This window comes from Drosophila bipectinata, chromosome 2R (assembly GCF_030179905.1).
Source record: "Drosophila bipectinata strain 14024-0381.07 chromosome 2R, DbipHiC1v2, whole genome shotgun sequence".
Lineage (NCBI taxonomy): Eukaryota > Metazoa > Arthropoda > Insecta > Diptera > Drosophilidae > Drosophila > Drosophila bipectinata.
This window is the reverse complement of record NC_091737.1, coordinates 21,824,799-22,072,772: the sequence shown is the minus strand read 5'-3', so window position 1 is coordinate 22,072,772 and position 247,974 is coordinate 21,824,799. Positions and strand designations below refer to the sequence as shown.

The 247,974-nt window shown below is 42.9% G+C and overlaps 25 protein-coding genes, 2 long non-coding RNA genes and 16 other non-coding genes across 48 annotated transcripts; 26 read left to right on the top strand and 17 right to left on the bottom strand.

Annotated features, from left to right (window-relative positions):
• Positions 1–5,649: 5,649 nt before the first annotated feature.
• On the top strand, positions 5,650–6,161 carry LOC108122936 (uncharacterized). The gene is given in 2 exon segments (XM_043210206.2): positions 5,650–5,955; positions 5,958–6,161. Coding segments are annotated over 2 exon segments (510 nt in total).
• An 878-nt stretch (positions 6,162–7,039) lies between these two features.
• On the top strand, positions 7,040–7,939 carry LOC108123078 (uncharacterized). The gene is made up of 2 exons (XM_017237979.3): positions 7,040–7,297; positions 7,746–7,939. Exons 1-2 carry the CDS (start codon positions 7,040–7,042, stop codon positions 7,812–7,814), a joined length of 327 nt encoding a protein of 108 aa, XP_017093468.3. The 3' UTR covers positions 7,815–7,939.
• A 73-nt stretch (positions 7,940–8,012) lies between these two features.
• Positions 8,013–8,544, top strand: LOC108123071 (uncharacterized). The gene is made up of 2 exons (XM_017237975.3): positions 8,013–8,168; positions 8,235–8,544. The coding sequence occupies exon 2, from the start codon at positions 8,276–8,278 to the stop codon at positions 8,423–8,425; it is 150 nt and encodes a 49-aa protein (XP_017093464.1). The 5' UTR covers positions 8,013–8,168; positions 8,235–8,275; the 3' UTR covers positions 8,426–8,544.
• Positions 8,545–12,845: 4,301 nt separating this feature from the next.
• LOC108123059 (uncharacterized) lies at positions 12,846–13,555 on the top strand. The gene has a single exon (XM_017237964.3). It carries the CDS (start codon positions 12,942–12,944, stop codon positions 13,515–13,517), a length of 576 nt encoding a protein of 191 aa, XP_017093453.2. The 5' UTR covers positions 12,846–12,941; the 3' UTR covers positions 13,518–13,555.
• A 2,643-nt stretch (positions 13,556–16,198) lies between these two features.
• On the bottom strand, positions 16,199–17,364 carry LOC108123048 (uncharacterized). Of its 2 annotated transcripts, none has more exons than XM_017237951.3 (3): positions 17,020–17,364; positions 16,446–16,939; positions 16,199–16,337 (listed from the first exon to the last, which is right to left on the bottom strand). In XM_017237951.3, the coding sequence occupies exons 1-3, from the start codon at positions 17,233–17,235 to the stop codon at positions 16,265–16,267; spliced, it is 783 nt and encodes a 260-aa protein (XP_017093440.2). In that variant the 5' UTR covers positions 17,236–17,364; the 3' UTR covers positions 16,199–16,264. The 2 variants fall into 2 exon arrangements, with proteins under 2 accessions (XP_017093440.2, XP_017093441.2); XM_017237952.3 differs by having other exon boundaries at positions 16,319–16,334; positions 17,020–17,363.
• A 6,525-nt stretch (positions 17,365–23,889) lies between these two features.
• On the top strand, positions 23,890–25,664 carry LOC108122935 (uncharacterized). Its single transcript, XM_017237793.3, has 3 exons — positions 23,890–24,420; positions 24,472–25,014; positions 25,071–25,664. Exons 1-3 carry the CDS (start codon positions 23,890–23,892, stop codon positions 25,662–25,664), a joined length of 1,668 nt encoding a protein of 555 aa, XP_017093282.3.
• Positions 25,665–29,888: 4,224 nt separating this feature from the next.
• On the top strand, positions 29,889–31,805 carry LOC108123028 (uncharacterized). Of its 2 annotated transcripts, none has more exons than XM_017237925.3 (4): positions 29,889–30,044; positions 30,849–31,018; positions 31,069–31,241; positions 31,294–31,800. In XM_017237925.3, exons 1-4 carry the CDS (start codon positions 30,038–30,040, stop codon positions 31,715–31,717), a joined length of 774 nt encoding a protein of 257 aa, XP_017093414.2. In that variant the 5' UTR covers positions 29,889–30,037; the 3' UTR covers positions 31,718–31,800. The 2 variants fall into 2 exon arrangements, with proteins under 2 accessions (XP_017093414.2, XP_017093413.2); XM_017237924.3 differs by lacking the exon at positions 29,889–30,044 and adding an exon at positions 30,551–30,777 and having other exon boundaries at positions 31,294–31,805.
• A 2,390-nt stretch (positions 31,806–34,195) lies between these two features.
• LOC108123032 (uncharacterized) lies at positions 34,196–35,519 on the top strand. The gene is made up of 2 exons (XM_070278937.1): positions 34,196–34,377; positions 34,443–35,519. The coding sequence occupies exons 1-2, from the start codon at positions 34,330–34,332 to the stop codon at positions 35,385–35,387; spliced, it is 993 nt and encodes a 330-aa protein (XP_070135038.1). The 5' UTR covers positions 34,196–34,329; the 3' UTR covers positions 35,388–35,519.
• A 925-nt stretch (positions 35,520–36,444) lies between these two features.
• Positions 36,445–41,987, bottom strand: hrg (poly(A) polymerase hiiragi). Its single transcript, XM_017238399.3, is given in 9 exon segments — positions 36,445–37,008; positions 37,074–37,191; positions 37,844–38,603; positions 38,664–38,933; positions 38,995–39,576; positions 39,645–39,841; positions 39,906–40,672; positions 40,734–40,858; positions 41,330–41,987. Coding segments are annotated over 6 exon segments (2,547 nt in total). The 5' UTR covers positions 40,639–40,672; positions 40,734–40,858; positions 41,330–41,987; the 3' UTR covers positions 36,445–37,008; positions 37,074–37,186.
• A 305-nt stretch (positions 41,988–42,292) lies between these two features.
• Kpc2 (Kip1 ubiquitination-promoting complex subunit 2) lies at positions 42,293–45,122 on the top strand. Of its 2 annotated transcripts, XM_070278021.1 has the most exons (7): positions 42,293–42,803; positions 42,941–42,952; positions 43,011–43,500; positions 43,555–43,890; positions 43,948–44,251; positions 44,308–44,452; positions 44,927–45,122. In XM_070278021.1, coding segments are annotated over exons 1-7 (1,680 nt in total). In that variant the 5' UTR covers positions 42,293–42,411; the 3' UTR covers positions 44,928–45,122. The 2 variants fall into 2 exon arrangements, with proteins under 2 accessions (XP_070134122.1, XP_017093955.2); XM_017238466.3 differs by lacking the exon at positions 44,927–45,122 and having other exon boundaries at positions 44,308–44,697.
• A 6,635-nt stretch (positions 45,123–51,757) lies between these two features.
• LOC108123066 (uncharacterized) lies at positions 51,758–52,194 on the bottom strand. Its single transcript, XM_017237971.3, has one exon. The coding sequence runs from the start codon at positions 52,087–52,089 to the stop codon at positions 51,838–51,840; it is 252 nt and encodes an 83-aa protein (XP_017093460.1). The 5' UTR covers positions 52,090–52,194; the 3' UTR covers positions 51,758–51,837.
• Positions 52,195–53,254: 1,060 nt separating this feature from the next.
• On the bottom strand, positions 53,255–54,743 carry LOC138926105 (uncharacterized). The gene is made up of 3 exons (XR_011442463.1): positions 54,649–54,743; positions 54,404–54,565; positions 53,255–53,764 (listed from the first exon to the last, which is right to left on the bottom strand). It is a non-coding gene; the product is annotated as an uncharacterized lncRNA (long non-coding RNA).
• Positions 54,744–56,289: 1,546 nt separating this feature from the next.
• Positions 56,290–59,210, bottom strand: LOC108123017 (uncharacterized). The gene is made up of 8 exons (XM_017237906.3): positions 59,055–59,210; positions 58,717–59,001; positions 58,493–58,659; positions 58,029–58,421; positions 57,786–57,962; positions 57,437–57,723; positions 56,767–56,912; positions 56,290–56,709 (listed from the first exon to the last, which is right to left on the bottom strand). Exons 2-8 carry the CDS (start codon positions 58,988–58,990, stop codon positions 56,387–56,389), a joined length of 1,767 nt encoding a protein of 588 aa, XP_017093395.1. The 5' UTR covers positions 58,991–59,001; positions 59,055–59,210; the 3' UTR covers positions 56,290–56,386.
• Positions 59,211–68,066: 8,856 nt separating this feature from the next.
• Obp56a (Odorant-binding protein 56a) lies at positions 68,067–68,883 on the top strand. Its single transcript, XM_017237872.2, has 2 exons — positions 68,067–68,350; positions 68,419–68,883. Exons 1-2 carry the CDS (start codon positions 68,201–68,203, stop codon positions 68,767–68,769), a joined length of 501 nt encoding a protein of 166 aa, XP_017093361.2. The 5' UTR covers positions 68,067–68,200; the 3' UTR covers positions 68,770–68,883.
• A 205-nt stretch (positions 68,884–69,088) lies between these two features.
• Obp56b (Odorant-binding protein 56b) lies at positions 69,089–69,912 on the bottom strand. The gene is made up of 2 exons (XM_017237960.3): positions 69,566–69,912; positions 69,089–69,513 (listed from the first exon to the last, which is right to left on the bottom strand). The coding sequence occupies exons 1-2, from the start codon at positions 69,623–69,625 to the stop codon at positions 69,160–69,162; spliced, it is 414 nt and encodes a 137-aa protein (XP_017093449.2). The 5' UTR covers positions 69,626–69,912; the 3' UTR covers positions 69,089–69,159.
• A 599-nt stretch (positions 69,913–70,511) lies between these two features.
• On the bottom strand, positions 70,512–71,311 carry Obp56c (Odorant-binding protein 56c). Its single transcript, XM_017237792.2, has 2 exons — positions 71,205–71,311; positions 70,512–71,150 (listed from the first exon to the last, which is right to left on the bottom strand). Exons 1-2 carry the CDS (start codon positions 71,271–71,273, stop codon positions 70,512–70,514), a joined length of 708 nt encoding a protein of 235 aa, XP_017093281.2. The 5' UTR covers positions 71,274–71,311.
• Positions 71,312–73,283: 1,972 nt separating this feature from the next.
• Positions 73,284–73,918, bottom strand: LOC108122983 (Odorant-binding protein 56d). The gene is made up of 2 exons (XM_017237866.3): positions 73,778–73,918; positions 73,284–73,710 (listed from the first exon to the last, which is right to left on the bottom strand). Exons 1-2 carry the CDS (start codon positions 73,823–73,825, stop codon positions 73,363–73,365), a joined length of 396 nt encoding a protein of 131 aa, XP_017093355.1. The 5' UTR covers positions 73,826–73,918; the 3' UTR covers positions 73,284–73,362.
• Positions 73,919–82,363: 8,445 nt separating this feature from the next.
• Positions 82,364–82,909, top strand: Obp56e (Odorant-binding protein 56e). The gene is made up of 2 exons (XM_017237852.3): positions 82,364–82,485; positions 82,545–82,909. The coding sequence occupies exons 1-2, from the start codon at positions 82,435–82,437 to the stop codon at positions 82,884–82,886; spliced, it is 393 nt and encodes a 130-aa protein (XP_017093341.1). The 5' UTR covers positions 82,364–82,434; the 3' UTR covers positions 82,887–82,909.
• Positions 82,910–83,059: 150 nt separating this feature from the next.
• On the top strand, positions 83,060–83,750 carry LOC108122968 (thioredoxin C-1). Its single transcript, XM_017237850.3, has 2 exons — positions 83,060–83,362; positions 83,419–83,750. The coding sequence occupies exons 1-2, from the start codon at positions 83,199–83,201 to the stop codon at positions 83,666–83,668; spliced, it is 414 nt and encodes a 137-aa protein (XP_017093339.1). The 5' UTR covers positions 83,060–83,198; the 3' UTR covers positions 83,669–83,750.
• A 707-nt stretch (positions 83,751–84,457) lies between these two features.
• TRNAI-AAU (transfer RNA isoleucine (anticodon AAU)) lies at positions 84,458–84,531 on the top strand. Its single transcript has one exon. It is a non-coding gene; the product is annotated as a tRNA-Ile (tRNA).
• A 92-nt stretch (positions 84,532–84,623) lies between these two features.
• On the top strand, positions 84,624–84,697 carry TRNAI-AAU (transfer RNA isoleucine (anticodon AAU)). The gene has a single exon. It is a non-coding gene; the product is annotated as a tRNA-Ile (tRNA).
• Positions 84,698–84,829: 132 nt separating this feature from the next.
• TRNAI-AAU (transfer RNA isoleucine (anticodon AAU)) lies at positions 84,830–84,903 on the top strand. Its single transcript has one exon. It is a non-coding gene; the product is annotated as a tRNA-Ile (tRNA).
• A 2,539-nt stretch (positions 84,904–87,442) lies between these two features.
• Positions 87,443–87,514, bottom strand: TRNAM-CAU (transfer RNA methionine (anticodon CAU)). Its single transcript has one exon. It is a non-coding gene; the product is annotated as a tRNA-Met (tRNA).
• Positions 87,515–87,724: 210 nt separating this feature from the next.
• TRNAM-CAU (transfer RNA methionine (anticodon CAU)) lies at positions 87,725–87,796 on the top strand. Its single transcript has one exon. It is a non-coding gene; the product is annotated as a tRNA-Met (tRNA).
• Positions 87,797–87,944: 148 nt separating this feature from the next.
• On the bottom strand, positions 87,945–88,016 carry TRNAE-UUC (transfer RNA glutamic acid (anticodon UUC)). The gene has a single exon. It is a non-coding gene; the product is annotated as a tRNA-Glu (tRNA).
• Positions 88,017–88,344: 328 nt separating this feature from the next.
• Positions 88,345–88,416, bottom strand: TRNAE-CUC (transfer RNA glutamic acid (anticodon CUC)). The gene has a single exon. It is a non-coding gene; the product is annotated as a tRNA-Glu (tRNA).
• Positions 88,417–88,623: 207 nt separating this feature from the next.
• TRNAE-CUC (transfer RNA glutamic acid (anticodon CUC)) lies at positions 88,624–88,695 on the top strand. Its single transcript has one exon. It is a non-coding gene; the product is annotated as a tRNA-Glu (tRNA).
• Positions 88,696–88,986: 291 nt separating this feature from the next.
• On the bottom strand, positions 88,987–89,058 carry TRNAE-CUC (transfer RNA glutamic acid (anticodon CUC)). Its single transcript has one exon. It is a non-coding gene; the product is annotated as a tRNA-Glu (tRNA).
• A 588-nt stretch (positions 89,059–89,646) lies between these two features.
• Positions 89,647–89,718, top strand: TRNAE-CUC (transfer RNA glutamic acid (anticodon CUC)). Its single transcript has one exon. It is a non-coding gene; the product is annotated as a tRNA-Glu (tRNA).
• A 365-nt stretch (positions 89,719–90,083) lies between these two features.
• Positions 90,084–90,155, top strand: TRNAE-UUC (transfer RNA glutamic acid (anticodon UUC)). Its single transcript has one exon. It is a non-coding gene; the product is annotated as a tRNA-Glu (tRNA).
• Positions 90,156–90,645: 490 nt separating this feature from the next.
• TRNAE-UUC (transfer RNA glutamic acid (anticodon UUC)) lies at positions 90,646–90,717 on the top strand. Its single transcript has one exon. It is a non-coding gene; the product is annotated as a tRNA-Glu (tRNA).
• An 8,329-nt stretch (positions 90,718–99,046) lies between these two features.
• Positions 99,047–100,733, bottom strand: Or56a (Odorant receptor 56a). Its single transcript, XM_017237983.3, has 6 exons — positions 100,433–100,733; positions 99,948–100,378; positions 99,678–99,893; positions 99,513–99,614; positions 99,209–99,361; positions 99,047–99,140 (listed from the first exon to the last, which is right to left on the bottom strand). Exons 1-6 carry the CDS (start codon positions 100,731–100,733, stop codon positions 99,084–99,086), a joined length of 1,260 nt encoding a protein of 419 aa, XP_017093472.2. The 3' UTR covers positions 99,047–99,083.
• Positions 100,734–109,208: 8,475 nt separating this feature from the next.
• On the bottom strand, positions 109,209–109,963 carry Obp56g (Odorant-binding protein 56g). Of its 2 annotated transcripts, none has more exons than XM_070278553.1 (2): positions 109,863–109,963; positions 109,209–109,793 (listed from the first exon to the last, which is right to left on the bottom strand). In XM_070278553.1, the coding sequence occupies exons 1-2, from the start codon at positions 109,917–109,919 to the stop codon at positions 109,458–109,460; spliced, it is 393 nt and encodes a 130-aa protein (XP_070134654.1). In that variant the 5' UTR covers positions 109,920–109,963; the 3' UTR covers positions 109,209–109,457. The 2 variants fall into 2 exon arrangements, with proteins under 2 accessions (XP_070134654.1, XP_017093416.2); XM_017237927.3 differs by having other exon boundaries at positions 109,209–109,796; positions 109,863–109,959.
• Positions 109,964–129,106: 19,143 nt separating this feature from the next.
• TRNAK-CUU (transfer RNA lysine (anticodon CUU)) lies at positions 129,107–129,179 on the top strand. The gene has a single exon. It is a non-coding gene; the product is annotated as a tRNA-Lys (tRNA).
• A 286-nt stretch (positions 129,180–129,465) lies between these two features.
• Positions 129,466–129,538, top strand: TRNAK-CUU (transfer RNA lysine (anticodon CUU)). Its single transcript has one exon. It is a non-coding gene; the product is annotated as a tRNA-Lys (tRNA).
• Positions 129,539–129,919: 381 nt separating this feature from the next.
• TRNAK-CUU (transfer RNA lysine (anticodon CUU)) lies at positions 129,920–129,992 on the top strand. The gene has a single exon. It is a non-coding gene; the product is annotated as a tRNA-Lys (tRNA).
• A 297-nt stretch (positions 129,993–130,289) lies between these two features.
• On the top strand, positions 130,290–130,362 carry TRNAK-CUU (transfer RNA lysine (anticodon CUU)). Its single transcript has one exon. It is a non-coding gene; the product is annotated as a tRNA-Lys (tRNA).
• A 12,182-nt stretch (positions 130,363–142,544) lies between these two features.
• Obp56h (Odorant-binding protein 56h) lies at positions 142,545–143,145 on the top strand. The gene is made up of 2 exons (XM_017237916.3): positions 142,545–142,633; positions 142,693–143,145. Exons 1-2 carry the CDS (start codon positions 142,580–142,582, stop codon positions 143,041–143,043), a joined length of 405 nt encoding a protein of 134 aa, XP_017093405.2. The 5' UTR covers positions 142,545–142,579; the 3' UTR covers positions 143,044–143,145.
• An 8,871-nt stretch (positions 143,146–152,016) lies between these two features.
• Positions 152,017–157,010, top strand: Toll-7 (Toll-like receptor 7). The gene has a single exon (XM_017238278.3). It carries the CDS (start codon positions 152,412–152,414, stop codon positions 156,753–156,755), a length of 4,344 nt encoding a protein of 1,447 aa, XP_017093767.2. The 5' UTR covers positions 152,017–152,411; the 3' UTR covers positions 156,756–157,010.
• Positions 157,011–207,091: 50,081 nt separating this feature from the next.
• On the bottom strand, positions 207,092–209,083 carry LOC108123012 (uncharacterized). The gene has a single exon (XM_017237902.3). The coding sequence runs from the start codon at positions 208,981–208,983 to the stop codon at positions 207,202–207,204; it is 1,782 nt and encodes a 593-aa protein (XP_017093391.2). The 5' UTR covers positions 208,984–209,083; the 3' UTR covers positions 207,092–207,201.
• Positions 209,084–209,294: 211 nt separating this feature from the next.
• LOC108123009 (uncharacterized) lies at positions 209,295–211,103 on the bottom strand. Its single transcript, XM_017237899.2, has one exon. The coding sequence runs from the start codon at positions 211,101–211,103 to the stop codon at positions 209,295–209,297; it is 1,809 nt and encodes a 602-aa protein (XP_017093388.2).
• A 270-nt stretch (positions 211,104–211,373) lies between these two features.
• Positions 211,374–214,444, top strand: LOC108122933 (protein takeout-like). Of its 2 annotated transcripts, XM_070278271.1 has the most exons (3): positions 211,374–212,401; positions 212,490–213,001; positions 213,063–214,444. In XM_070278271.1, exons 2-3 carry the CDS (start codon positions 212,935–212,937, stop codon positions 213,749–213,751), a joined length of 756 nt encoding a protein of 251 aa, XP_070134372.1. In that variant the 5' UTR covers positions 211,374–212,401; positions 212,490–212,934; the 3' UTR covers positions 213,752–214,444. The 2 variants fall into 2 exon arrangements, with proteins under 2 accessions (XP_070134372.1, XP_017093279.2); XM_017237790.3 differs by having other exon boundaries at positions 211,374–213,001.
• A 17,429-nt stretch (positions 214,445–231,873) lies between these two features.
• LOC138925989 (uncharacterized) lies at positions 231,874–236,000 on the bottom strand. Its single transcript, XR_011442265.1, has 4 exons — positions 235,889–236,000; positions 235,138–235,722; positions 234,953–235,086; positions 231,874–234,889 (listed from the first exon to the last, which is right to left on the bottom strand). It is a non-coding gene; the product is annotated as an uncharacterized lncRNA (long non-coding RNA).
• Positions 236,001–247,974: the final 11,974 nt, after the last annotated feature.

The window sequence follows — 247,974 nt, the reverse complement described above, 5'->3', positions numbered from 1 at the left end:
ATTTATAGCTTTCTTGACTTTTAAGAAAGGAGGTCGGTCATTTTTAAATATTCCTAACCAATTATATATAATTCGATATAACATTTTTAATAAAAAAAATGTTCTAAAAATCATTTTTCATGGCTCATTGTAATTTTTTTGTATTTTTTAGTGAATGGCAGCCACTACTGAGTCTTGATTGGTTGAAAACAAAGGATATATCTCCCATTTTTGTGCATAACTGAATAAAATGGACATTGCATTTCATCGCTGTTGTGTAATTCCTGAAAAGGTCACCTGAAAATCCGTTGATCCAGAAAGTAACGATTGCATGAAATGGTAATTAAATCAAAGCGATTCAATAAATCAACTTTTCAAGCTTGTGGTGTATGAGAAACCACAGTATATGTAGAAGTACATATCTGTTTAGTACACTAGTTTGTTTAATTTTAGTATCAACTATACAACCAAATGATGTGGATAAAATTTCCTTTAATTCTCGCCGTTATTAGCCTAACTGGCTGGTTCCAGGAAGCAACAGCTAACACAATAAGAGTCCCTCAACTACCAGTTGAATCTTGCTTTCTTAAAGATGAAAAACGAAGCAAATGTTAAAACTGTTAAAACATGAAATATAAAATTTAAATAATTATCAAAACTAAGTAAAAATGGAAATTTTATTATGGAAAGGTCACCTGAAAATCCATTGATCCAGAAATTATCCAATCCATGAAAAAATAATTAGATATAAGCGTTTAATAAATCAGCATTTTAGGCCTTGGATCTGTAAAGTTTCGCATTATCCCTGGAAAATTGAAAACTAGTTTATATAGTAGCGTCAACTTAAGGCAGTTTAGTTTCGGCAAGACAACCAAATGATGTGGTTTAAATTTCCTTTAATTCTCGGAGTTCTTGGACTAACTTACTGGTGCAAGGAAGCAATAGCAGCATGTCCTCCAGGATATATCTCAGTATACAATGAATGTTTTTCGCAAACGGTTCAGCAAAATGGAAGTACAATAAAAATAGATTAAGTTAAGATGAAATAAACTTTAATTGGGCTTAATCCTTTCGCCAAATATTAAAACAGAACTTAAATTCCAATGATGAAATTCCAATGATCCAGAAAGTATCCATTGCGTGAAATTGTAATTAAAATAAAGCGTTTAAATGAATGAATTTTCTAAGCTTATTATCTGTGAAGATCCACGTTATGACTAGAAGTAGAAATATTTTAATTTTAGTTTCACCGAGACAAGCTAATGATGTGGATCAATTTCCCCCTGTTTTTCGGAGTTCTTGGCCTAACTAACTGCTTCAAGGAAGCAATAGCAGCATGTCCTCCAGGATATATCACAATATTGGACGACTGTTTACTCCAAAAGATTACAATTAATGGAAGAACATTCGGTTAAAAATCTCAGGATGAAAGAAATAAACTGAAAATCGCTTCAAGTCTTTTCGCCAAATATTAAAACACTTTTCGACTCAGAAGCGCGGTAAACCGTCTAAAGAGCGCGCTAAGTAAGTGGCCCAGTTCTAGCTGCCAACTTTCACTCGACTTCTGAGTTCCAGGGAGATACTACCATCACCCCTCTTTATTGCCATATTAATGCCCACGCACGCAATGTGTCCCTCGGCAGGATGCCAGGATGCAGTCCTGGGAGGGGATGCAGAGAGGGCTCGCAGTCTCCGGGAAGCCGATAAGCCGGCGCTATCAACGCCTTACATCCGCGCGTGGCTTGGCTGTGGTGGCTTCTGCTCTAGGACCTCCTCCTTGCTTGGCCCCCTTTGATTTTCCCGCTTTTCCCGGTTCCTGCATCCGCTTCCGTTCTAGCTGCAGCTGCCGGAGCTTGCTATCCTGTTTTAGTCTGATTTACAAGCATACACTCCTTGGTTTCCGCTGTGGGGCAGAGAGAAAAAATCTGATCTAGTTAATGCGTAGGATTAAATAAAAAAAATAATATTTTCTCATCTATTTTTTATCTTTTAAACTATAGTTTCCTGTTTAATTTTTCTGTAGAGCTCTTTATGTTTAAAAAAAATTCATTTTTCAGTGCACTAATGTGTATGTGTTTATCTGTGGCACCGTCGGAAAGTGAAACGCTTATGAAAACGTCCGGCCACCCCAGCTACTCGGCCACCTCAACTACCCACCTACCCAGCTATCCAGTTGACCTTCTTCGTTGATGCGCATTTGCCATGCAAAATTTAATATAAACCCTGGAGCCGGCTCCCTACTAATTTCCCAGCTGAAGAATGCTTCAAACCATCTAATGCATGCCCCCGAGTATGTGTGGGAATCCTCTTTTCCGGCTCTCGCCCAGTGATGGTATGGAGTGGTAAGAGCTTACCGAAAAAGAAAAAAGATAAACAATAAAGTCTTGACCCAGTTGAAAGTTGCTTTTTGGCCCAGCCCTTTGTCATCATCATCATCCGAGCTAGATCCTAGAAGCAGGGTGGTGCCAAATCCACCAACTTTACATAAAACAAGAAAGGAAAATTTACTCCGGGCAAAGCCGAAGTTGTATACCCTTTAGTCCATTTTCATGATGGGATGCCTTGAAAATGGGGTTTTCAAGCGGAGTACCTTAAACGATTTCTGGATCGATTTGCCACCATTCTGCATCAAAATCCTGAAACAAAATATTTTTTAGATTTTTTGTCCATTTTTCTGATGGGATCTGATGGGGGTTTCCTTGAAAATGGGGTTTTTCCCTATAGGGCCCACAGTGATGGCTATATCTTCCCCAATTATTATCCGATTCTCAAGCGGAGTACCTTAAACGATTTCTGGATCGATTTGCCACCGTTCTGCATCAAAATCCTGAGGCAAAATATTTTTTAGATTTTTTGTCCATTTTTCGGATGGGTTCCCTTGAAAATAGGGCTTTTCCCCTATAGGCCCCACAGCGATGGCAGTATCTTCCCCAATTCTCATCCGATTCTCAAGCGGAGTACCTTAAACGATTTCTGGATCGATTTGCCACCATTCTGCATCAAAATCCTGAAACAAAATATTTTTTCGATTTTTTGTCCATTTTTTCTGATGGGATCCCTTGAAAATGGGGTTTTTCCTATAGGCCCCACAGTGATGGCTATATCTTCCCCAATTCTCATCCGATTGTCAAGCGGAGTACCTTAAACGATTTCTGGATCGATTTGCCACCGTTTTGCATCAAAATCTCGAGACAAAATATTTTTTAGATTTTTTATTCATTTTTCTGATGGGATTCCTTGATTGTGGGTATTTTCCCCTATAGGGTCCGGAGTGATGGCTATATCTTCCCCAATTCTCATCTGATTGTCAAGCGGAGTACCTTAAACGATTTCTGGATCGATTTGCCACCGTTCTGCATCAAAATCCTGAAACAAAATATTTTTTAGATTTTTTGTCCATTTTTCCTGATGGGATCCCTTGAAAATGGGGTTTTCCCTATAGGCCCCACAGTGATGGCTATATCTTCCCCAATTCTCATCCGATTGTCAAGCGGAGTACCTTAAACGATTTCTGGATCGATTTGCCACCGTTTTGCATCAAAATCTCGAGACAAAATATTTTTTAGATTTTTTATTCATTTTTCTGATGGGATTCCTTGATTGTGGGTATTTTCCCCTATAGGGTCCGGAGTGATGGCTATATCTTCCCCAATTCTCATCTGATTGTCAAGCGGAGTACCTTAAACGATTTCTGGATCGATTTGCCACCGTTCTGCATCAAAATCCTGAAACAAAATATTTTTTAGATTTTTTGTCCATTTTTCCTGATGGGATCCCTTGAAAATGGGGTTTTCCCTATAGGCCCCACAGTGATGGCTATATCTTCCCCAATTCTCATCCGATTGTCAAGCGGAGTACCTTAAATGATTTCTGGATCGATTCTGCACCATTCTGCATCAAAATCTCGAGACAAAATATTTTTCAGATTTTTTGTTCATTTTTCTGACGGATCCCTTGAAAATGATGGAATCCCTTGAAAATGCTGTTTTCCCCTATGGGGCCCACTGTGATGGCTATATCTTCCCCAATTCTCATCCGATTCTCAAGCGGAGTACCTTAAACGATTTCTGGATCGATTTGCCACCATTCTGCATCAAAATCCTGAAACAAAATATTTTTTAGATTTTTTGTCCATTTTTCGGATGGGTTCCCTTGAAAATGGGGTTTTTCCCTATAGGGCTCACAGTGATGGCTATATCTTACCCAATTATTATCCGATTCTCAAGCGGAGTACCTTAAACGATTTCTGGATCGATTTGCCACCGTTCTGCATCAAAATCCTGAAACAAAATATTTTTTCGATTTTTTGTCCATTTTTCCTGATGGGATCCCTTGAAAATGGGGTTTTCCCTATAGGCCCCACAGTGATGGCTATATCTTCCCCAATTCTCATCCGATTGTCAAGCGGAGTACCTTAAACGATTTCTGGATCGATTTGCCACCGTTCTGCATCAAAATCCTGAAACAAAATATTTTTTCGATTTTTTGTCCATTTTTCCTGATGGGATCCCTTGAAAATGGGGTTTTCCCTATAGGCCCCACAGTGATGGCTATATCTTCCCCAATTCTCATCCGATTCTCAAGCGGAGTACCTTAAACGATTTCTGGATCGATTTGCCACCATTCTGCATCAAAATCCTGAAACAAAATATTTTTTAGATTTTTTGTCCATTTTTCGGATGGGTTCCCTTGAAAATGGGGTTTTTCCCTATAGGGCTTACAGTGATGGCTATATCTTACCCAATTATTATCCGATTCTCAAGCGGAGTACCTTAAACGATTTCTGGATCGATTTGCCACCGTTCTGCATCAAAATCCTGAAACAAAATATTTTTTCGATTTTTTGTCCATTTTTCCTGATGGGATCCCTTGAAAATGGGGTTTTCCCCTATAGAGCCCACAGTGATGGCTATATCTTTCCCAATTCTTATCCGATTCTCAAGCGGAGTACCTTAAACGATTTCTACATAGATTCCGCACAATTCTGTCCAGTCTCCTTTAAATCGTTTCAAGCTTTTGACCAAAATTAGAATACCCTCTGCAAGGGTATAAAAAGCCGGACGCTTACCGAAATTGAGACACAACCCGGAGCTAACCCGATACATTTTCCTTAAACATTTTTTCCTTCGATTTCTGCTCTGATTTTCCTTCTCTTCTTATTTCTTTTTTTTTTTTTTGCTCTATGGTCTGGTGATGTGGGGCAAAGTGCAGTCAGACAGTCATTGGATCATTTGTCTTGGCATTGTTGCTTTTTTCAACAGATTTTTGTGCTTTTTTATCTCGACTGTTGGGCAGCCGGACAATGCGGGCTTTTTCCGGCTTTTTGGGACTCAAAGGATCAGAGGTAGGAAGGATATAATAATGTGTGTAGTATGGTACTTATAGACATGTCTTTTGTGGTAATTGTTTAAGATGACTAGTATATATTTTTATTAAGAAACGACTTAAGCTCTCCTTGAATTGAATTGTTTTTACAATGTTTTAATTAAAACTTTTATATAAGCTCTCTGTAGGGTGCCACAATATCCTATGAGTGCCCATTTTAAAGTATCTTCACCCGAAATGTTGCACACAGATACTCCGCCCAACCACACACACACACTCACACTCACTGGGGGAACAAAAAAGTTACGAAAGCAAACAGAATCACTGCCCCCTGACTGGAGCTGAATGTTCAGAGCAAATGAAGGTGTCAAAATGACAAGCAGAGATGGCAAAAAAAAAAAGGAAAAGAAGGATGCACACACATACATATATAGACACATAGATACACACCACTACAAGTGTAGCGGGTTGGACGTGCGATGGATGGATGGATGGCTGCCTTCCTGGGGCCACCTAAGAACCGCCCTACAGGCTGCCATCCTGCCTGCTTGCCTGCCTGCCTTTCCGCCTGTTAGCCCGGCTAACTGTGTAAATGGCAAAGCGACAGCAGCATTTGCTAACTTTGCTGCAGCCAGCAACAAAGGCAACAGCAACAGCCATAGCAACAAAAACAACAACAGCACAGGATACTACATAAATGTATCTATATCTATCTAAGCGATGGCCGTGCATTGTATTGCAGTTACGTGCTCGATGGTCCAGCAAAATGGCGAAGCGAAAAAAAATCTCTGAAACAAAATCAACAAAGACAGCAAGCAAGCAGCAAGGCACCAAGAACAGCAGGAGTCTTCTCTTGAATACACTTTTGGCATAAACAGTGGAGCATCTTGGCCAATACAGCTGTGGAGGCAAACCAAGGAAACTATCTTGTAGTTTAAGAAATGCATAGAGACTCTTGTGATGAGACTTCAAGGGTTTAATTTTAAATATCTTTGCTGTTTCTAATTAGTATTTAAAATATATTAAACTAAGCTGAGCTTTCATCAATTTCTAATATTAGAAACACCACAAAGATTATTTTACCACAAAGATATTATAAGATTATTATCCAAATTAATCGGAAAAGTTACAATCCTTCGAGTAGAGCATTCGGTGCCAATGAAGCCAACAAAAGGGCTTAAAGACTTTGGCAATGCCAACTGCTTACTCACTTGCCAAATTGCAAAGCGGATTTAACTTGTAACAAAACTTTAAATGAGTTCAAGTGGATTTTGGGGCCATCCAACCCACTCCTAGTCATAGCACTACTATCCAGTAACGCCTCTGCCCTCTTGATGGCTGTACTTTGGGAGCTGATGGAGCATAATGATGATGGCTTTTCCCGATTGATTGATTGATTGATGGCCGTAAGGATGGCCGGAGCAGGGTGGCTGAACTAAAGACAATTTGCACTTGAAACTAAAGGCAGGGTCGCGCCAAAAATTCATATTTCTCATACGCCGCGTCAGCCGTCGTGCGGTGGATAATTTTAGACTTGCGATGCACATTGCACCTTCGCCCCTATGCGCCACCCTCATACCCCGAACTGCACGACCAATTAATTATGAATGTTTGAAATATACTTATATATTAATTTTATTATTAAACGACAAGCGTTTTTTATGGCGGCCGTGAGCCGGAAGTGCCGCCAGCATTCGGAAAACAAGCTGGCAAGGTGGCAACGGACGGCTGCCACATGGCGCTCTTGGCTCTCTGGCGGCCAGATTCTTCACCAGTTGCAGTCGGAATGGATCAGTGGACGGGTGTGCACCGGGCGTTCGTCATCCGCGCCTACTACAAGAGCAACGACTCCATCAGCACCGCCCAGCGGCTCTTCAAGAAACAGTTCAGCATTTACCAAACGCCGCCCACGAATGTCATCAAATCCTGGCTAAGGCATTTCGAGAGCACCGGATCCTCGCAAGGAGGGTGCTATGCCAGATCCTCCCTACCGGTAAGTAGTGACACGAGTCTGGAATGTGTAGATACATTTTTAAATTAAATATTTATGCATTTTTTGCAAATAAAGTGAAAAATGGGTCATATTTGAATTTTAAATTAAAAATAGAATTATTAGAATGTTAAAGTAATTATCTCAGCGAGAGCTCACAGAATGCAGGCAATCAAAATTTAATTGAAAATAAAATGAAAAATGTGATCAAAATTATTAAAACATATATGATGATAATATTATTCGATGTGATTTAAAAAAAAGGATTAAGAGTTTTGTGTATTCAATTTTCCATGCTCCAACATGTGTTTAATAATAATTCTTTTCAAATAAATAAATTACTTGTTCTAAATATACACTCACCTAAGTATGTATATGTCCACAGTTGTATGATATTTTTACACTCATACTTATATATCTTATAATAAAAACATATTTATTTATTTTCCAGCAAATCTTCTGCACTATTTGCAATCAATGCCTAAGTAATGAGAAGAACTTTACCAGCTCCGTGAAGTGATGGAGAGTGTTTGCGTGTTGAAGGACTCCAAATATAGATTAAGATGTTTATGGCATATAAGTTAGTGTGTACGATTCGCAAATAAATTTCTTGGCTAATTAACAAGCTTGCCAAATCAACACAAACGCCCGCTGGCTGGCTGTCTTGACCCACTTGCTTGTTTGCATTTCTGAAAAAATATTTATATGCAAGACCAAAATCAGAAATTCTTTTGGGCAAGTGTGTCATGAAATTGCCATTCGTTTCTGCTCTATATGTACATACATCTAGTACCTGGCCAGACAGCAAATATTTTCCAAATATATATGCGGTACATGTATATTTCGACGTGTTTATAAACGCAATTTCAAATTGGTAAGTTATCCAGGCGGATTAAATCGTAATTCATGGCCAAAACAAAACCGCTGCCTCTGTGTTTAGACAAATACATATTTTTGGTCGGCAATTACTCAAGCTGGGATATGACGCAGGTGTGGTCGCAGGTGAAGCCTTGGGAGTGGTGCCGGGAGATCTACAAGGACCACTATTCCTGGTCATTCGTCAAGTGCGCCCTGGTCTTCTCGGCCGGGGTAGTACTTATTCGCAGCCTAGATGGTAAAATGCGAGCCTGACTTGTAAGCCTTTCGCCTGGGGGCTTCCAAATTCCAGATGCTAATAATTGTATTATAATATTATTGTAACATAATTGTTGATTTACAAATGAATTAAATATGTAAAACCATAAAGTTAAGTTTTAGCTCTTTGTTGCCATAATTTTAGTCAAAATCTGAGCCTGTCAGCTTTCCCGTTTCAACCATTTCCCAGGATGATGTCTTGCCCAAAATGTCCACTCCGATGGGATATCATTTGGCTGTCATGTTATTTCAAGTAAAAAACCATGTGTGAGAGGCTTGATGACAGCTATCCTGACACCGAGGGTGGGAGGCAGCTCCCCCATCTCGGAGCTGGGGAGATTACAATCGGAAAATACGCATAAGGTTTTACATTCCTGGCCGTTGCTGGTGGCATTAGTTTGAGATATGTGGCAGCGGCGCTTCCGCCTGGGGCAACAAAATAAAATTAGGAGGCGCTTTTAGCCATAAACATAAAAATTGTTCCTGCATCAGTCCTCCCCGAAGCGTTCGCTTCTCCGGAAAGCAGCATCAATGCCTGTCGCAAGGACTCGCCAATCCTCCCGTCCTCAGTCCTTAGCCAGCAGCGATTCCCTGGCATCATAATTTCGAAATGACAGGTAATTTGGAAGCGGCAACAGGAAGAGGAAGTGTAAGTGGATGTGGCGCCTCGATGCGGGGCAGGATCGTATGAAGTGCGAGTACCAAATGGGAAAATGATGCGGGTTTATTAAGTATCGTTACTCAAAAGGAACAACCTGCCCAGATACTACCTCCCCAAAACGAAATCCCTCGCAACAAATTTATGATGCCCCTCCTGAAGAAAAAAGAAAAAAAGTGCAGAAAAATATATACTGTAAGGATGTACCAAGATGTAATGAGTGGGGGTGGATGGCGGATGTATGTACCTTCTCTGCAATCTTCCACTGATTTAAGCCCGAGAAAAATGCTGCCGCACATGAACATGCAACTAATGAGTTGAGTTATTTACGCCGAGAGGTGGTGCATGGCGGCAAGTCAGGCAAGGTGTTCTATATAGGACACGCTACGGGGAGTAATGCTGCGCTCCTCCACGACGGGTGGTTTAAACTCTAATTGAAATTTAGATAGCTGCTACGTGTGGCAGCCAGGAAATCATTCGCCAGGTGTCAAGGCAGGTGATGAGTTGAACACCAAGAACCCGGAACGGAGTAGCACCCGGAATGTGCGTGGAAATTGGCCACGAAAATGCCCGAAGCTTAAATGCCTCGCCAAGTCAAGACCCACGAAGTTGAAGAAGAATTTCTAATTTAGCCCGAGGCTGTCTAATTTATTATCTCGCAAGAGTTTAGAGTTCTTAAAACAATTGTACATTTTATACCTCTTATAGCCCCATTAAATAATTAAGCAAAAGTCCAAGTAGGCTTAATTACTGATTATGTATAAACCTCAGGCTTTATAGCCACGCATTTATAGCTGGCTTATAGCCAGGAACATCTGGCTTATATCGGAGCACTCATGTCGCCGGATATCAAGCATCACATTGGCCATATTTCATTATAGAGAGCCTTGCAGCTCGTTTAACATTTGGCTATTAAAAATGGCGCCATTGATGCGAATATTTATTGTAGCCGGGCTTTTTCATAATGTTGGATTATCTAGGCACATGTCTTGCCAAGATTTATGGGCCAGGAATTGCACGCTGGCGGCATGGAGTGGCGCGGCGTGGCACTGGAGGAGGCCAAGAGTCGGCTTTAAGCTGTAAGGAAATTGAAATCTTAAGCTTTATTGTTTCACTGGCCCTCTTTCCCGTTTCCCGACTCAGTTTCGGCCTGTGGGGGATTCCCCTCGTGGCGACGCATGCAAAGTGAAGCAAGAAAGTGAATAAAACTGCAGCAAAAGCAATTTTCATAAATATTTAATGGATAATGGCGAAAATAAGCGCAAGGAGCACGGCGCAGCGCAATGATGATGAGAGCCAGAGGGGCAGCCGGATAGGGCACGGGGTGGGGAAATGGCCTCCTGTTCTTGCCCCACATGTATCTGATTCGTGTCCCCCATTTTCCACCCCATCTCCGATGTCGATGTATTGTTATGTTTGTGTAGATATATGACTCTCATACATTCCTGGGCCACTCACATTCGCAGGCACACCACACCGTATTGATATGTCAGCATAACGTATGTGTGTCTGTGGATGAATCCTGTTTCTTCGTTCTCCTGTTTCGGTCCAAGGACCAGTGATACTCATTAAATAAGAATGAAAGGTTATACATTTTGATTATACAACGAAAAAAAGCTAATGGGGGGTTTCTACCATATAGATTATTTAATAAGAATCGAATTCTACCAGAAAACTCTTTAAAATATTATGGAAAAATATTTTATATAAAAGCACCTCAAATGCCTCTTGAAAACTCAAAAACTGAGTCGCATTTTCACGCCAAATGAAGCACGGGTCCGTCTATAGTCCTTGGATGCTCCTGGCCGCTTCGAGTCCTTCAAGTGTGCCCATTACAGACGGCAGAAATCATAACAATAAAAGTGTGACAGGGAGGCAGGGCCCTGGCCGGCCTGGCAAAAGGACTCTCGCTCGTCCTGGGGCGAAGCTCCCCTCACTTAATCGATGATGATGAATAATTGATTCGCTGCGATGCGCCCAAGCATGGAAATGAAAATGTCGGTGCACGAGGGGAGCGGCTTTCTGTTTCTGTTTAAGTTTCGGTTTCAGTCCGATTCTTTACACGTGTATGTGTATGTGTGTGTGTGCGTGTGTTGTTGTGTTCTACTGTGTGTAACGAATGGCAAATTTCAGGAAGCGGAAATGGCAATTGCAAGCGATGGCGGACGAGAAAGGCGGCGGAATGATGGCGGAAAGGTAAAACGAAGGCTGAGGGGCAGGAGGAAATGGTGGCAGTAGAAAGACAACGGCTGAGGCAAATGTGAAGTTGTGCGCTAAATGAAATGCCAACACAGCAACACGGCCCAGCAAAACCGGAAATAGCAAATGCGAATGACGCTGGATTGTTGGACGCTTGAATGGTTGAGCACCTGGCGGAGGTGGGAGGGTGGACCGGACAGGTGCCAAGGCAGGCAATTTGCTGGTATTTAAATTCCATTTGGAATTCGGTTAAAAGGTGTCTGGAACAAGTATATGAAAAAATCGCCTCCAAAGCTTAAAAAAAATCCTTACTTTTAAAAATCCTTTAATAAAATCCTTTAAAATCCAATTTATTCACCTCTTGAATTGAGTTTCGCTTTCTGTTCTATTTTTTTTATCCGATTCCATCACTCAATTGTCACTAGAACGCCAATTTTCACAGTTTTTCTTTCCTTCCAGGCGATTTAAAAATATAATCGAATTGAATATTTAAATTCGTGACGAGTTTTCTGCGAAAACTGGACGATGGGAAACCGAAAGCAATGCGGCTTCTGGCAGCTTTTCTGGCTGTCAGCTCTGCACAAAATTAGATTTAAATATTTTGGCATTTCCATCAATTTTCATATAATGCAACTCGTCTGGTCTCGTTTGTGCCTTTTTGGATCTTTGGTTGTTGGGGATTGCAGGTCCTGTTGCATGGAGGAATGCTGATAGTGAGTGGGATTCAACTGTGGCAAGTCATTCCAGGACACACACACACACACAGAGGCAGCGAGAGGCAGAGACAACCACACATACTCAATCATTTATGCAGCAATCAGTGCTGACGTCTTTTCCACACGTACGATTACCGGCGTAGAGAGGTCGACTCTACTCTCGGTTATGTGGAGCATATTGGGAATCGAAATTGAGTGCGGGTTGACAATGAGGCTGCCAGTGAGATTGTGGCAGCCCATCTGGTGGAGAATCTGGGTTTCAAGCCGAATTCCAGAAATTTAAATCAATGGCACATGACTACACTGCGTATGAGTGATATTGCCGTAAGGATTGATTTCTGTCCAATAAATTCTGTACTGTCTGTAAAGATTTTATTGAAATCCTCTGAATAAATATTAACAATTTACAAAAACTAATATTTTTTCATAAAAAGTAATAGCTTTCATAAATTCAAGTAGTCTATAATCAAATAAAATATCATTCTTCACAGCCCGTAGAGTGCATTTCACAGCAAATGCACAAAAAAATTCCAATTTGATGATTTGAAGGTTGAAATCAAATTAAGTCAAGTGAATAAATTGACTTTTACTGCATATCAAAATCGCTGAAAGAGTAAAAAGGTGGGAATATCGAATAAAAAATGAAAGTGGCAAAAAATAAGTTGAACAAATAATTCCCCAAAAGGCAGTCGCATGAAAACAAGCAAAGGGAACTAAAATATTACTTTTAAAACGATTTCAGAGGGAAAAAATAAAAATAATCACTAGAAAATAGATCAAGTAAGCCTTAGAATTTTTAAATACTTCATCAAAGTAGTCCAGCTGTTTGGAGAAAGCTGATATTTCATCAGTATACAGTCTAGTCTTGTTGCGGTAACAACAAGATTTTAAAATATAATTTCAAATTTCAAATAGTTAATAATAATTCCTTGAAAAAGCCATGATTGAAGAAGTTGAGAGCTTTGCGGATCTGATTTCCTGCAAGAGCGTCACCAAGGAGCTGGAGTTGCCGGATGTGCGTCGCATCAAGGACATACGCAAGTTTATGGCCGACAAGAATAACTACAATGGCAACATTAATGAGTTGATAAATCGAATGACTGCCAAAACTGATCAATGTGAGGGTGTCCTCAAAGTTCTTAAGGACAAGCTGGAACTGAAAATGGCCACGCTCCATAAGGTTAAGCAGGATATGATGGAACTGAACCAAGATTTGAAGACAGGCGGCGCCACCAAGAAGTACGTCACTGAGAAAACCAAGATTGCTGTCCGTTTCATGGACGAAGTGGAGGTGCATCATCTAGATATAGCAACTTCTCTAGAGAAGTATAATAGCAAAATTGATGCCCTGTTTAACGAAATCATGGGTCTGGACGGAGACATAGACTATGTTAACTTCTTGACAGGAATTGCCATGTTGAACATTAATTATGTTATGGAATTTCATAAGATTGAACAGGCCGAATCTTCCTCATCCCAAGAAGAACCGTCCTCGGAACCATCCGAATCAGTTTAGAAAAAATGTTTAATAAAGTTTAATTTTTTAATTCGTTACTGATAGAATCTCTATTTTTATCTCTCTGAGAAATCTTAAATAAAAGCCCCGCTTCTTGCAACATCCTAGACTGAGATTGGCTGTACTGTCGTTTATACTTGAACCCCTCCTACCAGCCACTACTCCTTGTGGCTCCTTGTGTTCTCTCCTTTCACCTGTCAGTGGCAGCCCGCTGGCCGCTTCATCTTCATTCCCCGTTCATGAATAATCCGTGCGACACTTGCGTTTTATGGCTTTGCATAGTTAGGAGCTGCTGCTGCTCCTCGACGACCATCCAGGACACCTTCGCTTAGCAGGCGTTTAGCTGGACCAGAGGGACATGCCGGAATCTAGGATCTAAATGGAAAAAAAGAAAGTGCCAGAAAACACAGCCATCTCAGCAGGAGAATGAAAACAATTTAATTAAAGTTACTTAGAACTTTGTAATATTCAAAGCCCTTATATGAAACCTTTTTGTAATTCATATTTTTTTCGTGTTATCCCTAATTTCTCTCTGTGCAGAAAGCAGGAAGCCAACAACAGGTTGCGTGCCAATGCAGTTTTTCATTGGGACTGTCGGTGCTGATAGCGAGTGTAATTATTATGCCGCACTGTGGGCCAGTTGGGGGGGATCCTGCGGAGATAAAACAGAGGGAAAGGACGAATGGTTCTATTGCTAGTCCTGTTTTCCGTTTATATTTCGCTTTTCTGCATTTTTTATTTTCCCTTTTTTTTTTTGCTGCTGTTTCATAGCCGCAAACGCATAAACGCCCTGTTGTTGTGCAATAAATAAAATGCAATTGTTGCGCCATGACTGGGCCAGGGCATAGTGGGCGAGAATAGTGGCTTACAGGACAGGATTGGGAGTTGCCGCCATGTTTGCGAACAACTGCAAGATGGCGCCCCGCATCCGTTATGCCTGAACATCCACTTTCGCCGTTGTCCTGGTTGTCCCGGTTGTTCTGGGTACTCTGGTTGTTGTGTCTGCAACTCTTCCGGTTTTGGAAAGTTGTCGCGTTTCGGAGCTCAGCGGCATCCGTTGTCTTTCTGGCTTAGTTGGCGCTGCTTTAATTTCGACAAAAACATCGTTCGTTTTTGAGCACTACTGCCCGTCCTCTGTCTTGGTTTGAAAAAGGTCAAAGGGCGGCATAAATAATGCCAGCGACGACGGAGGGGACAAAGTTGCGGCAGGACTCGAGTCCTGGACATGCTTGGCCTGCATAGAAATTGCAGTTTACAGTTGCTAATTGAGTGTGCCAAGTCTGTGCAGGTGGCCTAATGTAGGTAATTAGTGCACGGCAACTTTTTGGCCAAAAAGATTTCGGCACAAACTTATCCCAGAGCCTGGGATGTCCTTTGTCAATTGCATAACTTGTCGTTGTCCTTGCCGAGCTAAATAATTTTCCCAAGAGGGGATAACAAAAGGGGAAGCTTGAATCAATTATGGGTTTCGTTTAAATGATGGATAGTTTAACTTTTAAAGTTTATAACTTGCAGACTTTGTTTTTAAGATGAAAGAGAGTCGGGGGATGCTGATTTTAAATAATTAACAGTGTCATTTGATAGCCAAACTCACCTTTCTGAAAAAAAAACATATGCGAACTGAGAGTTGAAATCCAATTAAAGCCACACGAACACACCGGGATAATGCAGTTGTTATGGGAATAAGTTGGCAGGAAACCCGGTTTATGGGCAATCTGAGAGATGCCGACCGATAGCCTCCGTACGGGGCACGTGAGTGGCGCATTGTCTGGGCGGACAACGAGGACAACTTGCCACATGTGGCAAATTAACTTAAAATTAAGCAATTAATTTAATTAGAGCACGGCGTGTGCACAGCACAGCCCCCACAGCCCCACAGACCCCACACACAGCCCCCAAGATTTGCCGCACACGCAACAGTTGCAATTAAGCAGACTTCGCATACAGATGCTGCAACTGTGGCAGTGGCACGCCCACACACCATGGGAGTTGCAGTTGCAATTGCAATTGCTGCACTTTAAGCGGAAATTACAAACAAAAATGGATAAAGCTGGACAACCTGGACATATGATATAAAAATCATTTTATATAAGTTGAAAAATTGGCTTACGCTTGGCTCTTAACAGAAAGCCAAAGAATTCCAGAACTGTCACAGTTTCCATTAACCAATTAAAGGCAATTCATCAACTGACATTTGCAATTTCCAGCAAAAAAACCTGTAACTTTATTAATAAGCTGGGAAAAGTTGTACATATTTTTTAATGAAAACTCTCCCTTCCAATGACAGGGAACATGAAAAGTTGTTTAAAGTCAAACGGAAATTGTTTCAAATTAAGTGAAAATTTAAATTAAAACGAGTTACGATTCGAGTTGGGAAACAGACTTCAGCTCAACAGTAGTGGCTTTTGTGGAAAATTATTTCTCAACAAAAATGGAATTAAAGCCAAAGGAAAATTCAGAGGAATATCTGGAGTGTGAATAAAGTTTTTCTGTAATTTTCATTTTGATGAATAAAGTTTGCGGCAATACTTTGCCTTCCACACCGAGTTTCTTTCACAATTTGTAAATTGTAATTTTATGAAATTTACATTTTAAAAAGGTGGCAAAGTGTAAACCTGATTTTGAAATCTGAATTTATTGATTCAAACACAAGTATTTAATCACAAAAGTATTAAAGTTCACTTTATTATTTCAGTCTTATGGCTAAGATCCAATTAAAGGCTTCTCGAAACTATATTGTTGAGTCATCAAGCGCTTTCGGCCGCATTGGCTGCCAAAAAGGGAAAATTCAGCCCCTTCAGCATGCCGAACAGCTTTCTGCTATCGAAGAGAATGGCCAAAAAAAAAAAAATTCGTAAGAAAGGCAGATTGGTTAGACGAGGCGTAAGAGGCTTAGTGGGAATTTTTTTCCTATTTTGGTTTACTTACTAGATGGAGTCGGTGCACTTGCCCTGGGCATCTCGCACCTGGTGGTTCCGGCATCGAGCTGGTTTCTTGGTGGCCGGATTCGAGGATCGTTGAACCTTGACCTTGAAGATGGGCGAGTTGTGGCCTTGGGGCGGGGTGTACTCAATGCTCTCGGGAAGGGAGGGAGGTGTATTAGCAGCAGCAGCCGCAGCTATTATCGGCACATCTTTAGATCTGGCGTGGAGCGGTGAGGCGGGATGATGCAGTGGTTTAACAGTGGCACCACCAATCGGTGTCTCCACAATCATCAGATTATTCAACCTGGATTTGGGCTTCGAAGAGATGGTGGTGGGGCTGGTGATTTCAGCAGGGGGTGCTCCCGCTGTGGTGCTAGAAGTTGTTGTGGTGCTGGAGCTGCTGGTGCTACTGGTGCTTGCCTCGGTGCTTAACTTGATCGGTTTGACGGTCAACGCACTGTCATCATAGTAGTAATCCTCCTCATCGTTATACGACTCCTAATTGAGAGATCCAAAGTTTATTTTTAGCAACTCGTTAGCCGCATAGCTTTCAACTGGTTTCTGATCAAAATACTCACTTCGGCCAGCCCGTTCTGGCCCACCTCGATGATGGCCACATCCTTGATGCTCACATGGATGTTGTATTTGCCAGTTTGCCGTTGGTCGAAGACCACTCGTCCTCCATCTGGTCCTCCCGGCCCTTCGCTGGTCGATGGCGTTTCAATGGCCTCATCAACGACGGGCAGCGTTTGGGCCAGGCCGAAAGTGATTACAGCCAGCGATATGAACAGCATTTCACAAATTCGTCTTTAAACCAGTTCTCTTAAAGAATTTCTTTGACTTCTAAGAAGAACGTGTGTGCTTATTGGAGGTTCGATCAACACTGGACAGGTCGTGGCGGAAGAAGGGCCTTTTTAAGCCCTACACAGATACACTGAGGAAAAATAACTATAAACATGAAGAGGTTATTCGGAAACTAATAAACCTGCTCTTTTGCCTAACTTATTGCTTTAAAGTTAAGTTGAAAGTAAGACACTTGTTAAGATTTAAATTAAAACTAGATTAGGCCAACCACTATCTCATACTCAAATGACCATTAAAGCAAGCCCTTATGTAGCTCAAAACTAATACACTTTGTACATAAATATTCCATGTACTTGTCCATAATATTTACTATTTACTCAGCAAGCATGAATGCCACCTTTGAGGTGCTAAGGAGCCACTCGAAATAGCTAGAACGCCAGCTGAAACTAACTGGCCAACTAAGTGACCTGGCTAATACCAAGTGCATATACATATATAATCATAAAGGTAAACAGATAGACATCCAAGCAAATAGCCAAACAGTCCGGTTGAGTTGCGTTGAGCCTGGCAACTGACGTGGGAAGTGGCTATAAACTTTTGACAGAATATTTAACCTGTTTATTATCTGCTTTAAACTGAAAGACAAATTATAGTCCAAGCCATAATTCATGGGTCAGTTCGCACTTGACCACTTGAAGTTCTTCGAAAACTCATTAATCAACCCATGTATCGAATTCGCCAATTCTGGTTCACCAATTAGTTTCCATTGAGTCATTAGCAGAGGTCAGTTTCTTGTGCGAAAACCAATCAACGCCAGAACCATTTACATAACACCTAACCACTAATTATGCAATTATGCAAGCCAAGTTCCTAGGAAATCATATGCCAGGACTATGACTAGGACCAGGACAGTCGGTCGACTCATTTGTATGCAACGTCATGGAGAGTGCAAAATCAGCATTTCTCATTAGACGAAATTCGCAGACCTCTTCGCAGAAGCTGAAGCTCCACAAAAAATTAGATTAATTTGAAATGAATTTTCATCCAGTTTCCTTCTGGCCGGGCCGGCATTTGTAATTAGTTTTTAGCGAATTCTGGGCCGCAAACATTTCAAGGTTTAATGCATGGCTGGCGAGCCTTGAGAAAAGTTTTTCGCCTTTTGGGTCGGAGGACCTCTGTCAAGCTCGGCGTCCAAGGAAGGCCGAGAAAAGGGCGAAAAAAAGACGTGGTAGCAAGGAGGTGGGCCGAAGGAGATGGCCGCATATGAAGTGTATAAATTACACTTCATCATGAATTTATTATCAGGGCTGGAGCAGATGCAGCTGGAGGTGAAGCTGATGCTGATGCTGCCACGAAATGCACCATGGCAGCACGCTGGCTCAGCACAAGATGAGGTCCTTGCTCACCTGCTGGCCCACAAACACATACAAAAGATGCCAAACACGCAGCAAACCCACTTAGAAAAATTATTCTATTAAAAAGTGTGTTTTATATGTTAGTACTTTTCGCTTTTAGAGCTAGCCAAGATTTTTATTTTTGATCCTAAAATCTTAAACATTTTTATTAAAGAAATATAATTTTCTGTGTATCAACAACAGCATTTATGGGATGTTGACCAGAGCATGCATTTTTCGCGCCAGCCAACTTGAAATTGTGTAAACTCAGCGGAAAAATATTAATTCTAATTTCCAAAGCCACCACCCCAAGGACCAAGGACTTTCGTCCAGACCACTACCCTTTTACAAATGCTCTTCGTTTATCTGCACCTTTAATTCCCTTCTTTATACAAAAGTTCTAGAGGTTGTTTGGAAAAAAAAATGTAAAAAATACAATAATGGGAAGCTTACTAGGACGAAGTCGAACTTGATATACCCTGGATACAATTTATTTATTGGATTATAGTTGAAGTGAGTTGCTCACGTGGTGAGTCATTGAAAGTGAGCCCATAAAGTGCTGCATTGATAACCCTAACCATTGAAGCTTAAATTAATTGAAGTACGATTAGTAATATTAAAAATAAAAAGAGCCTCCCCCTTCAATCCATGGAAGTCCTGGCAGAGGACCACCTTATTTTGTAAAAATAATTGGTTAAAAACAAACAAATGAAAAAAATAGAGATAGAAAAAAATAAGAAAAGAAAGATATCAGAGTCGTATTTCTTGGAAACCGAGGACCGATTGTTTATAGTGATACATTTTTTATTGATAAAATAAGTAATTAAAATAAGAAGAAACATTTATTTTAAGAAGACACGGAAATGGCTCAGAGTTCTGCTACAACAACCGAGACAACTAACGAGACAACTACCGAATGAACAATTAAATAAATAAAATAAAAAAGGAAGAAAAATAAAAAAATGTTGCCACAATGGTACTTAGTGGATAATTGGTTTTGACTTCATCAACGTAAGAATTCATTGCTCGCAATAATGAATTAAAATAATAAAATAAGATAAATATGATTAAATTATGGTATTAAAGTATTTATTGATGTGGATCAGAATAGCAAGGGCTCCCAATAATAAATTAATACATTTTTAAATTTATCGATGAAAATAAGAAAAGAAGGATATCAGAGTCGTATTTCTTGGAAACCGAGGACCCATTGCTTATAGTGATACATTTATTGTATAAAATAAGTAATTAAAATAAGAAGAAACATTTATTTTAAGAAGACACAGAAATGGTTCAGAATCCTTCTGCAACCGCCAAGACGAAAAGTGAATGAATAAATAAATAAAATAAAAAATAAGAAAGAAAAATAAAAAAAGGTTGCCACAATGGTTCTTATTGGATAATTGGATTTGACTTTATCAACATAATTCATTGCTCGCAATAATGAATTAAAATAATAAAATAAGATAAATATGATTAAATTATGGTATTAAAGTATTTATTGATGTGGATCAGAATAGCAAGTGCTCCCAATAATAAATTAATACATTTTTAAATTTATCGATGAAAATAAGAAAAGAAGGATATCAGAGTCGTATTTCTTGGAAACCGAGGACCCATTGCTTATAGTGATACATTTATTGTATAAAATAAGTAATTAAAATAAAAAGAAACATTTATTTTAAGAAGACACAGAAATGGTTCAGAATCCTTCTGCAACCGCCAAGACGAAAAGTGAATGATTAAATAAATAAAATAAAAAATAAGAAAGAAAAATAAAAAAAGGTTGCCACAATGGTACTTAGTGGATAATTGGATTTGACTTTGTAGATGTAAGAATTCATTGCTCGCAATAATGAATTAAAATAAAATAAAATAAATATGATAAAGTTATGGTATTTTAGTATTTATTGATGTGGATCAGAATAGCAATTGCTCCCAGTAATAAATTAATACATTTTATAATTTATCAAAGAAAATTAGAAAAGAAAAGGACCTGAAAAAAAAGGTTCCCACAATGGTACTATGTGGATAATTGGATTTGACTTCGTAGATGTAAGAATTCCTTTAAATGCTCGCAATAATGAGTTATATTCAAATATGATAAAATTAAAATAAAAAATAAAAATAAAAAAAATATTGCAGAAGTTTTTAAAGACGCAATGAACGGAAACCGCTTTCAAGAGTAAATTGTAAATTAGTAAAATAAAACAAATAAGAAATAATAAAAAATTATAAAATCAGAAAAAAAGGAAATTTTTTTGTGTGAAATAAAAATAGGTGTTCACACCTTGTCGCCCGGAGGCAGACTGAACTCTGGAATTATTTTCACTGAGGTCCAAATATATTCTTGAAAAGGCATTCTAGACAGACCAAATTTTAAAAAAGTATAAATCCAAAGGTTACTCTTCTGTAGCCATGGAAACGAGCTACCGATATCATGATACAATTATACAATTAATTTTATCATAACCGATATAAAAAAAAAAACAAAATGTGTACAAGAGGACATTATAATTTGAATCCTCATCCTATAGATTACGATATAATGTTAATTGCGAACTTAAAAAAAAAAGACCAAACTTGTAACTGCATATTATAGCTTGTATCTAAAGATTTTAGCATTTTCGACCAAAGACGGACATTCATATATTTATTAACTTAATATGTCGTTGTCGGAGATGTTTTCCTAATTGCGTTGCACACTTTAGCAAAAAAATAATAATACCCTCTGCAAGGGTATTAAAATGGAAGGATTTCAAGTTTTTTGCTGTCGTTTCAGGAGCAATGGAAGCTTTCATCAATTAGCTGCTTGAAAGCTAAAAAAAGGCAGCCGTTGAGTAGCTTTTAGTGTCGCAGGATTGCCAGGATAAAGGCTTACGCAAACCACCTACCTTCTGCCTACTTCGTAAATAATTGTCAGGCTTAAGGGGCTTGTTGGGAATCGGACTCTCAAGTGCCTGAGTGAAATGGACTGTTAAACAACAAGATGCAGCTGCTGGTAATTTGGGAACAGTTTGTAATTACAATTCTCCAAATTCATCAACCTCCATTGAATTTATTGAGTGAAAAGGATAATTTAAAGCGTTAAATATGATGATACAATTAATGGCAAACCTTCAATGGAAATGTTTGAAGAGATAATACTCTACCTAATAGAGGATTTCCAAATATATAATGGCACATGAGGGACATTTGATGGCAAATAGCAACTAAACAGCCCGCATATTATTCCATTGATTGGTAAACAAATTGAAAGTTCAAACTCAAAAGGGCTTATACGAGCGAACATGTGTGCTCCCTTTCGGCCATGGGTGGTGTGGTCGAGCAGCATTATGTTATAAATCAGGCTTTGGTATATTCATATTTTATCTATTTGCTTGCTGAGGAGATAAATAACCCAATCTGAGCAAATTGGTTTTTATGTCTTACTTTGAGGCGTTTTCATTGGGAAAATATATTGAGTTTACTTTTTAGAATGATGACATAAATTTTACTTTTCATTTATGTAAATATTAGATTTTATTTTCTCAAGCCTAAGAAAAGGTAAAGTATTTAAAATATATATAGCAGGAATTGTTTGTTGTAAGTCAAATTCATGTTTAATAAAGTTATGGTGCCAAATCCCAAAGGTAAACCCCAAATAGGGTCTTCTCGTTGTCTTATTTGTGTGCACTTTGGCCTTAACTGTCAGCCAGGCGGGAAAATGAAAAAAATTAATTCGATAATTAAACACAGTGCGCGCATCGTTTTAATCTGTGCGCACATTTTGCATATTAATCACTTAATTAGGTTAACATTATTAAAATAAACACGAGCCAGTCTCTTCGTTTTGGCCCGTATTTATCAGGCAAACACCAGCACACACACTGGCACATAGATGTGACTTCATTTCAGGCGACACAGGTGTCTGAAATGGAGGGCTCAAAGGCTCACGGGTAGATGGAGAGTATTTCTGTTCATTAGCAGGAAAAAAACACGAAACTAGTGTGAAAAAGTTTCAAAATGCCAGGAATGCCAGCGATAAGATAGGCGGAAAAATACGAAACATACGTGTGTGAGAGTGGGTCCTTATCGCAGGACACATAAATAATATTTATTGTTCTTTATGGGGGCCAGCTCAGAAGGCCCGCGAAGATGCCAACCCCAAGGCCTAGTGTCAGTTGGGAAACATTCAAGTGTTTCGAATATTTTTTAACAGCTTCCCCCCGGTGGAAACCAGCCTCCCTCCCACTCCCACTACCACTGCCGTTGCCACCGACATCCACCCACGCACACACGATGTCCTGGAAAATGTCTTCATTGCGCTTTAATGAAATGCGTGGCAGAGCAGGGAAAAGCGGGCTTAGTTGCGTTGGCTGGGGGGATTCCCCGTTTGCCTTTCGTATTTGCACTTTAAATTGCGCACAAAAGTATGCTACAGCCTTCATAATAAACACAATTTATGTTTCGTGCAACCTTTCATTTCGCTTCTCCCTTCTATCGTTTCCTCTTTTGGCAAACATTTCACTGTCAGAACTTTGCGATTAAGTAATTCCAAAAGTTGTTTGTAAAAAATTACTCAAGTTCATGGAATGTGTTTGCTAGTAATATTTTAAATTGAGCGACACTGTCTGATATTAATAATATTTTTTGGGGGGCATGCCCCGTGCATGGCCCGTGTATCTCTGACAAAAAACTTTCAACAGACTTCACAGAAGAACGGCTGAAACGAGTTTATCCCGCCACAGAAAAGAGACATCAATCACCTGGAGCATCAATCATTTTGAGGTTCACTTAGCAGAAGGTGAGTGGCGAATTTTGAGGAGATGTTCGTCATGATTGCAATGTGTCAACAGGGGAAATTGTATATTTGTTGGTGGTTACTTGTTATTCTAATTTTGATTTTATTGGTTAAAGAAAGTGGGGGAAGGAAAAGGGTTAAGTCCTAACCACCTACATAATTGTCCTTTGAAAATACAAATTTCTATGCTCCATGACTTGCTATATTTTCTAAACTAAGAGATCCTTTGCCTGATTAAGGACTAACTATATAAATAGAGACCCATTCCCATTCCCAGTCAGTCTTTAAATATGCTCGTTGGTCTCTATTTCGTTTTGGGGCTTTGGCTTATTTCCGTTGTTTTGGCCTGGCCCACGCTACCCATCCATGGTGACAACCGCGAATCCCAATTCCTGCACAACCTAACCAAACAAATGGCCTCCAGGAACAAAGTCGACTCCTTGGCGCTGTTTGGGGTTAATCGTGAGATGCAACGGAGAAAACACATCCTGGTGGAGTCCCTTGAAGAATGTCTAACGGAGGCCTTTCAAAAGCCAATCGTTGTCTGGGGACTGAGGCGCAACATCACGTTACGCCGCATCCTTGGCGAAAGGACCCTCGTGTGTGTTAGCATAAGCAATGTCTCGCCCAAGGAAGAACCTATTTTTGATGTCCTGACTGATGGGTTGTTTGGACTGCACCATGTTCCGATTCTATTCATTTACAAGCGATTGGAAAGCCAGCCACCCACAATGGATGAACTAAAGAACATGTTCTCCTGGTGCTGGCGCCAGAAGTTCATCAATGTGTTTGTCACCTATCAGAAGATATCCTTTACTAATACTTCAGCCGGGAGAAACGTGTCCTGGGAAAATTACCTATACACCTATACGGCTTTTCCGGAGGTTACGGTCAGGAATCTTACCCAGACGGGCTACCGACACACGGACATTATGATGGACTTTCGCGGCTACGAGTTTCGAGTGCCTGTCTATCAGGATGCTCCCAGTGCTTTTTGGGTAAGTATCATCTTTCCGATCTGATCCCTAATTCTTTACTTCGATTTTCAGCTATCAGATGGCAGACTTTCCGGGACCTTTGGCCTCATGTTCGCCGCCTATGTTCATCACAGAAGGGGGCGTTATCGCCTGGAGCCCGCTGTTGACGTGGACAGGTACAACTACCATGAAAACCTGATGTTGGCTGCGGCCCGCGGTGAGATTGAAATAGGCGTACATCCTTATTCCTCCATGCAGCCGGGAGCCGAGCGGACGGCGGGTTTTTTTCCACTCGCCCCGACAAACACCTGCGTCCTGGTGCCCTGGCAACATGAACCGCCTCCGGGTCGATTCATCCGGTATGCCGTCCGGATAAATGGAACTTTTCTGCTGGTTCTCCTCCTGGCCATGACCCTGGCGTGGCAGCTGGCCCGTGGCGAGGGTTTGCGAGGCATTCAGCTCTCCCTGGTAACCTTCTTCCTGCAACCGATATCGGACACAAACTTTCGCAGGCTGGCCGAGCCATACAAGTTCATCCATGTGGCGGCACTCCTGGGATCCTTTGTTTTGTGGACAATGCGAACGGCGAACTTATCCTCCGTTTTCACCTCGCAAGTGTGTTGTTTGTGAATATATTCCACCAATCAATGATATATATTTTTGGTCTCCAGTTCCCAGGGTATCAGATTGACAGCGTTAAGGACTTCCTGGCCACACCCCTGCGCCTGATGCTCACGGAATCGGAGGTGGAAATGTATTTCACCGCCGGTAACCTGCCTGTGGCTTTGAGGCAACGCCTCCAGGTGGTCAACAGGTCGACGCTGGTGGAGCACTTGGATCAATTGAATACCAGCTACGCCTACTGCACCACCACGGAGCACTGGAGTGTGGTGCAGATGCAGCAGGAGCGCCTGGAGAGTCCGCGCTTCCGGCTGGCATCAAGAATATGCACCGGCACCCACATCCTGCGCTATCCCATGCAATGGAATTCGCCCTTCCAGCGGAACTTTTTCAGATTCAGTTCCCTTGCCAAGCAGTCCGGCTTCTGGTCCTACTGGAGCGGCAAAGGTCAGAGAGATGCCATTCGAATGGGTCTGGTGGTCAAAATGATGGACGACCATATACCCATTCATGTCCTGAATCTAAAGGACTTTGAGTTGCTGCTCAAAATCTACATTTTGTCCCTGACCGGTTGCCTTCTGTGCTTGCTGGGGGAGATTGCTTGGTTACGTTACTGGAGGGCAAGAATGGGAGCTGGGAGTTGAGATTAATAACTGATTAATAAACAAAAACACCTTCCATTGTGTAGTGTTTAATATGCAGAGGTTTTCAGTATTCATGGGGAAAAGTTCCTGGCACATCCATACTTAAGTGCAACTCATTTAGCTTAACTTTTGTCTGGAGAACTTTGGGAGTGCAGGCCGTAAGAAAGAATTGGAGAGTCGTTGGCCAATTCCAAACATATCGACGACTGGGTAAATAGAAAATTCAATTTGAAACGATTGCTTACTAGATAACGAAAGTCCCGGCCCTGCTCAGCCCGGCCCGGCCTGCCCAGCCTGCCAGTCTTTCCGTGGGTTGTGCACTTTTGGGCCAGCCTTCAGCAGAACTTTCCACAGGCAATCCGCATGGCATACGTTTCTGGCTCTACATACCTCCGCCCATACCTTCTGCCCACTCAGCAAGTTGGCCACAAACAAACTTCCTGTATCGATGGTAGCACACACGTACCGTTATCGCCCAGCCCCCGGGCCAATATCTAAGTGAAAACACAGATCAACAGTACGACAATCAGCAGAGAAACAGGCACTGGCACCGGCACAGGCACAGGCACACATCCAAAGGCACTGGCACAGGCACACATCCGCCGTAAAGGACGTAGCATATCCGTATTCCTATTCCCACATCCACCTCCAATCTCCATCGCCAACCATCCCCATCCCCATCTCCATTCCCAGCCATATCCACTCTCTTTTCAATCCCAAACCTCGCACCTGCAAACGTAGGCAACATCAGACAAGGCAAAAGGCAAAGACAAGGCCGAAAACCCAAAGGCATTACACTCAGCGAAATGAAAAGGATACTACAGGATGTAGAATAGTATTTACCTCTTCCTTGTAAGAGGATTGGAAGTACCAGATATCATACAGCCGACCTCTTCATATATCCTTTTAATTTAATATTTTTATATTTTGTAAACCACCTTACTTTTTTTTGAATGTAACGACTATTTTTACCCTCCGTCCCTCGAAATGCCAGGCAGGTTACAAATTGTATGCTTCGGCTCCTCCAAATCCTATGCCCCTGCCACGCCCAGCACCTGCCAGCACTTTGATTGGTTGCAACGCCTCGCCCTTCCTGTTTTTGCACGTACACGTATTACGGCCAGTTGCATTTCTTGGATTGCATTTAAGCAACATTTATGCATTTTTAATGTGACAGCTGAAATGATGAGACGGCAGCCAACGATTCCCCATTCTCTATTCCCTTCTCCTCTCGAAGAAGACTTTGTGCTGACAACATGTGTGTGTGCTGCCACTCCCCCGTGACCCATGACCCAAGCCCGCCCCCTGCCCAACAATGCACTTTATGCATTTTGCAGTGTCAAGAAAGTTTCACTCTCGCTTCCAGAGGCCAAGACCGACAATTTCCGTAAATCATTAGATAATGTGCCGGGGATTTTCGTGGGCTCAGCACATCATGCATATATCCATGATATATGAGATGGATCATATCTATATAAAGGTTAGCAGAACCAATCTTAAATAGGGGAGTAATATTTAATGTGTGTTTTGGCAACTAACTAGTATGGTTTTTATTAAATTGAGAAAGCAATTGCTTTGAAATATGATTGGATTACCATGAACTGCCAGAGGACCCACCGACTAACCACCGAACCAATCGCCACCCACCACCACCTCCACCACGATCGACTGGCACCATTAATGGGCCACTTTGGGCCGCACACAAATGAGGAACCGACCACAATTGACTGCCAACTAGGCGCGTGCATAATCATTGCAATTTTGTATGATTTCCAGCCATGGCCCCGCTAACCTTCTGACCGCACCACCCAGAAACCCAACCACCCGCGGGTGGCACACCCGCAACACAATCGCCAGCGCCAGTGGCCCGCTTGAGTGGCAAATGCCACGCAGCGACCACAAAAAGCAACCGAACCACAGTTCGTATGGTGCTGTATCGACAGTGTCCTTTGGCAGGACTCAAATCCTTAGTCCTGTAAGTATGCAATGCTTTTTGCAATGGAAAAGGCAACAGCAAAGGCAATGGCAATGGCAAACAGCAGCTGCAGCTGCAACAGCGACAACGTTGCAAGTGCAACGTTGGTGTTTATTAGCATGATTAACCCCGCCACATTGCCGCACAAATTGCAAACGCATTGAATTTGGGTCAGTTGGGCGGGTAATGAGGTGGGCGTGGCAGGCACTAGCCGAGGCAGTGGGCAGTGCCAGAGCCATAGCCAGAGCCGGAGCCGGATAGAGGAAAATGTCGGGGCATCTTGTAATTTGATTTCGACGTCATCCCGGCAATCGGCGGCACTGTTTGTTGGTAGTTTACGAGATGGCCAGATGGCGGGTTATATGGCCAACTTGTTTCGCTGTTGGCCTGACATTTGCTGATTGCAGTGGCCAACAAAGGATATGCCAACAATTTGAGTGGTCCAAAGACCAGGGACCATGGTCCAGTGCTTAATTAGTTTTGGATGCACTCTCTTGGATGGAGCGAGTCACGCATTCGGGCCATAAACAAAAAGCCTACACAGACGGCCTAAAGTCTTGTCGCACTTGGCTTGTTTCGTTTCATTTCCGGTTAACCACATCCTGCGTAATAAGCGCCACTTCCGCTTCGCAGTGGACTCGACTTGTTTGGTTTTTGTTTTCGTTTTCGTGATCCTGGCATTGTTCTGCCTGTTACTGCTACTGCTTCTGTTTTTATTGTGAGCCAAATATTCGCTTTGGCCAAAAGACAGGAGTCGGACTACAGTCAGGATGCTGTCACTTCCGTTCCACCCACAAAAAGTCCTACAAAGAATCTTAGGCACTGAGAAAAAGGACTTTAAAAGAGGAGTTGGAAGGTTGAAAAGCCTTACGGCTATTTCTTGCAGTGTTCTCTTTGCAAGTCAATGGCAGTTTAGTGGCAGTCCCCGCCCGAATGCCAACCAAAATGTAGAAACCACAAACTGAAGCTGCATTTTTATTTGCATCTCTCTCTCTCGATGCCTGGCAGCCATTGTTGCTGTAATTGCCTGTGTAGGACATGCCACTTGGCCAACACCACCACCTCCAACCACACCCTCGGAGGAGGTAGAATTGGAACGCCTTACATTGCCTGCCTGCCTGGGCGGTTCACGTTTACGTTTAATGAATTCAACTCCATTTGCCATTTGCCATTCAGTACCAGCCAGTGCTGGCTGGGTCTCTAGTGCATAACAGTCTAATTGTTGACATAATTAACCCCCCAAACCGGAGGCACTCTGCCTTTTGTCAGCTTATTGGGCCAACCAGCCAGCCAACAATTCGCACACTGCCTCCGAATTTCGAGTGCAGCCAAAACACTTAAATAATACGCAATTGCAGTGTAATTGCGTTTGCAAGTTGGTGGCTGGCTCCGGCGTGCTCCACGACTTTCTAGGGCCGGATGCAGTGGAGGATGTGGGGGATTTGGAGGGCACTTGAGATGCACAGCATGTGTGGAAAACTGGCAGCCACCACCACCGCAGCGTATTATAATAGACCCTATGTTGGCCGAAACATATGTTGCACAATCATTTTATTTGCACGAATTAAGCAGCTCTCGAGGTGAATTGTTAACAGTGGTAACAAAACGAAGTGTTTTTGTAACTAACTTGTAGACTAATTAGTTCTATAAACTTAATAAAGATATATTAAAAGTTTAGGTATTTCAAAGAGTCATTCCACGAAAGGAAATAAACTTCAAATAGTTTGGAAAATAATATTTCCACCCACTGTATATATCCTGTTGGTTGGGGAAGTCTGCCTCGGCTGCTTTTGTGGCGGCAATGCGGTTGTGCATTTGTGCGTGGTGCCGCCAATGCTGCCATTCCAGGCTTGCCTCTTGCACCTGCCACTTCACCTGAATCCTGGTCCTGGTGTCCTTTGGCAACATTAGCATTCATGCGCCTGCATACCGACACACCAGCGGAGTTTGGGGAACAAAACCAAAAGGTCCTGGCCAAAAAAACCCCAAGGCCTGGGTGGCTGCAGCTGACGCTGATGACAACGTTGGGGTTAACTGGCATTAATGTCATGCAGTCATTCTGTCGTTTCGTTGGCAAAACCGCCAGGAAGTTGCCGGCGAAACCGCTCGGAAAATTGTTGAAAAGCAATAGTTCTGACTTTGAGACCTTGCGTGTGCATACGAGTATCCTGTCCGCCAAGGATATGCGATTGCTTCAACGCATTCCAGCTTAATTTTATTGTTTGACAAAGTATTTGAAAAAGTCGGTTTTTATTTTGAAAGTATGACTGGCATATTGTACTGCCGATCAGTAGCAAACGAAACTTCAATCTAGCAAATCATAAATTTGGCCTTTAGAGCTTGTTTTTCTTACCAAATTTTCATAGCCAACCGCAGAAAGCCAACAAGTCTTGTGGCCATGGAAGGTGAGTCTATAAATCAATTATATCACTTAATGGCCTCTGAAATGACACTTGATAGAGAGCCTATTGCTCACGATCTCTTTTGTTTGGAGCCCTTTGTTCTGACTTTCTAAGCAGTTAGTGGCTTAAATGTTTTCCGGAACGCAACACGCGTCACAAAACAATTTCCACCTGCCCCTGATATCGGCCGCCAATGACAAACCACTTTATGCCCCAGTTCCCTGTCACTCTCTCTCTCTGGAAAGCTATTAAAACCTAACAAAATTGGGCCAACTGGGTCAAAGTTCAGTGAGTCAGTCTGTCAGTCCCAACAATGGCAAGTGGAATAGAAAAATAGAAACATTGAAAATATATGAAGGGAGCTAAGCCGTCTAGACGTGTGCCAAATGAAATCAAACATCGTAAACTGATTCCGCGGCATATTGATTTTATATCATAAAAAAAATAAAAAAGGGAAACCATGGGGGATATACTGGAATTCCATTAAATCACTTCGTGCGTGTTGCGATGCGTGTGGTGCGATGGTTCGATGGCTCAGTGGTTCGGCGGTTCAGCGGCTGTCACGCTTCGACAGTCTGCCAATTTCTGGTTCTGGCTCTGGTTCTGGGTCGACTTTTAGTCCTTTCACGACTTTCATTCAAGATGCGTGCCCAAAAGCTGAATGCCCAGGAGCGCGAGAAACTGCGTCGTCAACGCTCCGAAACTCGCCTAATTGTGGCACGATGCAATGAGCTAGGTGCTCCCGGACACTCGAGGCTCTAATCCGTCACGTATTCTATTTACTTAACTGGTATTGTGTTGTTACAGGTTTCGACTATGTTGTCAATGCGCCGGAACCGCCCAAGGTGGGCTTCCTTCGGAAGATTCGCAGGGGGCCCGAGTCTGAGTTTGTCAGAGATAGCTTCAGATGCTGCACCTTTGAGCTGCCCTCCCCGGGTCCGGGTCAATACGATATCCCAAGTACTGTTGAATTCAAGGTAAGCCTACATATACTCATCCTCAGCCATTTATTCACATATCCTGGTAGTATCCTTCGAAAGCTGGCTTCTCTGCGTTTGCCAATAAAATGCCACGTCTACCCCCCTTCCGGGAACTGGGCTATCCACCGATAGGATCCTATGCCACCGATTTTAAAGGAACTCAGTATTACTTTTCCTTCAAAACAGAGGTTAAGCTGGAACCCAAATGGACGACTCCAGGGTAAGTTCTGATAGTTTTCTGTAATATTCCTAAAGACCTATCCGTTTCCTAGTCCCTCCACTTATACGCATCACCTCAAGTATCCCTCCTGGAACGTGGAGATGGCTTTCGGCTCGAAGAGGATCATCTGGCCGGCTGTGGCCGTGTTCTGCACCCCGTACAACAGCTCCAAATGCTCGGTTTGTGAGCTGACTCCGGTGGGTGACTATTTCCATAACTTTAGCACGGACTCGGACATGTGTCGTCCGTGCATGCACGCCGCCGTATCTGCCATCAAAAAGTGCAATCTCCAGGTGACGGAGCGATTCCTGAGACAGCAGAAAATCAAGCAGTTCGTCCCGGCCCGCTACTGTGGATTCTTCCACATCCATGACGGTACCAATGCCACCATTGAGCGGGACTCCCGGAAGGTCTTGCGCCAAAAGACTCGCGTTGAAAATTATCTGTATCGTGTGAATGCCAAGATGGAATACTAATGGAAAACCACCTTTATAAAGTTACTAATCTTAACAGGGATAGTGCTTAACGAAATATAAAGTTTGTGGAATATGCAGCTATCCCACCAAGTCCTAAAGTTCTAGTTGACTGTCTCGGGTGTGTGGTGTGTACGCTTTCCTGCTGCTACATTTTAATCGCATTTCCGGCATTCCGGTTTCCTTTCCTCCCCCAACCTGCTACCGAATCCTAGTGCTGCGTATGCTTGCTTCCGGATGGAAAGAAGCATTTTAGCCAGGAACCCACACACGGGAAGAGAAACTGAAATAGGAATAGAAACAGTGGCAGAAGCAGAGACAGCAACCGGCCTTGGACAATGCAACAATGGCTGTTGGCCATTGGCAGCCATTATGGCCATTATGGCACATGGCCGCCATGCCACTGTCAATTTCACAGTTTGCTTGTTTTGCATTTGGCCAAAAGCAAAAGCAGTCCACAACCTCATCCTAATCCTGTCCTGTCCTGGCCTGGCCTGGTCTGCCCGGGCAAAGCCATGCAGCATCTGACCGTTTTTGGTACACGCGTGGCATTTGGAATGCAAGTCAGGTGTGTGCCCCTTACCCTCTATCCCCTTATCATCCACTGCCTGCCACATGCCACCCAAAATAGAAATGGCAGCGTTGAAAGTTGCACAATTACCATGACACTTCTTGCAGCACGATTTCAGTTTGGGGATAGAACTTCTTAGCCAACTTCCTAATTTAAAATTGATTTTAATATTATAGGAAAGTTTAGGATATCCAATCAAGAAAACACCAAGTTTATTTTCAGTCAAACATTATTTATTGTTTGGAGAAAAGTTCACAAAGATGAGGTATCTATATTATCCTTTCAGAATCTGGAACGTAGATCGATTGCCAAACAAAAAAGAACAGCCACTGTGATATAAATGAGGCGAATAACTACATCAGCAGCAACCGTTCCCTTCTTTTTGAACAATTTTCAATTTTTGTCCACCAAGGTGATGCCACAGATGACAAATTGTTGAACTTGACGGTGCAACCAAAAAGAACAGCCACTGTGATATAGGAGATTGTTCAAAAGTATAATATATCAGCAGCAACAGTTCCCTGGGGCTAACACCGGAATAATAATATCTGTCGGATGGCGAAAAATCACAATTCTTGGGTCTTGGCTGTTTGGCACTTTAGGTGCAAAAAGAACAGCCACTGTGATATAGAATGGTAACATACAGCACAGCCACTATTCTCTCTACTTTAAAGGCGGGTATCCTGCGACTCCTTCAAGACACTAACTTGATTTCTGATGCATTTTGGACAAAGACATGCGTTATAAAGGAAAATCACTGTGATATGTAACGAGGGATAAACGCATATCACAACGATCGTTCCTTTTAGCGAATGGTCCTTAGAATATTTCACTTTTTTATTTAATTTTTTAATTTTTATAAATAAACGCTGCAATTGCCACAACGAACTTCAATGGTTGTCTAGCTTTATGATCAGAGAAGTCACCTAAGGCTGGACGACCAAAGAAACTAATTGCAGCCTTTCATAAACACTATTTTAAACACTTTAGCTTGTTGAACATTTTAAAATTATAGCACGAGTGTTCGGTCTAGTCACTTCGCTTGATGGAAACCCTTTTGTGAAAAAAGCGACCATACCGACAATCGCCATTCAATTCTAAAATTCTGATGCTAATAACCACTTACATTTGATGACTGGATTCTTTGTTGAGTTGGCCCAGATCATGAGACACACTTTGCCCAGTGATGGTTATGATTTTGGTGCATAACTGCACAAAATGCATCCCAAGATCGTGACCCGGAGCGGAGGATTCACAGATTTCTGGACGTTCTTTTTCGAGATTATAGGACAAACTTTACCCAGTGCTGCTAGGAAATTGGCAAAACCGAACAAGGTTTGTCGTATAATGGCTTTCACTTTGTAACTCGCGGCTCTTCACACTCTGAAGATGCTTGGCTGACTGATGATCCTACTGCCGGCGGCTGGATCTTTTATACCCAACTTTCGGGTCAAAGGATCTCTCCTACCTGTGGGTGGCGGGCGTTTTTACCTGGCCGGGGGTGGGCTCTTCCGCGAATTCGCGTCTCGGTTTCGCGGCGACCTTAGTGAAAATTTTGCAACTTAATCCGTGGCCATAAACGGATTAATGCCAGCCCGTTTTCGGGGGAAAAACGCGCAGCTGTGCCGCGCTTAGATTTCGCAGAATTGCAATTAGGTTAGTCCCGAGAAAGGACCAAGGATCGGATCGGCCGTCAGGGATCGCCGTCCACTTAATTTGGTAGTTAGCGCGAATTCCGTTATCCTTGGTAGAACTAGGTATCGTCCTGGAAGTTGTGTCTACCTTTTATGGTGACTGTACCAAAGCCAATGGCTACTGAAAGGCTACCACCTGTTGAAGAGGCAGTAAACCAAGTATTTTTTGGTCCTTTTGTTTTTTTAATTTTTGATGTAAAACCTCAGTAGTCTGTATTTAATATTTCTCTTAAATCCTTCGAACGTTAATCTTAATACACTATAGAATCTGAATTCCTGTATAAAAGTATTATAGTCGTATATTATTAAGTTTCCAATCCAAGGACCCTACTTTTACCAATGAAGGAAGCATGAAACCCATTGAATTCCTTCAAGTTGTCCTTTTGGCAGCAGTATTTGTGAGATTCAATTACCATAATCCAATTAAAGATATATGTTTTGATATATTTTGTATATTCTGAAGGTGCACAAGCTCGTAGCCCTGCCCATATCTGGATCAGATGAGGAGCCACCCAAGAATAATGCCACCGAAGAAGAGAAGGGAGGCAGATCTGCCCGATGGATATTTAAGACGTTTTCGGAGTCAAAAACAAAACTTCCAGAGACAACGGTGGCTGCTTTGGTGTCGGCATCTCTGCCATCACCGACCATGGAGCCACCCGCCGGGTTCCAAGTTTTTGGGCCAAAGCTTCGCCATCGGGGAAGGCACACCAAGAAACCAACTACGGGCACCACCAAGAAAAATATAATGCTTTATGCTGAACCACAAGATAGTCCTGAAGGTGAGGCCGGCAGCCCGTCCAGCGGCTCCAATAGCGACAGCAGTCCCGAAGCAGGCGGTGGTGGAGAAGCGGGTGGAGGAGCGGGTGGTGAGCCTGGTGGAGGCGCGGGTGGTGGTGCGGGTGGTGGTGAGAGTCCAAGTGGCGATGGATCAGGTGGATCCCAACCGGGCAAGGAGTTGACACTCAAAGTGCCACAGTTCGATACCGACGCGTACGGCGGCCGTGTGTTCAATCCCTGGGCTGTAACTTTTGGCAATATTAATCTGGACACGCGATTCAATGAGGCCCAATTCGATATTCCTAGATTTTCGATGGAAATGAATCCGGTGACCAACTACTATCCAAAGGGCGATAATTTGACCACCGCCTGTTTCAACAGATCGACCATCTACAATGAGGTCAAGGTCGAGAAGTGGCTGGTGCGCCACATCTACAGCAAGCGGAAGAAGGAGCGTGCCTTCTTCATGGCCTTCCGGCGGGAAATCTACGACATGGCCAACTCGGAGGAGTGCCACACCCCGGATCTGGACGACTGGTTGACCTACCAGCAGTGCGCACTGCGCCGCAATCAGCGCATGGAGTACTACATTCCAGAGTATCCGCGCCAGCAGCTCGCCCTAAACTAGTTCTCGTAGCATTCATCTTTCAAAAGCAACAATAAATTTTATGTGTAATATTATTATATCGTGGACCAAGGTATTTATATACCATATACAAAATTTTTACATATTTAATATATTTTAATGTTGGTCATAATATATGGAGGTTTTTATTAGAGTATTCCGTTTGAGGATCGGATGGAAATTGGCCAAGATATGGACTTGGTTTGGGGAAAGAGTGGAAATCCTGGATTTTACAAGGGGTTCCATCTGAAAAATTTGAAAAATAGGGTTCGAAAATTTTGTATTAAGGGTTTGATGCAGATTGAAGGAGAATCGAACTACAAATCATTAAAGGTATTCCGCTTAAGGATCGGATGCAAATTGGCCAAGATATGGACTTGGTTTGGGCCAAAAGTGGAAATCCTGGATTTTACAAGGGGATCCATCAGAAAAATTTGAAAAATGGGGATCGAAAATTTTGTATCAAGGTTTTGATGCAGATTGAAGGAGAATCGAACTACAAATCATTTAAGGTATTCCGCTTGAGGATCGGATGGAAATTGGCCAAGATATGGACTTGGTTTGGGGCAAAAGTGGAAATCCTGGATTTTACAAGGGGGTCCATCAGAAAAATTTGAAAAATGGGGATCGAAAATTTTGTTTCGAGGTTTTGATACAGATTGAATGAGAATCGAAATACAAATCATTAAAGGTATTCCGCTTGAGGATCGGATGGAAATTGGCCAAGATATGGACTTGGTTTGGGGCAAAAGTGGAAATCCTGGATTTTACAAGGGGGTCCATCAGAAAAATTTGAAAAATGGGGATCGAAAATTTTGTTTCAAGGTTTTGATGCAGATTGAAGGAGAATCGAACTACAAATCATTTAAGGTATTCCGCTTGAGGATCGGATGGAAATTGGCCAAGATATGGACTTGGTTTGGGGCAAAAGTGGAAATCCTGGATTTTACAAGGAAGGATTTTTTCCCAAATTCCAAAAGACACTTTAAGATATATCTGGTGGATAAAGAGTATACTTTGACTTAAACCCCTCATCAGCCCAATGATTAAAAACAATACATTCATTTGTTAGCTTTCGCTTTTGTTTTTTCGGTTTTATTTGGTAAAATTAAATCAATATTTTCATTTCATTTATATGTTTTTTGTTATTACCTTTTTTCAGATATCATTTCTTAGAAAAACGAACAAAATTGTTTCAAATTTTCAGCGTTGTACTAGAACTAGAAGGAGAAGAAAACAAATGTTGAAAACAAGATAAAATAAAATGATAAGAAAGAATTCTAAGTTCGTAAGTAATATTTGCTGCAGGTGAACTCAAGGATGTTTGATGTGCTCCTCCTGGGGTCTCACCCATTCATCCTCATCCTTCTCCTCATCTTCAACTTCTATGAACTCCTCAAACCAGCTCTGGGGAAGTAAAAAAGATGTACAACAAAATATTATTAAGATAAATTTTGAGAGAAATGCTTTCTCTGCCGCTGGCTGAACGGTGGCTCATGTGTTGTTTCTCCTTTTTTTTTTTGTTTGAATGAAGATTCTTAATGTTTTTGTATTTTTTCGTTAGACAATTGTAAAGAATGATTAAAATAACTTCTTTTTTTTTAAAGAGCTGTATGTTAGAAACCTGTAGGCAAATAAAAGCAAGCTATTAGGGTATTTAGTTGCAAATAATTATCATTAAACACTCACCGCTTTTTATAAAATATTGTGGGCTTCTAATTTCTGGGCATCGATGCCGTGAAAATCAATGAGAAGAGAATAACTATGATAACTAATCCTTAAATGGTATGTGCTATAGCTTTTTACACTGCAAAGATATATAAATGGTTAATAGTAGATAATAGTATTTTATTTGTGGATTAAAAGTACAATAAATGAGAGGCCAAAAGGTATGTTTTTGTTTAAAAATATTTATTCAAAACCATCCAGTAATGAATCTATTAATAGCTCATCCAAAACCACACCCAAATAAGATTTTTTATTTTATTTTAAGTATTTATTTTTTAAGAACCAATTCCAATCTGAAATACTTTTATTTTTCCGCCAAAAAAGACACAAAAGTATCTCAAAGATCAACTAAAAAGTATCTATAACTAATGACAAAAAATATATACATTTTCTGTAAAAAATTTTGAAAATAAAAATACCAAAAGTTTTGATTTTTTTTCTTTTTTTCAAAAAGTTTATTGTTTTTTTTTTATATTCATTTATTGAGCTTAGTCTCGGGCTTTGTAAATTGGATTTTAAAACTTTAAAAACTAAAAATAAATGGGTTTCTTTTTTTTTTTTAGATCATATTCCCCGGGGGAGTGGGGGAAATACTGATTATAGAATACGTAAGATTAAGTAGAATATGACAACTTAAGAATACAAAAAACAGTCTCGTGTCAAAAAGGAAGTTGATGTAAGAGAGAGAATGAGAGAATACGAGAACGAATGGAAACATGTAAGCAACTTACAAGAAATTGTCGGTGCCGATGATGCGGCTGTAGCAGCTACAGGGACCGATGTGGGTTTGGGTGTGGGTGTTGTTGCTGATGTGGCTGCTCCTCGGGCCGCTATTGGTTGCTGTTGGTTGGGTGTCAAATGTTGTGGTTGGTTGTCATCATCATCATCATCAATGTAATAGATTTTGTTAAAATTATTGGCGCCGCCGCCACCGCCACTGCCACCACCGCCGCCGATACTGCTGCTAACCACACCGTTGCTATTGTGGTGGTTGCCATAAACAACATTACTGCTGGTGGTGCTGATCGCTGCTGATGTTGGGGTTGTCGTCGTATGCTGCTGCTGCTTGCGCTTGTGTCCGGTTATGCTTAGAGCCGCCGTTAAACTGGAAGCCGCATGCAGGATCGAGCGCTGGTTGAAAATGCTATTGGAGGCGGCCGCCGCAGCCGCGTTGTTGTTCTTTCGGAACTTCTGGTTCTGATGATGATGATGGTGGGGCGATGGCGATGGCTGGGGCTGGGGCGGCGGTTGCTGTTGCGCCGGCGGCGGATGTAAGGTTGGCGGTTGTCACGAGCAGGCCACCTCCGTTGTGGCTGGGTTGCTGTTGTTGGTGCCGTTGTTGTGCGACGGCGTCTCCGGCTCCGAGGTGTCCATTTCGGAACCGTTCTTTCCCGAGCTCTTAAAGTTGGGGGCATTCATTTGCGCCGCTGTTGGCGTGGTGGGCGTCCCGGCTCCCAGATCACTCGAGGCATTCGAATTCTCCTCCGTTAGCTAAACATTCAAAGATTTCTTTAAAAAGAGATGCTTGTTTTTGGAAGAAAAGCCATTTACCGATTCGCTGAGCCTGTGTATCTTAGCACCGCTGTCCCGGCCGCGATTGCCGCTCGGCTGCTGACCTGTTGCCAGGGTATCCTGGGACTGGGCCAGCTCCGTGGATAGCCGCTTGCGGTTGGCCAATAGCGTGTTGTTGAAGTTGTTGTGGTTCTCCATGGACTTGCGTTCGCGCTTCAGGAAGTCGGCGTCCAGGTAGAGCGACAGCTGCTTGCGCTTCACGTGCCGGGCATCGATGGTCATACCCTCCTTGAGCATCTTGATGTTGACCTGAAAGGGAATAGAAGGGATTACCATCTAGTAACCAAGCTTGACCTGTTAGCCCACTTACCCCATGCATCATCACATGCTCCGTAAAGTTTTGTATGCTCTCCGTGAGATCGACGTTAAGGTTCTCCGAACGCTCGAACTCCAGGCCGATGAACCACATGGAACAGAAGGGCGCTGACGTCACCGAGGACTGGCTGCCCTGCGACTGTTTCAGGTCGTCCTCGTTGCCACTGTTATTCTGCGAATTGTTGGCACTCTGACCCTTCTTGAACTCAAAGCATTTGGGATTCACGTGCGCCAGGGCAATGTGAGGATTGCGCTCCAGATTACCAATCAGTAGACGCACCTTTGACTCGACCAGTCCGCACCACTCTAGGTGGTCGTCCGCCGTCTGCGAGTTAACCAATAAAACGATAAAGTGGCGATATCTGTAAAAGAAGCTGGGGGCCTCGAAGAGACGATCCCACGGAATTCGTCCGAGCATAATCTCGTCCGTAATGTTCATGCCGCGATTGAACTCGGTCAATATGACCTTCTTGGTGGATTCCGACACGTTGAATGTGGAATTTTGTTGCGGGTAAGCTGGTGTGATGATGGGCATCAGATGATAGCGATCCGAGGCGTTGACACGTGGATCCCAGACCTGCAGAAAGGCAGACAGTGGAGATTAGTGGAATGGTTAACCCTTATGGTATATAAACACAAACTTACTTGAAATCTTAGATTAACATTGTCGGGATGCTTTAGCAGCACTGGATTGGGCCACTTCCAGCGCGAAAACACCAAAAAGAACTTATGCACCAGGGTGGCGGCAGCTGCGTTTGGGTACAACTGGCAGGTCCTGGCCACCAGCATAGCCCAGGTAACACCACCAAAGTATCCCAAGGAATTTGAGTAGATGCCATGCTCTAAAAGTAGAAAATCAAGGATTAGTAATTGGAAAAGATGTAGGTCCAGTGTCTAGAAACGTACTCTTGGCCCACAATTTAATGGTGCGCAAGGCCAGGCGGAAATTCTCAATGTTCGGCACCAGAGCCAGGATCTCGTCTGTGACACGGCAACCATTGAGGCTGCGCACGGAACGGTGGTCGAGATTTCTCAGCAGATTATCGTCGCGCAGATCGAAATCATCGGGTATCTCTTTGAGGGATAGCCGGGCGAACAGCAAATCGATCTCGATGCCATCAAAGTTCATCTTGATGACCGGTACAAAGGCCTCTTCGACGGATCGACACTCGGTGACTTCCGGCTGTTTTTTTAAAACCTCAAAGAAGCTCTGAAAGTAGTCGGTGCGCTCGATGTTGCGCGGTGCCACGCATAGAGCATCAATATCGGCGCCCTTATGATGGACACCCAATCGGTACGAGCCGAATGTATAGATCTTACCACCGAGCTTCTCGGCGGCCGATTCTGGCATATTCTTGCTGACAGAGATCTCCTTAACCCACTGTTTCACGAGGGTGTTGAGCTTGGCCAGGATCTCCATGCGGTGGTTAAGCTCGTCCTGGCTCTCGAACACATTGTATGGTTCCAGGGAGCCGCGCAGCTCCTCCGTTCGCTGCAGATCCTCGGCCCGGGGCTCGGCTAGACTGATGGCCGAGGTCATGCCCAGCTGTTTGGTGGCGGGCGGACCGCCGGAGGTAGAGTTTCCATTGTGCTGGTGCTGATTTTGCTGCTGGCGGTGAGTTGGTTCGGAATTCCACATGGTGTCTGCTGTCTGTAGACCTTAAAGTTAGATACTGCGGAAAGAATAGTTATTAGTAATTGACTTATTGGCAGATGGGGACTGTCAATACTCACCTAACTAGGCTTAAAACGTAGGTAGGTATTACAATTAAGTTGCTCTCCGAGAAGCCGAAAATGGAATTGCGTTGGGCGTCGGGCGCTCTGATAGCTTCTGTTACTCGGCTGCGCTTAATAAAATGCTGCAAACAGAAAACAGTGACAACAGTTAATGGATGAAATGCAATTTGTAATGTGCGATAAGATATATTCTTCTTTACCCAGCACAGAAAAAAAAAAAGAAAAACATAGAGATGTGGGTCGCGAATGGTCACACTGGTCACTGGGCATATAAACAAATGCGTAAAACAATTAATGACTAGCGGGTGGCGGTGGCGGTGTAGGAGGAGGAGGTGGAGGTGAGATCTTCCTCGGTGTGTGCAAAATTGCAGACTGATTGTGAAAATGACAAACATAAACAAAGAGAGCTAATTCAAACAAAAGTCTGATGATATGAGTTCGCAGGTAAACGCTTACGCTCACGCACACGAACACGCACACGCTCCCGCTCACGCACACCCACACCAATGACAGCGACGCACGCACCGCATACATACACACACACACACACACACATAACGGTTGGGAAACTTTTAACGCTTGTTTTTGCTTACCTGCGCTGCCTCTGTCTGTCTGTCTGTCTTCTCTTCTTAATTATTTGCTTCTCCAGGTGCTACTCTTCTTAATGTTGGTAATTCAAAAGCTGGCCCGTTGCTTTGCCTGCGAGTGGCATGTGTTTGTATGTATGTGTATGTGTATCCGTCCGCTGCACTCGCCGAGCATACATACATATGAGCGAGCGTGAGCATGTATGTAGGTATGTGTGTTTTGTTAGAATTTGGCAGCCTAGAATGGCCCATTCATTTGTAATTACTGCTCCGGCTCTTGCTTTTCCGCTACTTTCATCTAATTTGCGTCGCTTCTTTCACATTTCACGTCAACGTCTTAGCCCACCACTCTCCCTCGCGACCAATTACAGCGGTTCTCGCGTTTTATGCTGCTACGTGACGTGCTGCTGCTGCTGCTCTGCTCTGCTGACAAAACTGACGCACACTAATATGCTGCTACAACGGCCACAACGGAAACGGAATCTAAATTACATATCTCTACAGCGCCACAGGTGCCTTGGGCAAGGACTTAATCTGATTGATCGCAATCGCCAGGTTTAGATAATAATTGAGGCAATCAATGCCTTGTTTTTGGCAAACGCGTAAAACGAAAACAAATTGCGATTTCGACGCCGGCGAGTGTTGCTAAATTACAGAAAGAAACTTTTTTTCAGGAGATGGCAAATGGCTAGGGATGAAACGTGGTACTCACGACTATCGAAGGGAAAAGAGACATTTCTGACCGGGCCGGGCTTTATCTTAATTTTTCATAGGATTAATAATCTCAATAAAGGGGTTTTATTTAGATTTATAATAATAATATAATACAAATAAAAGCTCTATCGTTGTTTTTAGGTACTTTCCAACACCAAAATGCCTTCTTGTACGTAGTTGCCAGACTGCTGCTGTTCAATGTGACCAACTATGTGACCGTCTAGAAATACCGCCATTTCTGGAGCCAGAGATTTTTGGGGACCCCCACCATCTAACAACTGGGGTTCTGTTTACTTGTGGGAAAATGCAGCAAAACCAACCAAAAACGCCGCAAAATGTAACGCACCCGGCCCGCACCTAGCTGCAGACCCAACATGATACCCTGGATGCGCCAGAAGTTCAACGAGAAGCGGTCAAAGTGGCTGGCACGCAGTAAACGGAGCGGCACTGGGTCTCCGGCCGAGGGCAGTCCCAGGAGCAGCACCCTGAGCCACAGCCACCGGACCACAGACGCCAGTGACGCGGAGAGCCTTAGCGGATCCTCGCTGAATGTCCACACCGCCGAGTCGGAGACGCAGACCGATCTTGCCAGCAACCACCATTCCAGAGCTTTGGTGGGCGGCGGGGGCTGTGTACTGCGGACGCCATCGCCCGCCCGCCGGCGTAGAATACAGCTGGAGCTGCAGCTGAGGCGTCAGGAGGAACAGCAGCAGGCGATTCAGGACCCCGACTCACCCACACCCACTCAGCATCAGCAGGCCCATGCGTAAGTTGACAGGCGATCGAATATTTTTGAGTTCTTTCATGTGCTCGAACGAAAATACCTCTCTTTTTTCGAAATTCTCCGTTGGATCCGCACCCTTAACACCTGACTCCAAAACAAACTATGCAAAAACTGCGCAGTTTGTTCCTCAGGTAAGTGGCAAGCATTAGTCCGTCTGGAAATGAGATTATAGAGAAAAATCCTTGACAGGAAATCGGGCCATTCCCACCGCAACACCACATCAACGCCGGGCGAAGCCGACGAGACCGGCAAGCCGGGTGAATCCATCATGGTGCGGGTGATCTGCCCGAGCTCGCGAGTATTAATCTTCAAGACGGATGTCAACAAGCGCCTCAACGAGCTAAAGAGCGAGGTTATCCTGGAGCTGAGCGACGATCCAGACTCTATACAGCTGTTTGCGCCCGATGTAAGACACCTCAATCCCCGGTATCGTCTATACCGGGCGGAATACTCTGGCGGCGAGCTGAACGAATCGGACACGCTGGCCACCCTCAAGATCCGCAACAATGAGACTTTCATCCTGTCGCCGAGGCGCAACACACTACCACAAACGGTTTCGCGCATTCGCGAGGTTCCTGGGCCCAATGAGCAGCTTGTGGAGAGCGCCACTCGCTATGTTCCCGTCAGCACTAACCCCCTACCCACCATTGACATCAACGAGATATTTCAGCAGTCGAATGTAAGCCTTTGTTTACTCTTCTCCACGATTGTTTACATTTGGCTCTATTTTTAGATTCAGTACGATGTCCGCAAGGTGCTCATTTCTTTAGCTCAGGCCTCGGCGGCTGTTATTGGAGCCGGTCCGTTTGCTCCCCGCCTGATAGCTATGCTGAAGCAGCGGCTGATCAATCGGCGTAACCAGCAGGCGGACACGCTGCAGTGCCTTGTAGATATGGGCTTCAAACGCGAGCTGGCCGCATTTGCCTTAAAGGCCAACAATGGCATCTATTCCACCACCATGGAATGGCTGATACAGAACCAGAACGAAGAAAACCCACAGGAGGTGCCGGCCATGAGCACGCAACACAGTCTATCTTCCATCTCGCCATCCACGATCATCACAAACAATGTAACAAATAATTCAATTTCTGTATTTCGCTTGATTTCATGTTCTATTCCTTTAAAGGAGGTCATTGAGAACACGGCCGCCTTGATGGAAATTGTGCGCATCTATAGCCATCGCGATTCCCCGCCCGGCGACGATATTGTGGAGTCGCTTACTGAAATGGGATTCGAGGAGGCGGCAGTGCTGGCGGCGCTGAAGAAAACGGGCAACAACAAGGCCTCCGCCTGCGAGTGGTTGTGCGACAATCGCTCGGGTAGTGTGATCGAGCTGCGCGAAGGTCTAGCGCCAGACTCACCAATCCTAAAAGCCATTCTGGAAATGCCCCAGGTCCAGATGACGCTCAGCAATCCCAAGACTTTTTTGGGTATGCCAAGGCCTCTTTCTTGAAGTAGTGAGAACTATATTCTTTTTTACTTTCAGCATTTCTGGGCATTTTGGAGAACGAGCATGCAATACGCGTATGGCGTGGCGATAACGACACCACCTCGGTCATCACACATATCCTGCAAAAGTACCATGAGGAGAAGCATGTGCTGGGCATCAATCAGTTCTACACGAACCGCTGGTGAACGGTGCCGCTAAGTGGCTTTATTATGAGATTAACCAAATTATATTTATACATATATACATATAGACATGCGCGATCATACGCTTGGTCCATTTTGGGGCCGCCCATTACATACCCCCGTATGTGTGTGTTGTGTGTCTGCGAGTCCTTGTGCCCATATGTAAAGAGTATTTTTGTAGCAAAAAAAAAAAAAAAAAAGAAGGAAAATATGATTGTAAAACCGCACAAAGCCAAAGATGCAATCGCTTCGCCCAGAGCACGCGACTGCACCTTACAAACGCTTACCGATCAGTACGAAATGCATTATATATACACATAAATATATATATATAATTATATAGATACATAAATAGGAGCTATAGTTCTAGTCAGATCCCTAGGCTAAACAATTAATTTATTCAATTAGCTATATTCTCTACTCAATCGAATCTCGCACTACGATTAGATAATTTCTCATTCTGCATCCCACAGATACATATATAAAAATTCATTCAGTTGTTAGCGAGCGAACCTGTGGTGATCTAAAAATCGTTGTAATGCCAGGTTATGGCCAGCAAGAGCCGCCTGAAGAGCCGTCAATACTGAACTTGAAGTATTATTTTGTAAACCGAGTATTCTAATTGCATAGTTTTAAACAAGGGAAATAAAACAATTAGTTTTTGATAAATCAAGGGTGCTTATACTGATTTGGTCTATACTATAGATTAGACTAGGGGGAAGTCTACACTGCGTATGAGTAATATTTGCAGAAGCCTTTTAGCTCTATGAGTCAGAAACCACGGGTGGCTAAGATAAGTCGCCTGCCATTCATTCGCAGTGCCGTGGAGGAGCATATGTACTCATTACTCTTGGCCCGTAATTTGTACAAATTGAATGGCTTTGTTGTCTCTGCAATGCTCCCACCCCCAGGCATGGAAATTATTTTGTATTGCACTTTTAATGCATTACAATTAATTTTCCATGCGGCCGCACATTTTTCATTTCATTATTTCAGCTGGAAAATGGTTGGGTAAACAAAAACATTGCAACAAATCTATTTTATTCAATTGTTGCACATTCCCACTTTTCTATCTTTTTTCTAACATACTAGTACTACTCTCGTACGTTTTAATTTATGTTAAGCGCGTTTATTAAGTGGTTGTTGTAGCGGTTATGTATCCATGAGATACTTTTGCTGGATGGTGGCTTTTAATTAATATTTGCGCGTAATGTTTGAATTTTTAGGGAAATACTAGAAAACAAGCCGAGAGAAAATTATTTATGGTCAGCTCGAGGTCTCGTTTTAATAAATGTTTGCGGTTGCATGTTGCAACAAGGATATGGATATTCAAACAAAGTATCTACAAGCTACAAGCTACAAGCTTTGCCTAATGGCCCCTGGCGATGGCCATGCAAATCTATCTCTAAAAAAATTGATGACGCATGCAGCGGCGAGGACGGAATGGGGGATAATAAATCATCTGGACCCTTCCTTGGTAAGAGCTCCAGGCGCTCCACTCCCGAAAGTGGCCAAGGCAAATGAGTTTTTGATAATATCAAGAGACGAAATGCATTGACAAGGACGACGGCAACTAATCCTCCCCCTCCGGCAGCTGGAGAATCTTCCAAGGGGGGGTTGGGATGACTGTTCACCCCAAACCCTTAATAATCTCGAGTATCGTGTGGCTTTGGCAATTTCCGTTGCATATTTGCAGGCGCCACAAATTTATGAACAGGATGGTTGGCGAATATCCACCATCCTGGTCCTCATCCTCCCCCACAGAAACCAAATCGAAACAATGCCGGAATAGGATTTCGCAACGACATCGGGAATAGGAAAAGCTGCTGCTGCTACAAAATTCCCCAATTTGTATGAAAATGAAAATGTTTTGTCATTTCGCATTCAATGATTTAAAATTCCTGTCGCATGCGATTTTGGCGAGCTTTCCCATGTTTATATTTGCCATTAAAGGCAGTCTCGAATGGTGCTCCTAAAAAAATGCATATAATATGCATTAATAGCTTCCCATTCTCATCACCATCATCATCTCATCGCCGAAATCGAATGTTTTATAATAAAATATTAAAATTTGGGAAATCCATAAGACGTGAGCCATTCTCTGGTTGCCTGTGGGGGAAGATGGCTATCCAAGGGGAGATAAATAGATGGGTTTTCTATAAGGTTAGCTTTATTTACTTTATATTTTACTTAACTTGATAAATAAAACCCCCAAATCTTAACCTTTTTAATTAAACACACCCATTAAATCTCATCCCAATCTGATAATAGTTGTTGATAGAAAGACCCTTCTTATAAGGTCCTATATTTGGTATTCAAGCAACATCGTTGATCCATATCGTAACAAAACGAGGGTTATCTCCCCAAAACCTCAGCCCAATTAACCATTTAAAAGCAAATCGAACTCCCTCATTAGCAAACATTGCCCAATTCCTACCCTCGTCGCAAATATTTCATTTATATGCCATAAATACTTGTATGAAACTTTCAACGCGACATGAAAATTAAACGAAATGGGTGGCTTGGAGACCCCCCCAAAACTTTCATATGGTAGATAGTATACCCCCTTCCTTCTACGTCTATGGTATCGTTTGTCTTTACGGTTGGCAAATAAAAATCCTGCTTTAACGCATGAAATCACACAAAGATACTAAAAATTTGAACATGCAACTTTATGTTGGCCCAAACGGCATGGAGTCTGCTGCTGCGGCAAGGATAAAGTGTCCTTTACATGCCCCACTAGCCTGAGTGAGTGGGTGCCATTCGTTGGGGGGTGGGGGTCCAGACACTCACACACACACATGCATACCAAACAGCCAAACAACACAGTAAACAAAGCGCCACAGTTTATGACGCAGTAGGCCAACGTCCCCCGGTCTCATAAATATAAAAATTAGTTGCCGGTCAGTTAGCAAGTGGGCGGGCGGTTGGTCAAATGGGCGGGGCGGAGCCGGACTCGTGCCCGGGCCCTTTCGTTCCGCTTTCGGTCTCAACAGTAGGAAGGCCATGCCGGCCGCCCACAATTAATTAATTAGTTCAGTTGACAAAAATTGCGGTGTTTGCCGGTGGCGTGGGGCCAAGGGGGGAGGAACGGCTTCGGGTCAGTGCCGGGGTTACGGGGTGGCGGGGCAGGATGGTCAGGGTCCTGCGGCTGGCCCGGCATGTGTCTGTGATTGGACTGGCTTACCCAGGAGCTATGAGTGTGTGGGTGGTTGGGAGATGGCTCTGCAGGAACTCTAATTACGTTTATGCGGAAGTAGATTTCAGGATGAATGCTATTTAGATTAAGATGTGTGGCTTATATTTCTATATTTTAGAAAGTAAGAAACTCTAACCTGATCCTGATCTCTAACCCCATAAACATTTTCCTTATAAACTGCACGTGTGTTGTGTCCACATGTGTGACTCCACTCGTCCTTTGTGGGCTATGTGTGGGTGGGTGTCATTTCTGTTTCAAGGGTCATAGGGCTGACGGCGGTCAACTGTTTTCATAAGCGTAGCAAATATTTTCACAAGGCCAATTAGTGGGCAGCCCCAGCTTGACCGCAGCTGCTGAGAGTTCTCCACCAAGCAGTGGTCCTTGGAGGTTCGTCTAGGACTAGGACATCCCCTCAATATGCTCCTACATCCTTGCCCTCTCTCCACATCCTTCCGCCTTTGCAGTTCTAAAATTAATAAAAAGCACCAAAAGTTTCTTGTTCATGTCTCCTATTTTTTATTTTATTTTTTTTCTTAGGTTTTTCCTGGTGGCTGTCTCCTTCTCGGCCAGCTGATCACTTTCGGGTTTTTTTGTCAACGGCTTTTCCGTGTGACGCAACATACTTGCGAACAAAAGTGAAAAAGGCAAAAGCAATAAACTTTTCAATTGTTTCTTTCGCACTCTATGCAAGAGTTTTCCCCCCCCATTTCTACCACCATTTCTGCTGGTTTTTCCTTTTTTTTCTAACAGAAAGTTTTTTAACTGGTGCTGACTTTAAGTGCAATTCAGTGCCGAGGCCGAAACTAAAAAATGTGAAAAACTTTTCCCCACTTGCCGCTGACTTTTTCCACTTTCCACGTTCACTTCCATAGTGTTCTATTCTGTTTTGTGGCTGCCACATTCGTTTTGTTTTCTCGCCATTTTAAAAACGCATTGCCAAATGTGTCACCCAAAAGTTATTGTTCTGCTTACTGTAGTTGCTGTTGCACTTTTCCAGCTTTTCCTCGCTGGCCCCATGGTTTTTCTTTCATCTTTTGGATGTGCTGTTATTTCAAAAAAGTGCACCAAGAAAAACTAGGATTTATTTTTAAGATTTTTATTTAAAAAAATAATTAAAAATATATATATTTGCTAGAATATTAGACCTATTTTTGAGCTCAAAATATTTTAATATTTTTTTTTGGAAAACCCTTTTTTTTGTGAAATAGGTTGCACTTTTTGACATTTCAGGAGTCGAACCGCACTTAGCAGGTCAGTGCATAGTTCTTCCCTCCCCTTACCCGTACCCCTCCCCCTCTCTCTCTCTTATTTGCACCTTTTATTGTTTATGGCTTTCTGGCCAGGTGATGCAGCACAAAGGAGTCAGCAACAAAAACCAACAAACAGTCGTAAGTGCAACTGGGTTGAGTGTCATAATGCGTGGCTAAATGCAGACATTCTGTGGGCTTACCTTTTCGCAAAATATACATTTTTAGATGAAATGCTGTCGAGGTGACTAAAATAAACCATAAAAAGGTGACCTTCTCCTTTCCTTTTTTGAGGCAAAACTATACAATAATGGCTCTTGAAATCTTACAGAAATTAATTAAACACCATAGAGTAAAACATGTGATAATTGCTGTCCAAACCATAGAGGTCCTGTCCATCAATTGCCGATTGATTTCAAATAAGAGCTCAAGTCGTTTTCGTTAATACCTCGTTATAGCCGCATATCAAGCTGATTCTAAAGCCGATCTGACGGTAACAAGCTGCGCTCGAATATATTTTAGACATCGATGCCAAGTCTCTTGACGGATTAATTTTTAATGAGCCAGTTAGGCAGAAATTAATGAGCCAGAGCGCAACAAACCGCCCACTGGGCACGCCCATTTACCCGGAAGCATCCTCACGTGTTGGTCCAATAAATCATCATGGCCAGAAAGCCAAATACACAATAACAACAAGAAACCAAATACAATAGAATTGCAATTTTCCATCCAGAGTCCAGAGTCTTGGGGTGTCTGTCCAGGACTCCCTTGCCCGGCCTTTCTCGTCCTAAATCCTGACAAATGAGAGAAATTTCATAGCTCAGAGGTTATTAACGTGTATTAGCAAAGAAATGAAGGCGAATGCATTAAGTCAACTAACTGTGGTAAATAGAGGGGAATCAACTGGAACGCCTTGTCCTTGGAGGACACGTTGCACGGGACAGGCAAGGACCACGGGGCAGCATCAAATTTGCTGCTTCATTTATAAGGATTACGGGGCCCGAAAACAGTAAAAACTCATAACAAAATTACTTGCAAGAAAATGCAACAAACTCGAACTATAAGTATAAGGATCTGCCACGACACGCCACCAGGAAGTCTCGGAAAATTCGCATTTCGAGGGGAGGATAGCTCTGGGTGGGTGGGTGACTCGCTTTGGTCAGCCAACCACTGTGGATTGTCCCCGTTTTCCAGGGCACTACACGAAATATGCATTAGTTTCTGGGTTTTGTACTCTATGATTACAACTTTTTGTGTTGCACATTCGAGGGTTGACTCTAAGAGGCTTTCGGAAAGTCGGGCAAATCTGTATTAAAACGGTGCCGGGGATGATTTATTATTATTATTGAAAATATCCATTACAGCGAATGGAGTTTGAATATTAGTTAGAATTTAAATAAACGTTTACTGTCTTTAACTCGAAACCCAAAAAAGAAACAACCCTTCTTACATGTCCGCTTCTAAAAGAAAATTGAAATAGAGCCTTATATCTGACAGGTGACTCAGCCATTTCCCAGGAGGAAAATTTCCAAAAAAAAAAAGAAGCCAAGTAGCTATTTTTCGAATCATTTAGAAGGGAAACTCCATTTAACATACTACAAGTAGCTGTTTGTCAGGTGTTCGGTGGCTGTTTCCATTTGCGGTGATGCCATTAAAGACAGTCAGGATGTCAGGACATGACGACTCCTTTGCCAAGTTATTATAATTAAAGTCGGGACTCGAAAAGCCGAAGAGCGAAGAGGAGTTTCGCTTTCTGCGTTCGTTCATTTGGCTTTATTGTTTCCTTTCAGTGAGTTCTGTGTGATGTTATTTGAAAATTTGGAACGTCTTGGTGGCTTTGTTGTTCCTTGTTTGTCGTTTGCTGTTTGTTGTTTACTGCGTTACGGCCAAGACAGCCACAAGAACAACACAAGGAGAGTGTTTGGAGGCCAGGACAACAGCTCAACAGCTTGCCTTACAACGGAAACGGCAACGGCAACAGCGACAACATCCAGCAACAACTGCCAGCCAGCCAGCTATATGCCTTTTTAACTTGATTTAATGAGTGCAGGGAAAGACATCAACAAGAAAAATGAAATAACTGTCATTGAGGACATGAAAAAGGGAGTCCAGATGGGGGATAGACAACGTTTCGTCGTCTCAAATGAGTTGAGCTGATGGAGTGCGAGGCTGCGCTACTTAACTGGGACACCAAGGGTCCTGGAGTTCTCCAGTCCTCCAGTATCCCACAGTCCTGGGTATGGCAGGGCGCAATTATGCAGCAAATTAACGCTTTATATTTATTAAAAGGAAACCCAAGGAAATGGACTTGGGCGTGGTCTACCAACCATCCAAGGGGGATGAATATGACTCTGAGTACATAAAAGCAGCACATTTCCTTTGACAGTTTGCCGAAAAGGAGAAAAATCCGGTGGTAAACAACGAGTCAGTCTTCTTAAAAGGCTATCCTTCAGTACTCTTATTATGAGGATAGTAGACTGAATTAAAATATATTGTTATTGATATTTATGGTTCAACTTAACAAAAATGCCCTAAAACCATTTTACTTTTTCATATCGTACTGACTGTTATCGTCGTGATATCAGAAAGATATTTTTGTAACTTCATTTCCCTATCTATATGTAAAGATTTTGCTTTGATATTTGATAATATCATGGATTTCGATCAAAGGAATACAAAGTGAAGGCGGTAGAACTGTTTAAAGTCTTTATAGATTAAATTCTCAAGAGGTGAAGGTACACTCTTAGTCACAAGGACAGTTAGTAACTGTAACTATGATTTTAGTTACTTAAACTATCACCGACTTTTCAAACCCGACTTCCGATAGAAACTTTGATTAATCACTCCGTTTAGTCACCTTGTCTTCAGTCTATATTTATCATAAAAGTTACACAGTTCTTATTCGTTACAGGTATTATTCCACAAGCGAGGTATTTCTCTACGAGATGACACACAGTTCCTCCAGGACACAGCAGGCTCCCAGCATCATACAGCACTCGGCGTCACTGGGTCCTGGTGGAGGTCCAGGTGGGGGGTAGCTGGGCTGCTCCACCACCACCACAGGCTGTTGGTAATTGGACGCCGGCATGATCACCTCCACAGGTGGTGGGGGCTGCACCACATTGATGACCTCCACGGGTGGCTGGTAGTACGGATCGATCACATCCACTTGATAGCCTGCGTTGTACATCCTGTTTCCTTTCAATTCTCTATACTGTTGCTAGTTAGCGGAAGTGCTAGTTAGTGACTAGTAACTGGCATAAACTATGCGACTAAATGAGCACTGGTCGGTGACGCGCCTTTTACTGAAACATCGATCGCAAATGGCCTGGCGGTGTGGTGGCCAATATCTTACTCATTATTATCTAAAGCCGGTAGGCATTTGATCAATGAGGTGTCCCGATTACACATTTGTGTACACCAAAATAACATTGAAATTTAAGCTAAGGACAGTGGGTTGAATTTGAATATTTAAGAGGGAATATACTTACTGGAAAATACTAAACTAAAAATATTATTTCTTTTTTTCAACATTATTTCTCATCCTGAAAGTTAAACAAGTTTTAAAAATTAAACAAAAAACAGTAAAGTTGCTTATCCTTTTATGGAAAAACTACTAAACAGAGGTAGCTACTTCCTCTAAATTAAGTAAACTTTTTAAAACTGGTTTATAATTGAACTTCAATACACTTTGCTATTATTTCTCCACCACTGTTGCCCGCCCGCCGTATCACGCTGCGTATGAGTAATATTTTTTTGGGCTTTAGATAAACTTTTTGGCCAAGAAAGACAACGGGCCTGAAATTATGTTAAATGAGCAGGCCAACACTAGTAATACGCACTCTCTATCGCACACCCACAACCATCAGCCACTACCCAGTTATTTCACTGAATGGGCCACCACATCGGAAACCCTTGTCAAAAATATTTGGGGCGAGAACTCTGACGCTGCGGTTGCAATTCAAGAGCCAAGAGTCATAAAATCCTTTATCAAATGAGAGCAGCAGGCCCACGGAGCTATAGCCACCAACTTGGCTGGCACTCTTGACACATTTTCCGCTTTTATTGGCAAATTGAGAAACATATAAATAATAACTCGGAATGTGAACTAACTTTGGAATGATGTGGTGAGCATTTGCAGCCAAAAAGGATTGCTGCTTGGATGCTGCCACATGCCCCATGACCCCTCCATACCACGACTCATTCGGCATCATAAAACTACAAATTTTTGTGGCATGTTATTAAATTTGGCTTTTTATTATTATGTGGTCTTTTTGGCATTGAGATTTATGTAAGACAATATGTTACCAGAACAGCAAAAAAGAGTCCCCCCCCAGGAGTGGAAGTACAAAGCGTTATTTATAACAAATCGTAAAATTTTATTGCACGAAAAAACTGTGTGTGAATTGTGTGTGGCCGTCATAGACATAGAAAGTTAATTTAACGTAACGCATTAAGGGTTTTTGAGGTCCTTTTTGGTTTGGAGGCTCCACTCACGCCTCCCAGCCTTCATCTCCTCTTGGGTTTTTTTATTTTGGCACTTTTTCCGTTTCTGGGTCTTTTTTTTCACATGATGGTGCAGCAGCAACAGCATTCGCCACATCCACAGCAACAGGGGCAGCAGGGGCAACAACAACAGCCGTTCTCCTTGGGCGGCGGCGGTGGTGGAGGCGGCTGGACAATGACCGTGGTGGGGCCTTGCACCATGGGTGGCACTTGCACCACTTCGACGCGAGTTCGGTGATCCATTGCGATTATAATACCAGTTGACTTGTTGCACCGCACGCGTTTCGTTTGGCACTGCCGGATTTTCCTATTATAGCCGCCTTCTTGCCAATCTCCGCCTATTACGCTCTGGCTCTTATCTAGAGATAAAAAACTACACTGGAACTGTTATCGGGAACCAGCGATTTGTGTGTGAAGTACCCTAAGAATCGATGGTGGTCGAACCTTGCTTGTCTAAGCCCATATTTGATAAGGACTATGGAATTGATGGGTTATTTATTACCTTACTAATATCTTACACCTAAACTTAAAGAAATAAATGTTTAATTTAATTGTAAAATAAAAAATATATACAAATATCAGATAGATAAGCTTTGTAGATAGGCTTTATCTTGTAGAGATTGTGATATCTCAGGCTTATCTCGCTCTAAAAATGCATTTTGATTTAAACTTTATAGCTCTGGGGAATACTAAACCCTAATGACTCATCCTGATTTGAATTAGCCATCTATTTAAGCCCCAAACCCCCCAATTACCACTTTAAAAAGCTCAAAATATAAACTGCTCTATTCGGGTCCCGATTGCATACCTAATTGGTGTAGAATTTCCAATGCGATGGCACGTAAGTGGGTTTATCAATTCAATGAGTCACATTACACAAAACTATCAGCGAAAACTTTAAACGCACTGATGTCACATAATACCAAATGGGGCAGCTAATTATATATATACCACCTTATCGTAGCACTCAAAACTATATCCCGTATCATAGTACGCACTTTGCATTCGAAACCAGCCACCCAGCATCATCGGAAGCCGCATCAATTTCGGGCAAATAGTTCCTCGTTGCTATCGTAAAGCGGGGATCTCAATTAAAATTTTCACCCAACACCGCAACTTTCCGGGGAATGGAGGTGGATGTATATGGCGAAGGGCGTTACCTTGATGAAATTAATAAAAATATATATTTTTGAGCGCCCTTCGTGCAATGGCGATGATAATTAGTGTACGTGATTCTATTTACTTCGACTGGGCCTCCCCCTCCATACAGAATCTCCGCGGTTGGAAAAAGGGGTTGGGTTGGGTTGGTACGGTCGAGTCGGGTCGGGTCCTTTAAGCCAACATCAAGGGAATGCCACAGTGTGTGTGTCTGTGTGTGTGCAGGATGTAATATGATATGCGCGTAAAAAATATAGTACGTGTGTGCGTGACAATGGCAACAACGTGCGGCAGGGAGATCCCTTTCCGAAAAAGAAATGGTTTGGGGACATCGGTTTCTGGTGGGGCTTTGTTGGGGTGTCAAAAATGAAACTACGCCTGCTCGGAATTTTAAAATAAGCAAATGAGTTCGAGCTTGATGAAAGTAAGCAATACACAGCAGAAGCAACAGCAACAGCAACGGCCCATAAATATTTATAAACTTTCCCCTGTCATATAAATACAGGGTCATTAGTTAACTTGCTCACCTTTTGCCAAAAAGGACTCGAGGACAATAAAAACGAACTAGGCGGCAATTTGAATTCCTCTACTCTATCAAGGATATAGACTAAATCCGACCTAGGGGACAGCAGTAGGGTTAATGGAGCTCATGGGGATAATGGGGATTTATGGAATATAAGCATTAGAAATGAAGCTTTTTAAAATAAGGACAAGGAAACTATACATTTAATATTAAAAGTTTGTCTAGGCTAGGCTAGTAGAGCCACCCTTGAAAAAAAATAGAGTATACGCAACGTTGACCCATTCGCAAGGCTAGTTGACCCAGGCCAGAACCAAGCCTATCAGCGGTTTTTTATATAAACTCTCGAATATATAAAGCCATACACATATATATACGATACATATAAAAATGATAAAGCAAAATGGCGAAAAGTGGCAGTAAAAAATAAAATGCGCTGCCGCAAAAGTGCCATTTGTGGCATAAACACATGCGCGCCAAAAACTTTGATAAGACAAAAGCCGAGCAAGGCCAACCCGCCAGCCAGGTGGCTAGATGGGTAGGTGGCAGTTGCCACTAGGCAGTAGGCAATGGGCAGAGGGGCGAGCGAGCACCGAGGGGAGGCCGAAAACTTTGCCAAGTGTGGCGGCGGGAAAGCCAGAGTGGAAATGTCCCAAGAATGAACTTCGTCGTCGTCGTCGTTGTCGTTGAGACCGCAGTGTGCCACTAAATGCTGCCACTAAATGTGTGCCAAGTATTATTGCAGGTGCCAGGTGCCTATCTTTACGTGTGTGTAACTGTGTGTATGTATATGTATATATAGGTGTGTAGGGGGAAAGAACTCCATGCCGAAATTGCCCAAAGGAGCTGCTCCTTGAGACGCCCACCGCGCCAGGACTCGCATAAAATTAGCACAATAAAAACACATAAATGCGGCACAAAAACATGAAAATCCACTTGTTATAATTTAATCGAGTTGATAGAATTTTTACGGCACCTTCCTCCAGGTAGGAGGAGGTGTGTGTGGTTGTACGAAAGACTTTCTTAAAATGTGGGACAAAATAAAAGTTTTAATCACACGTCGCCATTTTATTGTCGGCCATGAAGATAGCAAATGCATTACCAACTCTGCCCGGGATAACTCAACTTAAAATAAAAATACTTAAGTGCACAAACACACGTGTGTTGAAATCACTTTGCTTAGAATTTAAATGAATTAAGCCAAGGTTTTTGGGGTTTTTTTGTATTTATTTTCGAGTGTAAAGCTACTCCAAAGTGCTAGAAACAAAACATTAAAACAATAAATAAAAACTACAACTTGCTTCTAGGCAAGCTTTTCCTGGGATCCTTTGCTCTTTGATTCTGTATCACCCTCTCGACTGCCCAAAGAATGAGCCAAGGATTCGGTTCGGCTTTCCCTGCGAGACTGCATCAAGGTGGCACGTTTGGTGATCGCATCCTCGTTGTTGCAACTCATGCAGGCCTCGGTGAAGTGGACCAGTTCCGGGGAATCCAGTTCGCGAGCCAGGGGCAGAGCTTCCTCTAAAGCTTCTTTGGTCTGCTCCAGTTTGTGCAAAACCGCATTGGCCTTAACGATTTGTATAATGCTAAGGAATTTCCATAGATTGCTGTTGCAGTTTTTGCTCTCTGGAGAAATATTATTTAATTAAAACTTTAATAATTCAGTTTTATATTAATTTTTACCCTTAATAGCCTTGCGAGCATTGAAGACGCACTCGGAATGACGTCCTTGGTCCAAATGTGATTGGGATATTTGGTGGAGAAGATAGCACTTTTCAATAGAATACTTGGCAAAAATCATACGGTGCTCCAAACGGGCAGTAAGTTTCCTTTCAAAAATTATATCCCAATTAAAAAATATATATTTAGAAAAGAAAGCTAACTTCGGGAGGAGCCGAAGTTGATCCCTTGCGGTTACGATGGGGTTTTCCCCTATATGACCCACAGTGATGGCTATATCCCCAATTCTGATCCGATTCTCAATCGGAGTACCTTAAACGATTTCTGGATCGCCACCGTTCTGCATCAAAATCCCAAAATATTTGTTAGATTTTTTGTCCATTTTTCCTGATGGGATCCCTTGAAAATGGGGTTTTTCCCTATAGAGCCCACAGTGGCTATATCTTCCCCAATTCTTATCCGATTCTCAAGCGGAGTACCTTAAACAATTTCTAGATCGATTTGCCACCATTCTGCATCAAAATCCTGAGACAAAATATTTTTTCGATTTTTTGTCCATTTTTCTGATGGGTTCCCTTGAAAATGGGGTTTTTCCCTATAGAGCCCTTGAGTATCTTAAACGATTTCTGGATCGATTCCCCCTCTGCTAGGGTATAAAAACAGTATCACTTACTTGGCACGGGCAGCTTTTGGATCGGTATGATCGGGGTCTGGATGGGTAGAGCGATCTCCAAAGACCAGGGACACAAAGTCCTTGACCTTATCCTTTGGCAAGCGGAGAAGGGTGAGAATGGCCGAGGTACCCAGGACAAGGTTTTTGGGAACTCTAAGCTGCTCAGACAAAGCCAGGGCTAGGGTATTGTAAACCTCGTTGAGGAACTCGAATTTCCAGCACATGACACGCGAAGTCTTCAATACCACATAATCGCCCATTACCTCCTCAACGAACTTGGTCAGTTGCTGCGGGATTAGGTATTTAGATTATTATGTTTATAGCCCCTTGGAACAGCTGCAGGACTTACCTTAACCCGTCGGTGTCTGCGCAGAACGCGAATCTGCTTGAGGACCTTGTTCATGTTGCGATGAGTCTGGTATTGGACACGGAACAGGTAAGCCTCGCGATACCTGTCCGACATGGCCTTGTTGCGGTACTTAAGGAAATTAACCAGGTACAGCGGACTGCGGGACTGCAACATTTTCTGCAAAGGACAAGATAGACCGGGATTAAAAGTCCAGCCCGAGTTCTATCCCGGATTACAACGCACCATAAACTTGCGAACTATTTCGTACTGTTTTCTGCTGATCTGATACAGAATATACGTAGACTCCTTGCACTGGGGCAGCAATAGGGTTGGATTTTTGCATAGCATCTTCATGAAGAGCACATCGACCCAGGAGTCATTAATGTAGGACTGATGGAAAATGTTGAAGGCCCGCTTGCGACGGGCGATCTCCATGGGCGACAGCTGCACCTCCTCAATTTCGGGAATACTCTGAACATCGCACTTGCCCTGCTCCTTGAGGACCTTCCACAGGGGACGGGTGTCAATCTTTTGCTTCTCCTTCATTAGATCGTTGACTATATTGACGGTTTTTGTGTTTTTGGAGAAAAAGTTAGTCATGGCCTCGCCAGTCACATCTTTGATCACCTCGTCGACCTGGTTGGGAATTATTTATTATTCTTGGCCTTAAAAAGGATTAAGATCTGAGGTTATAGGTTAAAACTCACCACTAGCAAACGCTGGTCAAAGTTTTTGCGCTTATTTCCCGAGAAAACGCGAACATTATTGTGCATTTCAGCCTTGCTGTTTTCAAACTGATTTAGCTCATAAAGAACATCGCAAATGTCCAGGTTTATAAGGGCATTGGGTTCTCCAGTGACCCTCTTGGCCAGTTCTGCCAATCCATATTTATACTTTATATTAAAATCTATCACTATATTTCAATACTCACTTGCTGCTTCTCGACTGTCGGACAGGGCTCCCAGCATCTGAGCCGCCTTGCGCTTGGTCTGGCATCGTTGGTAAAGAGTCATGTGGTCCAAAGGCTCCAGATCGAGCGCCTTGTTCAGATAGTGCATCGCAAAGTTCTCCCGGCGGCGCCGGGAGTAGTAGATACCCCAATCCCTGTATATGTCATGGAGCACCTCTGGCGACCAGTCGATCTTCATCCAAGCCGGAAGTGGCTCATCCTTATTCAGCCTGGGAGCCTCAACAATCGACGTCATCTTGAGGCTTTCTGCAAAAGATACCTGGACTTAATATCCGCGTTATTTCCATCTGAGACCTTACCTCTCTTTGATTGAAATGTGAATAAAATATATTGGAAATTCCAATAAAACTAGGATGTTAAAATATACTATAAATTTACCAAAGATTAAAATATGTGTGTACAGGTCAAGCAGACGCTATCGTCTGAGGTAGGTTGATGGGAAAAATTACTGACAGGAAAACTAAAAGGTAGATTGTTTGTATGAAAAGTTTTCATTATGATTGGTCATCAAGCACTTGGCGTTATTTCTATTTGGGGCAAAGTTTGTGGCGTTTATGTTTGTTTTTGTGGTCACAAAGTATGACTGCCCCATATTATTAAGCTGGATGGTCGTTCGTGTGTGTGGCACACGAATGTGGCAAGTGGAGGGGCGTGTGTACGTTTCCTCTTCAACTTCGAATTCTGTCACACTTCTAATAAGCGCTTAAAAGCCACGCAAGGCGCTACCCGAAACCAGTGATTAAAAGGCACATTCGTGGGTTAAAAGCAGTGGAAAATCGTAAACCACAAGGACGGTTGATGGTGACACAAGTGGCAAGTGGCACATACCATACTCGCCCATATAATAATTGTGCATGCCCAGTGGCAGCCGAGCGAAAGAAATCACTTAAAAACGCACCCGCAACCATGGCCACCAATAAATTATTATGCTTCACACCCATTTCCAAAATAGAAGTTGTAACAATGAAATTAAAGCCACTGTGCCAGGGACCTCAGTGATAAGTGTTTGGCCAAAAGAAAGAATGGGCCATGGGCCATGGGGCAGGTGAGGTGTGGTCTAGGGAGGGAGGTACAACTCAACGCTATCATAAATCTAATGTGTAATAAATTTAAACAGCGAAATCATGCAAAAAAGAAAGCCAAAAGCAGGAGGTCCTGTGGCTAAGCTCACGCACAGGACCATGGGTTTTTTTTTTTGTGTGTGGTATTTTGCGCCACGAAGGACCCGACAATGACTACACTTTAGCGGCAAATTTGTGCGCATTGTCGCCGTATTATTTGCTATTATTTATGCCTTTTCCACTATTTACTTCCTTTCTAGGCGCCCGCCACGCCACTGCCACTGCCTAGGGAGGAGTCGGGTTTGGTATGCAAAAGTGGCCACTCCTTGGCCAGCACAAAAACCCATACAATGAAAGAAGGAAAATACACTGGGAAAACCACAGGCAATCCTCTGGGCTCTGACACTTATGGCGTGCTAAGCATTTGCGCTTGGAGAGGCTCGCGTGGATTTTAAACATTTTCACACAACATTCTCATATTTAGACGTTGGCCATCAGTGGAAAACTGGGTTTCCCTTTCACGTTTCTCCTTTCTGCCTTTGGTAACTGGCGATAATGTAAGCCCCTTTAAGCCCGAAATAAAGGACGCGAATGCGACCAACAGCAGCAAAAACCAGCAACAACAGGCATGCAACGCCACACGCGACCCCAAAAACGAAAATCTGTGAAATGTAATTGTTACCATGAAAGCACGGGCCCAGGCTCAGGCTCAGGCTCAGTCAGTCAACCAACCAAACCGACTTGCCACCCCAGGGCCACCCCCTTTTAAGGGCATTTTAAGTAAGTTTGTGTGCGGGGCATATTCGCAGTTTGATAATCGTTGGGGTCTCAGCCGCCAACGCTGATATACAAATTGGCTTTTGCAATGACTTTATATATTTTACGAGCTGCGGTCCTTTTTTGGGTAACGTTGTCCTTTCCCTTTTTCTGTTGTGTGGCCCTTTCTGTGAGAGAATTCGCATGTGAGCCGCTCGCTGATGCGATTATATAGGGAAAATTGATGCAGATAAAATTAATTGAATTCAAAAAGCCAAAACCATTTCGTTTTTCCGTTTTCCTTTGCCTCAAACATGCCTCCTGCGCTTGGCGTGGGAAATTTTCCAATAAGTTTGTGGGTCAACAAAAAAAAATAGTTACATGGCCACAACTGACTTTATCAGGAATTAAAATCAAATTGTTCCACTAACTAAGTCATGGAGGAAAGGAAGAAAAATAATAATAGTTTACTGAGAACTAAAACTTTAAAGTATAGCCTCCCTATAAGCCTATCTTATCGGTTTCTTCTATAACTCGACACACCTTCAAATATGATTACCTTTCAAACCAAAACCAACCAGATGGTTATCTTTAGAATATGATATCTTTTATAGAGCCTTAAAGGGGTTTTCCTCATTTTATTGGCCATGACTAATATTGTTTTCTGAACTTACAAGGTCTTACTCATCGCCATGGTCATAATAATAATATTGGAATGTTTGTGCCAACATACGGGTCTATTGATTAGCAGGTTATACAAAACAGATTAGATAGGACTTATCTGTATATAACAAGGTGCGGTTACTTCGATAAGTAACCACAAGTAACCAGAGGAGATTTAGTTGCTCCATAGAACTGATTCTAAACGCACGTAGAAATTATTAGAAAAATATTCGAAAAATGCCACCACCACATGGAGGACCTGGAGGACCCGGAGGCCATGGACATGGAGGACCGCCGCATCATGGCGGACCACACGGTCACCATGGGCCACCACATCACCATGGGCCACCACATCATCACCATGGACCGCCACGTCCTTGCTGCTGTTTCTGCACAATTTCTTAAGGACATAACAACGAATTTTTAAAAAAACATCAAATGGATTTATTATTTTTAAGGACTTTTGTGAAATAAATGAAACAATTTATTAGTGAAAAAATAGCAAAATGTGTTTTTAGAATAAAAGTATTAGTTTCAAGGATTAGTGTGAAGTACAAACGCCTTCGTTAATGTCTTTAAATGTGTGTCCTTTAGCTGCTTAATTAGTTTAATCGAGGGCCCCAGCAATTAATGGCTGGCTAATCATTATGTGTCACCTCGAAAACGCTTTAAAGCCTCAAAAGCCGCTGCCACTCGGCGGTTACTTTCCAATAAGTCTGTCCAAATGTCTCTTTGTGTGATTGTGTGTGTGTTCTTTGTTGCGTGTCCTGACTGCGTATGTATGTGTGTGTAATGTTTGGGGGAGAGAGTAGGTGGCCAACACACACGCATATCCCATTTAAGGTTGGACTGGTCGCTGCTCTAATTTATAGCAGCCAAGTGGATGCCGAAGACCAGAAGACATACAAGTGCCATAAATTTTGGGAAAGGAACACATTATTTATACTGTCAACCGGTCCATATTTCGGGTAAGGAAAATGCCCTTACTCCGGCCTAACCGTAAATAAGTGCATTGCCATTGGAGTCCATTGCGAAATAAGTCTTCATTAGCGGTTAAAAGGCTGACTGTTTGACCCACAAAGGTCCCTCAACTACCGGCTCTGATTCTACCGAAGATTCCTTTTTGCTGATTTCGATACCGATTCGTAATGTCTTGTGTTGCTTTCATTTTTTCCTCGTACTGTAGTCGTCCTGTCGCCCAGTAGCCGCAGGAGCTGCCGCAGTTTTAAAGCCGGAAATGCCCAAAACAACAACAACAACAACAAGGACGAGCGAAAGGAAAATGCTTAAAGTTCAAATTAAGCACAACAGCTGGCGAAAAATTGAATTGAAAGCAGGAGCAGCGCCAACAAAAGCAACAAAGACCCGCTGCTTTCCCGCCACCTCCACCCAAAACCCAAACCAACCAAAAAAAAAAAAAAAAAAGAAACTCTACTCAACCCAAGGCATTTTCACGACGTAGCAGAGAAAAACAGTCAAGGGAAAACCTGAAAGGAAAAACCGAAGCATGCTTTTAGGCGATGGAGCCCGAGATTACGAATACTTCGTAGAATCAGCTGGTGGCAGTAAAGAGAATTTGAGAATTAAATCGGGAGAGTCGCAGAAATTTTGGGGTTTCTCCCAAAAATAACTAGTGGCGCCACTTTTCCCCACTACGTTCAGATTCGTTACTAAAAGTCGGCGCATGCGCGACTATATTGAGTGAATTTTGAAAAATTCGAGAGCCGATTCTCGGGTTTGGTTAGTACTTCGAACAATGCTCAAGGGTTTGGATGTCAATAGAACGAATTTAGATTGTTTTTAGACCCCCACCATTAGGCCATAAAATTTAAAGGCCAAATCAACTCGTACGAGTTGCCAAAGATAATGGTTTGTTAAGTGCTGATTGGGAATTCCAAAGAGAATAAAAATTTCCAATGAAAGTGCCAAAAGTAATATGTTCTTGTTAAAAGAATTATCAAGATGTGACTTTAATTTTTTCGAGAAATTTAATAAATTTTCAATCCTTACCATTGAGGGATTTAAAATGTTTCTCCCCTGACATATTCCTCAAGTATCTCTTCCCAACTATTATGTAGAAATTTCCTGCCTTTATTTATTCAACAGTCTTGATTGTTTTTTGCCTTTCCTGCTTCATTTCCTGTGCTTCAAAGTCGTCACAATGCTACAATGTTGCAAGTAGCTATCCTCCGCTCTAGTATTATCCAAAAGTGTGTAATTACGTATGCTGCTAGGCGGATGCCACGCCCACACTCCCACACAAGTATGTACTAGTTGCAGTGCATAAATTATGTTAGGCCAAAGTGCAAGTAAAATTATGTGCCAGCCGGCAGACGGACTTTTGGTTTGTTAGAAAGATTAACGCCTTCACTATATGTTTTTTTATGCCACAGTCAGAGATACTATACACCTGCCCCCACCACCCCATCAGTCCCTGTGGCGGTTGTGCCACTAAGCCGTCTGCGAGTAGCAGGAAAAACAAACTGCAACGGAAGCTGCACCTCATCACCATGCCACCCCGTGTCCTTTCCTTTATGTCCTCTGACTATCCTTGCTGTCACTTTTGGGCGTGAGACTGTTTCATGGCGGCCACTTCAGTGCCAACTACAGCGACAATAATAAGCGCCACAACAGGAGCTTAGGCACTGAAAGAAAATATTAATATTATAAAATTAAATATATAATAAATATAGTTTGTCTTTATTTTTGTCAGAAAATATAAGAAGTGTTCTATATCAAGAGCTATCAAAATAGGTCTGTCTTTAAAAGATTCTATAAGGATTAAAAAGAAGAAAAAATATCCTTAAAAAGCCAAGACTTTCTAGTTTAAATAATAATTTCAAACCCCCCTTTTCTGTCCAGACAGTCATAATATGTAATTAGTCTGCATCTTGGTGCAGCTTTTCCGCAGTGCTGCAAATGCAGGATAAGGTGTGAACGCGAGTCCTGACTAGTCTATAAGTATGGGTGTATACTAGGATATATGTATGTGTCTGTTAATGATAATGATGACAGTCTGTCGCTGGCTTGGCACTGCACTTGCTCTTTATGCTGACGTATGCTGTAGGACTCTTGGCGCGCTAGTTAAAGTTTTAATTTGGCATATTATAGTGGCTGAAGTGGTACAGCCGGCGCTCGTTAAATATGCCCACAGAACACATGGAATTAGAGCCACAAAAACACTGCACAAAAAAAAGCCAACTTCGACTTATGGCATTGAACTTAGACCAAGGGGAAAGGGAAGCAATCTCAGCTTTTGGCCATGAGTGGGTGTATCGACATGGTCGAGTGGCTCAAAATGAATAGTTGAAGTGGCACTAAAGTTGAGGAATGCAACTAGGATGCAGCAAGGATGAAAGAAGGATAATGCCGACTCAGACTAATTGTCGAGTCTTGGGATTACTCATGTTTGTTGCTTCTTTTTCAGTTTATTGAAGGTCAGTGTCGTTTGTACAAGATGCCATGTTTGTTGATTAAACAGACTTTTAATTGGATACCAAACTTGAACTTTGATTTCCAACAAACAAAAAAGTTAGATAAGATTTTCTTATAAAAAAGTTTTCGTATAATTATAGCTTTCTTCGACGTGATTACTCGACAAATTGTGGTTGGGAACCCCACATTATACTCATTTGGGTAGTTAATGTAAATTTAAATCTAATAGCCGTCTACAAAAGTGGCAATAAAATCGTGTCACGATAAGTGAGATGCAAACAATAAACAATAAAACCCCAAATCGAACTCAAAGTCCAGTCCAGTCCAGTCCAGACTATTAATGCTTTTTTGTGCGGCTTTCGAGCATTTCAATCTTTAAGCCATTTAGCAAATTATTCGCAACTCGCAGCTCAACCCTTGAATATAAAACATTTGGAAAAAGGGATTATTCGGTGAGGGGCGGATACGTAGACAAGAACAGGCATCCGACATCGAAGGCGAATGGAAATTTTTTGGCAAAAGCATTTCCAATTCAATCAAACGCCCACATCCCTCACCCTACCCTCCTCAGACCGTCCACACATGCTGGCATTTAAATAAAAATAAACAAGGCAGAGAAATACTTTGAAACACTTTTAAGCATCATTACATTAGCAAATTTTCCCGATTCTGTTCGAAGGATGCGATTGCGATGGCTATGACGATGGCAATGGCGTTGAAAGGATGTGTGTGTGGCATGTGTAAGAGGCGTGGCACCAACAAAGGGCACATTACGCCAATGAAAAGTTGCTTTCCCAGTACTTTTGGCATTTTCTAATTTCCATTTTGCGAAAGAATCGTGGGAAATGTAATTATGGTCGCAGAACCCATTGCTGACGTGTGCCAGCGTTTTGGTGTAATTGTCGTTATAATAAATAACTTCAACTGTCCGACACTTGACACTTGACATCAACTGCAACGGAAGCGGCGGCAGCAAAAAGAATAAGAGTCCTGCTAAAGTCCTGCTCCTGTTCCTGCTACTGGGTGCATGCAAAGTGCCAGAAAAACATTTGCCATTGCCGCATATTTCAAATGCGGACACATGTAAAAATGCTGAAGCGCTGATAAGGACATTAACATTTGGCCAAACACATAGACACGCCGAAAACGGGGTAATCCAGGCAGGGTGGGCAGGGCAGTGTGGGTGGAAAGCTTCCTTCCGCATATGCGAAACATCAAAGGGGGCAAAAAAAAAAAACGTAAGTAAAAGGCGGAAGTACCTCCACAACGTCGCTTTTGACACGCAAATTTATAACGGCAAGCGGTGGCAACAAAAACTTGTTGTGGCCAAAAAAAACCCAACAAGTCCCTCTCTCGTTACCCAAAAATAAGGCAAAAGCCAAACAAATGCAATTTAAATTTACTTATTTAGAACCCCTGGGAATTCCAAATTATTTGCCTTTTCACGCAAATTTAGCGACCATTTTTCTAACAAACAAAAAACGAAGTTCAAGCAGGTGGAGTTTCCTGCTAGTTGGCGGTGGGGTCTCTCTCCCTAACTGACATGTGTACTTGGGCGCAACTTTTCCAGCTTGATGTATTTTTTTTTTTTTTCTGCTCCAAACTGTTGGGGGGCGGACGATTAGAAAATGCTTTTCCCCCTAGTAACCCAAAAGGCTCTGACAAATGCTCTTTGGCCGGCATGTTGTTGCTTCTGCTGCGGTGATTAATGACCTCGAAAGCTGAACAGGATCTGCGGGGATGCTTGGCAGCTTAATTTAAAATGAAAATTGTACTTAATTTCTAGCTGAAGGGCGGCAGACTGATTATGCTTTTCGTGGGTTTGTTTTTCACTCTATTGGGAACGAACTCTCAGACCCCCACTCCAGTTCATAAGCTCTGTTTGTTTATTAAAAATAAGCTTACATTTTTGCCATCTTAATGAAATTTTTCCCCCAAAAAAAAAAAGTCTTTTCATTAGTATAACACACTTTGTTTTACCTAAAATTGTTTTACAATTTGTAATGGTAAAGTTTTCGGATTTAAACCAACCTGGAATCCTGGAGTTTTCTTTATTCAAATCAATCTCAGCATGCATGCAAGTCGACTGTCGACTGTCGACCGTCGACCATCCCCACCACAAACAAATTGAATTAAGATTACCACACAAGGATTTCAAAGCATTTGCGGAAAAGTCAAACGAGCTTTAGTTTATTATTATTATTGCGTCAGAGCGAAAAGTTTTCAGCCACTCAGTGGTGGAGGTGGTCGACTTGGGTGGGTTGGTTGCCTGCCTCCTGCCTGACTCGGATGGATGGAAAATTTTCAATCGCAATCTTATGGTTTATTTCTTTTGCGCCAAAGCTACTTTATTTTGACAGCAGACAAACAAATGTCAGAATTGAAATTAAAAGGAAGGCAGAAGGCAGCAGCTAGCAGTCAGTGGAAAACTTGTGAAAAACACGCTCGACTTGAGGAAGTAGACGAAGGTTTTCTAAGGGCGACGGAGACGGTGACGGCCGCAGAAACGCCATTCTACGCAATTCCCAATCAGAAACTCCGGATCCGGCCACTACTCCGGCTACGGCTACGGCACCGACTCCGGCCCAATTCCATCACCGCCAACCCACACGCATTGCTTGGCTGACTTTCTTCTGCATTTTCCCGCCTTCGACTTTTCCTTGGGTTTTGGTTTTCCTGGTGTTTTCATTTTGTGTGTGAGAGTGTCTGTTTTTTTTTTTCTTATTCCTTTGGCTGTTTGTACATTTCACACAGCGTGAAATTTTCTAAATGTCATTTTGCTGTCATCTCGTGGATAATAAGATTACAACTACGCTGAAATAATAGGATTCAAATGAAAAAACTTTGCCGTCGTCTGTCTCCTTTTGCGCTTCTCAACTTTCAATAAGCGCGGAGGTGTAGTCCAAGAAATACGTATATCTCTGAATCAAAACCCAAGGTGGGGCGTTGTCATTTGGTCTTGGATTTGGCTTTGGCTTCGGCTTAGGAATGGGTCGCAGTGGAAAGTTTTCTACTGTTGATGGAGTGCCGCGATAATGAGTGGAGCAAACCTCAACCACAACTTCAACTCCATCTGGAGTCCATCTCCCTCCACCTCCACCTCCAACTCAAATCCGAAATGCGAAATCCATCTGCGATTGTAACTTGAGCGACCTATGATCTGGAGACCACTTGAGGCGTCGCTGTCTGTACCATGTCTATGTTCTATTTGTATAATTGATTCGATTCCCCTTATACCAGAGGGAACGGAGGAGGCGGTTTAATGAACCATGCTTTCATAGTGGCCATTACTTCAGACTGTCTGCGTGGCCCCAGGCCACAAATAGACGAAAGTACTATAAGCCAAGATACCAAAGAAACTATAAAAACTATATATATAAACCTTTAGGTAAAGCTAGACCAAAGAAAATAGGGAAGAAACAAACAAACCAAAACGAAAAACACAAAACTCAAAACAAAACAAAAACCCATCAGCTGGCTAAGATGGATCACTACCTGGGGCCATTAAAAAGCACACAAACCGGCTTCCAATGCCTACGACTTTTGGGTATAAAAGCCCTGATTTGCGATCCAACCGGCATCAGAACTTCCAGAAACGTTCTAGCAAGTCATTCGAAAAAATGAACTCCTACATTGTGATCGCTTTGAGTGCTGTGTTCCTGGCTCTGGCCGTGGCTTCGGTGAGAATCAAAGGATCCAGACCTTTTTGTTACCAAAGTATACTAACCATTTTTTGTCGCCCCTTTAGCCCGTTGAGCTGAACGAGGACCAAAAGGCTCTGGCCAAGCAGCATGGTGAGCAGTGCGCCGCCGAGCTGAAGCTGACCGAGGAGGAGGTGGCCAAGGTCAAGGCCAAGGACTTCAAGAACCCCACTGAGAACATCAAGTGCTTCGCCAACTGCTTCTTCGAGAAGGTCGGCACCCTGAAGGACGGTGAGCTGCAGGAGGATGTTGTCCTGGAGAAGCTGGGCTCCTTCATCGGCGAGGAGAAGACCAAGGAGGCCCTGGCCAAGTGCCGGTCCATCAAGGGCGAGAACAAGTGCGAGACTGCCGTCAAGCTGCACGCCTGCTTCGAGGAATTCAAGCCCGTCAAGGCCTAAAGTCTTCCCGGAGGATGGTGTTTGGCAAATTGTGATTCTTAACTAAAAACTTAAACTTAAAAATAATACCGATTCGATTGCGATAATAGAATACATACTTTGTCAGATAAATAATTTGTGTTTGAAGATTGGTGCCAATGGGAAGTGGTCGGTGAGGAATATTTAATAGTGAGTGTGCAACTTAATTGTTTGTGGTTTAATATCCTGGCTCGCTTAAACCGCTTATAGCCATATATTCATGGCTGGTCATCCGCGGTTTTCAATTTGCATAATTATAATACATCGCCATGCCCCATAGCCAAAATGATTAAACACAAACTGCGTTGAACATGTGAACTAAGTTTATTATTTCAAGTGGCAGACTATGTGTGGCTGTGGCACGAGTGTCCTTTAAGCCTTTAAGCCCTTGACCACACACACCTCGTAGTTGAAGACAAAGTCGCAGGTTGTGGCTGATTTGGTGGCGCCACAACTGGTCAGCAGTGCCTTCAACTTGTCCGCAGGAACGCTACTGAATCGCATTTGGGCTAGTTTCACGATTTTGTCGGTATTCGGAGTTCCATTATCAGACAGGAGTCCCAGTTTCTTATAGACGCAGCTATGATAGCACTTGACGGACTCTGAAGGATTCGCTACTTCCTTGTCGGTGGTCAGCAGGTTGGCATCACTGGCAGGAATATTCAGCTCCTTGATGCAGGCTTGTTGCATCTGCTTGTAAGCTGCCACATCGGCTGCACTCTGGCTCTATTTTAAGGAAAAATGTAAAGGATGATTTATTAAAATTAAATATTTATACCTTTGCCATTCCAAAAAGGGCTACCATAAGGCCCAGAACCACCAATCCGTTGAAAGCCATGTCTGTTAATCTATTTTCGCTTGAAAACTGAATTGTGCTTTGGACTTCTGCGTTTTAAATACTCTCTATAGTGTCAAAATCTAACCCGTATTTTGACAATTAAGTTATTAAAATTCTATTATATGTATTATTCAATTTTGGAATAATTTTTCGTTTTAATTTGTTGAACCAATTGGCTATTTTCCAAACTCAACCACTTGGCGTTAAATCATTCTCGTCTGCAATGATCACTCGGGTCAGTGAGCTGTAATTTTCGCTTTATTTTTGTTCGCTGATGAATTTATTTCAGAAAATTGTAGTTTAATTTAAAAGTTTTCTGTTGAGTATATAATCAATAAATTTTGATAGATTTAAGTTTTAAATATATGGTATAAATATCTGAAGCAAATATGTAGGTATTTTGTATTATATTGGATAATAGGATATATTGGATATAGACCTTTAAATTTCCAATTCATTTGGCCTTTTTAATATCTTTTTTATCATCGACGCCTAATAGTATGTTTAGTATGTCTTTATGTTATCGCCTTTATAAAGATGACCCAAAAGCAGGCTATACTTCTAGCTATATAGATCTGGCGCCTCACGTTTAGTCAATTTCAGGTATTTCTAATTTGATGTAAAATATTTATATAAAGAACTTCAGTTTGAAAATTGTACGAGATGTTTTCCTTATATTATTTAAAATACAAACCTATACAAATATATTATATACTATATACAATTAATTTATTGTATTTAAAACCCTTTATTGTCAATTCGCACTTACATGCACTTTAATAAACATATTTCTTTAATTTTGTGCACACCCATTGGTAACTAACTATATAGTGCGATATTTCAGGTATTTTTCAGACACCAAATGAGAAACATAAGAGCTCTATATTTATTCCGGCTTGGATTCGGTGGCCGATTCCCCGGAGTGCTGAATACCGTCGATAAAGTCGGTACCGTCCGGACCGAGTCCATCGCTCTCGGCCTCTGTCCGCTCAAGAATCTCCCGGATACGCTGCTCCGCCTCCAGGGTCTTCAGGTGATTGTAGCAGAGGTGGAGCTTGTAGGCAGCTTCGCAGCGGGACTTGCCCTGGAGATCGCTGCACTCCTTGATGTCGGCCTTCTCGTGCTGGATGATGGTCTGGACCTGGTTCTTGAAGGCCTCCTCCAGCAGGATGTTGTATCTGTCAACGTCCAGGCTCTCGTACAGGCAACTGACGAAGCACTGGAGCGGCTCGTTGTGCTTCAAGTTGAGGAATGGCATCTGGGAGTTCCCAGAGAAGTCCAGATCGGCCAGGGCGTTGACATCACTCATGGCTTGGGCTGGAGGCGGGGCCACCTCGTTCTCGGCGTTGTAATCGTTGTTCAGCAGACTCATATGGAAGAGCTTCAGCTGGGACATTGAGATCTCGGTCTTGCGCATGCAGGACCTCAGCATGTCCTGGCTGAGCTTGGGCTCAGTACCATTGGGAGGATCAGGAGTAAGAGTTCGAGTCATGGACATGTTGAGGGAGACGGTCAGTGAACGGGCCTAGGATATATGGTTGGGGGATCAATAATAAGTAATCCTTTCTTAAAATGTTACCCATGTCAGTGGCAGAAGATCGCTGATAGCCACGCACAGCAGGGACAGAATACTGGCTTGAATATACATTAAAAGTTAGCTCCCGGTCTCGGTTGGTGAATGATTTACTCTCCAAAAAAAATCAAACTATAGAGACAGTCACGGTTATGCGGACTGCTTTTATAGCGCCATGCCGAGGATAGGGACTTCCTTTTCAAAATTGCAATTTAAATGTCTTTCAAATCGATTAACAATCATTTTTATGCCTCAACGGGTTTCCAGCTGGTATCGGTTAATGGTCTTTATCAGATCCCGTGTCTATAAAAGGTCACACTCCAGAGCATTGCCAAAAAATAAAAAAGGCAAAATTAGCGATGGTCATGAGCCTCTCATCTGTCATATTTGTTAGGCTCGTTTAATGGCCACTATAATTACAAAAGAGGCAAAATGCTTTCGCAAAAAATGTCAGGCTCAATTTGGCAGATGAATCTACAAACCATTTAAATGCCCGTCCACAAAACGTCGGGATAATAAGAGTACATAGTCGATACTTGATTGCGCAAAGAGCTAACTTTGTTCTACATTGTTTGCCGTTTCAATTAAAGTAATTGCTGTAATTTTCGTCTAATTTGTTTTTCAAGTAATGAGTAGTGTTTTTTCCTTCTTTTTTTTTGCATATCAAGGGTTAGTTTATTGTAAATGCATTAGTATTTTAATTTCCTATTAAAATCTCCAACAAAACCAATCACATTACTATCGAATCCCTGCGACTTTAAGTTGAACTTTCTTTAGTTTCTTGGCAATGGCATCTCCAAATTGACGGTCTTAATAACAGTCTTGGCCTGATAATAAGCAGTCAGGACCACAAAAACCCAAACCACAGGGCACATGGTCTTTGGGATCAAAGGAACTCCATACGGAAAGACATCGGACCATGAAACAAGACAGTGGCAGTCACCCCGCAGCGGAGTTTTATAAAATTAAATTACATTAATGTGAGAACCGCAGGCTAGCCACCCACCCAGCTCGCAGCATCAACCCCCTGCACATATCCTTGGTCCTTTTGGTCCATTGAAAGGCAACTAACTGGAGGCCAAGGATGAGAGCGACAAGACGGCGGACAAGACAAAGGCTGAGATGTCGAGCATCAATGTGTTTTCCCGACCATATCAAGCGTGTTGGTTTCTTTGACAAGCCGCCACGGCTGTCTCCCTAAATGCATTATCCTGATGTCGAAAGGGAATCGGACCGGTAGAAGGGGGTTTGATGATTGGACTGCCTTTTTAATAGACATTAGTAAACGCATCACTGATTGCGGAAAGGATCTTGGGCAGACAACTGCAACTGAAACGGATGCTAAGTGGAAGTGACATGACATCGACCGGACAGGCCATCCCGCCAGGAAGTGACAAAATGAATTATAGACGCCAACTCCTGGCGGCCTGGCTCTGCTCCAAAATCCCCAAAGCCAAAGCAATTGTCCATTTTGTGGCCCTGCATGGACAAACCACCAAGAAAAAACCACCGAAGCCACCTGACCCGAGCTTAACCGGTAAATGCAATTGCGACACGTGCTCAATGAATGTTTAATGATTTGTTAATTGGATTTGGACTTTTAAAAACACGGCCTCCTGCCCCTTTCCGGGCCCATTTATGTCCGAATCATTTGCTCCATCCGCAGCCAACGCATGTGGAGGAGGTCCTTTGTGCCGCAAAAGTTTACAGGAGCTGGGGCACAACAGTGCCGACCGCCGCTCATCAATATTTATGCCAAACATGAGCGTGCAAATGCCTTTGGGATCGGTCCTCCGGCCAAGGACTTAAGCCCCCTGACGACGGTCTGACAGTGGGCTCTAATGATGGCCCACTGTTATGCAAATGTACCAGCCAAATGGGTCATACGCCGCCGAACGACATCCATTGACAACAACTCGAATATGCATAAGTAATTATATATAAGAATTTCGCTTTTAATTTCCTCTGAGATGCCGAAGAGGGCGTGATCTGGGACGATGTCAAGGTTTCCAAAGTTATTTTCCCCCAAAAGACATTGTCTTTATAATATAATGAGATTACTTTCAAATAAATAGAATCAATAAATTGGGTTCACGATGCTTGTATTTGCTTTAAAATAATAGTTAACAATTCACAGATCTTTAAACATAATAATACCACATTTTTAGACATTGGCGCGGTTCTTGTAATAACACTCGTAGAGCTGGAAGGCGGTGTCGCACTTGTCGGCTCCCTTGATGGAATCGCACTTGGCCTGTACGGCCTTCACGTTATCCTCGCCGGCAATGGGTCCCAACTTGGCCAGAACCTTGTCCGGTTGGACCTGACCATCAACCAAGAAGCCGGTCTTCTCCAGGAAGCAGTTGGCAAAGCACTTGACCTTGGGATCAGCGTTCTCGAAGTTGCCACCGCGAAGGGCCAAGGCCTGCTCCTTGGTGATGCCCTCCTGCTGGGCGCAAAGGGCGCCATTGGCATGGGCAGTAGCCTTCTGCTCGTCGGAGAGGTTCAGGTCCTGTAGGATAGGATATTATGATGTTTTAATTTTATTAAATAGTTTCAACCGCTTTTGATTAACTTACAGCTGCGGTGAGAGCCAAAATTGCCGACAGGACAATCAGGAACTTCATATTTGTTGCTAATTTTTCGCTACTGGAGATGCTGCAGGAAAGCCTTTTGTATTGATACTGTTTCTCAAATTCTGAAGCTTGTTGGTTTTTATATGGTTTTGTATATACAACCTCGCCAGAGTTTTGTTTTGATTATCGCTTTTTGTTTCGCTCTACTCCGCTGATCACAGCGTATACGCAATTAAATGTCTACCCGGGTATATATTGGATAGTTTATTTAAATCTCCGTTTTAATGATTTTGCCGGTTGATGTTTTTGTTGATTTTTTATTGACCCGTGCCCCACCGATCCGATAACCTGGTTCTGACTCACATTTTTTTCGTTCTCCGGCTTAAAGTCCACTCAATACAGGGGGTCAGTGCAAATTACTCATCACCCATCGTGAAGTTCACCAAATGAAGCAAGTTTATTACGCTCCCCATTGTACTGATAATTGGCTATAATGTGCCTGGGGGGGCAGTGCCGAGCTCATTATAAGGCTAAAATAATTTGATTTCCATAATGTAAGTGCTAATTGTAATTTCTGATTTTCCGACGATTATAAAATCTATTTTTCCCAAGGGTCAACACGCTCAGCGAAGCGTCAACCCATTTGTTTTGTTTTCTTTCTCATTTACAAACATTTTTTACAAACTCAACACCAACTCTCAAAGGCATCAACTTGAAATACAATATTTTGCTCAGAGATTAAGTACGTTTTTATGGGAGTTTTGTAAATAAAAAATATTGCACGAACACCATGATTCGGCATCTTTCTAGAGTCTAGAAATGGGTTTGTAGAAGCCTCTCACTTGGGGAATATCCATTCAACAAGATTGAGAGAAAAGACTTGGTTACAAAAATAATTTCTTAAGTCCAAAGGTAAATATTTCATTTCTTTTTTTTGCATGATTAGGTTTAGATTTTTAGGTTTCAATTACTATAAACTTTAATTAATTATTACCAAGCGGTAGGTTGGCTTGAAGAAACCGGTTTATACTCGTACCAGCCTCTATTGTTTGGCTCTGTTTCGGCCAAGTTTGAAGTCAAGTGCCGGTATCAAAGTCTAAAATGCAAACGAGTCTCAAAACCCAAGTCCATGAGATTAAGATAAACTCAAAACTGAACTGGTTGCGCTGATTAGTTTGTTTATTAGCCATTAAAGTGACATTCGGATGATTTGCTGACTGTATGGATTCGGATATAATTTTCAAGAAGAATAGATTCACTAAACGGTCAAAATTGTTTAAATTATGGTAATCGAGGCATGGTAACAGTGGCACACAACTTTGAATCATATATTTTATCAATATTTATTGCTGACAGCATCGATAATTCATGACCTACTCAAAGTGGGGAAAAGTGAGGAAAACTGGGCGCAAGTTTCTGGGCAAAACTTAACCAGGGAAAACTCGTAAATAGTTACGCACGCCAAGGAAAACAAAATGTCAGAACGATTATTGCGGCCCATCGTCGCCTGCCAGGGCCATAACAGAAATAAAATATTTAAATAGTAATAAATTCATAATGTCAACGTGTATATTGTTGGTGCTGGCTCTGCTCCTGCCAGGATCCTCCCGACGATTTATAGACAATAATAACTGCAAACACGAACCAAAGAAGTCCACGGAAGACCGACTGACTCCTCAAGTAGTTTGATTTCAGTTGAAGGAGATGGTTTCTCTTCGAGGAGAAGGAGATGGAGGCCCAGAGTAGGGACTCCTGGTAGTAGTATCCACCTGGTGCAAAAGTTGAGCTGTCTCCTAAAAGTTACCAACGAATAAAACTGTTTTATCGCAGACATGATAGGAATGGAAAGGGTCTGTCGCATGTGCTTCATATATAATATAAATATTAAATACTATATGGCATGCCATAAAAATATAAACAGCACATAAAACTACAATGAAAAACAATGGCACACGTTATTATGTGACCCAAGAACGGCTGCCAACGACTAATGAAATGTCATCGGACCCTCGGGTCCACAGTCGCCTCAACTTCACTGAAACTCAACTCAACTCAACTCAACTGAACTGAAATGCAAATGTCACGCGAAAAACTATTTGACGACAACATTACGTTGACATAATAATAATACCATACCATACCAAACCATACCGTACCGTCAGCCGATGAAGGACTCCTCCTTTGACTTTAAGCCAAAAAGCCATCCACAATTCACAGTCATATGCAAATTTTACGAGCTTCTCATGACCAGTCATAAAAGTCAATTTATTAGCTATGAGAAATTAAAAAGAAAAACAATTAAATATATACTAAGCGTGAATTTGATTATGGTCTAGGGTTAAGGGGTATTATTTAACTTTCTCTTCCTATTATTAGCCCTTTTTTATCTTATGAATACCTACATCCATTCTGTTAGTATCCTAATTGTTATGTTTAACTACTGGTTGGATAAAAATCAATAATTTAAAGATAATAAATGCACCCGGTCCAGCATAATGGCAGCTTTGTAATTAATTATATCCAGTGTCGGGATAGACATACCACCTGCCCTCAGCCCAGTTTGGAATCCGCAAGCCTAGCAAAAAGCTACAGAAATTCAATTAGGCTTATCCCATGCAATAACAACACCACTGCCAACAGCAACATCAGATACTGAGGCCAGAACAGCTGCAACACCTGCGCAATTAATTAGTGTTTGCCGCATTAATTTCAGAAAAATAAAAAGAGATGACCGAAAGGAAACCAAAGCCAGTTAGGGTTGGAGGGAAATAGGGTCGAAACCCCAGCAGTGGCTAATAAATTCAAACAGGCCTTGGCCGGGGCCCACAATTGGAGCAGCAAATCCGTTGCCAACATTCGCAATGGGCCAGAAAGCCAGTGAAACACTAACCCAGGTAAATCAAATAAAGCAAATTCATTTAATTTAAATTATAATGAGACCACCATGAACTGGGTTAGGAGTCTGAAAAGATTAAACAAAAGCTGAGTGCTCCGCAAAATATTTGATTCATTCTTGTTATGTGGGTTACTTAGTTTGGAGGAGTCAGCGGAAATCTGTTATCAGGACATCTTTTCCCAGGGCTGGCATTAAAATTGCCAAGAGATATCATAATTTCCACTTCTATAATTTGTTTATGATTATGGCCGCATGCAAAATAAAACGCATTTAAGTAATTAAGTAATAAAAAGAATGGCGTGCCCGCGTGCCCGGTTCTCTTCTCCATAAAAACCAGGCCCCGTCTGCAATAAAATGCCAAAAACAGAACAATTAGGCAATTAAATGTCTTCGTATTACCAAAATAAAAAAAATTGTTCGTTTTGGTAACAAAACGGATCATAAAATAAGCCAAAATGTACTCACCCCTGGGATAAGAGCTAATGGTGGGCCCCTAAAAATGGATCACAAAGGGCCCAAAAATTATGTGAAAATGTTCTAGTCCATTTTATTTTCCTTTTTTTTTCTGCTGCAAAGAAAAACATCGAATGAGAATTCGAATGCGAATGCGAGTGTTTTAGTAATATTTATTGAATTCCAGTTAACGAACCCCAAGAACCGATGGAGCCCCCTTGGATAAGGGACACACAAAAAGGCGGCAAGAAGAAAAAAAAGGAGAAAAATGGGGTCGGGGGTCAGAGCTTACAAAGCTTTTCAACGCACATTTTCCGATCCCTAACCCCTAACTGCTGGCAAATTCCGAGTTCTGCAAAATGAATTCTTTTGTGACAAGTTCAATTCGGTCGAGGTTGGGGGGGACTGCGGGAGTTCATATGCGGGAGAACTAAACTCAGTCCTTCTGTCCGCCAGTGTCCGCATGTCCTTTTGTCCGCGTGTCCGCCCAAGCAAAGTGTATTTGTTGTTGCTAGTACTCCCGACTCTGCTGTCATACAACGCATCAAAGACAGCCAGGTGAAGGAATGCAGTGCTCGTTCTGTAAGAAATTGAAAAATCTAACTCAGCCAGGAGCCAAAGCCAGGCGGAGCCGAAGGAGAACCCCCAAGTCCCGATGATGGAAAAATGGAAAATCTCAAGCTGCGAAAATCAGCAGCAAATGCGCTGCTTTCGTTCACATTATTGTCATGGTGCGCTGGTGGATGTATATATATTTTTTCCCAGGGCGCTTGGAATTTTTAATAAACGTTAAAGTTTATAACATTCTGCCCCCCGCCCCATACACTGCCTGGCACTTTTGTAATCTGTATGCCACACATATCGACACAAGCCCTTAGGTTATCCTTGACTCCTTGACTGGCGGCCGGGAAACTGCAACAACCGAAAAAGGTAATCCAGAGGGCATAAAGAGAGAGTCTCACATAAAACCAACTAATTAGGCAAAGCATCTAATTAGACGCACAACAAGGACATGCGTCCTGTGCGGTGCCGCCTCGTAAAAGCCAAAGCCCCCAAATGACAACGTCGCTAAAAATTCTTATCGCCGACACCAAAATTAAGCCCCCAAACCGGTCGTCGAGAAACTGCCAGAAGGCAACAAGGAAAGCCCCGAAAAATTTATTGTGGCAAAGGTTAAAGACGCGCCATGTTAAATGTGGAAATTGTTTAATCCACTCCAATCCCGGGGCACGGGGCAATTACAATTACGGGGACCGTGGTCAGCTGCATGAAATTGGAACTCACTCCGAGGGATATGAGACAGATAAAAACTTTTGGTAGGACACGGAAAAGGATCTCTCCTCTACAAAAACAACAAGAACCAAAAAAAAAATGGAAGGGACATGGTTGAAGGAAAAGAAAAAACCTATTTGCATTTTATTTTCTTTGTAATTTGATGCTCGATTGCTTTTTTAGTGTGTAATGAGGTGGGCTGCAAATGGGTTTAATAAAAACATTCCCACTAACACCAATCCGTGGATAAAATTTTAAAAACTTATCACACGCATGGTTGCCTACATTCCAACTTTTTTTATTTTGTTTTAATGGGAAAAACTTACAAGTAGATTGCATTTTGCCATAAAATGATAATTAAGTTTAGGTTTTTTTTTTTGAAAAGAAAAAATTTCTAGCTTTCAATTATTTCAGTAATATTTAATTTGGCAAGAAATGCTGAAATGCCTGTGGCCTTTTAGCCGGAAATTTCCATTCTCAGGCACGCACGATTGCATCCACAATACCCAGAGAATATTTAGGCGCCTTCTGTCATGGTTGGGGATGCTGTTATACTACTGTTGCCATTGCGACGTGCAAATTGATCAAAATAAATTGCATAAAATATTCCATTTACGTTCCCATTCCGGAATGGATGCCCCGAAAATTATTGTAAGCATCTAATGCAATCAGAAAGTGTTGCAACGCCTTTGGGGCGGAAAGATGGGCCAAAAACAATGCGGATCTGGCCATTAATTTGCCTCCCAACTGGCCCATCCCGGCCCGACCCGGTCCGGGCAGCGATTCTGTTTTGAGTTATGCTCGGAATTTGTGATAAGCTATGCGGATTACGGACTCCACTCCCTGGCCAGAAAAATACCAAGAAAACTGAGCTTGTTTCTCACAGTTTATCCCAGTAGCTGTTTTCCCAGAAGAAGTTTTCAAGGAATGGCAAAGGATTTTTGGTGGGGTAAAGGATAAGAGATATACATACCTCTTGCATGCTGTTAAAATAATTAGTGGCAATGATGCCGGGGGTCTGTGGGTGGAATGAACATCCCAAACAAACTCGGTTTAATTCGGAGTTGCAACAAAAGAGTTGATTATTTACCCACGTGCCCAAAGTTCTTCGCACATGCACTTCCATATGCAAATACATCAGGCAGTCATTAAATTAATTAAAAGTGCTCTCACCCTCACCCTCTCTCTCCCAGTCTTTCACCTGGAAATGACTGTGCGAAAACTTTCATTTGCACCTGGTTCACGTGAGTGTTTATAGAGCCATTTCGACTACGGCAATAATTGAACCCGAATGATTTCAGCTCAACCTGGGGCCTACTTTCAATTAATGGAATAATCGTATATTTGCTAATTACAAAGTAATGCATTTTACACTCAAGTGATCTTTGATTAATAGCCAGAGCGGCAAGAGTGCTGAATTGGCAACTATTTTGCATCTTGAACTGATCTTTGTTGGCTTTCCCACAACACCTACTATCCCACTAAAGTGCAAATGACTCATAAAGATTTTTGTAATTATAGTTTCGTATTATTTATTAATAGATGCATGTATACATATATAGGAAAGTTTTCATGCCATATATCAGGGCTTAACATCATTACCGCCACAAAAGTAATCTTAAATGGTTCCCCAAAGATGAACTGGAAACATCCCTTAGTTTTCCGCGACTAACCCGGAACTTGGGGAGAGTTCAACGAACTTGCCCCCCAAAAGACGCAAAAGAGGCGAGAAGCCCCCGAGGAATTGGCCAGTTTCTGATGATTCTGTTGCAGGTCCTGCCTCCCAGTTGGAGCTTATCGGTGCCCACATGTCACGAGGGGGAACAATTTAATTCGGCATAAGATTTACTAATAACAATGATATAAGACATTCGCCCCAATGAGTATATAATAAAGCTAATGGAAAATTATGGAGCCTGGGGGAGGGGGCTAGAAAATAGGGCGGATGGAATTCCTTTTTATGAGATGATGTCACAAGCTGGTTGGTCTATGTACATTTTCAGAAACATTTCAACATTACAGACAAACAATTAATAGAATAGGATTTTATTTGTAACCAAACTGCCATATCCTGCATTCCTCAATATCAAATTGATTAAATTTCACACTGAAAAATGATACCAAGTGTTAAATTTATGGCAATACAATTTACCGTTATCACTCGAAATGGCCGGAATGGAATTCCGACTACGAATGTTTATAACCTGTACACCCACACATATTGCAGAACTAAACCTTTATTGAGGGGGGCCATTTTAGAGGGCCGGAACTTAATGGTCTATTAAGGTGTTCTGGCCGGCGATTTAAATGCAATTAAACGAAAAGACTTTCGGGCCTTTATGGCCCTATCTACATGGCCTAAAAAATTGGCAGCACTAGACTGGCCAGCGGAGGGAAGGGGTTCAATTAAAATAAATGAAATTGCCAAAAAGAGTGGCTCGTAAAAATGATAAACACATTAAATGGGTATGGGCCGTCATCAATAAATGGCCGTCTCGACTGACATTTATTTATGAGGGCTAATAACTTTTAAAGCATTTCATTTAACTCAAATACAAATGGCCAACGTTGGGGGCGGGATGACTGACATGTTTTGGCGGTTCTTTTGGGCCAAAAAACTCACACACACACACATACTATACACACACAATCGCCCACAAAACACGGCAACACAAAATGTCAACTTTTTGCCAACCGAAAATTGTCAAATGCACAGAATTTTAAGCGCCATACATTTATGTTGATGCGGTTTAAAAGTTTTTTAATTACATTTGCAGGAGGAGTCTCCTGCAAAGACCACCCACCATAACACCACCCTACCAACCCACCACCCACCGAAAAAAATAAAACGACAACTCCCAGTCAGATCCTTTTTGGTCGTCCACCCATCCGAAAAACATGTACACACTGGCGCCATTCAGGGTATATTTTACGCTTTATGATTGTATTTGGCTGTGAAAATGTTTAAAACTCATTTAATTTGAAACAAATTAGAAACGATAACACATAAAAGTGAGTCGTTGTACTTTGCATACCCCTACCTCCACATACATATATGGACTTTCTGCCACGAAATGCTATGAGGTTTTGTGTGGAAAACAATGGAAAATGAAGTTAAAGAGTGTTTTTGTTTATTAGTTTCTAACTATACATAATATAGTTTCAAGTCTTTAACATATATACACTTCTACCCCTCTAATTACTTTTACAAACTAAATTAAATATTTTGCGATTGGCTTTTGTGGCAAGACCACATTAGCCATGATGAAATGCCAAAAATCTTTCTTGCATAACCATTAACCCCTTAAAATTTAGCATTTGCCTTTAGCCCCAATTCTATCTCCTCTACTTGCTTGTCACTCGCTTGTCAATCATCTATCAAAGCCCCCAGAGATCCCATCAGGCCCAGGAGACTCTGGGCTACTTATCTTCGCATTCAATGCTCGCAGAAACAGAAACTAATTGCTAAAACGCCTTGATGCCTGTGTAAGCAGTGGGGATTATGTAAAGACAGAGGCAAAGTAGAAACCTATCTCTAACCCTGAATCATAAAAATGTTTAGACAACAAAATGCGGTTGGGGGTGCCAGGGTGCCGGATTGGAGGCAGGTCATCATTCATTTGGCCCAAGTAAATATGGCCAGGGCAACGAGTGAAAGGCTGCCAAATGTTATCAGCTCCCTGGGATCTAATGTGACCCAAATGTGTGGCCAGAGGATATCCTTGCTGACTTAAGCAGGACATTTTAAAGCACGTTTCGAAAATTATTAATAAACTGCAGAAATCCCATGAAAGCCTTCGTTTTAGCCTGACTGATGGCTGGCAAGATATATAGTAACACCTTACAGAAAAAGCAAGTCAGCATGCGGTTGTAGTTTTTAAGCGAATCCAAATGAGAAGAAAGGGAACCATTAACTGAATATGGTAATACGATCAAGACGCAAAGTCCATCATCTCGAATCGTATAAATGCTCACTGACTTTGGGGGTAAGACAACAGTTTCGATTCTAACTGATTCTAAGCAACTCCCGATCAGCAACATGAAAGTAATCATTGTATTGGCTGCCTTTGCCGTCATGGCCTCCGCTCTGGTAAGACATCTGGGCTTAAAGGACCAATATATCCTTACTAATAATATAACTGCCTACAGGAACTCACCGACACCCAGAAGGCTGAAGTCAAGGCCCGTGCCAAGGCTTGTGCCGAACAGGAGGGAATCACCAAGCTCCAGGCTGTGGCTCTTCGCTCTGGAAACTTTGCCGACCCGGATCCCAAGGTCAAGTGCTTCGCCAACTGTTTCCTGGAGAAGAGCGGTTTTGTCGCCAACGGACAGATCAAGCCCGATGTGGTTCTGGCCAAGTTGGGTCCCATCGCTGGCGAACAAAAGGTTAAGGAGGTTCAGGCCAAGTGCGACTCCATCAAGGGAGCCGATAAGTGCGCCACCAGCTACGAGCTGTACAAGTGCTACTACAATAACCAGGCTCAGATCTAAGCTTATTCTCAATAATGTAAATATCTCAAAAATAATTAAATAAATATTTGGGCAAGAAAATTGTTATAATAGGGTATTCATTTTTTCTAGGCTTCTTCTGTAAGATTTTTCTTGCAAAGTAGTCTATGGATTTTCTGTTTTAACCTTAAAGGTTTAAACATCGGCCCTGTTCATCAGTTACATTCCAAACATCGAGCCTGACGTACAATTTAGAAGCTAAAATTTTTCTTTTTCTGTTTGAATTTGTTAAAATTAAAATTATTCATTTATTTTTTGGATAATCTAAATTTTATTTCCCAATTTCAAAACAAAATGTCGGTCTATCGTAAGCGCCTCATGAACCTAATGAAGGCCCACCGCCGACTGACCTCGGGATCCAACCGCCGCCAGCCAATATTCGATGTTGAGACCAGAAAGGATTTCGAGAAGAGGGTGATAAACAGTGATCGTCCTGTAGTGGTTGATTTTCATGCCAGGTAAGTTGGAAGCCCTTAGAACTTGAGATTCCACCGGCTAAGTATCACCTGGTTAGCTGGTGCTGCCCTTGCAAGGCCCTGGCTCCCCGGCTGGAGAACATTGTCAGTGAACAGGGTGGCAGGGTGCGATTGGCACGCGTGGACATCGATGAGCACGGAGAACTGGCCATGGACTACAATGTGGGCTCCGTGCCGTCCCTGGTGGTCATCCACAAGGGCAAGGTCGTTAACCGGATGGTTGGGCTTCAGACAAGCGAGTATATCCGCGACTGGTTGAAGAAAGTGATGTCACATGACGATAATTAATTCAAGGATATGTCATTCAAATAGTGGGATTTCGTACAATGTAGGCTCGAATAAAGTTGGCTTTAAGCAATGTAAACGGCAACACGTTTTTAATTAATTTTTCATTTAACCAATTTATTGACAAGCTATTGTGACAAGCACTGGAAAAAAAACTATCTATGAAAGATAGTTACACTATCAAGATTTTTTTTCTGATATTGGATTATTTTCCTCTCTGTATATCTATAGAAAGAGGTCCTGTGTAGCTCCTGTCTCTCAGTGGCGGCAATTCAAAATGCAAACAATGTCTCGTCTCGTGCTCAAACCATTTGTGGATCGGCGCCGTTGTGGATTTGCAACTGCAACAAATACAACAATACAACATGTATCTCAATTGTTTGCTTATTTGTTTGCCAAAAACAACAAGCTTTCTCTCGCTACCGCTATTGGCGAATATGTCCTTTTATTCCATACATATATACGTATATCCTTGCTGTCTGGGCGAGGACATTGCTTGGGGGGAATGTCTCTAATTGATTTTGGTAATGTTGCTTTTTAATGAAGTGTCAAACGTTCTCCAGCGATGATGCATGTGGTGTCGCCCAGACCTCAAATCCCACAGGAGCTTCTCCAGAGAAACATAATTAATGCCGTCTACCGTGTGTGGGTAAATTAATTATAGCAACCGAATAAAATCTCTGGTGTTTGCTTATCTATTTATTTTTTTTCAATGGGTGATCTATTTATAGCTCCCCAATAGAGACGACACCTTCCCCAAGAATGGGGGTCTAGGATCACTGTCGTCAGCAAGGCCCATTAGCTCAGTTGGTTAGAGCGTCGTGCTAATAACGCGAAGGTCGCGGGTTCGATCCCCTCATGGGCCATGATTTAATTTTTTTTTTGTTCAAAGAAGTCTATTTTTAATAAAACTTTATCTATTATTATTTTATTTTAATCATTTAGTAACGGTATCATGGGCCCATTAGCTCAGTTGGTTAGAGCGTCGTGCTAATAACGCGAAGGTCGCGGGTTCGATCCCCTCATGGGCCATACTTATTTTGCTTTTACTTTCTGGAAATTTTAATAAGTCACCAAAAATATAGACTGAAAGGATATAAGCATATTGTTTTTTTTTATATATTTAAAACAAAATTATTTTCTATAACCCTCAAGTATATGAAAGGCCCATTAGCTCAGTTGGTTAGAGCGTCGTGCTAATAACGCGAAGGTCGCGGGTTCGATCCCCTCATGGGCCAGATTTTTATATTTTTTTTTTCCATTTATTTCATTTCAACAACCCAAATCACTTGCTACAATTAAAATTTTAAAGTAAAATTGTTGACAATCCGCAGTCCCAACTGGAGTTTGTTTGTACTGGACCCACAAAATAGATTTGCCGCAATGTAATTGAGTATTTGTATTCAATTAAGACTTATTTCAATATTTGCATAAATTCTGCAGCACCAAAGCGCCAGACATCCGAGCAGACACAAGAGTCTGCAGTCCAGTGGAGTGCAGTCCAGTTGAGTCCTCAAGCGGGTATAAATCCCTCATATGTTCGGGCATAATTTGCTGAAACGTAACTTGAACAAACAGCCAAAATGCCGAGTGGATGGAGTAGGAAGTGGTGGAGTGGATGTCCACGGTCCAGTCCACGCTCCAGTCCACGAATTCACGAATCTCCGGACCCGTCCAACGAGGTGTGGGTCCATGTGTGCACACTGTCTGATTTTGACAGCCCGCATAAAGCGGCCAAAGGACACTGGCGGCGACAGGATGCCTGTGTGTGTCCAGGATGCCTAGGTAAACACTCAGAGAAAGGGCTAGCTAAATGCATTCCCCCCCCCCCCCCCGGGCACGCCTGGTGTTGAATGGCGACAAAAACTGCAACAAATATTAATTTTTATTATGCAAACATTGCTTTAATTACATTATTTTTGCGTATGCCCCGGCAAACAAACTTTCCCCATCGACACTCTGTGTGTGTGTGTCCAGCTCTTCAGTTCTCCAGTTACGTGCAAAATCCCCTCATCGCTCTGATCAATCACTGGAAAATTGGATTTTCATATGTGCGGCTCCCACTCACTCCTCCTCTTTGGGTCCGGGCCCTGAAGTTTATACAATTTCCGATATCCACCGTTGCCTTGTGGCGTTAAAATCAATCGTTTCCCCCCCTTAACCACCAATCGTTTGACAAGCACAAACACAAACTTAATCAGATCCCCCCCTGAATTGGTCAATAATTTTTAAATACAAATCAAGTGTTAACTAAGGGCTTAATTGTGGGCTGTAAAAATTATTGTACATGCTGCCAGGATATTTTTTTTAAGTTTAAATTTAAATAAATAAGCATGGCTTTTTGCGATTCTTATACAGAAAACCCTTTAATTGATATGTCTAATTTTAGTTACTAGTCATGACACTCAATATTCTAAGACACACCATCAAAAATGTGTAACTTTTAACGCCTCTAAAATTGCTGAATTGTAAAAAAAACCGAAAAAAACTAAAAGCAGGAACTCGGATGACCACAAATGCTCCGCAAAATACTGACAACGTGGGATTTTAACACTCCCCAGATGACTGCGTCAAGCTGAATTGATCCGGAACCCTTTGCCGTCTCAATGAAAAGCCATGGAGGAAAGTCCTCCTCCTGTGATGGCTATATGTCCGTCTAGCTAGCTTTTTTTTCATCCTTTGGATGGATGCCCTGGCTGACGGAAATTCGATTTATTTTCATCAATATTCAATGTCATTGGAACATCTTGGTGGCAAAACCAAAAGCGTACATCAAGCATGTCACCCAATGGCAGCCAGTGGCAACAAAACCAACAATCCGCAAGGAGAACAAAACCCTCCAGTACCCTCCTATGGAAATGGACTTTGTGGCTTGCAACTTTTTTGAGGGGGGGTTTTGCTATTAAAATTTGATGCGCATGTTGTTGTCTCGTTGTCGCAACTGCACGTGCCGTGCCGTGAATGTCCACCACCCACCCACTAGGGTAACCCTTTTTTCCAGGTGGAAATGTCGCAGTCTGGCGCAGTCCATGGGGTTATACCAAAAACTCGGTCTCGATTCGGTCTCTGCTCTCTGCCATTGCATATTTAAACAAATTTATTTGCAATTTAGTGTTTGCGGTTGGTTTTCAGTGGCTGGGAGTGACCTACCCCCACCTGGTCGGTCATGGAGAACCTTTCCAGCTGAATGATTTTATGCAATTTCATTGCATACTTTTAAGTGGCGCGAAAATTAATTAAAATTTTTGCAATTTATTGACAAATATGTCAATTTGATTGGCATCGGTAGGAAAGTAACACTCTCTTGAATATTTACAAAAAAAAAAGGAAACTGTCAAATTTTCTGATGCCACAGAGTTATGAATAAAACGACACAAACTTTCCCAATTTGTTGGAGTTATTCATAAATAGACTGGATGGCAGGATTTTTGTTTAACTTTAATATTCAGAATCTCGGGTTTCTCGGCTTCACAGCCATATCGCACACCTCTTAGCCGGGCAAACAGAACCGGCAAAAACCAACAAAGCCCCATCCGTTGTTATTAAAGCCATAACTGTGCCAGTGGGCAAAAAAAAAAAAGGATGCAACAAGGATGCACGTTCGCCTGAATCCGCGTTATGCCACCGTGAGATAACAGAGGAGGCCCGAGTAAATATATAATCCTCGTGAGCTGGATGGCAGCCAGTTACCCAGTGACATGCATTGTGTTAAAAAAAGAAGTCGAATATCACAAAATAATATTCAAAAATATTCAAATCCCGATTGAATTACATTCTTAGCAGAACAAGGTTTCGATCCTCGGACCTCTGGGTTATGGGCCCAGCACGCTTCCACTGCGCCACTCTGCTTATTGAAATAGCCTTATTTCAAAGGCTTTCTTAAAACAAAGGGATAAATAAAATCCAAGCTAGACTAACAAAAACCCAGCTTTTTATTTTATTAAAACTATTATTTAACATTATTGCAAATTAGTCAAATTTTTAGTAAAAATATTAAAATCCTTGCCAATTTTTTAACTTTTTGCATACTGCGATATTTTTTTGCCAACCCTTCTACACAGCAGAGTGGCGCAGTGGAAGCGTGCTGGGCCCATAACCCAGAGGTCCGAGGATCGAAACCTTGTTCTGCTAGATTGTAATTTCAATCCTTAAGGGTTTGAATTTTTTGTTTACTTCTGAAACATTTCAATAACTATTTTTCTATTTCAAAAAATAGAAAATAAAATGTATTTGTTGCTAGACAATTGAAAAAAAATTAAAAAAAAAACAAAAAAATTACTTCCCATACCGGGAATCGAACCCGGGCCTTCTGGGTGAAAGCCAGATATCCTAGCCACTAGACCATATGGGATATGGAAATCAACTAGACCAATATTCGTTTTATCATCAACAAAAAGTTATTCTTAAAATATTAAGGCAGAACGACTAATTTTAAAGAAATAGCTAATTAATATCTTATGAAGTTATTTTTTAAAGACTAACAGTAACTACATTCAAGATATACATGATTTGTAAGCTTGGAAATACAATTTTCTGTCAATGGCGACTTGGGTGACTAAAATAATTTCTGTATTGATTTTCTACAATGGTATAGTTTCATGTAAAAACCAATAAGTTCTTTGCAAAAATAAATAAGTAATTTATAAGAAAGCAAAGAAAAAAAAAGTATTCTACCATATTTCCCATACCGGGAATTGAACCCGGGCCTTCCGGGTGAGAGCCGGATATCCTAACCACTAGACAATATGGGACTTGATGTTCAGCTGACAAAAACTAAACTTCCATTTCGATGATTCGATTGTTGGAATTAAATTTAAATTAAAATAATTCAAATTGCTTAGATTATTTGGCTGCCAAATTATCATTAAACATTTCGAGAAATAAAACTGGCTGGAAATGAAATGCCTAAAAATAACTTCAGCACATTAATAAAATTCATTTGTCGTCAGATTGGTATATCCCATATTGTCTAGTGGTTAGGATATCCGGCTCTCACCCGGAAGGCCCGGGTTCAATTCCCGGTATGGGAAATATGGTTAATTAATTTTTGTTTCTTTTTTTAAATTTTTATTTTCCTTAATCTTTTTGCGAAGAATAACTATAGTTTTGGGGAAAAAAACAGAAAGTATGTATTTGCAAAGCATATTGGCTCAAAAGTTTTTAGTAATAACTTTTGACCGATGTTTTTTTATCCCTACACTTAATACAATAAAACAAAAAAAAACAGTTTTAGGTAAATAGAAAAATAGGTAAATTAATTATAATAATAACAAAATAATAGAACATGTATGAAAAACAAAAAATATTAAACTTGTTACAGTTTCCCATACCGGGAATTGAACCCGGGCCTTCCGGGTGAGAGCCGGATATCCTAACCACTAGACAATATGGGAGGTGATGGCTCCAACGACAAAATGATTAGAAGACTGGCTTAGTTGTGACGAAGAAACTTTATTTGTGAACACATGTCCAACAATCTGAAGAAAATGAGTCATGTTGCATGAATCAGTTTCTTCAAGAAACTTTCTTGCTTAATTTTATAAAAAAAACTATTATTATTTGTAAGCTCCTTTAGATGGTTTATTTATTTTTTATATTTATAGTAATAGTAGGCAGTAAGTTACTGACTTGCAAGTTATCGGAAATTGTAAGCTATGAAAAATTAAAATTATTTGTAAACGTTATAAAGCTCATTTAGTAAATAAGAATTTTGGGGAAATCATTATAGAGAAGAAACAAAAACAATATATCATTGGTTCCTAGACTGTTGGAAGTTCTTCATGAAAGGAATAAAGTAAGTAACTTGTGTTAAACAAGCAAAAGTTTATGAAAAAAATCATAAATAGCCATGAACATACATATATCGAGTAATAGGCAAAGCAATACATATATTCTCGTCCTACATTTATTTCATTTCAGCAAAGACTTTTAAAGTGTGCTCAGTTAAGTTAAGTACTGTAGTTACCATCGGCAACATCACCTCCCATATTGTCTAGTGGTTAGGATATCCGGCTCTCACCCGGAAGGCCCGGGTTCAATTCCCGGTATGGGAAAAGCGGTGTCATTCGCTTACTTTTCGCTAAGTAAAAATACTTTTTATTTAATTTATTTTATGTTTTATTTTTAATTCAAAAATAAAATTAACCGTTTTGCTTATTACTTTTCATAAAAAATGTCTTTGAAACAAACATTGCAATACTTTAGTTTTTGATTGAATACGAAGCCAAGTTGCAGTATTTCTAATATGCTTCAATTATTTTCTGTGTCGGTTTTATTTGGCTTTTACAATGCAATTTTAAATGCGAATTTTTTTAAATTAGTATTGTTTTTAGTATTATTATTATATTATATTATTTGAAACAAATTACTCTTTTCTAACTCAGTTATAAAATTGAATTTTGACACGGCGATAACCATATCCCATATGGTCTAGTGGCTAGGATATCTGGCTTTCACCCAGAAGGCCCGGGTTCGATTCCCGGTATGGGAAGTAATTTTTTTGATCATATTAAAAACGTTTGCTTGATATTTTATATGTTTATTTTATTATTTATATATTTTTTTTTTATAATTTTGCACAGGTTTCTTTCGAGGTAGTGTCTGTGGAAGCCTTGTTTGTGGTGTGTCTCAAAGGTTTACTTATAAACTGTGTTCCATAAGTAGTTTTCAAAGATTCTTAGAGTGAATGGCTATTTATTCATAAATAAATACTGACATAAAGAGTGAGGACAAAACACGTGCTATGTTATCATAATATTGTGTAGAATCTATGCATATTATAGCATTATGTTGTTTCCCCATATGCATTTAGATCCAACCTTTTTGGCCCTACTTCATTCTACCCTGCTTGGTTCTGTGGTTGTTATATTAAATAAGTTAATTTATACTATTAAAATATATTAAGACTCATTTAAATTAAATATAGTGATTCTTGGTAGGCCCCGGTAACAAAACAGCATTCTGGCCCTCATTCCAACGTGTCCCATATGGTCTAGTGGCTAGGATATCTGGCTTTCACCCAGAAGGCCCGGGTTCGATTCCCGGTATGGGAAATGATCTTTTTGATTTTTTCAATTTAAACGAGTTTTAGAATCGTTTTTCATGTGTTAGAATCTAAAATTCTGAAGACTCTCTGTAGCGCCCTCTTGCGGTACTTTTTGACAACAGGCATTATCAGTTTTTTTTTAGTTTTTTTTTGTGCTTTATAATTCTCAAGCGGTTATGGCAGGTCGTGTGTCTAGACTGGTCTGTTGGCCACGAAACGATTGTCATTAGTAGTGGTAGACTGACGTTCTACCCAAATACTAAAAGGCCAATTGATGTTAAAAAATTATGACACTTGTGTGATTATAATTTAGTACCACGGATCTGGCGGGGTTGCTCTTGCCTAGAACTGTCGGTTTAACTGATGGTCTTTAAACTAATGAACGCTTTTTATAAAAAATAAATTTCAAAATTGGTAATGGAAAGTGGCTTAAAGTAGGTACACTTTATCGTTATATCTCTGATGGTCTTTTATTGCGAAGATTTGTAAAGAGGTGGAGAATATAGGGGGCTCTGTGTCTTCCAACCGAATGAAAGTGGCCGTCGACCCAGCCAGTCATCTGTCTATATGTCTATCTGGTATCTGAAAGCTGGCCGTGACCGTGACAACGAAAATCATCAAACTGTTGGCTCGCGCACTGGGCTCTTGTTCCGTCTGCCAGACAGCCGGAGAGTATTTCAAGCTATTTTTTTTCGGCCAAAAATTTACATAAAAATCGCATTACACTTAACATCCACTTTGCTAAACGAAGCGCATGAAAGCGAAGCGCCACGTGGTTTGGGCCATGCTCCTCTGTCCCGGTCTCGGGCTCCGGCTCTCAACAGTTGTGCTTTTGTAAGCCGACGCTTCTCATCATGTGTGTGTGTGTGTCTGAGTGGGTGGCAGGTTGTGGGTGGTAGTGGATAGTGGGTGTTGGGTGTTGGGCTGTCGGTGTGGGAGTGCGTTATTCATGTGCAAACGGTTTGAAGTGCATGGCGGCCTACGAAAATTAAATTAAAAAGCACACACGCCAAAGGACTTGGGCGCCAAAAACAGTTTGTGTTTTCAAAAAAATTGAAAATGGGCGGACCAATACTATTTTTGGGAGGGTCTTAAACCAACAAATAATTGGTATATAGAGCCCCAACTTCAATTAACTTTAAGTTAGAACTCGTAAAAATTCCAATGTCAATGCAAACTTCATAAATCAGTCGAGTTATTTCTCCAGTTTTCGAAATTCTTGGAAAAAAGGCGGCGAACTATTCACGACAAAATATTTTAGTGGATACGTGTCTAAAGGGGTCGCTTCACCCCCGAAGATGGGCGTGGTGGGGGCGGGTCAGTTGACGCTGTTGTTCTCATAAGTTGTTTGGTGCTGCCCCTGCCCCTGCTGCCGTTGCATTTGTTTTGGCATGTTTATTGCACTGTCAACGGCAATGCATGAAAAGTTTTAGTTAGCCAAGTTAAGTTGTAGTTGGTGACAAACCCTCTGCGTGCAGGAGTCGTATTTGCTCTCCCGGGGAGAGTACTCCCCTGCCACCCCTACCACCTCGACGACCTTTTGGCCTTTGCTTCGACCGTAACTGTTAATGTGTTTGAAGTCAAATTGTTTGCAGTCACGTGACCAGAAGCACCAACAACAACTCCCCATCTAAAAACAACTTTATCCATGATTAATCAGTTGCATTTAAATGTTGTATGATATCCTAGGCGTGGCCATAACCCTCCGGTGACAACTGCAACAATAGGAGGCAGGAGGATCCTTCCAGCTCCTGGCCAAGCCAAGCTCGAGTGCCCTGGCAGATGGGCCACTGGGCTTATTTTTTTTTTTTTTTTTTTTTTTTTTCGCGGTCTTTCAGAATTTGGAAATGGCTTGTGCATCAATAAGAGCATCAGCTAGCATTCCTGTATTCATCATAAAGCTTAGAGGCCCAGACGACCGAGGGGCGCTCAAGAAACGATTTGTTAGAGTATATTAAGTTATTTGTTAATTATTAAGCTAAGAGGAGTTAGTAAGGAAATTTAAAATTCTATATTTTAAATTAGAGGGACAGGAAAGAGATGTAATAGAGTAGAGACCATTGTAGTTCGAACCCTAAAAGGGTCATGCAGTGCATATGTCGAACTACAACGGCTAAGGAACAGAGGACTAAAGTTTCGAGTCCTTCTATTAGGAATGTTGAAATTTAAGCGTGTTAGTAAATGCTGGCTATCTACATCCCCGTTGATAAGGTTATGCAGAAAAACTACACCGAGCATTGTCCTACGATTTGTTAAGCTAGGTAAGTTAATAAGTAAAAGTCTGCTACTGTAGGATGGAAGCTGAAGATTTGCATCCCAGTATAGACCTCTAAGTGCAAATATTAAAAAGTTCTTTTGTACGGATTCTATGCGGTCCTTATGTACTCCATATTGGGGACTCCAGACACATGAACCGTACTCTAGTATCGGACGGACCAAAGAAATGAATAAAGTTTTGGTTATATAGGGGTCATTAAATTCTTTTGACCACCTTTTAATAAAACCAAGGACTCCTTTAGCCTTATTAACCATTAAGGAAATATGGTCGGCAAATTTAAGTTTTATGTCTAATAGGATGCCGAGATCATTAACCTGGGTTAATTTTTCTAAGGCAATCCCATTAATGGAATACGTAGCTTGCAGAGGGCAAGAACGATAAAAAGACATATGCTTGCATTTTGATCCATTAAGTATTAGATCATTAGCCAAACACCATTTTTGAAAGTTATCAAGGTCAGACTGAAGACTGCATTGGGCAGAGATGGATTTATACTGAAGACAAAGCTTTACATCATCTGCATACATAAGAACTAGAGAGTTCGTTAAAGCAGGGGGCAAGTCGTTTATAAAAAGCGTAAATAATAACGGGCCAAGATGACTTCCTTGAGGGACGCCGGATGTAGCACGGACCAGACGGGACTGTATGTTTTTAAATAAGACTCTTTGTGTCCTTCCATCTAGGTAGCTGGAGATCCACGTTAAGAGGTCTTTAGGAAAACCCAGCATATTCAGTTTACTCAACAAAAGTGAGTGATTAACTGAATCAAATGCTTTGCTGAAGTCTGTGTAAATTACATCGGTTTGATATCCCTTACAAAAGCCGTCTATGACAAAGGATGTCAACTCCAATAAGTTTGTGGTGGTGGAGCGACGCTTAATAAAGCCATGCTGACAAGGAGTGATGATCGAAGAGCAAAGGTGTTGCAAATGAGGGGTAATTAATTTTTCAAATAACTTTGGAATTGCCGACAACTTAGAGATGCCTCTGTAGTTGGCAGCCTCGGACTTTTTCCCCTTTTTATGTAGGGGAATTATAAATGATTCCTTCCACTTAAGGGGAAAAATCGAGGTTTCCAAAGATAAGTTGAAAAGTCTTAGAAGAGGTTTGCACAGAGCCCTGGCGCAGTATTTTAGCACACAGCCTGGTACTCCGTCGGGGCCTGGCGAATAAATGGGTTTTACCCTTAAAAGACCAGATAATAAGTTGTTCTCAGAAAAAGACGGACAGAAAATAAGATTTGCTGCTTGAATGTTATATGCATAAGGCTGATCAGTCAATTTAGGAGGAGAATAAGTTGTTTGAAAAAATTCTGCGAATAGATCGGCAATGGCCTGATCCGAAGTCGCAGAGGAATTTTCAAACATAAGCAGAGGTGAAAAAGATACGTGTTTACGCTTAGTGTTTACAAAATTATAAAACTGCTTTGGATCCTGAGTAAATTGAATCCGGCAGCGGTCAATATAATTCCTATAACATTCAGCGTTATGCACGGTAAAATTCGACCGAGCTAGTAGGTATCTTGAGAAATCAACACTACTGCAGGTTTTTTTATATTTAAGTAAAAGCTTATTTTTTTTATTTTTTAGGTTAGTGAGGGACCTTGTATACCAAGGAGGATTTGTTGAAGCGGACGGATGTTTCCAAGGCACACATGAGTCAAAAAATGTATTTAAAGTAAAATAAAATTTTTCTAAAGTGACATTAAGATCAGTGCACGCCAGAATATCAGACCAGTCAAATGTATCGATAAGGCTATTAAGTTTTTGAAAATCAGCTTTACGGAAACAGCGAATCTTATTTACCACGCTCGGAGACATCTGATCGATACCAGGAGTGGTTTCGATTGAGACCTCCAGCGTGGGGTGATATGGATCCTCTGGGGCTGAAAGGGGAAAAGCTCTGGAGAGAGCGGTACCATCCGGATCAGATACAAAACATAAGTCTAAGAGCCGACCTAGCGAATTTCTAACATGATTGATCTGACCTAGGGACATGTCAAACATGCCCGCGGTGAAGTCATGGTAAGTTATAAGTGACAAAGATGGTGAGTTATCGACGTTGGACCACTTTAATTCTGGGATATTAAAGTCGCCCACCGCTACGAGTTGGTCACGATCCGTCATAAGATTAGAGACGTATCGAATAGCGGACAAATGCTGCCAATATGTGGGCGGTTCAGACATAGGAGGTATATATGAACATGTAATGTATAAAGCTTTCACGGACATAGTGATTTTAACGCAAATAAATTCTATGTCACCAAACTCTTGGGATTTCACCTCTTCAGAAGCAAAAGTAGAGTCTACCGAAATGAGGACTCCACCTCCTCTTCGCTGAGATCGATCCCGTCTAAAAGTGGTGTACTTACTTGGAAAAACTTCGGAGCTAAAGATCTCCGGATTTAACCAAGTTTCTGTAAATGCTATTATATGGGATGCAAAGAAAGAACTATCAGAATATAGCTTGGGGAGTTTGCTACGTAGCCCCCTAGTATTCTGATAGGTAAGAGTTAGTGAGGAAATTAGTTTTTTGGGTTAGAGGCCAAAGAAGAGGTGGAGGGTTGGTCAGTGGTTCCGATATTGGGAAGTCTCACTCCCACTGGTTTATTAACTTTTTTTTTAACGGAACTAGGCTGATGTTCTTGGACGAAAAGATTCTCTGGCCAAAAACTGGGAGAACAAATCGTCTTGAACATCAGCGCGGGCACACGAATCTTGAAAGAAGACGTGCGCCTTGTATAATTGTATTTAAATTTTTGTATGTCCTCCACCTTTATATCGGCTTTAGTTTTGGCTTTGATATAAGCCGAGATATCAATCTCTGAAGTATCAGGGGCAAGCCGAGAAACAAATATATGTTTCGATGGAGGAATCACCTGTAAGGGTTTTGGTGTCGCAGGTACAAGAACTGCAGCATCAGTCGGTGCCGGTGGTCCGGACTGTGGAATACCCTTTTGGGTGACCCTAATGGGGGTTTCGTTCCCTAGGACCTGTGGCATCACTTGAAGGGATGCCATGGCGGACATATCGGACAATTGCTCATTATCCCTGAGAAATTCTGACGAATTTTTCTCAGTTAAGGCCCTTGGGGTGGCCAGAGTTATAAGCGGCTGCATTAATGTCGGCTGAGCAGGCTGAGGCGGATCAGAAACAGCGGATTTCTTACGCTTAGGGGACTCATTTAGCAGCTGAAGGCCACTAAATTGAGTGTCAAGCGCACAGAGCTGGTCATTGATTTTACGAAAACCAGTGATCAGCTCTTTAAATCCATTTTTGGTCTGTCTCATGAACGACCTCATTTCGCCTTGCACAGCACGACAATTTTCGCAACAATAATGTATCCCAGACCTACGGGAAATGGCATCCGAAACTGATGCAGTGAAACCGGCACACTTGGCGTGCACGACGTTTTCACATAACCAGCAATGGATACTAGGCTGGGATGTGGAAATCGTCTTGTTGCAAGACTTAATGGCACAGACCAGTTTAAATTCCATTTTGTTTATTATTATTATTTTTTTTTTTTTTAATTTAATAAGGCAAAAATTAATATTTAAAAAGTTAAAAAACACAATACCTTGAACCACTGTGCCAAACAAGAAGCCGAAGCAGGAGCTTTGAAAGAGTGCACAAGAGAAATGCAGAAAATATAGATAAGCCGGGGAAGAAGCAGAGCTGAGCTATGCTTGGAATAGAATTTAGACAAATTATTAATTCGATTCCAAATATACCAAAGCACTCGCGAAGCGATACGGTTTAGGCTTTAAGATTGTTATGATTAACAAGATTTAATTCACAAAGTATGTAAACACCGGTTTACCAATATTTATCAAAAACGCAGTGCGCACAAAAAAACACGACCGTTCGCTTGAAAGAAGAGAGGGATTATGATTAATTTAATGCATTCAAAATTTAACTACAACTTCATTTCGGTTTATGGCGACGGGCAACAAATCGCCGTGCGTTAATTAATTTTAATAACCATCTTTATTCCACATAACAGCTGGCCAAGTCACGCGTGTGTGGCGTTTTAACTGTGCCATCGTAAATATTTAATGGCAAAACACTTAGTTGGCCAAAACGAGGAGCTTTGGTGCTCGTATTCCATGCAGGAGCTGTTGCATGAATAATAAATGGTAGTTGCCTAAAAAATGTTTACTATTCTTGAGCTAAGTATTCCTAATCCCCCGGCAATAATATTAATTTTAGGGTAATTCATTGAGTTTATTAGTATGTATACTTGATTTCCATCGGCTGTGCCAGTCTATTCTTGGCTAAAATTACACACACCTCACAAAAGTCAGGTTCCGGTTCACAGATATGACTACGCATAATCGTAACATACGACAATTCTTTGGCTTCACCTCGAGAAACACCCTTCCTGGGCATTTACTTCTTTAAGGGGGGGTTCTTTTTCTTTGTGGCCCCGTTCCCGGAATTACATTCCCTTTGAATTCATTTCCTTTGTGATGGTAGCAGCAGTGTATTGTAAATATTCATTACATGTGTGCAGCAAATTTTAATTTTTTTCACAAAACTGCAAAACCTTAAAAAAGGGGGTGGCTCAAACACTTACCACGCCACTCCATTTCCACCCAGCTCCTTGGAGGACGAGGGTTGGCACTGAGTGCACGACATTCATTGTCCTTAATGAACATTCGCATCCATTACGCTTGCATTATGTATGTAATGTCATAAATAATCAACAAAAAACGTGCTCTGTGAAAACCATAAAAAATTTGCCAATATTGCTTCAAATACCGGCAACAGATGCCACAAATTCGCTATGCCAACAGCCATGTGGTTTTCTATTTTTTTGCCAAAAATTCTATTTTAAGAAGAGGTAGCAACAATCAAGAGATTATATATATATAGAAGAAAATATAGTTGCTAGGTCTATTTTTAATAAACAAATGTTTTCTTATTGTACCACTTTTTGGCTCTGAAAATATTAGTCCTAAACACTTCCAAATATTTATGTATTTAGCCAGACTTAAGCACTCTCTATTGTTACTAAATAGTGCGTAAAAAAATAACAAAAGCCTTTTTAGAAAAATGCAACCCTTTTTTCGGTTTCAACATAAGTGATCTATGGATGCCGCGTAAATACAAAAAAGTTGTTTCTCATATATCAGCGCGTTATATCCAAAAATTTGTTCCTCGGGGAGATCGCAATCGAGTGGTTTACCAGCAACCCTTTTCACGCTGTTACCCAACTATCTGTGACCCTTGCTGTTGGTGTCACCCTCTATGGATGTGGACCTTGAGGAACCTGGGGTTTTTTTTTGAGTCTGGCATACCTGCCGTGCTCGTAACCCCGCCATTAATACTCATTAGTAGCCGAGGTTCGGCGTGTGCCTTTATCAGCCATTTAGCCACTTTGTGTAATCCCTGGGAGGACAAGAACCGCAACAATATGCGTGTTTATTTGGGTGTGGGCCCTTTCCAAGTCGTTCGTTTTTGTCTATACTCTTAATAATATTAAAAAATACACCCAAGGGGACAACGATTCGGTTTGTTTGGCTAGTTGGCGGTGACGGTGGTGGTGGTAGGTTGATGTATCTGGACGTTTGCTACAGCAGACGCATAAATATCCTTTGTGTTTAAACCCCCAAGACAATTAGAGAGGCACTGGGCGGAGGAGGAGGAGTGAGTGTTTGGCTGGAAAGAAGTGCAAAAATCGTTTTATATCCATTGAGAAAGACAATATAACAAAACAAAACAGTACAGAACAGGATACACACAATGCCACTGACATGCGACGTTTTCTGAAGTGATAAATGATGTTGCCTGTAACTTGCATTGGCTTTTTGAGTAACAGGCGACTCGTCTCCAGTTTTCCAGTTCGAGGCACGTTTATTTGCGCTGTAAAATGGTTTAGCATTTGCCTAGCTCCTGTGTAACACTCTTTCGAATCTTTATTGTTTTTTTGCTGTTTTTTTTTTATTCTTGTCTGACTTCCGTTTCCGCACAAAATGAATTGCATGGCTTGTTTACTGTCATGTTGGCCAAAACGGGTTGACAGGCGCAACGGCAAACGGCAAATGGCAAACGTCGTTTGATTAGCCCCGAGGCGATTCAAAGGCCCGACATCTAATACAAGTGGGAACTGCGGAGCAGATTAAAGTAGCTGTAGGCCCCACGCACAATCTGCAAAAAGGACATGCACTCAGAATCATTGAATTCTCATTTAGGGAGCATGTATCCCCCCCACGTACGTCAATGAAGGTCCTCAGATTCAGATCGACCAGCAGGGCCCGCATCTTCAGCGGCCTTTGGGCATGCATCATCACAAAGTGCAGCCTCCGCTGGAGAGGAATCTGAAAGTTGTACCAGTCCGAGGAATAGTAGGCAAAGGACAATTCATCGTGCTGCAAAAAAACAGAAAAAAAATCAAAGTTTAATCGGACACATCTGCAAGAGAGCAAGCAAAAGGGATATCCCCAGATAGACACAAATATCAACAAAGCTACGAAACGAGAATATTGTTGGATTCATTGTAGGTGGCTTTGTTGGACTCACACATTCGACGATTAAAGTGGCATGCCAATGATATATCCACAGAATAGAGGCCATCACGAATAGGTATATGAATATAAAGAAATAATCCATTTTGCTGGGGGCCTAAAATATAATTAATTTCAAAGAAATACTAAGAAATATAAATATATATATTTATAGACTCACTCCTATTAGCAAGGCAAAGAATAGAAAACACATCAGCACTGAAAATATAATAAAATCAGCCATGACTGGCACACAGATTAGACTTTGTAGCTCAAGGACGAATCTCCGAATTTTTAGTTCCTCCTCCACGAATTCCTTACAAAGTTTCATACGCCAGTGGTCCAATTCGATGCTCGTCATGTGTTCCTCAACCAAAACCGGATTAATTCTAGAAATCTTCAAAGAAAAAATCATATAATGGAACTACTTCGTACCCACAAGACTACTTACATCCATTTCCTCGACTCTTTTGTTCAAAATCTGCAGCTTAAGGTTGACATATTTCATTAGGCAAGTGATGAAAGTGTGCCATAGGGGAATGGTGGTTATGCCCAGGCCCAGGGCATACCAAGGCCCCAAATAGCCAATGAAGAAATTATCGCATAGCTGTCCAAAGGGATAAAGCTGAAACAATAGGATGGGCTGCTCCTCTCCACGCCGCACGGCGGCTGTGTTGAATACGGACTGGGGCAGGAAAATAGTCCTGTAGATGCAGTCGCCCCAGGCCATCAGACCGGCCACCACCGAGGGCACCCACAGCATCAGGGTGATGGTGCGGGTGTACACCTGGGTTTGAAAAAGCAAATCCATCTCCTGGTTATCAGCCTCGATCATGATGTTCCTTATATCCAAATGGGCAGTGCGCAATAGAGCAATGACTCCTGGAAAACGGGCTTCCAATTATAATGATTTTCCATTCAACTGCAGAGACTCACTATCCCGTTGGACATAGGCATTCAGGGTGGCGATGGACACCGCAAAATATTGGACGGCGGTGGCACAGCTGGTGGCGCCATCATTTAGGCTTTCGTAGCCCCTGAACACCCTGGCCAGCATCAGGCCACAACTAATCCAAATGGAGGCCGTGAACAGGGTGCAGCGAAATAAACTAAACCATGGCCTGGGTTCCTCCTCGGAGGCCACATATCCGTACCATCGAAAGTACTTCAAGTGGTATTCAAAAAGCGGATCGTTGAAGGTCTCCGCAGAGAGCAGAAGCTCCTTAACTTTAAACATTCTAACTGGTGTCCTAGCCACCTTTGAGTGGGGGTTTTATAGCCACTGATGAGGTGCTAAGTGGGGCTAATTGCATCGATGCCCTATTAAGTGCCAATAATTGTCCAATAATTGTCATTGTTTGCCGATTTGGTGACAGGTGCTATGGTTCTGCATAGACGATTCGGTTGCGAAGGCATCTGGCCTGAGGTAGGATTGGCCTTCAAATACAAACTGTCGTTGCCAACTTTAAATTTGATTTGCATGTTACTCTCACCAGGACCCGAAACTTTGGCCACATCCACATCCACATCCAGTGGCAGTAATGTCAAACGTGTTTAGACCGAGTTGCATGCGAGGGAAATTAAACTTTTGGCCAACTTTGGCCAGAGTGCCCCCTTCCGGTCAGAGGCAAAAGGCAAAAAGGGTAATCAGGTAATGGAAAATGAATAAATACGGTTGGATACGGAGAGTGGCTTTCCTCGAGGCTTTAAGAATTCTAAGGTGAACTAAATCAAGAGTCAATCAAGTGGTCAGATTGCTTTGCCAACTATCGACCTAATCTCAGGTGGGGTTCGAAAAGGTCCTGAGCATTCAAGGACCTGAGGCCAAATCGAGCAACTCGATTCGGTTTTGCATGTGACAATCATATGCAAAAAGGAGTTGAGTAATTCCCCAATATATACATGGAAGGCATCCAACGGATATTGTATCTGTGCTTCTGGTACGGCACGAGTGTGTCGTCTATTTCACAATTTGCATTTAATATCCTTGTGTGAATAATTTACAAATGCAATAAACGTAAATGCGTCGGAGGAAACGCACTCAGACATGACTCCATAGCGCCGACACCGATCTCCCCCAGTCCCGAATCCTGAATCCAGAATCCGAGTCCACAATGTGTAGCTTGGATGGGCGACACTCTGTACGCATATTTGTATGCTGCATGTTTGCAACAGTCTCTGTGATGTTTGTATTTTGCAAATGTGTAAATGCATTGGCAGCTTCTCGTATTTACCCTCTCTTTCACATCCATTAGACCTCTCTCTTTCTGTCTGTCTGTCTGACTGTCGGGCGTGAAATTTTCTGCAAGCAATAAGCCTGTAAGGATATTGAAAGTCACTCGTTTCTGGTATTTACTTATGCGTTTGTTTCATGTTCTACCAAACGAAAGGGGGGAGGCAAAGTATCTGTATCTGTATCAGTAACAGTGTTTGTATCTGTATCTTCTGGGTGTAGTGGCTTGGCGCTTTTCACGCCACATTTGCCAGGCTGGAGTAATCGGATATTAGCTCGCCTTACTTATTGTTATGGCATATTTATTGCAAGTCGGAATTGCATACGAAACTGCGTTCAGTTTTGTGGTTAACTTGCAGCTTTAACAATCTCATAACTAAAGGGATTTCCCCCATTGGGGGTTTTGGGAGGTTCCTGTGGTTTCCAACCCCGCCCAGCGGCATCCCGATCTCTCCATGACATCGTTGCGGCATCGGGCTTGTGGCATTTCCATATTTACTGCAATTGCGGTTCATTTCGAATGCCTGGCAAGTTTCCGTTCTAAATGGGTTACGAACTATATCCATTCTGTGAAGCTGAATGATATTTCATCAGTTTGCTGAAACTATGGCAACTTGTTGGGCGTGAAATATGGCCATATTTAACCTTAAATAAAGTCTTTCGAAAGTTCATCAACTTAAAGCGCAGCAAGGATGTGAGGTGGCTGGGGTCCTGGGCGCCAACCAGCCACTAAATTGTTTACACGCAATTTCATCAAAACAATAAATCATGCCGCTGAATCGGCACAACAAAGGCGGCGACAATGTCGACGTCCGCTTTTCCGCTTTTCCCCATAGCCTCTCCCCTCCCCCCTCCTGGCCCTTGCCTAACACACTCACTCACTCACCCACCAGACGACGACGTGACGTCAAGTTGACATTTGGTGAAAATCAAATCAAAAGCATTTTTCCGCACAGCGGAAGTGGCACAAGTAGCAGTCGAGCTCAGGGGCTCAAGTCAAAAAGTCAAACTTGGCAAACACACATTTATAACTGGCAGGATATAGGGAGGACCCACAAACACAGAAATAGCATACATAGGTTAAGTATGGTATATAGGGTCCTATATAAAGAGAATATATACACAGAGGAAAATATTCAATAAGATATTAAAGATACAGGAATTCATGGCAGAGCCTTTCTTTTCAACTTTATACAAGACTTTCCAAGACTTTTTAATATCTAATAATTTTAAATCTTTTTCTCTCTGTGTACTTTAGCGTTTTCTGCCTGACGGCCAGGTCATCAATCGTGCTGCTGTGGAAAAAGCCAGCCAGCCAGCCAGCCCGTTTCAGTTGCGCCATTTTATTTAATTTATAAGTATTACATTTAATATTAATTATACGCCACGTAAGCTCATTGCACACGCTGCTGAAAAGCCAGGTCCTTAAACATGTACGATTGCATGAGTGTGAGTGGGTATGTGTGTGAGAGAGGAAGGAGCAAGGACCACAGGTTTTTATTTTGCTCATTAACTATGCATGTTTGTTGGCACTGCAATGGCCACAATGGTCAACAGCGATGGGCGCTCAAAAGGGGCGTGCCAGCCGGCAATGGTCAGAACGGGAATACAGGACCAGAAACAGGAGCAAATTCCCATTTTAACCCCATTTTTTTTCTTACTTTTTCTTTGGCAATGCGGAAGGAAAAGAAAAATAACTGCGAGTTTCAAGTAACATAATGCTAAGATGATGAATATTAAATACTCTTTCAAGATATATTTTTAAAGAGTTTATGTTGGTTTTATACAGATTTATAGAATCTTAATATCCTTAAATTATAATTTTTTCAATTATAACTATTTCAAACTTATAACCAATTCCTCTATACCTTAATTCAGAGACAAGCCAACACGAAGCGTCCAAGTAAAAGTCCATAATGTTTAAATTGTGGTTCTCTACAAAAGCGAAAAATCAGCACAGCGAGTTTTTATTTGCATTAAGAAATTATAATTATGGCAGCTGCTTTTCCTCATCTACTCCCAGTCCTCAGCCACCTCAGCCACCCATTTCATCCGTGTTTCTCTACCACTTTTGGGGTTACTTTTGCCCTTTGCCGTAGTTTGTTGGCTTGTGTCTGACGGGTCGGAGTCCCGTCCTGGTTTTGGTCCTGGTGCTGGTGCCTGGTTCCCTGAAAGCCCGCCCTGACTGCGTGGGGGGCACGCTTTTTTAATTGAAAAGTGCAAAATAATGTTAAAGAAAAGTAAAAAGTAGTCGTGGCACAAAGTATACGCCAAGTATTCCGACCCTTGCCGTTTGGAATCCCGAGAGGCACGCCATCGTTTGTTTGTCCCTGTTTGGTGTGGGCAGATGAATGCAGTTTGTTTTTTTATTCCCTTCAACTTTTTGTATTTATTTCACTGCGCCAAAGGGAGCAGGAATCTAAGGGGGGAGAGACTGGGTTGCGTGTCCTGCTTCAAGGGGCGTCCCAAGGCATAAATTGTGGTCGGGAGGATAATGTTTTCTTCTGGCCGGGCTCTACCTGTGACTTTCTCCGGTAAGCCTTAGGGTGAATAAATCTTTGGGGGACTGACCACTTGGCCAGCTGCAAGAATCTTAAAAGTTGCAATCACAGAAATTTCTGGCCTGTTTTGACTTTGGCTTGGATTGAGTGTGAAGTCCAAGCCTACTATCTGATGGCTCTTGATCTAATTCCTCCAATCAGATCAATCACAGCTGCTGGGGCTATTGAGCTGCAAGTGTATTATTGGCGGGGCCAATCGCAAAATACTTCCTGTGGGCCATCCAGCTCGAATAATATTATAAGTTAGTTGCCTTTCCACACTTTCGGAGGCTCTCTTATCTAATTTGCAGCGCCCGGTATCAACACTTTGTAAAGCTGCCATAACGAGCGTTAAGTGGATGAAAGCCAGCTTCCATTTATCGGTAATTGCGTCACTGGCTGCGATTGCGATTGTCTGGGCACCTCTTAGCTGCGAAATGCATAGAATTTGCGCTACTTATGCTAAAAATCGCAGCTGCATTCCAACCACCTGGCCGGGCCAGGGCCAGGGCCCGGGGAAAGCCAAAGTAGGAAGGAAAATCGAGTCAGAGTTTGCCATCTTCAATCGGCGGCGAAGGCCAAATGAAGCATGTAATTCGCCTAGAACTAGCGCTGCAGCTTCTACAGCTTCTATAGCATCTCCAAGCTACAAGTAATTCCGAATTGATGGCGCGAAAATTACGACAAGCGCTTTGAGCCAAAGTTAAGAAGCCGAGAACAACCGTTAGGAAGCTCCAGAGCCAGTCAGCCGTGAAATGCAACTTGCTGGCTAAATTGCAGCGTGCAGCACATTTTATTTGGTGGCCCCGAGCTACTAATTGTATAAGACAAGAGATTGAGGAGTTACCTCAGAGCCAGCTAGATGGATGGATGGATTGGTTATGGTTCGTGTGTGTGTGCCAGCTAGCTGAATGGCTGTATGGTGGCGCCTGTTAGACGGTTTAGTTTGCAAATTGGCCTACAAACTTGTCACCATTTATCTCACTCAGTGTCAGGGACGGCATCTCGAAGGCGTTTGGAGAGATGATGATGCCACATCCTGGCATGGAGATTCGCAATACGCCAACTTATTGGAGTGCGCGTGTCGAGGATAGCCGAAAAAGTTTGCCAGTCTGCCAGTCTGCCATAAAATGCGTGTCGAGAACACAAAATGACACTTAAGAGCTGCGAGTGTTCGTTCTGTCGTGACAATATTGAATATGCCATGGCAAACACTCGCCGCACACTCAATCAGGTATCATTTAGGAGGCGAACCATCAATCTTGGCATCATCATCAGTGCCCCAAATCCCCAGTCTACAGTTTCCATTCCCCACGTCACCCGACAGCGTCTTATCTCGAGTGACATGCCGACGACGTACGCAGAGGATAGGCAAATGTATTTGGCAATGTTTGCCATTGTTTGGCCAACAATAACAATTGATGTCACCGGCAGAACCGGCAGTAGTGCCCAAAAGAGCCCCCCAAAAATGCCAAACTAAAAGCGTTAAGACTTGAGCGTAAAAAAAACCTCATCTTTTGTATTGCATACTTTCAGGCGCCATTTGAAATTGCTATAGAATCATGGAATATGGGAATATATATGCTGGTGTCTGAAGAAAAATGAAAGTGTTTGGTTTTCCACTAAACAGAGTCCTGTGTCTGATGTTCGACATGGCCATCAATCTGTCAGTTGCATGCATATTATATTTTTGTTATTTATAGACGAGCAAATAATATTGATGCACTTATCCAAAGGTGGAGTGAGATGTCTTTTCAGTCCATTGACGAATTGAGTGCTTTAAAAGGATTTCTATGAGAATACCCTATTAGTAAATTAAAACTCATAGTCCTCTACCTTTCAACATTAATACTCCTGCCAATATTATGGAGAAAATACTGGGCTTCCTTAGAAATCTTTTATACAAAGAGCATTGACTCTGGACATTTTGCATGGGTCACGCCTATGGAAACGTGCAGGACCTCCGGATATTTTTGTGTGAACCAAGAGTGCCCCCCCGACCCCATCTTCTTCCTTTAGCCATTAACTCTTTTGAGCTTTTTGGTTGGCCATTGACATTGCACTCCCCTTGGAGCGGCTGAGAACTCGTCAACTTTTCTGTTCTGGCACGCGCTTTTGTGCGAAAATATGCAATTGAAATGTTAAATAAATAAAGGCGTAAATACTTGAAGGGTAAGCCAACAGAACAGCGAGAAGTGAGCACATTCAGGGGCGGCTGGATCCGGCAGATACACAAAAGTACAAATACTAGTACACAGTACAGCAACCCGTTATGCATTCCATAACTTTGCAGTCGTCGGCAGACGTTGACGTTGAGGCGAATGAATGAAAATATGCAGGCAACGTGATTCCGCCACAGTCAGCAGGCCACACCGAACCCAATGCCATACCGAAAGACTCCCCAAACACCCAGGACGCCCCAAAAATACCACCACCCCCTCCCTTCCGTATCGCTCCATTTTGTGACTTCCAACTCCGATTTCGAATCCTCGACCTCGTTGGCGACGCCATATTGTTTGCGCGCCATTGGGAAACGTTACCGTTAGCATCGCCATTGCCATCAGCATCCGTTACCTTTTGCCTCTTCGCATTTACCTGTTACCCTGGGAAAAAAGCAACAACAACAACAGCAACATTCGTTTGCCCTGGTATTTTCTGTCGAGTTCAGCGTAAATTCATTCATTTCCACTTGAATTTACAATTATGCGAAACTGTTGTTGAATGGGTTCTGACTTGGCTGATACGGTGCTGGGATTGGATTGGAATGGTTTTTTCGGTGTGGCTACGGATGTGGCTGTGTGCCACCTCCATCCTTAGTCTGGCTTGGTTTATGCATATTTCCTTCGCTTGCATCACCGCCAGCCCCAGCCCCAGCATCAGCATCAGCATCACCGACTTGGCTGTTTAGCTTTTAATAAACTGTGGTTTCTGGCGTCGATTCGGAAGCTTCGATGTGAAGCAGGTGCTCCACCGCGTTCTGGAAATTGTCAAAAACATCCACGACGTAGCTAGTGAAAGCCATGTTGTCGTGGCAACAACATCCCAAGGATCGTGCTCTCCGAAAATCCTTTTCGAACATAATTAAGTTTATGACATTGGGTGTGAACATGACGGATTTACGGAAAGACAGGGTTACACAGGAAAAATATAAAGGGATTTCTATTTTCAAAATTAAAATAAAAGGAGGGACCTCTGCTGACACTATTGTTAGTTTAATGCATTCTACCAAACTAAAATAAAGAACATCTAAAAAACTAGATGTAAAACAAATGAGAATTGGGGAAGATATAGCCATTACTGTGAGCCCTATATGGGAAAACCACATTTTTAAGGCATCCCATCACGAAAAATGGACAAAAAATCTAAAAAATATTTTGTCTCAGGATTTTGATGCAGAATGGTGGCAAATCGATCTAGAAATCGTTTAAGGTACTCCGTTTGGGAATCGGATGAGAGTTGGGAAAGATATAGGAATCACTATGGGCCATATAGTCTGTGGACCCGAGCGATCACTGTGGACCCGATCTTAGGGTATATCAACTTAGACTCCTCCTAAAGCTAGCTTTCTTTTCTTGTTTTACAAATTAGAAGCCACGACTTTTAAAATCCAGCATTTAGTCGAATTTCCCTCTTTATTTTACGCAAATGTAATCCAAACCAAGTCAATTATAAATATTTCATAAAACAAATCAGTGATTTCTCCACATCCCTATTTATCCAGATAAGTTTTCAACTCAAGAGGGCTTATCCCTGGCAAAGTTACTTTTTGCAATAACTTTTTCAGGATGGAAACGAGGTCCTGTCGGAGGGCAAACTTTTTTTTCCACCGACAACCAGGCTGAAGTTTCTGCTGCAATTCAATGTCATATCCTTGAAAAAAGGGGTGCATAAAAAGCAAAAGAAGCCTGGTGGCCATAAAAATCGGCAAACTAAAGTTCTGTTATTGAAAGTTCATCGATGAATGTGAAAGGAAAACAGCTCCTTTTGCCAGGCTGCAGTTGTACGAGGACGTACGAGGAGTGTCCTGGCTTGTTAGCTGCTGGGCTTGCGGCGGCTTACAGCCCATTTCCTTTTTGCTATTCCAACATTCTCGATTCTCGACCCCCTTTGTGCCAAGGTCTACTAATTTCCTCTGCCAGGCCTGACAGCCCAGTCCAGACAGCGTCGTCAGCAGCATATCCTGGAGCCAGGACTTCTGGACTTCTGGACTGTTGGGCTCTTGGACTTCAGGACTTCAGGACTCTGGGCTGCTTAGCCAACATTTGTATGTGGGCAACGCACTGTTGGCCTGTTGTTTGCATTTTTATTTGTATTTCATTTTCAATTGACTGGCAGGAAGGGTTCCTGCTCCACCTCGTCCTGGGTCCTGGCTGCCAGTAGCTACTGGATCCGGGGATCCAGGCGTTTTCTACCTGGCGCGTTCTTTGTGCATTTCAGCCATTCATCAGAGTTATTTACTTTTTAACGAGTTGATTTCATTCAATTTGTTTGCCCAGGTTTCAGTGGCTATTACCGGGCTATCCTGACAGGAGTCGGCCACTCCTTTAAGTCGAGGCTCAGCTCCTTTAAAGTAACTTCTCTTGCTCCTCCTCCCCCCCATCGAACTCCCCAATCATGAGATTTTTCGATATACCATCGAACTCCTCGCGTTGCGCAATTTTCGGGCTCTTGTTTTTCTTTGTCCCTTTTTGGTCCTGGTACTCCGTCAACTTTTTGATGCCTTTGGCGTTCTTCGGTTTCAATAAATATTTTCACAATGAAGAAATTAAAAATTCCTCCGCCCACAATATACCCAGTACCCAGCGAAAAACGCAACTCTCGCAGCCAGCCGCCAGCGTCTATTTATATATGAAAACTTAGTTTGTCTTCGATAACAACAGCATGGCAGGGGTTTGGGGTGTATATCTGGAAAAAGAGTGTCCCGACCCTGACAATTCGATTGAAATTGTTGCCGATGGCTATGATTTTATGAGTGCTCTGTTTGCCTTTTGCCAAAGCGGTTGGAAATAATTAAATTGCTGGCATTTTCCAGATACTTTACAGAATCTTGTTTCAAATTAGCTACCCAAGTAGCTAATGAAATGATTGGATGGAACATATTTGAGTTATTTTAAGTATAATTCTGCTTGCATTTATTACTGGTGGTGGGGCTCTCCTCGACTTTTAAGTAGTCATCCTTTAAATGGTATTAGGCCTTCTTAATTTCCCCATGGAAACAGGTTAGCATTTGGTAGGCCGTGTCACAGGCATTGGCTCCTTTAATCTGGCTGCACTTGTCCACATCCTTGTCCACCTGAGCCTGCAGCGGTGAGCCACTGTACACCTTCTTGATGTTGTCCGTGAGCAGCTTTCCGGAGGCGTCCATGAAACCGCTCTTGACCAGGACACATTGTGTGGCACACTTCATCGTGTCCTTGGCGTTCTCTGGCTTCACCTTGCCCGTTTGCAGATCCGATAGATCCTGCGCCGAAACACCGTTCTCCTTCATGCAGCCTTCCACAATTTCCTTAGTCATAGCATGTTGCTGCTGGGAAGAGTATCAAAATTAAGACTGGTCTTTTAATCAAAAGTCTTAAAGGTAATACAAACTTACAGCCAATATGCCAGCTAGGCAGCTAAGCAGCAAAGTCAATGCGAAAACACTCCTCATATTAGTTGGTTTTCTGGTTCACTAATCGCTGCTTGGAATGGCATCGGGTTTTATAGTTTTTAAAAGCGTTGCACTTTGCGTGACGCTTGGAATTTGTCAGAGCGTTTTGTCTCCATTTCCCCCATTGATTATCACTAAAAAACGTAGTCTCATCCGACACGCTGACTGCTCTAAAAAACCAATGCCAACGCCAATGCCAAGGTTGGCCACCCCCGAAGATCAGGGCTCATTTCCACATCCATAAAATGCTAATATTTCTAAAAATTATCAAGAAACTATTGAGTAATAGGCTTCTTGGAAGTTTAACTAAAAAGTACTAAAAATAAAGAGTAACTAAAGCTATAAATAATTATCCATGAAATTACAATTAACCCTTTGACAGAGCATTTGGGTGTCAGGCTGGTGGAAAATAAATGCATTTGTTTGATAATTACTGCTGCTATCTATTATGCATAATTATAATTTCTAGTTCATATTCGGTTAAATTTGTTTATAAAGTCATATTAGTCAGCCAAAGGCAATTTAGAATAATCATTTTCAACTTAGTAATGGAAATACCTTGATTAATTTTATCGCCCAACCCAACCTAACCCGCTTCGGTTTTAATTAGAAAGAAAGGGCTTCATTGAAATGGTTAACTATCCGAATGCCGATTACATAATTTTCGGATATTTTGTAATTGCATTTGTATGGTATTATATGGTAATTGGCTTTTTTGCCAATGCCACTGCCTAGCTGCGGCTAATGTTTTTATAAATCCTTTTAGTGGTATGAATATTGTTATTATATATAATACAAAAATATATATACATATTATTTTTGAGCGCATGGAGCCCACATTTTCATTTAGTTTAATGGGATTTCAAACGCTAATTGAAATCCTTTTAGGGTAATTGCGAAAAAATTAACGTGAAAAAAATACGTGGAATTTAATAACCCTTTAGTGGGCCACTGGAGGAGCAGAGCAGGGCAGAGCACAAGAAGCAAAAGTTTAGTTGGCCGGCTTGGCCACCGCACATAGCGGTAATTAGGGAAACAAACTAATTTAGTAAATTACTATTTAGTGGCCCCTTTCGCATGAGGCAGCTGGCCACAGATTCTGCCGCATACAAAGGTCATTTTCGGGCTTTGAAGTTGTGGGCTTTGAAATGCGCCAAAGGACATTCAAACAAATGGCATCCTTTGTGTGTTTTCCTCAACGTCCAAATATATATGTGTGAGTGCGTATCCGTGTGTACACATTGCAATTGCTGTCGAAACATCAAAGCTATGCGAGTTTTCCAGTTGACTTCATCAGTAGATTGTGTGAAGTATGCCAAAAATGTGTTCGAACGCTCTCCTTTTTCCAGCTCGTCGTCGTCATCGTCCTTTTTCGCTCGAGCATGAGGTCCTTTTAGTTGCCAATTTCGACAAATTCGCCTTAAAGCCGTACTTTAAGCCCGGGCGGAGTGCCCTGGCCGGACACGTGCGCGGAAACCAAACGCTTCCATCGCGATTGCTCCGTCGATGGAATCTAGTTCTGCCTGGCAAGGCAATATTGGCCAAGCTTTTAAAATACATTTTTTTACCATGTACTTCAATCTAATTGACGCGTGGCCCTTCTTCTGTAGAAATTTGAGAACCCAGAGGACTGCGAACAGGGAGACGTGGTATCCAGCCAGCGGCATATGCCATTCAATTAGTTTAACGCCCACGAGGCATTAGCATCGAGCGTTTCATTTTACATCGATCAAAGCGAGCTTAAAATTCAGTAAAAAAAACCTAAAGATTATATTCCTTAAGCACTTGTTAGCCAGGCTTTAAAATTTCTTTATTACTAAAGTGTTGAATGCCTTTTCGTGCCACAAAAGCATTTTCCAATTTCCAGGGCCTACGCAAAAGTGCACAATCGAAATTACATAACTCACCTGGGAGGACATCTACGGCCGTAGACTTTCCTTGAGCCGTCGCCACAAATCCTGGCACAGGATAAATATAAAATGCAGCCAGGCATAAGAAGCCAAGCACAGACCATTGACAGTCCAATGAAGTCAGAGGACTGGGCAGGGCTGGGCAGGACTGGGGAGTATTTCCTTCAATTTATCCTGCTGTTTAAAATAGCAAACTAGACCAGGCCCATAATATGTATGTTCGTCCTCGGGCTTAGCGTTCATGTGTTGCTTTTGCCGTATTTGGCTATTGTCTGGCTATGGCTTTACAACTCATAAACAGCAGACCATCGTCCTGGTACCCCCACAACCTGGTAATAACAGTTTAAGCCCGAGGCTATGCCCAAAAATTGTCCACATCGGTCGTTGTTTAATTTTTTTTTTTGCCTTCTTTTTCCAGCTTGATAACAAGCATTTTTACATGTGCTAAAAAAACAGGCTGAACGACAAGAAGTCGAGCCCAGATGAAGATGGAGCAGGCCTCGGGCCCATCCCCATTGGGCTCTTCCAATTTTTGGCCTGGCTGCATGTGCGTTTATGACTTCATAATGGCCAAAAAGGGAGGCATCAGGCCACGTCAGGAGCACGGCCGTGGCATCGGAGTGGAGTGGTGCCGTCCCAACCCCCAGGTTATCCAGCAGATGCAGTTCATTGAGGGGTGGTTGCTCCTGCTCGTGCTCCAGCTCCTGCTCCTGTTATGGATTTGCGTAGGCGTTGCGTTAACATGCGACTAAGTCCTTTTATATCCCGGAGCATTCGCTTAGGCTTACGGCTTAGCTTTAGCTTCGGATTCAGCCTCAGCTCCTGGTTCTGCCACATATCTTGGGCCTTAGACTATCATCAATTGCTGTCCCCATGGTGTAGTTAGGGCCGTGGCCCAAAACCCTGGACCCGGGGCTTATATAGGCCAGCACCAGCATCAGCAGAAGCATCAGCGGCAGCGGCAGCGGGTAGTGGCAGAATTTAATGCCGACCTCGGGGAGCTATTGTGGCCATCCTCCATCTATAGCAGCTCCAATTCCAGCAACAGGAGTACCCATCCGCCCATCTTCTCCTGCAAGTTTTATGCTCATGTGTGTGCGGCGCGCTGCCCTGTTTTATAAACAATTTTAAATTGCCGACTCGACCCCCCCACCCCATCCATCCGAGATGATGGCTTTCTTCTTCTGTTGTTTTTGTAGGCAAATTGTTTTATATGTGCGATGGCTCTTCTCTGCAGTTTATTGGCCAGATTGGCCAAGAGTTTGGAGCCGGGGGACCGGGGCTCCGCATAACTTTGCATAATCCCAACGAAACTGAAACTATGTGGCTCCCGTAATGCTCCACATTAACTTGGGGCCCTCAGGAGTGTACGCACATACTTTGTAGATTGAGTATAAATCTCGACAGAAGATAAATAAAAACCAAAGATGATGTGGAAAAAATTAGGAATAAGCACAAAATAATAAACCATCCAGAGCACCAAAGTCTCAAAACAAAAAAACAATATCTAAATAGAACAAAATACAAACAAAAAAGGCAAACAAACAGTCGTCGTAGTCGCCGTGGATACGGCAATGCGCCATGCGGCCATGTGGCACACATGCTGCACACCTCTCACTCTCGGTGGCATGCCACCCCATATAGAGTACATAGAGGCCGTGGCACAGGCCCTACTATTCCTGCCCCAAAATCCCGGATCCACCTTTTGGAGGCACTCGGCAGACCGCATGATTTCATCTTTCGCTTTCGTGCAGACAACTAACGCGAGGAATTCGCGAAGATGATGGGGAGTCTTGGAATACTCTTTCTTAAGAGAAAGTAATATTTTTTAAAAAATACATACATAGTTCTATATTCTTTTATATTCAACCCTTAATGTTTACCAAGGTTATACAATATAAAATACAAATACAACTCGTCCCTCGAACTGAAATACATTCCTTTCACTTTTAAGAACTTCCCAATGAACTTTTATCCGTAACTTCATATTTATACACCTCCAGGGTATATTTTCTTCTACTTTCTTTTATTTTTTGAATACGAAATTCATTTTTTCATTAAATTCGCCTAAGCAAAATGCTATCCCCGCCGTAGAAGCAAGTATGGGAGATGATTTATGGAGCAGACTTCATAAAGTTCATAAATGTCGCGGCAAGCAGGCGGCTGGCAGAAAAGAGGTGTGTGCTCTACTGTGTGTGTGTGCCAGTGTGTGTTTGAGTCAGACACTACAATAACAAAAATAACAAAAACAACAACAACAACAAAAGCAGGAGAAACAACATTAGTAACCACATTCATGCAGTTGACACTTTCACCAAGCCTGACCAAAAAAAAAAGGGGGGATGCGTGCCGCAGACAGGGGGCACATTTTTGCGCATTTAATTAACTAAAATGCTATAAATATGATTTTAAATTAATTTACCTGCGTGAGTTATTAATTTACAAAATGCACGGTTTGCTGGCAACGGAATGGGTAATGGATCGTGGCCAGGAGAGGGCTGGCGAGGCGTGAAAAATTTACGATGGGTGGGCTGGGAGCCGGGTGCTGGGAGCCTGGCAAAGTGCCATCTTGTGCTCCAGATTTCTATGCTTTTCGGCAAATTTATTTACGACCGGTGATCTTCTGGTGGCCCAGGCCGAAATTGAAGCCCAATGTTCTGTATCCATTTGTTTCCTACTTATTACATGGATCTCTGGTCGTTTCTAGGCATTTGCCAGATTCAATCTCCTTCCCGGCCCCAACGGAAAAAAGAGCCAGAGGAGAATGAAAAACTGTGGCAACTATCGCAAAAACTAATTTCTTGTTGCCCATGGGTCTCTTGGCACCTTACACACGAGCTCCTAGCTCCTGGCGGATGTCCCCGGACAAAATCCATGGCGGAAAGCTGCCAACCGCATTTGAGCCGCCGTCGGGCGTTTCGGAGGGTATTAGACTGTCTGGTCGCATATCGTGGCGTAGTCAAATTTCCGTCCTGCAACCTGCAACATATACAGCCCCAGCCCAAAAAAAAAAAGTCACACACTCACGCTCACTCCAAGGGACATCTAAGGGAACAGGAGCAACCCGGGCAATTGCAATCTCCAATTTCAATCAAAAAACCGCCGGGTGGCGAATCATCAGGTGCCCTCAGGTGCAGATGCAGGTGCACAGGGAATAGTTATGGGGGGTTTTCGAAAATATTTTGATTAAAGAAAACCATAGTATAATTATAGATTTTAATGAGTGACTTTAATATTCCATTTGGGGACTTCAAAAAAATTATATCTTTTGAAGGCATTTCTGCCAGTGTATTGCTGCAGTTGCAGATACAGATGTGGCACGGATGCCACGACCTCAAAGCTTCTACCAAAATGAAAGTCAATATTAAGGTTGATACATTCCGCAGCGGAACAGAAAGGAACCGAATCGGCCGGATTGGAACCTTTGATGCGGCGAATCAGCCAAGATGATAAGCCGTCAAGGAGCAGTCGATGAAATACCGGATTGAGCTCCTGTTTCCCTTATTTCGCTGCAGGATTCTGCCTATTTTGTGGATTTGTCAACTGCGGTAGAACATTTTATTAGTCATTCGAGGAATGAGGACACCAATATATATCGTAACAGACCTGACAGGCTTATGGGCTCGTCAATTTTGTTCTGATTTGTCAGAATTGATTGGCCATAGTCTTAGGAAAAAGTCTTCCTGGGCAAAAGAAGCTCTTGACAAATGAGGAAGATGATTAAAACCTAATTATGCAGCCGAAAAGAAAGAATTTTCAATGTGTTTTGAATATTTATGAATTCGTTAGCGAACAAAAACATTTTAGCGTGTCACAGCCCATCATTCTGAAACTGAAAAGTTTGCCAGGACAACAAAATAAGGAAAAGCAGGCGATATCGAGCAAAAAAGTGAGGCGAAAAATATTTTCAACAAAATTCTGTTGTTTGGCAGTAAGGGAAGTATGGAAAAAATTAAGCGAAAAAGGCACCAGAAAATATCACGTAATATAAAAACCACTTTGATGAATACGCTGTGTGCATATCAAGCAGCTTTCAGCTTTCAGGATTCGCGGGAAAACGCGAGAAAGTGTCGCCGCCTTGTGGGCGTGGTAGTGGGAGAGGGGGCGTGGCTACAGAGGCGAGACTTGGCGACGCCTTTGTGCAAAAAGATTGTTGACTGGATGGCTGGAGTGTAATGAATAGCAAGGTGACTGAAAGCACTTGTTGGCAGGATGTTGTTTCGGCTTACGCGGCGTATGCGTAACGCCATTGATTGGGCCAAGTGATTGAAGTTTGGCGCGAACGAGATAAGGATTAAGTCTGTGGAGGGTCTGAGGACTACTCGTAATTACAAATAAGCAAGGATATTCAGGGATTAGATTTAAGCACGACAAACTGTAAAAGCACACGATAATAATGGAAAGCAAATCAAGGGAAGTTGGAAGTGTTGCCCCCCCCATTTCCATAATCAAGTGGCCTATTATTTTTGTTTTTGACCCCATTAGACGAAATGAGTTCGAGGGTTGGATAGTTTGGTGTGATATTCACATCTCCACATTGCCACAGCACACAGCCTCATCAAAAATTCGAAAGCAATCAGCTCAGAAATCACCTCAACGCCAACACCAGCGCCAACCTCCCCGAAGGCAGCACACACTACTTAAAAATTCCACCTGCTCATAAATTGGCGTGGCGCCACCCCCCAAAGGACGTAGGATATGCAATGGGGGGGAAAAAGGATACGTGAAATGAACTGGCTGGGGATGTTATTTCCCCCTTTTTCGACATTTTGGGTTTCAGAAATATGGCAAACAATTATGCGCTTGAGTTTTATTACAAATGCCCGGCAGTTATATAAGCTCATGGAGCATGGGCGACATTGCAGGCGATAATAACCACGTTTCGCATGCATCCTGAAACTCCAGGACACCCCCTGTAACCCCCCACTCATTCCATTACACTACCTTCTCGTGAAACATCGAGTGACAGGCAACGGAAGCACAGGAAATTTGTACCCTTTTCCTTGGCTGCTTGGCGGCATTATCTTAAAATAAGTAAGCTATATAAGTATACATATCGGGTGGCGCTGGAACGGGAAGCGTTTCGTATTACTTCTTGGGTGGACATGTGACTTTTCCTTTGCCAATGCCTTTGGGGGCTGTCTGCTCCCCAAACCCTTCGACCCAGCAAGTCCGCGCCCATGCCCCTCCATATGCGCATATTTCAGCATGATACGACAGCTTGACAACATTAAATTTGCATTGCTCTTGCCGGAGTTTGTTTATGGAAAAAGGACGGGGCGGGAATCAGCCAACATATGGCCAGGATAGGGTGAGGTTGGTAGAGGGGCAACCAATACCCCGGGACGTATACCAATGCAATTTGATGTCTGGCACTCAGCCCCAAAAGCCCATCCTTTGGCTTTGGCTACAATTAAAGTGATTGAAAAATATTTTCCAAGCCATTTTGTGCGCCAAAGAAAAGGCAAACGAGTTTATTTTTTTCAATGGTATTCACCTCGTATTAGACGGGGTAGCTTGGAATTCTTGAGATACTTGTCTAGGGAAGGAATATTTTATCGGGGAAAAAGGAAATCATATAAAGGACACCAAGGGTACAACAAATATTTAATATAAATAGCGGCACAGCTTTATATGGAATTACATTTATTAATACATTTTTAGAAGAAATATTAAGTCTAGGATATGTTATAGTTGACTTTTCTAAAGTAGTTCTCTTAATATGATTTTTTCTGTTGCCTTTACGAAATTAACTTGCCGAAGTGCAGCCACGCAAACTCCACTGAATCGCCTGAAATGAAATGAAGAGGATTGAATCGGTGGAGGTGGAGATGGTTACATTGAGGTATTGGGATTGAGATGGCAAATGGTAAATGGCAAATGGGTCTAGAGAAGTTGCTGCATGCATTCAAGCGCAAAGTTGCAGATACAAAATTGGTTAGCGAATAGTAAAAAGTGATTGGCGGGCCCCGGGCCTTTATGACATAAAGGCCAATTATGTTAAAATGTTGCCAGCCCCAGTCCCAGTTGAGGCGCAGAAAGCGCTGAAAAAAAGAATGAGGGAGTTTGAGCAAAAGTCGCGACAATTCCGTTTACTGACAGCTAATAATGCGGCAGTGGCTGGAAGGGTCCTGCGTATGTCCTGCCCGGGAATCCCTTCAGTTCACTCCCACCCCATCACTGACTGCATTGTCAACGCGTTCGCCTGATGTACGGCGCTTCCTGTGTCAGTTCCGGCCGTGCACGCGACAACTTTTCGTTCGTCCCCACCTCGTCGTCGGTCCATTTCCTCCTCATACTTTCCCCTCCCCCCACCATGTACTCCCACCATATCCCACTATCCATTTCCCGCCCGTCACTAAAAGGCCGCCGCGGCGCAAAAAGTTCGCGTCACACTCGAATGCATCGCGGGCCCAGCGTCCTGTCCTGACAATAACTCAAACAGGACTCAGGGGGTTGGGCCCTGCCTTGCCCAGGACCAGGACCTATCGCTTAGCAAATGACTGTGATTTCCAATTTTTTCTGCCGCATTTGAGCCGAGTTGAGCGAGTCCCGTGATTAATGTTGTGGATGCACTGTGGTAGGAGCAATTAGAGCACTGACAAGCCCTCGAAAAATGTTGTATCTCTGGGCAAGTTCTTTTCCTTTTATGGCCGAAAAGGGGACACGAATCCTAACAGCTGTGCCGACAGGCGATGGTGTGTCAAATGGGAGCAAATGGTATGTAAAATATGACCGCATGCTTTGAGAAATCAAATTTATTTTTGGGCTCGATAGGGTGGGGTGGAAATCTATAAAATGGCAAGGAATGTCCTTTTTAAATTTTGCAATAATGCAATTAATTAATTGCCAACAAAGGACTATGGAAATGCTAACATATGTTTAAATAGTTTCGTTTATTTGCTCAAGAAATTCAGAACACAAAAGTGTTGCCTACTTTTTGGAGTCACTTATATGCTTTTAAATATTTGATTTTTAATTGGTCTGGAAAACAAGTATGAAAACCCCAAGTGCTCTGAAAATATCCAAATTGCCGAACTGCAATTCCCTCTGCCATCAGAGAGGCTGACACTTTGGAAAAATTAAACTACGCCAATATTCATGCAGCATTGGGACGAAATTCAAAAAAAGTATGAAAAGAAAACAGTGTACTATAGTACACTCATTGAAAAGTCAGAGCCCAGAACCCCAAAAATGCAAAAACCATTTGTGAGAACAACGAATGCCAAACAACAACAGCCCGAGTCGCATTATTCCCTTGGCGTATTTTTGGTGTGTGTGTATTTTTTAATCAAAAGCCGCAAATTGCCGCAACGCAAAAAATGACAATCAACCACCCCCAGGACGCTAGATCCAGCCAGCCAGCCAGCCAGCAATGGGAACAGGATCTAGAGAGCCAGGACGCAGACAAAGTGCCAGAACGAAGAGTCCTGCGTCCCAGACTGCTGTCCAATACATTTAACGCCTGGCCCAAACTATGCCAAAAAGGAAAATGAGAGCCGGGCACCCAAATACAAAACATCGACAACGAACAAAAAAAAGAATATAAAATGACGAAAGAAAAGCGTTGGAAATGGCTCTGACATGTTGCCTTTGACATGCATTTGACATTTGACAGATCGCGCCGGGCTGGGAGGGGGCTGCGAGGCGATGGGCGTTTCAAATGAAATGACTAAATTATGTGCAAAGTGGTGGAAAGTGGAAAACGGGCCAAAACTGTAAAATTAAAAATGCGTTCACCAGGTAAAAGGAAAATTTGTGCAGCCACTCGAGCGTCAACATTTAACTGTCATAACTGACACAGAAAAAAAAAAAAAATAATAATACCGTAGAGTATAGACGGGGAGGATTTCAGAACTGACATTTCAGTGGGAGATCGAATCCTGGAGTCATGGGGTTGAGTCAAGTAAGTCTTCCAATTTCTTATCTGTGGGGCAACATCGACGTCGAGTGGCACTCTTGAGGGCTTTGGCTTTCGGGCAACCCTTCTGGTGGCTTCCGTTTGATTGACAGACCGCAGCCACCACCAATGGATTCAGGATCATAATCAGACTCATCATCCTGCCAACGGCTGTGTTTGAGCTGCATATTTGCTTATTAATATCGATAAGCGTGTTAAAGTTACATTTAATTCAAACCGCAAAGATTTCTAATTCTCAGATACAGTGGAATTAGTTTTAAAATTTCAAAAAAATCCAAACACAAAATATTAGAAATTAGTTGGTATATAGAGAGTTCTTTTAATGCAAAATCCTTTCTTGAAGTCCAACGACGTTCTTTTAATGACGTCCAGGAAACCTCACCATGTATTTTTACACACTGTGCCAGGCTTCACTCTAATTCCAACCCTTTCTCCACACTCTCTCCTCGCAATTCATTAAATTGAAATATTTTGCAGATCGATCATCCAGGCCGGCTAGAAGTCGAGGTCCTTTGTAGCATCCGCCCTGTCCTGTCCTCGGTCCTGCTGTCCTGTCCTACCCCTTTCTCTGTGCAGACAAATATGCAAGCCTTTTAGGCACCAATTATTGTGTGTGGCTTGCCAGCTTACCCCCACATCCTTTTGAAGGATTCCCCGCTCCAGTTTCCAGTTGCCAGTTTCCACTTTCCCTTTCCCGAATCTCTATTAATCTCCTTTATTGTTGTTCAAAACGCACAGAACAGTGCCGAGTGGAACACTTGTGCAAATAGCAAAGACGACTCCGCTTTTCGGGCATGTGCAAAGTCAATGCACAAATATAATGAGTGAGGTGGCAGGGATGGGGGCATGGCATTGCGTGGGGGTGGTGGCAGGCGTGGCAGGCCCAGTTTTCAGTTTCCACACGGCTCTCAAAGATGCCGCGCGTGTGTTTTGGACACGCGTCCAATGGCTCACGAAAGGGGTGGCGTCCTTGGATTCTCATATTTGGCATAGGGTTATGTGCGTCGTTGAGTGGGGTTGGCAGGGAGTTTCGTGTGGCATGCTGCACATCTTTGCTGATTGCATTCCCCGCTGCTTGCCAGTTTCACCTTGTTTGCTGCACAGCAGGCTCCCAGGCCAGTACCAGTGCCTGGTCTGCCCCCTTCTCATCCTACCATGTCCTTCACCACGTGCAGTGTCTACGTGCCGCCGTATTGATGTGGGTTATTGTTATAGTCCATACGACGTTATTAACGGGGCGCACAAATTGGTTCGAATTCTGCGAAAATGCAAGCGGGAGCAGGTTGCAGTTCCACAAGCACTGAGAGAAATCTGTACTTGTTTTCCACTCTGTATTAGGTCGCTTTATTGGACTTCTCTAAAATTTCCTAAATATATTTTTTCAAGTATGACCCCCCAGATTCCTTCAGCATCCATTGGGGTTGACGGATATGTAACTGGAATGTCCTGTCCTGGAGGTGCACCTTTGCCAAGAGGGGATAAACACAGCTTCAATGCCCTTCTCCAAAGGGAGCCGTACTGGCTCCATTGTTGCCACTGAGAGTTACCTCCCCGAGACAAATGAATCAGTCAGAGGCTTTGCCATGTCTTTCACGTCTTGAATTTCATCTGGCATCCATCTTAGGACGCCACACCCACAACGTGAAGCCTGCCTTCGACTTTAACCATTAATTATGTTTACAAGAAAAAAGTCTGTGCTTATTACATTCTCCCGGTATTAACCCGCCCATAGGCACTGATTCTACAATTTATTCTCCGCTTATATATGGGTGTGTGTGAGTTTGTACCACATGCCAGGATGGCTAGGATTACACCAGGCACTTCCTAGCGCAATTTTCCCACAGGCTGCGTTGACATTCAGTTAAGTCCCCCCATCCCAGCCCATATGGAACTTAGGTGAAATCTGCTACGCCCTAATTTCAGTTTTCATTTTTTAGGGCTCTCTGGCCTTTTCCCATTGCTCTGTTTTCGAATTTTCAAGTGATTTAGTGCAATTAGTATAATTAACACAGCACGTAAGACGAGACTAAGGCGGCATCTGACAATGACAATGAAATCGAGAGGGGAAGAACTGGATGTGACACACATGTCCTGGACTGGGTGGTTCCTAAGGATGTTCTTAAGCCGGCATATGTTCCCGCCTTGAGCAGAAAATGATTCCTTGGAAAATGTAAGTAAGCATAGGAGTGCTTAAAAAAATATATGTCTATTTATTTTCCTGCTGAGAGTTGTAAGGGGAAAGTGTCTCAAAAGTAGGGTTTTTTTTTTTGTGGAAAACAAACAAATTCGAAACTGCTTTCCACAGAAATCTAAACATAACAAACTTTAATCAGTCTCTAATTCATTATACTCTTGCAAGGGTATTATAATTTTGGTCTAAAGAGTGCAACGCAGTGATTCTCCGCTTGAGAATCGGATGAGAATTGGGGAAGATATAGCCATCACAGTGGGCCCTATAGGGGAAAACCCCATTTTCAAGTGAACCCATCACAAAAATTTGACAAAAAATCTAAAAAATTATTTGTCTCAGGATTTTGATGCAAAATGGTGGCAAATCGATCCAGAAATCGTTTAAGGTACTCCGCTTGAGAATCGGATGAGAATTGGAAAAGATAGAGCCATCACCGTGGGCCCTATGGGGGAAAACTCCATTTTCCAAGAATCCCATCACGAAAAATGAACAAAAAATCTAAAAAATATTTTGTCTCAGGATTTTGATGCAGAATGGTGGCAAATCGATCTAGAAATCGTTTAAGGTACTCCGCTTGAGAATCGGATGAGAATTGGGAAAGATAGAGCCCTCACCGTGGGCCCTATGGGGGAAAACTCCATTTTCCAAGAATCCCATCACGAAAAATGAACAAAAAATCTAAAAAATATTTTGTATCAGGATTTTGATGCAGAATCGTGGTAAATCGATCTAGAAATCGTTTAAGGTACTCTGCTTGAGAATCGGATGAGAAATGGGGAAGATACCATCACTGTGGGCGATATATTAACCGATCTTAGCCGCATGGATATATCAACTTTGGCTTTGCCGAAGGTTGCTCCATTTTCTTGTGTTACACCATATTTTACTGTCCAAGCCAATTATTTGCCCATCTACCAGTCAATAAATTGACGATTCATGGGTTCTTTTTGGCTTTCAGGCCAAGTTTCCGGTGCGGCACAAAAGTCAACACTTTAGTGCAATTGCAAGCAATTAACATTGACAGTAAATATGGAATTTGAACAAAAATGCCTAAAAGGCATAGTCAGAGTCAGAGCCAGTGCCAGAGTCGAGTTGCAACTACCTGACACATCCTGCACCGAGTCAACTTAATTTGCATGAAAGTCGGAGCTGCGACACATCAACAGAACTCATCAGCATTTTGCCAAAGGAGGGGAAACAGGATGCAGCAGCGTAGTACAGGAATCGGAACTCTCCGACATGGTAGCCTCTCCTCCTGGCCTCCTACCGGCACATACTGTTGTTATATTCGAAGCTGGAGGGTATAAGTTTAACATAGTTGCGTGTTTCTGGGAAAGATACGTATAGGTAGAGTCCTTGGATGGAGAGTGGGTCGGACCGTGTGCGTGCTTCTCAATGACAACTCGAAATTAGTTTAATAGTCCAACTCAAAGTCCAAGTCAGTGGCAAAGGTAAATATACACTCACAAAAGGCCAACGATTGTTTGGATAGTTATGGGGATGTGTATATACTTTTTTTCTTTATGGACACACACATGCGTGTGTGGCAGAACCAATAAATGTGATACGTGCAATGGTTAAATTAAGTTAATCACACGCCCCATTATCGAAGAAAAAGTCATACTTGTGGGCACTGGGAATCAGGCTTAATCATACAAGCGGGAGTCTATGATTCTAACTGACAAAAGTGAGTTGTAGTCCTTACGAATTGGCCTAATCGGAGGCAACCAGCAACCAGTAACTTTCAACCTAAATCAAATTAATAATCCAAAATAAATACAGCCAATCATAAATCGTATTAAGCCCCAACTAACGATCCACAGCTGCCAAATAGAATTCATTTCAGCGATTTTTGTTTGCTCAACTTTCAATCTTTTAAACCACAAAAAAATAGAAAAAATCCATGGCAGAGATAGAGATAAATCCAAGCTCTGAGCTGGACGAAAATCCCATTTGAAAATCCAATTTGATAAATAGAAAGCAATAAATTCAATAATGGAAGAGTTGGTCGGCTAAAAATCCAACCGAAGCCCTAACCAAATATTTCCGCATTTGCACAAATTTAGAGCACAAATTAGCAATCTGCCCGGATTTATGAAATATGTGAAAATCGTGACAACAATAACAGACACACAAGCACCCGGAACCGAACTGAAACGAATGGCAACATTAACCCCTGCAACATGCTGCTGTTGCAACTGCCCTTCAGCAACTCTTGCTTCTTCCCCCTCTAGAGTTCTCAACGAAAAAAAATCTATATAAACGGAAAAAAGGAAAACCCAAACAGCTGAGTAACTAAAAATGAAGCCAATATAAAGTAGAGCCGCAATAAAAACTGGGCTCGGTCCGAGCCGAAAAAGTCATTGCCCAAAAAAAGGGGGAACCCCGGCTTGGGGTGGTTGCACGCCGGGTGGATTGGGTGGGTGGGTTGGTTGGTTGGCTGGGCGTCATAAGTGCATGAAATGTTTTTGTGAGCCGAGCGAAAAGTTTAATTTTCTCCGGGGCAATGGACAAAGTGTGAGTGCCGGGTAACCAAATCCGTTTAGATCGAAAACATTGCAACAGCAATGGTAACAAAAAGAAAAAAATAATATGTATGAGAAGAAATAAAAAAAAATGAAATGTATAATAAATGTAACAAATGACGCACACGGTGGGTCGCCCAAAATGAATGGCTCGGTGGGTTGGTGGATTGGTGGGTTGGGTGGGTGGCTGCAAAGAATGAATTGTATTTCCCTGGGACGATGGGCGTTTGCCATTTCAGATTAATGCCCGGCGGCGTCATATGAGAACCAGATCGTCCCCGTGTGCTTGCACTTATTTGACTAATGTCTTTAATAAAAAATTACACAAAATGCATGGGCAGAGTGAAAAATTGGCAGGGAACGGAAAGTGAAGCTGGAGAAGGGTAATGCCAGAGTGCCTGTAATACTTGCGGCTTACAGAAATTTAGTATTTCATTGGCCCGCCCGGGGCAGTAACCCCAGAGCCACCCCCTTACGCTTTTTAATATTTACTAATATTGACAATACTTAAAAAATTTTTCTTGGACTGAAGATGGGGTGGAAAGCCGAACCAATGAACCAATGGGCCATGGTAACCAGAAACTTTGGCATATTTATAGTTGACAACTCAGGGGCGGTCGGAGTGGTGGACGGAAATAAAAACCCAACCTTGACAATTGTAAAGTGGTGGATGGGCCAGGATCTGGGGTATGGGTAGGGGTAGGTTGCGATGGGATTTACACAATTTTTTTCAAGTGCTCGAAAAGCGACCGCCGCTCATGGGTCCCTTGGTGACTTATTAAGGGTTGCATTTAGCGGGCTTTGTGTCATTTTATATGCAAATTGGATTAAAAATGAATCGCATTTTACAATCCCGTATCTGTATCTGTGTCTCTCTGTCTATGGATGTGTCGTGGGTTTTCTTCTGGCCACGCGCTTACTAAATTAGGCCTCCGTCTTATTGGCATAATGCCATAAATAACATTTCCCATTGCCCATTTATTAACTGGAAAATGCCTTTGATGTCACAGAAAATTTTCATGGAGGCGCGTTGCGTTGCGCACTTGCCCGATGGCAACCCCAATCCTATCAAGCGATTAAGTTTTTCCCGGATGCTGGTATGGCCAGAAATTTGATTAACTGTTTTGTTTTCGGTTGCTAAGCTCATGTCCTGCAATTAAATATTCTGTTGAACTGGATGGGGGATTCATTATTTGAGTTTATAGTTTGTGTTTTAACCACCTTTATCACCTTTAACAACCACTTTTAGACACTTTACCGGTCCAATGACAAATTTCTTTCCCCTGTCTCGATAGATGCTTGATTTATGCATCCTGCCAGGCAAACAGCGATTTCTTGGAATGCCGAATGTCGAATTCCGAATCGATCGAGGATACTTATATCATATAAATGTCATTGCCAGGACTTGACTGCAGCTTGCGTTTCCTGTGGCTCATTTGACTGCCGACTGTCACAACAGGCCATTAATGGTTTTTCGAAATTATCCTTTTCCCGCATTGTTGTCCTGAAAGATTTATGCCTTTATGGTTATTGTTATTGAGGTTTCGACTAGTCGGGGTGGTTGTTTGACTTTCACCTGGCCAGCCAAATGCACAAATTTGTGGGCAGGGCCCCTCTCTCGAACAATGCTAATCTGAATTTCGGGCCAAAGAGATCTTCAACTCTCGGGGTAACTCGACTCTTACCAACGATTTGTCAAAGGCAGATTGTAATTCTATATCCCGGCGAAACCCAGTATGTTTCCCATCCCCTGACCCCGATCTCTGATCTGATGTAGCGCGTGTTTTCAACAGTTTGTTGCAGATTTTGTGCATTTATCGTGCGTGCGGCGAGTTGAGGGAAAGGAGTCGCCGCCAACCCCCAAAAATGGAACTGGGACGCGTGCCGGGGCATGTGGTTTGGGTTTTAGTATTAAATTGTTTTGCGGTTGCTCTCCGATAATCAGACAATCGTACAATACATTTTATTGGAGTGGACTCGGGCCCAGCTCTGGCTCTGGGGATTTCCCAAACCTCCAGCTTTAGAACTGAATGTATAATTTAAATGAAATATCTCTACCAATTGCTGGCATTAATCAGGCAAAAGTAACTCACAGTTTGAGAGATGAGAGGTAAATACCATTCCAGGTTTAATCAGAGCTCCTCCAGCTTTTCCATTTCCACCGTCATTCCTTTTCACTTTAGGATAGATCAGACTTTCCCTCAAATGACTGGACATTTGTTTGCCCAGAGCCTGGCCAGAGTCCTTTCTATTCCACCTCGAGCGTTATTGATCACATTTTTGTGTGTCCAAAAATACATATTTTGAGAACCTTTTGGCCACTCATAAAATGCAAACAGACTCCCTTGACCAGAGTTTGTTCAGAGGAAGAGGGTCGGACCATGATAAATTTGGAATTTCCGGTTTTCGGGTAACTAAGACATCGGCAGGCAAATGAAGAGTCAGGCTCCTCCGGAAAATAAGAGAAATGGCTGCAATGCATACGTCATTTAACCCCTTTGCGCCATATTTTTCATAAGCTGCCCCACTTTGGTTGATTTCTATTCTTTTTCGGCTCAGACAAGAGCCAGAAAAACCGGCAGGCAGTCTGGCCAAAGGATACGCATCCATGTCGTCTGCCTGACGCTCTGCCCTGTCCTTCCGCCGATAAAATATATATGTGTGTGTATGTCAGAGGGGGGAAGGTCTGAAAGGGCTTTCCCGCATATATAGAGACATTTATTGATAGATAGCAAACGCATCGCTTGAACCCTTTTACATTTGATGAACGTATCGAATTCCCCACATATTGCCGAAAGCGGCAAATTTATGGCTGTTTGATTTATTTTAACTTTTAACACGCCCAAACAAACTGCTGCCAAAGAGGCGTATCGAAAGTGACTATACTCCATCGTTTGGTTTCCTGATTTCCAGATTCATGCATTAAAGGGGGCTAGAAAGGGTGGTTACTCTTGACCCCTGAACCTGGGCGCCACAAATCTTTTAATAACTTCGAAGGGGTGCTCTCGAGTCCAAGAAATTGGATTGGATGCCATTATTGAAATATGCGCTTGTTGCGGATCTATAAAAAGAATTATAAACTTCCCCCTTTTTTTTTTATTAGACTCGATGTTATATGGAGCATAAAAGAAAGTAATTGAATGGAAGCAGCTTACAGTTTATTGAAGATGTCGGGCTAATAGCTGGCCAGTGGGGTTATTAATTTTAAATGAACCTGTCTGATATTTAAGCTTGAAGTGACAGCGTATCGCAAATGTTTAAGAATCCGGAGGGATACGTAAGCTTTTTCCTGTTTGCACCCGATTTGAGCAGCTGGAAAGGTATAAAGGACTCATCATCGTTATTAAACTCTGCACTCCATCGCCTTCCGCCTACCTCAATTCGCGGAATCCGGGTCCAATCACAACTCCACACCATTTGCGTATTACGCTTCATTATGCAGATTTCTTGCCGCCGGTTGGGAGCGGTTGGGAGTCGAGTTCTTTATCCTGGGCCGCTTATTTGTTATTGTTGCATGGCTTGCGGCTTGAAAAAATATTTTTATTTAATTTATTTATGAATAAAGCGACAGGCGGCAGTGCTGTGGTACAGTGGGTTGGATTCGTAGGCCTGGCAATAAAGGACATGTATATATACATATATATATATTCACCCTGCGAATTGCGCGTTCCGCTTCCACAAGCCCATTACCATTTGGCTGGTGGTGCCTACCGCATTGTCACATAGATAAGTCGCGTCTGGCTTAACTCATAAAAAAGTGCCGGGAAAGGATAATAAACCAGGACCAGCCAGGACCAAGGCGGGAGCGTGTGCGGATTTAAATTTCAACAAAAATAAACAGCAAATAGTCATAAGAGGGGCCAGGGAAGCTGAAGGTTGAGGGCGATGAGGCTGAGAATTTTCCATGGTCGCGGTGGGAAATGTTTTCAACTCACACGTCTTCAAATCGGCTTCAACTCTAGTTTTGACTCAATAATGACAATAATCAAAAATTCTCTCAGACTTTCCGCTTTTGTTATTTGCCGCCCCACAGGCCGGGCCGACTGAGAAATGAATTTAAAATCAATTTGCGGTCAACACACAAAAGCAGCCGTGAGGTTAACCGCAAAGACAACAATTAAGCGTAACAAATGATTATGAATAACCATTTTTCTACGCCTGCCATGGTATAGTAAGGTATGTTCTTCTTCTGTGAGAAACGGAACCGGCCGAATGTAATGGTATGTCTCTGACGGGTCTTGGCCAGAAAGACCCGCGAGATGAATGGAACTGCTGCGGCCCATTTCGAATACTACTTATGGCTTTGTGAATGAGTGGCAAGAATGCCTGAGAATAGGAAGGCTAAATACTACAAATATGTGTACAAAGTTAATCCCAAAGGGCAGATAGGAAATGGAATACGTAGGCATTATAGGTATGTTTGTGTTTTGCGTCAAGCACGTGTTTTGCTGCCACAGCAAAGGCTAACAAAAATCTAAAAATAACTTCCGCGTGTTGCCAATTGCGTAATCTAAAGAGCCAACCTAAAGATAATGCTCGGCCAGTTCTAAAAATAACTTTCATTCAACGAGGAAACCAGCAGGCCCAAGCACTGCCAACGATGCGGCTCCTACTGCGCATTCGCTGCGACGTTGCCAACTGCCCGGCTAGCTCAGTCGGTAGAGCATGAGACTCTTAATCTCAGGGTCGTGGGTTCGAGCCCCACGTTGGGCGAAAGCAAATTTTTTGCAGTTTTATTTAATTTATTAATTTTTTTTAATTAATTTAAAATTATATATTTTCTTGCGACGAAAAAAGATACCTCGTTCCATCGGAAATAGCCAGATGTTGGTAAGCAAATGTATATCAGAATGAGGAAACAAGAAAACGATCCGTATATTGGATCGTTTCTAAAAATAACAGAATTATTTATTTTTTAAATTTAAATTTTATAATTATTTCAATTATATACTTGATCGAAATTTTTTGTGTAGCATTATAGAATCGGAAGAACATATATGCCCGGCTAGCTCAGTCGGTAGAGCATGAGACTCTTAATCTCAGGGTCGTGGGTTCGAGCCCCACGTTGGGCGAAATTAAATTTTTGATCATATTTATTTAATAAAAAAAATTAACTTATTACCACATTTAAGAAAGTGAGTAATAAAGATACTTGTAGTTGGCCTGATCAAGTTTGTAGAATTTAGTTTTATGTAAAAGTGATCAAAATTCGTTTTTGGAAAAATTAAAGCAAGAGATCTCTACTATTCAGATCAGTTTCAGTATGAAAGGACTTACATTTCTCGATTCTAGCATTTTATTTATAATTATAGAATAAAGATTAGATTCTTATAGGATCTTTAGTTTTGGAATTTTTTATTAAAATAGCGAATGAGGTATAGACTCTTATCTGATATCTGAAATATAGTTCCATGTTTCTTAAATTTCCTTTTTCAGATCTTCAGGATAACGGTGCCCGGCTAGCTCAGTCGGTAGAGCATGAGACTCTTAATCTCAGGGTCGTGGGTTCGAGCCCCACGTTGGGCGATTTGATTTTTTGTCCTTGATAATAAAAACTATTTATTTTGAAGTATGATTTAAAAAGATTCCTAAAATGTAGTATATATTTTATTTAATATCTGCTGTTTACTGCTTAAATAAAGCTGCAGAACTTTTTTTATGGATGTATTTCGGTGATCATTCTGCAGTTTTAGACATATCAGTATGTTTGGATTCTTTTTTAGAGTTTTAAGACTTCTCCGTAGTATTTTAAAATGTTTTTATAAGATATCTATAAAGTTTACGATCTTTGGATTTGCTATATGAAATCAGAAGGATAACGGTGCCCGGCTAGCTCAGTCGGTAGAGCATGAGACTCTTAATCTCAGGGTCGTGGGTTCGAGCCCCACGTTGGGCGAAGGTATTCTTTTTTGCTTCTTGTTTTATTTGTAAATTATTTATCAAAAAATTGTTTAATTCCCTGTACAAGCAACAAAATACTGAAAGGAAAATTGGTTTAGATTTTTTAACCAGTAAAATGGCTTTAGGCCATTTTATAAATATGATATTTAAAGGTTTTTTCGTTTTATTAAATTAATTTAGCTGACAAACATTCGGTGGATATATTGTGCAAGTGAAAGTCATTGTTCAGTTCACACAATGTACCGTCATGCATAATTGTACAGAATCCGTTCGAGGGCGAATAAAATATTCAAAAAGTGCCCTAAAAATGGAGGACCCCTTCACATCTGGCGCTTTTTAACCAGCCGCAGGACAATTTATAAATTTAACAAAAAAACTTCACACAAAGCGGACTGAAAGGCAAATAGAGGAGCACAGACTATGGAGCTCCACCGCCACCCAGGCCCTTCGTCCCATTCCAAGTGGCCCCTTTTTCCGGTGTTGTTTGGCGGGATATTTCCAGCTTGCAGTAAAAATTAGAGTGGGATAAACAAATACATTTATTACATGCGAATACAGCAACAAATCCCAACCAGCCAGTCAGCCAGCCAGCTTTTATTGTGCGTGCCACGCCTTCTGAAACCCAAAAACGATGGAAAGGAGGAGAAAGGCCGCAGGCAGCAGCGCATACACGTGACTTTAAAGCTCATGGGATTACATTGAACGCAGTTTTGTGTGGGATTTTCGTATGCAAAAAGCTTAGGAAATTAATGCGCAGAAGGAAATGCATTTAAATTATGTGGGTGACTGGTTGCAGGGGAAGGGGGATGGATGGGCGAAGGCCTGGGAAGGGGCGTGACTCTCTGGGGCTGAGGTGTCCGCCGTGACAGAGGGACAGACAGCTGCCAACCGCCAAACACAGCTGCCAACCGCCTGCCACCCGCCGCCATCGACGGAGGTTTAATGGCGGTGGTGGCGCTGGCTTACAAATGAATACAAATTGCAGTTTGAACTTTGGAGTTTTACAATTTTCTAATTAACGGGAAAAACATTTTGCATCATAATTCCCGCACAGCAAAAGAATTTGGAAATTTAATTAAGTTGCATTGGCTACGCAGATTTATCCACAGCAGGGTGGCTCTTGGTGTCCTGTGTCCTTCGTCCTTTGGTCCCTTGTCCAACAACCCTTTTGGACGCAATTTTCTTGAGCAGAAAGTTTTTTAATACCCCCGACTGACTGAAGAAACACATAAATTTTGTTGGCTTCTGCAAATAAACATTATGCAGCAGTTTTTTTTTACTTGGGTTGAGAATAAAAAAGAAAAATCAGAGGCCAAATGTGGAAAATCCCAACAAATTACATGTTATTAAAGGTAAAAGCAAAGGTAGAGTTTTAATCCATATAAGAGGTACAGGAAAAAATATTTAGAAGGCTATAAGATAATGGATATGCTGATGAAAATCTTAAACCTATAATCTATCATTTGAGAAGAAATTTTAGAAACCTATGGCCAGCTCTTGAATATGTTTTATCTGGTCATATTTTTGATTATTTCTCTTAGTGTAAATATCTCAGTAACCCTTCCACAACCACCTCAATACTGATTTGGCTCACCTTCTGCTGACGTATGACATTGCAGAGAAAGGGGCGGCAATCGGGAGGCACATGGATGTCTCGGCCATGACTGAGGCTGAGGCTGAGTTGTTGCCCTTGGTCATTAACAGCGTTAAGCCCAGGGACCAGACCGCGCCGGAAGGATGTCGTGGCTGAGTGACGTGTGTGTTTGCACCATCCATTCCATCCTTTCCATCCATTCAACACCCCAAGCCCACCTCCTACTTTTGTGTCCATGAGCGTTGTCATTAGCGCTGCTCGTGCGCCGTTATCCCTTTTTAATAAGGTTTACTCAGCATTTTTTTTGCTGCCGGTTTGTGCTTCGTTTTTCATTGTTTGTTTGCCAGGATATCTCTGCCTCACCCCGCTGGCAGTGCAGATATGTTGTGTTTATTATGCGAGATTAGCGAGAAATTGAACAGGGATTCGACCCTGGGCTGAAGCATCAATCAGCAGCGAGATTAATAATGAAAAAGTTTAAAAAACTTTTAAAAACATTGGGTATCACATTGGGTACTATAAAGGTGTAATTGGTTGGAACATAATCTATTGATATTTTCACTCATGAAGTGCCATTATTATTCTCCAGCCAGAGACCATGGATAAATTAAGGATGTGTGGTGCATTCTAAAGAAAGAATCCCATATTTGGAAAGAACTTACGCTCCTTGTGGACTGGCACCTTATAATTCCATCCACTGGTCGATGGCTTTATTCGCGCTCCCTTTATGGATACAGTTGCCAGAGAGTGTCATCGCCATAAGCCATTATCCATTATCTAACCAAATATGTAATGCATTCCCCAATGCAATCACCACAGCCCGCCCGCCCATCCTCCAGCCCGTCAATCAGCTAATCTGCCTACGTGCCTGGCACACCACACAGCACTGCCGCAATGTAATTCTAAAAAAGATTTAATAATAGTGAGGCAAAAACCTTGAGCGTGCACTCCAAATTAAATTGTTATCAAATCGATCAAAGCCACAGCATCATTATCTCTGCATTAGCCAGTGAGCAGAGCCGGAAAAAAAAACCTGGCCAACAAAAGCGGGCTAAAAACAACAGACTGACAGGCGGAGAGCTCGCTCCGCTTGATAAGCGATTTAAAATGCAACGAACCAGCTGGAAAATCAAGTGCTTTCAGTGCTCAGTTGACCTCCCACTATAGCTCCAGCTCCACCTCCTCCTCGGAGTGGAGTGGTGGAGAGTGGGTTTCGTGTCCAGCACGGCGCCTGGACGTAGCAATAACTTCTAATTAATACACGAAGAGCATAACGAAAGCTAATTATGAAACTAATGAGCTTGTTGGCAATGCAACAGCAGCAGCCGCACCAGCAGTGGCAGCAAGAACAAGAAGCAGCTAGCACCAAGCTGGCCAACTGGAAAGGGTCGTGAACGTGGCCAACAGAGAGAGAGAGAGAGGCGGGACAGGTATGGCTCCAAGTGTTAACGACGGTGTGCTCAACATGCTGAGCGCCGCTCCAGGTGCGAAATACCACAAAAGAGTAAACGCCAACGATTCAACTCGTTCACTCATACAGTCAGATCCTAAAAGGCACTGAAAGATATATAAAAAAATAATATTTCATTAAAAAGGTATGCTTAAGGAAGGTTGCGAGAGGAAATTTCATAATTTTCTTCTTTAAAACTAAGCAAATCTCTATAATTCAGTAAAATTTCTCTCAGTGCACTTACTTGTACGCAGATATTTCATTTCAATTTCCTTTTTGGTTAGCGCGTCTTTTTAGCATACTTGATTATGGTCTTTGGCCACAGCACTCCCGAGTCCAGTACCCAGGTTTTAGGGGGGAGAGACAGGAACCCAACACGAAAGAAGGGGCTGGGCTCTGGACGTCGCCGGCCATCAGTCACTTATGCTCACGGCCCGTCACTCAAAGCCGGCTCACACACACAGACACAACACACACCAAAACCCATTTGGTCCACACCTACCTGATACTAAATAACAGAGCGGGACGTTCTGACTTGATGGATCGGGAATAGCGGAGGTAGAGGCAGTGGGGCCACAAAGACCGCGAAGACGATGACTTCGTTCCACGGAGTGAGTTCGTCCGGTGAGCCACCGCTACTGTCATTATCTTGTTAACTTGTTGTTACGTCAGCCCGCCAGCCAGCCTGTAAGCTTTTATGTATTGGGAGGACAGTGGCCAGCATTAAGGTGGAAGCCAAGAAATCGAGGTAACTATAATAGCTTTTAAATTAACTAATAGATCTTTCTTTTTAATAAATCTTTTATTTTTAGATATGAAAGGTAAAAATCTTAAAAGAAAACCTAAACTATTTAGTTAACCTTGCCTGTAAAATACTCTGGACCCATATTAGAGCTCACTTACAGCGTCATCGTGTGTATCTCGCTTAAATTCGTCTGGCCATGCCCAATACTTATAGCCTGGTGGTACTGGCATTTTTTTACTCATTCCCAGTCCAATTCCCATCACCCGTGGATGCCCTTGCCCGATGTGTAATAATAATATACACACAGGTGTCCCGGGCCCTTTTTGACCAGAGGGGCAATGCCAGCTTCGTACCTCATCAATAAGCTTCGGGGGAGGAGTCTTCGGTGGCAGGGTAAGGGGCAGGGGCATGGGCACTGGCGCTGCATGTAGCACATGTAGCGGCGATTACGCGTAATAATCATCATAATCAAAAGTCGCAACACGAAATGAGTTTCGACTTGTTGTGAGCTGCCGTTGCTCGTCGGAGGATAACCAGTTGGGGGGGGATTGCTCTGCCAGACCGGAGCTCCATATAGAATTGATTAATATTGGCGCTGGTTTTGGCTGATTACAACACGACCTAGCCACGTTGGAGGCATTTGAGCCTTCAGAGCTCCGGAGCGGCCAGAGCCCGGTTAACCTCGCTCTGCTCCTGGCCCCATCAAACTAATTTGGCGGCATCAATCTGCGGCTCAATGGGAATAACATTGGCGCAGGCTCACAAAACGGATTAGGACCTGGCCGGCGATAATTAACATTGAACCCGGTGAGTGGTAGGACCAAACTTTCTTCATCATATGCGGAAATTATTTAGAAGGTCAAGTTATAACCAGAGTGTGTGCTAATGATGGAATTGGGATAGTAGTTATGAAACCTTTAAGAGTCTTACATCCTCAAGTAAGAAGAAGCCCTGTAGATGGTAGATCTGGTCTTAAATATATTACCCATGTAACTACTATTTTACTCAACTCTCTAGCCTTGCTGTGTATCCTAGTCGTTTCCAGTCACTTTTATGAGGCTGAGACACTTTGTAACCCAGCATGTTCCACCGCAATCTTTGCTGGCCCACTAAATCCAGCCATAACCGCACCATTCCTGTCGTGTTCTGTTCTGTTCTGCTCTGGCCATGGCCAAAACAACACCGACCGGCAACTCTATAAACACAAAAAATAATAATTAACTGACCATCAAATCAACAGCACGTACTCCCTACGTGAGCATAATTTCGCCCCTGCACACCTTGATTGCTGATTTCGATATGTTGGTCTACGTGCGAAAACGAGAACTAAAAGTTGTTTTGGCCCGAAAGTAATGCCAAAGTCAGAAAGCCCTTTCCCCCAGGTCGGTGTGGGGCGGGGGATTAAGATGCTGGGGCATAATTAATACGGCAGAGTCCAAAACCGAGTGCATTACGACCCTTGGGGACATTTGCATTTGATTTACACCACGCCTGACTATCCCTCAGATGGCTCTCCCGGTTAAGGGCTAACAAAGTCAGGCCATAAAACTTGGCTTCAAGTGCAAATGCGCTCAAATCTGCTCTTAGCCACTGGTAAGGACATCTCTCGCCCTAGGAACGCCCACCGACTGACTGTGAGTGCAAGTGTGTATTACTATAATTAAATTGAAAATTACTGGCCAGCAATTGCAATTGTCCACCCGAGTGGACAGGGCCGGCAATGTTAATAATAATAGGTTTCTGTGAGTGTGTGGCTCTAATCATTGTCTGTGCATCTGTCCATGTCTCCGTCTCTGGCGAAATGTTTCGGGGGTTGGCCGAGCCACGCATAAGTTATAAATTATGCATCTATGCATAATTTACAGCCCGAAAGGTCAGACAGTTGCATTTGCCAGTTCACTGCCAGGACCCCCTCAAGGATTGCGTAAGTGCTACCTACGAGGGTTTTAGTTTTAAGGGATTAAAGTCTTTGTAGTAAGTATAGTAAGGTCTAGTCTTTAAAGATGCTAGCCATATGCATATCCTATTAGACCTTAAACTCAAACAACATGGTTAAAGCCCTTGTCGGATCAAAAACTATTCTCAGATACATTTGTCTAACTTTTTGCACCGTACTCGGGCCAACCACTTGAACAGTCAACCACTTCGACAGTGCAGTGGTTCATTGTACCATTCAGAGGTAGAGGGGAGTCCTCTTCCAGTGCCCTTTACCCCCAACCCTTTTGGGATACTTCAGAACTTGTTTTTGCATCAGTTTGCAACCGCATCATTTTGATGTATTTTGTGGTAAGTTTTTAGTGTATCATCATCACGAGTTTACACGCACGAGCTGCGTTGTGTATTTTTTTTCCACATTATATACACACCTATAAATTAACATACATATACTGGGTATAGGTTTTGGGAGAAGGCCCTGCCTTTCGACCCAAAGTGCCGACAGCCGAGATGTAGGGGAATCCAGGCATTGTTGATGCTGTTGAATTATCATGCATGTGTTTGTCTTATTGCATTTTATTCAAATTTCCTACCGTGTGGTTTTAACGTTTTGCTGGCTATACTACATCGCTGCCATCGATTTGCAATTCGCAATCGCAATCAGCTCCAGAAAGGAGGGCAGAGTGGCAGAAGACCAGCAACAGAGACCAGCGACCCGGCCGCAGGAAATGTTGATGAATGCACAAATGTATACATATGTATATATGCGGAGCTGATGTTTTGGGGTAGCCCCATCCCCATCATATCCCAGAAGAGATCTCAATAGAATTGTCTGTTGCATTTCAACAGGCACTGGTGAATATTTATATTTGCTTCCGTTTGGGGAACAGCAATCGATATATGGAAGCAGCAAACCAGTTAATGTAAACAAATAACTCAGGTGAGCGAAATACCTCACAACTATCGGAATGTTTTTCATCTCCTCGGGATCGTTAGGAATTCGAAATAGTTAGCATAGAAGTTTTTATGTGGAAAAACCCTCACATATGCAACTCGTAGATGATCAAAGACATGTGGTAGCTGCTGTCCTTTGAACCCTTTTAATTCGACCACACACATGCCAAAATTCCAAACGTTTAGCCACCGCATTATTGACCTGACTTTTATTCAGTAGTCACGTGTCCTGCTCCTTTCTAATGCTTTCTTTTCCGTCCCTCCTTTCTTTTCCACTTTAGGTATTTTTTTTGGGGGCTAGGATGAAAAACCCCTTTGTCTTGTACTTTATGACCACGTAAGGGTCGACAGCTGTGTTTGTAACCAATTTGCTACTGTACAGCCAAAAAATACATACAATAAAACAAGGACCAAGGACCAAGGACTAGAGAGGACCAAGGGGGGAACCCCAAACCCAAAAAAATAAAAAAGAGGAGAAGAAAACATTCTTTACAGCCATGTAACTAAACTCCAACTACCTTCGATTCTGTTCGAGAGCATATTTTAAAGTTTTCATTTGCATTTCGATGTCGTGTTGGGGTTAAATGCAGGCCACCTTTCATAACCATTTGCACCTGTCCGGGGCTCTCGATCTCTCTAAGAACAACCAAGTAACAAGAGCCAGTCAATTAGGCAGCCAAAACAATGGCACTTTGGTACGAGGAGGATGGTCCAACCAAGCCCAGAGCATGGGCATCCGTATCATCAGTATCTGTATCTTTATCTGCATTGATTTGGCCGGGCCTTAATTTGATGGCTATCGTAGGGGATGGTATGGGCCCAGTCCTCCTGTCCTGTGGCATCTGCGTGCCTGAATTCTCAGGGAGGCCGAGAGAAGACGACTCTCAAAATTGCTTATCACAGTTGCACAATCAAAAAAACAAAAAGTAGAATCGCAATACGCACCAGCATAACGAGATACTCGTTCTGTGAGATACAAATGCGGGAGGGTGTTTGGGGGTCAAAGGAAGCCAAGTACGTGGCGTAGACAATCAGACGGTAATGTGTGCAAAACAAATCAAGCAACACTGAGTGATATAATCAGGCAGCCAGGGTTGCTTAAGAACTTTACCAAAAATGATGCAAGCCATCCAGCCATTCGACATTCAGATATGTAAGTGTATCCTCTGAATTCCCAAGTGTTGCAGTGGAAAATGGCAAAATCATGTTCCTTATTGAAATTGATGGAAGGCGTCTGGAATGCGGGGGAAAGAATTCATTATAGTTGTTATTAAAAATACCTATTGGGTGGGTAGCTTAGCTATATAGGGCTTTGAATGATTGATTAATCTCTTCTAGAACTCGCAGATCTTAATGTATCAAATCTATAATGTTTACTAAGACTACGACTAATATCAGTCTCACCCATCCCTAGATCTCTTTAACTCATCGTATAGACTATATTCAGAGCTACTGCGACGAAGGGCTTGTCAACAGGCCATCTTTGTCGCCGCGGGCACTGACACATGCAAGCACTGAGAGAAATTTCCAGGCTTAAAAATGGTTGAGGTTTTAGGTACTTCATTGCCTTGACTTGACCTTTTTTCAGTGTAGATATGAGCGTATGAGTTTGAAGCTGCAGGCGTCGTGGCTGTCTCCTTCTCACCATTTTTCATTTCATTGCGCCGCTGCACATGGCTGTCAACTGCCAGGCCCAGGAGAAGTGGCTCGAGACGCAGATGGAGATGGTGAAGGGCGATGGTATATGGTAGATGGTAGATGGAGGCGGAGATGAAAGCGGATTGGAACTGGAACTGGAGATGAAGATTGTAGTCTAAGCCGCCCGCTCGCTCAGCTGCACCAGCTTCTTTGGACCGAGTCCTTTTCGAATGAAAAGGAGTCGCGGCGGAGGCTTACGAAAAGTAGAGGGGGCCCATAAGGACGCGCGCCCGCATATCGATTTCAGCGCATTGTGCCCTGTTTGCATACAAATATCCTGAGGACATGTCACAGAGACGCACTGTGCATCCTGGCACACGTACGCATGTAAATTGTATTTGTGGATGTGCGTCTGTTGAGCTCCTCGCCCCGAAAGCCCAAACTTATGCCCGATCCTTTCAGCGACATCCTTGAGCTTCTTGTGCTTGATTTCATTTGCTCGGGCAATTGTCTTCGGCGGCGTCTGCCTCGACTTTATTTTTTCTGCCAAAAAAACTTCCACGCAAATTCGAATTCCTCGCTCTTTGGCAACTTGTCAGCCAGCCATTTATTCTTCTCACTGTTTTTCTTTTTTTTTTCAACAACTTTTCTGTAAAAAGCATTTAGGAGTTCGATCCGGGTGCATGTGCCGCGGCAGGACCTTTGTGCTTTTGTGCGTCGCGTTCTCGTTTTCACAGCCACAATGCCAAGACAGCGAATTGGCCCTCGCTTGTGCCTGTTTGTGACATTTGATGTTTAATTTCAATAACTCAGTTCGAAAGCATTTTGAATTTCCTCCTTTTTTCCTCCATTTTTCAGGGGGGGCTGCTGTGGAATTGACGGGTGTTAGTCCCCGATTCCAATTATAGCTGTCCAAAAAAAAAAAAAATTACACAAGACTTTACATGAGTGGGACTTCCCCAGAACTTTAATCAACCAGATTTTGAGATTGATTTAAATTTTAGATGATTTACGTTCCAGAACTGAACTGGATTTCCACTGGATTTATTTTCAAATTTCCTTTTTGGCTTCTCTGGCAAAGTGCATCTGGGTGGAGACCCCAGCCCCATGGCTATGCCCTCACAAACATGTTCAATATTATAATAAATGCCCGAAAATCCAATTACTTTACCACAATGCTGAAATATATTTTGATTTTGTGTACGGCCCCCCCATATGTCGATTTTCGGGCCGGGGCACTTGGCTTTTGTGGTCAGCAGCATTCGACCGCGTGGTGCAGCATTCAAAAAGCCGTAAACCGTAAAACGCAAGTTGCAGCAAACAAAGAACTCATGCGGCTTGCAATTGTGAAAGGTCAACATTCATTTTGGGGATTTTTCACTTTTCCTTTTTCTCGTTTTTCCCCCTTTCATTTGGCCCACAACGGCCCAGCGGGACATCGAAATTCGAAAAAGCCGAATCCGAATACCGGGGGAAGTGTGAAAATGCTAGATCCGCCGTCCATGGGGTTAGGGTCCGGTGGGGAAAACAACAAATTTCATTGACTGACTGCTGCTGGGAATTAATTGAGGCAGCTTGACAGCTGCTCTGAACCTTTCAACCCACCAACCTACCAACCTGAGTTGAGACTTAAAGCCAGAATTAAAGCCAGCAGGAGGCGCTTTGGAACAAAGTTGTCAGTTGGTCGTGTTGCCGGCTGTTAATGAGCATTCAACTGGCTAATTAATTTTATACATTTATTAAACTTTGCCCCTCTTCTGGCCAAAGAACCTAGGCAGCCACCAGGCCGCCCGCCCAGTCGGCATCCCACAAACTATTTACCATACAAATCTAATTTTATCAACTTTGTCTTCGGACGCTTAACTAGCTTCGGCCGTCTGACAGTTGTCTTGTGTCCCCGTCCTTTTCTGACTCTATTACCATTTCTCTGGTCCCTGTCCTCTGTCGCAAGGACCTTCGGCCCCTGCTCCTTCTGTCAAAACATTGTGACACAGTTCTGCTTTCTTACAATTTGCCCCGCTCTTTATTTAGCCACGTTTGCTACGGCTCGCGCCATTCTCTTGGCTCATTAACGTTGGCCTTTGTTTCGTCCTGTCATCGTTGTCCTGCTCGAGGTGGAGCAGCAGCAGGAAAAGCTGGAAAAGAGGAGCTCAGCTCAGGCTGAGGGTATCCTGTATCTATCGCCTTTGTGCGGTGGCCTTTGTAATTTATAAAAGTCCACCGAACGGACTCCAACTTCTCCGTTCATTGCTAATATCTGTCGGGTTGGCCAACTGGGATGGTTGGATTGGGTTGGGTTGGGGTGGGTTTAGCTCCTCGGGTTGGCATGTAAATCAGGTCAAAACAATGCAACTGACAGTTAATTGTCCTGGCTGGGAGGCTGCTCCTCCTAACCATTCACCCCTTGCCACAATGACACATTCAGGACTCGAACAGTTTTACTTCATTATTGGTTACTCAGCAATTCATTCAGAGGACACACCTTGTATCTGTAGATGTGTCCCTCCACATTGCCCTTTTTATGGCCATGTCCTTTGCTTATCCTTCGTCTGGCTGGCCTGACTAATGACAAGCACTAGTATCAGGCGACCAATTCGCCGGCTCTCCGTCGTCCTTTTGTAAGCCACAACGATTCGAGACTAGAGACTTGGCTCGAGAAGGACTAGTGTCCTTCGACAGGCATCTCCTCTTTTTGTTTTTATACCTCTATACCTCGGCGAAAAACCGAACTTATACAGGACTTACAGGAGGGGGGCGTGGCCAGGACACTGGGCTCCTGGACAGGTGCTCGGTTCCTCTTCCTCTATTTTTACAACAAAGGCATAAATTATTCCTGCTGTCAACATGGCTTCCTTGGTCCTGTAAATGGCAGTTGGCCTGCGAACTCGAGCTTATTGTTTGTCTATTGATTTGAATTTGCCCAGGAATTATGCAAGTTATTCCATATCTGTCGCTCTGCAAACAAATGCTTCTTGTATCACAGTGTCTGGAGTTGTGGGCGGGAGCTGGTCGGGATGTTTAATTGTTATGGATAGTCACAGCGGAATTGTGCAATCTGTAGCTTCGATTACCGATGTCTGCGGCTGACTATCAAGAATTTATTACAAATTCCATCGAAAAGTATAGTTTGCGGTGGGATTTTTAATGAAAAAGATTATCTCAAATGTAATATAAAGTTTGCCAAGTCATGAAACAATTAAATACTCTTGAATGAATAATTGCTTTCATCAAAATTAGATCACTATTAACAAAAGCAATGAGTAATGTGTGATTTGTAATTTAAATTTCATATTTATTTCTGGTTCTAAATCATTACAAAAAGACAATAATGCTTAGCTGAAAATATGTTAAAAGAGCTTTGCTAATTTGGTAAATTATTCAAAGGCCGACCTTCGGTGGGTGTCACCAGATTTGGCAATTTGTCCATGATTATGCCAGATTAAAAGCCTTCGAAAGTATCAAATGGGAGTTCTGGCCCGGTCGCAACCATTGCCATGCAAATCAATTGTCCAAGTGCGAATGGCCCGAACAATGGCCGAAAATTGTCAAACTCTGACCACAACTAAATACAATAAATGAATAACTGATTCGTTGTTGGGGCCAGAAACTAATTGCGACTAACTTTGCTGATTTCCCCCATACCCTCATCGAAATGGACTGATAATGGATGATAATTACACTCCAAAAAAATGGCATATTCTGCTCTGTGGCGTAATTGTATGCATTGTGCGTAATGAAATTTAGTTCCATCATGCAAAAAGTTAATTGCCATAATTGCATTTAGCCCATGAATCAGAATCAGGGCTTAGATTTCGCCCGATCTGGTATATAAGTGGCTGTTCTGGAAACAACTGGCCAACAGTAATCCGGAATAGATCCAGAAAACACAACTCACAATGAAGGCCGTTCTCCTCTGTGCTTCTCTGGCTGTTCTCCTGGCTGTTGGTCAGGTAAGACCCTATCCGTAGGGGTTACACTTCCCTCCATCTAACCTCTGGAATCTCTCTAGTGCGCTCCTGATTTTCGGCAAATTATGCAACAGTGCATGCAGGAGAACCAGGTGACTGAGGCGAATCTGAAGGACTTCATGGCCCAGGGAATGCAGGGCACTCCCAGCCAGAACCTCCAGTGCTACACAAAGTGCCTGATGGAGAAGCAGGGACACCTAGTCAACGGCCAGTTCAATGCCCAGGCTTTAATAAACACCCTGAAAGAGGTGCCTCAGTTTGCCGACAAGATGGACGAGATCACATCCGGCGTGAATGCCTGCAAGGACATCAAGGGCACCAACGACTGCGACACTGCCTTCAAGGTGACTATGTGCCTCAAGGAGCACAAGGCCATGCCAGGACATCACTAAGATGTTTCTCTTGTTTTTCTTCTATCTGAGATTGCCAAACTCAGATGGTGAATATTGTGTGAAAAAATAAAGTTGTTCAAGTTGCAGTAAAGCAAAAGCAAAGTATATGTTTTCAATCGATATGGCAAGGACTGGTGCGTCCAAATATTCTTAAACTAACCCAGAAACCCAGCTCAGATACCCACAATGATAGGCTAAGAACTGGCAGACAGTTACACTCCGTGATTTATCAACAAACTTGGCCCTCGGGATTCTGGGAAGCTGAGACCTGCATTGACAACCTGCTTCCTGCAAGCCACCACGGCGTTGCCTACGAAAATCATTTGTCAATTTTAATAAGTTTAAAATCAAGATAATTAAAAGAGCAGCAATACGAGACAACAAACTGGGTATGCTGGGATGACAGGATGCGGGGGGCAATGGGAATCCTTTCCTTTTCTTCGGAACACTGTGACACCAATTACCGCTAATAAATCATTTCACGTGTGAGATTCTTCCCCCAGTGCGCTCTCCACCTATGACTTTGGGTAACATATGAGTTGGGCTTAATGGGAAGGCAGCCGGGAAGGTGGAGGACCAAAAGGGTAGGGAATCCAGAGCCAATGTAACCGTAGAAGATGTAACATAAATCAACGCCGCAGCCTGCAATGGAAGAAGACAAACGCGGTTCATTGCACTTGTCTGACGGCATCGTCGATTCCCGGGGATTGGGATCGAGAGTCAAGCTGGACCTGGGGAGTAGTATTGGGTGTGAGAGTGAGGAACTATGGGGCCGGCAGGTTGACAAGCCCAGCGACATGAGACAACAAAATCTGTGCTGTTCTCTGCTGTTCCCTGCCCGTAAAAAGAAAGCCAAGAATTCTTTGAAGGACCAACCCAGTCCAGCCAGGCAATGACAATTTGAAAAAAGAATCCCGGCTTCTCGTTTGAATTGAAAGGTCGTAGTCGTAGTCGCCATCGTCTTCGCCTTCGCAGTAGGAGATGTAGATGAATCTGGAATTGGAGTTGGGAGACCTGGACCTGAAGCTGGTGCTGGAGCTGGAGATGGGGCGTTGGCATGGCAGCCACATGCATACAAATTTTACCCACTTCAAATTGTGCAGCCCGGCCATGCATATAATGGCTTGGCCTTTTATCAACTAACAAATACCAGGCAACAAAAAACTTACCAACGATGGATGACTACAGTTGCAGGCTGTAGGGTTTGGGTTTGAAGTTGGAGCTGGAGTTGCACTGGAAAACTCAATTTGAATATTGCTGGGCGAAACGAAACAGGCAAGAAGAGCCTTGGATGGGGGGTTCTCCAAGGCGAAGACGTTGGGCCACATGATGAAATGCAGTCAAGTTAAAAAGTGTCACTTGAGTTATGAGTTCATTGTTTGTAGTTGCCAAGAGACCAGACCAGACCAGACCTGGCCAGACGATGATGGAGCAGGCTTCTTTTCAATGGGAGAACCCTTTGAGCTTTCCAGCCTCGGATGACTAAGACGAAAATTATTATATAGACGGCGTAGTTTATGGCCAAGTCAATCTGGTGAAGACAATACATAGTTTCGATACGCTCTGCTTTTGGCCGGGTGGTTGGGTGGCTGGGTGGGTTGGGCTTAATTTGATCCTAGAACTCCGATAGCGACTCAGTGATAAGCTCTTCCGCCCAAAAGCCGCACAATTGTCACCCCAAAAAGAATATTTCTGTTTCTGGTCTATTTTCAACACTTGCTGGGTGGCATTATCGGACCCAACCGATCTCATTCGCCGATCCAGTGTCACAGATACGAGATATAATGGAATTGGAAGCATAGACACATTCATATGAAATGAGTTTCAATTTTGAAAAATTGCTTTTGGAATGGTTGTGTGAAAAACGGAAACGGAGTTTCCCTTTATGAGTTTTCCCCCTCTGCCGCTGCTCGACTGGTGTTTTTGTTTCCTCATTCCGAGGAGCGTGTGCCCAAATTAGAAGGCAAAGGAGGAGTTATTATCATCGGAGGGTATGAGGGGTTTCTCAACCGAATTTACGGCCCATAGTTGACACTTTAGTTGCACTATGGGTGAGTGTTGCACATTATGTGCGGGTGCACGTTTTCCCGCTCGGAAAAGTAACGGCAAACATTACCGCTCAAGATGCAGGGGCACGGCAATGGCAATGGATCGCAGAGAGATACCAGGTTCCCCTCGATCTTTCACATCACCCTCTCCGACCCGGACCCTAATACCCCTGATAAATTTACATATCCAAGAGTTTTATTGCTAAATCCTTATTATGTGGGAACTGGCCCAGTGTTGGCTCAGTTTTTCGGGAATTTAATTATCGGTTGCATGTCAACGCCTATTCGATACCTTCATTATGCCTCCGGGTGGCACAGTTCCTCCGCGGCTTTGTAATTAAGCGCGCCTAAATATACACTCTTTGTGAATTCTAATTTTAATGTCCGACCCTGTCTATTTTTGAGTATTTCTGGGTGTCTATTGTATTCGACATTTGGTTATAGAATACTAGGTAACACAGAATTTTTATTTAAATTACCCGGATGTTAACAATTTTGTGTCCATGGTCTCTGATCTGGTCCCAGTAGTGGCATTTGATTTATGAATATAATGTAAGGTTTGGTTTGAAAATAAGGGGTACCGCGTACTGTGTTGAGAGAATAGTCACCCAAATGAACCCAGTCTATATTCAAGTATATCTCTTCTCCATCAAAAAACAGCCCCAACTAAGGGTTTGGAACTAAGTTGTCAATCAAATTGTCGCTAGAGCCCCCAGCCCCACGGAAATTTATTAAATCGATACCGATACTTCGTCAAAATGGAAAGTGCCTGGCAGGGTAGGACAGGTATTATGAAATGGGAAATCCCCAGAATGACAGACAGTGGAAAGCCCCAGTGCAAACATTTGCCTTGATTGCATTACTAACCTTGGCAATGGAAAGGCAAGAACAAATATTTGAAAAAATCGAACATTTGTGGGAGGAAAGTGTATGGAATATGTGAGGAAAGTGGGTTGCATAAATTTATTGTTATTACGGGTGATTTTCTAAAATAATTAATAGGACTCTCTGTGGCTGTCACTAGCAGAAATTACAATTACAAGAACAGTTACATTCCTAACAATGGGAGGAAAAGGCCAAAAGCGGCCAAAAAGAGGGAGGGTGTCCGGCAATTGTGCATTTTGTCAATGGGAATTAAATTGGCAGTCGTCGACTCTCAGAATGTCAACTCACACCAGCACACCAGAACACCAACAGGAACTGACAGCTAGGCAGGGGGACGAGGGGGATGGATGTCTCAAAACGGCAGGATGTCAAAGTTCCTAAAAGGGACAAAGTCGGGTGGTTCAATTGTGGGCATGTTGAGCGGTATATAGTACGGATTCGATCGTTCAGTTGGCTGGCTATTCCCATCATTAGCGCCTGTACGTGTCAAATTGATGCTGTTATTGTTCTCCGTAGTAGTCCTGCATCCTGCAATCTCTATGTGTGTGTGTATATCCTGGCAATAGAATGGCCGTGAGTACTATTTGACATTTAGCTTAGCCGCGGGTGACAAATTTAATGGACGACGACTACGCACCACATCTTCCAAGGGTGCTATTGATTTTCTATCCTTGTGCCCATGGCCCAAATGAAATCCATTCAATTATTTGACTGTCTAATTACTGTTCTATATTCCAGACATTTGGCATAAATATTTGGTAAATACCACATAAACCCAGTAACTCCCAACAATGGCTCTCTCAGCTGGCATCATTTTGGCATCAGTGCTGGGATTTGAACCCTTTCATGAGGAGATATCTCTCCGTAATCCCCAAGTCTTATCGCTCAGGTCGTGACATCCCCATATCAGTATTCTACAAATTTTGGATTCACCAGAAGTCTTTCCACTTCGAACATAAATCAATTAGTTGTGGACACTTTTCCAGGCCGGAGCTCGGATCGAGCTCGTAAATAATGAATTTTGAAGCCCATACAGGTTTTGAATTGGTAAGTTCCATAGAATGCCTTACCTGGCGACCTGCTACGTGTCTTGGCCATATCTTAGATGCTTCAAGCTTCAAGTCTGAGCCTGAGCCTGCTGCTCTCATATAAATTATTTTTGATTGATGTGGCACGGCGAGACTGGAAGCACGTGCAACCAGCCGGGGCAGTCAGGCACTCAGGCGACTCTTTGAAATTCGTCAAACAACTCAAGCCCAAAAATATAACCAAAGGCGATGATGATTAAAATGCAACCAAGGTTACGTGTGGCGTCCAAGAAAACATAACTGACAATATAACAGAATACAAAAAAAATTGTTTTAATTGTCTTTGGATTTTTTCTTGCATAAGAAATACATATGATTTTTGAGTTCTTTGAATTAACGAGCCATGGACGTGCCCGGCATTTCTCCAGGCCTCCCCTCAGTAATTCTGAGTAATTTATTATTTCCCACTTTAGTTATGGATCAGAGACGGAGAGTAGTGTGTAGTGTAGTGTGTGGTTAGCCGTAAACTAGTTTAGTGACGCCTCGTAACTGTTCCTGGGAAAGCGGTCGCCAAGTGAAAATTCTAAATTCCTCCTCCTTGCCTTTCTTTCGAGTTGCACGTGTCTGGATTGAAGGCACGCTCTGGGGTCGCAACACCATCTCCCCCTGCCGAGTCCACTCTGCTTGATTGAAGTACAATTTCGGAGTTTGGGCTCTTAAAGTGCCATAAATGCGATTCCCCGGCAAACCCTTGACTATCTCTATCTAGTCGCCGCTTTTATTGGCCTGGTTCTTTCCGTATGTAATTGCTATTATTTCCACTGCTCGGTTCGGTCTAAGGTCTTCCAAGAATTATTACGGCCTGTACTTGCGGCTTTCCCGGGAATGGCTTTTAAGGGGGTTTTAATCATTGAATGCAATTTAATAGAGGTGCCCAGGTACTATTTTATGGAAGTTTATGGAGGACTTGTAAACAGCTGGCAGCGATTAATACGACTGATTAGAAAATATAATATATTATTCATAGGCCAGTTATTAAAGTTTATTCCTCTGGTATTTTTCCTCCTTATTTCGAGAAGCCTGGCCTGGTTCCTGGCATCCTTGGCAAGTGCTTTCCACCACCTGGCCATCCCGTGTTTCGATTCACACTTTCGCCATAGTCATCGCACGGATTCCCCGGAGACAAAAGGCTTAGAGTCCAGGCTCGGATTGCTCGGCGCTTGTTGAAGTTTAATTGGAAAACGCAAAATGCAATATTTGCTTACGCTCGAGCCAGGATTGGAAGTGCCAGGATTCGCAGGAGGAGCCAAGCACAATCAATAGATCAAAACTGCACATGAGGCGCCCGGCCTGTGCATCCAATTGCAATCATCGAGCGCTCGGCCAGGAGCTAGAAGGAGCAAGGAGCCGGCCCAGAACACACAAAATATGGCCCAACAAGCGCGAGCCACAAAAATCAAAAAAGGCTTAAACCAAAGGCGAGGCAAAGATGGCAAAAATCAACAGAAAACTGGCTCAGCAGCGGCCAGAGAATATCCAGGAATTGAACTAGGGATGGAAAATAGGAAGTTTCGAAAAAGATAAGATTCAAGATATTTCGCTGATATAGATGGATAGATACTATTGCTATCCTGTTGCATTTCTTTCTTATTTTTAAATAGAAAACTCTCTAGTTTAAGAGAATGGAGCACACATCCCTAACTTGAATCTGGAACCTGAGCGATGACTAAACAAAGTTAGACAAGATTGTGCTGCAAACAAAACAGAGGCAGCAAAAAGTGCAACTCGGCTGCATTGTTTGGTTCCCGATTGAAAAGGCAGAGACTCCATCTTCATAGTGGAGCCCCCCCCCTTTCTGGACCATGACTTGATGCCCATCCCACTCACCTGTTAGTGCCAGCTTGTTGGCACTGCCACTTCCACTTCCAGCTGAGTTGATCCAAGCCCGAGTTGCTCGGCGAGTTTTGCGAAACTTCTCTTGCTGGCCATGTTGTGATTGTGTGCGGCATAATTGCATGCGATTATGCTGCCCGCTCAGCTGTGCAATTTATATCATGGGAGCCATGGCCGAGGAGCTGTATCTGTATCTGAGCCTGAGAAGTTGGGTGCTGGAGCACTGGACCCACAGCAGCCTCGCCGTCAGACTTCACACTTGTCGGCAGCTGGCGGAGAACTGGAACTCCAACTGGAGAGGAAAGACCCAGGCGCTAAGACATCCTGTTATCGCACAAACAAAACAGAGTTAATACCCGGCCTACAGTGAAAGTTAAGTATAGTTTATTTCAAATAAAAATATTAACAAAATTGGACAACAAATTGTGACCTGGGGGGTGACTACCATTTCACTTTCCACCTTCATTGTTTTGCAAATGTGATTTGTTTATAAATCTGAGCTTTAAATGCATTGAAACTGCAAAAAGGAGTGACACATTCTAATACCAATTTGAACGCAAACGAGCCGTATAACGACCTGCATTTTGACCAACATTGATCCGATTAACTTGCTGGGCACAGTTTGTTGTCATGGGTGCAGTTTTTTTTTGTTTTCTCCCAACAACCCATCAATATATAGGAGAGTAGATGCAATTTGGAGAATTTCATCAATCAGGGCGATTTCATTTCGAATTTTTGCACTGGAAAACGATGCCGTTAATGAACAAAAAGGACACAAACGGGGAGTATCCTTTGTCAAAGCTGCATCAATTCCATGCGAATGTGTATTTGGGGTGGGGATTGGGGATTGGAGGCGGTTGGTATGCAAAAATAAAAGGCCAAAACAGCAAAAGCTGTTCCAGTGTGCGGTAACAGCTCCGATTGCCAATCCCCTGGGATCCGGGTAGTGCAGAGATCCTCTCTCTCCCGGACCTCGGTCCTAGTCCTGGCCTGGGCCAGCCTCGTCTGTCAATTTCAGCTGCTGTTGCTGCGGCTCCACAAAAATTTGTTTTTAGTTCAGTTTTTGGCCAGCAATCCTGTGTCCAGCCGGCATATTTTATATCAAACTCTGTGGCCGGTCCGAACGGCATTTGCCATTTGCACAATTTGTTTGCCAGCCTGCCCCTCTGCCACCCATATGACGGATTTTCCCCTTTTATATTTTTCAGAGACCCGATAACGGAGTGGTCTATTGGGGCAAAGTCCAGGGAAATCGCTTTTGGACGCCTTTTGTCGACACACTAATCGAAAAGTTTGTGCCTCGCCGCTCGTCGCACTTTAGTAATTAAACTTTGCCGACTCATTTTATTGCTGCTCTCTAATTATTTATGCATACATCAGAGCAACTGCACTCGAACTCGATTTACCACGCAATTTAATGCACATTTTAGAGTTCCTAGTATTGCGCACTATGTATTTAAAAACACAATAGCCGAGGCCTGATAGAGATATCCGCGGGATAACCTTTGCCCCGTCGGTCGGGCATAAATATTAAAAATAACATAAAGACATTTACTGGCAGGGCTTCATGGTGGCATCTCGGGCGATAAGAACTCCCTGATAAGTCTGGAAGAAGTCGGTAAAAATTATTGTGTATATGTCGGATCAGTAACGAAGCTGTACACCATCCCTTGGCCGGGGCAGTTCTTTAGCGAGTTAATGCCATTGTAAGTACAGGACCTCACTCCCAGGTCTCCTCATTCGATAACCGAGTGTGTCGACCGAGGACAGCAGTCCTGCTGTGGCAGAATGTGGCAGAATTTTGTGCGTTGTGGCTGCCCGGGGAAAAATAGTAAAATGAAAACAAGTTGAACAAGTTTCCGACACCTCGAGAAAACAATGTGCTGCTCTCGGTGTCTTGGTCTGCAAGTCACAGGCACTAACTTGGTTACGGGAGCCTGTGTCACTTTTTTTTTTTGGGGGAAAATAGGTATGGGATTTGGAGAGGAGATGCCTTGGACATTTGTTTCTGGCACTAGGACTCATGTGCCTCGGCCTCTTCTAATGAAAAAGTTCTTATGAATAATAAATGCATTAAAGAAACTTCCCCAAAACACAAACACAAGACACTACCCACCAAGTTTCATTTCGTTGAGAGGTGAAAGGTGAGAGGGCCCGAAAAGAATGTTTTATGGTTGGCATGGCCACCTCCAGGCAGCATTCATAAATATTACATTTTGCGTACGTAGCTCTAGAGGTGGCAAATGATTCACTCGACAGCGACGAGTTCTCCAGGCGGCCTTGGCCTCCCTGCCCCCCAACTCCCCCAACTCTAAGATACGTATGTATCTGTATCTTAAGTACCCGAATCGTCTAAACAAAAACTGCAGTCACGGCTTGCTCTTGTCCAAACAAAAGTGCACTATAAATAGCGCCAGCTCTAAATGCATCTCACGGATACTGGCAATGTGTTAAACATCTTTTAGCGTTGACAAAATCGCATGGCAGGCAACTGACTGATGCAGCTCGATTATCAGCTGCAGCTGCGGCAATTAGAAGACGCTGAGATGCGTCTCCCTGGGAAGTATCCGACGGATACGCAAGCGGCGCGTGTGAGTTAATGGCAACAATAACAAATCCATGGTACGGAGATGAGGAGATGAGAGGATGGGGCCATCTCAGAGATTGAGTGCAAGAGAGGGAAGTATTTTTTAATAATATTATTTAATTAGGAAACGAGGGAGTATTAATCTTTAAATCTTTTTATTTCTTAATCTAGATTGTAGATTATTTATATTTATGTTTGTTTTTGTCCATTAACCCTTTGTTGACCAAATGAATTTTATTCCCTATTGAATTTCAAGTTCCTATTTGCTCTTCGTCAATGTTTACATTTGATTCACAAATTCAGGCTGTGTATCTCACTCGAGGCACACTCTCTTTCACTCAAAACCCCCCCCGAGAGAAAGACTCTCTCTCTTCTCGTGGCACACTAGCGCCAATCGGCCCCTGTGCGGCGGTAAATGTAACTACCACTCGTATCTGTTCGTGCGAGAGCGAGAGAGGACAGCCCTCATGCGCAGTGCGAGATACAGAGTCGTATCTGCGAGATACTCCGCCAGAAAAGACGGAAAAGTCTGACAAACAGCGGCTCAACTGAATCGAAACTGGCAAACCAGAAAACAGTTCCAGTGCGAGTGCCGAACGGTTCGGACGTGTGGGCCACGCACAATCCAAGTCGCGATTCAGTCAGAAAAAGATACAAATATACAAAAGATACAAGATACAGTGAAAGAGAAATACGCCTATGAGAGCGAATGAAGCTATCCGAAATAAATTATAATGTGCGCTTAGTGCTAAAAAACCGACAAAAAAATAAAATTAAAAAAAAACAGTGGCTGGGAAAAATGTCAATTCGCGGTAACCGAGAGTGAAAATCCAAAAAAAAAAATAAAAATAAAAAACGCGAACTACACCCGAAATATCTGCCAGTTAAGGCTGTTCCCCTACCCCGACCGCACAAATCGCGCCAGCCATGGCGGCTTCAGCGCTACCGCTGCAGCTCCTTCTCGTCCTGGCCGTGTCCGGGCGACTGGCAGCCGGTGCCCTGGCGCCCAAGGAGAGCCAGGCCAGCCAGGAGTCCAACGCTAGCGCCATGTTGGGCGCCGGAACCGGAGCTGCCGCCACCGTATCGCTATCCGGCGACTACTCCTCGCTGCTGTCCAACACGGCGATCAGCTCGTCCGTCTCCTCGCCCGCCCCCGTGCCGGCCCACAGTGGACCGGCAAACCAGTGCTCCTGGTCCTACAACGGCACCAGCTCCGTACACTGCGCCCTCCGGCTGATTGAACGCCAGCCGGGACTGGACCTCCAGGGCGCCGATGGCAGCAGCCAGCTGACCATCCAGTGCAGCGACCTCTACCTCTTCGAGTCGTCCCTGCCGGTGGCCGTTTTCGCCAGACTGCAGACCCTGGAGGTGCTGCGGCTGGAGGCCTGCAAGCTGCTGCAGCTGCCCAACAACGCCTTCGAGGGACTGGCCACGCTCAAGTCGCTCCGACTGAGCACCCACAACAGTGAGTGGGGGCCCACGCGGTCGCTGGAGCTCTTCCCGGACTCGCTCGTCGGCCTCAAGCAGCTGACAGAGTTGGACTTGGGCGACAACAATTTGCGCCAGCTGCCCGCAGGCTTCCTGTGCCCAGTGGGCAACCTCCAGGTCCTGAATCTGACTCGCAACCGCATCCGCACCGCCGAACAGCTGGGCTTCGCGGACATGAACTGTGGCTCCGGATCGGGCAGTGCCGGCAGCGAGCTCCAGGTCCTGGACGCCAGCCACAACGAACTGAGGTCCATCAGCGAGAGCTGGGGCATTTCGCGCCTCAGGAGACTGCAACATCTTAACCTGGCGCACAACAACCTCTCGGAGCTGTCGGGCGAAGCCCTGGCCGGCCTGGCCTCGCTTCGGATTGTGAATCTAAGCAACAACCATCTGGAGACGCTGCCCGAGGGACTCTTCGCCGGCTCCAAGGAGCTGCGCGAGATTCATCTGCAGCACAACGAGCTGTACGAGCTGCCACGCGGCCTGTTCCACCGTCTGGAGCAGCTGCTGGTGGTGGACTTGTCGGGCAACCAACTGACCTCCAACCACGTGGACAACACCACCTTTGCGGGACTGATCCGGCTGATTGTCCTGAATCTGGCGCACAACGCCTTGACGCGGATCGATTATCGCACCTTCAAGGAGCTGTACTTCCTCCAGATCCTGAATCTGCGCAACAACTCGATTGGCCACATCGAGGACAACGCCTTCCTGCCGCTCTACAACCTGCACACCCTGAACCTGGCCGAGAATCGCCTCCACACCCTTGACGACAAGCTCTTCAACGGTCTGTACGTGCTGTCCAAGCTCACGCTGAACAACAACCTCATTAGCGTGGTGGAGCCGGCTGTGTTCAAGAACTGTTCCGACCTGAAGGAGCTGGACCTGAGCTCCAATCAGCTGAACGAAGTGCCGCGAGCCCTCCAGGACTTGGCCATGCTGCGCACCCTGGACCTGGGCGAGAACCAGATCCGCACCTTTGACAACCAGAGCTTCAAAAATCTCCACCAGCTTACGGGTCTGCGGTTGATTGACAACCAGATTGGAAACATCACGGTGGGCATGTTCCAGGATCTGCCGAGACTAAGTGTCCTCAATCTGGCCAAGAACCGCATCCAGAGCATCGAGCGCGGGTCCTTCGACAAGAACTTCGAGCTGGAAGCCATTCGTCTGGACAGGAACTTCCTCTCGGACATCAATGGCGTGTTTGCCACTTTGGTCTCCTTGCTGTGGCTCAATCTCTCCGAGAACCACTTGGTTTGGTTCGACTACGCCTTCATACCCTCGAACCTCAAGTGGCTGGATATCCACGGTAACTACATCGAAGCCCTGGGAAACTACTACAAGCTGCAGGAGGAGATTCGGGTAAAGACACTGGACGCCTCGCACAATCGCATCACAGAAATCGGACCCATGAGCATTCCCAACACCATTGAGCTTCTGTTCATCAACAACAACCTGATTGGAAACGTGCAGCCTAATGCCTTCGTGGACAAGGCGAACCTGGCCAGAGTGGATCTGTATGCCAACCAGCTGAGCAAGTTGCAGCTGCAGCAGCTCCGAGTGGCTCCGGTGGTGGCTCCGAAACCCCTGCCGGAGTTCTACCTTGGCGGCAATCCCTTCGAGTGCGACTGCACCATGGACTGGCTCCAGAGGATCAACAATCTGACCACGCGGCAGCATCCGCGCGTCATGGACATGGGCAACATCGAGTGCGTCATGCCCCATGCCCGGGGGGCTGCAGTGCGTCCGCTGAGTGCTCTGCGTCCCCAGGACTTCCTCTGCCGCTACGAGTCGCACTGCTTCGCCCTGTGCCACTGCTGTGACTTCGACGCCTGCGACTGCGAGATGACCTGCCCCACCAACTGCACCTGCTACCACGACCAGATCTGGTCCACCAACGTGGTGGACTGCGGTGGCCAGCAGACCACTGAGCTGCCCCGCCGCGTCCCCATGGACTCCAGCGTGGTGTATCTGGATGGAAACAACTTCCCCGTGTTGAAGAATCACGCATTTATCGGCCGGAAAAACCTGAGGGCTCTCTATGTGAATGGCAGCCAGGTGGCGGCCATCCAGAATCGCACCTTTGCCAGCCTGGCCTCGCTGCAGTTGCTCCACTTGGCGGACAACAAGATCCGCTCCCTTCACGGCTACGAGTTCGAGCAGCTGTCGGCTCTGCGGGAGCTATATCTGCAGAACAACCAACTGACCACCATTGAGAACGCCACCCTGGCCCCACTAGCCGCCCTGGAGCTGCTCCGCATCGATGGCAACCGCCTGGTCACCCTACCCATTTGGCAGCTCCATGCAGTTCACTTCGGTTCCCGATTGCGTTCCCTCAGCCTGGGAAAGAATCCGTGGAGCTGCCGATGCCAGTTCCTCCAGGCCCTCACCTCCTATGTGGCGGATAATGCCCTGATTGTGCAGGACGCCCAGGACATCTACTGCATGGCGCTAAGCTCCTCAAGCTCGCGAGGGAGCTCGAGCCTGGAAGATGGCTATGCCCAGGAGAGCGACATGGAGAAGCGGGAGCTGGACTTCAATGCCACTGGAGCTGCCTGCACGGACTACTACTCGGGAGGCTCGATGTTGCAGCACGGGATCCCCGAGTCCTATATCCCACTCCTGGCCGCTGCTCTGGCCCTGGTCTTTCTGCTGGTGGTCATCGCCATGGTCTTCGCCTTCCGAGAGTCCCTGAGGATCTGGCTGTTTGCCCACTACGGCGTCCGGGTGTTCGGACCTCGCTGCGAGGAGTCGGAGAAGCTATACGACGCCCTGCTTCTGCACTCGGCCAAGGATTCGGAGTTCGTGTGCCAGCACCTGGCCGCCCAGCTAGAAACGGGACGCCCACCATTGAGGGTGTGCCTGCAGCATCGCGACCTGGCCCACGACGCCACACACTACCAGCTGCTGGAAGCTACCAGGGTGTCCAGACGCGTTGTGATTCTGCTGACCCGCAACTTCCTCCAAACGGAATGGGCCCGATGCGAGTTGAGGCGATCTGTGCATGACGCCCTGAGGGGCAGGCCCCAAAAGCTGGTTATCATCGAGGAGCCGGAGGTAGCCTTCGAGGCAGAGAGCGACATCGAGCTGCTGCCGTATCTGAAGACCTCGGCGGTGCATCGCATCCGGCGCTCCGACCGGCACTTCTGGGAGAAGCTGCGCTACGCCCTGCCTGTGGACTATCCGACCTTCCGGGGAAACAACTACACCTTGGAGCTGGACCATCATCACAACCACGAGCGGGTGAAGCAGCCGGCCAGTCCCGGCCTGCTCTACCGCCAGGCTCCGCCGCCCGCCTACGACGGGGTGCCCCCCACCGCCCAGCAGCAACAGCAGCAGAATCCAGCAGCTCTGGAGCAGAACTACTCCACGGCCACCACGGCCACACCCAGTCCCAGGCCACAGAGGCGGGATGTCGGTCCCGGACCGGGAGTAGGTCCCGGAGCCGGAAGCCATCACCTGCGCGCCGAGTACTACCAGCACCATGGGATGCGTCCGCCCTCGGAGCACATATACTCCAGCATCGACTCGGACTACTCGACCCTGGACAACGAGCAACACATGCTGATGATGCCGGGCGGTCATCCGATGGAGGGCGCCCAGCGGGCCCAAACCTGGCGCCCAAAGAGGGAGCAGCTCCAGCAGCAGCATCCGCAGGTCCAGGCCGGAACCCTGGGCTCCAAGGCAAGCCAACAGCAACAACAACAGCAACAGCAGCAGCAGACAGGATCCGTGGCCGGACAGCAGCAAGGACCTCATGTCCAGGCTTATCTCGTGTAAGGGAGAGTGTCAGTGATTTCTTTAGGGACTGGTTCCTGTGCATAATTTTAATTACTAAAATATGTGTGCGCTAAGAGTAAGCTAAGAGAGAAAGGACGAGTAGTCGGCAGGGGGCAGGAGGTGGGTTTTAACGTTTGTTTATTTAGTGCAAAGTCATTTTAGAAGCACAAAACAAATGCAGATGTAGACGGAGATGTAGATGCAGATGCAGAGAGCGGATGCCGAGAAGGATGCTACAGAAACAGACCCACAAGATACATGATACTGGGGGCCAGAACAACTGACGAGGGCCATGTCAAGTGTGTATCTAGCAATGTACTACAATGCCATTTCAAAAGTTTTCAAACTTTTGCCACACACTGCAAACTAAGTTTACCAAGAGCCCCCTCTTAGTCCCCCCTCTCCCCAGCCACTCTGGGGCCGCAATCCCCACATGAACTTGCTCTTCGGCTGGCATTTGCTTAGCCTTAAATCGCTGGAGGGGAGAATTTGTGATAACTTTTTAATATGGTTTTAATCAGTTGGACTCGAGAGCTCGACTCTCTAAACTGGAAACTCTAAACTCGAAAGATTCGAAAATTTCACTCTCCTGACATGTGAAGCCGAAGGGCAGGTTCGTCTTCCGAATGCATTTGGAGGCTGTCTCGAAATTGATTGTTTAATGATTGACTTGATAATTGGAATTAATCCGAAATGGCATCCTCGACTAACTCAAAGTCCTGTTCTGTGTGTGTTTGTGTCCTGTGAGCATCAATTTGTAAATAGCCCTCCATGCCGTGTGTACTGCCCAGAACCTAGACTTAAACATACATAATAACGTACATACATACATATAGAAACTGGATCCATACATTTGCAAATTTGTAACCCCCCGGGGATAATTCAATAATCACATTCAAGTACACATGTAAATTCTGTATGCCACGGCGAGCCCGAAAATCGATAAATGCATTTATCAAGTAAACTGAATCTGAATCTGTATGTAAAAAGCATTAATAATTAGCTAGCTAGCCTGGGTAACTTCAATACTTACCACAATATAAACAGAAACAGTGAAAAAGCTCATTTTAAACACTTACGCTTACAAAAAACTAACGATAATTGTAATAAAAGTTTGGAATACTGGCAACTCGGCGTATACACAATATGCATAGCTAATTATATACATATACCATATACATACATATACATATATATATTCGTGGATATATCAATGTGCGTGTCTGCATGTACGTGACTGTGTAAACTAAACTGATATTAAAGAACTACTACGCATATATATAGTATAACATACACCAGAAAGTATATTAACAACTGCCTATAGAAAGTACTCGAGAGCATTTTTTCCGCACACTCGCCTACTCGTCATTAATTAAGTAAATCGGTTCGAAACTATCGCCAGTTAGAAGATATATTATATATATATATAGGAGGATGATAGACGACACTCATAAGACACATGTACCAGTATGAAAGCCCAAAACTGTTATTTATTTTTATCATTTTGTAATATAATATATTCTATGATTCGATAATAAGCTCTAAGTTTAGTTCTAAAGCAGCTCTACGATAATGTATAACCTATGGATAATTCAATTTTGTGAATACAACTATTTATATATATATACTATATATACATCTATGTATGATTACAACAACAAACAACCACAACAAAACAAAGATATTTTTCTGTTTCGCCAGCGAACAATGCAAATGAAATGAACAACTTTTTTAAAACAAAAATTCAAACTGATGTTTCGATAATGGTCTGTGGGTTAGGTGTTGGTCTAGAGATTGGTCTTCCATTTCCAGCTGGCTTTTTGCTAATTTAATTCATCATGCACATGAGTTGCTATTTTGTAATCCTCACGCATTTCCAGGGGCATCCGCCGAGGGGTGATGGAGACTCCGAATCCGCAGTCGGCGGCCTGTCAAAGTCAAGGGAGCAAAACACGGCTCACAGATACAAGCCGCCGCCAGAGTGATAAATCATTTTTTTTTCTATACAGTTGATATACAATATACGATATATATAGTATGGTAGGTATGGTATATAAAGTGTGAGTATATATATGAGGAAACACAAATGCGCAGCGCGTTGCAAACACAAGTACCATACAAATCACCCCCCTCTATCCATTTTGGTCCAAACCATAATCATCTGTAGCGCCTCTACTCCAACTTTCCGACTATCTGTCTGTCTGTCAGTCAGTCTGTGGGTCCAAGAGTCTGGCGGTTAAATGATGGCAGCCGCACGTCGCTGTTTCAATTGAAGGGTAACAGCTCCAGCTCCAGCTCCAGCTTCAGCAGCTCTTACCTAGTCGAGCATTATACGCGTCTGGAGTGGATTTCTATGACGCTTTTGGCATTTGAGCCAAGCCGAGCCTTCTTGGTCAAAGTGATGCTGTGCCGCAACGGTTAAACAAAAAAAGAGTAATGGGAAAGTAACTCTTTCTTGACAAAGTACCCTTAAAATATCATAGGAAGTGATTAAGTAAGAGATTTACTTTTTTTTTTGTGTGATTTTTGTAACTGAAGCTCCGGCTAGATAGTCGGTATTGATAGTTCCCCATCAGTTGTGTAAATAAAAATCGAGTTACTTCGTTTCCCAAACTGCACTTGTGGCATACTCCGAGGAGTACTCCAATTTCTCACACCAGCTCTAGCTCTATACCATATTCGATTGCCATACATTCCAATGGAGAACCAAAAAAAAGAAATCGAGATAAAACTACAACCCTGCAACCCTTAAAACCCAATCCCGATCAACTGCAACTGGCAAAGTTTTTTAATTTGGTTTCATTGAGGCACCACCACTCTAGCCCCCTCCCTGAAAGCTACTTCTTCACACTGCACAAGTTGTAACTAATAGAATTACAAACCCCACAAAGAAACAATGCCACACTCGATGGCATGGAACCCTTGGATACAAATGCGTATCTAGATACAAATGGTAGAAGACAACATGCTGCACTAGAATGGAAAATCGGGCAAAGCGATGCGGAGGGGCAGATTCGATGCTCTAGTTGAGGAATTTTTGGGAAATTTCATTTAACAATTTCTTAATTGTTTGCAGATACGCATCTGTTGGCTCTCTGGGGAGGGTTCTCGCCCCACCCCCCCAAAAACGCTTTCTGGGCCAATTTCCAACAAAATCAATAGCCCAGCTCAGTACTCAGTACACTTTAAATCAATGCTCTAGCCTCTAGCCGAAAACAAGGAAGCTAAAGGCCAGGCGAAAAGATATTTTTCATATTGCTTTCACAGCGAACTGATCAAAATTCAATGCGTGTTGCAAATATCGAATTTCCATCAAAACAGAAACAAAAACACAACACTCGTAAAAAACATTTCGAGGGTTGCTCCTGCCAGCTAACCATACATATGATATGTATGTTTTTTTTTGGGGGTTGGGGCTACTGGCAAAAAAAAAAGGAAAAATATTTATATATATAGGATGTACAAAACTCACACTTATGGGTATCGGCGAGCCTTTGCTCGCTTATTATGATAATAAATTTTTATGCTGTAAGAAATAAAGGAGAGTGCAGAAAAAATTAAATAAAAAGTATCAGACGCCGGCACACGGAAGGATGTGGGGGTGTTTGAGTGGGGAGACGACCCAAAGTGAATTAAATTGAATTGAAAACTGTTTCCCCAATAAAGGGCCCAGTTCAGGGGCAAGTTTAAATGCCTCGGACCCTACACGGTCGATCCTAGGATGCCGACTCTTGCAATCAAATTATTTAAATGTAATAAAAAAGGTCCAGAAAAATATTTGCCTTGCCGAGGCAAAAGTTTCCCAGCCAGTGTCAAATGTGGGCCAGTCATTCAGATTTCCTCAAAGTCGTTCGTAAAGATACGTATATATATTTTTGCGTTGGACGATGTATAGTATACTAGTGTGTAGGCTGGTGGGGAAAAAGTGGGAAAACGCTTTTCGTCACGTTTTCGTCGGTAGAGCGCACAGAAATAGGCAAATAAATCTGAGCGAGCGGCGGGAAAATTGAAACGAAATGCTTGGTCAGGCTTTTTTATGTACTACATAGATCTTATATATATATATGTATATATATCCCTATATAATTTTCATTTTGTAGCTGATAAACAACGACGCCAAGGTGATAAGTTCATTCTGACAGCTTGCAAATCAAAGTGTCTCTCGGCTTTTATTTCAGCTTTTATGTATTTTTCTTACTTTTACTTCAGGGAAAATCAATTTTCCGAGACCAGACAATGATTGAGGCCTTTGCGTGGGCACTGGTCTCAAATATATATATATTTATTTTTTATAGAATGAAGAAAAACATCAACGTCAAGTTACCTTTAATTATATTTGCACACTCAAGTGTTCAGATTGTGTTCAGAATTTTATGTGATTATTGCTTTGTTACTAAAAATGGATCAAGATGAATTACCAGACTTAGTTACCGAAAAGCCAAGAGCTTGAAGAAATTTTAGAAACAAGTAGTGAGTCGAAATAATTAACCTTTTTAAGCTTTATTGTTTGGAAAGGCAACTTTTTGCCTGTTGTTATAATAAGCTCTATTAAGCAGCCAGAACGCAAATGTCACAAGTGCCAACAAACGAATTGCTCCAGCAGTTGTAAGGATATATGTATGTACATATATAACCACACAGATATGTCCTTCCACACATACATATATATGTACATATACTAAGTGTGTGCATGTGTGTTTGTCATAATTTCACGTCCATTGTCAGCGTTTATTCAACATGGCGAGGACGAGAACGAAAACGAGAGAGAAAACGAGGACGTAGAGGACTGAAAGGACATCAGACGACATTTATGGTTTATCCTGGTTGGTGCCCCCTTGCCACAGCCAGCCCCTCCTCGGCGTAATTATTTGTTTTGGCTTGCTGGGTTCATTTACTCCACCAAAAAGAAAATACCCCAAAGGAGTCACGAGTAGGATGTATTTTGCATGTGTGTCTCTCAATGTTTGTTTGTTTGTTTGTGCACATGTGTTTTAATTTCTGTTTGTTGTTTTTAACAACAACAACAAGAACAACAACCATAATAAAAAACTGTTACACTCTTGTCACCGCTGTTTTTGGTTTTTGTTGCTTTTCTGCGCCATATTGTCGTCTGGCCTGCCCTGGCGTGGGTTCAAACAATTACAAATTGTGGCCCAGTTTAAGGGTTACCATGCTTTTAATTGTTCTACGTAGCTTATTAGGAAACTATCCTTCACGACTCCAAAAATCAATATTCTCTCATCTTTGTGGAGAGAGAAAACTAGAACTTCAAGTATCTAGTCGAAAAATCAATAGACCCAAAAAGCTTTAAAGCCAGCCGCAGCCTCGTTCTGGTTGGCAAAGAAAAGCGAGTTGGAAAAACCGGTTTAATGAGCCGGCTGCTTTGGCTCCTTTGGCTGATGGACGTCTTGCACGCAACGACACCAAACATGTCCTTTTGCTTATTAAATTTCGTGAGCAAGTGCCGAAGGAATCCCCTTCACGTCAAGTCCGAGCTGGCAGGAGCTGCAGGAGTTGCAGGAAAAAACGCAAACAAAGCAGAGTCAAGGCAGCCAAGCAAGCCAGGATAGCCGGGACAGGATATTAAGGACACTGGCCAAGGGAAGAGGACATAAAAAGCAACGACTTGGTCACGACCAATAAGATTGAAGACAATTCAATTGAAAAAAAATCAACGATCGATAATCTTTACCACTGACCGCACACACACGCTCTGTGCTCCTTTCGATGGCTGGCGTCTGTTAGTCAGTAGGTCCTTGGACCTTGGTCCTTAAAGTCCCACGAGTTCCAGTTTCCCTCCGACTGCTCCATTTACATGTTTATAGGAGGAGCAGCCTTTCCTTTTCTACTTCTGTGCGTTTGCAACTTGAGCGTGTGCTTTTTAATTCGCTTTACTTAGTTCCAAGTGCCTAGAGCTCCGAAACACACACAGCCAGAGACGGGACGATGGACACAGAAAGAGAGGGAAGCCTGCAGGAAGGCTGCACAGCTTTCTTAATTTTGTTTGACTTTAGCTAAAGTTTAATGATGGACTCCGGCTGACAAAAGGGTAAAAGGACGAGGCAGGCAAGATGAGTCAACGCTCTGGAGAGCTACACTCAAGTGCTTTGTAATCGACTGCAATCAACACGAGCAGCAAGAGGCTTATCCTGGCAACAGGATAATAAGAATGGGATAATCACGAGTCAGTCGCTGGGGGTACATTGTTTTATAGTTTGTTTAATCACCATTACAGAGTAATGAAAAAATTGAACATGAGATGTAACATTTTAGGGTTAGTAACCTCCAATATTTTGAAAACTATAAAGTCAGAGGATAAGCCTAGTGCCCCTTTAGGCAAACTATATTTAATGTTTGCTTAAATAATGTAAAATAAATATTGACAAGGCTACGCAATGGATTTAATGAGCTCACTGCCAGGGACTCTAATCCTGTGAGATATACCATATTTGTATGTATTTTTAGAGGCTGCAGCTCATTATCCTAGTTGGGCCGGAGGCGTTCTCTGAAAAACACACGTGCACTAGCCCCCTCTCTTTCGAGCCGGGTAACTCCATCTCTTTTGCACTCCCTCGCCTTGAATAAACAAGGAAGTAATTAACATTTTCGGGCATTCCTTCGGTGTTCTTTATATTTTTTTTTTCCTGTTCACTCAGCTCGTTTCTACTTCATTTACTTTGCTTACTCAAATTTCGGGATCCAGCCTATTTGCATGCAGAAAAACTTTTCCTTTTTTATGTTGTTTGTCCCACAGCCCTGGGGCTGCACTTTATAAAGTGTTAACTTGCCAAACCTGAAACGGGCCTTAACCCTTTGCTTTTTTGTTTTTTTTTTGGGTCGGGGTCGGAGGGAAACTGCGTGTTCTGGCCATATAACTTTGATTCGATTTCCGTTCCAACAGCCGACCCCGACAAACTCCTCTAATGCCCCGTTATGGCCAGCTTAAATATTTATTAATACATTTTATTAAACGATAAAATTGTTTATGGTTTATGGTGGAAACAAAACGTGTCTCCTCTAATCAAACATTTTATGCGTCACTTTGATGGCTGGATCACCTGAGCGAGTGTGTGTTTGTTTTTGTAGTAATGTATTAAAAATGCATAAACCCATAACCACATAATTAGTTTTTATAAGCGCAGATCCCGGTGTGGAGCTAATTTTGCATGCACCGTGCCACAAATCCCTATTTCCAGACCCCCGAAAATATTCAACTATGCTTATTTTTATTTAAATAAAGGCCATAAATGTTTATATGGCCTATGAACTAACTTTATGGGCCTCATAAAAAGTGGAGCACGGATTGCCTAGTGGGGGAGAGTGGTGGGGGAATGGGAAGAACCGCCAAAAACCAACTAAGCCTGTCAAATCCATCGAACAAAACTATGGCCAGCATTAAATCGTTGGATGGATATGACAAATCCGCAAGCCAAACAAGTTTTTTTTTGAAGAGTTCGGACAGGGAGATGGAGATCTTATCGTTGGGCAACAAATTAACCCAAAACTAAAATCTCTGGCCCTCGGTTTCTGATTTCATAAAAAATGACATGTCCGACAAAAGTTATAAAATCAGCACGCGTAGCCAAACCGTTTAAAATCAAATGCCATCTCCAGCAGCTCCATCATCGGATTTGGGTTCCCATTTGGTTTTTTGTCGGATGAAGACTCTCCTCCTCCTCCTCCTCTAGATGAAGAGTGGTGGACTCCCCCACAGAGAAATTTATTAAGTGGAAGATAAGCATCTAGGGGCATGAGGAGGGGCCAACAGCCAAACCGACTTGACCAAACCATTGATTGATATGCCAGATACTCTCTCGCACACAGTCGAGCATCTTTGAGATACAAGCCGGGTTGGATGGGTTATGGACATTTAATGGGCGCGATGAGCTTACAGAGCTGTGGCTCGGGTCATTGCTGTTGCCGGGGCTAATAATAGAGGTTAACTAAGCTAATGAAAATAGCCTGACCATCTGCGGCTTGTAAAGTTCAAAATACTAAATATGAACGCAGTTAAATTGGGAATTTTATTCCCTTTGAGATGAAGGAAACGGCTCAAGTTTTTACGACCTTCGATGATTGTGATTTCTTATCTAAGATTTTTTGGGGATATAGCCAGGAAATCGGTTTTATTTCTTCCTTAATAAAATCAAAGAAGTTATGAGTCGTTAACCACATATATTTTTGTTATTATTGCCTTCTTAAAATTTTTATAAATAATTGTAATAAGCCCTTCACTTTCTATTAAATTGTCTTTCGATTTCTAAAGACCTTGACAGCCAACAGCCTCAGACAATATGGAACAATTAATTTCCCCCAACTCTCCTCTATGGAATTTCTTATATCGGCAAAGATAAATATCTCCGACCCGCATTATAAAAGACTATTTCGAATGATTTCGCTCACCGAGCAGCTGCAATTAATTAAATCACTTCACCTTGATCAGCAAATGAAGCAGTTTTGTTGACCACACCGGTCGCTATCTACGCACATATCTAATTTAGTCTAATAACGTGCATTATATTCGCTTATTTATTTTAGTTGAAAATGCAGAAAGACAAGGTATTTGCTTAGATATGGTGTATACACCTGCCCATCCCTATCGAGGGGCAGCCTCATTTGTGAGTCAAAGTTCGTGTTTAATAGGCCCGCTGGATGATTTCTGTAAAGTAGATGATGATTATGGCGATGGGGAGGCACTGATAAGACCCCTCGTAATGAGCAAACATTTAAGTATTGAAATTTTTAACTAGGTCTTGCGCAATAAAAATAAAAAAACGGCCTGGAAGAAGGAAAACAAAAAATTATGAAAATTATACCCGAATTTCGGTTTGTGGTCGCTTTTAGTTTTCTGGTCTAGGTTTTATTGAAATTTATGCCCGGTGACAGTTGAACCCCTTCTTATGGGGGAAATTAACCAAAAGCTTGGCCATAAAATGCATTAGCTCCCAACCCCTTTTCTAGAATTTATTTTTCATATTTTACGATTGCGTTTTTTATTGTCAGAGACTTTTAGAGGGGATCGAGAGCAGTTGATTGCACGGACCATACCGACCATGCAGGTTTGCATTTTATTAATGAGATTAATCAATTTTTGTTTTCTTCATTATCACGATGGCTGTTGGTGTTCTATTCTGGCCTTTTTTGTTTGTTGTTTTATTTTTCCTCTTTGGCTGGCCTCTAGTGCCGAGTGTCTGGTATCTGATGGCGTTTTTTACGAGGCCTTTCGGTCGGATCTTAATATTTATGTGGGAGTCTTTGGAATCGGGGCGATGCGGAGTTTTTCAGTTGACGGCTTTTTACGATCTGTCAACGCAGCCCAACGTGTAGAATATATGAGCTCAATTGTCTTTTTTACGACTCTAGCTCATTTGCTTAGCGTTGAAACGCCCTTACCCCTACGATATGCTAGACCCTGTACAAGTCCCTGCCCCCGTTCTTAACCCCTGGCGTCTGTTCTGTCAACAGTTTACACAAATAGCAAAGGCAAAGGGAGCATTTTATGTGCACTACAAAATGTATGAAATGTACTGCTAATAGCAACCCACCTACCATCTCCCCAGGGTGCTCCAACCAGCCAAAACGTAGGCCCCTGCCTGGCCCAAGGTGCAAACAACTAAAAGGCACTGAACTCACTTCGGGTTTTATGACTCGCATTGCCAACATGCACCGGCAACATGGGGTTAATGCTGCCACATCGATGGCCTCCCTGCAAATGAAAGTAAAATGTTTCCCAGTTTATGACTTTGGCCCCCAGGACCTCTATTAGGCGCAAGTTAGGGATTTCAGATTTAAGGATATCCCATGTCCTTGAAAAAAATCGAGCCTTAGACGGTACAGATTTTACTTAAAATTCAGAAATACATTTCCCTGTGAAGATTACTTTCAGATGATTAAATTCCTTTGCATCTGCCTGCATATTTACTTTATTACCAAAAATGGAATTTCTTTCTCCTATTGAAGCCATGAATCACTCCCAAACTCGCAACCACAATAACTGCAACCGAAAATACTTCAAAAGATGCAATATTCCCATAATTTCTTGCAATTTCCAGGCCATTGTGTTGGCTGATCGTCCGTAAAACCTCCCATTCAAATCAAAACAAAAACCCAGTGGGCCATTTGGCAATGCAATTTTTTGTATTTATTTTTTTTGGTTACTTGGACAAACAAGAGAAAGGCAATTAAATTCCGGGAATTATCGGAACAGAATGCCGCCCGCTAAACAAGCGACAAACCACAAAAGCGCAGTGGCACAGTGGCCAGAGGAAATCATGGCCCGTAAGTAGTTTTGCTTCTCAATGCAACAAAGGTCACCCGAAAAAGACAGAAAAAAAACGGCAAAACAAACAATGGATTGGGCTGAGAAGAAAAGGCCTAGATTTCCTTTGGACAGGTAGAGGCCTACCGACAGACGCTGAGAATCGACCTCATCATGACCATCAGGTGGCATGACAATTAAAATTAGGTAACACGGTGAAAATTGGAAAGTTGCCGCCTCCGAGAACTTTGAACTGCCGCCGATGCTCCGGATCTGAACTGGCCGCCTTTGATGACCGCCGACTATAGTCTGGATTTGGATGCTGATGAAGTAATTCAGTGGCCTGCCATTTAACCAAAAATATTTTGATTAAAGCCGGAGCTGGCTTTAAGCCAAGTCAGTCAAGTCAGTAAAGACTGGCCACAAAAAAAATCAATAGACTTCCGCTCCCGACGCTTTATTTAAATGGCAAGTTCACGCCCGTTTCTGTTTCTGTATTCGTTGTCTGGGCTGTCCATTAAAAGCAAATTCCTCAAAAAACTCTGGCTGTCAGCAGCAAACAATGTCAACATGGCTGAAACATGGGTTGGGATGGGTCCTTGTTCTGGTCCTGGATCTGAATCCGAATCGAGATGTGAGGGTCACCCTCTCAAAGCTCAAGAAAGGCGAAATATTCATGCGAAAATTTGTTAACTTTTTCTTGGGGCCAAGTCCCAGCCAAGCCCGGCCCGGCCAGGCCAGGCCAGGCCAACACAAAAGGGCTAAGCTATACAATTTTGGGGCCATCTATCGCTGTCGCTTCCTACTCCTTTTTTATTCATGAGCACACAAAAATAATACAAATGAAAATAATAAAAATACAAATTGAAAGGAAAACAAAACACTTTTTGTGTCCTTCGGTGGGGTTGGACTTTCCCCCCATGTTTTTCGCTTTCTGTCCATTTGTTGTTTGTCTGTGTGTGCGTGTGGCAAATAAAAATAAATATATTATTTTACACGCTGCCAAGACGCGCGCCAGACGCTGCACAAATCTAATTCAAATTCAGCTGAAGAAGTGGCAAAATAATGTGCGAGCAGGGCGTGCACCATTGTGGGTGGATTGGGTTGGTTTGGTTGTGGGGTGACTGTCGCCCCAATCCTTTTTCGTCCTGCGGGCGGTCCGTGACGACCATAAAAAGGCAGGAAAAAGGCGACGCCGGCACAGGCCGCCCATTTGTTGTAGTCCCCGCCTTGGCCCTCTCCCTCCTGCCAACTGAAAGTCCTGCTCAAGCTCCTGCTCCTGCTCCCCTCGGAATAACTCACTCATATATGCGATCTAACGATTGCAGACTGAAACCAATACGTGTCTCTGTGTGTAAGATACATTAACATATTTGTTTTGTCTGCGTGAATTCGCTCGTTTTCTCCATTTCTTTCTAACTGATTCACTTTCTCTTTCTAGTACGTGGGGTCTTAAAGTCCACAAGAAGTTATTACCATGGCTAAGTATGAAGTTTTTAAAATATCAAATATTGCTCAAATATTGCAATATGCATACTTGTTTCTTTAGACTGTATGATACCCGGTAGTTATCCTGAGATGACCTTTATTTTGTAATAAATATTTATAGATTTACAGACCTATTTTTCATATTTTCAAGGCTAAGTACAAAGTTTTTCCCTCAAAAGCTTAAATATAATGGTTTCTCTAGACTGTATGATAGCCGGTACATATCCTTACTCCTTCAAACTTGTTTCTTTTAAGTCCAGCTTATACGAAATCGTCTTTATTTTGTAATAAATACTTTAGATTTATAGATTTCCCCACTTATTCTTTACATTTTCTTTTTCAATCCAATTTATTCCGTATTATATGTCTCTCTTAATGAATTCCATATTTTCCTTTGCCAGGGCACATCGTTTCCCGGTGGCCCTTTCCCTTTTGGCTGATTCTAACAAGCTCTGGCAGCTGTCCCGCAGCTTTCTTGCCACCTCTTTCGCACCCCACTCTCACTGTCTCTTTTCCAGCTGCTGCGTCCGTCTCTGTCACTCTGTCGGGGAGCACTCGTTTTCGCCCGCATCCACTTAGACAGCTCAGGCATAAAAAACATATGTTGCCTTTGGTCCTTTCACTCCTTCCTTGCACGCTGCCGTGTCCTCCTGCCGCCCACTTTGGGGGCCACCCCGCCTCTGGCCTCTCGCCCGGTTGTGCTTTTTCCAACAATTGGTTTTTAGGTGGCAGTCGAGCACATTTTAAGTGGTAATCATTTACGCTTCGCAAATAAATACTGAGTTTGTGATTTGAATTTTCCTTCCATTTCCATTTCCATTTCATTTTCCCCGCTCATAGCTATAGCTCCTTGGCACCCTGTTGCCCCCGGTTCCTGACAGATTCCGTTTCGGGTTGTGTTTTATTTTCATTTCGGGCCCCAGTTTTGTTTTTGTTGCGTTTTTGTAGCACTGTTTCCAGCTTTTCGTTTTTCCCTTTCGATTTTTTTGGGTTATTTTGCAGCTTTTGCCTTTGTGGATGATGAGGAGGAGGCTGGTCCTTCCCTGTCATAAAAACAGCGACCGTAGGACATTGTAAATTTTAAAGCTTAACCCTTTTTCGCTTAACTTTTATGCGAGTGCCAGATTTCTTCACGTCTCTGGGATTAGTTGGGTTCACACTTTAAATAAATCCCCGGCCATATCGATCATCGGCTGTTGGGGAAACTGGTTTTCCAATTACCCTGCCAACTGGCCCTCATTAACTCATTAGGTCTGGCCCATTACCTTAACCCGGTGTACTTTCGTTGAACTGGAAAACTGAAAAAAGTAAAAAGCCGAAAACAAATGAAAGTTATCATTGTTTGAGAAATGGTCTTCAGAATCCCATAGCCCTCCAAGAACCGACCGCGCCAACCGCAGATGCTGACTGATTTCTAAAGATTTCAGACTGGATTTCGAGCCCCAGTCTCTCTCTTAATGATCCGCACGCAGATGGGCCCGCTCTGGAGGGGAAGCGAGACCAAAACCCGATCTTTAAGTAACGCGATCAGGTGCGAACAAAATTATCAGCCCATGGGCAGAGCGAAGAGGCCCCGAACCCGAGTGGAACAGAAAATAAAAAAAGAAAAGAAATCAAAACTTGCCGCAAAGTTAATTATAATTGCCTGGGCAAAAATACAAAGAGAGCGAGTCAAGGGGGGGATGGGGATACAAAAAATAAATAAAGGTTACCTTCCCGACTGACTTGGTAACGTGGGCAGATGCCGAGGGAGCGGGAGGCGGACCTGGTTTTATTGATTCGGCGCTTGGATTCTTTTTTTTTTCTGAAGTGTGCGTGCGCCGGTATCTTAAATAATTTTTCATTTGAGGCACGTCGCCGGCCTAACTATATGAAATATCATTCGAAGGGGCCGTGAATGGGAATGCTTTTTCATAATTATATTTAATTTCAAGGTTGCGTCGCGGCGGAAAACAACAAATAATTGTTGGAGATAATCGGCGAGCTGTCGCGGCTGCTTAGCGCCTTGTCAGATCCGAAGAGAAAAAAATCTGAAAAAAATTAGCCAGCAACGCCATTGGCAAGAAGCGATTCAAAAGATACAAAAAGTCAGATACATCAGCATCTGTAGCTGTATCCGTATCTGAGAGCTCTATGAGTGGGCGTAATTATGACAATTGAAACCCACTTGCTAGCCGGTTGACCCGCCGATTGAATTGGGAATTAGCCCAATTGCAGTATCTCTCGAATGTGTGAATTGAGATTGGAGAACAATCAATGGGTAATGGATTTGATATTGGAGAGCGTTTGCTGTTCGACATAATTGAGGTCCGGTGGACTTTAATCGTTTGAATGGATGTTGACAGACGCAGATACGCAGTCTCGGAATTAGCATTGAAAGTAGGTTGATGTCCAAGTCATGGCATTGAATGATACTACTACTGAATTCCAATCCATCTCAAAGATACAAGTGTTTTCAGAAGATAAATTAAGGTGATGCACCGATAATTTAGACCGGCTGCTCTGTGGGAAACCAACAAATCAATGCCCAATAAAATGCAAACAAACCAGGTCAATGGGTCTGGCCGTGTAGGAAGTTCTCAAATTAAGACATACCATTCCAAAGTAACAACTTCCCCTCTTGGGCAATAAAATCCTCTCCGCAGTGTGAACCGAACCGAGTGCTTTATTATTTCGGAGCAGCAAACTTTAGAGAAATAATAGAGGAAACCGGGACTGTTTGACATATCAATTTCCCAATTTTCCCATGTAAACATATCAAATCGATCGTACAACTTGTCATGCCCAAATAGATCGAATGATTTCGAACAGACCTATATGTATGTCAGACACTAAATGGAATTGTAAACACCAGAAACATAACTCTGACTCTGGCTCTGACTGTGACTGTGTGACGTATTGTGTTCAATCGAAATTAACACGGGGAATCGAATAAAACATCAACATCTCGGTTAGAGCTCAGAGCTAACAAACAAACTGGAGAATGGTCCAAATAGTGCGGCTGGCTGGCTCGGGCTCAGTTTGATTTTCGAGTTGTTGTCAGAAATGTTGTTTTTTTTTTTTTTTTGGCTTGTTGTTGGGCTTTCAACGCCTGCGCAAAAGTCAAGCGGTACAAGCGTCATAAATTGAACTACAACATGCCAGCCAGACAATATACCAAATGCCCGTAAATCGACCAGAGAGCAACACGAACACTTTTGTCGTGCATTTTGCGCCACACCCAGTAAACAATTTAGTCAATATACAGTGCCCGATATGCATCAGCTCGTGGGGTTCGGTGGACCCATGTACCCAAGCTCAAATATATTTATACGTATACCTCTCTATGACTTTCAGTCTGGTGTCTTTCTATGCTAAACAGTCTGCTCTCGGCTCTAACTTATTGAATTTCACACGCAAAATGGAGTATGTCCCAGCGATAAGCCCCCAGTTTCAGCTACAGCGCTCCAGCAAGGTGATCCGGAACCCCACCTAGATCTAGATGGAGCTCGATGGTCGGTCATGTGAGTCCGATGCAGTTGGTTCTCCACCCCTTTTTGTTTGAGATCTGATCACTCAGAATATCTGCCGACAAAGCCACCAAATTGCAGACACACAACCTTCAACACCAGCTCCAGCTGTGATCTAATGTATTTGCTCTTGATATGTCTGTCAGATACACAAGAACCCATGCTGAAAAGGTTTAAATAATAATAGAACTACCTAAAACCAAGGTGGGGGGTTTTACAAAGAAACTCAAAGTATTTAAAATATATTCTCTTGCTGATTTAAAGATACTTTTCCACTTATTATAAAAATTCATACCCAAAAACCCATGTATGAATAATATATCCGAGTACTGGGTCAGTTTAATGATTAATTTCTTGACCCAGGCACCTGTTCGATGGCAATCGATGTCATACCCCGTACTGGCGGTACTACTGCCCGGCTGTCATCGATTGCCAGATGCTGCAAATATTTATCAGAGGCCCAATGCAGCTGCACTGACCCATAAAAGCTGCATAAATATTCATGGGCCGTGCAGTGACCAGTGACCAGTGCGCTGCATTTATAATAAAATGCAAATGTATCAATTAAAGTGTGCTTTATTTTGTCAACAGCCCGGGATTCCGATGGAGAAATGGATATATCGTATATACGCACATACATATAGTAGACGGAGAGTGAGAGTGGTGTGGTGTGGTGGGGACCCACTAGAGACAGCACTTGCTCTGGTTATTGACCTCGTACAACGTTCAGCTCACATGTAGAGTTTATACTGTACTGTGAACTCTGTGGCATGATGCCATAACAACAACTATAATAACAACAAAAGAGTGTAGTTTCACTTACAATTAAATGACGACGTCGCTGTCGATGACGACAATTGTCCGCCACAAAGCAACGGGACATCAATAAAGCTAAAAACCCCATACACAGGCCAGCACTCAGTGGCGACCATGTGAGCTGAGTGTTTCAGTTCAATTTGCCCGGTCAATGTGCCAGTTGCCCGCATTTGAGTAATCAGTGAGCTCAAAGGAGACCCTGGGTTGCAAGTTGCCAGTTGCCAGTTGCCAGTTACCAGAGTTGCCTGTTGCCAGTTGCAACATATAATTGAGTTATTACGTCGCCCGATTTGCATAAACAAAGGGCAACGCATCATATCTAATTATCGATTAATTACAAGATTTTCCCAGGGGCATACTATTATGAATCGACGGAAAAACAAATCTTAAAAATAACTATATAACAAGGTAATATTCCCTATAGAGCAACGCTCACCTCCCCCCCACTTATGCAATCACGTACCGCTTTAGATCTGAAACATTTTTGACTGACAGTGCGGTTTCCGGCCACAAGTCAGCCCCCATCCCTTGACATTTTTTCTCAGTGTGGTGGTTGGTGCTTTGCTTTGATGCACACAAAAAAAAAATTATGTTTATTGGCGTTTGTCAACAATTTATTTAAATTTATTGTGACAGCAGTTTTTGTTTATTTGCTGCAACGTCGTGCTCCCCTGTTTGTGGCAGGTTGGTCTCTCTCGGATCGTGATGAATTAATCGAGGGATCGTCGAGGGGCAGCTACAATTAAGTGTAGTATGCAGGTGGAGCAATTAGCTGTTCGATCCGGGGGATGATATTATTAGTTATAGCCGATCGTTCAACGTCGGACCCACCGGCAGAGGCGTGTTCATATTTGATCTATTGATCGTTATGCTGTCCTAAGTCAAGTCTCATTATACACGGACCGTCGGCTGGGATAATGGGATGCTAAACGACATGTTAAATTTAATTGAACATTTTACTTTCACCAGACGGCGCACCAGACCCAGGGCTTTCTAATTTTAGTTAATGGAAATGTTTGCTACGCCATGGAAACACCAAAAAAATAAAACCCCTCTTGTTAAATAGGATATGTGGCAGAGTTCTCAGGAACCAATCGTCTCGTGTTTGGAACCCACAATCATCGATGACTAATCCGACTTTAGTTTAATTTCTCTTTCGTTTAATTTATTGTTTAATGGCCCCCAGCGAATCGGTTTCGTCTGAGAATAAATAAAAGAGCGAAGCAGAAAAGACAGGACCGCAACCCTTTTGGCCAGTTTTTGCCAGTTTTGGCCTTTTAGAGGCTGCCTTATTTACGTGCTTCGCCGGCAACCTGTGCCCAAAAACACAAAAACTACAAAGCATGCACGGGCATAAATCATAAGCTTCGGCGAGTTGGCCCAAAACGGTTCAAAGATACAGATACAGATAAAGATTCGGATATGGGATATGGGATGTGTGGGGCATATGGATGCGGATGCGGATACACAAACTCCGTGGCAGAGGCAAGTCGAACTTTTTAACAAGCATTTAACGATTTAATTTGGCAAATACGCAGACAGTGGCTGGGGGGAGCAAAGTTTTGGACTATCCGAGGGGATCGGAAACCGAAGTGGCCGTACTGCCCATTCGATATTTATGGATCGGAGGCGCAACCTTGCCAAAAGATGAACGCAACGAGAAAAATTCACCAAAAAATGCGACTGGGGAATCGCTAGTTGCCTCGGCCCCGGGAACCCAACCATTTTCATTTCATTCCATTTCAGGCACAGGATCTCATATGCAAAAGTGGTGCCCTAAATGTGGTGCAAAGATGGCAGAGGCAGAGGTGAGGAGGCGGAAAGGAGTGGCAGGCAGCATATGTGTACGAGTGGCGAACTGCCGACTGCAAATGGAGCACATAAATTATATTCCATTCGATGATATTTGCGTTTTGCTGCTCTTTATTTAAAAAGAAGCAGCGCAGTTGGCCAAGGGCCCAGGCCGAAAAGTTCTCTGGATTTCAAGGATATATCAGGGGGTATGATGGGCTTGTAAAAAGACTGATTAATGCGAAAAATATATAATTTGTTTTATTAAAAGATAAGTTTCAGGCTCTTTATTTGATAAGGTTTAGTTTGGCATTTTAGTTAGCTATTAGTCCTAGGTATTAACCCTTCTATAGCTCAACCCTTTGGCATCACACTCATACTTGTTAAGTTTTCAACTCTGGCGCAGTCAGCAATTTGCTTTGGCCATATTTTTCCAGTCCTCCAGACTACACACATGCATTTTAATGCCCTCGCTTCGACTCTTTTTTTTTTTTATACACCAAACATATATATATTTTTTTCTATTTGGTTTCGACATTTGAAATGTGCCTTTGACTTTGCGGAGCTGGAGCTTGGAAGTCAGTCCGAGTTCAAATTAAAGGATTCAAGGCTCGACCGCAACCCATTTATCGACTTTCAGCTTCGGCTTCAGCTTTGGCTTTGGCGCTTTTTTCTATCTCTAAAGTAAATGCTCCATAATTTATGGGTACTGGGCCATTAAAATATATGTGCTCTCAGTATAAATATATGGCAAACACATATATAATATATAAAATGAAATCGCATTGGATTTGTGCTGTGCTGTTGGTGTCCGCTTATGGGCCATTTGTTATGCAGAGGCCTTTAATTTATTTTTATCTTCGGCTGCTAATTGCACTTCTCAGCAATTGATTTAAATTATCTACCAAATGTGCATACATTCACTGTATAGTGTCCATTGACCAGTGTGTCCTGTGTTTCAGAATTTCTCGTTTATTTATTTCCATATAAATATTTCATAAATCTACGGTCGCGATTGGGTTAACCAACGTTGAAAAACCTTGCAATTAAGCTGGCTATAAACAAACAACAGCAACAACAAATTATCACTAACGCTTTTAAGACACAAACACAAAAAAAGGGATGAATAAAAAATAAAGTTTATTAAAAAGTCTGTCAGTGGCATATGGGCGAAGTTTTATTGTTTGTCACTACGCCACTATTGGCATAAAAGTTTCATAAACAAATACATAAATTAAAATAATTGCCTCGATACCCGAATGATTTTATGACTAGCTGGCAAGCACATTTAAGCCAATACCAATTAAATAATCAAATATTTTGTTTCGTCGAGTTAAACTGCAAAGTTTGCAGAGTCTGCACTCAAGTCTGCTTTCTGGGAAGACCATTAATGCCACATACAGAGAAACAAGTTGTCCGGCATTATAATGACCAGTGAATTAAACATTTAATTTATTAACAAACTGTTTTCAGCCATCTGCCAGCGACAAACAGAAACAGCAACAGAAACTGAAACAGAAAGAACAGCAGTCCGTCGTTTGCTTTCCATTACGAATTAACTAGCCGAGTTTGATCAACGCCAGACAACTCAACTCTTAATAGTTTAAAAGCCCAAAAGACACACAGCACAGCGGCAAACGAAAGACTGAAAATACAAGAGCAAATTAAGGCTGCCTGGCCGGTCGTCTGAGATAAAATGCATCACAAATATGGAAATTACGTCTTCAGCAAATTGCACTAAATTGATAATTAGATGGGAAAACTCTGGGTGGGAAGTGGGCCAGTTGCGATAGTAAAGAGGTTACAAAAGAAAATGCTGCAAAGAAACGGCTGCTTTAATATTCGGCTTCCGCTTTTGGCAACCATTGCCATTTCCCCCAAACAATCCATAACGGCTTCCTGGAACCCACTTAACTCCTCCGGAGACCCCACTGACCTCCAAGAAAGTTCCACTTACCCACTTGGCTAATATACCCAAGTCCTTCCGCTTCCTTTCTCCTCAGAGTCTTTTGCTCAGTTTGTCAATTTATGACTTTTGAGTACGCATCCATATATCATTATAATTGTCAATAATCGTTCGATTTATTTATATTTTCTCATATGTGCCCTGACGTTTTATGGCCATTTGCCGGGGCTCATAAAACTGCGACATTCTCTTTTATTGCCCCTCTTGACTCGCATCTTCCGGTTATTCTTTCATATTTTTCCTTTTTTTTAGCCTCGATAAATCATGCGAAAATATAAGAGCAAAAGTATTGCATTGTCATACAAAAGAAACTGCCCGGCCTCAGAATTTTATTAGGCATAACTTCTTCCTGCATTTGCATAAATACGCTGGCTGGCACATCAACATCATCAGGTCGGGCCAGGAGTCCGAAGTCCGGACTTATGTGGGTTCAAATGCCGCTTGTCAGGGCTTCTTGGCTTAGATCAAAGGCCGTTATCAATATTTAAAAGCCAGCGAGTCAAGGTCACAAAAGGCCCAAACAACAAAAAAAAAACAGGACAAAGTAAAAACGACAGGACAAAGCTGGATGTGGACGTGGACCCAAGAGGGGAGCGGCAAGAAAGCGGCAAAATTACAAAAATATAAAGCGAGCAGGAAATTGTGCTTTGTGGCCTTCCCATTCCTGTTGGCCAAACTAGCTAACTGTCAGCGGGCTTAACTTTACAACGTTGCATGAATAAAAATTTAAATAATTTATAAAATTTGTTACTTATGGCGCCTGCCACACAAACAGCCCCCGGGCATGGCAACACGGCTACCCAGCTACACGGCCACGGCCAAGTAAATATGGCGAAAACAATGTGAGCTTCCTGTTGAAAACGAACCGAAACGGTGGCGTATGCGTAATGCGAAATGCCGGTAAACGCGTCTGAGATAAAGATGAAGAGGTGGAGGCCTGCCGGCTTGTCGGCTTGGCGACTTGGCGGGGGGGTTACTTAGGGTGGGGTGGCCGGAGCTTAAGCTCCAGGAAGTCGTTGGCGGGCCCTGGTTGCTGCTGCTGCTACCTCTGTTTGTTGCCGCTTTGTGTTTTATTTTTAACGAATTTTTATGATGTCTATGGCAAGGGCAGACATTCTTTACGCCGCCGTCCTGGTACATTAAAAAACGTCGTCTACTGGGTACTGTATTCTGAATCCCCCCCTTAGACTTTAGTGTGTAGTGGGGCCGAGTGGCGTAATTTCTGGTGTTGTGTCTCAGGACTTGAACGTAAATATCGCTGGTTTTATGCTAAATGGAAATTCAGCAGCACCAGCACCGAAAAACCAAACTCCAGGAATGTCGCCAGCTTATCCCCAGACACCTGAGCCCACAGCACAGTTTATTGATTTGCCAGCCCTCACGGCGTATGTGTAATCCCGCCGCTTGGCTGCCTTATTTTTGCGTAATTTAATAACTTTGTTTAACATAATTGTCAATTGAAGCGACAACGTACGCTTATAGGCTGTTTAATGCCCCTGACATCGACAAGTCTAGAAGTGTAATGAACTCTGAAATTTGATAAATAACCAAAGCGAAAGCTAAGCTGGCAGGCAATCAGGAATTCTCTTAAGAGAGACTGCAAAGCATTTAAAAGTGAAACAATCAACTGGCTTTCCTTGGTCTTTTTAAATAGCCAAATTGTCAGGGGCTGTCCAAAAATTTGAACTCATTTAATATTTAAATAGCTCGAGAGCGTTTTGGCAAAATTGTTATGAATTTTCCCACGCACACAGAGGGCGGCGTGCTGGGAGTTGGAATGGACTGAGTACGCCTTGTGCTGGGGCGTCATAAAATTTTAATTAGTCGCCTGTGCATATACGACGCATGCCAGCAATTTGAACTCTTTGAAAAGTTTTGCCGGCACACAGTGCGTATGCGTTATTCATATGTATAAGATATGAGACATGGAATTGAGTCTGTCGCTCGACTGCCATTTTTTTCTTTTCGGTTTTTCTTCACTTTTTTTTTTTTTGGTAGGGACTTCGTGTGCAGTCACTCAAATTGCAGCTGCAGATCCTGGAGAGAACCGAACCGAACCTCCTTTACGCAAATGACAAACTGACGTACGTGACATTTATGCGAATTGGCAGTCGTTGGCATAAATTCATATATATGTCCATACAAATAGAGCTATGGGGGGAGGACGGCGTACAGGACGGTTTTTATAGAACAGCCCGCATATAAAATGTGTGTCACTTGTATATATTATAAGCGTATTTATATGCCGGCCCGGGAGTGGAGTCTATATGAAGTGTGGGTGTGTGTCTTTTGCAAAATGATTTTTCTATGGCGCATTTACTAAATGTTTAAGTGCATCTGGGAGATGGAATGGCGTGTCAAGGTTTCGCGGGTGCTGCCTTGCTCTGATTATATTAAAGTGTCATTTGTCAGCGGCAAAGGATATTACGGTGGAAGCCATTCAAGGCTCGCTCGGTCTCCAATTTCTATTCCACTCGCTCTCTAATATATGGCGAGGTAGTCGCTTGGTAGCTGGGGTCCTGGGGCGAATTTAAATTTCAAATAAGCGGTGGGGGCTGCAAATAAACTTTCGCAAATTGAGCGTCAAACAGGTCACAGAAAGCATTCAGTTTGGTTTCCTTTATGTGTTATCTGTCCCTCGGTTCGCATCCTTTTGCCATTTGCCGAGTATTCTCGCAAAGGCATTTACCTGGCAATTTGAGAAACCTCTTTCGAGTGGGAAGTCAAGCCAAAGTTTCTGATGCCGTTTCATTAAAATGTAATGAAACCTTTCGATCGATTGCACATAAAAATGTTTGCTATAAAATTTTAAATACACCAATACGGATGCGGCATCAGTGGGTCGACGACGAGTGTGTCTGCCTGTGTATCTCTGTGTGTATTTGCAATAAAATGAAGTTGAACAAATCGCATAATAAAAAGAAGATACACAAAAACGAAACGGGATGACAAGGTTAGGGAGGTGGCTGGGCTTTTGGGGTTGAGAGGCTCTGAGGTTCGAGGGTTTCACCAATTTTTGGGTATACGCCATAAAATTTTCGCCAAATGTCGTTTGATACGAACACGCTTATCACACACACACTAATACACTCGTACAACAACAAAACACACCCACACTTGGGCAGGCAAGATACACAAACACATTATGAAGTCGTAATAATGTGTCTGTATGCGTGTCTGCTGGGTGCGTGTGTGCAAGTGTGTGTTTGTGTGTCTTTGTGTTTGTGTTGTCAATGTAAACGCGGTGGAGCTCATGTAAAAAGGACACGCAAAACCGCGCAACAAATATAAACATATCGAACACAACGAGGCACATCTACACATCCACAACCACACACAAGCACCAAGCACACACGCACGCAAATACAACAACTACATTGACAACGGCAGCAATAATAACCCCATCACGTATACGCCGCGTTGTGTGGCTGCCATACACGTGTGCCCGCCATCCCCCCTCTTGAGGTCTTGCTGCCACCCGGACTTTCAAGTCCCGGAATCCTGAAGTCCCGATGTCTCGGGTCCCGGGTCCGGGCCGCGACTCGCCTTTGATAAAATGACATTAAGAAGTCGTGACAATGCCACTAACTGAACCAAAGAGGACGCCACCCGTTGCCGCAGCCTTTCAGCCAGCCAGCCATTCAGACCGCCAGTCAGCCGTCAGCTGGAGCAACACTTGCCAGTTGACGGGCACAGTGTCGCAGGAATTTTGGAAAATATAAATATTCAGACGTCCTTTTGTTCATATATTTGGCCCCTTTTGAGAGGCTTACGATTATGGATTTGTAGTAGGATCCGATCTCTATTAATCCTACCCTTATCTTGGCCAATTTTCATCCGATCCTCAAGCGGAATACCTTTATCGATTTGTAGTTCCATTCTGGTTCAATCTGCATCAAAACTTTAAAACAAAATTTTCGATCCCGATTTTTCAAATTTTTCTGATGAACCCCCTTCAAAAATGGGGAAAATCAATAGGTCTCAAAATATGGCACTTTCGGGATGTACATATATCTTTGCCAATATCCATCCGATCCTTAAGCGGGATACCTTCAACGAATGGTGGTTCGATTCTCTATTAATCTGCATTAAAACCCTGAAACAAAATTTTTGATCATATTTTTTCAAATTTTTCTGATGAACCCCCTTCAAAAATGGGGAAAATCGACGGAGCTCAAAATATGGCACTTTCGGGGTCTATATCTTGGCCAATATCCATCCGATTCTTAAGCGGGATACCTTCAACGATTTGTGGTTCGATTCTCTATAAATCTGCATTAAAACCCTGAAACAAAATTTTTGATCATATTTTTTCCCATTTTTCTGATGAACCATTTTTCTTCAAAAATGGGGAAAATCGCCGGAGCTCAAAATATGGCACTTTCGGGGTCTATATCTTGGCCAATATTCATCCCATCCCTGAGAGGAGTACCTTAAAAGATTTGTTGTTGGATTCTGCTTCAATCGGCATCAAAACCTCAAAACAAAATTTTCGATCCCGATTTTTCAAATTTTTCTGATGGTTCCATCAGAACCCCTTGCAAAATCCGGGATTTCCATTTTGGCCCCAAACCTACTCCATATCTTGGCCAATTTTCATCCGATCCTTGAGAGGAGTACCTTAAACGATTTGTAGTTGGATTCTGCTTCAATCTGCATCAAAACCTCATAACAAAATTTTCGATCCCGATTTTTCAAATGGAACCCCTTGCAAAATCCAGGATATCCACTTTTGCTCCAAACCAAGTCCATATCTTGGGCAAATTTCCACCATATATTTGAGGGGAAGGACATTGAAATATTTATAGTTATATTCTCTTTTAATCGGACTCCAAATCCCGGATAACACCCAGGGTCTAATAGTATAAAATGATATTTTTAATACCAATTCCGAGGGTTCACTACCACTGTGGCTTGAGTTTGGAAGCACACTCATATGGCATTTCTATCTTCATCTCGGTTCGCGTCCGCGTAGCGCCATAGTACTGCCGTTCTGCCGTAGTGGCGTACTCCTGTTCACCCGTTCCAGTCAGTCAGTTTCCCGGGTCTATCTGCATTGTAATGTCCTCTGAGATATGGCAAAGCGGCGATTCCACTCGAAATAAACTTCACCATTCTGAGGCACCCAGGGAGAGTCCTCCTCCAGTCCAAGCCCCCCAAATGCCTTGTACAGTTGTGTCAACAAAGCGAACGTGCCAATGTGCACATTAGGTTTAGGTGGAGGAGTTCCTTGGCGGGAGGATGAGGCCTGAACGGTTGGGAGGGAGCAGGAAAATTAAATAGAATTTGTATGGCAGTACCCACCGAAAAATGTTGTGGTCGCCAGTTGGTTGTTGGCTGTTAGCTGTTGTCCCAGCATAAAATTGAATTTGTCTAATGACAAGTTGTTGGCCCGACCCGGCCCGGCCCATCCCTACCCGCTAGTGGTTGGCCGTCAGTGTCAGTCTAATGGCCAACTACTGCGTACTGAGTACAATTACTGTTTGCCTAACGTGCGGCAGTTAAGAGTAACAGCCAGGAGCCACAGGTATCCAAGGCTGGGGGGAACAGGTGCCATGGGAACCTGTTCCGTTCGGTTTACAACAGGAAAAGCGAGGTTTTTTCAAGTCGAAATGTATACCAAAACAAAAACACACGTTCTGCGAGTACCAAAAATTAATGGCATTTTAATTGTGGCCTAGTTGAGGCACTTACTCCAATTGGGGGAGGATTGTTACTTTAGTTCGTGCGGCCTGCATTTTGCACTTGTTTGTCATTTGCCACTTTCTCGACTGCAAATTTCCGGCATACTCGTTTGCCCAAAAGTAAGAATTAATTACCAAACTCCAGTTTCAGATTTTTAGTGACCTTTTTTGAGGGGTTGGCTTTAAAGTATCTTGTTACCTAAGAGCTGTCGATTGTTTGGCACCTATTCGACTCTCATTCCCCCTCGCTTCTGACAGCCACAAGGAGGAAATATGAAATTTGAGCAGATTTCTGGGAAAACTGTGACCCCATACCGCCCCACAAAACCATTAAAAACAGTTCTCGGTAACAAAGAAAACTCATAACGAGCGAGTGTGTTTGGGCAGTTGAGATTCCCTGACACAGATACTATGGCCATGCTTGTGGCCAGCACTCTCTGGCCAGTCAGTCAGGACACATTTTCTCCTTCTAGGACCTTACCCTCCAATCACACCACCACCCAGCCACCCATCACCCTCATAGCTTTATGCATGCCTGAGCACTGGAGTCCCGGCCAGGTTCGAAAATTGTATGAATATGAAAGTGATGAAAACTCGACGATAACGTGCCAAGGTCGTTTCCGGCCGCGTGCATATGAACCGTACAACCTGCCGGACTGCCCTCTTCTTCTACTCCTGCCCTCCTTCCTGGCCCGTCCTCTGAAACAATGCAATGCGGTTAACTCACTCCGGAGTGGTCTTTAAGTAAAACCCACTTTTGTGGCCGACAACCAAACGAAAAAGTTGCCACAAACGGACGTTCGTCGGTAATTTCAATTTTGTTCTAAGCACCTTTGACTGATGGGTGGTAGGTAGTGGGTTGGGCTTACTTTTTCGGTCTTCTACGGGCTTCTGGGTGATTATTGAGCTGTTGCCGATAAGCCGGGCCATGCCTCGTAATGAGCCAGTGGACCCAACCTACCATCTCCAGCTCCTTCATCATGCAACACTTCAAAGGGCTAATCAGAGCTGGCACAGGTCTGCTATGGCCTGGTCTGGAATGAAATTCAAAACGGGCAACGACCACCCGAAGACTATTGTCTGGCACTTGAAGAACCTGCACGAAAATATTTAATTACCACAGAGAGTCAAAATTAATTATGACAGCTGTCAGTTGAGTGTGGCGGAGCGGAGAACAAGCTCGGCTCACAATAGCCGCTGGAAAATGAAGCGGACAGGCCCAAATGGATGGATGGATCCAGGCCAGAACAGAGCAGACCAGGCCAGGCCAGACCAAAGCGACAATGACCAGACCAAATGGAAATGGTGATGAAATGGGTCAAGCATACCAAAAGTGACAACTGCTCGACTGGAAGGAGAGACGACTATTCGTTATTGGACTCTTGAAAGTATATTAATGGAATAAATTGAGGAACTCCCAGAGATGTATAATGAATGAAAGGTGTCTATATTTGTCCTCGTACTGTATTTTAAATCTTAAATACTGTAACTACCCCATGGTCTCAATGGATATTCCACAAATCCAGGTCAATCTAATGCCACCCAACCGTAATCCACAATCTGACAATCCATCCATCTGCCAGTCCGGCCATTCATGACGCATTTGCAGTTAGATTACGCGTTATTCTCCGCGCCCAATTGTCGTGCATAATATCGGAATATGTTTCCCGATAAGGCCCCTGGCATTATGTCCAAATGCCCATGACTCGGACCGCTTAGTCGGAGACCCAAATGGCAATTAACGCGCCAAGTCAAATGCAACTGCTGGGCGGATTTGGTCTGGAGTGGGCTTTGGGTGGGGGTGGTGTGCTATAGTGTGGTGTGGGGTATCTATATGCATATGGGCAACGGGATATTACGAGAGGGAGAGACCTACGGGGGTGGGGTTGGATCAGGAATGTGTGTAGGGCTCTCAACGAAATTAAGTCATTATTTTAATACGCGGCGTCACTTGGCCGCCGACGATGACGGCGATGAGTCCGTCGTCCATCGTCGGGCTCGGGGACTTGATATATGAGCGATGTTTTGTATGCATAATTTCATTATAATGTACTACGCACTCGGCTCTTGGACCTCTTGGACATATACGTATATACGGATGGTGGCTGTCCGCACGGCTGGTCGGCGATTATAAATGGATGCCTGTTAAGTGCGCAAATCGCCAGCGAAGCGTGGGTGAGCTGAGCTCGGTTCAGCCGGGCTAAATGGGCGTGTGCCACGCCCACGGAGGCAAACAACAGTGGCAGCTGCAATGCGGGTGCTGTCTCTTTCTCCACGGCTATACCTCATTCTTTCACTCTAGTTTGAGAGGACTTCCGTTTAGTAGAGATCGTGACCAAAAAAAGATCTTTCCAAGCATTTGCATTTGTCTTTCTGTTGGGTCTTTGGTGCACTGACAAAAATTGGTATACATTTTGTATATCTATGGATAGATTTTGAAGATCAATCTTAGATTATTTTTAAGTAGTTTTTCTGTGTGCATATTTATCTCCCCTCTCTCTCCTGCTAGTATAGTCCCACTCTTTCCAACGCCCACGCATTGCTCAATTAAATGAGGCCCAGGCCTGGTCTACCTGTCTCTGCGTTTTGTGCGTAATTATGATAAGAAAAGGTTTCACTTGGGCCCTCCAACCCCTGCCCCTGCCACTGCCACTGCCTCCTGACTCTCTGGCCCCCCCACTCCTCCACTCATTCATCTACGCACCACCGCCTTGAACCTTTTGCCAGCCTATTATTTTCGTTGACTACCGTTCCTCGTGTTCTTTTTGTTGTTATAATGATAAACTACCTCCTTTCGGTGGCGTACTTGGCTTTTGTTGTTTTTGTTTGAATTTGACATGGTAATTAACCCGCAACGCTCAACTTTGCCCAACAAACTCGGCTCCAAAGTTCTGGGGCACAGGTGTGTGGGTGTCGAGGTGTATGCGTATGCGTACGAGTGAGTATCTGTGTTAGCCACGTTGGTCCGCCTGTCTGGGCCATATAGTATGAGTGTGCGTGTGCCTCTTCCTTTAATTAATCAAATACCGGGCCTCAATTTAGTTAATTTCGCCAGTGACATTAAAAAATAGTCGTTGACTTAATGATTTAAATAATTTGACGATTCATAAAAATTAGCGATAGCCATTTAAAGTAAATTTGGTATTTGTCCAAAAAAGGAAAGACTCCATAACATAATATTATTGACTAATTTTGCTTAATACTCTATCAATAAATATGATATTTTAAAAATAATAATATACAAAAACCAAGGGATAATACTATTATTTTATGCAAATTATTATTTTTTTCAGTATAAAATCAAAGATTCCCTCTATGGCATGCCCTGCCAATACAATTTTTATTCAAATGACTTCCAAATAAAACTTCCAAACAATATATAAAGCATAATTTAATGAATTAATGGACGAAATATGTATTCAACAGTGAATTCTCCGCTCAGCGTGGGCAACTGATTTCCACTTGTGATATTTAAATCGCTGAGAACGAAACCAGAGCCCCGCCGCAGAACAACAGAAATAGATACAGATACATTCGAGACACGGATTCAGATACAGATACAGATACAGCCACAACAATGTTGATTTTATTAATTGGATTTGCGCTCAGGGATTTTTCGAAAGTGTTATATTGTTTGTCGTGCTGTTTGTATTACGAATTTGATTAATATTTGTCGGGGTCGCGGTGAACCTGTCGTTTGAGTTTTGCTGTCACGCCGCCTGCTAAACAAATAAAATTTTAATTTTTCTACCACGGGGGGTCAATTTTTATATTTGTGTTTTTGTTTCAATTCGATTTCGGGTCCCCTCCTAACTTATTCATGACCATCTTGGTCAGTTAGCCAGTCATTCCAGCGGAGATGGCTCATCCGCATCCACTTCCATCGGCGCCAGTTGAATTACTTCGATTTGGTCACCTCTTCCTCCCTGGTGGGTAACATTTCTGATTTTATTGAGGTGTCACAAAGCAGGGCCAAACAACTCTGTTGAAAAATTGATTCCGAATTGAAATTGAGTTTTTTCCAGAGACCCTTTGGAATATGGTTTATTTTTATGGAGCAGCAGCCTCAGCAGGGGGAGATGAGGCGCCGAAATCGTAATCAAAAACATAAAAAATATTGTAACAAAAAAAACAGGGTTCTGGAAAATGTTGGTTGGACCGTTTTAATTGCTCAGCGTTTGGATGAAGAAATGGAAATGAAAAGCGGAGAATCGAGAAGAAAAGCAGACGACAGCAATTATCAATTGTCTTCTTGGATGTGCCATAAATTCTTTAGTATAATAAACCATTTTTTGTATGGTTCTATTTATGGTGCCATGCTGATTTCAAGACCGGGCTCTGGCTCTGAGTGGGCTTTAAGTTTTTTTTATGGCTTTTTATATAATTCCTCCTCTGGCCAAGTGGGAGTTTCTCGTGATCGGCGGAGAGGAGCTCCTTGGGGCAACACCGTCGTCCGATGAAACTGGATAGGTGCAGTCCGAGAGGCATTTTTCGAAACATAAATGAATAACAAATTTAAAACAAATATATTTCTGTTTGAATCCGCACGACCCATCATCAATCACAGCTTGAAAATATTTCTGTCTGCGTTTTGTGTCATTCCCAGGTCTTCAGTTTTGTTCATAATTATTTGGGGCTATACCTATACATTTTTTCTCTTCTCTGCGGCACTACTGCTTCGTTTTAATTATTTGCCTGACTTGCAGGGGCATAAATATTCCAATAAAGCTCTGTGGCTTTTTGGCACGCGATGTTGCTTGGCTTTTAGTCGCTTTTGGGTCTGTTTTTTGTTTAGTCTTGGCTCGTTTTTTCGAACTGGGTTTCCACAAATGTCAAGCCCTTTGCCTAGATATTGGGTCAATATGCCAGTTGTTTGCATGTTTTCGTGTGGCCCGAGACATGCATTAATTATGTAGATAACTGCCGACTGCGACTACGACTGCGACTGCGACTGCATGGTTCTCCAAAATCTAAAATCGAAAAAAAAAAAAGAAAATCCAAGCCAGAGAAACCAAACCAGTTGCCCCAACAAAATCATATGCAGAACTGTTGACCCAAACACCCTGCCACTCTCATATATATTTAAAAGTATATACGTTTAGATGTGTGTTGGATCGTTTAGGTGTCGAGCATTTGTGGCATTGCGGCACGTCAGATTCGAAAGTTCAGCAGTCAGAACCCAGAGGTGTTGAACAAAAATAAAAAAACTTCACACACGGCTTGCCAAATCATGATTTACCAAATGTCAGTCTGGCCCAAACTAAAGTGCAGTTGCAAGTTGCAGTCGAAAAAGCCCAATCCGATTTTGTTGCTGGTCAGAAAACAAGGCTTTTATTAATTACCACAAAACATAAACAGACGTTGTATCTACATTTGTTAAGCATATAAATTATTGAGTTATCTTTCCTCTGCTACGGCGGGCTTGGGGAAAATTTATGTGACTGCAACGCCATGTTTTATGCAAATCTATTAGCTGAATTATGTTTTCATTTTGTGTGGAAAGCCTAATGCCGATTGAGATTTTAACCAGGAGATTTTTTATGCAGATCGCTGTTTTGTTTTCTTGAAAACAAAGTGAAAATTATTTGAATATTTTTCACTTTCCAATTTCCGATGCTGGGAAATGTCACTTTTAGTGGCGATAACGTTTCACTTTGAAACTGTGAATGATGATGTTGATTTGGTTTTTATGGCTAAAGTTTCTTGGGTGGGTTTTTTTTGACATTTTAAAAATTAAATAAATTCACCATTTAGATTTAAATGATGGTCCGAATCTAATTAGTTATTTTTGCCAGAACCAAGCCAGAATAAATAAATAAATGAATAAATCTTTTTTTTTATGTCAGCAGGAAGCTAAACATTAATTTGTTGTCTAGCGTAATTTAATTTTATGTGTGTGCTTTTTAGAGTCTCTCTCCGGCGGTCTCTGGCAATTGAATGGCTCATATCGTATAGCTCTGAGTTTTATTCTCGTGTTCCGCTTAATTTTCTATCACATCCCACTGCCACTGCGATGGCAATGGCAATAAACACTGGCAAACCAAACGAGAGTTGGCAGAGTAATTAAGCAAAAATCAAAGCCAAATCAAAGTGCATGGCAATTGTCGCAGAGTGGGGCTTAAACGCGGATGAAGCTGGATTTGGAATTGGCCGGGTTGGGAGACCGACTGGAAGATTGCCATTAATTTGTAGCGCATTTAAAGCTCGTGGGTGGATTTTATGTTTATTCCAAAGAGCGCATTAAGCGGGCCAACAACAACTATCCAAAGAGTTTGGGGGGGACTCAGTATTCGGGATTGGGGATTTCGGGATTGGGCGGTTCGCTGAAACACAATTCATTTTGGCATCAAGCAAAACAGAAAGCCAACAAAGTCAGAACGATTATCTTAATTTAATTGTCTTTTATTCATGTCAGCCATGGCATTTATTTAGCCAAATGGATTTGCCGGCAAAACAACAACAAGCCTCTGTATATTTATGGGTCCACAGGACTCTGTATCTCCTCGCCCTGTGTGTGAGAAAACGCCAACTGTCGCCGGAGGCCAGGACCTCCTCGAACTCCTCCTCGTAAATAAGCCTAGTGCGATAAACCAGCATTAGAAATTGACAAATTCGGAATGCCCTGCCATCTTCTACATACTGCCGCCGGATCCCATCCATTGACTTATGTAAATTCCGCTCCATATTGTATTTCAATGCTCGCCAATAATCATAAAAACTAATTAATGTGCCCCGACGACCGATTCGGTTACAAGTGCGTAGAACTCTCGGCCCGAACGGACGTATAATTAACGTCCCAAGTTTCTAGGACGGGGAGCAGCGACCAGATCTCTTGGCAACCCGAGACTGCCCTTTGCCATTTTCCAGACAACCGACGTCGCCTGTCTCTGGCTTTTTGCTTATTTTGCGCTCGATTAGCAGATAGCCACTGAAATTAGTAAATGAAGCTGCAATCTCGAAGGCAATTTATATATTTTTTTTGTTTTTGGTGTCTCTTTATGGAGTTGGAATCGCCGAAAGTTTGCTCCTTGTCTACTTATGGCCATAATCAAATTGCTGGTCGTATCTTGGCTTTGGAAGCGAGAAAGGGAAAGGGATCCTGATGAATCATTCTCCAAGTTCCAAGGGGGGATTATCGTTTGTTTTTATGCGGAAAACAGAAACAAAACAAATTAACACAAAATAAAAACCAACTCTTGATTAATCAAAAACTTTTCCCTAATGAAATTATGGCTTTTAGAACAATCGGATTGATTATGCAACAATGCATGCGATTGTTTCTGATATTTGAAGTTTCATATTAATGGCTTAGTAAGACATAACATATATTTCCCACTCCCAAGTATTATCCTAAGATTTCAGTCGGCTTACGTTTGATCTTCAATTTTCTGGGCCTATGGCTTTTCCAGGCCAATACAACACGAGAGCCAATTAAAAAGCCGGCCACAGGACACTGAGCACTTCCCTCGCGGGCGAAAGGACAATTCCTGCTTAGCATGCAACAGCAGGACAATAATATATCAGTGAGCCGAAACTGACAGGTTTCCCCGTTTATTGGGGATTTTAATTTGAGTCAAACATGACAAAAACATCGATAACAATTTTCGGACATCTTACCGAATCCCGAAAAAGGGAATCCCATCCCGAACTTGTCGCAGTTGGTTGCCCATTTTGAGCCGGACCAGGTCCAATCGGTGGGTGGGAGATGGCCAAAGAATAAGGCGGTGGCGGCGCGTGTTTCGATTCCTTCTGCTATTCCGACTTTGGGTCTCGTATTCCGGGTCTGGCGTCTAAGATCTGGAGTTTGGGTTCTGGGGTCTCGCCGCTGGAAGTCGAGATGTCAAAAAGAGAAAAATGTTTGACAAATAAACAGTTGCCAGTGTCCAAATTGCCTGCAGTTATTGTTTTGCCGTCTTGGCCGTCTTAGCTGGAGAACCTTCGTTTATGATGTCCCCGGGCACTTTTGACCTTTTTTGCCAGGAATCGCATCAACTTCTGACTGCGAATGTGTGTATTCGTTTTTATCACATCATTTTCCCGGTACCTGTCAATGTTTTTTATTCCGTTTTCTTAAAAAAATAAAAGTGTGCTCGACTCGCCCCTGGCCAGGTCGGGTGGTGGTGGTAGGGTCATGGGTTAGCCAGCCGGGTCAGCCGGGATGTCGTTAGCTTATCTGGGGTCTAAATCGCGCCAGGCAAGGTGCTAATGTGACAGCTACTTTTACTGAGACTCACCGGCTCATTAGTCCGGGCCCTGGACTCTCCGGTCTGCGCAAATATTTCATAATTCATTTCCATTTCCACCGCAAAAGTCATTTATTAAAGCGCTCCCCGGCATTCGTCACTTGCGGCTTCGATGATGATGTATGGGCCGAAATTGAACAAACTGATGAAATGCGGTTGCCGGTCAAGTTGCTCCTCAAAATTGCCAAATCTTCGTTGTGGCCAATTAAATGATGATTTAATGCCTCAAGATTAATGGGGAAATTACTGAAAGTGGATGGCAATAAAGAAATACCAAAATCACAGCATTGCTATGTCTATTTTTAATCACATTGAGTGCCTTTCAATTTTCAATCAAATAATGAAATTATTATAATATTGACTAAACAAGTAATTTGTGTTTGCTGATTGTTACAGTACAGAGATGGGAAAATTTTCATTCCAAATAAAATAATTTTATTTGTAGCCAAGTTATTTATGCAGTTCATTAAGGCTTATGCCAACTGCACATAAATATATAAGCTTTTTTTTGAAACATTTATTTAAACTCTTTTTAAAGAGCTTCGTTATCCAAAATCTTGTTAGCCTTTAAATTCAACCTTTTTCAAATAGCCTCAAAGATATTTATACATCTTCTTTAAGCCTATTAATACTGTTAACATTTATTTCCAGAAATGAAATCCCTTAAGAGGATTTTTTCCTAACTCGATGCAGCTTCCGTTAATTTGTGGATAGGTTTCTCCCCAGAAAGGAACTGCTCATTGTCTGAGTTAATAAACGGTTTCGAAAGACCCACTCTCAGATCGGTCGAATGGAACCCTTTCGGCTTTCAGCTTACTTCTTCATCCAGGGCTCTCTAGTTCTTGTCCTTTGGCAACGACAAACTGCGCTTAAACTTTCTGGTTTTTGTGTTATAACCAAGAACTCCAGTTGGCAAATATAGCCGAGGGCCATAATTACTATATGTATGGCTGCCTCGGCTTCTGCGGCGTCTGCAACATTTATAAGTTTATCGTCTGATTGCCGTCGTTCGTCGACCTGGATGGGACCGGATTTGATCGGTCTGGCCTGCCCAGGACGGGATTGGCTTTGAGGAGTGGAATGCAGAGGCTGCTGTTCAAGGGTTCAGTTCTCTGGCCGTTTTGTTTGCGTGTCCTTTGTGCATTTAACGGCTATTTCGAAGCTAAGACAAACGCAGCCCTGACTATAAATTAACTAAATTGTTGCAAAATTGTTTTTGTGGAAATTATGGAATTATTATAAATGCCTTTTGAATGGTTTGCCAAAAAGTGAGCTCGGCAGAGGAGTCAATAAACCGACACCAGGCAGTTCATTTAATAAACATTAATACGCTTCCACCGCTCGGCTCGCACCAGAGTTCGTCGTAGCTCGTTTCCTCGTTAATTTGTGAATAATTACACATAATTTGCTTAAAATAAGCCAACAGACAAATTTTTCCGCATGCTAACCTGCCGCACAAAAAATATAAAAATACAAGAAAAAAGGCCAACAACTGGAATTATTTATGCATATATCTACCCCCTGAGGGCCAAAAAGGCAGAGCGGCAGGTAGGGTTGTATGCCAGTCAGCCCACAAAATTATGCATTACAAAAGCGGTTAAGTCCTCTCGGAAGCCGGTCATAACACCTCCGAAAATATGAGAGAGAGACGGCCTGAGTTCGAGCAACGGAGATGGGGCGATAGCGAGTCAGACATGACTCCGGGGCAGGGCCAGGGCCAGGGCCATATTCATATGCATGTTGCTCCGATAATAATGATAAAGGAAAAGTTTGCCAGACATCGCCTTTAGTGGGATTGCCTCACCTTCAACTTTTGCATCCACGACTCGCCCACAAAATCCTGTTTGCTTCTGGGCCGGTGTGCGTGAAAAGGACTCAGGTAATTACCTTGTTGGGGTTGCCCCCAGATGGGTTGTGTTTTATTTTTTCGGGGGTGGATGGATTGGGGTTGGGTCCCGGCCCCCAGGTTCTGGCTCTGTCCCGTCTCCGACTCGGTCTTTTTATGCATAAATTTTCGGCTAAGGAAGGCGCGTGCCAAATCAGTGTTTACACTTTTATTTGTTCTGCGGTTGGAAGGGAAGCTCAGGACATAACTTTTCTGTCCAGTGCAGCCCCCGGAAGGGGCAGCTATTTTTGAGTAATGTCTAAATTAAAGTGCCAGACTTTTGAGAGGGGAAACCCTCTCGAAGTCGTTTTCTGAGCAGTTTATTGGTGTTAACTTGGGGAAAGTTTTTAGCCTTTAAACAGAGTTTATCTTCACTAAAATTTAAATTAAAAACCCTGTGTTTAAGCCACCCTATTGTAAGGTTGCAACCCCAAGAAAAGGAATAAAAAATGCCTCTGGGAGAAAGTGGATTGGTGTCAGGTCTCAAAACAATTCGCCAAATTGGAGAGGACTCTCCTGCAATTCCCGCCCAGTAATGCAAATTGGAATGCTATCTCAATCCGGTATGGTCTGCAGGTTTCTTTTTAGTCCTGCCCCACCTCTTTGAAAGGGAAAACCCCACCTGCAGGAGGAAGAAGTCGAAGGAGAAGGAAACTCACCCCGTTTGTGTGGAAACCTTGGCTATAATTTGTGGGCTTTTCCTGCCTCGAGGGCGTCTTATTTATAGCGGGGCTTTAATATCAATGTAAGCCTTCCCCGGGCCTCCACTTCGTACTTATTGATACAAGTTGGCTCTGACTTCCGGGCTTTTTATTTCCACCTGAACCAGAAAAGGGGAAAGAGACTCGAGTTGAGTTCTGTTTGAATTGGATTGGGTTCGTTTTGGTTTCGGTTTGGTTAAGTATAAGTACCAACGAATATATATATATCTTGTATGGGCGCATTTTTGTGGTTATAATCGGATTTTATTGCAAATTAACGAGCCACCCTCTACAACCTTAGCCACCCCTTGCCCCTCAGTACAATATTTCAAGCACCCTGTAAGTCTGTTGTCTTTAGCTTTGGTTATTTATACGATTTTTATTACCTCCATTTGCGAGGAGCTACTACTGTCTGTCTGCCTTCCAACTTGCCGTTGTTAGGCAGGTGTGTCCTCTTGGCCCACTTCATTATCCTGCTCCTGGAAAAGTTACTCCTTAGCCCCGTTTATTAGCCCTCCACCCATTCTGTTCGTTGAGCTGCATTTATTATTATGTGAATTTTGGTATTTCTTCGATATTAATTTGTTGCTCCTGCCGCGTGTTCCTTTTAGTAGCCTCTCAATATTCATTAGTGCTTTGATTTGTTATGGTTTCCCTTTGGCTTTCCCTTTTCCCACTCATCGAGTCGTTATCCCCCTTCCATTCCCCAGTCATCATTTTATATCAGTTCTTGTGTTGTTTTTATTGCCACAAGTATTTTGATTACTGTGCAGAAAGGTTTGCCGGCCTCTGTTATTACGCCAGAAAAATCAACTTCAACTTCAACAAGTTGGACTAGTTTTGGCCGCAGCTGCTAGACGTTTTCATATTTCTTAAGTTGCAGAAAAAATTTGGTCTGAAAATATTTACACTCTTCTTACTGGGGACTGTGGACTCAAGAGACTTTGACACTTTAATTTGTTATTTGTTAGATAATAAACATATATTATATTTTCCCATGAAAATCCCATCATCAAGGGATCCCATCACAAAAAATGGACAAAATATGTAAAAAATATTTCGTCTCAGGATTTTGATGCAGAATGGTGGCGAATCGTCCCAGAAATCGTTTAAGGTACTCCGCATGAGAATCGGATGAGAATTGGGGAAGATATAGCCATCACTGTGGACCCTATAGGGGAAAATCCCATTTTCAAGGGATACCCTATCCCCAATCATGAAAAATGGACAAAAAATCTAAAAAATATTTCGTCTCAGGATTTTGATGCAGAATGGTGGCAAATCGATCCAGAAATCGTTTAAGGTACTCCGCTTGAGAATCGGATGAGAATTGGGGAAGATATAGCCATCACAGAGGACCCCATAGGGGAAAATCCCATTTTCAAGGGATACCCTATCCCCAATCATGAAAAATGGACAAAAAATCTAAAAAATATTTCGTCTCAGGATTTTGATGCAGAATGGTGGCAAATCGATCTAGAAATCGTTTAAGGTACTCCGCTTGAGAATCGGATGAGAATTGGGGAAGATATAGCCATCACAGTGGACCCTATAGGAAAAAACTCCATTTCCAAGGGGTCCCAACACGAAAAATGGACAAAAAATCTAAAAAATATTTCGTCTCAGGATTTTGATGCAGAATGGTGGCAAATCGTCCCAGAAATCGTTTAAGGTACTCCGCTTAAGAATCGGATGAGAATTGGTAAAGATATAGCCATCACAGTGGACCCTATAGGGAAAAACCCCATTTCCAAGGGGTCCCAACACGAAAAATGGACAAAAAATTTACAAAATATTTCGTCTCAGGATTTTGATGCAGAATGGTGGCGAATCGTCCCAGAAATCGTTTAAGGTACTCCGCTTGAGAATCGGATGAGAATTGGGGAAGATATAGCCATCACTGTGGACCCTATAGGGGAAAATCCCATTTTCAAGGGATACCCTATCCCCAATCATGAAAAATGGACAAAAAATCTAAAAAATATTTCGTCTCAGGATTTTGATGCAGAATGGTGGCAAATCGATCCAGAAATCGTTTAAGGTACTCCGCTTGAGAATCGGATGAGAATTGGGGAAGATATAGCCATCACAGAGGACCCCATAGGGGAAAATCCGATTTTCAAGGGATTCCCTATCCCCGATCACGAAAAATGGACAAAAAATCTAAAAAATATTTCGTCTCAGGATTTTGATGCAGAATGGTGGCAAATCGTCCCAGAAATCGTTTAAGGTACTCCGCTTAAGAATCGGATGAGAATTGGTAACGATATAGCCATCACAGTGGACCCTATAGGGAAAAACCCCATTTCCAAGGGGTCCCAACACGAAAAATGGACAAAAAATCAAAAAAATATTTCGTCTCAGGATTTGGATGTAGAATGGTGGCAAATCGTCCCAGAAATCGTTTAAGGTACTCCGCTTGAGAATCGGATGAGAATTGGGGAAGATGTAGCCATCACAGTAGACCCCATAGGGGAAAATCCCATTTTCAAGGGATCCTCCATCTTTCCCCCCTGGTTTAAATTATGAAAGGTCAGTTACTGGGAAAGTGTTGGTCATGCTAGTTTAAAGTCTTGTATTTTTTGGTGGCTAGGCGTTGATTACTTTTGATTTTCATTTAATTACCGAACCAAATATCCGACACTTTAAAAGTTGATGGCATAAAATAATTGCAAGTGCTGAAAACATTAAGAAACCGGATTTCAGCAAGGTGCACTGGAAATAATATAGAGTTCTAATGAATCCTTAAAGTTTACTTATTTAGATAGTCTTCAAAAGATTATATGTATATGGTTATCTTTATTTAATATTCTTTGTTAATTTTAATTTTAATCAAATATCAAATTATAAACATTTTCTTAGTGCTTTGCTTTGGGTTTAGCTCCAGTTTCGGTTTCAGTTGCCACTCTGGTTGTTGACCAGCTCGTATGTTGGTTTTTAAGTTCCAGGCGCGACTTTCGTTTTCGTTTTTGCTGCTGATGTTGCCGGTGCTGTTGTTGCTGCTGCTGCTGCTGGTGCTGCCAATTGTAATTGAATTTTGTGTTGTCGGCAAAGTGGCAACCGTCAGGCAACAGCAGCAGCAGCAGCAATGGCCAACAACCGACAGCAAAAAGGAAGCAATTTCAGGCTAAATTTAGTTTAAATGCCTACCCCTTTTGCTCCTGGCTGGCTAACTGACTTTCTGACTGACTGCCGCTTTTGTTGCATTGTGTGTTGTTTGTTGTATGTATGTTGTATGTCGGATGTTGAATGTGCTCGCTTTTAGAGTCGGCTGGAATTATGCTTACTTTGGAATTCAATTAACTTGAATTTGTTGCAGTGGCGCGACGTGATTTCATTTTGAACCAGCTCGCCTGCCGCCTTCTGCCTGCTGCCTGCTGCTGGCTGCCGGCTGGCTGCTCGATGCACTTTTCAAAGCCCCCGTTCGGGCCTCGATGATTGTGTTTTATGGCAGCTAATGAGTGCCACTTCCATTGGGGCACACCGATTTCCACAATTTTCAGCAGACCAGAGCCAGTATTTTGTGGTATTGCAGGAATAAAAACGTTTTTATTGGATTATTAAATAAATTAAGGTATAAAGTCTCATAACCATTTAAAAATATTGACAATAAAGTCATCATATTATTAAATATGTAATCCAAAGCTTGGTTCTGTGATACGGTGGGTTGTTAAGAACCTATTGTGATTACCTTCCAGGTCCTTAAGATGTGCTTCTTAATTGGACTCTCGAATGGTTTTCATCATTCAGACAAATCCTACAATCCAGAACCATCCCTCGATGTATTTCTGAAAATTGAAATGTGGAAGCTGAAAGATTTTCGCATTTTCGCAAGAGCTTTCCTCCCTCTTCAAACGAAAAACTCGAAAATGTAACTGTAAACGGTACACTTTTCCACCCATACTATCGCTGGCCTGTCTAATCCGAGCATATGGCTGAATGGCTGGGAAATGTATCCCAATTCCAGCTTCAGCTCCAATTCCAATCCCTATCTGAATTGGAGCCGGAAAACTGTTTGCTGTTGACGCTCGGGCTTAGAGCTCATTACAATTTTCAAGTACATTTGCGCTGATAGTTACACCCAGCCGGAGAAGGACGAGGGACGAGGATGGGTCCGTGTGTTTCATGCATACAAACAAGCACTTGAAACATGCACTATGCAAATATCATGCCAACTACGAGCTACGAGCACCCAGACAGATGCGAGCGAAAACTCACTATCCTTGACAGGGGCGGGGAGTGGATGGTGGAGCCACAAGAGGAGCAAGTCCAGCTTTTGATGCCCCTCCAGCGGTGCAAACAGTTTCCCAGTTTCCCGGGCACAAATGTCTGCTGACCATTAAATTCACTTCACTTCATTTAAATCTGAAGCATTTGCCGGGCGAGACTTTTGCGGACATCCCAGGGCTATGTGGCAAGCGGCATGAGGTATGAGGCATGAGGCATACGGCATGTGGCATGGCCATGCCTGTTGGTAAAAGTTTTTCAATAACACAAGAAAATTTGTTGAGGAGCCTCCCGGCCTGCCTCCTCCGAACTGCCTCTGCCTGACAACTGCAAATAATAGTTTCGCCTCTCAGCTGGCATTGAAACATTTTGGTTGGAGCATCTGCTCCTCTTCCGTTGATTGAGCACTTGGCCTGGTTTATCCCGGCATGAAATTGATTTTCCTTTACTATCGGTTCAAGGGTATTCCACATTCGATCTGTAATCTGTACCCTGGCCTGGGCATAATTTTTATTTGGCTGACGGTGGCAACTTTCGATGGGCAAGCCTCCTACACTTAGATCTCTTGCCTGAATCTAATGCCTGCCCCCATCCTTCCCCATCGGCATCTCTAATTTGCTTTGACTTTGATGCATTTAAACTAAAATGCAGCTGGGTCACACCGGTCCATGGTCCCTGTTCCATGGTCAGTCGAGTTGCTTTTCATTTGGGGAAACCTGAATGTCCTGGCATTCCGCTCCGGCCCGCAGACGATGCCCAGTCCCCAAAACCACAAAACCAAATTGATTTTGTCTACTCAAGCCGGGACATGGCAGCTCATCTCATCTCAGTTCAGCTCAGTTCAGTTCGGTTCGTGGACAACTGGCGGCAATTTTCATTAAGCGTCTGAAGGACTGCTACTGCTGCTCATATGAGCAGCATTACGCATTCGAACCATTGTCCTCGGCACCGGCCTCCTGTTCCTAGGACAGGACAGTAGAGCAGAGAACAGGACAGGACAATTGAGTTGGCAGCATTGCCATGGAGCATTGTTTGGACACCGAGCATTGGATGCATGCATGTAAACATAATCAGTATTTGCAAATACAGGAGTGCGTCGATGTTGCAGGTAAGCTCGGCACAATAAATGCAGTTGCAGCACAATGGAATGGGAATGAGGTGTGCGGGTTATGGGATTATAGTCCGATTACGATGGACTTGGCATGGGGCAGGCATCTGTCCGAAGTACTCGCATTCTAGCATGGGTAATGTTTGATTATCATCAGGTTAATCTAACCGAAATAGTTGAGAGTCAGCATGAATTTTGAGGTTTGATTGCAATTAGCAAGGGGGGACTTCCATGGAAAAGCGCTGACTCTCCACAGGCATTATAGAGCAAAACTTATCCTTTTACTTTCCTTTTATAAGTTTAACCCCATTCCATAAATGTTATTGTTGAAACTCGAGCTTAGAAATCCGTAAATTGGATTGGAGTAACCAATTATGTAGCTACTGCAATTTGGCAGACAATTCCCCATTTCGCTTCGAGGTAGCAATTACCAAATTGCTTCGGCCAGCCGCAGTTCAAAGTCCCAGTGCCAAGCCGATCCGATCTGATTGCCAAGGGGCCACCAGCTGCTTCCTCTTGAGGAAATAAAAACAGTTGGCCCAATGGCATCGCGGGATGCGATGACAAGACATCGGGCGACAATCGAGCTTATTCAGAGCCCGGACTCAATGGGGAACAAATGACAAATTTTTAATGCCTCACGAAACAAAACGCTGATAAGATCAGCGGCTGTCGCACAAGCGAAACAAAGCGAATAAAAAACCCAAACCAGGAGCAGGAACAAAGCGCTTCGAGTCCCAAAAACCCGAATATAATAATAATAAAAAAAACAAAAAAAAACCAAAACAAACAATTGGATGACAAGGACGAGGCGGATCTCAAGATCTCTGGCCGCTGATTTGGGAATTAAACACGCGCGAATAGGAATCAATGACGGACTACCTGCTCATTCGGGATCGGGGCCGAGGAGGACCTGGGTTGGATGGATGAATGGTTAGATGGTTATTATGCCAGACAGACGGCACACGGTCGAGCACACATTCGAGATTTTTGTCAACAGGATTCGGCATTCGGCGGGACAGCTTGGGGCGTGCAGAAATAAAATTAGTAAAAATACACCGCCAGGGCCCTCGAGTCCTCGCTATCGCTAGGAAAGAAAGAAAAACATTTTGAAAGGACAAACACACTCGAAAGGCTGTAGCTGGAATCTCAATCTGACCTGGCTGCCAGCTAGTTGTCATCATTTGTTGATTTTCATTCCGCCTCGTTTCTGCTCCTTCGCCGAGTCTCTGGCTCGTAAAAAATCCTTTAAGTGCACTCCAGAGCACAATGCACTCGCCCTGTCCTGCCTGCTGCGCCTCGGCTTTGACAGCGTCCTTTCAGCCAAGTGCCTTATCCATATTCAGGATGCCGGAATGAGACTAGGGAACCTGGCAGGTTCCACAGCAGGCCGTCCATTGTCTTTGGATTACAAGACTCGATATATATCAGAGGTCCTCTCCTAGATTAGCAGATATATTTAAATGGATGTCTCAGCTGCTACTGTCTGGTATGATATATCTCAAGGGGATCTTTAAGGAATAGCCAATAGACTTAAATAGTATATCCAGCTCATTACCATTCCAATAACCCGAAATTTAAATCCATAACTCTTTGGGCGGCGCCTGAATTCCCCTGAGATCTCCACCGGAGACGGTCCCCTCCCGCCAATTTGCAATTTCAATGTCACGCTCCGTGCAAGTGACGATAAATTTGCACTATCCTCGGCCCGGTAGTGGAAAAAGGCAACAAATTGGAGGGAGACTAAGATTCTGGGCTACTGGGGGGACTGGTAATGGGGAACGCATCGCTGGTTTTCTTGCACTTAGCGAAATTACATGGCTGCCAGGACTTGTTGATTGCCACGTTGCCGGTGGCTAAATTTAGCATTATTAAAAAATTAAGCTGACAACATTCTGGTGTCATCTAGACCGAGGCAAGAACAACAGAAGCCAGCCCAAGTCGAATTCCAGCCAACCGAACAGTGACAGGGAGGTGGAGGAAGAGGGCCAAGAGACATGCGTGCGTCATGTGGCAGGGTCGCTTGGACCGCCCGACACTTACTTTAATTTGTAGGTGCTGCCGAGGGAGGGGCCAGGGAAAAGGCCAAGGAAAACATGCCTCAGACTCTTGCCACATGCCTCCTCCGTCAGCTGATTAATTGTATTTCTGTTTTTTTTGTCTGTTTCTTTTTCTTTTTTTTTGAGTTATGAGCAAGGCCAGTGCCGCACGCTAAATTAAGCGAAATTTTTCATCCGCATTTAATTACGTTAATGATCCAGGAGTAGGTTCCTAGTCCAGAAGCAGTGGCTGCCACTTATTAATCAGAGGGCGGCACGCGGCTGGGAACTACTTCCAGTTTGGAAAACTAATGCCCCACCAGCTGCCAGAGGAGTTCGGGTCCACTCGCCAGACCTTCTCCGCCCACGACTCTAGCCAGAACTCCAGACATGATTACCAGTCGCTGGGGCAGCGAAAAGTACACGAGTTGTAAGTCAAACTGACACCGAAGATTATGGTTTATGTCGACAAAGTTGACACGTTGTTTATCAAAAATGCAAGTCAAGGACTCTGTCCGGAAAAAAGGCAACAGCTGCGCCACAACTTTGTGTTGACGGATGCCTGGCAAGTGCAAGACAAAGGCCCAGACCCTGCCATCTCCAACTGCAACTCCAACTGCCACTGCAACTCCATCGTCTCCTGACGACACCCCACAAGGGCCAACAAAGGAAATAACCGACAGATAAGCACACAGAGTCGTGGATTTGGAGGATTCCGGGGAGTTGCAACTTGTGTAGTGCGTGTGTCTTACAAACAGTTGTAATTAATTTCGTTTTTTCTCACTCTCGCGGGGCTGCAACTTCAATGGAGTCGAGATAATGCCGGGACTGAGTGCATTATGTTCTGCTTTCAGACATTATAAATCAGAGATCAGATCGGTGGACACATGAGTGATTGCTGGTGTCCGGATGGATGTTTGATATATATTTTAAAGTAAACTAGGCAAAGTATTTAATTAAAATATGATGTTTTCCCAACTTAGATCCCAAAAGACCCTTAACAAAATGCCAAATATAGACTCCCCCTGATAGGCTCATATTTTTGGCCAAAACGAGCTTATAAACTTTTGGCCCTCCAGCCACGATTCTCTATCGTCTGCGGTAAATGATAATGGGAAGCAAATCGCATAACGCCCATTTAGATGACATAACCGATAAACTGTAAATTGCCGACAACAAAACTGGAAACTGGAAACTTTCTGCCACACATTAACATTAACCTATCTGCGTGCGTATCTGCGGCATTGTCTGGGACACATTTATGCGGACCACGCCCACTTGTCCGCCTCTTCCCACCTCCCTACTGTAAAACAGAGTCAATCAGGCCACTTCAGGACTATGGCCGGGCATGTGAGTCTGGCCAAAAAGAGAATAAGGATCACGAGGGCTACGAGGAGGAGCATTTCCACTTGGCTGACTTATTCCTTCGACGTTCCTTTCGCAGGCTAGGAAGTTTTTTTTTTCGTGTTAGTTATAGACGTTAAATAACTCCCCGTTGCGTGGCAAACTTTGTTTACGGCAATAAAAAAGTTTTCTTAAAATATACAAAATAAACTCAAGTCCAGAAGCTGCGCGATGCGAGCTGAGAGCTGGGAGCCAGCCGAGAAGGATGTGCAACCTTTTGGGAGCCCTTCCCGGGCGCAAATGTAATATTTGCTAATTTTATGTGAATTCGGAAACTTTGGCTCCCTCGTCGGAGAGTTGGAGTTGGGGTGGGCATGGAGGTAATCCTCTCGAGTAAACGCAAATCTGGCGCATTTATGGCTATAAAATTTTCTCAGAATGCAGAAATACCTTGAGAATCAGTTTTTAGCCAAAAAACACACACAAAGCGAATAAAAAACGGGGAAAAACATCCTTCGTTCGGCAAAAGGAAAACTCAAACAAGCCCCTTACACAGGTCTAATGTATGGGATTATCCCTAAACAAAGCAAACAAACGGCAGCTACTCACGAGGAGTGAAGGCGAATCAATTTTACATATGGCCTGTGTGCGGGGAATCCTTTGGACTCCGGACTCCCGGACTCCAGACCCCGGGCTCCTGGCTTATCCTTTCAGATGGAAATGATGGCAACGGGAATGGAAATGGAGTGCTCCAGCCCGCCTTGGATGCCTAGCGCGAACTTGAGGAAAACAATAAACTTTCGCCTCGGCATCTAATATAAAAGGTGAAAATCTTTTCGAAAGCTTCCAAAGGTCTTTTTTCTGCTCCCGTCCTCTACCTATGCCCCCGTCTTGGAAAAATTTTTGGGATCGGAGAAACAACAGCAGCTGGCAGAAGCCCCATAAATGCGGTTAAATGTAAAAGTTTTTGCATCTTTAAGATGAGCGTGCGGTGTTTGTACAAAGTTCATGGCATCCCAGCTGGCTGGGTTGCAGACGAAATCAGAGGAGGGTTTCGTCGATGATGGCATTCAATGATCGCCCCAACAAATTTCTCAAAGTGGCCCACCGTTCTTCGTCTTGGCTAATTATGAAAGAATCTTGTTCTCTTTCAAATGAACTAGTGGTCATGACCGCACCTATTACCGACTGCCACCGTAACATTTGAAGAAATATTTATATAATTCGATATTCAAAATAGAAAGAGCTTGAACCTCCTTAGAAATATATTTTCCAGTGTGGCTTTAACAAGGCAGTTGCGTGCCAGTCAGTGGGTTAATGCATATGCCACAAACTCACTCGCCCTGGCCCATCCCAAAATATGACTAAATGCCTCAGCTTGGAATACTGTAAAATGTTCCCAAACATTTCGTTGGCCCATGCTAATTATGGCCAGTAAATTAGCTGGCGCGACCTTCGAATCAAAGAGTTGAGGCACACATGTCTGGCTTTTTTTCTTTCCTTTTTTTTGATTACAAACCAAAGTATGCTAAGGGTTTCTCGGTTTTGATTGATTAATTCAAACCGAACTGGGCCATGAATTGAATTTTAAATGGCTCCATAATTTGGCAGCAATTAAACTGACTTATGGGAACGGGTAATGTCATTAAGGTAAATGCATAAATGATTGTCTGATGGGGTTGATGCCAAGCTATAAATGGTAAAGTCAAAAGTCAAGTAAATGGGTAGAGAAGTAGTCTCTAGATAGAGTGTCGCTGGTTCCATGGCTTGACCAAGTTTTTTTTGTTTTAAATGGATATTTGTTCCCCACTTTCTTGTCTGTTCAATCAAGTTGACACTAACACATGTCGGACCCTAAGTGTTGGGACCCCACCTCCGCAAAACGGGCAGGGGGGAATGGGGAAAAGCCTCTATTAATAGAGCATTAATTGATGATTTTGTTGGGGAAAAGCGTCGTTGACAAACTACGTATCTGATGGATACATGCAGTTGAATGCTCGCAGTTGTACACCATTGAATGCTGCCATTAATCAAAGTGTAGCTGCTGATTTTCGAAAAGCTCTGCTGCGGTTAAATATTTTGAGCGGCGACATATGTTGCCGGTGTCATAAAGCCCAATGATTTGTATCTGCATCTGGGTATCTGCCTATCTGTGTGTGTGTGCCTGCCACACCGCAGCGACAGGCCTTGCAACATGCACAACTCTCAACTATTTACCACCGAAAAATTGCTAGTATCTTGGGCCTGCACTCTTGGCTTGCAACTGCATTCGATAGATACTGCTAACCGCAAACAAGCTGCCGCTTCGCCGAGCCAGCTGTTTTTGGGGAAAACTCTTTCCGGTGGAGGGGGCAAGGCTACAACACAGGGTGGAGGGTTCGAGCCAGTGAGGAAAATCGCTCCATTGTGCGTTCTGCGTTTTGCGTTCTGCGGTCTCGGTTTTCAGGCTCTCGTTTCCAGCACGGATTTTGCGTAAAAGTTTTCAAAACATTCCCCGAACTATGGCAAGCATTTTTGTATTCAAAAACTAGTTGGCTGTCAGCATTCATCCGCTGGCCTGACTGGCTATATATCGCGGATAGATAAATGCTAGCACTTATATAGAATTGCGGGAGATAGCCGTTGCCAAAGTTTCGCCAACAACTTTATGGGTATTTATTGATTTTCCGAATAGTTGCCCAGCGAGTTGGTCTGATTGATGGTTACATAGTTGCCATAGACCGCCGTTTCGGGGTTCTGGCCCTTTGGATTTTGGCGATTTCAGAGATTCATAAGATGTTGTTTCGAACTTTCAGTCCAAAAGCTTTCGAATTATAAACTGAATAGCCAAAGTTTTAGTGGCAAATAAGGCAGTTGGAGCTGAAAATGCCTGCCTGAATGGCCCGATTCGATCTAAATATCAATCTAGTGGGTTTTCTCTGTCGGAAGGGGGAACTAGTTGGTAAGTGGCTGCTTTCCCTGCGAAATTGGCCCGGCCTAATGCCACTGTGGCAGTGGTGGCAGTGGCAGCTGCTGCAACTGCGGCTGGTGCCTCCCAGCAATTACCGCAACACATGAATTACGCTTCCACCTTCGCATATCGCCCGGGTACTTTCTTGGCCGAAACTTTCGCTTGGCAAGGGTAACAAAGAGGCTGACACACCAAATTGTACACTGAGGATATTTAACAAAAGACTGTTGGGTCTAATCAGTGTAACTTGCTATATTTTCTTCAAGTGAAGTAATTTCCCGAGGGGCAGCCAAACATTTGCCCAAACACGACTTCAAATTAACAAATTGCAGCGGGCTAACACGCGTCGGTGTTCAGTTAAAGTTTTTGGTGGAAAGTGTTACCAATCCAATTCGAAATGGCCTGTCTTGGTTTAAGTTTCAGTTTCCATTTCAGTTTCGGTTTCCGTCTCGGGCTTTTAGCCATCGCTGTCGGTGTCGCTGTCTTAGCCTCGTTAAAGGTTGCTCGCTTGGCTAGCGGGCCTTGTTACAATTAATTGCATATGCCGGGGCAACATTTTTGCATACCGGCAACATGTTGCAGTTAACAATAAATTAGCGTTTAAAATGCAATGGCGGAGTCACTCTTACCACTTGCCACTTGCCACTTGCGCCTCGTTAGCCCTCGAAGATCACGCAGACGACGTCGGGCGATCAATCAAGAAGGTCTGGCCGTGTAATGGCGACTTGTCCCGGGCCTTTTTTCCTTCGTTTTCTCATTTTGCTACACGATAGTTTAGTTGAATTGCGCAATTAATTAGTTTCGTGTTAATGAGCAATGCGCATCGCATCATCCCGTGGTCATAACAAGCGCTCCAGACACTCCAGGCCCGTCACTCGATATGGCCAGGAATTTTTTAATGGCCTTCTTCAGCCGGGTGACCGGGTGCAAAGTAAACTAGAAATTTATGGCCATCGGCCTGGCATTGCCATGAAGACTCACTTAAAGTTTATGAAGGCCAAAGGGATCCAACGATTTCTGACGGAGAAAACAAGAGATTCTGATTCTTATAGAAAATCGTGTCTGCACTGAATGGAAAAGTGGATAGATTTTAAAGACATTTCAGTCTGGATTCTCTCTGTGTAAATTAAAAACTACTGATTGCTTCTTTGATGTGTAAGGATTCACGTTTCCAAGTCATTAGAGGCAAGAGCGAAAAGCTCGCTGGCTATGTCAAAACATACATTCGATATCGTATAAAGCACAATTTTTGAGGCCTCCTTCGGTTTTTACCCTTTGGATGAGTGGGAGTTGGAGTAGGAGGGTTCGGCGGTTATTGTTATTTCTTGATAGGCTTCAAAATCCACCCACTCTCACGCCAGCGATGCGATGTCAAAAGTTATGAGCAAACAATTTTCTGCTTAAAAGCGTCTGTCACAAAACTTTCCAGCGCCCCTTGTCAAGCCAAACAAATCCCCTATTGTGCCGCCCATGTCAGGCAATACTTTTCACAATTTGTCTGCAATTACGACAGCCGGAAAAGTTCACTCGGGAGCACCCATACCCATTCCTGAAAAGTCGGCAAAATGAAATTCCTACGTGATTTGGTTTTAACGAGATTTGTCCCCGCCAGCAACTATCGACAATGCAAATATAACGTATCGTATTTTGTAATTCACTTGGCCAAATGTTGTCCATTGTGGGGCGTGACCACGCCCCTATTATGTGGCACACAATACAAAATATCGTGTGTCAGAAATGTGGAAGTGATTCACGTACCGCCATCCCGCCGTCCGGCTGCCTATTTTCCCGAAACTCCTCCGGTGCGTATTGTATAATGTTTCGCATAGTTTTGCAGCTGAAGTGGTTCGATTTCGATTCCGGACCCGGATCCGATTCCGATTCCGATCCGATCCCAGCCCCTCAAAATTCTGACAACATGCACACATAATCACAAAGTTGCAAAGTGGCGACAAAGCAAACAGTTTACATTTTCAAAGGACCCTCTTCGACGTCCCATTCGAGCTGACCGCTTTCGATTTATAATTTGACAATCAATTGACAGTTCGTTGGGTAAACAGAAAAACACAAATGCAAACACGCACACAGAAATATGCAACAGAACCCTTGACAATAAAAATATAGAATAAAATATCAAATAACTTGGCAAAAACTATCCACAGAGCAAATTGCGTTGGCCAACTTTGATTTCTCCCCCCCTTGACATCAGTTGAGTGCCGGAAATTGAGTGCCTGTGTGTGCATATGGGGGTGTCACTGCGAAAATCTTTGATTTGTCACCCAAAAATGGAAGAAATTCCGTTCGAAATATTACAGAATCAAAAGAACTTTGTCGTTTTCTCTTTCAATAAATTATATTGGTTTCTACGGGTTTCTCAGGTTTGACCGGCAATATTTATAGTCTTAATTCTTTGGTAACAGGGCTTGTTTTCAAAATATCACAACATGTATTCGTTGGCAGCCTTCAGGTTGATAATTTTAAGAATGTCTTCTTTGGTGAACTTTCCTTCATCCGGTTTGACAGTATCTGCAGCAGCCGCAGTGGCACGGGGCTTAGTGGGCTTTTTCTGAGCACTCTGAGCCTTGGCTGGAGGAGCTGCAGCTTCCTCTATTTCGGGATCATGGTAAACCAAATGCGGTGGCGGTCTCTCCACCTGCTCTATGGAAGTTGGCGAGCGCTGGGACTTTACCCAGCAGCGATAACCCGCAGGGGAGATACCAGGTGGAGGTGGCTTCGAAAGCAGATCCTCACTTTCACTGGATTGGAGAATTTTGATTTCCTCTGCTGGGGGCTCTGGCTCTTTCTTCTGCTCTTCCTTGAAGGGCGCCAGGTAAGTGAAGAGATGTGGAAACTCACGCTTGTATCGGCACATGCAGCAGCACTTGGACAAGGCTTCCTTCGCCTCGGCGACCACCTTCACCGGTTCCACCTCAGGCTCGGCCTTCAGCTTCTTTTTGTCCATTCTCTCCTTGCTGCTGCCCCGGAACGGAGCCAGCCAGCAGTAGTCCGTGTCGTAGTCCTCCACTCCGCTCTTGGAGGCCTTCTCGCCAAGATTCTCCTCTTCGCCTATATCGTCGCCGTCGAAGTGCGGGCGACACGTGCACACCTGACAGGTGCAAGTACACTCCGAGTCGCATGAGATCTCGTCGTTGACACAAGGTGGACACACCTCCTCAATGGGCGGGAAGGGAGCACAGTGCTCGTCGAACTTATCGTCCTCTTCGGTGTACGGCAGCCAGCGACAGATGTAGGGTCCCTGGCTGCACTCCGCCGTAATCTCCGGAGTCTCGCGAGCCTCGCCCTCCTCGCGGCAACAGCGCAAATGGGGGCACTTGCACTTGGGCTGGCTAAGAATGGAGTTGGCACTGAAGTCCATGGACTCATTCTGGGATACCGCTTTGTTCTGGGTCTTCTTTAGACCGTAGTTATGCCGTGAGGGGGCAGAGCTGGGTGGGATCGTGCCTGCTGCCTGGCCTAAATCACGCTGGGAGGTCACACCGGAGGTTCCCTTGCTCAGCTGCATGTTCTGGTAGAGGATTTCCACTTCCAAGGTCATCGAAGAGACTCCAGTGGAGGCCGGTTTGCTATTGTACTGTTGGCAGTGACAGACCCAGTTGTCGGCGAAGACGACTCTTGTCTGCAGGACATCGAACAGGTTCTTGTAGACGCACTCGATGCGCTCCTCAAACTGCTGCTCCTCGGAGTGCATCATTCCGGTGAGAACGGCGTGTATCGCAGCAGTGCGGCGTGCTGCATGCAACCAAAGACACTCCTGGTTGTGCTCCAAGCCGGCTTGGAGGCAGATGTACCGCTTTCCTCCCTGTCCTGTCCCATAGTAAAGAGCCTTGAAGGCCCGCTTGACAATGGCGTAGGCCATTTGAGCGTCCATCCTGTTCATCTGGCCCTCCTTGGCCAGCCCGTGTAGGAAGGTCTCCTTGGCAAAGCGCTTCCTCGGCACTCGATCGATCCGCTCCCGCACCTCCTCGTAATGCGTCAAGGAGTTACGGATTACCCTCTCACTCCGCTTCACCTCCCAGGGACGCAGCCCACAGATCCGCATCACCTTCATGACACTGTCAGTGACGTCCTCGATGTCCAGAAGAAGGTACTCTTCCATCATCTGATCATTATCATCTCCACAATCCCGGTGTCCCGGGATGTGGCACTTGCAACGTCCTGGCTGCGACTGCTTGCTCCATGAGGAACTTACCGTGTACATGTTTTAGGGAAAGTTCCAGAATTTTGTAATCAATAAAATAAAAAATGAATGTAAGCCTATAAGGGACTGATGTGTGACAATTTTCATAGACAACTATAGCCTATTGAAAAAAAAAAAAACAGTCCTACGGAGAGGTATCTAAATAAAGCCTCTTCTACCGTTCCAAAGTTATATTTGTGGAGGAGGATTATCCGTATCCCTCGTGGGGTTAGAATCTATACCACAAACAAAAACTTTCAAATTTTTAATTATATTATATTGGATGGTCTTTTCAGGTTGGACTTATTACATTGCAGCTTAGACTCGAGAATCTATTTCATCCTGAGGCCAATAATGTCTAAAATGTCTTCCTTGGTAAGCTTTTCTTCCTCTCCCGGCTGTTCAGGTTTCTTGGGAGCCACAGGAGGCTTCGACACCGGCTTGTTGGTCTTAGAAGGTGTTGGATTAGGCGGCACCTTGGCTGGTGGATTGGCTGGAGGCTCGGCTGGAGCAGCGTTTTTAGCTTTTCCGGAGTTCGGATGGTGCTGCGTCTTGGTGGTCAGGATAATATCCGGACCCTTTGTTCCTGCCTTGCCTACCCTTTGTTCTTGGCTACAAACCATTATAAGTGGACCTCTTTCCTCTGCCTGCGATTCAGAGGATGTCGAGGGCCTGGACTTGACCCAGCAGCGATAGCCCGCCAGAGAGACACCAAGTGGTGGAGCTTTGGAAAGCAGATCCTCGCTTTCACTATAATGTGGTAAAGGTTTTTGCAGTGGCTCTGGCTTGGATGCCTCAGGCTCTGGCTGTTTCTCTGGTTCCTCCTTGAAGGGTGCCAGGTAAGTGAAGAGGTGAGGAAAATCACGCTTGTATTTGCACATGCAGCAGCACTTGGACAATATTTCCTTCTCTTTAGTAACCTTCACCAGCGCCACCTCTGGCTGAGCCTTCTGCTTCTTTCTGTCTAATCTCTCCTTGCTGCTGCCCCGGAACGGAGCCAGCCAGCAGTAGTCGGTGTCGTAGTCTTCCACTCCGCTCTTGGAGGCCTTCTCTCCAATGCTTTCCTCCTCGCCAATATCGTCGCCGTCGTGGCAGGTACAGGTGCACTCCGAGTCGCAGGAGATGTCTTCCTTCACACAGGGTGGACACACTTCTTCAATGGGCGGGTAGGGAGCACAGTGCTCCTCAAACTTATCGTCCTCTTCGGTAAACGGTAGCCAGCGGCAAATGAAGGGTCCCTGGCTGCACTCCGCCGTGATCTCCGGGGCCTCACGAGCCTCTCCCGCCTCGCGGAAACAGCGCAAAGGGGGGCAGTTGCACTTCGCCTGGCTGACAACGGTGCTACTACTAGGGCCTTCTGAAAGCTTTCGTGATTCTGTTTTGTTAGGGTTCTTTCTTAGGCTGTAGTTATACCGAGAGTGTGAACTATGCTCGTCCGAATCCACCGACCGGTTTATCTCCAGGCGCTGGTACGTCAATGCGGAGGGACCGGTGCTGAGCTCCAAGTTCTGCTTCTGATAGAGGACCTCCACCTGCGTGGTCATCGTAGAGACTGCATTAGTGACTGATTTGCTCTCCGGCTCTATATCGCAGCTGCAGACCCAGTCATCGGCAAATACAACTCTAGTCTGCAGGACATCGAACAGGTTCTTATAGACGCACTCAATGCGCTCCTCGACCTGCTGCTCCTCGGAGTGCATGAGTCCGGTGAGGGCGGCGTATATCGCTGCCGTGCGGCGTGCGGCATGCAACCAGAGACACTCCTGGCTGTGATCCAAGACGACCTGGAGGCAGATGTACTGCTTTCCCCCCTGACCCGTTCCATAGTAGAGAGCCCTAAAGGCCCGCTTGACAATGGCGTAGGCCATTTGAGCGTCCATCCTGTTCATCTGGCCCTCCTTGGCCAGCCCGTTCAGGAAGGTCTCCTTGGCGAAGCGCTTCCTCGGCACTAGATCGATCCGCTCCCGTACCTCCTCGTAATGCGTTAAGGAGTTGCGGATTACCTCCGCACTCCGCTTCACCTCCCAGGGACGCAATCCGCAGATCCGCATCACCTTCATGACACTGTCAGTGACATCCTCGATGTCCAACCGGAGGCTGTCCGCGAAAAGCTTATCGCCTTTGTCCCAACAGTCGGCCATAGTTGGTGGGAGGTAGCAGAGGCACTGGGTTGGCTGCGACTGAGCACTCCATGCAGAACTTACCATGGCAAACATCGTGAGGCAAGAGTAAAATCAACAATTTGGCAATCAACAAAATTAAAAATATAAGCACATATGTATAGTTGTGTCTGATGTTTGAAAATATTCTGCTGGAAGGACAGTTCTATTCAAAAGTCTCTGTGAATTAAATTCTTGATTAATAATTAAAATTACGAAAGTAAAGCCACCACACCGCAGCCAAACACCTGCCGCTGGGATTCATCAAAGGTGAATCGCATTATTTATAGCTTTTGGAAATACATCTGCATTTCTGACATATCGTGGTCTTCGCTGCCTGACAAACAGAATTGGGTTTGAAGTATGAGGTAGGCGGACCAAATATGTCGTATTTATCATAAATACCGGGCCGCATGCTGCTGCAGATATTTATTTGTTTGCCCAACAATATCTGGCCCCGCCAACTGAATGTTTTTCTGATTTACTTCTGTTAATTCGAGATACTTTTATGATGGAATCCGAGCGGAAATGCACTGGGGACAAGATGCACTAAAACAACAAACAAATGCGAGACAGTCAAGATCTCTTCGAGGGTGTAGTGCTTTCCCAACTAAGACGTCTTAGAACAATATTGAAAGGACAGTGATATGAGAGTGCAACGAATCTTAGATACTCTGCCAAATGTATTATTAAACTTGAAGAGATTGCCAGTTAGTTACTGTCAACTCGAACGCCACACCATTGACATAAAAAGTAAATCAAAGACTGAAGTCTGAACAAATATTGTCATGCGGTCGTGACAAATATTTACATAGTTGGCGCGCCATTGGATTTTCCCCGGGTAAGGTGAAATGTTGTTCCTCAAACCAAACCAAATTCAACCAAAGCAAAGCCCAGGCCCTAGCCCAAAATAAAATCAAATGAAATGAAATGAAAATACGACAAGAAACAAAACGAGCAGCGCCGGAAAATGCGGGCACATTGACAGTGCGGGCGATTGATTTTTCCTGTGTTTGGGTTTGAATTCAAATTTGAATTTCTGCCAGCGACCGGGTCCGGGACCGGGACCGAAACCGGGCCAGGGAGCGCTCAAGTAACGCCGAGGGTCGTTTTCCGGGGCAATCTAAAATTAATGCATTGCAAATAGATGGCACTGCAGTTGTCAGACCCGAGGATAGACAGTTGGGCTGATGGGCTGAGGGACAGAATGAGTTTAATTGTTGACCTTAGCTATTAGCCCCTGTCAAGGGCCTCCCTGGCTGGAGCTGGGGCTTCCCATTGTGAGTATGAGTACTGAATGTTTTGTGTCTTTGGACCCGCTTACTTGATATGCAAAAAACACAACGCACTTTTGCGAAAATTTCTCAGAATCCACTTCAGACTTGAGGCAAACGCTTTGGAATGCGAGACGCTGACTGACGAACGGAGTTCTCTTTGTCGGCTTACGATTTATACTTGCATTTGTTTATGTTGCAACAGCGGTATTGTTTCTGATTTTGATTCCCCATCAGCCTCGAAGTCCCCACCCCACATTCCGGGGCAATGTGCAGCTCATTATTATGAACGCTGCATCGTTCAATGTTTAAATGCGTCAGCGAACTATTTCATCTTCCAAGTATTCCAAGTGCAGGGGGAGTTGCCCTATTATAAACATTGATTTGACGCCTGTAGCTGGACCCATAAAACATTTTAAAGTGAATCCCCCTTCAGACCCAGCGGGTTATGTTAATCCGAGGGAAGTTCATAGAGGCGTCTATGACTAGACTTTTTCTGGGCTTAGTTCTGATTTCGCAGTGGCAGAAACCAGACTAAAATGCAGTACCCTTTTGGATTATTCCTGCTCCTAATACTCCCAGTGGTGTCTTCATGGATGGAGATGCGTAAGTTCATACCTGAATGCTGGTATGAGACCATTAAGACCATTAAAGTTGATCTTTTCAGCATTTAGCATCCAGCGATGTCGATATGGAAACGAAACATGTTTGGTTGAAAGTTTAAATGGCTATATCAAGACCTTTGCCAAGGGTATACCAAAGACATACTTTAGGCCCTTTAACAAGCTTCCCGGACCCAACTTCCCTCTCTTCAATGACTCCAGCAACTTACCAATTGGCCTGACCCTCAACTTGAAAAACCTCACCCTGAATGGACTTGAAAACTCCACCGTATTATCAGTCAAAGGGTTCGAGCGGGATCCGACCCAGAAGAAAATATTGATCGAAGTTAAGATACCCCGCCTTGAATGCGTGGCTCAATTCGATTTTGAAACAAAACTTTTGCTATTCAGGGCATCGGGCAATGGAAGTTTGAACGTCGATCTCCAGAACTTCCATTTGAATATTTTCTTCAAGGTTTTCGTGGAGTTCCGGCAAGGAAAACGCTATTTGAGGGTCTATGATATGGATTTTCAAGTGAACTTCGATCGATGTATTCTCTGGCTGGATAATCTATACGAATGGAACACTGATCTTACCATAGCCGTCAATCGGGTGATGAACGAGCACTGGCTGGAGTTCTGGAACGAACTGGAGTCCAGGGTCCTGCCCTATTTTAGCCGCATGGGTGTCGACAGGTTGTCCAGATTTTTCTATTACTTCTCCTACGATGAAATGTTTCTAAACGATCAATAAAGAGCAAGTTCATTCAGTGTAAGCACATTTTCTCATTCATAATGCCATCTGGTTATGGAAATTAGGCTTAATGTCGCTTGGCAATAGTGATTAATGATTATTGAATTGATTCATATATATGAATCTATATATATATCTATATATATGAGTATATATACATCCGATTGCATTTCCAGACGGTACATCAATGGCACGCCTCTCATTGGTTTCCCAGTTCCCATGGGGGACTGTCATTTATCACCCTCGATCTTGATTAAAAGTCTGCACTCGCACACGAGTTCCCCTTTGAGATCGAGTAGCAGACCATCCAATTATAGACAGCCAAAGCCCCGTGAAGATGCTGATCTCCGACTGAATGAAAACGAAATGGAAATTATAATGCGAACAGCAAAAACTTGCAGCAACTGCAATAAAGACATCAACAGTTCGTGGCATCAAAGAGGCAGCCAGGAAAAAAAAATTATAATACCAACGAAAAAAAGAAAGGGAAGAAAAAATCAGAAGCAACTTATGAGAGTTCCAAAAATAATATTGAAATTAGCAATGAGGCGCAACAAATGGCCTGTTCAACGCCCCACTGACTATAAATCCAGTGCCCCAGCCAGATCTTCATTATCCCAAGAAGTAGATCAATCAGGGCTTAGTGCCTGTAATTAAAAATGACAAATGTTCGATTTCCACTAACACTAGATGGGTTAAAAATAAACAAAGAGTCTAGAAAGTCAAGGGGTTGAAGCGATTGAGAAATTTAATTGGATATAGTGGCCTGTGTTTCCACACAGTATCATAGTTGGGGTTTCTTACCAGTTACTAGCCAAATAGCCAACCCATATATAAATACTTACCTTGCCGCATTCACACGCTCGATACGATTCTGAGCCACAAACACAGACATCCAAGGGCCAACGTTAATAATGTTAGCGCCATATTTGACCGCTCGGTTGGCCTTATCAGGGAATGGGTGCCACAAAGTAGCCTGGCCAGGAAACAGTGGGTTAGAAGCCTTATTAAAAGCTAAAAAATAAAAGTAATAGAAAGACATAAATACCAGATCAAAAATGGCATTAAAAGATGTCATCTGTAAATTAAAATATTTTTTAATATATTTATTGTACTTCATTTTTAAAATATTTCCAATCTCAACCACTGTCTTCAGCTGTGTTGGCCGCTAGGACTTCACTTGGTTGGAGGAACACTTGGCTGGTCGGCAGGTACGGCGGGCTTTTACAACATTTGCGGTCTGCAGGCATTTGCATTTTGCATTCGGCATTTGGCGTGGCCACGGAATCGCACGGATATGTGTCTATAACAAAACAATTAAAGGCCATGGAGTAGGTCTGAGAAGGGCTCCGGAGGGCTAAGCCCTCGACGATTTGACGGTGATTTATGAGGGGGCAGGCAGGCAGTCGGCCAGGGGGGGGAAAAGAAAAAAATAGGAGCCACAAAAACGAAAAACTCAAAGACAGGCACGTAGCAGAAGGCGGGCGGGGATTAGCCATCGACCAAAAGGCAAATAAAAGAAACTTGGCGCACACACAAAGAGCCAAGTCAAAGGCAGGAAGCTTCCAGAGGAGGGTGACTTGGATGGTGGGGTGATGGGGCAGTGCCTCGGCACTTTGGCCACCCGTGGGCATAGTAAAATGCTAGTGAAACAATTATGCAATTACTTAATTTGATAGCCCAAGTGTGCCCGTGTGTTTGGGCGACTATGCAGGCCGGCCACTCCCACTTGCGCCCACAGTTGCCTTCTTGCCCGCATTACGTATACGTAGCGTGGGCAAGGACTATGCTTTGTGGCCTGTAATTGTTTTACTGGCGCTCTCGCACGAGCAGCAGTTGGCCAACATTTGGCTCGTATTACCCCCCGGCCGGTTATGAGGATCCTGCAGAATTGTCAGTATCGTTTCGCGGGATTAAGTGCAAGTCAAGATATATTAATTTCGGGGCCCGTGTCTAGGGCCTCTTCGCTGGCATCTGCCTTAACTCTTTACGTCAGCTGGTAATGCCACTTTCGCACAACATCCCCCATGTAATCACTCTGCTCAGGGGAAGAACAGAAAAGTAGAAAAGTCAAATAAGTTTTTATTATCATGGCCCGAAATATGTCACCGGGGAGCGTGGAGCGTTGAGCGTGGAACCCATATAACCACTTATTTCGTCCTGTCCCCTCGTCATCTGGTGCGGCAGAAATTTCAACAACAATCAACACCTCCGACGCTACGCAAAGTGCTAAAAATTGCTAGAAATCATGGCTAATATAAATCATCTCGGCAAGCAGCTTTGCATGTTTAAGTGTCATACATAAGGCAGCGCAATATGAGAGCGCTCACGTAAGAGCTTTTTTGCTTTGGAGTGTAGAGTGTGGCATGGAGTGGAGTTGACGGAGGCACGGAGTTGAGACTCCTCTTCATACCCAAACCATCCTAGTCACCTAGTCACCCACACATAATAAACACTCGGAGAGCTTGCCTTAACCCTTTTTGACTTTTGCAAATGCAAGGATACCCTCCCATCGCTTCCCCCAGGACAGCCCCTAGGAAAGGAATATGGGTAGGGCAGGTGGGTTCTGTTTGCTTTGCTACTCAAGTTGTGTTTTCTGTTTATTTTCGTTAGGATTTACTAAAGCAATTTTCTTTGTTGTTACCTTTAAGGCAGCCCCAAGTTCGGTTCTCGGGTTCTCTGGTTCTGGGTGCGTGTGTAAACACACATTTGACATTTGCTATATTTTTTGTGCAAATAAATAGTTGAGGCTGGCCGTAAGCACAGCCCGAGCACGAGCCCGAGCAGCAGCTGCTGGCATATGTTTCTCTGAAGTACAGGTGGCAAACACCCCTGAGATTTATGCCATGTCAAGACATTTTTAATTAAGTTTATTTCAATTAGACTGCCAGGCTATTGGCAACCAATGAATTTGTCTTGCAAATAAATACCTGAGATCTCGGACAGTGTAATTGGAAGGACGAGAATTTGGAACTCAGTTCTTTGGATTACGTATCCGTATCATGTCTGAGCGCCATATAAGAATTAAGTCATAATGCTTTCAAGCGCGTCTGTTTCAAATGCAAAAACTTGACAAACGCAACATGGCAAACATAAATAACTTGAACCACCCAACAAGAACAGGAACGAAAGCTATATAGCACACACGTTTTTATGATGTGATGGGGCAACAAAAAAAAGAAAAAACCAAATACCACACAGAGACAAGGAATACGGTGAAACTAACAACTCAGTCAAGTTGCCGGTGACATACGACAAGATTCAGGGGGTTTGGGGCGGATATACTATGGAGGGTAATGGGTGGGTGTTAGATGGGTGTATTGGATGGGTGGGATTTTGGACCAAAGGAAAAACTCACGAAACACAAAACACAAATGGGAGGTAACGAGCTCCTACGCATCTGCCCCTGCCTCCCTCTGTTAAATATTTTATTGCAAATGCAGATAGAAAAAAATTATACTTTTTAAAAAGAAATTTAATATATTAATTAGAACAATAAATAAATGACAAAAATCAATTAAAGGCTTATTAGTTAGGCTTTTAAAACTATTAAAACCATTTATCTTTCACTGATACATCTCTCTTTTTATCAAAGCCCTGCCTCCTGCAGATAAACCTCCTTTTTCCATTAATCAAACAATAAATTAGATTTTATTTTTTCCAGTGTCTTTATAGGGATTGTAAAAGGGATACGATACAGGACGAAAAGAAATTGGAATGCCACACATACGCTGCTGACGAGTGAGAAGGCACAAGAAATTTAAATGACATTTACTCACTCAACCAAAGTGCAGCAGCCGTGACGAAGGAGTGAAAGAGGAGGCTTTATGGCAGGAGAAAGAGATGGAGCAGCTTAACTAAATTGCATAAAATTTATTTAAATGACGGAGACCAAGTGGCGGGCATGCCGGAGGGGGTGTGGCTAAAGCTTTAAAACAATAACTATGCAATATATGTGCAGACACGACTGTTGGCATTTTACCTACGACACATGGCAAGGTTTATAAAGGGGCTGGGACTTCTAAGAGGGGGATGAGAAGGCGTAACAGCAGGCCGCCTAAGCCAAAGCCAGACATAACAGAGCATATCCTTGGCAGGACCCTAACCCATCCGCCCCTACCCACCACATCCACATGCAAACTGTCGTCAGTCAGCTTAAATTTATTGCTTCCTTATGTTGTGCTGCGTTATGAAAATAAATACCTTAGAAAACACACACCCACACAGACACTTCAGAGGATGTATGTTCATATACATATCCTCTCATAGCCCCCACCCACCGTAAACTTGAACTTTCTGCGCCCATATTTTATGCCGGCTCCCTATGAGCACTTTTAAAATATTATATTTTTGTTATTCCTATTTTTTTGTTGTTGCCTCAACTTTGAAATTTTTGTGCAGTTTGAGACTGTAAATTTTGTTTGACTTTTCGGCAGTCCTTGAAACGATATTCCCAAACACCAGCTCATCCTTAACCACCCCCAGCTCCCCAGCCATCCGTTCACCAGCTCCCAACTCCCTGACTTCCTCCAGTTCTCCTTCCATTATTCTCATGTGTCCCTATGGCCATGCCACTGAGCATGACCTCGTTTTTAATGGCGTTTGTTTTGAAGCGGGATTTCCGTTTTGCGGAAAGGGTTTTATGACTGCTTTTTATGGTATTCGAAAGGCCCAAATGGATGTGTAGGAGTCATCCGTTCCCTCTGCCTTGCTTTGAATATCATTTGTTTAAAGTTGGCCACAGAATTATTATGCCTTCGACATATATATTGTGGCCCACTTTGGATTTCAGCGATTTAAGAGGAATATCGTGCAAGCCAATTCAATAGATAGTCTAATATCTTAAGGAGAGAGTCTTGAACTTTAATCGCCACCACAAAAGCACTTTAATGGAGCCACACATCTTAGATGCTGAAGCCACCCCCAAAATGACCCAAATGAAGTCAGATCTCCCAGGCCGTCTGGCTGGGCACTCGCCACCCTCGCCTGGAAGCCCTTTGGCTGGGAAAACACCTTGCAACCACCGCAGCCAAGTGGCACTGGCACAAATTTCATTTCATGCCAATTTAATCAATTGGGGCTATCGTGGAGCTCTTCCGGGGTGAGTGTGGATACAGATACATAGATGCCACAAAAAATCGACGCACGATGCTCTTTGTCACATGCTGCTGAAATTAATTCGTTTTTGATTAGGCGCAAAAAATCAATTTCTCGACCAAACTGAGTTTTATTTGTTTATGGCGGACATCAGTTTTTCTAGCCCCAGCTTCCAGCTTCCTGCCCCCAGCTCGCAGGCTTCCACCGCCCCTTTGGGCAGCTGTTACGTCACATTATTTGTGACTGTCTATCTGGCTGTCTGGCAGCGGCAACAGTTGATGGCCAATTCCCGCCCCTCCTCCCGATTAGACGTTTATTTGTTTTTACCTCGAGGTAAATGCAAATTCAAGAGGCCAGTGGCGTCCGTCAGTGGGGGTTTATAAATCAAATGCGCGTCTCTCTGGCGGCAGCTTGTGCTGGCAGCTTCTCCACCGCCGGAGACCGGCATGTTGACAATTTTTTTAGCCATTCAGCCTCTGTGACCCTGGCCGCCACAGACCCTTGACCACGATTGCCCCGTCCTCGGAATCGGTAATTAACACATGCAGATTCCCCGCCGATGGGGTGGGGTGGCCAAAAGGGTGGACATTGGCCAATTTGCCACAACTGTTGCCAGGGACATTTTTGTGCCGTTTTAATTTCAAATTCAATATTGACGCTGGCCAGAATCCGAACAGATAGATGGAGTCTGACAATTCCGAGGAGAGACAGGTGCCAATTGGTTGTTATTGGTTAGAGATTTTAATTTTGTTTACCAACCAATTTTGCATAAATAAGAGGGTCCTTTTTTTGAAAGGATTTAAAGTAGAATATCAGTTTTAGTTAGAAGCATTCTAGTGTTTATGGTAGAATGTGATAAATGTGAGGACAAAAGTCCACCTCAATGGGATAGCGTGACGAACCATTGACTGTGAAACTGCGGCGGAAAAACTCTCTGGGTGGGAAAGTCAGGAAAAGCCGGGTTCATTGCACCTTTTCGAAAACTATGCCACTGCGGCGATTTTATCGATTTTCCCTACGGTTTCCGTACACTTTCGTGGCCTGCAGTCGGCGGTTGTTCAATTCAATTTCATTAACACCGAACAGGAGGCCAAAATCAATAGTAATTAATAAGAGTACTTGACGAGGACGAGTCTTCTTCATGGCTGGGGTGGGCTGTTTCTTTCTCAGCCCTACTCCACGAGCCATCCCCTGCCAACACGCCACAAATCAAAAATCAAATATTAAGCGAGGTGGAAGAGTCCGAGGGGAAGAAAGTCCGGAGACTATGTGAGTGTGTGAGTGTCTGTGTTAAATAAATACGTTTTAGCCATGAAAATCCCTTTTAATTGCCACGCAACAGCCAAAGGATTTACACACATACACATACATGGATACTGGCCAGACAGAAACAGGAAGAGGAAGGACTAAACAACTCGGCCAGCCTATGCAGCCGGGAGACCAGAGAGTCCGGAGTTCAGAGCCCTGAGAACCGGAGTCGAGAGTCCGCAGTCGAACGGCGGACCTGGCCACATCCATGTGGGATTTAGTGCAAATTGCAAAGTGTAACTTGTTTTTCGGAAAAAGCACTTTAGCGCATTAGAACCCACGCACAGGCACACACACGGATCCAGCGAAGGGTTGCTTTCCCAATAGGAGCGGACAAGCGGACATGCGGACAGGCGGACCAGCGGACAGGACACACGGAGTAAATGACAGTCGGACGTGGACACATTCACAGTCGAATCTCTGGCGCAGTTGTCGATGATGATTAGAAGTCCAGCTGGAATTCGATTGCAGTTTTGGTAGAAAATTTTGATCATGGGTATCAGGATTATAGAGCTTCTCAACTTTAAATATTTTTATTAAAATAAATAAGCCCTCATATAAAGCCTTTTAATGACCTGTTCCTAACTATAAATATTGAAGAATTATAGCCTTTGAAGAACCTCCTTGAATGGAAATCCCAAACAAGTACATCGTGTTTTCTGACTCCGCATAAACCCATTGCAACATTTTCGAGTGGATTGGGTCCGTGTTGTTGCATGTCCGCTACAACAGGAGCAACAAGCTTGCATATTGCAATGTCCTGGGTGAATTCGGTAAATATCCTCGACCACACACTCTTACGCACACACATGTGCCACATGGCTTTGGCGCTGAATGAAAAGGGCCAGAGACCCGGTTGGGAGGAAAGGATATGGGCAGAGCGGCTCAGACAACTTTCATTAAACAAACAGCATTAATTACATTAAAGATTTTGAATACATTACGGCCAACTCGGACGCAAGCTCAGAGTAATTGAAGGACCCGGGCGAAAAGGATATGTCCTGGCCCGGCAGCGAACGGATGCAGCTGTTGGATAATGGAGTTCTGTTAGTTTAACTAGTTATGAGCCCATTATGTGCAGGGCTTAAACAAATGGCAAGTGAAAGCAATTTAACGGCAACTCGATTTCGGCCAAAAGAGCAGAATGTCCATGTCCATGTCCATGTCCTTTGGATTAAATGGAAAACAAGCTTCGGTTCGGAATTGTCAATGTTGGTTTTCGGCTGTACCCAATTAATTGGACATCGGACTGGTTCAGCATTATAAGAAATTCAATTCCGTTGAGCATTGCTCTCTTTTTATTATCAATTGCCGGCAAACGGAATAAAGTCAGTGCACAAATCGAATTACAAGCTATATGAAGCGAACGAAATGAAAATTAATTGAAGACAATGGAATGCAAAATGCATTTTCAATTAATTTCCATTCTTTGCTGAAGAAGCAAAGGACGCACAGTCGCACAAAATCACATATTCATTATATCGTTATGATTTGAGGTGTCATGATATGGGAGGCAGTTGTGAAAAGTGTTGGCACTTTTTTATCCATTAAGTGCTTGGCGTAATTTCATTTTTTCATCCAGCTTTTGACGCTGAATTTTATCGCCATGGCGACTTTTTTGCCAGCTATCCAGCCATCACAGGCTTTCGGTTTGATTGGATTCCGATATTAAACTTTTGAATAAATTGTCTTTAAATTAAGTAATGGAAATGTGTTGCTAGCAACCCTCCCTGAAAGTTTTAGGCTAAAACATATTTTCGAATCAATAAGATACGATTGAGCGCGATTTCATTTGGCCGGAAGTCAAATGGCGGTGCGAAAATAACACCAATGAAATTAATGAAAAACCGCAAATATCAAAGGACCTCCAGCCATGATTCAGAGCCTCCCTCTTTCCTTCCGGTTTCCGATTCGGTTTGGTTGGTTGGTCGGTTGCCGGGGTCTGCCAGGCGGCCATAATTGTTTGCGAAAACTTTATGCACGTTGCGATAGCCGGTCAGGCCAGGATGGAGGAAAAAAAAATGCCATTGCCCTCGCCCCCTGGCGTCCCTTGGCACTTTTTCCATCTGCTGCTGTTGAAAATCGCCATTCGCCTAAACTTCAAACATAAAACGCCAAATTGCACCATTAAGAAATTCGTTGCGCATCACTGAACATTTAAAATGGGGTCGGAGGCGGTGGGAACATAAACATAACATAATAGTTATAAATACTTAGTGGTAGTAAACTTTGTCATTGAACCCGAAAGCCAAGAACCGAAAACCGAGAACCGAGTAGAGAGTACCTTCCCCGCCAACTTAGCAGCGCAAATAATGCGGCCAGGACTCTTTGGTCATAGAGTGTCCTGAAATCAGCGCACGTCAGCGAAAAACTTGTTTACACTCCAACAAAAATATGAAAATAAACTATACAATACATTAAGATTTAATATGTACTTCGATTGCTAAAATCTTCTTTTCATAAGTTCTTCTATAGTTTCCACAGTTTTCTAAAGTTTTAATTATAAAACCATTTCTTGTAGTCCTTCTCTAAAAAATTATTCCCAGTGGAGGCCGGCGCACTTTGCTGCTTCCTGTCCTGTTTTTGGCCAGCAGGAGCCGGCAGCATCGTAATCACTTGAATATTACGGAGCGGAAATCGAAAAGTACTCCGCAGAATTTTTCAGCGCTATCTCAGGCGGCAAAGGAGCAGGCCAAAGCTTATGACAATAATGAAAGCGTTTTGAATGTGCGCCAGTCGCCATCAATTTGCAGCTTTTGGCTTGCCACACCGCTGCGAGGGAGAGTAGGGGCAGCAGCAGGAAGACAACTCGCCGCCGGAAGTGGCAGTGCTGCAAATAAAATGGCGGCGCGTCTGCTGGCATCGCATTTTGGTCATTTTTGCGGCGCCATTGAACAATTTCGTTTGTGTTTTGCAAGTTGTCGCAGGTTGATGATGATGGCGACTCTTCGGGAAAAGGACAAGAAACGAGGGCGGTGGCAGGATGCCCTGGAGTGGGAGGCTTCCCTAATTTTGTGCTTCGCTGGCGCTTCCTCCATGCTGCATTTTGCGATGGCGCCACTTGGACGTCGCATCTTGTTTATGGCACATAACTAATATGCTGTAAACTAAGTGAGAATCTACGGCCAGACATGGCCCCGCACCTTTTTGGCAACTTTTCGGTTCAAAAACACATTTGCAATCAGTTTGTCTGCGGTGGCAAAGGAGTAAAGTGGTTTGTGGCTGCCATTGAAAAGCTATCGCAATCCACAGATCAAATTAAAACGATTCTATTATTGCAGAATGTTTATAATCCATTTTTTAATATCTCAGCATCTCCATATTCTGACCAAGCAACTACCGATAGTAAAAATATATTTATAAAATATGAAAAATACTGTCAAGAGCCATATCCGTTCATTGGCATTAAGGAATGTTTAGAATGACATTTTTCCCTCAGAAAAAAAAGGTGCATTTTGAGGGAACTTTTCCTTGCTACTTCCGTTCGTTGCATGCCGTTCAACTGGCAACCAAAAAACTGAAAAACCGGTAACCGACAACTTGCATCCCACAACTGAACAAAATGCTTTGTCCTTGCCCATTCGAAGTGCGATCCAACAAAGGACACCAGAGTGAAGAGACAGAGTCAGAGAGTCCTGGCCTCGAATACTGGAAAACGCAAACAATTGTAATGACAAAACCAAACTAACCACATGGGCGAGATGTGGAGGATCGGGGGATGGGATGTTGTTGCCGAATAGACAGATAGATATATAGATGGATGCTCCGAGATGGATGGAACTCGAAACGCAACGGGTTTTCACACAATGGCACCGCAAAGCGGAGGATGGGCCAAAAATATATATGTGTACGAACATATATCTATAAAAATCTGCTAAAATCATTCATGGGGTAACGAAAATTCTACAGAAAACTGACAAAAGTGACAGGCGGGCAAGGGGTCGAAGACAATGGGCAAACGTTGTGTGCGGAAAACATGTTGACAAAAATTGCACACACACAAAATGCTGGAGGACCTAGCTCGGGGAGTCAGAGGTTTCTGCTTAGAGGGACAATGGTCATATACAATACACACACATATATCTGCTGGTTTTGCTGGGTGACACCCTTGGAAGGGCGTTTAAATAAAAATCTGATTAATTTCTTTTATACTCGTTCGGGTTTTGTGTCATTGTGCGGCGGCCAGCGAAGGAAAGGTGGCAGGAAGCAAGGATGAAATGGGCAGTGACATGTTTTGTGCGGGGCACATGACATGTGGCATATGCCACATACCCAAACACTTTGGCCCAGCTGGATGTTAAAGGTTGCCAGGAGGAGGTAACAACAATAATCTCATAAAATAAAATATTTAAAATGAGGTTCTGTATCACAGTTTTAAAGAGGCAAACGTTGAAAACATTTCCAAGACGCAGTTCATTTTAATAATTCTTATAAGTATGCTCATACACTCTGTAACAGATTAATTTGTATTTATAAATTTCCATTCAGTTCTTATCTCTTTAGGGAATGACGACTCCCAACAAAAGTTCACACATAACAAAATTAGACAAAAGAGTTTCCCCATTCATTTAGCAACGCAGCTTAGGTGTATATTTTTGAATTTGTTTCGAATCGAGTTCACATGGCCTGGAAGAGAGCTCTCTTTTTGGCTTTATCTGGCCCTATCCATGGCCCTTAACACATCCCACTTTCCGGCTCGGGCCCTTTTCGGCTGAGCATTATTGTTGAAAAGTTGAAAATGTCTTCTAATGACTCATAAGATTAAAAAGTAATTTTCCTGTTATGCGCAGCGATTTTCGTTGCCCTCGCTCCCTCGTTAATTTTATACATATTAATATTGGAAAATGCTAGAGAAAATGTCTAAGAAAGGCGCGGCTGCCACCGAGAACCCGTCGAATAAACATAAATTTTGATGCACCAAATTGGGTCATTATTGGCAGCACCGTTTCGGCTCGGTTCGGTTTGGTTTTGGGCCTTTTTTTTTTGTTGGGCCGGTTGGGGCTTCTCTTTACTTTTTGGCAGCGGATCTTTGTTGTCTTGGGCGCGTAAAATTACGCCAAACAAATTCATAATTTCGGTTGTATTTTCTTTTTTTATGATTAGCACGCCCTTAAGGAAACAAGAGCCGCCTTTCTCAGCCCCCTCACCAGAAACCAAGGCGACACTTGCGCCCGTTTATGTTCGCTGGCGTGGTGGGTGGTGAGTCGACGGTTCTTAATTATTAGCTTGGGGTTTTTATGGTCCAGCAAAGTGGGTGCTATGGGGGGGATGGGGCTGGCACTTCAGACAGACACAACAACACACCAATTTCTGCGGTTTCCAATTCAACGCACCCTCCAATTAGAGCGTCCAATAAATAGTCTGGCACTGGGGGGGAAACAAAATTCGGGTGTCACGAGAGTGGGGGGGAGTTGGTGGGAGCCAGGCCATGTGGCACAGTCCTGAACATTAAACTAATTAACAATTAAAGTGCCAGACCGAAAAATATGCCGCCCATTAAATAATAATAAAATATGTTTATCTCAATGCGCGCTTAAATGATGGCAATTTCTGTTCAGAGTGACAACGGAAACACTTGAGGAAATGTCTAATGTCAAAAGCCAAATTATGGTTCTGAAGATGGACCCAAAAAAAAAAAACCAGACAGAAAATATGTATTCTAGGACAGTAATTTTTAAATTAATTTCAACCCAATTACTCTGAGAAGACCATACTCCAATGAAAATAGTTAAAAGATTATGATTTGAAATGGATCTCCTATTACTGCCAAGATATTAACCGCTTGATTAGTTCGATTTCCTCTGAAAATTGGCAGGAAGGAACCCTTAAGCAAACTGCCATTAATGCGGCTTATCAATTTCCGCACTTTTGCTGACCCCGAGGCATAAATCTCCCGGACATTTCGCCTAAGCCGTGAGATGTAATTAGTGTTATCGGCCGAATGCCAACATGGGAGCTTCCAAAAACTCGGCTTCACCTGGAATCGAAGCTCTTTATGGCATTATTGTCTTATTGCCAGGACCTCAAAAGCGGGGGTTGTCGTCGGTAACGGGCAAGGGCACAAGCACGGGCACGGGCATCCTTTCATTGTCTTTTCATTCGAAAATGGCTAAAGCCAAAAACCCTATTGCTGTCCATAATCAACGCAAATCCTTGCCTAATGCCAGTTTTGTGTCACACACAAAAAGCGAGAGCGAGATGGAGGCAAGCCCGAGTTAGAGAGAGAAAGGGAGATAGAGATGGAGTGTCCTGGAGGGGACCAACGTTATATTGTCATTTTCATGGCTCTGTGGAGCGCTTTCACCTTCGGAGCGGCCGATGATATCCTTTGGCTGTTCACTGAATAGTGCCATTCCCTTGGCCCGCATCGAACCAGGCAGAGAAGGACTCGCTCCTCCCTTTTGGCGATTTTACCGGCTTAATGTTATTTGTATGCCCGTTGTCCTTTTTAGTTTGCAGTTGTTGTGTTCCTAGGACGAGCCCGAAAAAAAAAACCTGACACTGGGGGCTGGGCTTCGCCGCTTTTTGTGGTCGCTGCAATGTCTTCTTCAAGCCCAAAGAGCAGCTGAGTGCTGTGTCCTGGCAGAATTGTCCTTTTTGTGTAAAACAGGGCACACATATGCGCTCTGCGTTCCTGTTTCTGTTTCTGTTGTTGCAGCATGTCTGCGGTTGTCTTTTGGTGGCCTTTTTTTCGGGGCTCTTGTTTGTTTGTTTGCCAAGCATGTCAACTTCCTACTCTTATTTTTTGTCTTTTTGGTTTGATGCTGTTTTGTGGCTGTTTGTGCGTTATCCTGTCGCGTCCTGGGCTCAAATTTAATTGCTGTGGGAACGCCACATATGAGCCACTTCAGAAATCGGCCCGAGTCCAGATTGGATTTTCAATTGAATTGGTCAGCCCAACCAAGCCCAGCCAGCGGCAGGGTACCCAACTGAGGGGCCATCCAAGGCACTCTGCCACTTTTGTGGGCCTTTTAATTTTTGTTAACAAAATATTTTCCAACTTTTAATGGCCCCCAAGACGAAACATCTGCGGATGTCATCATATTTCCGGGTAGAGCTTCGACAAAAAACGAACCCAAAATGGTCTCAACATTTGATACGTTTTTTGTGTTTAGATTTTACAAAAGTTACTATTTATCTTTGAAGGAACAACATAAATATACAGTTTCTAAAGTTAAGTTTCTTTAAACCCTTAGTTTGACATCTCTTTGAACTTGTTTCTCCAGCATCATTATCTCGTGTTCAACGGATGCGATTTCCATATTTGTTGCAACCACGAAATGAAGCCATTAGGTTTTTATTTGGGCCTCTCCTTGGGTTAGATGCCGATAAAAACTTGCTGCCACACCAGACCACCCCTGCAACATCAAGGCAACTGCAACTGCAACGGCAGCAGAAACTGCAAAAACGGCGACATCATTATGCGGCAGACACTTAATTGTCGCTCATATCTATGCCAACACAAGCAACTCGAGGATGCAACTACAGAGGGGTGTGGGCATAGATTCTGGCGATACTGTTGCCACTGCTACTGCCACTGCCACAGCCGTTTTCGTTAGCCATTTTCGTTTTTGGCAACACTACGGTTTTTGGGGTTTTCGGGTTGGTTTTCTGCCGTATGCCACTAACATTATCAGCAATAATCAGTGCGGCACTGTGGCACTCCAATGCTGCGTAATGTATGCAACATAAAAGCAGATAGTTGTGGCCTGGCAGGGAAACTGCCAACTGCTATTTGGTAACTATGCTTTTGGCCATTTTTGTGGTGATAGTCAAGGCACACAAATTATAGCTATAGTGGGCTCAATGAGTTGTTAGACTTTCCTTCCATTATGGCCAATAATTAACGGGCAGCTCAGCTTTCTTTGGCCAAAGAGCCATCAGCCATCATCCATCAGCTATCCAGCCTAATCCAGTCATAACCCTTTGCTGAATAGAGATCCTAGCTGAGAAACCATTTTCGTCTATGAAACGTTTTTTAGCCAGCGGCGTCTTGTCGTTTTATATTTTTTTGCTCCTCCTGGTCTCTGCTAATAAAGGTTGCTCTTGTTTTGCAAAATTGTCAGGCCGGCAAAAAGCTGGGAGTCGTAGTCGGACATTAAACAGTCAGCTCATTGTCGTGCCAGTCGTTTTAGTTTTTCATCACAGAGTGCCAGAGACGAGACGGAAAACCGGACTGGATTTGACTGGGAAAAGCTGGGAAAGGCTTCGGAAAAGGCCGGGCATCCATCCGTCTGACGGGACATGGAATGAATGGAGCCACTTGAAGCTATAACAGTGCCGGGCAAAACAACGATGACGACGTCTAACTGGGGGTCATTTCGCAGTCTCTCCGCTGGATAAAGATGTATGGCAATGGCTATGGTCGCCCCGATATGATGATGAACTGGCACCAAGAGGCCCATGGACACGAACACTCTTACTCCAACTCCAACTCCCACTCCGACTGACAGCCAGACTGCAGATACAGATACAACTACAAATGCTTTTGGCCTTTTGAAGTAATTTGCAGTTGCTATTTCTGTTTTGTAATTGCTTATTAATGCCATTGTCCCAAGAGAGATATGGAGGGGAAGAGGTCTCTGCCATAATTTCACTTGAGATGTTTTTAACAAATTTATGCTAATGTGATTTTGCAATTAAAGGCACAATGATTGAGCGGCGTAATGCAAAAGTGCTAGGCGATTTACAACGCCCTCAGTTTGTAGTCCCCACGATCTGCATCCGCTCTGTGATCGGATTGGCAAGCCAACATGCGCTCCTAAATCATTTTTCCATATGTTGCAAGTATAGACGCCGACAAATGATGATGAAGTTGTCGGGTGGCGGCTAATGTGGAGTGCCTCTGGTTAGTCTCTAATGTAAAAACCCCAACCCAGAGTCCATGGTGTCTGAAAATGGCAAAACGAGCTGCCAGAGATTAGTTTCTTGAACGGTGGAATGAGGGTAATGTATCTAGAAAATGTTAAAAATTAAAATGTAGCCTAAAGTCTATAAATACTTTGAACTAGATATTATTATTATTACATATATTATAGCTATATTTTACTTTAAAAATGTAGAAGTACCACTGTTAAAAGGTGTCAGTATTTTATTACTTATGTGGTTTCTACATTTGATGTCTGGCCTTTGATCTGGTTGAACTATAAAGTCTCCTCCCTCTGTCTACTTGGCGTTTTTGACATTAATGACCTCCACTGCCACCGGAGACGAAATGATTTAAGATTCGAGCAGACCATGGCGAACAGGATTAAGGTGGCTGATTAAATTTTAAGTAAAAATTTAAATGCTTGTTTCAGACGACGGGTACTCATCCCGACGGCGAACGTCGCGCATACGCCCCATGTGGCACATCAAGTGGAAGCCATCACATGCAATGTGAGAAATCATGCATAAAAATTTATTATGTTCAAGCGCATGTTGCAACATCGTGTAGCCTGCAACCATCATAATAATATCAACGGCAGCAGAGCTCATAGAACAAAAACAAAGAGGTGCATAAAAAATGTATAAAAACTATGAGAAAAAATCGCATTCTTAAACGCTGACTTTTTCACACTCTTTTTGGGGTTAAGCTTTTAAAATTAGCCAATACTTTTTTTTGGAAATTAGGTCATATTTTGTAACAAAAACATAAACTTTTGAAATATTTTTTATAAACCAAATGACTACTAGGAGTTGCATCATGCCCTGTAATAATCTCATTGTAACACAAGTGGGCCAACAACAAGCTGCAATTGTTGGCAGCCACATCACAAAATGCAGCAATGCAGCAACGTTGGCAGAGGCAGTGGCATCAGCTGAGACAGAGGCGCAACATCATTTGAACTGTCATTAAACTTTGACTATCATCCTTTTATTATTTGGAGCTACCGGCGCCACAACGCTCTCAGCATCACATAAGTGCCAGGCATCACCATGATCTAAGAGGTAGCAGGGGATGGTTTGTGTTTTTTCTCAGTTTGCCTGATTAATTTAATAATAAACGATAATATCTTCGACCTTAAATCTTGCTTTATAAGAACATATACACTTATCAGAGAAATTAATTTTCACTTTCATTATATAATTAAATTCGATGATATTTCTTAGTCGATTTAAAAAATATTCTTTTTTGCCAATTGTTGCTGGGACAATTCTCTATTTTTTTTTTGTATCCCTGCATTGCGCTGTATTGTTTTGTTTCATTCAGCCAACACGTGAGCTCACCGCAGTGCACGTTGAATGTTGCACGTTGCTGTTGGCCATGTTGTTGCTGTTGCCGCTTTTGGCCTTTGTCTCGTAAGCCCTCCACTGTCGGGGCAGCAAAAAGTGATGAACATGTTTACAACATTTGTGTTATAAATTCCATCCCCTTTCCCCCACGACTGCTTTGTTTCGCTATTGCCGGGGCTGTTGCTGTTGCAGTTGCCGTTGGCCTCTTTTCAGTTGCCGCATTTTTCATATTCCAGATGGCGTAATACATGGATGTGTATTTTGTTAATGCCACTTGCACTCTGTTTTCGTAATACTCGTCTGAATTTGTCAAACCGAGTGCCTTGAACTGTCATCGAAAAGCTAAAACAATTTATTAATTTTGACTATTGTAAACTAGTAAAAACTGTTACATCAAATAATCCAGTAATCCAGAAAGAGTTATATAGGATGAATATTGGATACTCCTACAAAAAGATACTTTGTAGAGCTTTTATAATTTTGACGATGGAAAACATCATTTCTGCTTTTCTTTTGGGTATTATTTATTTAAAACATATTTCTGTACTTTCTTAGATGAACAGTTTTTTTTTAAATAAATAAAACTGTTAAAAGTTTGGGAACTGATCACCACAATTTAATTTTGTTACGGGGACGATCGACATGACTTCCTTCAGTTTCCACAATAGCCAGTATTAGAAAGGCCATAACTGCGACACAAATTTTCATTGTTTTAGAGATAATTTCCAAGTTGGAATATAAAATCTTTGAAAAACATTGGCTTTTTATTCAATTAGTTGAGTTAAGTCATGAAAATCTGAATTTTTTAGTATAAGCAAAACAAATTAGTTGGAAATTAATTTATTATGGTCCATTCATAAGATAAGTTGTAATTCAACTAGCATTGAGATGCAACATTTAATTTCCAAAATATATCAATTTATTTGGTTTTATACATTTAAAACATATATATTTGTGATAAATAAAATTATTCTAATATATATGGCGGTTTCCTATCCGGAACAAGACGGGATTCAGTGCCCACTAGAGCTAGTATTAGACAGGCCAAGATTCCTACACAAATTCTCATTGTTTTAAAAAGGAATCCAAGACGGAATATAAAATGTTTCAAAGAGGAGGCTTTTTATACAATTTTTTTACACTTTAGACACTTTAGGAAGTATTTATTTTTGAAATTAAATTAAACAAATTGGCGAGAAATTTAATTTTTTATAGTATGTTACATAAGATAAATTTTAGTTTATGCAATGATCACAAACAACTATAGACTGAGACTTTAATAATTTAACGAACTGGACGGATTTTTAGGAAGGTCCAAAATACCCACAGAAATGCTGGAAAGAAAAGGCTATTTATTAAATTTATTTCAATTTCAGTCAATTTCAGTCACTTTAAACACTTTAGTCTAAAACGGATTTGAGCCACATTAATATATTTTGGCTCATACATAAAATAAGTTGTAATTGAACCGTCTTAATAAATTTTAAAATTGAAAAACAATCTTTATTCATATACTTTTTATTTATTTAATTTTATATGTATGTACATAAAGTTTAATTTTTTAAATTTACAGCTGAGACTGTAAAAAGTTTGAAAACTTGTCACCACAATTAAGTTATTTATATGGAACCCCACGCTCCGGAACAAGACGGGATTCAGCACCCACAAGCGCCAGTATAAGGAAAGCCAAAATACCCACAGAAAGGTTCATTGTCTTAGAAGCAATTTAAAGCTTGTAATAGACAATTTTAAGGGACAAGCTTTTTTATACTATTTTGCGGAAAATTAATTTAGTACGGTGGATAAATAAATCGAATTGTAATTTGCATACTAGAGAGAAAAGTAAATACAAAATAAACTTTTTGTAAATAAGCCACTTTTTCATGTAGTATAAAAAAAGGGTTTAAAAGTCACATTGGTAAGACATGCATTATTATTTTATTATATGGGATTCAGTGCCCACTAGAGCTAGTATTAGACAGGCCAAAATTCCTACACAAATTCTCATTGTTTTAAAAAGTAATCTAAGACGGAATATAAAATGTTTTAAAGAAGAGGCTTTTTATACAATTTTTTTACACTTTAGACACTTTAGGAAGTATTTATTTTTCAAATTAAATGAAACAAATTGGTAAAAAATTTTATTTTTTATAGTATGTTACATAAGATAAATTTTAAAATAATCACAGAAATGCTGGAAAGAAAAGGCTATTTATTAAATTTATTCCCATTTCAGTCATAAAGTCTACATTTGAAACACTCTTAAACGAATTTGAGCCACATCAATATATTTTGATATCTTAATAAATTTTAAAATTGAAAAACATTATTTATTTACATACTTTTTATTTATTTAATTTTATATGTATGTACATAAAGATTTATTTTTTAAATTTACAGCTGAGACTGTAAAAAGTTTGGAAACTGGTCACCACAATTAAGTTATTTATATGGAACCACGTCGCCACGATCCGGAACAAGACGGGATTCAGCACCCACAAGCGCCACTATAAGGAAAGCCAAAATACCCACAGAAAGGTTCATTGTCGTAGAAGCAATTAAAAGCTCTTAATAGAATATTTTAAGGGACAAGCTTTTTTATACTATTCTGCGCAAAATTAATTTAGTACGGTGGATAAATAAATCGAATTGTAATTTGCATACTAGAGAGAAAAGTAAATACAAAATAAACTTTTTGTAAATAAGCCACTTTTTCTTGTAGTATAACAAAATGTTTTAAAAGTCACATTGGTAAGACATGCATTATTCTTTTATTATATGGGATTCAGTGCCCACTAGAGCCAGTATTAGACAGGCCAAAATTCCTACACAAATTCTCATTGTTTAAAAAAGTAATCCAAGACGGAATATAAAATGTTTCAAAGAATAGACTTTTTTTGCAATTTTTTTACACTTTAGACACTTTAGGAAGTATTTATTTTTCAAATTAAATGAAACAAATTGGTGAGAAATTTAATTTTTTATAGTATGTTACATAAGATAAATTTTAGTTTATGCGATACAAACAACTATAGACTGAGACTTTAATAAGTTAACGAACTGGACAACATTTTTAGGAAGGTCCAAAATTCCCACAGAAATGCTGGAAAGCAAAGGCTATTTATTTAAATTTATTTCAATTTCAGTCATAAAGTCTACACTTTAGTCTAAAACGAATTTGAGCCACATTAATATATTTTGGCTCATACATAAAATAAGTTGTAATTGAACCGTCTTTATAAATTTTAAAATTGAAAAACATTAATTATTTACATACTTTTTATTTATTTAATTTTATATGTATGTACATAAAGTTTAATTTTTTAAATTTACATTTGAGACTGTAAAAAGTTTGGAAACTTGTCACCACAATTAAGGTAGTTTCGGATAAATCTTAATGCGTTCGAGACCGTCCGAAACTTGACGGGATTCAGCACCCACAAGCGCCAGTATTAGGAAAGCAAAAATACCCACAGAAAGGTTCATTGTCTTAGAAGCAATTTAAAGCTTGAAATAGAACATTTTAAGGGACAAGCTTTTTTTATACTATTTTGCGGATAATTAATTTAGTACGGTGGATAAATAAATCGAATTGTAATTTGCATACTAGAGAGAAAAGTAAATACAAAATAAACTTTTAGTAAATAAGCCCTTTTTTCTTGTAGTATAAAAAAGGGTTTAAAAGTTACATTGGTAAGACATGCATTATTCTTTTATTATATGGGATTCAGCGCTCACAAGACCCAGAATTAGAAAGGCCAAAAGGTTCAGGAAAATTTGTATTCCTCTTCGTGTAGATTAAAACTTTCTTTAAACAAATATAGGCGCAACCTTTATTTATATCATTTGTTACAAATTTATATACGGACATTTTAAATTAAAATTCCTTAAGAAAAGTTCGTTTTGGAATAATTTGATTTAGTATCCCTTATTAAAATTTGTCATGCTACAAATTGCGACTGAAATTAAAATATCAAATAACTAAAAATTCTAAAACTCCTTTGAGTTACTTGTATGCCAATTATATATAATTTCGTTTTTCTTAATGAACTCTCTTACTGAACTAAATAAAGACAGGGTTAAGCAAAAGATAGCTTTTTATGTAGCCTAAAGGGATAACATTTTTCTCGTCCTTTCTCATATAAACTGAAATTGTCTGTTGCCGCAAAAGCGTTGGCAATTATTCAATTTTCGAATCTATTAATCGATGGCAATCCAGCTGGTTGATTCGCTCGTGTTTTGCCTTTTTTCAGAGTCGTCATCATCACTGGTTTGTATTTAATAGCTTCCAGCAGATTTCGCGCTTGCAATCATTTTATTGACTGGATTCTCCTCTTTTTTTTATCAGTTTCTTTCTTTGGCATCAGAGAGTGTGTATGGTTTTTTTCTGAAATCGGAAATTGTCACGTTGCCGAGAGGCAGTTAATTTGGCACGCCTCATTTGGTGGCGCCTCGAAGTGGGCTTAATTAGGTGATGACTAAAAAATCGAAGCCAAACCAATCCAATTATATCTGCAGCTGGAAATTAAAGCGGAAATTAAAGAAATTATTATCTGTTTTCAGGGGGTGGCTTAATCATACTCGCAGTAGTATTTATGCCAATCACCAGGAACTCAAGAATATGTGCCTTCGGGCCCATTTCTCAATTGAATTTTCCATCCAAGGAGCGGGAGGTCCTTGGCATATGTTTGGCAATTGCGAAGGCACTACGTGAGCTGGGTGGAAAAATAATTTACCAATTAAGGCCGCCCAATTGAGCCACTTACACTTTAAGAATTGCATTAAAAAGTATTTCGCCTCGATTTTCATCGTTGGTTTGAGCCTGACTGGCTGGCAGTGTTTTTCGCCTCGGTTCGGTTCGGTTGGCCCGAACTTCCGCATATCGCAGTATCTACGTGCCTTGGTTACGGTCTACGATCCACGGTCCACGGTCCATGATGGTCTTCCAGTTCCACTTTGGGCTAGACGTTATGCACTTCACGTGCAACAAGTTGAAATCATAACAACCCGAGCGGCTGGGACAGACAATATACTCTCGTACTTATGCAACCGAAATGCAATGAAAATATTGAAAGAACTAACATTTTTACAAATGTTTCTGGGAAATGGCATAAGAATCTTTTCCTCCATGCCAGTGTGTGAGTCTAACAGGGACGAAAAACATTTCCTACAAACATTTCATGTTCGAGTTTAAGCTGTTTTTGTTGCAAATCCAGTTGTTCAAATTCAAATTCAAGTCAAAGCATCCAAGGCAGCATCTGTTCAAAAGTTGGGTGTTTGGAGGAGGGAGAGTTGGTTCAAGGAAATGCTTTAATTTATTTGGATGCTATGTTTTGATTTTGTCCGACATTCTATAATTGTATACATATTTTTGATTTTTCTTACAAAAATTTTTTAAAGGAAGTTAATTTTATTTTAGTTTTACGTAAAGAAAGTTTGATGATATTTAAGGCATCTTAAATTTGAAAAATCTTGTAGCTGCTGGTGAAAGAAAAAGCTTTCTTTTGGGAAAACTACCGGAAAACATGCAACAAGGCTGCTTCTGTTAATTTGGCAGAATTTATTCCCCCCTCGACTGCTGAGAGGAAATATTTAAATTTTTGCCTCGTGCGTTGCCTTAGACTTTAAAACTCAAACTGCGAATCACGACTCGAGAAACAAACTACTGTGTTTATACATATTTATGCCGGCAGCCGTTGCTGTTGCTGCCAGACAACCTACAACCTCCGAGAGCAGCAGCAGCAACACCAGGCCCGGCCGGGGGATGGCATTAAAGTTCCCGTTCCCACCAAGAGGAGCTGGAACAAAACGTGTGCAACAAACTAAGCCATTTTTGTCGCCGCCCGTCTAAATACCAAACTTGGCTTGGCCCGCTCTTCCGACCAAGAGCCGGCAGTTGGTGGCGGCTACTGCGAAAAGCGAAAATATCCTGCGCAAAGGAGGCACCAAAAAAAGTACAAATAAATCATGATTCATGACCAAAAGCCACAGAAACGCCAAAAATAAAAGCAAAAATGGCATAAAACTTTGAAAAAAAACAAGAGGGAACGAGAGAAGAAATATCAAAACGAAAATACTGGCTCAAAAAATCAAATAAAAGGCAGCAGGCAGAAGTTGCAGAGGCGACGACACAAAATGTTCGTGATTCGGCCAAAAACCTGCGCCTGCAACTCCAATTCGAAAAGACAAACCAGAAAAAAGCAGGAGAATGGGGGGAAAATAATGCGGAATATTTTTGAAAACACAAAAACTGTTTGCGCGCTTCTAAATAAACAGGCGACCCGGGACTGGGGACTTGGGACCGGGACTGGGACTGGGAGATTTGGCAAGTTATTTTGGCCCTTTGGTTGCCGTCATGTTGGCCATGTTTACAAAATGTGCCCCGTGTGCTGAGCATTTTTATCACGCAGAATTCTGTTTTAGCCGCCGATCGAAGCTCCAGTTAACATTTCAGTGACGCTTTATAGTTTTTGTTGTCGTTTGTCTGAAGTTCTTCATAAAAATCATGCTGCCTGTTGTCCCGACTCTAAATGATCGTTTTGTCATAATGCGACATTTAAGGAATTTTTATATGAATTCACTTAACGACTTGGCATTGGGAAGACAGAGGCGATCCTGACGCGTTGTTGTTGCCAGTTTTTGTTGCCGATGTTGCAGTTGTCGTTGTCGTTCACGTTGATGTTGCCGGTTGGAGTTGTCTTGGACATTAAGGTGTGGAATTGTAATTATTCCAAGTACAGTGGCTAGTTTATAGATAGAAAACTTTATAAGGTGATGTATCCCTGAAAATAAACATTAAAATAGTTAGCTAAAAGGTTCTTAAGCATTTAATTTTTTCTTCAATAAAGAATTGTTTTACTTTCTTTGTATAGTTTTTATTTTCAAGACCCACTGTACCTAAAGGACGTCAACACTTTTCGCATGGAAACTTCGTCAAGGCAGCCAAGCAACCACAATAACAGGCGAAACAACATCAACTTACAACTTTGTCAGAGGACCTCGACCATCATGAGATGCCTCCGGCTTTCGTCTCTTGACTTGAAGCTCCCAGCTTGCCAGCTCCCAGCTATCTGAACTCAACGATCCACCAAACTGCAGCCCGAATCCCGCAATCATCCTCGGGGAATGCCTTTCCACCCTGGGCTACCTTGGGCCTCACACAATTAACTTGCTCGCTGACTTTTAAAAAGGCATTGGCTGACATTTTTACGCGTGTACATGATTTTATTCGCCGCGTTGTTCGCACAGGTAATTATGGCACGTTAAAGTGTTAATGGGCCACGTTAAGACCGAAAGCAGCCAGGAGCAGCTGCTGTTATTGCTGCTGATTTGCTTTTGCTGCCTCTTCGGCTGCTTGGTGTTGTGAACTTTGAGCTAAGCATTGGCTAAATCTGGCCTCGATGAAGCCATTTAGGGGCACAAAATATGGCCAAGTCCTGCCGGTCAAGCGGACTCATATCTTAGCCGTTTTAGTGGGCCGACCAATTAGCCGGACGTTGTCAACGATCCAAGCCTGTTAACTGGTTTCTCGGCTAATCCAACTCAATAACTGTATTCCAGCACTGGAAGAAACGAAAATACAAAATATTCTTAGGAATATTTATAAAGGTGGTTGGACTTCCACTAACCAGATTTTAAACTTCAGGGTTAACATATTTTTTCCTGTGCAGTCCCTGTCTTCGAGCTCTCTGGCGCTCCAACTCGGGCCTGTCACCTGCTCCTGCATCAATGGACGTTATTGATTCCACAGCCAGCAATTTTCCGCCACCCAATCGCCATAAGTTATTATGTCTACGCCTGGCTGGAGGAGGACTGCAAGGCTAAAAGACTGAGAGACTGAAAGACTCGATGCCTGACTGGCGAACTGGTTCCCCTATCATGTCAGACATGTATGGATTGCCTTTCGCCTATTGCCTATTGCCGTTTGCCTGGGCCATGTGTGAGCCTCATCCTCTTGGCCAAAACTCATCCTGGTCCGCCTCTCAAGGCGTTCGGCAAAATTGCATGACAAATAAGTTTTGTGTGTCGCAGACAGTTGACATTTTTTATGCCGCTGAGTTATATGACAACGCAGTCTGGCCAGGATGTCGAGGGGCCGGAGACGGGGGTCTTCAGGCCAGGTTCTAGCCTCGTATATGTATAGATTCCTATGTGGATGCAGTGCCCCAACTCCAAATGGCTTCCCAGCTGGATGGCTGGGCAAAATATTGATTTTTATAAATGTTGGCCGTATGCAAAGTTGGCAGTTTGTTAAAGCGAGCAGAAAATTTCCTGAGGCCTTTCGCCTATGTATTTTTGTATGAATGAGAGAAAGCTTAGGATAGCTCCGCCTTTAAAATCTTTGAAAGTTAATTTCTTTAAGGAATTTGCAATCTAAATGACTTGACAGCTGTAAATCAATTAAAGGGTCCATGCCAATTTGAAAGCAACACCCCTAGCCTCTCGACTAACCGTCTAGGCATTTTAATTGAAATTAATTAGGCGGTTAACCGAGTGGAAGCCAAGGAACGCAATGATGTAAACGACAACAATGAGCCTCAACTACTTCACGCCAATTGTTGACAGTCAGTCAGCGAATGTCAACTGGATATGTGGTTAAAAATTCAAAAAAAATACTACGAGATGGATATAAAATGTCTTAAAAATGTATTACATCAAAGAAGCATATTAAGAGTGTTTCATAACAAAAACTATAAATATTTTGAAAATTTTTATGATGCTAATTTTATTTGTTTTCTTTGACATTTCTCTCGGTGCTCGGCATTTGCCGGAGGTGCAGCCAAGTTGCAAGTAGAGGCGGCATTTTGTCAGCGGCAGCATTCGTTGTGTGTCAATCAACGGGCTCCAACATGTGAATCTTTTCCACATGAGCATTAAAGGCGCTCGCTTGGAACGGAACACCGAGATGAATGTGGGCTTTGCCAGTGGGTGTGAATAGGGGTGGGGGCTGGGGGGTGGTGGCACTGCATTTGCCATTTATGACAGTCGAAATGTCAAAAGAACAACAAACACCAGGCAGGAGCACTGGCGGCGGCAATCGCCAGTGTTAAGCGCTCCTTTTGTAGGCTGCCAGTGGAGCAGCAGCTGTTTTTGATCTGCCACGGACACGCCGCTGCCGCTCCATTGCCCCCGAGAAGGGGTTGCACGGGAGGAGCAGAGGCAGCTGGGGTAGGGTGCATACCCCCATCAAGTTCCCCTCATAAATCAAGTTAACGGCCCAGTCAAGAGCTCAATGATTGCACTGGGGAGTTGATTGTGTACCCAGACTGATTAAGGGGAAAATATATGGAGAAAATATTCTGACAATATTATTTTTTAGGTTCTATTATTAAAATGCCCTTACAGAGGGTATTTAAAATTCCTCACTAGCTTAAAACTACTTTTTAAACCAATTCTGTAAAATTAACTGAGGGTCCTCTTGACAGTTTTGGGAAATGCATGAAAATCCCAATATGATCCCCAGCACAAGACATATCTTTTTTAATTGCCATCCGATTCTCCTTCAATCTGCATCAAAACCTCAAAACAAAATTTTCGATCCCGATTTTTCAAATTTTTCTGATAGAAACCCTTGCAAAATCCGGGATTTCCATTTTGGCCCCAAACCAAGTCCATATCTCGGCCAATTTTCATCCGATCCTTGAGAGGAGTACCTTAAACGATTTGTAGTTGGATTCTGCTTCAATCTGCATCAAAACCTCAAACAAAATTTTCGATCCCGATTTTTCAAATTTTTCTGATGGAACCCCTTGCAAAATCCGGGATCTCCATTTTGGCCCCATACCAAGTCCATATCTTGGCCAATTTTTATCCGATCCTTGAGAGGAGTACCTTAAACGATTTGTAGTTGGATTCTGCTTCAATCTGGATCAAAACCTCAAAACAAAATTTTCGATCCCGATTTTTCAAATTTTTCTGATGGAACCCCTTGCAAAATCCGGGATTTCCATTTTGGCCCCAAACCAAGTCCATATCTTGGCCAATTTTTATCCGATCCTTGAGAGGAGTACCTTAAACGATTTGTAGTTGGATTCTGCATCAAAACCTCAAAACAAAATTTTCGATCCCGATTTTTCAAATTTTTCTGATGGAACCCCTTACAAAATCCGGGATTTCCATTTTGGCCCCAAACCAAGTCCATATCTTGGCCAATTTCCATCCGATCCTTGAGAGGAGTACCTTAAACGATTTTTAGTTGGATTCTGCTTCAATCCGCGTCAAAACCTCAAAACCAAATTTTTGATCCCGATTTTTCAAATTTTTCTGATGGAACCCCTTGCAAAATCCGGGATTTCCATTTTGGCCCCAAACCAAGTCCATATCTTGGCCAATTTTTATCCGATCCTTGAGAGGAGTACCTTAAACGATTTGTAGTTGGATTCTGCATCAAAACCTCAAAACAAAATTTTCGATCCCGATTTTTCAAATTTTTCTGATGGAACCCCTTACAAAATACGGGATCTCCATTTTGGCCCCAAACCAAGTCCATATCTTGGCCAATTTTCATCCGATCCTTGAGAGGAGTACCTTAAACGATTTGTAGTTGGATTCTGCTTCAATCTGGATCAAAACCTCAAAACAAAATTTTCGATCCCGATTTTTCAAATTTTTCTGATGGAACCCCTTGCAAAATCCGGGATTTCCATTTTGGCCCCAAACCAAGTCCATATCTTGGCCAATTTTCATCCGATCCTTGAGAGGAGTACCTTAAACGATTTGTAGTTGGATTCTGCTTCAATCTGGATCAAAACCTCAAAACAAAATTTTCGATCCCGATTTTTCAAATTTTTCTGATGGAACCCCTTGCAAAATCCGGGATTTCCATTTTGGCCCCAAACCAAGTCCATATCTTGGCCAATTTTTATCCGATCCTTGAGAGGAGTACCTTAAACGATTTGTAGTTGGATTCTGCTTCAATGTGCATCAAAACCTCAAAACAAAATTTTCGATCCCGATTTTTCAAATTTTTCTGATGGAACCCCTTGCAAAATCCGGGATTTCCATTTTGGCCCCAAACCAAGTCCATATCTTGGCCAATTTTCATCCGATCCTTGAGAGGAGTACCTTAAACGATTTGTAGTTGGATTCTGCTTCAATCTGGATCAAAACCTCAAAACAAAATTTTCGATCCCGATTTTTCAAATTTTTCTGATGGAACCCCTTGCAAAATCCGGGATTTCCATTTTGGCCCCAAACCAAGTCCATATCTTGGCCAATTTTTATCCGATCCTTGAGAGGAGTACCTTAAACGATTTGTAGTTGGATTCTGCATCAAAACCTCAAAACAAAATTTTCGATCCCGATTTTTCAAATTTTTCTGATGGAACCCCTTGCAAAATCCGGGATTTCCATTTTGGCCCCAAACCAAGTCCATATCTTGGCCAATTTTCATCCGATCCTTGAGAGGAGTACCTTAAACGATTTGTAGTTGGATTCTGCTTCAATCTGCATCAAAACCTCAAAACAAAATTTTCGATCCCGATTTTTCAAATTTTTCTGATGGAACCCCTTGCAAAATCCGGGATCTCCATTTTGGCCCCATACCAAGTCCATATCTTGGCCAATTTTTATCCGATCCTTGAGAGGAGTACCTTAAACGATTTGTAGTTGGATTCTGCTTCAATGTGCATCAAAACCTCAAAACAAAATTTTCGATCCCGATTTTTCAAATTTTTCTGATGGAACCCCTTGCAAAATCCGGGATTTTCATTTTGGCCCCAAACCAAGTCCATATCTTTGCCAATTTTTATCCGATCCTTGAGAGGAGTACCTTAAACGATTTGTAGTTGGATTCTGCATCAAAACCTCAAAACAAAATTTTCGATCCCGATTTTTCAAATTTTTCTGATGGAACCCCTTGCAAAATCCGGGATTTCCATTTTGGCCCCAAACCAAGTCCATATCTTGGCCAATTTCCATCCGATCCTTGAGAGGAGTACCTTAAACGATTTGTAGTTGGATTCTGCTTCAATCTGCATCAAAACCTCAAAACAAAATTTTCGATCCCGATTTTTCAATTTTTTCTGATGGAACCCCTTGCAAAATCCGGGATTTCCATTTTGGCCCCAAACCAAGTCCATATCTTGGCCAATTTTCATCCGATCCTTGAGAGGAGTACCTTAAACGATTTGTAGTTGGATTCTGCTTCAATCTGGATCAAAACCTCAAAACAAAATTTTCGATCCCGATTTTTCAAATTTTTCTGATGGAACCCCTTGCAAAATCCGGGATTTCCATTTTGGCCCCAAACCAAGTCCATATCTTGGCCAATTTTTATCCGATCCTTGAGAGGAGTACCTTAAACGATTTGTAGTTGGATTCTGCATCAAAACCTCAAAACAAAATTTTCGATCCCGATTTTTCAAATTTTTCTGATGGAACCCCTTGCAAAATCCGGGATTTCCATTTTGGCCCCAAACCAAGTCCATATCTTGGCCAATTTCCATCCGATCCTTGAGAGGAGTACCTTAAACGATTTGTAGTTGGATTCTGCTTCAATCTGCATCAAAACCTCAAAACAAAATTTTCGATCCCGATTTTTCAAATTTTTCTGATGGAACCCCTTGCAAAATCCGGGATTTCCATTTTGGCCCCAAACCAAGTCCATATCTTGGCCAATTTTCATCCGATCCTTGAGAGGAGTACCTTAAACGATTTGTAGTTGGATTCTGCTTCAATCTGCATCAAAACCTCAAAACAAAATTTTCGATCCCGATTTTTCAAATTTTTCTGATGGAAACCCTTGCAAAATCCGGGATTTCCATTTTGGCCCCAAACCAAGTCCATATCTTGGCCAATTTTCATCCGATCCTTGAGAGGAGTACCTTAAACGATTTGTAGTTGGATTCTGCTTCAATCTGCATCAAAACCTCAAAACAAAATTTTCGATCCCGATTTTTCAAATTTTTCTGATGGAACCCCTTGCAAAATCCGGGATTTCCATTTTGGCCCCAAAACAAGTCCATATCTTGGCCAATTTTTATCCGATCCTTGAGAGGAGTACCTTAAACGATTTGTAGTTGGATTCTGCATCAAAACCTCAAAACAACATTTTCGATCCCGATTTTTCAAATTTTTCTGATGGAACCCCTTGCAAAATCCGGGATTTCCATTTTGGCCCCAAACCAAGTCCATATCTTGGCCAATTTCCATCCGATCCTTGAGAGGAGTACCTTAAACGATTTGTAGTTGGATTCTGCTTCAATCTGCATCAAAACCTCAAAACAAAATTTTTGATCCCGATTTTTCAAATTATTCTGATGGAAACCCTTGCAAAATCCGGGATCTCCATTTTGGCCCCAAACCAAGTCCATATCTTGGCCAATTGTTATCCGATCCTTGAGAGGAGTACCTTAAACGATTTGTAGTTGGATTCTGCTTCAATCTGCATCAAAACCTCAAAACAAAATTTTCGATCCCGATTTTTCAAATTTTTCTGATGGAAACCCTTGCAAAATCCGCGATTTCCATTTTGGCCCCAAACCAAGTCCATATCTTGGCCAATTTTCATCCGATCCTTGAGAGGAGTACCTTAAACGATTTGTAGTTGGATTCTGCTTCAATCTGCATCAAAACCTCAAAACAAAATTTTCGATCCCGATTTTTCAAATTTTTCTGATGGAAACCCTTGCAAAATACGGGATCTCCATTTTGGCCCCAAACCAAGTCCATATCTTGGCCAATTGTTATCCGATCCTTGAGAGGAGTACCTTAAACGATTTGTAGTTGGATTCTGCTTCAATCTGCATCAAAACCTCACAACAAAATTTTCGATCCCGATTTTTCAAATTTTTCTGATGGAAACCCTTGCAAAATCCGGGATCTCCATTTTGGCCCCAAACCAAGTCCATATCTTGGCCAATTGTTATCCGATCCTTGAGAGGAGTACCTTAAACGATTTGTAGTTGGATTCTGCTTCAATCTGCATCAAAACCTCACAACAAAATTTTCGATCCCGATTTTTCAAATTTTTCTGACGGAACAAAACAAAAAAAAAATTTTCGATCCCGATTTATAAAATTTTTTCTGTAGAGTGTATAGACTATTCGACTTCTCTCAAATCTGTTGCACATTCTTTTACACTTGCTGTAAAATATAAATTTAAATGCTGTGAAGCTTTTTAGCATTTTAATTGTGCACAGCGCGGACAGATTTGTTGAAACGCTTGTTAAGGGGCACTTTTATGTCAAAGGGAAATAGTCGTTGCCGCTTCCACTGGCAGTGCCTGTCCCCAGCCAGCTCCCAATTGTGAATGTGTTATTCGAGCCATGGGCAAAGGCGTAAAAATCTGCGTAATTAAATTTTATTTTTGGGCGGCGGCAGCTGTTGCCCAGGGATTGATGTTGAGTGTTGAGGGATTGCTGCTATTGCTGCTGCTGGTGGCACATGGTCCGATGGCTAATTAGCTTCGCTCCGCTCGAGACCGAGTATTTCGGCTCAAACATCAAAGCCGGGCACGCGACCCAGGGCAACACCTTGGCGAAATGTCCTCTGCGGAGCAGCGAATTCTGAACTCAAGACAAATTCATTGACGGCTGTCAAATTAGCAACGCAAATTGCAAAAACTCGAGCACAGTTTGTGTATATATCTGCATAATTTGCGCAAAAATAAAAGACTCATATTAATATGCTTCCCACTGCCGTTTCCAACGCCATCTCATCCACTTATTTAGGCTTGTTTTGCGACCCTCGAGTGCCACTTGTTTTGTTTCCCTTTTTCGATTCGATGGCGGCGGCACGGCACTTTCATCTCATCTCATTTCATCTCATCGCTCCCATCCTCCAGATACTTATGTGGCCATATGTTGGCATCCTCATCCACATCCTCATACTCATCCACACTCATATTCAGATTCAGATACAAGTCACAGGCCCTCTCAACCCACCATCGTCGTCTTACACTCAATAACAACGAGCAGAGCCAGTCATGATGTGCGATATTAAAATTAAGTGTTACATTTGTCAGCGATGATGCGCGTCAAAGAGCAAACAAGATCTGATATACAACCGATTCAACTCGACAGATATCTAGTCTCTACTATATGGCATCAGAAGTGCATCAAAAGTGGAAGGCAAGGCATAGTATTTATGAATCATTAGCTTCGATTGATCAACAGATGGCTAGGGGTATGTGGATACATGCAACATTGAATTTATTGGTTAATCAGATTGAAAATGTTTTCAAATCTGTTACAAGTTTCACCTAGTTTTAGTGCCTAAAAAATAATTTAAAAATTCAATTGTTCTTTGAGGCAATTGCCTCAAATTAATGCTAGTTGAATGACTCACATTTTATGGCCTTATGTTTTTTGTTTGTGTTTTTTATCTAACTATAAGCAATCTCCGCCTGCAATGACACTTTAAAAGGGGTCAGTCAGGGGTCAGGGCACTTCAAAGTTAACTTTTTCGTTGACATGTGCGACTCGACTGCGAGTCGGGTCGGGACGAGGGCTGACACTTTTTGTTGGCAAGTGAAAGTGTAACTGTAATGCCATCTAACTGTAATTATATACAGTCTGGCGTCCAAGTTTATCTAAGGCCGGGCTGCAAGTGTCGCTCAAATTTAGCTGCCACTCCTCCAGATCTCCAGTCTGTGTGTCTGACTATTCGGTTCAGTTCTGGCTCGTCGAGTTGTCTGGCTGTCATAAAATATAAAACTTTGGCCCAAAAATATATCTCCCGCCCATTGGGGATATATGTATGTGTGCGAGTGTGTCTATTTGTTTTTGTCTCTGTCTGGATAATCCGGGGTCTGAGTCTAAAGTCTGGGGGCTGCTGCCGCCGCTGCTGCTGCTGCCGACATCGTTGTGTCCTCGTTATTGTGGGTTTGAGCCTGGCCAAAAAGTTTGCAGTTTTTGTTGCCGACGAACTCTCCTACTCCTCCTACAACTCCGCCACCTCCTATTCCTTCTATATCAGTTAGTTGCGTGGGTGTAACTGGAAGCGCCATTGGCCCAATTACACTAAACGAGTGTTTCGCAGATCCCAGCAGGAGCTGCCCCTCCCACTTGCCACTTTCCGAATAAAAGCCCCAGCCCCCCGCAGTCAGTCGCCGGCTGTTTGCCAAGATAAACGGCGAAGGATTCGACTAGGATTCAACCCAAGGATACACCCTGGCTGTGTCTCAGTCTCTGTAATTTTTGGGCGTTATAATGGAGCTTAATGCACAAAACTCGTTATCAGCAGGAGCGTTGAAAAGTTTCCCGAAACTCGAGCGCGTTTGATTAAATGCATGTAATTTGGCATGAAGACCCGACTCGAGAGCCATCAATCGCGATTGTCTGTTTGTCAAATTATGCGGAATGGAGCGGCAAACATAGCACGCCAAATGGAACTGAAGTGGCCCGGCACTTGGGCAGACAATGACCCCTTTCATTGGCCCAAAAGCCGAAAGGTAAACAATTCAAATGGTGTCTGGAGTCGGAAGTCTGGAGTCTAGGAGGGTTTTAGCATCGGTTCGTGAAACTGACCGACCCATCCACCCACTCCCCTGTTTCTCTGCCATTTATGACACCTCTCAGCCTCGGACTCTTCTCTGTATTTTTTTTGTATTATGTGAGAAATGCAATTTTATTGCTTGTGAAACATGTTAAATTCTGACGAGAATGTGGCAACAACCGAGAATTCAGAACTGAGAACTGAGAGATCCACCGATTTTATGCCTCCGGATTTGGTAGAATTTATATGGCACTGGGCGTGGTCCCTACCGGGCACATTTTTATGTTTTGTGTTCTCGAGTGAAGTGTCTCTGATCTTCTCCGAGGGTCAGGAGGCATAAAATTCGTCAGCATTTTGAATTTCTCATAAATGTGATGGGATGGCCAAGTCAGGACGGGCCGGGCCGGGCCGACTACTAGGCCTTAGAATCTCGCTTATATCTCATATATGAGTTTGCTATATAACATACTTTATGGAAATTGTTAATGCTCTTCGGGTGTTTACGACACTCCAACCTCTGCCGGATAAACATCTTTTGGCCTGGCCCAGGGCGTGGCCAAAAATAACAATTGTTGGGTGGCATTTGCTTAGTCAGTCCAATTTTTATGATTTTACGAGGTGGCTGGCTGCCGTTCAACAGGCCTGCCTGGCCAGGCGGATGACACATTTTGGCCATTTCAAGTGGAAAACTTGCGGCCAGAGAAATTCCTGTGATAAGCGACTAAATGCCAAGACCACTTCATCATAACTTACAGATCTTTTGTTCGCATTTGGCCGGACGTAAGCCGATTTACCTTTAATCCCTCGTCCAAAGTCAAAGTTAACGATCTGACCCAGTTGTAATTGCACTTGCTTCTCAGCCACCGCCTTCCTTGGCTCACGTTCGACTTTCACTTTTGGAGAAAGAATGGAAGAATGAAAGACCCTGTGGGTCCTGGTCCACTTTCTTTGTCATAAATTCGCAATGAACATAAGTTACGGTTTTTTAAGCCCCAACAAAGGGAAATGGCCGGGATGAGAATAAAGTGCGGCACTTAAATTAGTTCGCTTTGGCTTTGTTTCTGTCTGCATATTGCGAATTGCAAACAGTTTATGCATACTGCAGTTGGCCATTTTTAGTTCTCTATAGTTCTGTTTTGTTCTGTTCAAGGACAATTTAATTATTC

Excerpts from the sequence above, each read along its gene's own strand:
- LOC108123078 (XM_017237979.3), top strand. The coding sequence starts at position 7,040 with ATGGCGCTCTTGGCTCTCTGGCGGCCAGATTCTTCACCAGTTGCAGTC. Across the intron at positions 7,298-7,745 it reads ATGCCAGATCCTCCCTACCG|CAAATCTTCTGCACTATTTG; the intron begins GTAAGTAGTGAC and ends TTTATTTTCCAG.
- LOC108123071 (XM_017237975.3), top strand. The coding sequence starts at position 8,276 with ATGACGCAGGTGTGGTCGCAGGTGAAGCCTTGGGAGTGGTGCCGGGAG.
- LOC108123059 (XM_017237964.3), top strand. The coding sequence starts at position 12,942 with ATGATTGAAGAAGTTGAGAGCTTTGCGGATCTGATTTCCTGCAAGAGC.
- LOC108123048 (XM_017237951.3), bottom strand. The coding sequence starts at position 17,235 with ATGCTGTTCATATCGCTGGCTGTAATCACTTTCGGCCTGGCCCAAACG. Across the intron at positions 16,940-17,019 it reads GCCAGAACGGGCTGGCCGAA|GAGTCGTATAACGATGAGGA; the intron begins GTGAGTATTTTG and ends TCTCTCAATTAG. Across the intron at positions 16,338-16,445 it reads AAGTGCACCGACTCCATCTA|CAGAAAGCTGTTCGGCATGC; the intron begins GTAAGTAAACCA and ends TCTCTTCGATAG.
- LOC108122935 (XM_017237793.3), top strand. The coding sequence starts at position 23,890 with ATGCAACGGAGAAAACACATCCTGGTGGAGTCCCTTGAAGAATGTCTA. Across the intron at positions 24,421-24,471 it reads ATGCTCCCAGTGCTTTTTGG|CTATCAGATGGCAGACTTTC; the intron begins GTAAGTATCATC and ends TTCGATTTTCAG. Across the intron at positions 25,015-25,070 it reads CCTCCGTTTTCACCTCGCAA|TTCCCAGGGTATCAGATTGA; the intron begins GTGTGTTGTTTG and ends TTTGGTCTCCAG.
- LOC108123028 (XM_017237924.3), top strand. The coding sequence starts at position 30,684 with ATGCGTGCCCAAAAGCTGAATGCCCAGGAGCGCGAGAAACTGCGTCGT. Across the intron at positions 31,019-31,068 it reads CAAGTACTGTTGAATTCAAG|TATCCTTCGAAAGCTGGCTT; the intron begins GTAAGCCTACAT and ends ATATCCTGGTAG. Across the intron at positions 31,242-31,293 it reads CCCAAATGGACGACTCCAGG|TCCCTCCACTTATACGCATC; the intron begins GTAAGTTCTGAT and ends TCCGTTTCCTAG.
- LOC108123032 (XM_070278937.1), top strand. The coding sequence starts at position 34,330 with ATGAAACCCATTGAATTCCTTCAAGTTGTCCTTTTGGCAGCAGTATTT. Across the intron at positions 34,378-34,442 it reads TCCTTTTGGCAGCAGTATTT|GTGCACAAGCTCGTAGCCCT; the intron begins GTGAGATTCAAT and ends TATATTCTGAAG.
- Kpc2 (XM_017238466.3), top strand. The coding sequence starts at position 42,412 with ATGATACCCTGGATGCGCCAGAAGTTCAACGAGAAGCGGTCAAAGTGG. Across the intron at positions 43,501-43,554 it reads AGATATTTCAGCAGTCGAAT|ATTCAGTACGATGTCCGCAA; the intron begins GTAAGCCTTTGT and ends CTCTATTTTTAG. Across the intron at positions 43,891-43,947 it reads CCACGATCATCACAAACAAT|GAGGTCATTGAGAACACGGC; the intron begins GTAACAAATAAT and ends ATTCCTTTAAAG.
- LOC108123066 (XM_017237971.3), bottom strand. The coding sequence starts at position 52,089 with ATGTACAACGCAGGCTATCAAGTGGATGTGATCGATCCGTACTACCAG.
- LOC108123017 (XM_017237906.3), bottom strand. The coding sequence starts at position 58,990 with ATGACGTCGATTGTTGAGGCTCCCAGGCTGAATAAGGATGAGCCACTT. Across the intron at positions 58,660-58,716 it reads CGACAGTCGAGAAGCAGCAA|AACTGGCCAAGAGGGTCACT; the intron begins GTGAGTATTGAA and ends ATGGATTGGCAG. Across the intron at positions 57,963-58,028 it reads AAATAGTTCGCAAGTTTATG|AAAATGTTGCAGTCCCGCAG; the intron begins GTGCGTTGTAAT and ends TGTCCTTTGCAG.
- Obp56a (XM_017237872.2), top strand. The coding sequence starts at position 68,201 with ATGCCTACGACTTTTGGGTATAAAAGCCCTGATTTGCGATCCAACCGG. Across the intron at positions 68,351-68,418 it reads TGGCTCTGGCCGTGGCTTCG|CCCGTTGAGCTGAACGAGGA; the intron begins GTGAGAATCAAA and ends TCGCCCCTTTAG.
- Obp56b (XM_017237960.3), bottom strand. The coding sequence starts at position 69,625 with ATGGCTTTCAACGGATTGGTGGTTCTGGGCCTTATGGTAGCCCTTTTT. Across the intron at positions 69,514-69,565 it reads CCCTTTTTGGAATGGCAAAG|AGCCAGAGTGCAGCCGATGT; the intron begins GTATAAATATTT and ends TCCTTAAAATAG.
- Obp56c (XM_017237792.2), bottom strand. The coding sequence starts at position 71,273 with ATGTATATTCAAGCCAGTATTCTGTCCCTGCTGTGCGTGGCTATCAGC. Across the intron at positions 71,151-71,204 it reads ATCTTCTGCCACTGACATGG|GCCCGTTCACTGACCGTCTC; the intron begins GTAACATTTTAA and ends CATATATCCTAG.
- LOC108122983 (XM_017237866.3), bottom strand. The coding sequence starts at position 73,825 with ATGAAGTTCCTGATTGTCCTGTCGGCAATTTTGGCTCTCACCGCAGCT. Across the intron at positions 73,711-73,777 it reads TTTTGGCTCTCACCGCAGCT|GACCTGAACCTCTCCGACGA; the intron begins GTAAGTTAATCA and ends CCTATCCTACAG.
- Obp56e (XM_017237852.3), top strand. The coding sequence starts at position 82,435 with ATGAAAGTAATCATTGTATTGGCTGCCTTTGCCGTCATGGCCTCCGCT. Across the intron at positions 82,486-82,544 it reads CCGTCATGGCCTCCGCTCTG|GAACTCACCGACACCCAGAA; the intron begins GTAAGACATCTG and ends AACTGCCTACAG.
- LOC108122968 (XM_017237850.3), top strand. The coding sequence starts at position 83,199 with ATGTCGGTCTATCGTAAGCGCCTCATGAACCTAATGAAGGCCCACCGC. Across the intron at positions 83,363-83,418 it reads GTGGTTGATTTTCATGCCAG|CTGGTGCTGCCCTTGCAAGG; the intron begins GTAAGTTGGAAG and ends TCACCTGGTTAG.
- Or56a (XM_017237983.3), bottom strand. The coding sequence starts at position 100,733 with ATGTTTAAAGTTAAGGAGCTTCTGCTCTCTGCGGAGACCTTCAACGAT. Across the intron at positions 99,362-99,512 it reads CCACTTTAATCGTCGAATGT|CACGATGAATTGTCCTTTGC; the intron begins GTGAGTCCAACA and ends GTTTTTTTGCAG. Across the intron at positions 99,141-99,208 it reads ATCTGAGGACCTTCATTGAC|ATTGTGCGTGGGGCCTACAG; the intron begins GTACGTGGGGGG and ends TCCTTTTTGCAG.
- Obp56g (XM_017237927.3), bottom strand. The coding sequence starts at position 109,919 with ATGAGGAGTGTTTTCGCATTGACTTTGCTGCTTAGCTGCCTAGCTGGC. Across the intron at positions 109,797-109,862 it reads GCCTAGCTGGCATATTGGCT|CAGCAACATGCTATGACTAA; the intron begins GTAAGTTTGTAT and ends TACTCTTCCCAG.
- Obp56h (XM_017237916.3), top strand. The coding sequence starts at position 142,580 with ATGAAGGCCGTTCTCCTCTGTGCTTCTCTGGCTGTTCTCCTGGCTGTT. Across the intron at positions 142,634-142,692 it reads TTCTCCTGGCTGTTGGTCAG|TGCGCTCCTGATTTTCGGCA; the intron begins GTAAGACCCTAT and ends GAATCTCTCTAG.
- Toll-7 (XM_017238278.3), top strand. The coding sequence starts at position 152,412 with ATGGCGGCTTCAGCGCTACCGCTGCAGCTCCTTCTCGTCCTGGCCGTG.
- LOC108123012 (XM_017237902.3), bottom strand. The coding sequence starts at position 208,983 with ATGTACACGGTAAGTTCCTCATGGAGCAAGCAGTCGCAGCCAGGACGT.
- LOC108123009 (XM_017237899.2), bottom strand. The coding sequence starts at position 211,103 with ATGGCCGACTGTTGGGACAAAGGCGATAAGCTTTTCGCGGACAGCCTC.
- LOC108122933 (XM_070278271.1), top strand. The coding sequence starts at position 212,935 with ATGCAGTACCCTTTTGGATTATTCCTGCTCCTAATACTCCCAGTGGTG. Across the intron at positions 213,002-213,062 it reads GTCTTCATGGATGGAGATGC|CATTTAGCATCCAGCGATGT; the intron begins GTAAGTTCATAC and ends TGATCTTTTCAG.